The sequence below is a fragment of the Castor canadensis genome, chromosome 15, assembly GCF_047511655.1.
Source record: "Castor canadensis chromosome 15, mCasCan1.hap1v2, whole genome shotgun sequence".
Taxonomy (NCBI): Eukaryota; Metazoa; Chordata; class Mammalia; order Rodentia; family Castoridae; genus Castor; species Castor canadensis.
Window position 1 is genome coordinate 74604515 of NC_133400.1, and position 252410 is coordinate 74856924.

Below are 252410 nucleotides of genomic sequence, written 5' to 3' on the forward strand. Positions count from 1 at the left end.
TTTGAGATAGCTGAGCACAGGGACAGATCAAACTACTGAAGTCAGATTCCTGCACCTGTTTTGCCCAGTTTCTTCTCTTCCTCCTTATCTGAATCCAGACTCAAAAAAACTCTAAATGTTCCTTCCTGACCCATGTCTGAGCCAGCATGACAGCTTCTGTGGGAATGGCTGAGACTCCAGCAGTTGAGATAAGGGATAAACATTTGTCTGTTATTTGTAAGTCAAGAACTGTTTATATTAGTGAGATTTCTAAAATTCCACCACTAAAGTTGTGGCAAATAACTCAAATATTCAAATTAATGCCAAAAAAATCAAATCTAAAAATGGAACACATCCTTCTTTGAACCACTTTGTCTTTTGTTGGTTCTGCTCTTCTGGAAAACCCAAAGTGGGAGAAGGAAACACAGTCAAAGAGATTCTTAATACCTGCTTACTTGCAGATTTGCAACCACAAGAGATCACCAATATTGCAATATCATCATGTCCCTTTGAGTTTTATATTTGGAAGTAATGAAAACAACATCTTTACTTTTCTAAAAATTACTCAATATTGGAAAGTTGTATGTATATAAGTAGATACATGCACATACATATACAGATATGAAAAGTATATATGCATGTGTATATGAATTGTGAATTTAAACATATATACAGATGCATGAATACATATGTGTATGTATATGTACACATATATACATAGTTGTTTTTTGTTCTAAATCCACATATTTTATCATTCATCCTGCCCACTTGTTAGTTGATAAGATCATTTTGTAGTCTTCCACATTAAAATACTAACATTTTGCTATTGATCACCATCACTCAAAAACAGCAAATATGGGCTGAAACCGGAAGTTGTAGCTTTCATCATGTACCATACAGTTCTATAACACCACAAACTTCAAACTTTTAACTGTCCAAAGAAGAAATATATGCAGCTACTATTTCTCTTAGCCTTATTTCAGATCTAATTCAATCAGTGGTTTAACAAATGCTATTTCCTTATAGCCCATAGCAACGATAACCAAAATGCCTAACATATTCTTCCAGATATCTAGAGTCACCCTAATCTGAACTTTTGAGTGGACAAAGGTGAAGTTTCTAAACAAGAAACTGGAAGGGTGGTAAAGACCTCATCACAAACTTGAAAGAGGGCTGTGTAGTTTCTTCTCGATAGTCTATTTGTGTACAGGGTCTCATCTTTTGTGATGGAAGCTCTATTAGAAGGTTTGGGGAATTAACAGTAGACAAAAATGTATAAAAGAGAAAAGGGAAGTTTTTTTAAATGCCCTAATGCTTCCCTTTACCAGGAAAAGCTATACTTCTCTGATGAGGTGAACTTCCCCCCGGCACTGGGTCAGGGCACTGTTTAGTGGACATAGTTTTCTGTTCACACAGAACCGCATGCTCTGAAACTCCCAGCAGCACAACGCAGACATGTACAATCCAACCACAGATTGCATTAAGGGAAGAAGAGTTGGGTCATGGAAAGAGCCTGGAGTCAGATACAGCTGAATTTCAGTCCCACTTTCGTCCATGTGACCACAGACACATTTCTGAGCCCTGGTTTTCTCATCTGTATGTTTGGTAGAAGAGAGCCCATCTTCAGGGTTGTTAGTGTGTTATTTATGTGATATCTAGAATATATCAGTGGGGGAGGTTGTGGATCTTACTAAAATAGTCATACTATAATGACATGAAAACTCCAGACTATCCTGATCTCTCTCTAATTTGTGACAATTTCATAACTTTTGTGCCTAAGAGTGTTCTTTTGGGTAAATTGTCATATGATAGAATAAGCAAAGTGCCCTTTAAAGGCTCTTCAGACAAGTAGGGCTCTAATTAAGAATGGGGTAATGTAGTATGAAGTTTGAGCTTTTACCTAGTAAGTTTTTAAATGTCAGCAGAATGACTTGGTGAGGAATATGGAATTGGTTTCCTTTTGACTGAATCTCTTTGGAAGACCAAGGTATAAGCCTACTTCTTCTAGGTGACAGTTGTGGTTTGAATAGCCCCTCCCAAACTCAAGCTGAATGGATTTATTCATTCTCACAGAAGTGGGTTTGTTATCACAGGAGTGGTTCTGTTAGGAAAGTGTTTCTCTCTCCTACCTCCATCAGCATGTGATAATCTCCACCATGTTATTATGCAGCAAGAAACTCCTCAGTACACACCAGCACCTGGACTTTCTGACTTCTAAAAGAGATATACATGTCTTTCTTTTTTTTACATAAATTACCCAATCTGTGGCATTCTGTTATAGCAACATAAAAGGAACTAAATTTAAGAACAAGTTCATTTACATCTTGAAACTTCAGTTTCCTCATACATTAACAATACTGTCTTTCAGGGCTGTTACGAACATTAAAATAAGATACCATATATAAAAGAGCTGTGTAAATTGTACAGTTCTAGATAAATATGCTTGTACTTGTCACAAAATTTAAATTCAACAACGATGCACAAATCTTGCTATAAAATTACTCCCTTCCCACTAAATTTAATGCGCAGCAGATCCTCCTAGAGCTCATCAAAGACAATTTTACATAATGAAATATCCCATTGACCTTATTGTAAGGGGATACAAAATATAGATAAAGGCCATTATCAAGGGGCTCCCAGCTCTCATGTTTACCTTGCCTTGTAACGGAACTCTTTTTCATATTTATACTTATAAAGAATTAATGCAATCTCAATAATAAACTCTGAATGGGATTGTTAGATTAAATGACCACTTTTTAAAAACGCTTTTTGGCTTATTTCAGAAGATTTATGTGCCTTATTGATATTTAAGGTCTTATACCATTCCTGTCTTTTAAAAATATATCAGTATAAATCTAGAACCAGAAACATGACATCAGCTAAAGAGTTTGTAAAAATGTTATCAGAACTTTGTTTCATGATATAATTTTTATTTAATAATATACCCCAATTACTTCCAAGTCATTACAATAACATTTAATGATTTTGTAATATTCCATCGAACACATGTCACACTACTTGGTTAAGCTAGCCTGTACTATGAGATTTATTGCCTATCTTCATTTCTTGAACTACATCAAGAACATTCTTGGTAGAAACAAACCAATATGAGTTGCAATACACAAGTACATGGAAGCAATGCTACGAATCTCTCTGTATAGTTATCTTTATGCCAAACTAGCAAAAAATGCTATGTCTTTCTTTTTATCTCTTATGTTTTCTCTTCAACAAAATTGGGAGAAGAGGGCAGAACAGGTTCTGCCTGGAAGCAGGGGTTGGGGGGTGGGAGGGTGGGAGGGGAGGGGGGAGGGGAGGGGAGGGGGGTGTCACAAACAATGTATACACATGTAAGTAAATGTTAAAATGATAAAATAAAAGGAGAAAAACATTTTTTAAAAGAGAACATTCTTATAGCTATAGTAATTAGGTCCTTAGAATAAACTGCATATTATTCAAAGGTATGTGTGTGAGGTAAGAGACTTCTGATAAATATTGCTAAATTCAGATAAGATGCCAGATGATACTTATTAGAGTACCTATTTCCTCTTACTTTAAACTATTATTATTTTCTTATTACGTATTCATCAACAATGCTTTAAAAGCATAAGTCAAATGAAAAAAGGAACTATTTCAATAATCTCCCTACAGGTTTACTCATTTACACTATTGCACATATTTACAATATTGTTTATACTGTATTTTAATGTGTACATGATATTTTTAGTTCTTTGGTGAATCTACATGATTAATTTAAAGGCTATTTTATGAAATACACATTATAAATTTTTCTTGCATTTGTTTATTTACTTAGTTTTGGTGCTGGGATGGAAGCCAGGGCCTTACATATACTAGACAAGGGCTCTATCTCCAGCCTTCCTGTATTTTTATTCTTTAAATTTTGTTCCTGGCATGAAACATGTGAAGTTATTATTTTCTTTATTCAAATTTATCCTTTAAAAACTTTCACCTTTTGTGTCATGCTTGAAAAGAGCTCCTACATTCTTCTTAGCTACTTTCTTTTTATAGCTAACTCCTTAACCCACCTGGAATCAATTTGCATCTAGTATCATGCCAGAAAGCCCCCCTTTTTTTTTTCCCTCAAATAGCTAACCAATTTTCATAACACACTGATTTTTTAAAAAAAATTATCCTTTCACAGTTGCTGGAAAGGTCTTGGAGTTCCTTGGACTTTCATGCTGTTTTATTCCATTTGGCTCTCTAGCTAGTAATGTCGCAGGGCCACACTGACTAAACTGTTTTAGCTTCATCACAAAATTGAATACAGGAGCACAGCAAATTCTGCCTTGCTAATCCTCCCTGGGAAGTTGTCATGGCATTCCTGGAATGCTTATGACCAAAACAATAACTGTCCTTAAAAATATTTTGACGATATGTTTAGATCTTTGTTGGTCTTTTTTTTTTTATAATTAGAAATAAGTATGCAATTTCTTCTTCCATTGTCCTGCCCTATGTCCTCTGGACCACCCTATAGGGCACCTAAGGCCTTGTTTAGAGCAGCGGTTCACGCCTGTGTCTCTACCACACTGACCCTCTTGGGAACAGAGATTTTGTTTTGTTTCTTATCATGGTTTCCCTATCACCTGGCACTTTGCAAAAAAGTTTCAAAGCTTCCTGAATAAGTAAATTAATATTCAGCTACCACACTTTAAATATTTGATGACTCTAAAGGATCTAATGTCATATTGTTCTATTGCTTTTGTTTAAATATTGCTTCTATTTCCTTCCTCATGAAGAACAGACATACACACACACACACACACACACACACACACAGAACTGGGAGCTTAAGTCTTCAAAAATGGAAGAAATAAGTGATAGTTGGAAGCCAAAAGAACTTCCAAATGTAAATGGGAAATCAACTGTGTGTGAGAAATGAGTCAAGTTTCTACACTTTCTGGAAAAATTTGCATCACTCATTTTCATCAAGATAGAAAACAAAAGGGAGGGGAAGTCCTGGTCGCTTTGTTGAGACTGACCTGCAGATGACATTTCAAGTGCATTAGCTCTGCCCAGCAAGTGGTCTGCCAACCCAAAGACACACACCTGTTGACCCATTCCTGCTGGCACAGGCAGAGCTTGACACTATTTGACTCACAGATTTCTTATTCTTCTTTAGTTGTTTATGTAATTTCTGGTAAATTAAGTTTTGGAAATAATTTTTAAAAAATCATTCTCACCGTTTTCTGTAAAATACCTATTCTAGACTTTTTTTTTTCTACCCTGTGCTACTGTCAAGTGGAATCTCAAATAGTAGTAACACAAAATAATATAATATTTCATTTCCTTCAATAACTAGTCATATTTATCAATATATGTTAGAGTATCATGTAACTTACAGTATGCAATTTATGCATAGTTCCTATCTATGGTTTGAAATTCATTAAAATAAGTGACAGATAATATTGAACAAAATTACCTTCAAACTACAAGAGAACTTTAGCAATTCGAAAAGTGTTACAAAGCTTGGTGATTTTTATGTTTGAAATCCAGCACAATACACAAAGACAACACTTTAATGACGCTTACCACATCCCAGGAACTGTTCTAAGACTTCTTCTCATTTGATCATTAGATGAATGCCAAGAACGAATTCATGTACTATTATAAGCTCCCATTTTGTAAGTGAGGAAATCAAAGCACAGAAAGGTTCAATGATTTGCCCACGGGCACATGCTAGGTAACCACAGAGCTTAGTTTCAAAGTTATTCAATCTTGGCTTAAATCCATGTATTTAACCATTATGCTGTGCACCAAATCAGGCTCTCAGAAACAGAATTATCAGAGACACGAAGCAGTGAATTTTATTTGAAATTACTGTCATGTTTTCCTGAAGACCACTTAGTGATGACACATGAGTAATACATATGAAAATTAGGGTCACTGAAGCTCAGAACTAAAAATGTTTCATGTTTTACAATAGTGTTTTACTGTGAGTCTTAGTCTGTTTTGTGCTGATATAGCAAAATACCTAAGGCTTTGTAACTTACAAAGACCAAATTTATCTTTGAACAGTTCTGGAGCCTGGGATGTCCTCCAGCAGGTTTGGCTGTCTGGTGAGCACTGTTTCCAAGATGGTACTTTATCAGTCAACTTTCCATCACTATAACAATTATCTGAGCTAAATGATTTATGAAGACAAAAGGTTTATTTTGGACGTTTCAGTCTATGATCAGTTAGCCCCATTGTGTTTGGCCCACATCTTGTGAGGACTGTCTGTATACACACACACACACACACGCACGCAGACACACACAAACACACACGCACGCGGACACACACACATATTAAGCAACCCTGAGCTTGAGACCTGGAGTTCTCATTTCAGCCCTAATTTTGAAATAAAATATTTTGAATAATCAACATGGGGCCAGGTAAGGTGGTTAAATCCTATAATGTTAGCTACTTCAGAAGCTGAGATCGGGAAGATTGTGGTTCCAGGCTAGCCCAGGCAGAATGTGCATGAGACCCCATCTCAACAAGGAAGCTGGTCACCATTGCATGTTCCTGCCATCCCAGTCATACAGGAAGTCTAAATAGGAGATTCCTGGCCAGCCCAGGCATAAAACAAGATCTTATCTCAAAAGTAAAGCAAAAAATGTTGGGAGCATGACTCAAGTGGTAGAGCACCTAACAAGCAAGCTCCAGGCCCTGAGTTCAAACCCTACTACTGAAAACAAAGCAAAATGCCCTGTGACATTGCTAATAAACTCAGTGTTTCTAAGCTTATTCAAAGAAATGTGATGAGCCAGTGTTGGAAGAATGGAAGACTAGCTGTTGATCTGTGTCATGCATGCCCAGAAAATACTCCAAGCCACATTCAATAAAGTGCAGCCATTAGGTACATCACAGTGCGACTGGCTTATAGAACTTAAACTCTCCTATAACAAATTATACTGGATTTGAATTACAGCAGATGGACAGCCCAATGAAGGCAACACTACCAGGAAGAAAGATCTTACAAGTTAAATGGAAGCAAGAAGAGCAGAGAATTTTAAATGACCATTGTTAAGCACATACTTGACTCTAATGATGACAAGGATTCATGAGGGTATTTTAAAACTTAAAAATATTTTCCATATTAGTAAATCCATGTAAACAATATTCACCCATCTGCAAAGAAATTACCAAGTTTTAAGATAAATATATGTGGAATATAGGTATAAAATCCCACATAGTTTAGTAAAACCACAATGGACACTATAGCATTGTGTTTTATTAGTTATGCTCAAAGTCCTGAGATTATTAAAATGCTGGGAATTGTATCAAGCAGTTCTCCATACAGGTACACCGGGACTCCAGTGATTTACTGGTAATTATCTCCAGGTTTGAATTTATTCTGTTTCCAAATATTTATTATGTGGTAAATGCTATAGAAATTCTTTCTAAAGATCTTCAAACCAAAACTAAAGACCTTTCCCTGGTCTTCTAAACCTAGAGCAGTATCTGTTTACCGTCTGAGAGAAATGATTATTTTAAGCCATTTGGAATAGAACAGATGAGTAATGCCCAAATAACTTTTACATTTTTCAAAGTAAAATTTTTTTTCCTCCCTCTCAAAGAAGAACAATTCCAAAAAAATAGATAATGGCTATTTATATAAAATATTTTCCTTATTTCATAAGAAGAATGGGATAATATTGATAGTCATAGCTAAAAACTAAGTTCTCTATATGGAATTTAAATGTTTTAGAGGGCAATTGTAACATCATGAAATAAATTCTGAGTTTATCTTTTAAATAGGATGAGCTATTAAATATAGCAATAACCAAACCTAATGCCAGGTTTAAAGTGTGAGGTAAAAGTGATTCTAGAATTTCAGTGTGCATGCAGCTACCAAGGCATCAAGCCAGGCACACTGGCTATTGTTGAATACGATCTTCCTAGTATGCTTTTTATTCAAAGAGCTTTGACTAAAAAATTTCAAATTGCTTTGATTTGACCAATCATTAAAGCAGATGCAGGCTGTTTTGTATGCTTGTCTGCCTGAAAGTCTGCTTAAAAGCATGATGGTAGAGGTACTGAAAGCAGTTCTCTAAGGCTGGAGTGGGTATAAAATACTATGTTATATTGGTCAGATATCCAGTAGTAACACACAAGGCTGCAAAAGTTCATCTCTCAGCCAGAAAGCATTTGAAAGCTGTCCACAAGAGTTCCATTTCATCCTGAGACTACTTCAGGGCAGTGATACTGACATTTAAGAAAATCACACTGACAGCTGCCTAAAGAATGTATTGTGGGAAAATAAAACTGGATGCAGAGGCATTGAGGAGACTTTAGTGCTACATTAAGAAAACTATGATGATAGACTTCAAAGAATGTCTTGAAATCAGGTATTACATTTCTTCAAATTTCGCATCTCTTAAAAAATTATTTAGATTCTTGTAGGTCCTTCTGATTTCACTATTAATTTTGATTATGATTATAAATTTCTTCAAAAATGCCTTCTGGGATTTTGATTGGGTTTGCATTGAAAGTATCATTAACTTGCAAGCAACTTCAAGCCATTCATTTATATCCCTTAGTTTCTTTTAGAAATGATTCTTTGTCTTCCATGTAGCTACCACATATTTTGTTACACCTTCTATGTTTTGTGAGACTAATGTAAATGATATATTTGTATATTTTTTACCTGTGTATTTCTACTAAACAGAAATACAATTTTATTGATCTTTGAACTGCAATCTTATTAATTATTTTATTATTCCTAAAAGTTCCTTAAGATTCTCACAACCACAATTGTGTCATCTGTGAATAGATATAGTTTTAATTTTTCTGTCCAAGATAAAAAAGAAAGAAAACTATGATGAGGAAATGGATGAGTTTAAGAAAGGTGCAACTATTTTGCTACACACTGGGTTGGAGATATACGCTAAAGAAAAGGTGGCTTCTGGAGTTTTACATGTATTATTATAGGAAAAAGTACAAAAATGGTATTCGTGTACTCTAGAATTCTGCATAGATGAATGGCATTCAATCAGGAAGTGTAAACTAGAACACCTATTTGCTTATTTATTTGGGCTTGGTTTTTTGAGACATTTCACTATGTAGCCCAGGCTGTCTTTAAACTCAAGATCCTCTGTGTCCACCTCTCAAGTGCTGTACTACCATGAGCTGCATAACACCCATTTTTTATTGTCTCTTCAAGATTAAATAAATTTACAAAGAACAGAGCAGCCCAGTGTTAATTAGAAAGAAGGAGCTTCACATTTGGAAATAATTCCTGAGGGAAAAGTCCCAGGAGTTCTGAGAACTACCTCTCAAAGCTCTGGGAACTGTGAACTAATAACCTAAAATCTGGTGACATCCTCTCCTGAGGATGCTGTTTTCAAGCCTTTGAACCCACTATATACAGATGACTTGAATGTGTGTTTCCAACCAGAACTCTCCTCTGAGCTCCAACCCCATCTGCTAAACTGCTACCTGGAGAACTTCTGGGGAATCTCAAAGTCATCTCCAAGTCAACATGTCTAAATCCAAACTTATGATCACCCTCCACAAACTTGATTGTCCCCACTTCTCTAGCTCATTGATTGAATTGTGATCGTGTATACTGACTGGACATCCACCAAGAAAGAAAGGCAGCAGCCACCCTTAACACATCCTTTGATCCGTGTCATTCCCAGGATCCTATCAATCATTAACACCTGCAATCTTACTTCCTAACAGCCTCAAATCCATCTAAACCGCTCCACTTCCAGCACCTAATGTGTCCCTAGACAATTCCAAGCTCGGATTGCCATTCCCATAAGCAATCACAGCAAATAGAAGAGCCTCCTGGAGTCCTATAAATCTGTCACTATCCTACCCTACTGACATGATCATTGCCTAACTTCTGCAATGGCCTCCCAACACTTGTCCTGCTTGTCCTCTGGTCTCACTGAATCTGTGCTTAGTGCTTCAGACGAATTTGAAAACCTAAATCAAACTCTGCATCCTTCCTGATTGAGGCCCTTTTATGATCCCTCAGGACACTTAAAATAAAGACCCAAGTCTGGGCTGGAGTATAATTCAGATAAAGCACTTGTCTAGAATGAATAAGGCCCAGGGTTTGATTCTCAGCACCACAAAATAAATAAAATAATAAAGAAAAGAAAACTAAAGTCTTTAACAAGGTCCAGCAGGCTGTGTATAGTCCTGTTCCTACTTTACCAAACACCACCCACATCTTTTCCCCTAAGCTAGTTATGATCTATCCACACAGGTCTTTCAATCCCAAGAAACTACCATGCCCCTTCCTTACTCAAGAATTAACACAGCCTAGCCAACCCCCTCTCTTCTGTATCAGTGATTTGTTGCAGCAATCAACACTGCAAAACTCAGTCTCTCTCTCTCTCTCTCTCTCTCTCTCTCTTTTCAGTACTGGGGTTTCAACTCAGGGCTTCATACTTACTACACAGGTGCTGTACTGCTTGAGCCATGCCTCCTGCCCTTTTGCTCTGGTTATTTTGGAGATAGGGTCTTACCTTTTGCCTAGGCTAGCCTGCAATATGATCTTCCTATTTTATACTTCCTACCATAGCTGGTTTGACAGATACAGGCCATTGCACCTAGCTTTTTTGCTGTTGAGGTGGTTTCTCATGAACTTTTTGTGCCTGACTGGCCTCCTGAGCTTAGCCTCCCATGCATAGTTGGGATGCCACTACACCCTGCTATTGTTTGATATGGTGGTCTCAAGAACTTTTTGCCCAGACTGGCCTTGAACTGCAATTTTTCTGACCTCAGACTCCCAAGTAGCTAGGATGACAGGCATAAGGCACCAGTATTCAGTTGAAAACTTGGTTTCTTATAGGAACAGACGCTGATTACAGCTCACAGCTCTGTGGATCAGCCGGATGGTTCAGCTGCTGTGGGCCAGGCATGATGATCTTGACTGGGCTTACTCATTTAGCAGGGTAGTTGCAGGTGTTAGATGCCTCACTCACATCTGGCATTTACGTGGCTGTTACTTAGGTGTTGGGGAAACTGACTGGGTGTCTCTTATCATCCAGCAAGCCTAGCCTAACTTTATTATAATGATGTCAAATTTTCAGAAAGTGAATAATCATACACAAACCTATTAAGGCCCAAGATCAGCCATTGATTAGGTATCACTTCTTCCACAGTCTATTGGCTGTAAGTCATAAAGTCCACCCAGAGAAAAAGGAGCATGAAATAGATTCTCTTGATGGGAGGAGTTAGCACATGACCTAGTAGAGGAACAGATATAATTGGGACAATTTTTGCAATCAATCTACTATATTATCTTTTAGATTTTGGCTCAAAGTAAGATTCCTCAGGGAAGCCTTTCACAAGCTTCCTGCCTAGATTCAATGATACTATTGTGGCTGGCTTCCTGAACCACTTTTTCATAGCACTTGTTACAGTTGGAATTTCCTGTGTATTCGTGTGATTATTTTCTTGTTGTTTATTTCTCCCCTTCCATACACCTCTTATCCTAAGACTTGGACAATATGTGGATTATGGTGCTTATAAATTGTCTTCTTGCAATTTGTGAAATATTAAATCTAAGAATTTTTAAATATGCACATCATGGGAAATAATGCTTTTCAAGAAAAAGACAATGTCCCCTTGCAGTCACCATGGCATTCCCAGTCCCTGGCACAGAGCGGGTATTTAATAAACATTTGTTAATGAGTGATTTCACTTTCCATTGTATTATTATCAGAAGACACTTTCTATCACCTAATAAGATGCCCTTTTGAAAACTGATCTTTTGGCCTAGTGGTAGAAAAATTCACATGGAATACAGGAAGCTCTGGGTTCAATCTCCAACACCAGAAAAAGAAGTGACAACCATGGAATGGAAAGTGATTGAGGACTTAAAATATAGAGACACACTGGGCCTTCTTCTGAGCTAAAACCAGGGTGCACATGCGCACACACACACGCACACACAGTAGCAGGTTATCAGATAAAGATAATGGATTGCATTGTAGATTTGTTAAGTTTGAGGCACCCAGAGAATATGCATGTATCAAACACTTGAGAGAAGGCTCACAATTAGGGGCCTGCATTTGAGAGTTAACAGTGGTGCAGTGGAAGTCATTTGAATCATGGGAGAGAGTGAGAGCAGGCAAGGTGAGAGGAGACAACTGAAGATGGAACCAGAAAGACAAGTGTACTTAAGAAATAAGAGGAACAAGCAAGGTACAGAGCACTAAGGAATGCTAAGAGAAGTGAAAGCAGAAGTAAGAAAAAACCAGACTCAGAAGTTGAAGAGTCTCCTGAAGGAGGAAGTGGCCAAAAACACCAAGGCAGCTGATAGGTCAGGAAGGTGAGGCAAAAGGACTAATTTCAAAATCATCTATGCTATTATCATTATGAACTATTTTTCTCAAAGAATTACTTCCAATGGTGTGCATATTCAATCATTCTTAGATTTAATATTGCGAGTAAGTTGTAAAAGGAAATTTACAAAGACTGATATCCACATATTGTCAGTTTCATTGACGAACTTCTTGTTTGAATGATTAAGACCTATTCAAATTCCCAACCTCTTCCCACTGTGCTCTGTGGCCTCTCATTTATATACCCGTGTGAAATCAGGTAATGTGGTAACTTTTACTGCCACTCATGTCAATAAAAAATATTAGTATGGCCAGCTGTTGTGGCCTGTGCCTGTAATCCCAGCACTTAGGAGGTTGAGGCAAGAAGGTCACAAGTTTGAAAGCAGTCCAAACTACCTAGTGAGATCCCTGTCTCAAACCAAGTGCTGGGGATGTCACTCAGTGGCAAAGTGCTAGCCTAGTATGTACAAGGCTTTGGATTCCATCCCCACATTCCACAAAACCAAAAACAAAACAGTATAGCTTAAGTATAATTTATTCCAATATTCCACCTAGCCTTAATAAACTACTTCTAAGAACAAATACATTTTTTAAAGGCAAGAATAGCTAATAAAGCAAATAAGACATTGTAGATTCCTGCCACCAGTGAGAATCCTACTACCAAATTCATCCATTTTTTAAATAAGTATTGACTTGTACTGATCAACTGAAACATGTCCAGCATTTTCTGTGGGATCTGTCTTCAAAGGGGAGGAAAATTAAGCAAGAAATACTGAATGTACCAAAGGCTGAGGATACTCATCTCTTCCTCTATAGTTTTCTGATGTTGAGCTAATCATAAGCACAAATGAATTATTTTGCAGTCGCTTATTATTTAAGTCTTTTAAAACATCATTTTATTAAAAGGCTTTCAGAGCTACTATTTCATATATATATGAAATACTATAATATACTATTTCAAATATGTGTATTTGTGTATTGAATTCAATGTGTTTGTTAGGTAAGTGCTCTACCACTTGAGCCATGGTCCAGTCCTTTCGCTTTTTAATTTGTTTTTCAGATAGGGTCTCATACTAACTTTCCCTGGGCTGGCCTTGAACCATGATCCTCCTACCTCTGCCTCATGAAATATTAAGCAATGAAAAGATGACTGTGATAAGTCACTGAGGTTTGGAATGGTTTCATAAGCAGCAATATATATGTAATAAATAAAACTAAAGTACATTTGAACAGCAGGCAGAAAACAAACCCAACATTAACGTTTGTAAGAGTTACAAAAAGCAAAATGACACAGATAATTTGAAGATATAGGGACAAGAAATAGCACACTTACCAAAAAGCAATATATAATAGAAAAGGTAAGTACATTTTCAACTAAAGAGGAATATTTGAAATTGATAAATGTACATTTTATCAGAAATATACAAAAGTCATGAACTTTTCTATACCTAATGATATAACTTTAAAACATATAAAGTAAAAAACTGTTTTAATATAAAAGGGAAATTGATTTAAAAAACTTAGAAGTAAATAAGTTTAAAAATAAGTAAAAAATAGAGGATTAAGCTTACATAATTAATAAGCTTAATGAAGAGCTTTATTTTAAGAAAATCTGCAATGAACATATGGGAAAATGCATTAAAGATTTTTACTGAGCTTAATTCTTACGTATTATTTCCAGAATAAGTACAAAGAATAATATAACAACATATGACTGCCTCTGAGATTTTCTAAAGGTTAACTTTGCTGCCTGTTTAGATCTTTTTGTTTTTAAGGAAAAAAATGCTATGAATACAATAATTCTTTCTTGTTCCATTTATTTCTGCACCTTTCTGGAGAGCTATCTTACTAAAATGGACACTTTCCCCCTTTGTTTTTATACTTTTACTAAATACATACATGTATTTCCATAAGTAATATATACGTTTGTTTTATGTAAATTTTAAGATTTATATTTTAAGGAAGAAAATCCCCAACTTTTCCTCTACCCTCCTAGGTTTGCCATCTGGGGTTCAGGGAATTAAACTGACAAAAGACAGATTAACTAGAGAAAATTTGAATTTTATTTTTATTAGCATATATTGCTTGTACAAAGGGGTTTCATTGTGATATTTCCATGTGTGCATGTAATGTGTTTTGATCAAATCACCCCCTCTAGTACTTTTTTACACCCCCTTTCTCTTACAATTGTAATGCGTTTTGTTTTTCTATTTCCATACATGCATATGAAGTATTTTAATCTTATTCATCCCCCATCGCCCTGTGCTTTCACCCTTCTCCCTCCTCTTGATTCCCACCCCTAGCAATCCCCCCTTTAATTGGTGTCTTTTTTCTTTTTTGGTCTAGATTCTGCATATGAGCAACAACAGGCAGTATTTGTCCTTCTGAGCCTGGCTTACTTCACTTAACATGATGTTCTCCAGTTCCATCCATTTTCCTGCAAGCAACATAATTTCACTCTCTATAGCTGAATAATATTGCATTATGTATATATTATCCTCCCCCAAAATTGAATTATTAACACATACAGCACATTCACGGAATAAACTCAGTGATAAGCAACTCAAAGGAATGGTCAGAAGTCGGGGCTCAAACAGAATCTTTCCAAAGAACAACACATTTTAATAGAAGTAAAAAGACAAGGGGAAATGTTTTTGGAGGTGCCAAGCTGGGAAGGTAAATATATGGGGAAACTAAAGAAAGCTACACATTGTTTCATAAGGTTTATCTTCCTGGGCTGACTCTGGAGTCACCCCTGGTAACTGAAAATCCTGGTGGTTAAGAATTGTTCACCTCCTACTGGTCCAGGGGAAGAGATACCTGCTTTAACAAATGGATGTTCATATCCTGTCTTTAGCCAGAGGTAAGAAAGGAAGTCCCTTAATTGCCTTTAGGTCAAAATAGTCCTTATGCCAAAGTGCCATGTTTGTGTTATCATATTCTGATCCCCCTACAACACAAAAGAATTTTAATTGACATAAATATGTATCTTCCTACTACACTTTTAATTCAAATTAAAATAGCCAAGCTGTATCTATTTGAATACGTAAGATCAAGCTCATTCATTTTGGCAGCTATGAAGTACTCCATTTGGTGATCCATTCTCCTTCTGATGACTATAGGTTGCTTCTAAATTTTGCCATTATGGCAATTCTGCACTTTCGTGTGTATTTTCGCAGGTGTATGTAAAAGCATTTACCAGGGAAGTGGGATTGCTGAGTCACAGGTAGAACACATCTTCACCTTTACGAGACACTGTCGGACTGTATGGGGACCAATTTGTTCTCTACCATCAGGGGCTCAGAGTTCAGATCTCCCCGCATCACAACAACCACTTGGTATTGTTAGACTTTGAAATTTGTTGTACCAATCTATTGGGAGTGCTATGGGATAGTTCAGTTCCAAATATTATCCTAGGTTTACCATTCCTTCATCTAGCACCTAATGTTGCAAATGAGAAATATACTATCAGTTTAACTGTCATTCTTTAGAGAATTTGTCTAATAATTTTTCATTGTTGTTGCCTTACACAGTTTATATGATTAGGTACTAATTTCTAAATTCAATCTGCTCAATGCTAAATATCCTTCTTAAATTAGAGCCTTTATAATTTTCTGGAAAACTCTCAATCATTATCTTTTAAATGACTTCTGTTTCCAACAGTTTGATAATTGAATGTAACCACCCAAATACATAACTGTTTTAAAATATATTTCAAAAAGATGTTTCTCAGCTCTCCAGAAAGTAAAGGAAAATGGCAAGAGCTGTGGAGCACTAGAAAGCAGCATTTACAAGCACTCAAGCCAGCAATGAACCTGAGAGCTGCTGCAGATCCCTGGTGGCCCAGATTCTGAAAGCCAAGCAGAGTAAATGGTCAGACAGAGGTTGCCCACAAAAGCCAGGAACTTCCACTAGCTACGACATCATAGTACATGAACTAAGAAGATACCCATGGAAAAAGACAATTTTAGCCTTTGCTCTGGGTAAAGAGAGAGGGGCAGGTCAGTCACCAGTGGTTTATGCCTATAATCATAGTTACTTGGGAAGCTGAAATTGGGAGGATCATGGTTTGAGGCCAGCCTGGGCAAATAGTTCACAAGACCCCATCTCCAAAAATAACTAGAGCAAAATGGACTAGAGGTGTGGCTCAAGTGGTGGTGTACCTGCTTTTCAAACCCCAGTCCACCAAAAAAATAATTTAAAAAAATAAAGAAAAAGAGAGAGGAGCACTTGTAACCACAGTATGCTCACTCAGCTTGAGTAGCCAAATTCACAATATCCACAAAGAGGCCCAAGCTATCCTTCTCTGGAAGAACATTTTTCAAATGTAGGCCTGAAATATAAAGTTCTTTTATAATTTTATTGCCATATACTAACTATACAAATGAATGGGTTTCATTATGACATTTTCATACATTATATAATGTATTCTGATCACATTACCTTCAAAATATAAAGTTCTAAGCAACATACTTTCACCATCAAAAATCCCTAAACACATGAGGAAATAAATCACAATGAATAAGAGAAGATAAAATACAGAATCAGACCGACAAAAAACACAGAGATTAAATCTAGTGTGTAGGAAATCCAGAGGAAGATGCTGTCTCCAAAAAGAAAGAATGGAAGGAAAGGATTTTAGCTTTAATCTAAGAACAATGGGGAGCACTGGAGGGTTCTGAATAGAAAAGTATTCAATGTGAACTGTATGTTTAAAACTTTATTGTATTTTAGATAGTGATAGCCATATTCAAACCATAGAAATCAGTGATCAAAAACCTTTCTACAAAGAAAAGTAGTGTTCACTATGGTTTCACTGGTGAATTCTACCAAGCATTTAAAGAAAGATTAATGCCAATCATTATTGAACTCTTCCAAAAAAACTGAAGAAGAGGGAACATTTCCAAATTCCTTTCAAGAGAGCCCAATACAAAAGCCAGAGAAGGACATGCCAACCAAAGAAAATTACAGTCTAATATCTGCAATGAACACAGAGGAAAAAACCCTCAACTAAATACCAGCAAGTCAAATTCAATAGTACACTAAAAGTCTCACGTACAATGATCAAGTGGGTTGTATCCTTAGGATGAATGAATGGTTCAATGTATACAAATTAATAAATGTGATAAACCACATGTATGGAATGAAAAATAAAAAAATCAAAAGCACAAAATGATACAGAATAGGAAATTTGCAGACTAGTATCTCTCATTAACATAGTTGCAAAATTCTTTAAAAAATTACAACTTGTTCAAAGTACATTGTATGCATATATGACATATCACAATGACACCCCTCATACTATTAGTGTATGCTAATAAAAACAGTAAAAAATAATAGAGAATATGGCCAAGTGCAGTGGCTCACACCTGTAATTCCTGCTACTCAAAAGGCAAAAATCAGGAGGATCAAGGTTTGAGGCCAGTGAGGCAAAAAGTTAGGGAGACTCTCCCCATCTCAACCCAGAAGGTGGGTGTGGTGGCATGATTCCAGCTATGTGGGGAGCTTAGGTAGGAGGATTGTGGTCTGAGGCCAGCCTAGGCAAAAACCACAAGACACTGTCTGAAAAATAAGTCGGGAAAACAAAGGGCTGAGAACACAGCTCAAGTGGTAGAGTGCTGGCCTAGCAAGCATGAGGCCCTGAGCTCAAACCCATGTAACACACCACACACAATAGGAAATCAAATCCAACAATGCATATCAACTTATGCCGTTCTGCTCTACTAATCTGTTACATCCCCCCAAATCTCATGCCAAACTCTCTAGGAGGACCCTTCACTGTCCTGATTTGAGAGGAGAGCTGCCCCCTGAGATGCCACAGTGTTCTGCTGAATTTATTATAATTTGTACACAATACAAATAGGAAACTAATACAGCCTGACAAAAATGCTGTTTTCTCATGGATTGGAAGGTTTGCAGAAAGTAGCCTGCCCAAACACTTACCTAGATGGATGGCAAGCTTCTTGCCCCTTTACCAGACAAGTAGTCAGGTCTCTTTCTATCACCCTCTTTACCGGTGGGACAGACTTTTGAAGTCAGGCTCTACACACACAGCTCAGTTTCAGCTTTCAGCCCCAAGACCCTGACTCCTGGGCTTTAAAACCTTAGCAGACTGTGCCTGGGGCCTTTTTCCTAGCAGCCATCTCCATGGACAAGCATGGCATCCTTCCCATTGACTTAAAATTTTTCACTCTTGGTTTCTAGATTCTAGAGATTTCTTTTTCATTTGAGCTGAGCAATTTATTGAAAACATTTTGTGTTATATTTTGTCATCATTTCCAGGTAACTGTTTGGTTCAAAATGAAATTATAAACTATCGAGAAAAGGGTAAAGGTAAAACAGATGCAGGCCAAGTGGTACTTAGAGAACCATTTATAGACTTCGCAGCATATATTATAAAAAAGAGAGATTGAAAATAAACAAAATATCTGATCATTCATCTCAAGAAGTAGAAGAAGAATAAAATAACCTAAAAATAAATTAATAGGTGTAAAAATTTAAAGATATAGAAAAGTAAAACAAAAGAACTGATTTAAACAGAAAACTTTTTTGAAATAAAAAATAAAAAAAGAAAGAAAATATGAAAAAATAGCTAGAATTATGTCAAATAGGATCAAGAAAAATATATAATTTGAAATATGAGTAATAGGAAATTATACATAATTATCAGTGTAAAAAATATTACATTACAGGAGAATACTATGTAATGATTTATATCCATAAAATATGAAATGTAAGTGGTTTTCTAGAAATGTACATTACCAACATTGACTCAAGAAAGTAGGAAAATAACTGCCTAAAAGTCCATAAAGGGTTTTATAAGTAGTTCTGCCCTATCATTAATGAACAAATGGCTCATGTCTTCTTTAAATAGTTCCACAGAGAGAAAAAAAACATGTGAAATCCCAATGTACCTGTTACTAAAACCATACATTTATTGGCAAAGTTATTCATATAAACCAATGTCACTATAAGTACAATAAAATGCTATCAATCAAAACTAGTAGATTGTTAAATTCATAATATATCTTTGGAAGAAAAAATTCCATTGATAAAAGAGGTAGGGGAGCAAAATACTTAGAACTAAACCTAATAAGAAATGTGTAAGGTGCATGTGAAGGAAAATACAAAGATTTGCTGAAAGTCATAAAAGAAAACCTTTGAATAATGGGCAACCATACCATGTTCTAAATAAGAAGTTTCAGTGTTGTAAGTTTATAATAGCTCAATTTAGTCTTTAATGCAATCCCAGTAAGAGAAGTTTATTCTCAAGTTCATAAGAAAGAGAAAAGTGCTTAAGTATAACCAAAAGAATTTTGAAAAAAAATGAGTAATGATGGAAGATTTGAGTAGGCATCAAAATGTAAAACATACAGTGATTTAATCATAAGTTTTCAAGAGAAAACTAGACAACAGACTCTTGGAAATGGGGTCAAGAAAATCTCCTGTCTAAATAAAAATTTAAATTCTGGCAAGTATGCTCTTTCCCATGACTTTGCAGAGAATAGCCTTTCAAATGGTGTGTGATATTACCCATACCACGAATAAAAGATTAACTCCAGAGCAATTAATGATCTAGATATTCCAAGATCTAGAAGTATTCCAAGAAAATATTAAATATTTTTATAATCATGGAGAAGAGAGATGGACAAATTTGACTCTCTAGAAATGTAATAGTTTTTAAAATAAATGACCCTTTAACAAAAAGCCAGTGATAGACTGATATAAAATATTTGTGACATATAGAACACACAAAGATTAGTATTCAGAATAAAGCCCCACTACAAAGCAATAAGGAGACAGACTACGAATAAGCAATTCACAAATTAACGAATATAGTCAGTGCAATGCATGCTGTATTGTGTCTGTATTGAAGAATTTACTTCCCCAGCAGCTACAGTGTTGGGGGCTGACAGTCTTCAGGACTCAGCTCTCTTTGGAGTCATTCTACTGAACGGTCTTTGGTGGAAGGGACTCGACTCACCTCACCCAAAGGCATGAACTTCTCAGATGGTCCCTCTTCCAATGACTAGAGGACACAGGGTTAAGGGAGCCTGAGCACCATGCTCTAACTTGGACTCACAAATGCCATCTTAGCTTCAGAGGTCAACTGAGATCTTAGTTGTGACTGAATGAAAGCCCAACTTTTTCCTCTGCCCAATGCTGCTTCCTTCCGTTCTTCTCAGGTGTTAATGAAGAGAGACTACCTGCAAAAGTTGGTGAACGTGAAAAGATAGCTGGGCAAGCTTTTAATTAGGGAAATGTAATTTTTTAAAAAATCAGAGGTTGTATTTTGCTCATTAGATGGACAACATTTGTAAAGACTATCTAGGGTTAGTGAGGGTGTGCAGAAACAAATTTTTCATACACTGTCAGAAAGTAAATGTAATAACTTAATGATTTTAGCTCTAGGTACTTATCTTAGAGAAATCAAGTATGTCTGTATAAAAAGACAATTGTAAAACAGTACTTGGAAACTTTGTTTTTAAGAGTGAAAAACTGCAAGCTACAGAATACATGCGGCATGGCCATCTGGTCAGCATGTCTTCCTTCGGGGAGCCAACCCTTTCTATCTCATTTAGAAATGACAAGGAGGGGCTGTCAGTCACAGTAACTCCTTTCTCTATCTGGGTCCAATAGTGAGCACAGGACCAGGGCCTGGACAATCACAGCATCTCATTTTCCTGGACACAATGATAGGGACAAAGGTGTGCAGCTAATCTCAAGAGAACCAATCTCAAATCAGCCACAGAACTGATAGAGGGATACGGGTATGGAGAAGCTCTGGGGAGAGTGGTTGATAAGCCAGGGCCTCAGTGGCCATCTTTTCTGGCATACAATGAGACTATACCTGTGGAATGAAAACAGAGAGAGAGAGAGAGAGAGAGAGAGAAGGAGAGACAGAGAGAGAGGAGAGAGGCATGGAGAGATTGATGGAGAGCTGGAAACACTGTTCTTTTAAGCAATCATACAATCTCTATATCAACTATGCCTGACCCTTCCACTTCACTAATGATGGTAAACTCCCAAATTCACTAAAACTAGTTTTTAAAAAGTATCTGGGGCCCGGTGTGTAACTCTGTGGTGGAGCACTTGCCTAGCATGCACAAGGCCCTGGGTTGCATCCCCAGTACCACAAAAAACAAACAAGCAAAAATGTGTCTAAACAAAAAGAATATTAACACAACTTGTTGAACATTAGAGGACAAAAATGTTGAATAAATGATAGTACCTTTGTACTAGGAATCAGCTTACTTTTACCTGCAAAGAACCAAACTGTAATAATTATTTTAGTTTCACAGCTATCCAGCTCTGGATCATGGTCTAAAACCAACTATATATACATATGAGTGTGGTAGTTCCCGCAAAACTTTATTTACAAAAACAGATGGTGGGCCAGACTTGTCTGATCTCTGCTATACCCAGACCTATGAAACAGTTAAGAAGCGATGTCCCCTAGCTACTTGGGAAATTGATTGAGAGGACTGTGGTTCAAGGCCAGTTTGGGCAAAAATTCATGAGACCCCATCTCAACCAATAGCTAGGCACAGTGGCAGAAACCTACAGCAGGATACGTAAAATGGGGGATCACCGTCTAGGACAAAAGTAACTGGAGGTATGGATCAAGTGGTAGAGCACCTGCCTAGCAAGTGTGAATCCCTAGGTTCAAGTCCCAGTACCACCAAAAAAAATTTTTTTAAAAAGAAGTGATAAGGGTAACACTTATTGAGCACTTACTGTGTGCCAGGCTCTATTGAAAGTGGTTTGTGTGTGTTAATCATTACAATCTCACAACAACCACACACAGTAGGTGCCAGTGTATCTCTCTTGGCTGTGTACTTAGGAGGTACAAAGTATGATGTCTATGCTGATGTCTATTACTGTCTTAAAAAAAAAACCAGAAAATATTCTTGTTTTTTCCTTCCAAACGGATCCTCAAAAGTCATAGTGAAGTCTTCAAAGATAAGATTTTTGCTTGTAAGACCTGAACTTTTAAGAATGAAAAAGTAAAAGGTTTTCCATATGGCCAACAACAAAGTGACTAGAAGGTGTTGAGCATAAAGCTTATTTGGTATTGGGGGTTGAATCTAGTGTTCTACCACTGGAGCTACACCCCTAGCCATTTTGATTTTATTTTGTTTTGAGATAGGGTCTTGCTAACTTTGCCTGGGCTGACCTAGAACTTGCAATCCTCCTTCCTCTGCCTCCTAAGTAGCTAGAATTACAGACATGTACCATCATGCTCAGCTTAAAGCTTATTCTTAAATAAACACAACTAAACAATCACCTTGTCACCGGTACCTTTAAGAAAGGAGAAGGGAAAACATTGCTAGTGTAGCCAGGGGACTTCTTGGGACGAAGAGCAGAATGCACCCTGTTGTGGGTTGGGAGGCCCCCAGAACAGGGGAGACCCAGGCCTCTGTTATTAGGAGTGGCCCAGGAGGCTGAAAGTTTCATAGGAAGGATCTGGGCAGGACTAGACATGCAATAATGCTGATCCACTGAGAATCCAAGAGAAAGGTCCCAAGGGCAGCCACAACTCCATGATCTTCTGGATCCTCTCGGGAGGCAGAGGTAGCTAAGGGGGAAGGGCAGCCCTGAGGGGAACTGGATTTGGGCTGAGAAATTTTTGGAGCATTAGGCCTAAGAAGAAGCATGTTGTGATAGAGGTCACTTTGGTGGATCTCAGAGATGAGCAGTCCAACAGTCCATCAGTTATCTACATTCCAAAGCCAGAACACATAAGCTTCTATCCCCATCTTCCCCCAGGGAGAAGGGAATTGACTGAATTCCACTGAGTATTCCCCAACATAAACTGAGAATAACTCAGAATCTGACTGAATTTAGAAGAGCCTCAATCAAGTCCTCTGCTATTCAGCTACCAGCTGAGCTAAGTGCTAAATGAAGTACAGGATAGATGAAGGAAATTACAAAAATTTTGTATACAGGACATTTGTGATAATGAGATTAGTCCCTGTTACTCCAATATGGGAAGATCTTCAAGTAAATCATAGAACAAAATGTGCAGTATATTCCTGATTATATAAAAAGCAAAATATATTTGTGTGTGTACACATATGTTCATTCAAATAAACTTGGAAGACCTACTCAGACTCTAAGCAAAGGGCGGGGTGTAGAGAGGAAATGGGAGGGGCAAGACAGTGGGAAGTAGGGGTGGAAGAGAACGAGAGGGACTTTCCCTTTTTTGTCCATGTACTTTTTCTCTGTTAGCACTTTTTATAAGAATGTACTTAACTAATTGTGTGTAAATACAACAATGAAACAAAGAGATGCTATTATGTTGCATGAATTTTTTTTAACTCAAGTGCCATCATTTCAAGATGCTCTTCTTTCACTCTGAATGTTCCACTTTCTCTTCTTACCCCACTCCCATCACTGATCAAGTGATTCTCAGAGAGCCATCCCAACAGTCATGCTAGGACCTGTGCCATATGGCATTGAAAATGACTGCTTATGGATTTATCTTCCCCACCAAAGTATCAGACCCTCAAGAGCAAGGAATGTGACTTCATCATCTTTGTGCTGAGAATTTTCTAGGATCTCAAAGCACCTATAGTGAATGAATGATTAAAAAAAAAGATAATAAACTCATTTCTGGCTTTGGGTAAGTCCCTGAGCTCTATTTTATCAAGTTTTAAAATACCAGAGGGATGACCTACTTAAATTTTGATTTGAAGGCTAAACCAGAAAAAAAGTCTCAGTGAATAAAGGAAAAACAGGATTCTTCACTGAAAATTAGTTTTGACAGCTAGCACCTCTCCAAAGAATCATGCCACATTTAAGATGAAAGCTAAAAAGGACATAAATATTATGAATAATCAGCAGTCCCATATCTTTAAAAGTCAGACCTAGAATTTTATGTAACAATGATTTCATCTATAGCTTCCTTTTAGTTCAGCACCTGAATGTTAGCCGGCACTACAAATATGTTAAGGAATTAAAAGATATTTCCTCAGTCTATAAAACCCAACTCCTCCAGTTCTGAGATTTTACAAGACTTGAGAAAGTGACTAGGGCATGTCTCGGATGACAGGAGGGACATCAGATTATTCATTGAAAGTAGCTAGCACTTTAAATCAGATATCCAAATCTAAAGTGGTGAGAATTTCAAGGTCTTTGTACAGGTGACAGAGAAGTTGCAGTGGTTTTATAGACTCTGATTTAACTAACTGGGATGAAGCTGGTAGGCTTCCAGATTTGGGTGCATGGCAACGAGGAATACAAATGGGTCTGGGGTGTCATTACAGTACACCTCCCAACTGAGGGTTCTGGGGGCACCTTCTACTTCTACAGGAGACTGCAACAGCAAATTTCAGGAACTGAAAATGGTCAGGGGGAAGTGGAAATAGCCTCGGTAGCACTCAGAATCTCTCCAGGCTCCAGTTCCTCTTACCCACTTCAACTCTTGCCCCTGGGTTGATAGTTGGGAACTGCATGGGGTTAACCAACTCAGTACCACTGGCGCTACTGGGAAAGAAGGCCTTCATCCTTTGCTGGTTTTCCAGGCTCTTGCTTTATAACTTGCATTCGGTTTTCAAAGGTAGCAGAAACCAAGAGACTATCCTGTCTCTCACTTTTGCTCACAGCAGCATGAAGATAGCTATGATCATTTTCCTTGTTGATCTCAAGTTACATTCTTTGTGTGTAAATACACACAAATATTTCACTAGGTTTTCTTTAGTGTGGCATCAGTGTGATGTATACTATATTTTAGAATTAAAAATACCTTCATGAAAGCAGACTTTGAGTGAGATTTCACTTTTCTCATGAAGAGCAGTAGACACTGACATTGGGGTGCCCCTTAGTTGCAGGCATGTCAAAGTTTAAAGGAAAAGGACTGGGATTTTCCCCTATATTCCCCTGTAGGCAGTGAGGCCAACCACGTCAAAATATTACTGACCCTTGTAGATAAATTGCCTTGTCTTTAGTGCCAAGACTTTAGTCTAAATTACTGTCATCTCTTACCTGGAATTTTGATAGATTTACTTTTAGTGTTTTATATGTACCTGCACACAAACATGACAAAACCATGCCATACATACAATTTATATACTATTTTCACTTATATTGATATTAATGATTAAAGACTAATGATTATGCCATTGCATTTTCTGTGAAAATACTGGTTTTGTGCCTTCTCCTCCTCCTTCTTTTGATTTTTGGTGCTGGAGATTGAGCCAGGGCCTTATGCATGCTAAGCACATGCTCTACCACTGAGCTACTACCACAGCCTGAAAATACCATTTTGCATTCTGCCATATGAATCTAATGTGATTCACATAATTGCCTTCCCAATATTGGAAATTTATTTCTATTAGAAAGGTGTTTAAAGGTATATATGACAAACACATAATGCCCTGGAGATTGACTCCTGTCCTCCACAGAGCTACCAGTGTTCTGAGGGGTCAGTTTGTGTTTTCCTGCCCTACATGGAGAGCAAAAAAGAGAAGACAGACTGGAAAATCATTAGCCCATGTGTCAGCCCCTTTGTACTCATCTTCTCTAAGTCCAATCTCCCCATGTCAGGGCAACCAAATTGGTGCCAACTAACTGGCAGATTCCTGGAATTGCTGCAACTGTTTAGGAAGTCCTAGCCAGAAGTCAAAAGAATCACCATTAATATTTGAATAGGACTGGAAAACCCCAATCAGCTGGTGCCAAACCCCAGACAGTGAAGGAGGAGTTTGATTGGCATAGCCAAGCCCTGGGGACTCCCAGATAGCAAGCTCTGCTGCATCATGACAGCATCCCATCCTCAAAAGTAACTTGCATGTCACAATTGAATTTTTGGAGCCCACTTACCACATTTGGATTCCACTCACTGCCTTTTGGCTAAGTTTGACTATTTATGCACTTCAATAATGCTCTTCCAAAATAATAATAATCTCAAATGGCAAGGCTTGGATGACACAACAGAAGAATGAATGGACTCATCCCACATCTTGCTCTGATTTCTACATAAAGCAGTGAAACACACAAAAGCTTCCAAATAACACTAAGTCAAGGAAGCTCCTGCTGATTTCCTCTTTCAAATGAAGAATCCTAGTTGGAATTACTTAGTTGAAGAAATACTTTTTGGTGAAAAGGGCAATAAGATTTTAAAAATCAGAGCATCTATCCTATTTCTGGTTTATATGCTTTAGTCATAATGCTTTCAGCATACTGTTTGTCATTGTTGTAGTGGTGGTACTTTTTATGATAGTATATAAAATTGCTTAAGAGAAAGTAAAAACAAAACCACAACAACAAAAAGCATAATGATTCAGTACTGGGGGCCTTTCAATCTCCCCAACATTTCTTTCTTTCTTCTTAGTGAACTTGGCTGCTGAAGCATTTCTTACTGCTATTATGGCCTTGGCATCTGAGTGAACAGTCCAATAGTCCCAGTGCAAGGTGGGGGTGGCTCTTGGGAAAGTGGTGACAGAGGAAGCAGAGTTCTCTTAGCACACACATGTGCCCTTCTTGAGGTCCCACTTTCTTGCTCTTTCTTCTCTAGCCGTGACTCTCCTTCAAGATCACTGACAATGTAGGCAGCCTGAGCCAGGGGTTGAGCCATGAACAAGCAGGACATACCTGTCGTTTTATTATCACACAAACACACAAAGGAAAGTAGTGATCAATTGTTAGATAGCTAAGTCCATGTAGTATTTAGCTCCATGGTTTAAATGTCATGTCTAACACAGTCTAATTTCCTAATTGCGTATTTATAAATGAAACTTTGCATAAATATTTCCTGACTATGGAAATTTGTTGTGAGAGTTGAAGAATTCCTTTTCATTTATTCACCAAAACTTTTCCCTAGGTACTCTGGGAAAGGGAGTACATAGGTTTATGGGGAGGCTCTAGAAGTGGGTACAGAGCCTGGACTTTGCCTTCAAAGAGTTTCAAGGAGTAGCTTGGTGCAGAAGGCTTGCCCAGCCTGCATGAGGTCCTGGGTTTGATTCCAGCAACACACACACACACACACACACACACACACACACAGAGAGAGAGAGAGAGAGAGAGAGAGAGAGAGAGAGAGAGAGAGAGAGAGCAAGCAAAGAGTTTCTTATCTCCCTAGACAGGAAATCACTTATATTCTTCTCTATAACTCAGTTGTCTATCTAATGTATACAATTTGAGATCTAAAACTCTTTCATACTTACCTTCTACAGATATAAACATAACATGAACGGTTATTGGCAAAATCATTTAATGATGAATCTGTGAATGGTACTATGTTAAATGTCATTCAGAACAACTTAAATCATATAAAATTATGTCTTTTAAAAGCTGTGATTCTCCTCCTTACCATATGAAGATACCACCTGGATTTTTATCTCCTGTCAACCCTCCTCCCCTCACAGAGATTACCTTGGCCTCTGCTTCCATTGCCTGACAATGCTTACAGGTATCCATTTCCCTGTAGGCTCATTCAGCACTTTGTCATCACTAAATTCAGTTTTTCAGCATTTGAAGCGAGCCCATTGTCTTGCATTATTAATATACAAGTAAGTATAACATAGCTATTATTGGAACAAATAACATGCTATGGAAGGATTAATTTCAACTAGCAGGATTAGAAAAACACCAGGGAAGAGATTATATTTGAGCATAATTGTTGTCAAGAGCAGGGTATAAGGTAAGGGGTTTATGTGGAGTGGTAATGAGAAGCAATAATCAATGATGTTGAGCTTTCAAGCCTGGGTCAGTGAGAATTTGTTAAATAAAATGAACTTCAAACTGCATTAACAGTGATATGAATACCACTTCTAATAAAGTGGGATGCAGAAGGTGCTGAATTTTGTTATAGATGCTTTTCTAAAGAAGGCTGTAGACACCTTCAGCTAGTTACTTCTCTGAGGTCAGGGGAGAGTTTATGGGTTATCTGGAAGTACTCTACATTTTATCTAATGTTTTATGATTTACAAAGCGCTTTCATGGTCATTATCTACTGTTGATTTTGATTCTAACCAACATCCTATAGAGCAGTCCATAAAGTGACATTTGTATCAGATTATACCTATTAACACAAAGAATTTGAGGCTCAGGTTAAAGGATCTGATCAACTAAATAGGAGAACTGTAAGTCAAGTTCATGTCTTCTCACTACAAATTTAGGCTTTGTTTTTTCTTAACCACTAAGAGTGGTGATGGTTCATCTCAGAAGAGCAAATATCATTTTGGACAATAGCATGAAGCAAGCTGGAAAAGAACAAGAAGGCTTTGAGGTAACTCCTAAGCTTAAAGATCAAAGGAAGGGCTGGTGGAGTGGCTCATGCGGCAAAAGTGCCTGCCTAGCAAGTGTGAGACCCTGAGTTCAAACCCCAGTGCCGCCAAAATAAATAAATAAAGATCAAAGGAAGAAGAGAAGGGAATGAAATCAGCACAGGATTGGCTGCCTTCTCCCCATCCGGGCTAATGGTCTGTTGTCCTTTGTCTCCCTGATAGAACCAAGCAGGTTTTTAGACATACTTGGAATAGCTGCTTCCTGAGGTGGGACAGGTAATCCCCAAATAAGAAGGGCTTAATTTCATTGCATAGAGATGAAAACAGAGAATAGATTTCCATGTCAAAGGTGAATGCATGGGAAACAGAAGAGATGGCAAGGACCGCGGGGATGGATTCCAAATAGAAGGCACAGTTTGGGGCACGATTCTCCTGGCCCAACCAAGGGCTGCCAAATGAGGACTGCAGGGGTGAGCTGGGAATGACAGTCCAGTGTATAGTGTATCCATTCGGAACTAGGCGCAGCCTGGGGAGGCCCAATCCAGAGTCCAAAAGGCCTGACAGCTAAAGGCACACGGAGATTAGACGCTCAGGAGCACTTCGGGAGGTGGATCAACGACCCAAAAGTCCTTTTTCTCCATGCAGCACTTCAGGTCTCACTAGCTTTCCTGGCCCTTGGCGCTGGTAAGCTGCTGCTGGTGAGCTCCTTCCTGCCCCGGTTCCATGCATCTGGGGGCTCCCCTCCTCGGACCTCCCCACTCTCCTCACTCTTTCTCCCCGGCGAGCTGGAGGAGACGTTTCCCCAAAGCCTTCCCGCTCTACCCCACGCACGTCCACCCCGCAGCCTCCCGTACCCCGCCTGCGCGCACGGGGGCTGTCGAGCCACCACTGAGCGGAAGCAGGCGCGGACGCCCGAGCCCAAGGGCGCAGCCTAACGGTCCCGCGGCCCACCGCGCCCGCACTCGCGCCCGCACTCGCGCCCCGCCCGGCGGCGCCGCGGCTGCTCCCCGCCTGCCCGCCCCCTGCGTCATGACGCCGGCGCCCAACGCGGAAGCCGCTCGCGGCGCGCCTGGTCCAGCCGCGGGCTGAGCACGGAGCCGCGGCGGGCGCGGGAGCCGGGCCGGGCGCGAGCCGGGCGCGAGCCGAGCGCAGCTTCCAGCTCCAGCCGGGCGGAGCGAGCGCGGCGGGGCCGAGCGTGCGGGCGGCGGCGGCGGGCGGAGCGGGGCACGGCGCGCCGGGGCCGCCGCCGAGGGGATGCGGCTGCTTCCCCCGGCCGGTGTGTAGAGAGGGCGGGTCCCCGGCCTCGGGAGCGCGGCGGTGGAGGGGACGGAGGCGGCGGCCATGGCGACCCCCGGCAACCTGGGGTCCTCCGTCCTGGCGAGCAAGACCAAGACCAAGAAGAAGCACTTCGTAGCGCAGAAAGTGAAGCTGTTTCGGGCCAGCGACCCCCTGCTCAGCGTCCTGATGTGGGGGGTTAACCACTCGGTAAGGGCTCTGCTGCGGCGCACAGTCCCCTTCCTCCTCCTCCTCTTCCTCCTCGCACCCCTCCTTCTCAGGCTGCAGCTGTTGCGGGCGGGGAGCTGAGCCGGCCGAGTCGGCGGGTCCCCGGCCCTCCGGCTGCTTGCCTCGGCGGATGAAGGACTGCCCGCCTGCCTCAGTATCGCCCGCCTCAGTATCCCCAGCCCCACGATGTGCACCCGGCGCCACTTGCGCCCCCCTTTGGACCTATGGCCGGGCGCGGATGAGGGGTTTCCTTTGCGTCTGAGACTTGCATCTGGTGCCAGTGCCGCCCCCCATCCTCCCACCCGCCCGTGGATCGGTTCCCGCAGCCCGGGAAGTGGGAAGTTTGAGTGGGGCACGGTTCCGCCTCAGCTGACAGCTCCGGTGGGGGCTGTTTGGGGGCTGAGTCTGGGCGATCGCTTCCTTTCTGTGGGGACGTCCCCCGTGTGCCCAGCCGGCGGGCGGGTGTACCTGTCCCAGGCAGGGAGCGTCTGGAGCCACCGCGGAAGGACAAGGTTAGGCTACTAAGAGAGTCAGGAGATTTGGGGCAACAGCTTTAGCGCTTAGGTCCCTTTTTCCTTTAAAGGCAATATTAGTAGACCCGAGGAGGGTTTTTGGCAAACAAAAAGACAACATAAATATGGCACTGGTGTTGAGCATCTTCTCTGCTCCTCTCCCGCATCGCCTTTCTGCTGTGCCCGCTGAAAAGCCCTTGATGGGGAGTCTTCCTCCCCCATCTCTTTCCTTCCCCTCCTTGGGGAGCCAGGCAGAAGTCACCGACTGCGGAAGGGCGGCCGGGGCGGGGATAGCAGGAGAGGGTCCCGGAGGGCGCGGATGGAAGGTGGTTTGGAGTTGATTGCATCCGCCTTGGGGAGTTGTTTAAAAGGCTGGGGGAGAAAGCTCGGGAAAGGTTAGCTTAACACACAGCCAGGGGTAGTGGAAGATGCGCCGCTGCGGGCTATGCGGACTGCGGTTTGAGGGTCTGAAGCAGCCTCCTGCTGATCTTACGGCGAGAAACTCGGCAGCTTTAATCTACTTAGATAGGATCTGGAAACCTGATCGGAGCTGTTGGCTGAGCCATGAAAGTTTAAATGAGCTTGTGAATTTTGACCATGACCTTACCCGTTGCAGTCAGTTAACATCTGAGGAAAAGTGTAAGCCTGCTTTCCCGTGCTTTTCATTTCCGTGGATGCCTGTGTGTCCTTTTCAGCATCGTGAAAATGTCCAAAAACCATGTTGGCTTTTTTCATTCTCAAATTAACGAAGTTGTTTAAAATGGCTCAAAGTAACTTTTAAAATATTTTTCTAACCCCTAGTAGAGCTAGGGGAAAAGGTGAAACAGGATTGATTGTGTTTGCATGGAGTGACTCTTTTAGAAAGTTGAGAAATGACTATTTTCTGTCAGTTTAATGCCTGACCACTGAAGTTCATTTTAACTTCCTGACAACTTTTTTTAGCTATTTGTAATGTAAACTGTTAGAACAGCTACATTACTGCACCAAAACCTCTCCCAAGTTTTATTACAGAAAATAAAATGGAATTTTACCTATATAAGTCTATAATGTAGTTATGTCTAATTTTGTTAAACTATTTTGTTCTTTATTGTTGTTAGTTGCAGGTTCTTTAATACTAGAATAAGACCTTATAATAAAAATCGGACTGTGCTATAGTGCTTGCTCATATTTACAAATCCTTTTGTCTCCTTTGGAGTTGTGGTGTTTTGTTCAGGCGTGTTTGTGTCTTGGGGTTTAATGTAGTAAAGTAGTATCAATATACTGCTGGGAAAAAAAGTTTGCTGTCTGAGAATAAGTTGGAGTTCCAGTTTACTTTAGAAAGTCTTGTAATTGGTAGTGCTTTATTGTAACCGTTTATGTTGCTACAGTATATTTAGGAATTGCTACATTTGTTTCTGAGTTTCTAATTGCAAGTGTTTTGAAACCAAGGCTTATAAAAAATGTATGATTATTACATAGTACATTCAGAGTTACTTTCTATTGCTCTCAAAAAAGTTAGCAGTTGTAAATATAGTCAGAGGTGTGAAGTTTCCATAGTGCCTAATGTAAGCATATCATTCCTTCACCCCCCCCACACACACATGCAAAAGAGAGAGTGTCACCGAGTCAGCCACCGTGGGAAAGGTTGCTAAAATGCTGCTCAGATTTTTGTCCAAGTGTCTTTACTGTGAAGACTCTGAGTTGACATAAGAAAGTTCTGTTTCATAGCCTTCATTTTCAAGATGTCTGTTTTCTTTAATGTATTAAAGGAAAAAAAAAAAGAATGGAGATGTATATGAGGATAAAATCCAAGCATTTGAATGCCATATATTTCTGGTCAATTTTCTTTTAGATCAGAATGTCTAGTGCCAGATAGATGTTTTATTATGCCCTTCTGTGCAGCACAGTTTATAATATAATGTGAGAATAAATATGTCCTCAGTATTAAGGATGAGCAAGTGTATGAACAGAGACAGTTGAGAAAGCGTAGAGGAAATGGACAATTCATATCAGTCTTTTCTCTATAATTCTGTTGTCACCTGAATTAAAATGAGAAAGGATTTATCATGAATATAGCAATTTTGTGCTTTTAAAATTCCTTCAAACTTTTCATAGGATATGTAAAAATAGCCACAAATTTGAAGCACTGAAGGGACACTGTATTTATTTTTACTATGTGGGCATCTTGTGAGGAGAATGGGCACACTCCCCATGCTATGGTAAAAAGGTCATTGGGTCTGTTGTTCTAATTCTTTAATTCTAACTGCTCACCATGGTATGTTAACCAATTTTTGCATCCATGTTTGTATCTGTGAAGTGAGGTGGTTGAACTGGATGATCTCCAAGTTTTTGTTTGTTTGTTTAACTTCAAGATTCAATCATCTGGTAGGTGCAAGCATCATATTAGGAGCCTTGGACTAGTAAGAGTATATAATAAAAGTTGCATTATTATTATAACCTTGCAGCAACATTCGGGGAATTTTCAAAGCCTTGACTAGAAGTGAAAGAAATCTCTGGTGATTTTAAGAAACTGTGAACCAAGTTTTCTAGATTGATTGTAGCTGAACTGCATTGCAGTCTGTTAAGTAAAAGTCTATTTGATTGAAATGTAAAAACTTGCAATCAAGGTAAAAATGTTCAGTCCATTGTAGTGGTAATGAAAATCTTGACTTGGGCAGTACTTACTGTGCAGAATAAGCCCGCCATTGTATGGTTAATTTGATATGTTATTGCTTTCTAACTTAAAATACCCATCAGTGAATGGATCAGTGCCAATTTTTATTTTAAGTATTTTAAGCAGAGAATGTAATTGAATACATAAAGGAAAAGATGACTTCAGAAGGCATTTTTATCTTGTTACATTTAGAATTAAACTAAAAATGATCAGGCAGTTAGCTTCTTAAAATGATATCTTATAATAGTGTGGGGAGCATGTTGAATGATATGAGCCATGACTTGTTTTAAATAGAATTCCAAAAGATTTTTATACAATGTGAAATGTGAGCCTTTTAGAAATTAGTATTTAAATCCCTATTTAAATATCCAAAGGATAACAGTTCATTATCTGTATGGAGAAATTGTGAAGGGCATAAAACTTGCTTAAAACAAGTATAGTATTTAAAGTAACCAAGTTATTAAGGTTAGAATCTTTTGGTTTGAAGCTGTAGAATTCAAATAGGATTCAGCAGAAATTGTAAACATTAGGAGGACTTGAGAGTCTTCCAGAGTGGAAAGGAAGATGGCTAACCAAACCTTGAGAAGAACCAGGTGCTTGGGTGGTCTTGGGACCTCCTTATCCATTTTGTCTTTACTCTTAATCATAGTTGACTGGTTTTGTCCACAGAGCAGGGTACTAATGGTTTCTGAATTGCACATTTGTCATTTCTGCTCCCCAAAGAGGACTTTCTGTCTCTGGTTAAGTTTAAAATCCCGTGGAAGGATTCTGATTGGCCTTGCTTCTGTCATTGTAGGCTCCCACTGGATTAAGCAATTATAAAAACATGGCAGTGCCTGCCTGGTGGAGTTGGAGACAGAGTTCCCAAAAGATGGGCAAGGGCCTGGGCAGGCAGTGTCGGGCAGGTGTCTGTCCTATCTTGATGTCTGTGGGTCCTGCCTGTGGAGATCTGTGAGGGCCAGCTTTCCAACCATGTGCCCTCTTTTTTATGAATTGGCAAATATGCAGTTTTCCGTGTAGAGCATTCATAATTTGTATTCTCAGCAAGACCAGGGCCTTGAAATAGCTAACTGTTGTGTTGGGGAAATAGTGATTTCTTTGGGGCTTATGGGGTTGTATTTGGGCATTGAAAATAGATAAAAGAAGGAAAATAATGTGAGAATTAAAAATGATGTGAATTACTGTGAAATGATACTGAGTGAATATAATATAAAGAAATTAAATTAAAATAAAAAGTATCCCAATGAAATTCATTGAATGGAACTCAACCAGCCATTCATGTAAGAACTTTCTCCTCACACTAATTGTTTCTTCCCTTTACTGTTCAGAGCAAAGAAGCATGCCAAACAAACATACAGGGTGTTTATTATTAGGGAAGTAGTTAAAGCTCCCTAAAACATGGATTTATATCCTGACAAAAGAATGCATTTTCTTCTCCACTTATCGAACACCTTAGGGTGATTGCATTCAGAAGGCTCCCCTATAGCAGGATGATCTGCTGTGCCTTTAGAAAGATTGTTCACAAGAGTAACCAACAAAACTACCTTAAACTCATAGAAAATGCAATCAACCAGAGTAATTAATTCTGCCATCATACATTCAAAATACAAAATTGGACATTGACAGGAATTGGTGCAATTTAGCAGCATGGTTTGTGGTCAGACAGATTAGGTTCAAATCCTGGCTTGAACATTTCTCAGCTCTTTGAGCAGGTAACTTAGCCATGTGAGTCACTATTATGTATTCTTAAAATGGAGGTGATGATGATTGCCTCATAAGGGTTATTTTGAGGGTTAAATGAGGTTATGTATTTAAAGCCTACTCCTGCAGTTCGCACATAGTAAGGATTCAATAAATGATGCCTACAAATGATAAAATTTGGATGCAGTTAGGCCAGTAGCATATTAATTAGCACTAAGTCAGTGCTTCTCTAAATTTAGTGTGCATATAAATCATTTAGGGGCTTTTAAAATTTTAGACTGCGTGTGTGTAAAAGCAGGTTTGACTGCATTTAGGCATGCTGTCTGGTGACGCTGCTGCTGTGTGGCTGCACTTTGAGAAGCAAGGCAGCAGAAAGAATAGCTCTAAAAGTAAGGAGAAATGTTCAGAATTTGTCCCCTGATAATCAGAATTAACAATCAAAGGCAAAAATAATATTAATGCTCACAGTTACATAAATTCTGAGTAATTCTTTCTTTTGTATGTGACAGCACTGGGGTTTGAATTCTGGACCTCACACTTGCTGGACAGGTGCTCTTACTGTGTGAGCCATTCCACCGACCCTTTTTTTGTGTGTGTGTGATGGGTTTTTCGAGATAGGGTCTCAAGAGCTATTTGCCCAGGGCTGGCTTCAAACCTCTATCTTCCTGATCTCTGCCTCATGAGTAGTTAGGATTGTAGGCATGAGCCACTGGCACCCAGCTTGAATAATTCGTGATAGTTTTCACCTAGACAGTGGTTAGGATCTAGGCTCTGGAGCCACAGTGTTTGGCCTACTGTGTGAGCTGGAGCAAGTTATTTAGCCTTTTGATTCTTTGTTTATAAAAGGATATAATAATAGTAACCCACTACAGAACTTTGTTATGTGGACTGAATAAATTAGGAGAGATGTTCTTCAACTTACAGTGGGGTTACGTCTCAATAAACTCACCATAAACTGAAAATATTGTAAGTGTATTTAAGACTCCCAATCTACTGGGCATTATAGCTTACCAGAGCCTACCTTAAGTGTACAGAGTACTCATACTAGCCTACATCTGGGCAAAACTCATCTAAAACAAAGACTGTTTTCTAACAAAGTGTTGACTGCTGTGCAAAAGTGAGAAACAATGGCCATATGAGTGTGTTTTCATACACTCTAAAGTTGAAAATTTCTAAGTTGAGCCCTTGTTAAGTACTTTGTAGACTGACTTGGCTTGTTATAAAATGCCTAAATAGTTGTTGGCATACATTTAAGTTCTTCATAAATGTTAGCTGTCTTTTTCTGTTTTGTTTTGTTTATTTGAAACAGAGTCTGGCTGGCTTTGAAATTCATGATTCTCCTCAGCCTCCTGAGTACACTACCTGGCTATGTCATTTTTTTTTTCTTTAAAAAAATAAATATCTTTTTATTTTTACAACAATTTTTGATTTATAGAGTTATAGTACAGATAGTATGTCATTATCTTTTAAAAAATATTTTATGTGCTAAGACAGCAAATTATTAGACTGCATATTAAATTAATTGTTATTTTATCCTGGTTCATAGTCTAAAGTCACCATTATTCTTACCATTCTTACATATCTTTGAGATATGTGACTTGTCATTTGAGAATTATCCCTTTGCCCTTGCTTTACTTTCTGTATCTCTTCTGTTATCATGTTCTTTCTTGTTTAACACCTCCATAGTGACTAGGTTGTTTGAGGTGTTAGAAATCTGGTTCACGTTCATTAGTTGCAAGTTATGTCAGCTGTTGAACTGTTATTTTACATTTTTTTAAAAAAACATAAGAGACTCTTTAAGATGCTTTAGCTGCAAATTGAATATATTGTGGACTCTGTACTCAAATTGTTCATAACTACAGGGGAAAATAGTCATATGATCGATATGTGCACAAATAACTATTGTATCAATGGCTGGGGTGGAGGATATGAAGTAGGCTGGACAGACTGTAGATCTCATTAAGAAAAGGACACTGAACAAACTCATGAAGAAGGCAAAGAGCTTAGACAAAAAGCTATCTGAAAGAAGAGCATTTCGGGCGGAGGGATCTGCAGAAGCCCTGGGGTTGGCATTTGCCGTTCAGAAAAACTGTCAGAGAACCTGTGTGGCCAGAGCAGAGTGAAAGAGGGGCAAAGTGGGAGGAAGTGGGGACAAAGGTGGTAATGGGCTGCATCATGACCGCATCTGCTTGTGGGTCTTGGAGAAGACTTGAGGGGAGGTGACATTGAGAAGATTCAAGATTAAGTAGAATCTCCTAGCAGCAGAAGATGGGAAAGGCACATGAGGCCAGTGGGTCTGCAACTGGCAAATGTAAGCAGAGTGGAGTGAGCAGTCTGCTTCTGTTGTGGCCTAGGGCCTTGCCATTCATGGGAGTTCACAGAACAGTGACATCAGCCATCACCCAGGAGGCTGTAAGGAATGCAGTCTTGGGCCTCCCTGCTCCTACTGGAGCAGAATGGGCATCTTAAGTTGCCAGGCAGTTTGTTAGCACCTGCAGTTTGAATGTGCGCCAGCTAGGGCAATCTTGGCTTTTAAGCCTTGGGGTTCCTTGGATGTGCCCTAGAGGCTTGTGGGAACAGCTGAGTTGCTAAAGGAAACAAGCCTCTTCATCCAGACCAGCTTGGTTTCTTCCTTCCTCCTTCCTTCCTTCCTTCCTTCCTTCCTTCCTTCCTTCCTTCCTTCCTTCCTCCCTCCCTCCCTCCCTCCCTCCCTCCCTCCCTCCCTCCCTCCCTTCCTTCCTTCCTTCCAGTTGAGGCACTGAATATAATATATACAGGGTAAAAAAGGTTCTGTAGCCAAGAAGAATGAAAACTACAGAGGTAAATGGTAGGGAGTGTTAGGACATGGTTGAAACGTAGTTTGGGGTCAGATTTGAAGGACTGAGTAGTTGATGTTTGACAGAGAAAAACTAACAATTGTGACAAGAGTCTCTTTATAACTTACTGTGAACCTCCACAGTAAGGCACTCTGCCCTGAAATGTTACTGCTCCTTCCTCCATAGTTTCATTGTCCGAAATCATTTTGGACTGTTTCTCTTCTCCTCAGACTCCCGTCTAGTGCCTTATCCCTTTCTCCTCTCTCAAGTGATGTCCTCGATTAGAAAGTATTTAACATACAGAAGCCACCAACTTCTTACTTCCTACCCCACAATCTTTTGGACTGCTGAATCCATAATTCTGCGAACATGCTGGAGGACTGCACTGTCCACCTTGGCAGGTCCTAGCCATATGTGGCTATTTTGATTTCAATGAATAAATGTTAAGTTCCATTTCTTCTATCAAGTACTCAATAGCCACATGTGTTAAGTGGCTGCTGGATTGGATGGTGTGGGCATCTCTCACTGGAGTGTCCACTCACTTTCTTTGTCCTTTTCACAGCTGAAGTTGAAAAGCAGTGTCTTAAAACTGCTGCTACCTGTCATCTCAGGTTGGTGGCCCCTCCCTGTTCCCATGCCCTGTTCTGAATTTATTCCAACCCTGCTTTCATCCTTACCGCTCCCAAGAAACTGCTCTTGTCAGCATCACCAGTGATACCCAGGCTCTCAAATCCAAGGAGCTCCTGTTGGGGACTTTCGTTGTTTTCCTTCTTTCTCACTAGCTGCTCCTTTTTAGGGGCCTTACAGAACTCTTCTTCCTTTCTTCAGTCTCTAAATGTTGAAATGTCCCAGGACTCTATCTAGGGCCTTCTACAACTACATATATTTTACCTGTATGCTCTTATTTAGTTCCAGGCTTTTGATAGCATTTTTGCTGATGACTGAGAAGTTTATATATTCACCTTGAACTTCCTTCTTGAGCTCCGTGTTCTGTTTCTTATCAGATAGCTTCACATGAATCCCTAATAGGCATCTCAAATGTACTAAGCGGGACTGTTGATTTCTTTCCCCTATTTTTCCCCACCAGATGTACTGTTCCTTTGTCATCTCAGAAAATGGACCATCATCTACCCAGATGCCAAAAACCTAGGCACTGACCTGAATTCTTTTCTTCACTACTTGCTCATAGTCCATGTCTGAGACTTTAGTCTGCATACTGCCTTCTTCCTACTTACATTCTTGTCTTATGAACACTGTGATACCATACCAATTGATCTCCCTACAGTCATTGTTGCCCTCTTCAATCCAAATTCTCTACAGCAGTGGCAGAATGATCTTTCTGAAATGTATATGATACCATCTTACCTCCTCAGTTAAACCTTCCAAAGCCTTCCAAGTGCATTCTGAACTCTTCTATGGCTCCCAAGATCTTGTTGGGCTGGCCCCCACTTCCGTCTTTGCCCTTATTGACTGTCTTTCTTCATCGTTCCTACTTCTCTGTAATGACCACAGTGATCTCTTTCTGGTCCTTAAATAACACAAGCTCAGAGCAACCACAGAATTTCTGCATTTATTTTTCTCTTGATCTGGAAGGTTGTTCACTCATATCTTTGAAGGCCTTTTCAGGTGGCCTCTCTAGCCACCGAATCTAAATTATTAGCTCATCCATTATCACATACTCTTTTGCTTCCTCTGTGACCCCAGTATCAGAAGCTGTTGTTTACATGTGTATTACTTGTCTCGCCTAACTAGAATGGGAAGTTCTATAGCAACTAGCTGTAATCCCTACATCCAGAACAGTGGTTTAATATAGTTGGCACTCAATAAATATTGTTGCAGGAATGAGTAGAGCCAGGACTCCATACAGTTGGCCATTAGTGCTCAGCTGGTGCACCATGAGTGTGTCATGTTAAATTTTCATCAGTGTGTAAAGGTCACTTTTGTTATGATAGAGTACTGCATTTAGAGCATTTTGCTGAGCAGGTTGTGCAGTGCGTTAGGGAGGGGGGACAACTTTGCTGCAAGATGTTGATAAGAGGTGTGGGGTAACCACAAGCCCATGCCAAAGAAAGAGCTTCTGTTGACAGAACATGCACAAACTCTGCCTCTTGAGCGCAGCAGAGATGTAGAGAGGCAGCAGCTTCCTCAAACAGTGGCAGCATGCTGAAGCGTGGACCTTCACTGCGTGAAGACTGAGTGTAATTCTAAGCGGGCTGAGATATTACCATGTAGATAACATCTACACTGCACTGCAGTATCAGGACTAACTTGTTCCATCCGTGCAGTTTGGATCTTTTAATTCCTTCAGATGTGCCTCTAAAAATTCTAAGATTCATAAGTTAAATTTAAGAATAGTGTCGTTGCCTCTACCTCAAGGCCTTGTGAATCTTTTTCTGTGTGTGCTGTTTCTCCTGGTTGGTCTCATGATAAATCATTGACATGCATGTTTGGTTCATCTTGGCTTTGAGCTGCTCATTTCTCAGTTATTTGGAGAGGATTTCTTGAGTCTTAGGGTGAAAGTGAAAGAGGAATTTTTTTCTTCTTGGTGCTGGGGATAGAACCCAGAGACTTGTGCATGCTAAGCAAGCACTTTACCACTGAGCTACATCTCCAGCCCTGGACTGTTTATTTTTGCCAGGTGTCTAGAACTACTACAGTCCTGGACCATTTTAAACTAAAGTCATAGCTTGGAATTTCTTGGACCTCTTGGTGATATGAATTTGGACAGCAAAGTCCCCTGGAGGGTGGAACGTGTTTATTTTTGGTTCACCTTTACCCTGAGGGTGTGACCCTTTTTGACATAGCCTTGTGGAGAAAGGGTTTTCTATTGGGTTCAACACCTTGGCTAGGCTCTAGGCTCTGCCTTCTGTTTCTTCCCACCCACTAGACCATTAAAGCTCTCAGAGCTAAAGTGGCTTCTGTCACTAACTTTATTACTCTTGCATCCAGCTTTTACTTTGATTTTGGCAAGGCAACTCTTTTCTGTTTCATCAGCTCTTTGATGCTTTAAGATGTTTATAAAATGTTTTATTCAGGATGTTTACATATTTTCCATGGCAGAATTGATCTAAATATCCCTATCAGCAGAATAGGAAATCAGTACCAAACTTTCTTTTTTGTGTGTGTGATTCTGGGGTTGAACCCAGGGCCTCACATATGGTGGCAAGTTTTCTGCTACTGAGTTAAACTCCCATAGGGCATCAAAGTTTCTTAAGAGATGGCGATCTGTCTCAAGCAGTAGAGTGCCTGCCTAGCAAGCATAAGCCCTGAGTTCAAGCCCCGGTACTGCCAAAGAGAGGGGCTAATGTATAGTAATCAAGGAGATAACAAGTCAGCCCTGGGGCAATTCTGGGCCTTCCTTGGGATGGATCAGTTAGGCAGTCAGCAGGACAGAAGGAAAAACTGTAGGGAGGAAGAAAGCCATGTGTCAATTGGGTATGAGGTGCTGGAAATCTGAGCTTGGGCAGTGTGCTATAACAAAGAGAAAGGATGTGCCTGGAAGCATCTCAAAACTATGATCACCTGTCTTTGGTAATTATATGAGGGAACAGTTAGGGAGGTGTGTTAGTTAGCTTTGTGCTGCTATAATGAAATATATGAGATGATCAACTTAAAAAGGGAAAGGTTTATTTGACCCAGAGTTTTGGAGGCCCACGTCCATGATCAGTTGGCCCCCCTGTTTTGGGATTGTGTAAAGCAGCACGTCATGCTGTACTAACTGCTCACTTCATCAGCTGGGAAACAGAGAGAGATAGAGGAAGGGGCTGGAGTCTCACAGTCCCCTTTCAGGGCATGCCCTCAGTGACCAAAGGACCTCACACCAGGCCAGTAGCACCATACTAGGGACCAAGCCTAACAGACGAGCCTTTTGGGGATACTCAACATCTAAGCAAAAAGAGTTGAAGTCACCCCCAACATTTCTAGTTTGAGTACCTAAATGTTTTTCTTACCATTCCTACTTTCCCTTACACTATTAATTATCTTTTGAGCTATTAACTGAAAAGAGTCCAATACCTGCATGTGTATTTACTAACATGTGGAAGTCATTATATTTCCTAGTATGAAATTTTCACAAATATTACAGTTTATAAATAGCATTTGATAGATAATACAGCATTTGATGTCACCAATCTGAATAGATCCCTGAGAGGTGTTTTAATGGTCCAGCTTTTTACCAAGTATTTTTTAATCTCTAAAGTTTTACCAACAACCTATAACCATTTTTTAAAGATATTTATTTTCTCATCATGTAACTAGTAGTTCATGATGACCCATATGTAATTGTCAACTAGCTCTTCTATTCTGTGAAATGCCAGTAGAAATTAGGAGTGGAGTTTGTACAGGACTTTTTTCCTTTGTCATGCTAGCTGGTGAGAATAGGGTCTCTAGCTTTATAACAATTAGTGTAGATAGCCAGATTTCTAGGGTACCCAAAGACTGGAGATTTTTGTCTTAAAGTATTTTTACCTACTAACTCATTTCATTTTTCTATAAAAGCCTTTCCTTTAAAAAAAGAATTCTTAAAATCAAGATTAAAATACTCAGACTTTTCCTTTTGTTTTCCATAAAGGTATTAAGACTAGTTTTCTCCCTTTTATTTAATGATGCCTCACATATTTGAGAGTCAGTAAGTCCCCTCTGCCTCTAAGTAATGGGGCAGAGTTAGTCTTGGTTTCTTTATTATTTCTGTTTAAATTAGTTCTGTTTACATTGAATGCTTTATTTTCCAATACTTTGTAATTTTCTGCATGCCTTCTAGCTGGCAAAATCTATAATTGTATATAGCCTTTTATAAGGCCTGCACCTACCTGAAAAAAGTTTTTGGCTTATATATGCTATACTTTGATCATTTAAAATTTTTTGACATACGATAGTATGTGAAGCTTTTATTTTTGGTCTGTGTGCATTTACATAAAAGTTCCTACAATCAAGTAATGATAGAATAAGTCACAATTATTTTTAACCAATAATCTGCATTGGAACGATTGAAATTAATTAACCATACCAGAAGATCTGGTGTATAAGGCCTTTGTCTATATATTTTCAATTTACAATCCCTTAAATTTCCTCACTTTCAACCCAAGCTAGCTGTCTTCTGGGCAGTGTTAAAGGGGGAATGCCATGAGTATGGTTGGAATGCCATGAGTATGGTTGGTTAAACCCCTCACCAGTGTTGGGCAAAAATGCACTGCTCTTCTCACAACTGACCTGATGCTTCTTACTAAAGATGTATTACCTCTCCAAGGGATTTTTTAAAACAGAACTTTCATTATTGCCCATTTACTAAGTATTAGGTGCTGATCAAGGCCTTAGAGATAGAAGAGTGGGAAAAAAAAAAAAAACAGTCTTTGTAAAGGAATGAGTTCACAATCTAAATGGCATGGAATCGCATACCCAAGGTGGTCAATAGGTGAAGTAATACAGTACTTCACTCAAAGTTTATTGAGTTACAGGTACAATCACACCAACTAGATTAGCAAAAGGAAAATGTTGGGGGGACATTATAGGGTAACTAGTGGCACTTAAGGGTAGGAACCTCAGCTGAGTGTCCCGTAGACGAGGATCCGAGGTGGCGCCACCCTCACTTTCTCTTGGGGCAGCAGAGTTTCCAATCTTCGCATCACTTCTCATGAACCTCTTTGGTAAGAATATCAGTATTTCTGGCATGTTTGTACAAGTAGCCCCTATACAGTTCTTCAGTTTATTTGTCCCCAGATCCAGGAACATTCAGGTCATAATTAGCCACTCTGAATCCTAATTTCAGACTTAAGAGCTAGACAAAAAGTTGGTGACCCATCCAGAGCTAGCCATCTGTGGCTTTAGACAAAGTCTCCTGTATGGCAGGCTTGGCTGCTAGATACCACCTGAGAGCACAGTGGCCATTCTCAAGCCTTGGAATCCTCCTGGGTGGGGCACCCCCTTCCACACAGACATCAGGACTAGACATGTAGATGCTGCATTTCAGTAGAGGGTTAATACATTATCTAGGAGAGCTCGTGGTGTTTGAGTGGGGTCTTGTAATGCTTCAGGAATTGGGTTGAAATTAGCCTGGTGAAGAAGCTGGAGAAAGTGGAGAACAGGCAGGGTCAAAAAGCAGGAAGGGCATGTGCTATTTTCAGGGGACTGCTGAACCTTTCAGTCACTAATCTGCTTCCCTTCTTCTACTTCTATGGTTTTATTCATGTTCACTCTTAAGGACATATTCCTGTTTATATTGTTTCTGTTTGCATTGAATTCTTTAGCCGTGGTCATTTAGGATTAGAAGCCTCAGTGTTTTGGTTTTTGCAACCTGAACCTTGATAGAATTGTTCCATATTTTCAACCCAAGAATGGCTTCTATAACATACCACATAACCTGCACAAAGGCCCTGCTGTGGGGACAAGTAGAAACTGAAATCAGTATTGCCACATGTTCACCGTGGTAAAGGGCTGCATTGGCCAGACACACACCTGTGTTATAACTTGCCTGCACATGGAGGCTCATTTTATGATGTACACAGAGTGTGCCCTTTTTTGCCCTGTTTCCCTCAGGTCATGCAGCCCATATTTCTCATTGCAAATTCCCAGGTGCTAGTATTTTTGAAGAAGCTTTCAAGAGGTGTTCAGGCTGGAAGGAAGAAAGTGGGATTTATATAGCTCCCTTAAAGATTTGAATCTGCTTTAGAAAATTCACAACTATGCAGTCTTTCCTGCTATGTGCTTGTTTCTGTATTCAGATTAGTGTGCACAAGACTGGTAAACAGAGAATGTGGCATGTGATGCAGGAACTGGGCCATCCACAGTTTTCCTCAAGTGTATCACAGCTTAGTACCCCCAAGTAGCAGCAGCTGGATGTCAAGTACACTAACAAGCCAAGGACAGCAAACCAGGTCCAGCAAGCCAGACTGCACTTGCTCATTCATACATGCTCTTCCCCTTGATCAAATGCTGGGTGCCCCACTTTGGAAGCACTAATTTCAGGGTTCTCTCCAGTCTTTGGTCATTTTGTCTCAATTGCTATAATTTAGAAGCTTATTTATCCCTTCCATTCCTTCCATTTAGGCAATTTTCATTTACATTTGTATTTTTTAAGTCTATTCTATAGTTACTAGAAATCAAATTTGAACTGACTTGTATATTTTTAAGCTTTCTTGGTGATACAGTTTCATAAATTTTAATGGTCTGCCTATAATTTTCTTTTAGTATGCAGAACTTAAAGTTTCTTAGGAATACATGTATCGCATTATTACAGAAACCTTTGCATTCTCAGTTTATTATGAACAACTGTATTCCCAAGCTGGGATCCTCCAAAACAAACACACAGCCCTTGTTGGTTGATTGTTTCCAGAGATAACTAGGTATAGATATTGTAGAAGTATTGCTTACTAAGTGATCAGTAGCCTAAAATGTTTGGCGCCCCTGTTTTAAACAAGCAGAAAATGGATTTTTTAAAAGTTTTTCAGTTTTGGGCTTCAAACTCAGGGCCTTGCACATGCTAGGCAAGTGCTGTACCACTGATCTATACTATCAGCCTCAAATTGATTTCTATATGGGTCCTTTGAACTTCTTTAGTAACCCTCCCCCTGCCTGACCACATTGCTCTCCCAGTTTATCATGCTCCCAGGTGGCTTCAGACCTTTCACAGGTGTGCCCTGACTCTACGTTTCCGTGCTTCGAAATTAATCTCCTCTGTGCTAGCAAGCAGCTAGCTCCCCTCTCCAGAATGCTCTTTCTCTTCCTTCTGTGTCCAGGAACATAAGAAGAAACCTGCCTTTCTCCTGGCCCCCCCTCTCTTAGAAACAAGACCTCAAGCTTTTGCTAAAGCATTAGGACTTGGAATACATTTCCCGCAGAGACAAAAAGCCAACTTACAAATGCAAGTTTGGAACACAACCCATTCATAAATTAGGTCTTGCTTGCACCCAGGTGAGAAGTTCAAATGCTATAGCATAGAAAGGTCTGTTCAGCAGCAATTATGATAAACGTGTGGGGCACTTTTTTTTTTGGTCATTTTGAGGTTAAGTGGGAGAATAGCAAATTTAAGTGACATTTTCAAAGAAAAAAACAGGAGAAGCTAATCTATCCCTTTGTCTTACTTTTCTCTTGAAGTTTTGGCATCAGTTATTCACAGGTTTAAAACATACCAATGAGTATTTGATCTAGTAAATAGCCAATAGTGAATATTTTCATTATGTGTTTTATTAAACTTCTTTCTTCATATGCATATTTAAACAAACTGAAAATACTCATGGTTTCAGTGGAACTTAAGTTTTAATAAGTACAAATATATAGGATATTTTCTGGAAAAGTTGAAAAAATACACATAAGTAGAGGGAAAAAATGCATAACTGTTTACCTGGAATCAGCAGTGTTAATGTTTTGGTGTGTTTCTTTATATCTTTCTTTTTTCTTTTTGCGGTACTGGGGCTTGAACTCAGGGCCTTCACCTTGAGCCACTCCACCAGCTCTATCTTTGTGAAGGGTTTTTCAAGATAGGGGCTCACAGAACTACTTGCCTGGGCTGGCTTTAAATCATAGTCCTCCTGATCTCTCCCTCCTGAGCAGCTAGGATTACAGGTGTGAGCCACTGGTGCCCGGTTTCTTTATATCTTTTTACACCCTATTGAGATTTTATTACTTATTTCCTCCTCTTATATATATTCTTCACAATGTTTTAACTTTTAATGACTGCCTAATAGTCTAGTGAAGTTTTAATAGTCCATACATTGATTCTCTCTCTCTCTCTCTTTCTCTCTCTCTTTTTTTTGCCATCATAAATAATGCTGCTATCAACACACTCTGTACAAAACTTTTTCTCATTTTGGGTGATTTCCTTAGAGCAGATTCTCCCTTTGGAGAATTAGTTGGTCACAGCATATGAATATTTGAAGGCTCCTAGTGCACACTGGTACCAGTCTACAACCTCAGTAATATAATGATCACTTCTTCACCCCATCTCCTCTTTGAGTATTTCTATGTTGAATCGCAAACAGTGGAATAAAAAAGATACCCTTTTCTTTACATATGCTATTTTCTGTACTTTTAATCTTGAATGCCCCAAAGGCCCTTGCATTAAAGGCTTTGTTACCAGCTGTGGTGCTATTGGGAGGTAATGGAACCTTTAAGAGGTGGGAGCCTAGTGTAAAGAAGTTAGATCATTGGGGGGAAGTGCCTATGAAGGAGGTATGGGGACCTGGCCCCTCCTCTTTCTTCTCTACCAGGTACTCCTGCCATGATGTAGTACCCTCAAAAGTAAAAGGGCCAACAACCCATGGTCTGAAAGTAAAATGACCACTCACTCCTTTAACTTGATGATCTTAGGTATTTTGTGACTAATACATTTTACAGAGATTTCTACCAGTTCAACAAAAGAGGTGCACATCTGGGCGGTGTGGGAGTATCAGGGCTGGTGGTTGGAGTTCTGTTCCCAGATAGGCCACCCAACCCAGAAGTTGCCCTTCAAAGGAAGTAGCCTCTACCCAATCCTCTGCTCACAATTTCTTTCTTGTTCTGCTTTAGACACCTCAGTTATCTGACATGTAATTCGCATTTTTGTTGTTGCTTGGTTACTTAAATAAAAGCAGCAAGATTAAATATATGTTTTCCTAGAAGTCGAGTCTGGCAGTTAGGTGGCCATAGAGCAGGATGGTCAGGATGGGGGTCAGTTAGAGGATGGTGATTTGTCAGTTAGAGGGTGTCTGGATCTCAGAACCAGGTGAGATCCCACTGTTTATGCGTGGCCATATCCTGTATGACTTACATTGTACCCAGTCCAAAGCATTTGATGGCAGGCAGAATCCTCCAAGTACAAGTGTACAGCTGCCTGTGTACAGCAGCTTGTAGTTGGTTATCCAGTGTGACTGCTTAGCATTAGACTTGACCTGCAGATGATTCAAATGAAACTGTTCAGAAAATGTCATGTGACATCCACTCAGGTCCATAATTATAGTTCATGTGTTTGCATTTTAATGGCTGGATGCTATCACCTTTCTGTGGTCCTGTAATTTGCCTTGGAGCTTGACTATGTGTATGTTTACTGTGTTGCTCTGCATTATCTGATGTAAATATATCAGTCACCTCTGTTGACTTCACAGCCGTCCTGAAGCTTAGCATAGCCAGGTAGAGGAGGGGGAAGTTTACCAGGTAACTGTGGCCAGGCTTTCTTCTGTACAGATAAGCGATATCTGGAAAGGAAAGCAATATATACTTTTGATAGTTAATTCTTACGTTATATTAAACGTACCATTTCTTTTTTGCTGGAGAAGATGAGCCGCCTGAGAATACTGAAGTGGAGCTCTCCCAGAAAGAAACCAAAGCCATCCAGAGCAACTGTTATTCCACCGAGTGAAGATGTGTTTTATTGTGATCATGGTGACTGCAGTTGCCAGTTTCAGGAAGCTTAAATTACTGACTACTTTAGATGATGCAGGCCTTAAAATTAGCCCTTGGATAATAATTTCCTTTAAAACTGAACCTTAATTGATTCTTATTTTATAAAGCTTAAGTTAAGTAGAAAATTAAGGTTGAGACTATATATTTAACTTGGATGATTACCTAATAGAATAGAGAATTATTTCCTATTCTGCTATTACTTAAAATATTAAGTATTTGGCATGAAAACAGACCATTCTTAACAGGCTTTGCGAAGTAGGTGACTTTTCAGTATGAATGCACTATATGTAACTTTTCATTAATTCCAAAATAAAAACTTTTAAAATTATGGATAAAAATCATTTATGTCTCTCGTTTTTAAGAAAATAAAAGCAAGAAAGTACCTTGTTTGCTTTTGTGAAAAATTTCTGCAAGAGCTTCAAGAATCTTCACTATAGAGCAATATTTTGAATGGAATTCTTTTCCATTTAACCAGAATGGCCAAATACTACTTAAAAGTAAATGTATTCTGATTTTCAGAGCCTCTAAAACAAGAGACCGTTTAAAAACTCACTTCAATTTGGCTATTTATAAGAGTAAAAGACTGTTTTGAGGGGCTGTGGAATAGTCTTAATTAATGAGTTAAGTCAAAAAGCTTTAATTAGAACTATTGGATATATGTTTCCTCCAAAAACAAAGCCAAAATAAAAATGCAGTGAATATATAATAATAAAACAAGTTGTAAATAATGTATTATGTTTGGGCTAACATGATATATCTGCATATTAAAAACACTGCAGTCCTTACACATATTGATGGAGTTCAGTGTTCTAGTATGAAGTAATTGGTATGTTGACTGAGACCATAGATAGGATATGTTTAAAATACTTTATGTTTCAGAAGGGAGGAGGGATTATAGGTGATTTTTCACTTGCTACGTATGTCTTTTTGTAGTTTAACTTTTTTTAAAAAAATGTGTATGCAGTCCTTTTATAATTAGAAGGAAAATAAGACGTTCTAAGATGAGATAGGTGATGAGAATTCTTTCTCCTTTTTTTTTTTTTTTTTTGTTGGTACTGGGGTTTGAACTCAAGGCCTTGCACTTGCTAGGCAGGCACTCTACCACTTTGAGCTATACCTCCAGCCCTTTCTGCTTTATTATTTTTTGTATAGAATCTTGTATTTATGTTCAGGTCAGCCTGAATCATGACCCTTCCAAACTCCTCCTCCCAGCCAGCTCGGACTAGCTCGGATTACAGCTTTGAGCCACTGTGCCCAGCAACAAATCTTTTATATATTGAATTTGATGGTGCAGAAATAACTCGTATGTTTCAATTTGTAAAATACATATATTTTCTTGATATAAGGGTTTTATTTTACTTTAGGTAGCCATCTCTGAAAATCCCTTGATTAAAAAATATTGATTGTATTGGGAGATATGATTATAGATAGTAATCTATGAATGATTCTAAAAGTTCTTACTTTTTGTGAGTTTGTGAAAAATAAAGAAGATAAACTGGTACAAAGATAAAAGTGAACGAATTTATCTAATAGGTATCTAACTTTTTATCGTGCATCTCATCAGTGAAAAAAAATTAAACATATGTCCTCAATATATGAATTTTTATTTTTAAGTTCCAGGTATATACTATTGCATTATTTTATGTTTGTTTTATTGTACATATAAGCCTTTAAAATATGCACTAAAGATAAATATTACCCACTAAAGACTTTGGTTAAAATTGTCATTGAGATCATTAAAAGTTATCATTACAATGTAATAGGTTGGTTGGTTGATTGTATTTTCTTCACATGAAGGCTATGTGGATGGATTTATATCGTTTTAAAAATGTTGATGATTCCTGTGCAATAAAGCAATCCAATGGTCAGTTCCTATCCATTTATTTTGCTATTTATTTGTTTGTTTGAAGTTGTAGGGATCAAATCCAAGGCCTGTGAGCATGCCAGGCAAGTGCTTCACAAGGTGCTATACTCCCAGTCCTGCTGTTGGTTAAAAGTTGTAATAGTCAATAAAAGTTACCTCTCAAAGATCCACTGATCCAAATAGGCGAAGTGCATTATTGACAGTTCTTACTAACTAGTGCCTCCCATTTTCAAACTATCCACTAGTTATGCACAAATTTTAGTTAAATTTGGTAAATTTCTCTTTTCCCTGATATCATGAAGTTCTCACAAAAAGATGTAGTAGTTTCTATTAATAAGGGTGGGGTGTGGTTAAAAATTAAAAACCTTTTTACATTCACTGAAAATTTAAAATAGATCAGAAAATTGTTTTCTGAGTTCTAAATGCAAAATCATAGCTCTTTTCAGATGCTTTCTCCATAGTATGAATTTCTTTCTAAAAGCAACCTTTTTTTTGGACTTGATTAAGTAAACTCATTAAAAAAAGATACTTGCTAAGTAGTATTTTGCCAGTAGCCACCTGCAATTACAGGATACTTCAGGAAACTTGGAAAAAATTATCATTATATAGAAGAAAAATATTAATCATCCTTAAAATAATTCTTTTGTTTGTTTTTGCCTTGAAGGAACTAAGTAGAACACCTCTATACGGTGCAAAATTTTTGTGGTCATTATGGCTCATTATGGCTTTGTTTTTTTTAATATGACATGGATAAGATCCTACCAAATGAAGAGATGGCAGAGGGTACTCTGATAATCTTGATCTATGTTATTTACATAGATCAACCCATATGAACCTATATATGGGTTGTCTGTGTTGATGAAAGCTGTATTTCTTATCTTTCAGGTAAAATTAACTACAAATAAATGTTCTAGACAAACTGATAGTTTCTTCTTGCATCCAGTAGATTAACTTTCTTACTCCTCCCCCCAAAATACCCGTTCAGAGATTTTCAAGTATAATATGTAAATGAAGGAGATGATGACTCCAGATTTACATTTTTTTCATCAGGTTCTCTTCATTTCTTTTTCCATTTCTAAAGTCATAAAATGTTACAACCAAGTGGCACTTGTGATTTCCCCTTCCCCAAACCATTCTTTTATAGATAAGAAAATGGAGACAGAGAAATGAAACTGATCTTAGTGAGAAGGCAGAGAAGCAGTGAGACAGATCAGTAAAGGAATAGCACTGGAGAGTTATGTCCCTTTACTGGGCAGCAGACTCACTGTGTGTATTAAGTTCATCTTAATAGTAGATAGTAGATAGCTGACCATCAGCTACCCAGATGTCAACTGGAGAGGATCTGTTGCCATCTGACTTCCTGAGGACTAATTTCCTTCTCAAATCTCTGGACTCTGTTCCTTTGCATTGCAGACATATGGTCTTGGAATCATCTATGGGATTCTCGTTTTGCTTCCTGTAGACACATGCTTCATTTAGCTATGACTGGGACGTGAGCATACTCAGAAATAGATTCTCATTTCCTGAGAAGTAGCCTTTTGAGTGGATCAAGATGCAGTGTAGAACCATTCTCTGACTCTTTTTTTAATGATGAAGGTAAAGTCCTTGTAATGTGTCCATTCTCCAAAAAACTTCAAGACTTTCAACAATAAAAGCATATTAAAAAAAAAAAAAACCCAAAAATGTACGTAAGAAATCAATTTGTTAAAGAGGGAGGAACAGCTGTTTTTACCATAACATTTGCACAGTCCTTGTAAAGGAAACCAGCATTTGAACTGCAAATTTAGGTCTTAGTTTCTTAGCTTCCATTACCAAGCAATGGTCCAGGTGTCCTTGACTAATGGGAGGACAGATAGTTTCTTTTCGTTTCCTGGTTCTGAGGGATGTTTGTTATCAAGGGGGTAAAATAACAAAATGAATGATACCAGTAGATTAAAAGGGGACTGAAGAATGAATGAGTAAAATACGTATACACACACGCGCGCGCGCGCGCGCACACACACATACATTGGGCAAGTAGAGTGGCTTAAGTGGTAGAGTACCTTGCTTAGCAAGCATGAGGCCCTGAGTTCAAACCCCCAATACTGAAAAAAGTGCAAGAATGAACGATTTTCAGTATTAAAATATTCCTGTTTTACACAAATAACAGTGTAAGGAGTTATAGTTTATGATGAAAAGTAGGGGAAAATTTGAAAAAAACTCAGGAACCAAAAAATTTACAAGGACTTTTGGGGATTAAAAAAAACAAGTCTCGTCTTGTATAAAGTTGCAAATGCAAGGAAGTATATCAGTCTAGAAATGGATATTCCTCAGAGAAGGAGGAGCAAGAGAAAAAGAGTAAATCTGGGTTTCTGTCATATATAGATATTAAGAGAAGGTGACAGTCTATAGACAAGCTCCTTAGGCTTTTTAACTTTAAGATCCTGGGAGATAAATGCAGGCAGGAGCTGAGGAGGTAGGATGACCATGACGAAGGAGGACACAAACCTGCCCTGGCCAGACTGGAGGGAAATCAGCCAGGAATACATCTCTGGCTCATCTGAATCCAGCTGCCATATCTTCAGTCTCATCAGAGCAAAATGAAGACTCATGGCCCATGTGCACAGTTGTTCCCTGTGACATAGTAGGGAACTGCTCTGAGCCTCGGCATTTTTTAGGGCTTTACCAAAACAACTCGGTGTTCTTGTTTATAAAATGGGGGTGCCACTGCTTCCCTCTGGGTGTTCCATGGGAGGCCACATAGGATAATGTGTACTCAAGAATGTAAGCTCTTCATCCTTTGCTCCAGCCTGGAACAAGTATCAGGACAGGGGTGGTAGAAATGTTTGCTCAGGGCACCCCCAGCCATAGCCCCTGCCCTTGTGTTGTATTGAAAAATCTTTGTTATTTTTTTTCCTTATTTAAGAAAAATACACATTATTAATTTCACATTTTAAAAAATGCTGAACTTGGAGCCAGACTATTTAAAATCCTAGCCCTTTCATTTTCATTGGACAATTTATCTGTCTTTTCAAGCTCAATTTTCTTTGCCATGTTATTATGAGGACAAAATAAAGTAAGGAATGTCACAGTGTCTGGTAGTAGTAATAATAGTGACCGGGTGCTTGATGAGTGCTGGTGGTTTTTGTACCCTTTTCTTTAGTAAGTGTGCTCCTTGTAGGAAAATTCTCTCGAAAGAGGAGACACACTTTGGTTTTGTCACGCTTTTCTACAAGAGAAGAAATGAAAATCTTTCCAGATTTCATTTACAGTTTCCCAACTTGTGGAGAACACATCATGATAGTAAATAATCATAAAGTTGTCCATGGAGTTAGTGATTCCACAGAGGGGAACCCTAATTAATGATTTAAGTGTGACCTGATGCTGTACTGGCTGACTGAAGGCAGGCAGTACAGTGCCAATAGCTGATTTAGGTACTGACAGTCTGGGCTCAAATCCTGGTCCCAGAACTTATTAGCTGTGAAACTTTGGGCAAGCTAATTAACCTCTCTGTCTCGGTTTTCTCATTTGTGTAGGATCCCATATGATTGTTCCCTCACCCATCCCCCAAATAAGGTAGTCTGGGAGTCTGAATGAGTTCATATATATCAAACCTTTCCAATAGTGCCTAGCACTGTTAGCTGGTATTTATTATTTCTGCCTTTATGATGCTGCTGCTGTCGCCTTAACACTAATAATAAGGTCAAGTTTAACTAAATGCATAATTAGAATAAAATGTCTTCTTGGGATAAGCAATTACAAGACTTCTTTTTCTTTCTGTAGGACTCTACCTTTGAACAGAGGACACAAATTCTGATCCTATTCAGTGTTGTATTTACAATGACCCTGCTTTTGTGCATCAGTCTTTTTTGACATGAAAATGTTGCTACAGAAAAGCTTGAGCATTCAGCAAAAGTACTGCAGGGTATTGTAGTGGCAGCCTTCAGTTTTCAGGGTTGCTCTTCTGTTAGGTTCCCACAGGTTCCACTTGTCCAAGGTAGTGTCTTTATGCATTGCTTACATTTCCAAGTGAAGCCTTCTATTCCTTTCCTGTTAAACATGTTGAAATGCATGTGTGTGGTTATCTGAAGGATCAGGGTGACATTGCAGAACAATGCTTTTTTGTTTTTAAAAAATATTTTTAGATGTAGGGGAGTTTGTTATCTGAATGTTTGAGAGTAAGCTCTTTATGTTATAAGCACGTGAAATGGGTCTTGCTCTGGAGAGAGGAAGTGGGCTGGGGGTTGGGGGCAGTATGGAGAGTGAAGTGGAGGAGGAAAAGAAGGACAGGAGTACCAGGGCCAGGCTGCATCCTTCTCCCACCCCAGCCCTTGCAGGATTCCTTCCACCAGGGACTCAAAGCTGCTCAGAAAGAAGAAAAAGATGGGTCTAGGTTTGTAAAGTTACAGGCAGACAAATAAATCTACAAATGATTCCTTTTGTGAATCTAGTCCTTTAGGTATTTGACTATTTTGAGATATGTGGCAAATTATAACAAGCCCAGATATTGTGCTCTGGCCTTTGGGTATACATGCATGTAAGAAACTTATTGGGGTTAGGAATGCCTCTTTATTGAGCCTAATCATAAGCAAACCACTATATTATATAGACACAAAATATTAACTGGCTAGGGTTAACTATGAACTGGAGACTTCATATTGTTGGACATGTCATAGCTTCTGTGAGTAACACATTTAGGGACAGTGTAGTTTTCCCACCACAGGCTGTTACTCTGAAAGCACAGACATCCCACTTCCTTAAGACAGTTCTCAAGCTTGTGCTTGATACCTGGGACTGGATACAGTTTATTGGATAAATCCTTCATTCTAAGTCTGCATAATGCTGTCCTCTTGATACTGTATGCCAACTGCCCAGTGTTCTGTTAGCAATTCCAGTTCTTTTCTGTTCATGTTGCCTTCTTACTGCATTCTAGAAATTTTCTTCTTTAAGAATATTAGAAATTATTTTTACTTGGCAGGCATTTTATCCATATCTAATAAAATATGAACTGTCTTCATTTTTGTGTGTGCTCTTTTATGTCATGCTTCAATTCTGTTGCTTTTGTGAAGATTTAACTTAGGGAGAGTTTGTCTTCATTTGGGGGGGTCTAAATTTCTTTTTCTTTTTCAAAAATAAGTTATATATATTTGAAGTTTATAGCATGATGTTATAGAGTATGTATTGATGATAAAATGGTATAGTGAGGCAAATTAATATATATCCTTTTACATAGCTACTTTTTTGTGACAAGGGCAGCTAGAAACTGCATATTTAATAAAAATCCTAAATATCATAAAATCAACACAATTTTCACATTAGATATCTAAACTTATTCATTCTACATATCTGTTGCTTTGTGTTCTCAAACCACATCTCTCCATCTCTTTCCCACCCAATACTGTTTTATTTTCTTTCTCTTGTTTTTTTTTTTTTTTTTTTATTGGCAGTGTTGAAGACCAAACCCAGGGCCTTGTACATGCTAGGCAAGCAATCTGCCACTGAGCTACGTCCCCAGCCCTCATTTTATTTCCTATCTCTGAATATCTGACTTTTTTTTTTTAAAGATTCCTCATGTAGGTGAGTGAGATCATGCAATATTTTTCCTTATGTGTCTGGCTTCTTTTACTTACAATAGAATCCCTAAGGTCCATCCATGTTGTAACAAATGTCAGGACCTCAGAAATAGTTTCTGCCTAAACTGAAGTATACTTTTTCTTCATCCTTTTTTTAAAAGTTAAATCTGACTTATTTTGGCTCACTTTGAACTATAAATTAGTGTAGTGTCACATACATAGAGAGCCACATCATCAGCATATCATAATACCACATAACAAAGGCAACTTCATCTGGCCTGGTGAAAGTCTTAAACATGAGCGTCATGTGCTAGGTTAAGTACCAGCAGAATGGGAGGTTGGATGTGCACCTCCTTTTGGCTGTTAGAATGCCTCTCACCACAGAGGCGTGATTGTAGGGTTTCAAGACATAAGAAACTAAAAATATTGAAGTGTTACTAACCTTTTTCTTTTTTAGCCATACTCTGTTCATAGATTAAAGCAGAAAACAGCTTGCTTCCTTCAATTATTGAGCACCTCTTCAATCTACAGTAAGTGACAGGAAGAAAATAGTCTTCTTGATACTAACTGATACCACTTTTCAAAATTCAAAAAGGAATCCAGGAACTTATTGTCCCCTCCCTCAATTCATTTGTGCAGTTTAATTAAGATGTAATTGGTGGAAACTCTTGGGAGATTAGATTGTTCTTCAGTAGATAAGAACAACTTTCTAAGAGTTCAAGTTGTCCAAGGATGCAGTCAACTGGCTTTGGGAATAACAAGTTTCCTGTTCCTGACATTATCCAAGCGTGTGCTGGCTCAGCAGGTCTGACCGTGGTTTTCTGCAGTGGTAGACAAGTTGGATGAACATGCACAAGCAGAGCAGGCTCCCATGGGCAGTTGGGTTTGCACTGTAGTTCATTCCATTCCTGTCCCTAACCCAAGAGTGGATATTGGGATGAGAGGGAAAAGGTTGTGATGGTATGGATCTACTTACCTTCATATATAAAAAGTAAATGATTAGAAAACTCTAATTATTATTGGTATCAAATTACAGATTGAACATTCCTTACCCAAAATGCTTGGAACCAGAAGTATTTCACACTTGGGATTTTTTTTCAGATTTTGGAATATTTGCATATATATGACAGATGGAGGATGGAGGCCAAGTCTATGAAAAGAATTCAGTTACATTTCAGATAACACCTTATACATGTAGCCTGAAGGGAATTTTATATTTTAGTGTGTTTGCTTTTTTACCATAACCTGTCACATGAAGTGAGGTATGAAATTTTCCACTTGTGTCATGTTGGTACCCAAATGTTCAGATTTTGAAGCATTTTGAAATTTGGATGCTCATTTTGAATTTTGGATTTTGTATGCTCAACCTATAAGCAACAACAAAATACATAACTGAGTATTAACCAGCTACCATTTGGTGTGACTGGAGTTGATGTTTATTAATGTCATAGTCTCTCATAGCCTGCCATTGATGAGGGACTGCAATACGGGGTGGGTGACAGGATTAAGTAGCTTTTAAATTTTTAAATCTAAAACTTTGTCATGACCAAGTTTCACAAGGAAGTTTTTCTTTTTAGTGATTCACCTTTCTTCTGAAATTTATTGCAAGTGATATTATGATTTAGACAAATAATTAGGCTTTGATTCTTATGTCCTAGCTCACTTTGTCTGTTTTGCAGTAAGTACTTAACTTGATTCTACATATCAAAAACATTGGTTAAAAAAAAAACAGTTGAACATACAGCAGTACTTTGTTAAACTACTCTTAAAAATTATATGCATATAATCTCTTGTGTAATTATAAGTTATAATTTCCACCCCACAACTTTAAACACTCTCAAATTAAAGCAGAACCATTTTCAGAATCAAAGTCCTATTGAAAACATAAACTTCTGAATTCTTGAAATATGTATACACACACACACACACATACACACAGCAGCTGTGCAGTGGTTGAAATTAAATGGCACCAATACAAAGGCTTTTTTTTTTTTTCATTGCATCTGTTCCACAAGCGTAAAAATAATCCCACCGACCTATAGTTTTACCAGGTTGGACACTTGCTGAAGTTGCCAACAATGCAAAAGTTAGGCAGCTGTGCGTGGTTTGCTTGAGCAGGACAGCTGTGGGCAATATGGCGTGACCAATGAGAGCTATAAGCCACCACAGCACAGCTTTGGAGAGCTTGACAGGGCAGCAAAATGCTAGAACACAGCAGAAAGGAACTGGCATTTTCCCAGAAGTTTTCACAAGACTCAAGGGTATTCAGCAAACAGTCGCTTTGCTATATGCCTGAGACATTTGAACAGTTGTTAGTGGGTGACTCTGCTTATAGGCAAGATTCCTGAGGAAACTCTGGTACCCTATCAACCAGGGATCCTTTCGATAAGTCAGCTTGAGCTGACACCGTATATATTGGGAGGGAGCTTCAGGTCCTCTGATAAACATAAATCATGTTTAACTAATATAAGTTGTTTTGTTTGAGGTTAGAAATATTCCTAAGAGGACAGGCAAGCCAGTTGAAATAATGTTTTAAATTATGCAGTAGAGTATTTTGAAATAAATAAGTACAGGTCAGAGAATAATGGTAAAATATATTAGATATGAACTTTAAAATATGTTAGATATGAAAGTGTTAAGCTTAAAGCTTAAACATTGTTTAAACAATTTCCTAGGTTGGGTGCCCAACCACACTGGCTCATGTCTGTAATCCCAGCTATTTGAGAGGTAGCGATTGGAAGAATCATGGTTCGAGGTCAGCCCAAGCAAAAAGCTCATGAGATCCCATCTCAACAAATAGTTGGGTATGGTGGTATTCATCTGTTGTCCAAATATGCAGGAAATGTAAACAGGAGAATTTCCTATTTACCACCAGTCCAGCCCAGCCTGTACATAAATACAAGACCCTATTTCAAAAATAAGTAAAGCAAGAAGGGCTGAAGGCATGGTTCATGTGGTAGAGTGCCTGCCTAGTGAGCCTTAGGCCCTGAGTTCATCCCTAGTACACCAAAACAACAACAACAACAACAACAACAAAAAACCAAAAAAACCAACACTTTCCCTTGGCAACAGAAGTAAAGAGACTTAGTATAAAAGAAAAAACCAGGGATGTTGATACAGGGTACTTCCTACTGACTATCTGTATCATTAATACCACAGATAGTGTTGCTGGTGTTGAACAAAAAAAACCTCCCAGTTGGTAATGTCTTTGAGATGGCTTAAATTTATGTTTTGATATTAAGTATTTATAGGTAGTGAAAGAGCAAACCAGTGTGGAAAATAGACTAAAAGGTGGGTTGCCTCAGAGCTGAAACTGTGAAAGTGAGGACGTTAGAATACTAAGTGTGTATAGAAAAATGTTAAGTAATGCAGTTTGGGGAAAAGGACTCTAAAATAGCGGGCTCCAAGCTTCGTGTTAGATAAAGGTTGTTTGGACAATTCCTAATGGGCATTTGGCTGATGTGCTGCTTATTGAAGCCAATGACAGTAAGGCAGTACACGGCTACAAGAGTGCTGGGAAAGGTTAGGAGAGGAGCAGTTAGAAGAAACCCCAAACTGAGAAGAAATTACAGTCAAAAAGGATCCATGAGACAATGAGACAGGCTGGGGATGCAGCTCAGTGGTAGAGCACCTGCCTACTTTGCATGCCCCAGGCCTTGGGATCCATCCCACCAATGCAAAAACAAAAAAAACAAACAAAAAACAAACCTTCAGTCTTGAAAGATGAAACTGTAATGAAGAAACACAACAAAACACTGGCAAAACAGACTTCTTAATCAAGCCCTGCAGAACTGAACATAGCTATTGATGCTTAAGGAAAGTTTGTGAAAAAAGAAGATAACTGGTTTAATGGTTTGCAAAGTGGTTTCACTTTGTCATCCTGGCTTTACACACACTGAGCAGAAAGTAGGGGGTGCATTATTGTTCACACTTGACAGAAGAGAAACAGCTCAGAGTTAGTGATTTGGCTGAGTTGACACTGCAAGTGGTGGATAGGGTCAGGATCACACCTGCTGACTCAGGGCACCTATAATACCTCTCCCACTGCATTATCCAAACTTGGACCTTACACCACAGGTGGAAGACTTAGGATCCATATGCACCATGTGTACACTGGCTCTGGTGTCAAGCTCTATGAGTTGAACTAAAAATGTAAAATATGAATACTATGAAGATCTTAAGAGCCTGGATTCTTTGAGGTATAAGCATAACTTGAAGCCAGGGAGAGCAATCTGTCATCTCATAGTTTCCCTTATCAGAGACTGGTGATGGTTAACTAGGATAAGCTGATTGGCTTGATCCAATATAAAGTCCCTTTATTTTTATGTGTCCTCTACTATAATTATAATAAGCTTTTTTTTCTCATATCAGAGATGGCCTCTTCAGGCAAAAAACAGAAAAGAACCAAAAGCTTAGTCTTGTGTAAAAACAAGGACAACAGGTAACATGGTTGATGATTGCAGTTGTTCATTTCCTTGGTTGTGGGTCATGCCAGAGTTTTCAGACTCAGATGATACATGTGTGAGGATTATTGGGCCATCTGTGTCTCTTCAGAGCCTGGTGAAAATACCAAGTATTTCTGACAAGGGTTCATGTGGCATGTTAACCATAGCTCGTGGCAGACTATAGTTGTCCCTCCCCAGATAGAGACTCTGAAGTCACTCATTTCTGGGGAATTCACAGTGTAGGCAATGGAAGCACAGGCATTAGTACTTTCTAGGTCCTGTAGTGCTTAGTATGCTTGTCAACTCCTTCTGCTTCTGCCCACTCTACCACCAACAGTGTTTTTTGTTTTTGTTTTTGTTTTGTATGTTGTTAGCCAATCTGGGAGGTATAAGTTGTCAGTACCTTTTTTTTTTTAAGGTTTGTGCACACTGTTAATAATAATAATGATTGTTAATAGTCAATAATTTATTAGGAATAAAATGATAACTATTAGGGTGCTAATCAGTAAAGGCAAGTGTGCATACTTGAGTTTGAGAGCTTTTATTGCCTTCTATCAAAGAAAATGAGCAGGCCCTTGCAGTTAGTAACAAAACAGATTAAAAAATAATAGTTGAGGTGTGAGAAAAGTTTAATGAAAGATCAAATTGGTTCTTTTGTAGAATGGTTGTAGGGCAGTTAAAAATTTAGCTAAGGTGGGTTGAGGGGAGCGGCTTACGTGGTGGAGCGTATGGTTAGGTACTTAGCATGCACAAGTCCCTGGGTCCAATAGCATTACACACAAAAAAGTTATTTTGTGTGCTCACAAAGGGTGTCGTGTGTAAGGTATTTGTAGAATGTTTCTCCCGTAAGCATTTGTATCACATCTTTTGGATTAACTATAGCACGTGAATTGTCAACTATGGCGTGTAGGCCCAATCTGGGTTGCTGCCTGTTTTCATGTGGCCTATGAGCCAAGAATGTTTTTTACATATGTACGTAAAAATGGTTAAAAATCAGAAGAAGACCATCTTATGACACATGAAAATTATGTGTAGCCATAAGTGAGTTTTATTGGAGCTCAGCTGCACTTCCCTGTGTGCATGCTTACAGCTGCAATAGCAGAGTTGAACAGTTGGGACGGCGTCTGTATTTGTTTACGGTCTCTCTGGCAGTGTGTGAGGTTTGTAATTTCATTGCATCCTTGCCAACACTTGATATTGTCTGTCTTTTTTATTATAACCATCCCATTGGGTTGGAAAGTAGTATCTCTTTGTGATTTAGAATCCCATTTCCCAGGTAACTGATGATGTTGCATATCTTTTCATAAGTTATTGGCCATTTTGTATATTTAGAGAAATACCCAAATATTTTTGCTTAATTTTAAATTGAATTTGCTTTTTTGTTACTGAGACATAAGAGTCCTTCATATATTTTAGATGTGACTCCTGTATCAAATACGTAATTTACAAATATTTTCTTTCACTTTGTTGGTTTTCTCTTAACTCTCTTAATAGTATTATTTGTGGCATTAAAGTTTTAAATTTTGCTGTAATACAGCTACCTGTTTTTGTTGTTGCTTCATACTTCATTGTCATACCTAAGAAATCATTGCCCTAACCCAAGGCCATAAAGATTTTAGAGAATTTTTTAAAATGTCACTTTATTCATTTATTCTTAACTCCACACATTATGGCTAGTACTGCCAGGTTTTTTTAAAACTGCAAATCCTTCAAGGACAAATACAGATGGAGCCCATTCTTTATAATAGCTACATAATATTCTAAGATATACCTTGAAAAACTTAACCATTACCTATTGATGGGTCTGAAATCTATTTCCAGTTTGCTTTTTGTGACAAACAAATCTGGAAAACCTGTGTGTGTTTGTTATTTTCTTCTTTTTCTTTGACTCCTTTAGGATACGTTGCCTAGGGTAGTGTAGGAAGATTTCTTCAAAACTCTTAAGTTGTTAAGATTTGTCTGCATGAGAACTAGTCAGCTGGTTAGGAAAAAAGAATAGGAATCCTTTGTAGAAGAGCTTTGCATCCCATAAAGTCATTCCATCATCTATTACTCTTTCAGTATCTTATTTACTTTACTTTCTTTAAGGTAGAATGTTTTCCATAGAGCAACAGAGTGAAATAACTACTAAGAAAGGGTACTAACATTCCTGTCTTCGTTTGGATTTGTTTGTGTGTGTGTGCCTGTGTAATCAATCCTGACCTGCTAAAAAGAACTTAGGGACCATATGTGGATACACACACAGGTGGAACCACATTCACTGAGGGCCCAGATGATAGAATCACCTTAGGGAAGTGATGCCTGTGCTGTCTCTTTGCTGTGCTTCATGGTATTTAATTTATAACATGTTGAAAGGGAATTAGCAATACCTCCAACAATTAATATTGAATATAATTTTTTTTCTGAGATGGGATCTCACTTTGTTGCTGAGGCTGGTCTCAAATTCATGTGCTCAAGTGATGCTTCTGGCTCAGCCTCCCAAATAGCTGAGACTGCAGGTGTGAACCACTGTGCCTGACTAAATATAATTTTTATATTATTTATTTATAATATTTTCAAGGGCATTACAACCTGATGGGAGTTCCAGTTGATGTCCTGACCCTATAAAATCTGTATTAACAAAATGAGTGATTAGCTTCTCATTTAGAAGAATCAGAGTAGCAGCTGAGTGTTTCAGTATTTTTAGATTCTTTGAGGTGCCCTTAGTAGCCTATCATGTTGGCTCTTCATTAGAGTACACTTTACCTCCTTTCAATAAACCTTCAAATTGTTGTCATTATTTAGACCTCAGTGAGAGGGCTACTTCAGGGCTTTGGTGACTGATTGAGATGCTTTTAGTTTAATTTAGAAACGTTTTCTGACAGTTGGGAGATCTGTTGTTTTTAACCTAAGACACATAATTTGTAGGAAAGTGACAGAGAGGTGGGTTTGAGGCTTTTTTAATTAATAGGAGCCTTAAAAAAAACAATTCAAAAGTAAAGAGAATAGTGTACTAATTCTTCATGAGCCTATTACTTTGCTTCTGTGAGCCCATTCTGTTTCATCATTCTACATGATCCGTCATGGCCACCACTAGGCACACGTGGCTGCTGGATGCTTGCATTGTGATAGTGTGAATTGAGATGTGCCATCAAATGTCAAATCCTGCCTCAGACGCCATCCCAACAGCCTGCTTCCTTATGTGGGGCTGCTGTTTGTGGCCCTCATACCTAACAGATCTTCCCTCCTGTACTGTCTCTGTGCAAGTCCTTGTTTGCCTCCTTTGTAACACTTCCACAATGTGTAACTATTTGATGCACTCCTTATGTTTCAGTATGAGTCTCTACATCCATGACTGGTAGGGCTTGGCATGAAATTGGTGCCCAGTGACTACCCAGTGAATTAACATACCCAACAGGAATGAATTTTCAACCCAGGCAGACTCAACACCTCCTTTTTTGCAAAACATATATATCATACCCTTTTCTTTTCTTGCAATGTTAGTGATTGAACCCAGGGTCCCATGCATGCCAGGTAAGTGCTCTACCACTGAATTATACCCCAGCCCTCATTTACTATCTTGATTTGATATGCACAGATTTTAGTTTTTAAAAGATGAATATAATGCCCTAATTATGACATAAAAAAGAAATATAAGGAAAGTAATTTAAAATAAAATAATGTTCTTTTTTCCCTCCTTTTCCTGTTTCTAGTACTGGCAGTGTAAATTATATGAGACTAACCCACCAGCAGATAATAGTTCTGAACTCATGGGAATGGTGTGCAGGGTTCCTCAGTTTCTTCAGACCTCTGGTTAAATTACCAAACTGAGTAACTCTTTGCTGACTGGGTACCCAAGACAAAACAGCAACCCACATTGATACTTCCCACCACTCCTGCCTAAGTTTTTGCGCCACATCACATAGTACCATCTGGTGCTCGCCATGTTTTTTATTGTCTGTGTCCTCCACTAAGAAGCTCCAGGAGGGCAGGAAATGCCACTGTATCCTCGGCACCTAGAAAAGTGCCCAGAATCCATAGAAGGTGCTTCACTGGATGAGCAAACCCTTATTTGTTGTTCTCTCTTGCTCTGTAATTCTTAGCCAGTAGCTCCCAAATGTTTCATTAATAATGTACAATATGTTATTTTACTAAAGGTAAATCCATTTCCTTCTTTCAAGTTGGGAAATGGCAACTTGGGAAATGGGAAGGGCTGTGAACAGTCAGGTTGTGGACACTGTTAAACAAATGTCTCCCTTGTCATCCCGTCACCGAGGCCAAACATTACCTCACAGAGGGAAATACATTTTGGTTAATTTAGATGCAGTCATCACTTTATTTACTATTACTGCTACTTGGCATAAAGTCTTATAAAGCAAAAGAAATCTTTGGGAAAGGAAAGTAAATATTATCTGGACCATAGTTTTTGTTTTTGAGAGAAGGTCTTAGTAAGTTGCCCAGGTTGGCCTCAAACTCCTGGGCTCAAGCAATCTTTCTGCCTCAGTCTCCTGAGCAGGTGGGCCTACAGGTCACTCCACTGCACCAGGCTGGACCATAGTTTTTGAGCGTACGCTGTCAGTGCAACAATGTATTTGAAAATACTTTACATAGAACCTTAGCTTGAGATAAAAAGAAGAGAGCTGTGAAGAAAAGGAGCCAACCTGCCCAAAGCATGAAGTGGCGTAGAAGCCATGAGGTGGCAGCAGTTGGCACCTCCCTGTGAGTAGTGGTTGAGTGAAAGCCAGTAACTCCCCAGTGTTTCAGTATCAGTGTACAACATGTTATTTACCAAAGGTAAATCCATTTCCTTCTTCCAAGTTGGGAAATGGCAAAGGAATAGTGTTCAAGGATGGCGACCAAGAGCCAGCAAGGCTTTGACTCTTCTGACATTGCTCCTGTCTCCTCTGAACATACAGTGGACACAGTGGCCCATTTGTGCAATGTCTTTCTTGCATCATAAGAAATGCCCAATGTTGATCATCGAAGGAAAACATCCAGCTTGTTCAGAGACTGTTTTCATTACTTAAAATGGCTTGTTGGCTGACATTTCTTACTTGCTGTTTTCTTCTCAACAACATTATAACAGTTAAAGCCAAACCCTCATGAACTACTTCATCGTGATGGTGCCTATGATAGAAGCATTTTGTTTGCTTATCAGTGTCTCTGTACTTATATTAGCACAGATATTTCCAATACTCTGGCAATGTATAAATCAACATTGTATAAATAACAAATGATGCTAATTATAAGAACAAAGGGCCACAAAGATGACACATACAAATGAGCTATGTTCTCTTAAGGCAATTAAATAAGTTCTCTTTAATGTCTATATCAGCTACCTTCTAGCTACCCCTGAAAAGTATAGTTGGAAATTTCTTAGTAAAACAAAAGTGGTTGGTGGTCCAAATAACATTTTTTAATGCTATAAGTAATGTATATTTATAAAATTTCATCTGTTGTCAGTTGAGACCAAGAATAAAGAACTGAACCTATTATGATTGATACAAAGTAGATGCACAGTAAATGTGTGCTGAATGCAACTGGATGGCAGGAGGAATGAACCTGAAGTGGTAAAAGCAGCTGGACTCCCTTGGTCTTTCTTCCTTTCTCTGATCTCTGTAGCACGGTTCTTAGGAGTGGAGGTGTGTGATAAGAATGGAAGCAGTGCTTTTGAAGGGAACGACTTCAAAAGACTTAAGATGGAAAGGATTTTTAGAGGATCAGTGTCTACATCTATGTAGAGACTAGTTAATGCTTTGCAAATACCCACCATGTGCAAGATAGTGTCTGCCAGTTGCTCTAAGCCTCAGATATTAAGGAACGTGGAAGTCTGTATCTCCATGGTTAAATGTTTGTCATTAGCATACCTGCAATAGATATGACACCAAATTAGAAACAGGAAAAAGCAGAAGCCAAAGACAAAGGTTCTGTGTATAACCCAGAAGGTGGGGTGAAGTGTTCTTGCACAGCAAATTTCTGAAGAAAATAAAATCAGTTTTTCAGTGGGTGAAATAACTTTTCATTTGGCTGTAATATTCCTCTGGGATGGTTCTGTGAATTCAATAAAACAAACTAAAGAAAAACCTATTCTGTTTGTGGGAATATATAATTAACCCATAGAAATTAGTGCCATCCAGTAATTACTGAGGAAAGAGGATTAAATACTGGTGTGAATAAAAATAGTCTCTGTTATTGTTCTCCTTGGAATAAAATTATAAGGACTGTCAGTCATCCTGCTTAAGGGTCTAGCTTGTTATTGGCTGAGTTGGGAAAAGTTCTTCTATGTCCCTATTACATAACAGTGCACCATAACATGAAGAGTGGGGCTTTTTCCCCCTTCTTCTTACAAGGGCTTGGTGTGAGGAGGCAGTGGAACAGGGAAGGAAGTTATGATTGGGAATTGAGTTTGGTAATGTTTATATTGTGTTAGAATAATTTCCACACCTTTTAAATTTTCTTGTTGAATATCACATACTACTTGAAATTCATGTGTCCTAGGCTTGAAAAAGACCCCTGGACCACATCTACAGCAGCTGGTTCTAGTCCTAGGTCTACCTTTGTTGTCATTTTAATTAATTGAATTCATAGATGTTTATATTGTCCTACATTAGTTTCTGGACATACGAAATGAATAAAATCTTGTCCCTGCCTATAAGGAATCAGTTTAGTTGGAGGGCCATTAAGAAAAGCATGATGATGATGCAGCACAGATAGAGATGTACGTGCACTGTTTTGTGACCTATGGAAGGGAGCCCAAGCCAGGAAGAACTCCCTGGAGGAGTGAGATGTGAACTTGGGGAAGTAGACACTGGGGAATCAGGGGCTTGGCAGGTTACCTGGGCCAGAGGCAGTCCCACAACAGGTCAAATGGTGCTCAGACCAGGAGACAGAAGAGGCTATAGAAATGAGAGTTCTGGATCCTGGATTCCTTGCCTGAACATGAATCTGTGTTGACACTAGAAGGCTTCTAAGAAACTCACTGATTTTCTCAAAAGCTTTCATCCTGCTGCTTCTGACGAATAACCCACCTTTCTCAGGATGTAAGGACTGAGTACATACTATCTGAATTTGGCAACATTTTGGAGAAAGACGTCTTAAATCAGGGTTGGAATGACTCAGGTTTGTGTTATCAGACCCTTGAATTTTCCTTTTTGTATTTGTTTGTCCTCATCTTCACACCTATCTGTCTTGGCCTCTGTGTCTTTCTATCCCTTCTTAATCTTCTCCTCTGGAATTTATCTCTGCATCCATCTCCTCTAGACTTCAAATATTCATTTGTATTTTCCCATGTGCTTCTCCATTCCCACTCCCTTATGTGTCCCACAGGTTTGGCTGGCTAGGTCTTTATCCGTACACATATTCTCAGATGCCCCTTTCATAGGCCTATTTTGTATTTTCAAAAATTGGCATTTGCAAAAAATATGTATCTAAGAGCAACTGAAGTAGGAGCATCTTTTTCAGGTCAAATTACCATGGATAAGGAATCTGTGCATTTTGTAAACCTCTGAAGGTAGATGTGAAAGTGTACATAGTTCACTGTTCAGGGCAGTTTGTTGGATTCCAGCTGGTTTTTAGTTCCATCTGTCTTTTATGAGCTGTGGGCAGCAGGAGAACTTTTGCAAGTGCTAGTTTGGTGTGTTATTCATGACCTAGTAGCATTAAATGTGTTAAGTGACTAGACTCTTTTTTTTAACAATAACCATGTACTGTTGATTGGTCTTTATTGCAATAAGAATTACAAGGAGTCTTTTCAGAGGAAGAACCCTGGCTTTAGATGAAATATGTCATACATGGTTTTTGTTGTTAGGAAGGGAGTATAGGTAAAATATAGCTGCATATTTTTGTAATACTTTTGACTTGCATTGAAGCTTCAGCTGCTAGATGAAATTATGACACATTAAAAATTTTATTTTACTAATTATTTGATAATTTATTCCTCCCAAAGGATGCTAATCCAAACATTTTTCCTGCTGTTTCTTAATGGTAATAGGCCTGCCTACTTTATGAGAGAATAACAGCTTCTCTACATCTAAGTAGAAAAATATTCTCAGTGTGTGTGTGTGTGTGTGTGTGTGTGTGTGTGTGTAGATTCCAACTAAATCCAAAAATTCAGGCAATTAAATCAAGAAGTGTCTTCTCAGGAGCCTTTCTTGAAGGCAGTCTGTGCCCCCACCTTCCAGCTCAAGAGTTCACTCGGTAACAACCAGCACTCTGTAATTACACACACAGCTCCACAGCAGCTGGCCATCTTGCTCTTATTGCTGCCCACAGTCAGACCTACACCATCCAGCTCCACACCCTGATAGTGTGGTTGTGAGGATTCAGTGAGATGGTTTAGGTAAACCCATTAGAATGGTGACCAACCAGAGTGAGTAATCATTTAAAATCCTCTCTTATTAAAAACTAGTAGGTATGCTGTCTGTATCCAGAAGAGACTAGTAGTTAAGACTCATTAGGTATTTCTTCCTCCTCATTTCTTTGCATTCTGTTCATTAGTATTTCTTTTCATAATTGCTTATTGCCACGGGCATTCAATAGTTTGCTAAGGTAGCCATTTTGGTAATATTTTAGACTAATTTTTATTTCATATATATGTGTGTATATACATAAAAATATGTTTATGTGTGTTTGTCTTTGTTTTCCACAGATCTTTACCAGTCAAACACTAGTATTTGCCACTATAGAGTGCTCAGGAAAGGGAAAGGCATTCCCACAGCAGCCCTCAGCCTTGGATGCCCAGGGGGGGAGACGCCAGCATCGTGGCTTCCTTTCCGCTCTCTCTCACTTTGAGCCAGTTTATTTCAGGAACTTTGTCCTCACTGCAGCTATGCCTGTAATTGCAATCAAATGATAGTTTCCAGTGTCACAGACTTACATTGCCTTTTTTGTTTTTAATTAAAGGCTAGGTTTATGTTACTGTCCTTAGCCATCATTTTTAGAGAAAAAACTTAAGGAAGAGTTTTAAGATCAGTGATACTAGTTTGTAGTAATATGTCAAAGCCAGTAGTGTTTTTAAAAGATTTCTATGATGTGCAGGGAACTTTTTGGATGAAAAAAGCTAGAGAAAAATAAAAGTGAGTTTGTACTAAATTTATCTTTAAAATTACATAAACATATGCTCATGGAAAAGGCAGAAAATATGGATGAGAAAATTTTTTATTATAGCCATTATGAATTGTACTACTTAGCCCTAGGCTTGATCCTGATCCACAGTTATGTGCAATAAATGGTTGTTCATGAGAGGATGAGCAAATGAGCCCTGGGCTTTGTCATGGACATTTGCAGAAGTAAGGGCACAACTGTTTACATCTGGGAAGACTTCATCAGTCAGGTAGAACTTGAAGACTGGGTATGCAATTTTTTTACTTTGTAATTGTCAAAATAAGTTTTAAATTATGTGTATTGTTATGATTACTCTGTGAAAAGACTGCAGTTAATGGGAACACTGAGAAACACAATAAGTCATTGTAGATAGTAGTTTATATCTTGATATTTGCCAAGACTCTATCAACTATAATATTGCATTGCTTCTAGTTGCCAGCACAGCCTCCTTCCTTATAGTGGTGGTGAGTATGTCAACTTCATTCATTCATTTTCACTGTACTTTTGTAACTAAACGTGCAGATTAAAACTAGAAAACCATTAATGCTTTTTGCAAGTATACACTATTTGGTAAAAATTTGGAAAGTGAGTGTCCCACGTCTTCCAAGCTTACATTGTCCCACTACCTGCACCTGGAACTTGGCAAGTTGAAACTCACTTGCCTCTTCCTGAACTGCCTCTGCGGCTGGTGCAATCGCTGAAAACACTGTCCACAGCTTGGTGTCTTTGCACCACCAGCCTTGCTGCTTTTGCTCAATGCAAAGGAGTTAAGAGGGAATGATCTCCAGTGTTCTTCAAGCTTCGTGGACATGTTCAAATGGTCTTTCCTTAACAAATTTAAACTAACAGTTCTGCATGATTATGGTGTATTATTAACAACTAGCAATAAAGGAAAGGGGTACTACAAGTAGGAGTTTTTATTAAAAATGAAATAACAAGCAAAAAATATATGTAAATTATCTAATTTTTAAGAGCCCAAATTGTGTTTTTCTTAAAGCATCAGGCTTCAAAAGAAGTAAATCTTTCTTATATAATTTCCTTTAGTGTTTTGTTTAATGTCTAATGCTGTTAATGGAATATGTGTTGCAAAAGATACTGTGTTTTTGTATTTTCTGTATTGATACACATCCATAGTATTTCATTTACCTTATGGGTCATAAGGAATTTTGTGGACTAGTTTAGAAAAATAACTTTTAATTATAACAATGAATTTTTAGTAAAATGTGTTTTGAGTTCCAAATAATGAGCATATTAATTTTTGAAAACAGCACAGTTCTGTGTTGGTTGCAGCCTACTTTGTAAACCAGTAAGTGCTTTTACTTAATATCCGGTTGAAATATAGTTCAGAAGCATCTAGTTCATCCAACACAGCTTTTTGCTAATTAACCAGAAAGGTCTTAGTTTTGCTTTGGAATCAAGCCAATGTTTTGTTTTGTTTTGTTTAAGTTTGTGATAGTCTGGAATGAAAAGACCTATTGAGAAACTTCTCTAGGATATTTTTCATTTTTGATGCATAGATTTTAAAGCCCAATTTTAAAAATACTGCATAGAAATCCACAGAAAAACATAAGAATTTCCCATGGACGAGACTCATTATCAACTCTGAAAGTTTGACTACTTCTGAATAATTTTTGGAGGGGTTTTAAACTGCTGTTCAAAGTTCAAATGCTCTTTTTACAGATGTTAGTCTCTGAGTAAAGCTTTCTGAAAGACCTGTTTTCTAGCTAAGAAAAAAATAAAGGCAAAGGACTCTTTTCTAAAAGAATTCTGGTTTTATTATTTATGTCTATTATTTATATTTATTATTTTGGTTAGATTTGATGTGACAAATGTGTATCCATAGATTGTGACATGAGAAATATTTTATTAGGTGTTAATGAGTTGTTTTTATGACCACTAATTTTATAAATTATTCTGTTTGATGAACAATAAGTAAAACCCTGAAGAGGTGATTTTCCCACTTCAATCTTTGGTTGAAAGCAGCATATTCAAAGCCATGTGGCTTATAGTAGAATCTTAAGGTATCTGCTACCATAATTATAACTTGGTATTCTATGAAATAATTGTTCAGTATTTCAGGGATAATGTGCTGTGTTTGAATACACACATCAAAATTTGTTGGTTACTTTCCTTTTCCCACAGGAGAAATTAATTTAAGGCTAGTTAATGGAATATAATTGAAACTAGTTATTTTCATTTCCTTGCTACTTCATCAAGATCTTGCTCTTAGAAGCATCACATAAAATCATTAGTACCCACTTTTACCTGGTAAATTAGTGTTTTAAATGATTGTGGAAGTTATTATTCTGAATCTGATAAAGGATTTCTGTGCCAATCAACACATTGCTATTTTTACAAAGTTAAAGTCTGTGGGTTTGAAACATGAGTATTTACTTGAATGGATTCACCTCTCCTGTTTTCTTTTCCCCACTGTGGTACTGGGGATGGAACCCAGGGGTCTCGGGCCTGCAGGTAAGTGCTTTACCACTAAGCAACATCCTAGCCTCTTACCTATCCTTTTTATGGATATTCCAAAGAAAGATATTAGTCAATGATCCAGTTTCTTGCAAAGCTCAAATGTTGGCCATTCTGATGCTGTGCTGGCATATTATTTCAACCAGCATAGAACATTTTTACAATGATAGTAGAAAAATGTGTGCTTGGGGAGCAAAAGGGTAGGAGCTACCAAATACATGTGACTATTTGAAGAGTTCTGTTTCCCATGGGGCCTACAGGAAAAAAAAATTGTAGATGCCCGGAAACAGTGCACAACTTGCAGAACTTGAGAACAACTGCAGTTAGTTTGTGCCGGCTGAAGACAGTGTTTGATGACAAGCCAGCTGCAAGATGTTACAGAATGGCAGTGTTCCATGGGTGTCTGGAATTGCCTTCTGAGTAGAATTTCAGAGCTGCTCCCCAGTTCTCCTTAAGCATTTGATTATATCTTTTTAGATTGATAATTTTCCAAAGCAGGCTTCCTAAATTAATGCCTTCCTGCTTCATAGAAGCTGTCTTTTCTTTGGTAAATTGGGGAAGAGGCTTTGAAAGGCCATGGTTTCAGTTCTCACCCTCATGTTTAGATGGCCAAGATGAAAACTGTCGGTGATAATCAGGAAGTTATATTTTAAAGTTGTTATGTTTATTTTAAAATTCATGATGAAAAAACTGTATCATTTATTCTTTTCTGTACTTCCCTCTGTAAATTAATAATTATGTAGGTTGTTACTGGAAAACAAAGGGAGTAGCAAAAGTAGCAGACCTGATCATCAGAATTTAGGGAAAATAATTAAAAGGTGCTCAATGGATAATTTTTTCCTCAGGATAACTTGACCAACATTTACTTGGTCAGATTTATTACAAACCTGTCTCAAATTTTGTAGAGCATGCTATATGTTTATGTAGTCTTTCTGACAAACCATCTGGAAATAGCTATCAAAAATTTAATCTGTCCCATAATAATAGAAGTATTGAATAGTAAGGAGATAGGTAGGTAGATAGGTAAATAGATAGGTAGATAGACATTATGCATAATATATACACATATATACATTTACTGGATCATTGTATGTAGCATCAAAACATTGGAAACACAGTGAATGACCTTTAGTAAGTTGTGAAGTAGCCAAATAAGTGTGGTACATTCATATGCTGGAATCATTAAAAGAGAGACCAGTTTATGGTAGGAGGGATCTGTATGATATAATTTAGGAAAAGGAAGGTTCAGGGAAGTAGATGCCATAGGATTTCGTATTTTTAAAACACAAGCTATTTCTTTCTTTGCTTTTATCATTATATACACCAACCAAGCTGCTGACATGGGCTGTGAAATAAAGTGATAAAAGATATCACAGAGCCAGGCTTTGATGTGAAAGTTTGTGTGTGTGTTTGTATCTGGATGTGTTAAATATTTGCATTACATATACATAGAAGGATGATCAGAATATTAATGGTGATTATCTTAAGTATTGGGATTACAAGAATGTTTTATGTTTTTTCCTAATTTTCTTCTATTACAACTTTTTCAAGAACCCTATCCTTATATAATATGAAAGAAAAATAAAACTTCATGGAGTGGGAAAAAAACAGTTATGTCTAATTTTTAACTTTGTGTTAATAGCATTCTGGTATAAACCTCAAGCTTTTAATGAAATGTGCTACCCTCACATATGCGGAACTGAGTTTGCAAATGTAGTATTTTAAGATCTAGAAAATATTTGTGGCTATACTGTAAATTTATTGAAGTTATAAAGCTAAATGTTTCTTTTGTGTTAAATCTCTGAAATGTTAATTAGTGTCAGAAAGTAAGATGATTTAGGATTGTAGAATTTTTGTTTATAAGCACATAGATAAAAACTGAAAACATAGAGGAGAAAGACTGATAAATTTAACCACATAAAAATGAAAACTCATTATCAATACTTAAGATAAATCAAAAGAAAAAATGGAGAAAAATTGGCAAGATAAATATATACTGTTTTGTGTGTGATCAATAAAAAAAATAGTTCTGTAGAAAATGGGTAAAAAAGAATATGAACAGGAAAAAACACAGATAAAGAAATGTAAACAGCCAGTAATCCACAGTAGTAATCAACAGGCAATAGTGACACATAGCTGAAAAATATGAAGAGAATATATTTTATACATACACATATAACCTGAAAAAATATATATATATATCCTTGATCCCAGAGATTCCTTTTCTAGAAATTTTTCATTATTTAGCTAATTAGGAACATTTTTTTTAAATGTATGTAAAGTCATATTTGTCATCCACCTCAGTTTATAATGAACAAAATGAGAGGAAAGTTATAAATACGTAAAAATAAAATTAAATTATGTTATAGTTGTATAAGTTTTATGTTATTACAAATCATGGTATGATTGTGCATTCACATAGAAATTAGTAAATAATTCACAAAATAATGTATATTTCCATTTCTACAAAATATTTCTGTAAAATAATGTTCAGAAGAAAGAAACTAGAGGAATATGTATCAAACCCTCTGCTTCCTACTTATTTGTGTTTTATCTTATCTGCATTTATGGTGACCATTCCTAGATGATGGAAGGGTTTTTATATTCTTCTCTTAGCATTGCTTTAGCATTCTGATACAAGTCCCAAACTTTTAATGAAATATGTTACCAGCATACAGATACAGTTCTCATTTACAAATATGTAATTCATTCACTTTCTACAATGAACATGTATTACTTTTATTATTAGAAAAAAATCACTTTGGTCATTCGATACATTAGGAAAAAGTCAAACAAAATAACCTATGTAAATTATATATGGAAGATTTCTTCAGAGTTAGAGGACAAGAGGAAGGTCAAGGTAGTAAACACTAGGTACTAATTGTATCCCATTTCTTCATATACTTATTCCAGCTAAGTATCTGTTTATTTACTAACTTAGCAAATATATATTAGATATCTGTTCCTATGTTACAGTAACAACAAACAGTCCTTTTTACCAACAAGGAAATTGTCTTTTGAAATAGTCTTTTGGTATGTCTTTTGAAATCACATAGCTAGTTAAGTGGATAGCCAAGGGTTTGAATTCAGTCAGATTGTCAGGATCCTCTAATTCACTGCTGACATGAAGTTCAAATGGTCACCAGACTATCAGTAGGAAGAGCAGAATCCAAAAGAATATGCATCTTAACTCCAGAATTTTTTAGTTTATCAACTGCCTTCTCTCTTTCCTCATCCCAGACAAGCATACCAGATGTGGCAGAAGTGCATAGAGGCTGTGTTGCTTACCCATAACCCAAGTACATTTCTGCATTGCCCTCTAAGCCCAGACTGCATCTCGTAGCTCTCCCCTTGCTTTATTTCTATATTTTCTGCCCTTGATATATTTTCTCCATTTCCTGGTGGTACCTATGAGTTTTTAAGATGTGCACATGGTCATCTGGCTAAAGGCTCCTTTCCATTGTTTGACTTCACGTCTTATCAAATGAATTTTGAAGGGAGCTCAAGAGTATATGTTTCTCCTGATTGAACAATAATGTACCCTGCATATTAAAGGACAGAGCTGAACACAGAAGGCAAGAATCCTTAATTTTGTGCAGAATGTTTTCAATTGAATTTATTGGCATGCACACAAATATCAATTTGAGGTTGCCCTTTGGACACCCCACAGCACAGCATTTCAGAAATCATCTCCAGCATTCAGCACAATCTCTCTGAAACGTTGAACATGAGCCAGATCTTTCAGAAGGCTCTTGGTTCTTTGAATGACATTGAGGAAAGTGGGAAGAAAGAGGATTGGGAGCACAGGGAGACAGATGTAACTGCTGGAAGAAGGCAGTCTGATAGAGGAATGAAGATGAGGTTTTTGGACATGTAGCAGGATAGGAAAGTAGAGCACGTGGTGAGTAAGGGTGGTGGTACAAGATCCAGTACTGAAGATAACCAGCTTCTCTCTTGTGCTTCTTACTTATTTGTATTTTTCTTTTGTCATTCCTTGCACCCAGATTTTTAGAGTTAGATTTATAAAAAAAGTGCCAAGACTGTTATTTCTACAAGGTAAGGAATTTTAGTTCTCACAAATCATGAGATCCATTTTGGTGTCTGACTAAATTTCACAACATTCTTTCTATTATCACTTTCCCTGTCCTTATTTTTCAGTGATCCTCTTCTTTCTGGTCCTTCACCCTAGAATCTGCATCCTTTATCTATAACTCCCTTCTCAGAAACAAATGAAATGATATATTCATTTATTGATTCATTCATTCAAACATTATTTATTGGGTATGTATAGTAGATGTCATGTGTCAGAAAAACATAAAGCAATAATAAGCCAGTCCTTGGTCTTCAAGGACCTTACAGTTGAATTTAAAAGTGTTTACCTGCTTAGACAACACTATTAGCATGAAGTATGAAGCAAGTGCTGCAGAATAGGGAGAGGTGGTGGAATTTAGTGGCCTCATTGCTTGCAAGGGAGCATTTGGGGAAGGGAACAGACCAGGGCAGCTTGGTAGCAAGAGGGGGTCTGTGAGCTGCTGTCCAACAGTCATGGAGTTACTGTGGAGGAGGATTGCCCTTTCTGGAGTTCTTCCCTTCACTGTCCCTCACACACTGCCCTTCTTCCTCTTTCTCCCTCTTTTATATTACCTTATTAGGAGACATCCCTCCCACAGTCTGTGCTCCCTTTTTCTTTTTTTTTTTTTTTTTTTTTTTGGCAGTACTGGGGTTTGAACTCAAGGCCTCACACTTACTAGGTAGATACTCTACCACTTGAGCCATTCCACCAGCCCTTGTGCTCCCTTTTTCTTTCTCCTTCAAACTCAGTTTAATATGGGGCCCCTTTTTTGAATCCTTCTTGATTGACTCTACCTGGCTCCTTGGCTTGATTTCAGAACAGATGTTACTGCCCTATCTTTGTTCTCCTGTAGAAGAAGCATTTGGACAGATAGGTATAGCACACAATACACAGTGTGAATAAAAAACAAGATGAATTTAGAGGATACATATGTCATTCATGAGAAAATTCCATGTGGTTAATTTTTAGGCATCTGCCGATAATCATGGTTTTGTCATGTTTTGGTTTGCAGCCATAAGGATAAGTGGACTAAGGTAAAATAATCAATTCTCATAAGGTTGATTTACTGAGGTTCAGTTTCCATGGCACTTTTTTTTTTAATCAACTTTATTTTTCAGAGCCATTCTAGGTTCATAGCAAAATTCATCAGAAGAATGAGATGTGTTCATGCCCCCAGGAACTCACATGTAGCAAGGCAGGATGTCCTGGAAACAATCATTAAAGGGGGGTTAAGGACACACTGTCTATACCTGGCAGGTAGGAAGGACTGAAAGTTCTGCTGTGGTGAGAAGGTGCAGGCCAACGGGGAAAGTTTCCTAAGATGTGATGCTCAAGCTAAACTGAAGAGTTGGAATACCCTGAAAACAGCCACTAGAATGAGATCCCTAGTAGATCTGTTCTTTGTGACTATTAAACAAAAGCCATTGTCTAGTTAGTCCTTGTGTTCCTTGAATCATCTGTGGCTAAAAGGACATATGAATATATGGGGTGGTATGTGCTTAAGTAAAAAGAAAAAGAAATCGCCGGAGACTGGAGAAAGCTAGATTTTTCATATGGAACCCAAGTGCTTATATATAACTTGAAGGAGCTGGAACCTATCCATTCCACCCTGTTGACATTGAATGGAGGGGAGCTAAGGCTAGTCTCCAGATTTTTTTTTTTTTTGCCCCTTTATAGTGTTACTTTTTTTTTTTTTTGGTGGTACTGGGATTTGAATTCAGGGCCTCAAGCTTGCTAGGCAGGTGCTCTACCATTTGAGCCACGCCTCCAGAATTTCTTAGATTTCTTAGATTCTGGTTGCTAGGTATCCCACAGCATTCAACTGCCCTAGGAAGTATGGAGGAGTCTGGAGACTTGGCTAGGGACATTATGGAGCCCTTATCAAGGGTATGTTCAAAGTCCTGAGCTTGGTTATTCAATATTTCTGGAATTAACTATGACTTTGTAACCTTGGGTGAGTTTTTTAACTTTTCTGAATTCAATTTTGCTTTCTTTAAAATGGAAATGAAAATCCATATCTAAAGGAATTATTCTGCAGACTTTATGAGATAGTAATATGTAAAATGCTTAGGATATTACTGGGTTTAGGATAACTGCTTAGAGTTAGTTAAAAAGGAGGGATGGCCTCATTCCTGTGGGATTTGTTGCTACATAACATGTATATAATCCCAGTGGGCTGATGAAATAGAGGAGATTTGGTGAAAATCTTGTTTTAAAAGCTTATCATTTATTTAAGTTATTTGCAATTCCTGAACTTACCATCTTCTTATATTTTGGCCTTTTGGTAATTTAAATCTGTTATCCAGAAAGGGTAAAATTTTTCTTTGGAATCTATTTTCACAAGTTTACATGCATTTTTTTTAAGTTTTCAGATTCCTATATGTACATAAAAATGTTAATATACTGTGGAATATTCTCCACCAGTACATGTGGTTCAAATGTTAAAGAGGATATTACTCTGAAAAACATTTCAGTTATTTCTAAGAATAACCTTACTCTCCAAGTATCTTTTCCATCTCAGTTTATGTCACATTCACCACTTTCAGTTGTAGCTGTTACATTTCTAATTAGCAAATATTTTTCTAAAACGATTTCTATTATGGCATGATATTTTGCTGCCACACATTCAAAGTATAATAAACATTCAAACATGCAATTCTGAGAAGATCAACAAAGGAAGTTTTTAGAAAACAATTTTCCTGTGGGGTGAGCAAAGTGTGCATTTTATTCATAGCTGATTGCCTAGAAAAAAATTACATGTTTCCTTTCCGGTCTGTACTTCTGGCGCCACATGTTTCTGTAGCAGTGACCTCAGTAGAGGTTGTAGCCCCTAAAATAGGTAGGTCCCATTTTCTTTTTTTAATTGTTGTGCTAGAGCTACATTGTGGCATTTACAAAAATTCTTAAAATACATCATATTTGAATTCACCCCTCCCCATCACTCTTCCTTATCCTCCCTCCCCCCCCCATTCCTAGAGTAGTTTCAACAGGTCTCATTTTTCCATTTACATACAGGTGTACACAATATTTGCACCACATTCACCCTCCTGCACCATTTTCCCCCACATCCTCCCCTAGGTCCCATTTTCTCAATTCATCTGAAAAATGATTTTGCAGCAGCACTAGCTTATTTATCCATCCAAAAAAACTGACTGAATCTGAAATTAATATGAGTGTACCCATTTAAAATGTTGATAACATTATAACAGTCTTCCCATCTGTTGTGTCTCATCCCATACCTGGGAAGAAGGGCCTTAGCTTCCCAAGTAAGCAGACAGGCCAGTGATACTGCCTGCCTTCTCAGGAGTCTTTGAATGTGTCAGAGGACACATCTACCCCAAATTCAAGCTGTGACATCAGGTCCTTGTTTTCTTTGGAGGGGGATTGTTTGTTGTTTGTTTACAGGCAGGGTCTTGCTGTGTTGTCCAGGTTGGCCTCAAACTCCTGGGTTCAAGTGATCCTCACACCTCAGCCTCCCAGTAGCTTGGGTGGGACCGAGGCACATGCCACCATGCCTGGTGAGGCATATTCATTTAGAAGGCATTTATGTTAAGGATAAAGGCAGTCATGTTTACCAATGTGTAATCAGAATTGGTTTTAGCCTATGCTTTTCTTGGTGAAAGTTTGTCTTTTTCCTTGCTTTGGACCAGAAGGATTAAAGGATCCCTTTGGAGATCATTTAAAGGAAGAGAAAATTCTGAAATTGCTCTTGCAGGAATTGCTATAGACCCACAAAAGTAAAAGATAGAGTTTACAAACTTGTGGAAAGAACAAATGTAAGTCTCGTGAAATATGGAAGTGCTGATGGAAGTCAGGTGTTTTGTTCCTAAAAATCATTGCCCTAAGTGACTTGGGATGGTTCCCAGCTATTCTCTGTGGACATCTGGAGGTAGATGCTTCCTGCTGGCAAAGGCAGGAAATGCTATAATGCCAACTGAGTCGTCTCCACAATGGGCTATGGTGCAGTTGGTGTTTATGGGAGTGTGTTGTTCCAGTTGGAGTCTGAACTCTGCAAAGTAACAGATAGCTATTTGACATGTCAATCACTGTATTAGGTGTTGGGATGAGCAGAATAAAACATGGCCCTGGATCTAAGGTACATGTTAAATGCTAAAAACTGTGTTTTGGGACTAGTGGTAACTTGAGGACAATTAAATTGACTTGGTGAGTTTTTAAAATATGTTTTGCAAGTGGCAGAAAATAAACTGGCTTACTCAGAAATAGAATTTAACAGTTTGTATGCTGAGAAATCAGGTGGAGTTCCAGCTGGAAACTCCCAGTTTACCACTACCTGCTGCTTGCTCTTTGTGTTCAATTTATCTTCATACCTGCCTTACCTTTAGCCCCAGCCTTACCTTCACCATCATTGGGTCCAACAGAACAGTGTCCCTTTTCACAGTGGGAACAAAAGTTTTGGGCCTGATGGTTGCTGGCCCATATTGGGTTTTGTGTCTGTTCTGGAAGCAGCTGCCATAGTCCAGTGAACAGAAAGTCTGGGTACAGTTCAAATTCCACTTCTGGAGCTGGGCTGGGAATCAAGAGAGGGGCTGGTGCTCCAGGTAAGAACATGGGAACCATTACCAGAAGGAGCTAAGTAGAGGCTAAGCAGCAAGAACAGCCAGCATTCATCAGGAGAGAAAGGACTATTCCAAAAGGGAAATGCATCATTACATTAAACAGTTCCATGTAAATACATGTATAGATATCTATATGATTTCATTAAATGTGCCAGATTTGTTGGGAGGAGAACATGAGTGAGAGTGGAGTCATTGAGGCATATTAAAGCTTCATAGAGCTAATCGATGTGAACTTGGCCATTGAGGATGGGTACAGTTCCTGGTTTGGCTCTCCTAAGATACTAATGAGGGAATGTCCTGTATCAGAATTGATGATGTTCACTCCAGCCCCTTGTGATCCTCCTGTATTGCATTCAACATGACATAAAAGACCGAGCCCTTAAGCCCAACACAGAATGAAGAAACTGAACTCTTGACTTTTTAAAAAAAAAAAAAAGAGGACCATCTGGAAGGCTGGGGAGTGGTCCAACAGCACATAAATAAATGAGTTATACCACTTATACTTACACACATTAGAATATTTCCTAGCCATCTAGTCATGCTTACATCTCAATACTCATTGAGCACCTCCTCATGAAAATGTTTTGTAGAATTTTTAAATGAGGTAACAACTAGGCTACAGAATATAAGCTCAACCATCTGCAGACTACTTAAAATACAAAAGCCTGGAAGGAAATACATCAGAAAGATAGGTGGTGGCCTCTGGTCTTTCTGCTTATCTGTATTTTCATGACAAAACAAAAGATCAGTTGACACTATGAACTGGTGAAATCAAGAGACAGCACTGGAAACATGGACATCAGGCTTCTGCAGGAACAGGAGGACATCAGTTGCCGCAGTTCTGGAAGTCATGGCAGCCATGACAAACAAGGGGCCTCAGCTTCTGCATAGGGCCCTAGCCCAGAAGACCCTGTCCACATCTTTATACACCCAGAGCCATGTCTAGCACCTTGGTTCAAGAGCGTATCTGCCATTAAAAGTCTCAGAAGTCTGCCTGCTCAGTGTTGGGTTTGCTCCTTGTCTTCCACCCAGTGTCTCCTTCGGCTTCCCTTGTGTACAGTCCTTCTCCTCCCTTCCCAATTCCAGCCAGCTTTCCTCCCTCCATTGAGGCCCAGGCTCCTCCCTTCATTTCTTTCTGTCCCTGTGCTTTCTTCTGGCAAAGCCCTAGTCCCACTTTGGCCACACAGACCTTCCTCATAAACTTTTCTTGGGGGTGGCAGAGGGTTGATACTGAGGTTTGAACTCAGGGCCTCACGCTTGGTAGGTAGGTACTCTACCACTTGAGCCACACCCGGTCCTTTTGTGTGTGTGTGTGTTAGTGGTTTTTCAGGTAATGTCTCATGTTTTTTTCCCTTGGGCCAGCCTCAGACCCTAACCTCCCTATTAACACGTCCTAAGTAGCTGGGAAAACATGCATGAGCCACTACACCCAGCCCCTAATGGACTTACTTTAATTTAAATTTTGCAGGCATTGCCTTTTGTACTTTGGAAAGCATTCTCTCAAGATCTCACTTGAAGCTGGGCAGTGGTGGCTCAGGACTGTACTCCTAGCTACTTGGAAGGCTGAGATTGGGAAGACCATGGTTTAAGGCCTGCCTGGGCAAATAGTTTAAGAGACTCCCATCTCCCAAATAACCAGAGCAAAATGGAGTGGAGGTGTGGCTCAAGCAATAGAGCACCTGCTTTGCAAGCACCAAGCCCTGAGTTCAAACCCTAATCCCACCAAAAAAAAAAAAAATCTCACTTGATACTTTGCGATATAGCTAGATGATACTATAATCCCTGTTTGAAAGTGGGAAGAGCAGTCCCAGAGGTTTTAACTTGCCCACAGTTCCAAAACCCAGATCTACCCTCTCCAGATTCAGTGCCCTTCTGTGGCCTGCATTGCCCGTGGGAATGCTTAGCCAGAGGCAGCAGGAAGTCCAGGTCCTTTGCTGGAAATTACATGCATGACCACCCTTGTATGACTTTAACACTTACCTGTCTTTGAACACTTTGCTTCTCACAACACCTAACGGGTCCTGTTTAGTCTAGTTAACCACCATCCTTCCTGCCACCTGTTTTTATTCTGAAGTCTCTTAGCCCATGCTAAGAATATCTTTCACAGATGTCATTGTTATTAGGATTCTGTAGTTTTCAATTATTTTAGACTTTGTGATTTGGATTATTTGTTTGTTCACAGTATCTTTTTTGATACATTTCTTTTCTCCTTACAAAGTAAATTCTTGGAAAGTGAAAGCTGTGTTTTCTGTTTCCTTAAAAGTTGATTTTTCTCCTTAGGGAAGTTCAGTAAGTACTGAGTAAGCCACCACCCAGAGGAAGTAAATTTATCCATCCTCCAGGAACATTTTCATAGCGTTTCTGGAAATAATTATGAGATTAAATTTTCTTGAAAAATTTACTAAAACATCTGTTTTTTTCACAATTAAATTAGAGATATTAATGGCCTTGGGCATCTGTACCTAACAAAATCATTTACCATTCCTAGAATCCCTCACTGTGGGGTTTCCTTCCTCCTAGTTATTAAATCTGTGCTTTGGAGCAATTAGAGAGACGGGGCTCACCAGAAAGCCACTACTTAGAAATGCCTGGTCACTTCAGAGACCACGTCTACTTTCCGTTTATCATGAATACCAGCCTACAGGTCATCAGTTATTCAGAATATAGACCATTCCCAATGTCTTCACTGCCTTTAGGAGTGCTGGCGATCTGGGCACAGTGGTACAAATCTGTAGACCCAGCACACAGGAGGCTGAGGTAGGAGGATCACTTGAGCCCATGAGTTCAAGACCAGCCTGAGCAACATAGCAAGACCCTGTCTCAGAGAGCGCAGGAAAAAAAATCCCATAGCGCATCTTTTTCCCCCAGCGGTTCTTTAACCCACCAAGTTATCTGCTTCTGAAGGGGGCCAGGCAGTATTCCCAGTATGTGTCTGTTGAAATGAACCTTAGAAAGAAAGATTAGGAGGGTGGCTGGAACGCCTGCTGTTGCTAAGAGTTCATCTCCCAAGTGGAACTGGCGCCAGTAGACAAGACAAAAAGACTCAGAGGCTTTAGAGGACTTTTCATCACTGGCTCAGGACCTGGGTGGGCCTTGGGCACGAAGAGGTAGAAGAGGGGCTGGGAGAATAGGAAGGAAATGGCTTGGCTTTACAAGGGGACATGTTCTACCTCCTTCACTTCCTTATCTCCCAAACCCCTGTATCTGAGCAAGGGGAGGACTTTTCCTTCTTTTCTCTACATTCTTCCTTATCTGTTCTGGAGAGCTGCTTTCCTCCTCAGGATTGTCCTTGGAGTGGCCTTGAGTTTAATTTATAGTATGATTCATGCCCTGAGGGACGGCCCTTTCTGAAAAACAGTGTAAAGCAGTGTTGCTTTAAAGAGCAGCATTTTCAATTGGGGTTCTTTTGTATACTGTTCATCAAGCGAATCATTTCCAATTTCCCTGTGTTGCACACATTCACTGCAACCTGAATTTGATAGACTTTTCCCACGTTTAGCGGTAATGCACATTTGACTATTTTAAAAGCGAATGTTACCTTCAATCCATGTAATAATATGCTTGATGATTTTTGTTACAGATATTTTCTAATTTCAATTATTTCTTAGATTTGCCGTAGCCAGTGTCTGTCAATCACTATGAAGACATTGCTTTACAGAGACAAAATAGCATAGCTCAGTGTTCACTGTAAAAGATGGTTACTAAAATGGGTGTTTGAGAATTTAAATGTGTCAGGGCCAGGCGTGGTAGTGTACTTCTGCAATCCCAATCAGGAGGCAGATGTGAGAAGGATGCAATACAAGGCTAGCCCTGGGCAAAAGCAAGAGATTCTATTTAAAAAACAAACTAAAAAGCAAAAGGACTGTGGTGTGGCTCAAATGGTAGAGCACTTGCCTAGCAAGCCTGAGGCCCTGAGTTTAATCCTCAGTCCCACAAAAAAAGTCATGTGTATAGTTTATAAACTCATGAATATTAGTTGCTGATTATTGACCATGTATTGATCACCATAATACAGTTATAGAAAACCAGCAGGTATGGTGTCTCATGCCTATAAAAATCTTATCTACTCAGAAGGTGGAGATTGGGAGGCCAGCCTGAGCAAAAAGTCAGGAAGATCCCATCTCAACCCATAAAAAGCTGGGTGTGGTGGTACGTGCTACTCAGCTACTCATGAAGCATAAAGAGGAGGCTCCCTATACATGCCGACCTGGGCATAAAGCAGGACCCTATTCAAAAAATAACTAAAACAAAAAGAGCTAAGGTTATGGTTCAAGTGGCAGAGGATATGTCCTGCCTGGCAAACATAAGGCCTGAGTTCAAAACACTAGTACACCTCCCATGAGGCCTCCAGAAATAACCAGAATCCAGAGCTAGACATGGCGGTATACACCTGTGGTCCCAGCTCTGGCCTGTAGGTAGAAGAACTGCAGTCCAGTCTGGCCCAGGCAAAAATGTGGGGCTGTGTTTGAAAAATAAGTAAAGAGGGCTGGAGGCATAGCTCAAGAGGTACATCACCTGCCTAGAAAGCACAAGGCCCTGAGTTCAAACCCTAGTACCACCAAAAAAAAAGAACAAAAAAGGAAAACAGGATCCTTCATAGCAGATTTCAGTAGTAAGGAATTAAATGTATTTCTGGATACGAATAGTGGCTTAAAAACTCTTTGCCAATGCTACAGAAGCAGCTCTCAGCTGAGCTGGAAAGAGGGGGTTTGAGGTATTCTACCCAGATCACCAGTTACTATGCTCAGGTTAACCATTAGACTTTCATATGCCTTCAATCCTCTTGCTTCCTCGTGTGTACAGGTTACCTCTCTTGTCACTTCCTTAACTCATTTGCTACTTGTTTGGGAACCGTAATTTCATGCTTCTCTTCCTGGGCAGGGCGGGCAGGCCTACAGGGAAAAGCACATCTGCAATGAGCACTATTGTAGCAACCACCCAGCCCGCCAGTCTCTGCCGGCACAGCATCCCCTGTCCAGGGAAGTTGGACATCAGACACTTCATAGGAGTCTTGGCAGTGATTGTGGTGTGGGTCTGCAAAGGACAGACACACAATACTTAGGAATAAACAATAAGGGGACCTAATGTGAGCTGGAGACAAGTGGGATGCTGGGAAAGTGTCTGAAAAAACATCATTTGAGTGGATGTGTGAAGGTTGTGCTGAGTTGGCAGGGAAGTAGCTGCGGAGCGGATAAGAGAATTCCAGTCAAACAGAACATGGGGCAGGCCTGAGGTTCTTGAGAGGACAGACAGGTGGCCGATAGGACCCAAGTCAGAGGCAACAGGGTGCAGAGCTGGGTACAAGATGATTCAGTCATGGCTCTGAGGTCGCTATCGTATGTTTCCTTCTACAAACTGGAAGTCATCTTTTGAGTTCAGAAATGATAGAATATATCATGCTTTTAAACCATCCCAGCAACTCCACTTTGGAGAATAGCTTGGAGTAGGCACAGAGTGACGGGAAGGAGAACAGTTAAAAGTCTGTGGTGGCAGATGAGAAAAATCTAGGTATATGATAGTGGCTTAGATTCAGGGTGATAGCAGGCAATAGACTCGGATTGATAGGGTGGGAAGAATAAGGGAGAAGGACTTGTCAAAAAAAAAAATCCCTTGCTTCTGGCATTTAGCTGGGTAGGAAGAGTGCTTTTGAGGCCTCTGAGTGGGGATGTTATTGGATAGAGAGGTCTGGAGCTCAGAGTGATAAACCTAGAAATCACATCTGGATGAGATTTATAGCCCTGAGGTGGGAGGGGGAGCCTCGAGGGTTGGTAGCATGAGCCCCAAGCCAGAGTGGGGACAGCCAGAAAAAGGAAGGAAAGAAGCATTCAAGTAAAATTAATGCATTTTCCAAAAGAGAACACTATCTAGTTTCGCGGGATTATTTTTATTTTTGAAAACGGACCATTTCTAGAAAGTGTAGAGGTTGCTTGATATATCCAATCCTGTTAGCAGCTAGGCCATGCCTGAAAAAGTTAATTTAAAATAAAGAATGATTTTTTTCTGTCTTGACATACCACGAGGGACATGTAAATGAGAAAATATACTGAGGCCAGAAAACCAGCTTATTAGCATTAAAATTGAGATAAAATCTGCTTTCCTATTGATGGGATGCTACTCTGACGTGTTCTGATACTTCATGGTAAGATATAGGGGCAAATATTCCTATTTCTGTTTTATAGTTAAGAAAACTGAGGCTGAAAGGATGACATGACAGTAAGACATTTGCACCAGCTCATCAATTCTTATGATGAATTGTCAGGTCATTTACCACCTGAGTGGGACAGGAGGGCCCACTTGTGACAGAGGAATAGGCTAGAAAGGTTTGGGGCACAGTCTGGTGGCATGTTTGTTTAGTACAAACATTTATCGAGACAACCCTGTGGGTGGGTTCTGGGATGAAATTTAGTGTCTGTCCCCAAGGAGTTTTATGCACTGACAGGGGAAGAAGATAAACAGATACAGATACGATGTTCCTAAGGTTCTCCTGCAGTGTGTATAGGGGACCTTTTGTGACTGAGTGGAAGGGTGGTATAAAAGCCAGGTAGTTGGCTGAAGAATGAATCTATTTAAGCTTTTTTTCTTGGAGCTGAGCCTTCCACTAACTGCACAAGTCACCAAGAGGACAGCTGTGTTCATGCCATGTGCCTACGGGGTTTGTCATGTAGCTCCCCATCCTATTGGTGGAATCACCATTCATATAGCATGCTCACACCTTGGAGGGGAGCTGGGTTGCTATGCCCAGGTTGACCATTAGCCACTCACATGCCTTCAACCCTCTTGCTTCCTAGTGTGTATAGGTCACCTCTCTGTCACTTCATTAACTCTCAGAGGACAGGAAGCATGTTCTTTATAATGCTGTCTGGCCACCTGCTTTGTCCCAAGTGCAGCAGCATGGCACTTCCATTGAAAAAGAATGAGAATTTGACTTCTATTTGGCCTAGGGTGTTTTTTCAAATTCAACAGTGAATCTAATCAATCTGTTTTTGTTTTTGTTTTGGTGGAAGATGATTCATTGGGCAGCCAAGATAATAGCTTAAAAATGTGAACTTTAAACTGTAAAGAAACTTCTTTTTTGAATGGAAATAATAGATTTAAAGGAAAAAGAATTTTAGAGACATTATAAACCCATAGGCTAGAGAAATATAGGAAAATGTTAAATTATTCATAAGTTGCCTGATAACTGGTGAATAAATGCATGATGGAACATTTAGAATCTGGCAAGGCCTTCTGCAGAGCCCATTAAACAAATGTATTCTGCAACAGCAAAATTTTTTGGAAAAATTTTTACTGTGGTAAAATTGAATAACAGATAGCTAACCTCAAACTAGAATTAGGAATCTGCCCTAATTAGCAGATTATTTTTTAGGGCCTTTTGATCTCTAAAAATGGTATTTTGGGGACAAATCAGAGGATTAGTTCTTGAGATGGTGTGTATAGAATATGTTTGACATTGTAAAAAAATTTTGAAAAGATTTTGGTGTGTATGATGTGCCTACTATCCCCCGGCAAACTGTCCATCTTTGGGATCCATTCTGATGATCACAAATACCTCTTTTGTGGAGTTGTTTTCTTTCTGTTTGAAGAATGTATGTTGTCTCCAGCCTTTATTGGCCAAATTGATCTCTCAAAGACATTGTGGTCTGGCAAAGCTGTTTCTTGCTCATTAGGCTTAGAGTATGTTTTAAATAGTTACATTAAATTATATTTGTTGCCTTGAAGCATGTGAAGAAAATGTGCCTGTTTCAAACCACAAGAGCAAGGGAAGTTTTGTATGTTTGATTGTGGTTAATCTGTTTTCTGTTCTTCCTGGAGAGAAACTGCGTAGGAAAAAAAAAAAATGTGCATCATGGTCCCTCACATAAAATTAGAGGCATGTATGAGATAACAGCAAAAAAGTCAGATATTAGTGACTATTTTTCAGACTGAGGGAAAATACTTGGAAAAGGCAAAATGTTTGTTGTCTGGAAAAAGTGGCTAAACTCTTTCAAAGACACTCATAAAAATCTGAGCAAGAAGAACAATAAAAAGAAGCTGTCCCATGACAGAAACCTCTTTCACACGCCTTTTCCTCTTCCTTGGTATCCGGGTGATAACCCAAGGGTCATTTAATGTCAGTTGATAAGAGTAGTAACAGAGTGACTGTCCAAGCAGACTTGAGGAATTGGCTGTCTCCCTCACTTTTTAAACTGATGGTTTTTAGTTCTCTGAATATTTTCCATACATAGTATCTCTCATTGCTTGGCACTTGATTTTGTTTTCTTTTTATTGAATTGATATATTATAAGATAGAACCTTTGTAACAACAACAAAAAAAAAAAAAGAGGAGAGAGAAAACTGTGTAAACACAAGGAATTGTGTGTAAAGTAAGTCAGAAGGGACAGAGCCACACAGCAAGGTCGGTCAGGGCTAGAATATTACAGGAAGACTTTGAAGAGGAAGAGAATCAAATTCGAGCAGCCTTCAAAGATGAGTAGATTTAAAAAAGGATTCAGGAGGACTTTTAGGTAAGAATGATCCACCATGGTACAGATATGCTGAGATGCTCCCTTTAGTATTTTATTTTTATCTCTTAAATATTTTCCTTAGAACATTATTCTTATTTCTTTTCATGTGCTGTTTTTGTTTTGTTTTTCTCAACCCTCTGCTTCCAGGGCTGTTGCTGAATTCTCCTGCAGCTGACTGGAGATGTTGTTGGGTGAAATCCCAAAGGGTCACTTGTATCCACTTGTCAGGAGCATGTTTTTCTTGGGTCATTTACTATGGCTTAATTTGGCAACTCCCTTAATGGACCTGATTGCAGAAAGTCCCCACTGCCCTGCCTGTCCCCTGTGATCTGGGGGAGCATTTCTCTTGATATTTGACACAAAGATGAGCTGGCTGGATGTGGGAAGAAATGTCCATGCCAGCCATCACTCCAGCCACTTTGTCTTCTCCATATTTTTGAATGTGGGCTACCTTAGTGTCATTGCTCTTTTCCTATCTTCTACACTGTCTAGATTGTATAACTCTTAGGCAGAGCTTAAGATGGGAAACCCATCACATCCCAGGAGAGCCTGTTTATCTCTAACTCCTGCCTCCTCATGCTCCTTTCATCTTCTTATCTGGGTTCCTGCCTCTACCTCTGTCCCAAAGCCTTTCACAAAATAATGACACATTTACTTTAAGACAGATCGGGACACACACATGCACACACACACATGCACACACACACACCCCCCACCATTTAGATACCAGATTATCTGTAAAGACTTAGAATTTGGGCTGGCAGAGTAACTCAAACAGTAAGAGTGTCTGCCTAGTAAGTGTGAGGCCCTGAGTTCAAACTCCAGTGCTGCCAAGAAAAAGCAAACAAAAAAGACTTAGAATTTGGTTCTTCTGTCCTGAAAATGGCATATGGCATATGGAGTGTCTCTCTCTCTTTCTCTTCCTTTGCCTCTCTCTCTCTCTCTCTCTCTCTCTCTCTTCCCCCACTTCTTTGAGCCCATGAAATAATGACAATAATAATAGTAGTAGTAATGAGGCCTTGTATTTCCTATCCTGCCTTTACCAGAGAATAATCAAGCCTCTTTTAGAAAGCAATTCTGGATCCTTGTTTGAGAAAACTTTGTAGTGTAGGTAAATAATACATTTGGTTTATTTTACCTAGAGAAACAACCTCTGGGTCAGCCATGTTGACAGCATTGTCAGTAGGTGTTTTTCCTGCTGATTCTTTTCTGTAAGAGGAATCTGAGTTCTGCTTAATCTGTATAGACTTAAAGACAGTGATAAAAGAGAAAAAAATATAGGCCAAACTATCTGAAGAATGATAAAAGAGCTGGTGCTCGTGGCTCATGCCTATAATCCTAGCTACTCAGGAGGCAAAGATCAGGAAGATCACCTTCAAAGCCAGCCCCAGGCAAATAGTTCTCCAGACTCTATCTTGAAAAAACCCATCATAAAAAAGGGCTGGTGGAGTGGCTCAAAGGGTAGGATCACCTGCCTAGCAAGCCTAAGGCCCTGAGTTCAAACCTCAGTGCCAGGGGGAGGGGGGGTGAGATAAAAGAAAGTATATTGGTCAACCTATCTGAAGAATGATCTAGCTCTATATCTTTGTGACTTTTTTAATAAGCATGGTTAAAACTTTGGGTTAGTCTCCACTGTCCTGTGTTGTAGGTGAATGTGAACATAGCCTCTCCCTACTGACCAACATGGTTCCTTAAACCCCTGCCTGGACCAAAGAGGTAAAAAAATCCCCTCACCAGTTAGAAAGGTTTGTAGGTGCTGTAGCTTTTCCTCTGTGATAAACACTTCAAATTCCAAACAATTGTTCTCAGCAGAAGTGAGGGTGGTCTTGATTTTGTGCCATTCAAACCAGTCAGCTTCCTGTCTCAGAACTCAAAGCTGTTTGCTGAAAACCACCACTGCCAAGGGGCCGCCTACTAGATGAAGACACAATAACTAGAAACAAAGTACAAAAGGAGGTGCTGGAGCAGTGACAATCTATTTTATGTGACATAAAGGAAGAATAAAAACTCACTAAAAGACTATTCTGAATTCTTTTTAAAGAGTGGAATGAAAGTCTGTGGAAATCTTAATCCCTCCTTCCCTCTTTCTCTGGTAAAGTTCTCTGGCCACATTTGGGGACAAGCTATCATCACTGAGAGACATCATGTGCCCCACAGTGGGTCCTTCGGGACCAAAGTGCCAGCCGAAGACTGGTTCCTTCCTGTGTCCATGGGAAATCTGGCTTTCAGATAGTCCTCTTTGTCGGTCTGTTACTGGTAGGTTTATGGGTTTACCTGGGCTTATTACATTATTAATATCATACCATATGGGCTCCTTGTTTTTCTCTCTTATCTGTAGCAAAGTTTACAGTATTATCTTCCACTTGTTTATATTCCTGCAAAATGAATTTATTTTTAATAATTCATAAAATTAATTTGTAGTGTTTAGTAGTTCTTGTAGTCTTCACCAGTTTCTTAATTAAAAAAGAAAATACTGTGTTTTCAAAATGAATTTCTTCAGTGTAATGTAGAGACTGTGCAACATAAAAAATTTAATAACTAGCTCTATTTGGGAAATTTGATCATTTAAAAGTAAATTTTAACCAATATTTTAGTATGTCTTTGTCCTTTTAGTAAGTCCCTAACAGAGGAAGAATAGGCAGGTAGTAAGCCCTAGGAAAAAGGCTTATATGAAATTTACTGACTTACAGATTTGAAATTTCTAAGCATGTCTGGAAATTAACAGAGGTGGTTCTTTTCCTTCTGCAATGAGGGAAAGTTGTCAAATAACTCTCTAGTGGTGACTTGGTTGAATCATTGAACCTATTCATTTATTAGATCCTATGTCCTGCTTACTACATATTTGGCACTAGTGTAGGTCTCAGGGGATAATACACTGGGAGGAAAAAACAGACAGACTAGGTCCCCACTGCCATGTCTTATGTTCTAGGACAGGGAGATAAAAAAATAAACACAAACAAATGAAGTCTGATGTCAGGTATCACAGGTGGCTGGGGGTGATGGGCGCTGTACTAGGTAAAATAGTTAAGGGTGCTGCTAAGATGACATTTGAGCAGACACCCAGGTGAGAGATTGGGGGTGGAAGGTGGAATGTTGCAGACAAAGGCATTATCGAGTGCAAAGGTGTAAGGGAGAGGGTTTTAGAGACTTTAAAGGATAGAAAAGACAGTGAGGACTGAGGGATCAACCAGGACCTGGCCAATCACAGGCTTGGCCAAGGCAAGGACTTAGAGAGGAATTGAAGCAAGGAGGCAAAGGAATCAGATTTATGTTTGTAAAGGATGACTTGGGTTCAAGGTGGAGAACTGACGGAGAGCCAAGACCTCCCAGGAAGCTTTGCAGCAATTTGGGGGAGACATGCTGATGGCTCAGAGGAGAGAGCAGCCATGGAGAGGTTGTTGGTTTAGGGATGTTTTGACTAAAGATACCAGAAATTTGCTGAGGACTTGATGCAGGGTGTGAAAGTGGAGCTAAAGTTGACTGCAGAGTTTGGGGCCTTGGCCACCCTGTGCGTGGAGATGCCACTCACCAACGTTCATAGAAAGTTCAAACAGGAGCTGTTTGAAGGAGAAAGCAAGACTTCAGAGTTGGGATAATAGTTTGTTTCTTGAGATGCTTGTTAGATATACGTTTGGGATGTTGATGAGCCAGGTACGATATTTAAGTTTGGAGTTCAGAGGAGAGATTAAGACTAGAAATAACTGTGTGGTAGACAATGCTTTATAGATGGTGGACAGGCTGGGTTGTCTAGGATAATGAATTCTCCCACAGGAGGGGTGGCCCGAATCTCTGCAGAAGTCAGAGGAATAATCTGACATGTTGCTTCAAGGGAGGTGGTGACCAGGGAGGTGGGAGGAGCAGGGGTCTGGAATGGACAAGGAGGGAGACAGAGCCCCAACACCCTACCTCCAGCCCTGTGGTTCCTTGGCCACAGGAGGAAAACCATGACAGGGCTACAGGGGAAACATGGACCTCAGGGACAATCAGAACTTGGCTAGTGTGAGAAGATCAAAGAAAGGATCAGTGGAGAGGTTAATTTTTGCCAGTGACAAATCAACTTCTAGGAGCCCCAGGGAAGGATTTGGAGGTCTGGGATAGGGGTCAACTGGGGCAGCTTAGGAGATGATTGGAGCTTATTAAATGGGGCTGGGGGCTGGGAATCTCATAACTAAATTAAACAAGGGTAAAAGGTCTAATAGGATTAATCCTCCTTGCAGACAAATTCATGGGTAAATGTTTTTTTCTGTCAAAAGGCAGTAAATATTTTAGGCATTTCAGGCCATACAGTTTCTATCAGTTACTCAACTCTGCACTTGTAGCATGAATACAGCCGTAGATAGCACAGAAACAAGTGGTCATGGCTGTGTTCCAGCAAAACTTTATCTATATAAGCAAGCAACAGGCTGTCAAACTTGCCCCAGAATCATAGTTTGCCAACCCCTAGACTAAGCAGTTTACAGTTGGTAAGAGGAACAAGAAGGTGAGTGGAAAGATGTGACTTGAGACTTGAGTTAGGAAAACTAGAGCTTCAGGGTTGAAGAGCTTGTTCTGTCCCAGTCCAGATGAGGTGTCCACCTCCCTCTGGGAAAAGAAGGCATTTCTGTTCCCCCTCCCCAGGGCAGAAGCCTTTGGAAAATAGATTAGTGAAAGAGGCAGGTGATCTTAGGCCTCACAGCCAGGAAGTCATGGAGCTTTTCCTCACAGCCGCAGCAGACAGACAAGAGGAAATAGACTTGAGGTGTAACGGGAGATATTGAAGTTACATGAAAGAAAACTTTTTGGCAGTGATGATGATAAAAATGCATGCATTAGGAAGATTTGAAGGTTATTGAGAGTTTTAGTGAACAAATTTTAGTGAACAGTTTCGTTCTGCAGTTTTCTATTAAATGCTCTAGAAGTTTTCATGCGAATGTGCTATTTTCTATTTTAGCCCTCCTCCTCCACCCCCCTCCTTCCCTCTTCTGCTCCCTCTCTCCTTTTTATCTCAACATTGAAGGGTGGGGAGAGGCTCGTGTGAAGGCCCCCAGTTTACAGTTCACTGTACCTGCTTGGATCTGGGGTCAGCTGTGCACTGTCACTCCCATGGGAATCCAGTAGTGTTTGGGAAGGATAGGATGCAGGTGGAAGGCTAAGCATTCAAAAAAAGATGCTAAGGGCTGGCAGGGTGGCTCAAGTGGTACAGCACCTGCCTTACAAGTGTGAAGCCCTGAGTTTAAACCCCAGTATCAAAAAAAAAAAAAAAAAAAAAGAAGGCTGAGTATACATTTAATAAGTAAATATGAATTCCCTTAAACAGAATACAAGTGAAACAGACTTGGTAGTGGCAGTGGTCTTGGTCAGCTCAGGACCACTTCACACAGGCTACCTAGGTAAAAGCAGAGGCCTCTGGCTGGCCAATCCCTGGAGTTTTACCCAGCTTTCCTCTGAATGATCCCAGGCCTCGGTCTCTTCATTTAAAAAGCAAGGGTGGTCTCCATAGGACCCTCCAGGTCTAAAATTACTGTGTCTGTCTGTAGTGCCGTATGTCATAAAATATGAAATTTACAATAAGATTTATGATGACAAATTTTAAAACACCTACTGTTGCACAGCATATATTGCCATCTGTCTAGTTGATGAGGCGTCATCATATATTTACAAGTATTAAAATTTTTTTCAAAATGGCACATGAAAAAAATTGTGTGTTTTCTCAAATCTTTTTCATGGCTCTCACTTAGTACTATTGATGACTTTTTGGCTTGATAATTTATCCCTAGATTTTATTAGGCTGCACATCCTTGCTGTGTGTTTATAAAGAATATTAAACCACGTTCCCTTTCATCTAATGCAAGTGCTTCTGCTCTATTGCAACTGCATTTCACTTCTACTTTGCGTTAGGGAATACAAAACCAAGCCATGTTTAAGCAACTCAGTGTCAGTCACTGAGTCTAGAATCCATTTTCCCAGGCTGAGGAGAAGGTAAATAAATTGGATCTAGTGAGAAGCCTGACTATTAGGATGTGCTCATCATTGTCTCTTTCAGCAGAACTCCATGAAGAGGGCAGGCAATCCCCCAGGCTCTGCACGGGTCACTGGGCTCGCTGCCTTATTACACAACATCAGCATAATCCACTCCCTGGCTCCTTTGTGGGGCAGTGGGTCTTGGCCAGCCTGTTTTCCTGTCCCAGCTGCTGCCCTGCCAGTTGCTTCTGCTGCTCCTTAGACTGTTTCATTGTCTTCTTACCATGAACAGGACCTGGCATTGGTAAACAAGTTGATTCTTCCTTGAGAGGAGTCTCATTTTGCAGTTAGCCCCCGCCCACCCCATCTCTGGGAGATACTCTTCTGTTTATAGAAAGAACACTTGATTGCCACCAGGGATTCTTAGGCACTGAAATACCTGGTGTTACCAAGAGAGATATTGAAGGAGGGACTATCCCAGGATGCAATACCATTCTTACATGGTTTATGAATCCCTATTATTAATTTTTTAAAAATCCAGTGAGCTTCATGTAAAGGATTGTGTTTTAATAAAAGTGATAATTTAAAACACCTGTTTAGCTCATGCCTTTCAATTCTAATCAAAGCTCTTGTTAATCCTTTGCTTTGGACATTCTGATTTTCTTTTGCTTTTTCTTAAAAAGAAAAAAAAGACAATACACCCATTTGATTGAAATTTGATTCTTCTTAGTAAAACTGCCAGTTTTAATTAAGTTTGAAAAGTTGAAATACGGCTGGATATTGGATGAAATTCAGCATAGTAATTTCTTTCACGTGCTCTGTGTTCTGAAGCAGGGACTGTGAATTTGTGTAGATGAAGACATTGCATGACTTTAATTATTCCTTCTTGTATGAATCAAATACAACCTTTTAGTTTTGTTGGTATTCATAAAAATTCTTTTATGGTATTTAAGGGAAAAGATACTTTGAGAAAGATAACTTTTAAGCAGTTATATCTTCTTGTTAGATATAGCAAATAGTCCATATGAGTTTGTTTTAGTTTTTTTAGAGTTTTAGTTTTATTTCTGATTGACAAACAATAATTGTATATATTTATGTGGTACAATATTGTGTCCATACATGTATACATTGTGGAATGATCAAATCAGGCTAATTAGCATATCTACCAGCTCAAATATTTGTCATTTCTGAAATATTTGACATTTAAAATCCTCTCTGTTAGTTATTTTGAAACATACATTGTTTATTACTCTAGTCATCTTGCAGTGCTGCAGAACACCAGAATTTGTTCTCCTAACCAACTGTAACTTTATACCCACTGACCAGTGTCTCTCCATATTGGGGATTTTAATTAGGAAAATTTGAGGCACTTTGTTCTGTGAAAAAAATTGTGCTGTGATTTTAAGGAAACTGTAGGGCTCAGTACCCTTCTGGGAATTGTACACACCCTGCATTCTTACCAATTTCCATTCTTGGTGTACTAACAGCTTTTTCTTTGCTCATTTCCAAGTCAGTTTGGACCTCTAGAAAGTTGAGAATATGTATAATTTAGAAAAACCAAAAGAAAGAAATTCTTAATTCTAACTCTTGAATGGAGAAATTAGGAGAAATAATTCTTTTTTTTACTTCCTTTGATTTCTCTTAAGTGTAAAGTAAACAGATGGTTTTTGGCAAGTTCAGCTGGTGTTTCTCTGTACACTTTTTGGCTTTATTACCTGCATGACAATTACAATTACATAAGTGTCTTGGTATTCTTTCTTGGCTTCCTTGGATTCTACCCTAATCTGTATTTGCCTTTTATTGCCTAACTGATAAGCTTTAAACCTTTTCTCTGATAGCTTTTTCTGGTGGATGCTCTCTATTGAGGACTCCTTTTTTCTCCCACCTACTGACCATTGGTCTGACTAAATGTAATTGTTTTTCCTTTCAGTATAATTAAACTAATCTGAAGGTATTTACTAGTGCTTCATAATATGCCTTCCAGCTAACTCCTGTGGCCTTCTTGGTCAAGAATAAACACCCTCAGGGTGGTACTAACACAAACAAGTTTTTTTTTTTTTTAATTTTTTAAACAAATGCTGGAGATCTGTAAGAATGGAAAAGTATAGCTAGTTACTAGAAAGATTCTAACATGAGTATAAAACTTTTAGTCTTTCAGATAAACTGTGTAATTACTGTAAGATATCGTGAGTTTTAGACCTTCATTGAACTTCAAAGTTTGACATACTTCTTATAAAACAAATTCAATAAACCATTTCAGAGATTTCTTTCCATTAAACATAGAATAACATTAGAAAAGTGTTTTCTTTCCTCCCTTTAAAAAATTGATCCCCGTTTACTAGGGAACAGTCATAGATACTTTCCACTTAAAATGTTTATTTTGAAAAGTGTTAAGCAGGATCAAGAGAAAGTAGGAAAAAAGAATGTGAGTACTTCTGTTAGATTCTCCCCACCCCTTTCTTTGATATCATACTTAAGCAGGAACACTTTAAGACATACTTGAAGAATCATTGAAGACAGGAAGGCAGGAGACTGATTTTGTGGCGAGAAGAGGCCAAGAGTTATTGACAGAGGCTATAAGTTTAAGTCAAATGAATCAAAGAACTAATATAAAAACTTAATAAGAAGACATAAAGAAGAGATTGTTCAAAGAAAAGGGATGGTGTGGTAGAGGCGAGTAAAGAGTTCATTTAATATGATGTGCTTTTAATGTCCCTAACTCTAATTTTATATTATATGAGATGGTTTTTTAATCAAAACCAAATGCCTTTTATTTTAATTATATTCATTCATTTTAAGCAAGTAGTCAACCAGGAAGATGAAACCTGCTTCAAAGTACAAATTATTATCCAAAACGCAGCCTTCCTGGAGCCCCACTGGGGATCATTAGTGCAAATTCCACTGTAGTCTGAGATCCTGGGGGGCTGCTCAGGAAGAGGGGTGATGGGAATGAGCTGATCGAACTGCAAAGGCAGGACCTGCAAAGGGCACATTTTCCAGAGATGGCATTCATTTACAGATCCATTACAGAACTGTCTTCACACTTATTTTCAAATTATCCATTCAGATTCATTCTGTGAATTGGAAAATGTCTGTTTTGAAGTACACTTGTGAGATCCTGTCAGTATTCAAGTACTGTGTATCCCACAACTTGCTGTGCATTCCACAACTTGCTGTGCATCAAGCCTAATTGGATGAGTACATTTTGTGGGTTTTTATGGCAGTGTGCTCTTTGTGCCTGAGCTACCTTAGTAGTGATGGGGCTGAGTTCTGGTTTTGTCTTGGCAGCATGGTTGCTGCAACCTTTTTAGCCAGTGCATGTCATGCTCTTTGCTGCCTCACCACCTTGATGATTCCATCCAACTATTGAGCCTCATTGCACAAAGAAGAAAAGGACAAACGCCTTGTGTGCACGAGGGCATCAGAAAGGCCAGCTTTCTTGAGGTTAGCAAATCTATGAGTAGATTTGCTAAATTGTTCAGAGTATGTAGTTATGACTGGGCTTTTTCATACTCCAAAACACTGGGCTAAGTGGTAGCAGGTCTGGATTCTGGTCTTGACACAAAAAGTAATTTGTTGTGTTACTTTAGGAATGAGTCACTTTTCTGGTTTTAATTTCTTCTTGTCATCTCCAGATTCTTTCTGCTCTTAAATTCTTAAATCCTTATCTGTAAATCATTGTGGATGGAATCAAGATGAAGATACAAAATTTTAAAAAGAAATAACTGGGAAAGTTGCTTAGGGCCAGGTTTCAAATCATGGGGCCATTTTCAATCTTTTGTGGGGTTTTAAATAAAACCATCTATTCCCAGCCTAAAACTTCTTCCACATTTACTCTTCTTTGCTGCTCTACAGGTATATACTCTATCCCCACCTTTATATTACTCTGTAGAAGTTATTTATGGCTATATAATAAATCATTTTAACCTTACTGGCTTCAAACTACCACTCTGTTGGCTGACAGTTCTACAGTTTGGCCTCAGAACTGCAAGGAAGCTCTTCTGACCTCACCTCTGTGACTGTGGTCACCTCACCAGTGGGACTGGATGAACCCCACTCACATGCCTGGTGTTCGGTCAGTTGGGGCTGTTGCAGAAGTAGCATCTCCAAAAGGCCAAGTCCAATACTCAGGTGCTTGTCAAGTTTGTGCTTGGTCACATCAGCTAATGTCACATTGGCCATAGCAAGCCTTGTGACCAAGACCAGGCCATGTGGGAGGAGAGTACAGAGGGCGTGGATGCCAGGAGGCATGATGGGCCATATAGTTACTATACCTTGAACTAAAAGGGATAGAAATCTGTACTTCAAACTTAAAGTATAAGTCTCTATGCTCTGTTCTAACTTATAAACTTCCAGAATGTAACAGCTGGCTTTTGCTGAACAGTATCTGTGCCCCAGCAGTGAACAAGGAGAGTGCGTAATAAATGAATTGTGACAATAGAGGAAAGTGGCCGCGCTTCCCTGAGCAGCGATTCCTTTGTCCCTCCTGGTTTTTCTTTCTCTAAGATTACTTTTCCTTCTCCTGTGGTGTCCTCTTGCAGGAAAGTCTGGCCATTTTCTTTTTCCATTCTGAATCCCTTTGTAACATTATCAATTCCTACAGCTGCAGCTCTTCCTAAAGTTTAATTGAAATATTTTTAGCCTCACTATCACATTTATAACTGCATGTTAGATATTTCTGCACAACTCTGTGCACACTCCAAAGCAATGCACAATCTACCCGCATTAAATTGACTTTTCTTTCTGTATTTCCTCTTAGGCAAAGGCCTCACTGTTTAGTGTCAAAGATTTGAAACCTCTTAAGCATTCTGAACCCCTCCCTTCCCTTTCCCTTTCCCCTCCTGTGCCCCCACCCAGCCCCCATCCTGTGTCTGACCGGCCGGTTTTCACTGTGATTCCTACCTCCAGTCTTTACCCTTCCTCCAAACTCCCCCTATGCACTGTGCTAACTCCTTAACAGCCTCATCATATAACCTCACGTAACCCCCCTGGCTAAAACCTTCGCTACCTCCTCACAGAACCCAGCCTTCTCAGCCTGGCATTTAAAGCCACATCAGTTTGGCCCCTTGAAGCCCTTCACTGTCACCTTGCATGTGTAGTAATATGTTCTCCTGTCTAAACAAATCCTTTCTTCTTTTACTGTCTCTCTCCAGCATCCCCTACTCAAACTCCATAAAGAACAGACTCTTCCCTCTCAATAATATTACAGCATTTCATACTGTTAACCCTTTTATCAGCAGACTTGAGTTTTTTAGAGAAGTTTTAGGTTTGCTAAAAAATTAAGTGAAATGTAGAGTATCCACATATGCCTTCCAACATACACACTCAGTCTTCCTCACCTTCAATATCCATCCTCCACCAGAGAGGGATGCTGGTTACTCTGACCCTCCAGTAACACCCTACTACCAACCAGAGTCCATAGTTAACGTTAAACGGATGCTTCTCTCTGTTGTACACCTGTGGGTTTGACTAGTGCCTGTGACACATACCCACCATTGTAATATCATACCGAACAGATTCAGTGCCATAAAAATATGTTCCATCCGTCCCTCCCTCATGGTAAAACTGTCAACCCTTCTCATGTTCATCGGACTATTTCCGACACTCACTTGGGACTCCCTTGCTCTTAGCTCTCCCCTCACTCCATAGATCTCTCAAGATATGGATGCATAGATTACATCTGTAAAGTTCCAATTAAAGAACAATAATTAGCCCTTGTGGGCTGGATTTTATACAAATTTAGAAATTTGGAGGGAAACACAAACCACCAAGTTTTAAGGTTGCTTTTAGAAAGATGAAACTTGACAGATAAGAGAGACATTTTCCATCATGGTAAAGGCCAACAAATATTTGGTGAAATTAGAGGTTATTTTTGCTTTATGTAATTGTGTGTGTGTGTGTGTGTGTGTGTGTGTGTGCGCGTGTGTGTGTGTGTACTCTTTTCTAAATGGTTTCTCCATAAAAGAAAACAGTGTTCCTAAAACACTGTTCACCTTTGGGGTGGTAGGGGGAGAGTAGGACTTTGGTAAAGAATATGTCAGCAAACTCTTTTTTTAAAAGCAGACTCCTTTTATAATGTGAATTATCAGCCCCTAATTGCCTCTACAAGTTTGGATTTTTTTTTTTTAAAATGGCATGTAATTATAAACAAGTAAATGCCAAACAGGTTAGCAGAAATATGTGCAGAATATGGAGTACTATTGCTGCAAAGAGCAAAACAAAAAAGGATACAGAGTTCTCAAGTTGTTTGAACAGCATTGTCAGCAAGTATCAAAATGTTCCCCCAAATCTGCAACCACTAAGGAAATGAACTTGAAAGGTAAACAAAAAGTACTGTAGGAAAGGAAACTGACATGCCAGAGACAAACATTATAGCTTCTGAAAAAAAGGTGTGATGTGTGTAGTTTTGGGTTTGCTAATGGTAGGAAGGGAAACAGGCAAAGTCCATTCTAGAATGTTCTCCCAGGTTGGTCAAGCCTGCTTCTCCATGTCCTCTTTGGCTGTTGTTTTTGGACATATTACAGGTACTCCAGGCCACACTAATCTCCGCTGTAGTACATCTGCACCCCTTGCCATCAGCTGCACTTCTCTGTTTAGTCACATGCTCATAATGACTCCAAGTCAAATAATCATAGTTTGATTTAACAACATTTTGTTTTCTTTTGTTTTCAATAAACGTCAGCAAAGATACATTGTCTACTCCAGTGCAGCAGACTGGGGCATTGACCACAGTGACAGTGGTGGTCACTGTGTAGCAGGCTCTATTGTAGACTCAGTTTGCCCACACGGCAACTCCAGGCACATAAACTGCAGGCACCACACTCTAAAATCCACACCTGAGGACCTTGCAAAGACTTAGGATAACTTTTCCACGTGTGGGCTCGTACTGACCTTAGTCCCTCACTTGCTCGTGCTCCTTTCCCACCATACTGTCGGGCAAAGATTAGAGAAAATAAAAGTACACTGAAGTGTTTAACATCTGTTGTATCATTATTTGACTGCCCAACTGTGGGGAGTGTTTTTAGGGCTTATCACGGACAGCTTTTGTGTATGGCATTAAAGAGTGACAGTCCAGTTGAGGACTCAGCACCCACTGAGTCTCTGGCCCCTCTCTGCTGGTTTTCACTTTCTATACCCCTCTTCCCTGCTGAAGAACGAACACTGCACCCTTTGCTCCCACCCTGAGGAGCCCCAGCCTGTCCTAAATAAGGAAGATAATGTTATTTTTTCCCCCCTCTCTTTACTAGCTGCTGGAGGCAAGCTGGGATTTTTGTCATGAGGGAATTTATACTGGGTGTGATAGTGCATATTTATAATCCCAGGTACTCAAGAGGTGGAGGCAAGAGGATTTTTGAGTTCAAGGCCAGCCCAGGCAAAGATATTACTGTCTCATAAACAGAATAAAAACAAACAAACAAAGGCTGGGGCATACCTTAAGTGGCAAAGGGTTTACCTAGCATGTGTGAGGCTCTGAGTTCAATCCCTAGCACTGTTATAAAAGGCAGGGGGGGGGGTGGGGGGGAGGGGAGGTAAAATGTATTTTACATGAAGCCTTGTGTTTGTCTTATCTAGTTGCCATCTTCCCCTGAAGCAGCTTTCCTCTGGCTACTTTAAGTAGTCCAGCAGGTTTTTTCTCTTTTTTAAAATTTATGTCCTTTTCATTTATTAACACATGTACAAACAAGAGGCCCTTGAGAGCCAGGTTCTGGAGTTGTAGGGACCAGATCTCGATGAGACTGCAGCCTGCAGAGGTCTTGATGACCTTGAAGATTGACTTAGTATGCCTAGCCCTGGTTTTCTTATCTGTGAAGGGGTAGGGTGTAAACAGTGGAGCCCATGTCACAGGGTTGCTAAGATGATTACTTAAGAGAGACTGTAAAGCAATTAGCAGATACCTGAGGTATTAAGCCCTGAATAAATGTTAGCCTTGGTGATGTGTTGTTATTTTTAGAAGTGATGGATGCTGAGGATGCAAAGGTCCTGTAGAAAACTAAAGAATACAAACAAAGAATAAAACTCAATTAGTTTCTAAAAGTGAAGTATATTTTTTTCTTTTGATTGGAAATTATTCATTAAACTTCATAATATAACAGAGTCAAGAATATTTTGTGTCCTGTTATCCCTGCCTATTTTTCCATAATTTTTATTTCAAAATAGCCATAAAAGCCAGGCGCTGATGGCTCATGCCTATGATCCTAGCTACTTGGGAGGCTGCGATTAGGAGGATTGCAGTTCCATAGCCAACCTGAGCAAAAAAGCTTGTGAGACTCCATCTTAATGGAAAAAGCTAGCATGGTGACATACCTGTAATCCCAGCTGTGATGGGAAGTATAAGATAGGAGGATTGTGGCCCAGACTGGCCTGGGAAAAAAGTGAGGCCCTGTCTTCAAAATAACCAGAACAAAAAGGGCTGGAGGTGTGGCTCAAGCATAGAGCACCTGCCCATCAAGTGTAAAGCCCTGAGTCCAAATCCCAGTACCACCAAAAATAAATAAATAAAATAAGCACTATAAGGATTCATTTTATTTATTCATTCAACATTCATCTAGACTAGCATGGTGACATGCCTGTAATCCCAGCTGGAAGTATAAGATAGGAGGATTGTGGCCCAGACTGGCCTGGGAAAAAAGTGAGGCCCTGTCTTCAAAATAACCAGAACAAAAAGGGCTGGAGGTGTGGCTCAAGCATAGAGCACCTGGCCATCAAGTGTAAAGCCCTGAGTCCAAATCCCAGTACCACCAAAAATAAATAAATAAAATAAGCACTATAAGGATTCATTTTATTTATTCATTCAACATTCACCTAGAGACAGCTAGATGTTAGGAATATGTTTCTTTACACCTGAGTTATTGGCTTCCTGCCTGTGGAATAGGGTACCTGATATTGCTTATCCCAGTGGGACATGAAATATTCCAGTTAATTGTATCTAAGATACATTACGTATCACAAAAACTGCCATTCAACCTAGGATCAAGTTGTTAACTTTAGTAAGTATGGTGTGGGTTTTTAGGAAGAGAAATGATGTATGTACTACACTAAAAATGCCATGTGAATGTTTGTTTTTACTTTCTATTTAGAAATTATTTCAGACATGTAAAAATGTTGCAGAAAAAATATAAAGAGTCCCATATCCCCTTCATCCAGATCTTACATAACCAGCAGTAGTTGGCTATGGTGAGGTCAGCTTCCTCCATTGTAAAGTTAATTATTTTTCCATTTGGTCTTAAGTATTTTATGGAGAGATACTTGGAGGCTATGTGAACTATTCTGTTTTCTCATCATACTTGACCTCACCGATTTTAGAATCCATGGCTGATTTTTTTAATCTGAAGTAGTTGTAACTCCAGTATTGGCAAATTACTGGTTTTTATTTTCATCATTCCTTCTACATTTATTAGTTGGGATTCTACTATAAAAAAAAGTTGGGAAAGAAGAGCTTCTCCTTCTTTCCCATTTACTTACTTGTCTGTATTTTTAAAACTCAACATGAACTCATGAATGCTGATTCTTCAAGTTACAATATTAGACTGTTTGACCTGCCATAATAAAATACCATAGACTGGGTGGCTTAAACAGCAGATTTTGTGGGGACTCACACTACTGGGGACTGGGAAGCCCAAGATCAAGGTTCTGACAGGGTTTTATATCTGTTGAAGACTCTCTTAATGGCTCTTCTGGCTGTGTACTTGTATAGCCTTTCACATGGCTACAGTCTTTCACAGGACAGGACTAGTCCTTGTACAGGGTATAGAGGAAATAGAGGTAGGGGAGAGAGTGAGTTCTTGCTTGTGTTTTAAGGACACTAATTCCATGGGATCAGGGCCCCACCCTTATGTGCTCATTTAACCTTAGTTATGTCCTAAAAGGTTCCATATCCAAACATAGTCTCATTGGTGGTTACAGCTTCAACATTTGACTGGGGCAGAGATACCACCCATAATAGGTACAACCCACTACTATCACTATTTATAAAAAGACTACTTAAAAATAAATATTTGGAATTGAGATTACTACTAAAGCAAAGAAACTTTTTATTGACTGACAATACAAAGTAAACTGAACAACATGTCTTCTGGTGTGTTAGTGTACCTTGGTTTTACTGTGCTGCTTTCTGTGTAATGTGTATAAATTTGGCCCCTGATCTGTGAGAAGCTGTCATTTGAGTTTCTGTGCACCTTCCTCAGCCCCATTTCTACATTACTACCTAAGTACATTAGCATTTACTACATTAGTAAGTACTACATTAGTATTTAGTCTTGTAAGAAGAGTAAGAGGGTCCGACATGTACAACCTTGCCTGAGTCTGCTGGCATAATTGGGGTGGGTGGTAGTGGCAGGTGAGAAGACTGAGAAACCAGGTACCCCACAGTAATGGTAGATGAGTCATGCCTGAAATTTGCATAGCCTTTCTGAGTTCTAAGGCCGGGGGGGGGGGGGGGGGGGGGGGGGGGGATATAGAGTTGCAAAAACCAAGTTGCATAGAACATGAGGTTTCTTTTATTTTCCAGTTTTTTCCTTATTCCCTGTGACTATTCTAGTGTTTTTCTGATAATCATATATTTTGCTGATGACTAAGAACAGTAAGATCATTGCTTTAAAGTGAACAAACACAACAGTTCTAGAAGCTGCTGACCTAGTGGATTCCCATCCACAAGGGAAAGCACTTCTCATTGCCAGATCTCCCTCGCATGTTCTAAAGATCCTCTTTGTCCAGTCATATTTTACAGACATTTAGTAATTCTGTATCTTAATATCTAAATCGCTACTTAAATATATTCTGAATAACTACGAAGTGAACATTTGAATTTGCATCTCAATTTGAAAGGATCATGGTCAGGACTCTAAATGTCAGTGTTCTGTGCCCTATGGTTAGAGGACAAAGTATAAACCACACAATGAAACTCACTGTGATAGGGATCAGAGTACATCATCGTTAAAAATTATAAATTGAGTAGAGGAGAAAACATGGTATCACTTGACAGCTTCATCTCCATCTAGGAGCCTGATGGAAACCTGCTCTTGTGATACACATTTGTAGCCAGGTGGAGCCTACTGATCAAAAACAGAGAGCATCTTGCAAATGGTCCAGTCAATTGAGAGATCAGACTTTTTTGAAGAACATCCAACACTTCTTCCTTTCTCTTATCTAGTAAAGGTTCAATATGTCTTTTCTTAATCCTATTTTGAAAGAAATCTTTTAGAAAGAAAGCCTCCCCACCTTTAGAATTGAATACATTTGTTGTCATAAGTAACTACTGAATAAAAACAGCATCCCCTAGGTTTTCCAAAAAGTAGACTAGAGAGATTTGAGTTAACTAATCAACAAATTTGGTAAATGACTTTCTTAAAGCTTTGCTAGGATTATAGCAAAAGTAGTAAACCATTTGAAATTCTACTTTGAGAGTGTGTTATTATTTGGATTTTGAATTATCTTCACATGTTACTTATATATTATTTAAAAGTCTTTCTTGGTCTTTAAAATATTGAATTTTGTTTTTAAAAAAGATAACCTGATTCATAATTAAGTCAGTTGATATACTATAGTCCTTTTTTTTTTTTTCTTAGCAGCACTAGGTTTTAAACTTGGGGTCTCATACTTGCTACGGAGGTGCTCTTCCCAGTTGTACTAATCCACCAACTAGACTTGCATTCCTTGAAATAAAAATTGTCATCCCATTCTAGCAGCCTGCTGCAGTTGAAATATTACTGCAGTTGCCTTAGAATAATTGTAGGTATGGGAGCTTTTATGCATTCACATTTTTGAAGAAGGCAAACAGGTAAGCATTTAACCACATATATTTCATATTTACTTTACTAAATATTAAGTAAAACATGCTGTTAGTGGCTGTTGTCATTTTCCTTGTCAGGGTTTCAATAGTGTGTGTTTATACATGGTGAATGTGAATGTGCTTGTAGATGAAAGTTGTGTGCATTCTTAAGCATTACTGACCTCATTCTCTGAAAATGTTCTACTTGTTTAATGTCAAAAAACCGTAAGGGAGTGAGAGAGGAAGTTGCTTCTTCTTGTCGTTTTGGTTTGTAGAGAAAGCTACTGTTTCTTTAGTAGACACTTTAAAGCGGGTAGAGTACCATTTTTCTGTGATTTTTCTGGGCCTGTGGTTAATGACGAAGGTTTGTAGTATTACAAAAATTACTCAAATAATGGATATGAACATTCTTTTTAATTTAAACTGCTATGCAAGTGTACAAACACAAGCATTATCATCCTTAAGAATGTCTCTGCTGGTGGGATTAGTGTTTGGTAAATATTCTATTTCATTTATTTTTATAAATTTTACTTAATTTTGGTAAGTCTTCTTGAATTTAATTAGACTGATGAATGGGACTTTAACCATTGGCACTCTATGTTGTCGTTTTCTGAAAATCACCATGAATATCAGGATTAGCTTTTGCTGGCTGTAATAGTAAAGTCACTCTTTCAGCTGGTAAGTGGAGGGGTTAGTTAAAATTTTGTTCCACAACTCTTTCTTGGTGGTGGTGGTTGTTGTTGTTTGGCAGCACTGGGGTTTGAAGTCAGGGCCTCATGTTGGCGAGGCAGGCACTCTTACAGCTTGAGCCACTCTGCCAGTCCTCTTTCTTGCTGTTTGTCCCTGGAGAAGGGCAGGAGTGCACAGAGACAGATCTAGAACCCACCCTTAAGATGCTTATAATCTTGGAGAGAAGAAAAGACATCGTTAGAGTAACTCTTCTCTCGTTATGAAAAATTTTGTTTCATCTGGCTGTTACAGCTAATACTGGGTCTATTCTTATAGTCTCCTCACACTGCTTCTGCATGAGTCCTTAGGGGCCTCAAATAATGGCAGTCACCAAATAGCATGGAAATTCTTAAATTCACACAGGGAAAGTTTTTACACCACACCAGGTGACTTCCCTTAATCTTTCTTTATGTATTAAATTCTGGTTTAACAAATGCAAGTTCAAGTATTTCTTAAATGCTACATCCTTGATGAGTGGGGACAGGCAACACTGTCACTTTCATTTGCCTGGAATTTGTGTAAGAGAGACAGACACTAATGAGAAAATAGTAAGGAAATTTAGATTTAAGATCGTCATCACTTTCCTCATAATCTTTAAGAGAACACTTAGGGCAATTATAGGTGGTTCCTAGGAATATATTTGTAATGATGGGTTGGGGGAATTGGGTTAAATGCCAACAGTCTGCCCTTTTATCTTGATTAAACCAAGAATCTCAAATGATTCAGAAAAAGTACCAAATGATGGTTGATTTATCCTAACAAGAGAAAAATTAGAATATTTTGTGGTAGCTAAGAATACAGTTTCCTGCTCAAACTTTTAGAAGTTCCCAAATTTAAAGTCCAGTGGGAACTGTCTGTTTTGAGCTGGATGGATAGCATCCTTAATTCATGTTCAAAGCATATGGAGAATGAGAAATTAATGTCAACTGATCTAATTAGGAATTAGGATCCACTGTCATATAATTCTCTGGTTTATTTTGTTCATCTATTTTTATAGTTGATAGAATAGCGTGGGAGGAGGTGGGGAGAGGAGAGAATTATTTATGCAAAACTTAGACAATGGCAAGTGCTCTTTTTCCTAAAATAATGAATACAAACAGCATTTTTGTTCTTTTGACAGTTTGTGAATAGGAATATTTATGGATAGGAGATCTATGTTAATTGCCTTGACATGTTTTTGAAAATTAATGAATCATGAAACTATGACAGTTTTTTTTAGCCAGGTTTTTAAAAGTGACTGCTATTTTTGCAAGGCAGTTAAGTATTTTTATTTGTGAGTATACATGCATCTAAGAAAAAGGTTAAAAATATCCTCTTTTCAACCATGAAAAAGAAATTGGCAAAGCTAAAGGTTAGCTTTTAAACTATATCCCTGCACTTTGCATCAAACCATAAAATACGTTTATATCTGTACAAAAAAGTGATTTTTGGCAGTTCACTGTGATTGTATACTTAAGCGTGGGTGTGCTAAAACCTAAACTGAAAATTTTTATAATGACTTATTGAATAGGATGGCTTATCCTCAATTTTCAGAAACATTTTCAGTGACAAAAGAAAATTATGACTGGAGGCGTGGTTCAAGTGTTAGAGCACTTTTGCATGCTTAAGGCCCTGAGTTCAAACTCCAGTACAACCAAAAAAATAAACACATAAAAACCAATTTAAAAAAAAAAGAAAATTATGTAAGAAATGTTGTCTGGTATGCCTTACAAACAACATCCTCTTGTTCTAAATACAATAGCTTAGGAATATGTTTGTAAAACAATTACTTCTTTTTTAGACAAAACTTGAGTTGCTTCTTAGATTTCTCTGTCTCTCTCTCTTTCTCTCTCTCTTTGTCTCTCTCTCTCTCTCTCTTTATCTCTGTGTGTGTGTGTGTGTGTGTGTGTTTGTCTTCCCCACACACACCTTTAATTCATTTACACAGGCTTGAAATAGTGTTTTAGACTAAAAAAATGTAACTTACCAGGAAAACATGACGGACTCAACATATTAGATTGACAAGCTCTGAGCTCAGAAGCAAGTTATTCTAAAATTTTTTATCAGAGCATGTTTTAGAAATTGAGGGAGGAGAAATTAATATAGAAGATTGAGATTTACATATTACAAAATACTAATTCTGTACAGTTTTATATCTTTTCAAAATTTTATTAACTTTTTGGTGCTGAGTATTGAACGCTGGACCTCATTCATGCTAAGCAGCTAAGCGTGTGCTCTACCACTGAGCTATACCCTAAGCCCTTTTGTTGTTGCAGTGCTGGGGCTTGAACGCCGGGCCTTCTCCTTGAGCCACTCCACCAACTCTATTTCCGTGAGATAGGGTCTCACGGAACTGGGATTACGGACATGAGTCACTGGCTCCTGGCCAGCCTTAGGCCCTTGATTTCAATTTATTTCCCAAATTTGGAAAGTCTTTCCAAGCTCTTGGAATGCACCCAACCACACGCTTGCTGAAGGAGACTCAGCTGGACATTAGGTTGCTTGTAAAATACCCTAGAAATGACTGATCCATGGAGGTGACTGTAAGGTATGGGTAGAAAGGACTTGAGAGTCCAGTGTCACATCCTAGAGTTCACTATGGATGAGGTTGGTGCAAGCATAGTACCCATCAAGAAGTCTAATTCTGCCTTTCCTTCTCAGAACCTGAGAAATTAGAATAATCTTACTTCTGTGTTAAAAACAGAAAAAAACAGGCCCATGTGAAAAGGTTGTTTTTTGTTGTGTTGTTTCTGTTGATTTGTTACCATGTTTAAAGTGGTGATGTTGCCATGGCTAAGTGTGGGTGCTATGTAGGAGGTCTGTGCAGGCCAGGGTGATCACAATGGTACCCCTTTCATCTCAGTAGTGCCTGCTTGCCACCCAGGGGAGGAGAAAACTGTTATCAGAAAGGCCTTGGGAGTTTTTTTTAATTCCTCAACACCCACAGCCAAATATTCTGTTCCCAACCCAGAATAATAGATGGGTAAAGATATATGCATTGTGAAAAATCTCTCTTAGAGTAATCAACTCCAAGATTTTGATCACCTACATCACTGTGAATGTGTGAAATCTGAATGTACTAACATGTATTGTGAGTTACACATTATATTTATATATAAACATTAACATTATACATTTTATAGCATATCCAAAAACTAAAGGTCAGGTGAAACATTTTGAAATAATACTGACACTACAAAAAAGTCTCTGGCTGTCATTAAAGTTTTGTTTTTAGTAAGAGCAGTGTAATTTTTTATTTTTTGGAAAATCTTGTTTTGATAGTAATTTTTTTAAAAACCTGGCACATTTTGGTTCTTGGTTTTAGTGACATTCATCACTGAAAAATCACAAAGATTTGTAAATCCACATAGAAGAGCAGTTTCATTGGCCATGTTTAATAAATCATTAGACTCTTAACCCATCCCACCAGTTGTACAAAGATTTTAGTTAACTTTCATTTTCTCTGGAAACTTCAAAACTTATTAAGAGGTTTTTGTATTTTTTAACTCATAACAAATGTATTCAAAACTCCTTAACAAATGGATTAAAAACTCTGGTCATATTTCTAATTGGCTAGAACATTCTATTTCTAAGTTTTTAGTTTTCATTGGTGGCACAGTTGCAGTTGTTTTTGGCTACAAGATCACAAAAGTGAAAACATTTCCAAACTTCTGCTTTTTGACTATTTTCAAAGCTTGGTTTCTCTTGAAGACAAAAAATCTTTTGCTTTCTTGCTTGGTGTTGAGTCTCACCTTTACTCTGAATGGCAGCTCAAGGTATGTTTATATTTTTGCTGCTAGGTAGCATTAATGCTGAGAGGCACCTCTGACCCCTGGCAAGGTTTGCCAGTTTCTAAAGGAAAAGTGCATGACTCATGTCTTAAATTATACAACTTTTCAAAGGACTTGTTCTCTGCTTTTTTTTCAATCACATACAGTCATTCTTAAAATATAGCAAATTATTTAGCAAATGCCAGAGCAGAGAAATGTTAGAATCATCTTTACTTTGGTTTATCTTTAAAGCAAACTTCCCACACTGTGTAATTCATTCTATTTTTGAGTCTTGAAATATTGACCAGTGTTTTCTGTGCCTCTGCCAAACAGCATTAGCTGACAAAGAAATTCATGTGGCTGGGGGAGTGGCTCTAGTGGTAGAGCACCTGTCTAGCAAGCATGAGGTCCTAAGTTCAAACTCCAGTACTACTAAATAAATTTTTTAAGTACCATATTCAAGAAATCGTGAATTTAATGCCATGTTGGCTTTCATGTACCTTCAGTTATTTTTACCTTAGTAGGAATAACAGGCATTTTTCTAGGTTTTTTTTTAATCTTTTTCTATTTAATGGAATCTTGCATGACGCTTCTATACATTAATCATGAAATTAATAAAATTTTGTGAAGCACTAAACTTGGCAGTATGATATTAAACACCACTGAAAATACTGTAGATGTTTGTCTTCAAATGCTAAGCACCCAGTTTTTAAAAGACTTTCATGTTTTGATAGCTTCATATCTCAAGGCACACTGTAAACTTAGGGAGGGTTTATGATTAATAAAAATGGGTGCAAGCAAATATTTTAAGTAGTCTTCCTCAATATTTCAGTTGTTTTTAAAATTTTTTTGTTATCTCCAAAGATATCACCAGTACTTTGTCTTCATAATGTGACTGATGAAGAGAAAGCACTAGGAGCTCAGGCCGCCTTGGCTCTGGCACGTCCTTATTAGCTGCTGCTTGTGTTTTTAGTACTTGCTTCAGTCTGTGGTTTCTTTGCAGGCGTCCTCTTAAGCACTTGTTTGTTTTGTGAAGGTTAATTTAGCTTAGTTAAAACCAGATGGTACGATCTGTGAATCCACTTGACTGGGCACACGGAAACCTCAGTCGGTTGCAATGCATTGGATGAGAACATCCCACAAGACGTGGGCAAAGGCATGCCCACTCAGCCAAGTTGTGGGATTCCTGCCGTTTCCAGAGCTCGTCTCTTATAATACACAGCTCATGACTATTTCATGTAGGGACTGATGAGGGCAGATGTTGAACTATGTAATCAGTTTTATAAATGTTACCCTTTTAGATACAAAACAAATAGAAATGTAGTATCTCCTTCCGGAGATCACACACCCGTAAGTGAAGATCGTTCTCTTACAGTTATATTGTGCCCCTGTGTCAGGTGTTTCCTGGATGCTTTGGCTTTTCTCTCCATCATTATTATGAAAGTAACATGTGATAAAGAATTTAAACAGCTGGCAGAGTGGCTCAAGTGGTAGAATGCCTGCCTAGCAAGCATGATACCCTGAGTTCAAGCCCCAGTGCTGTTCTCCGCCAAAAAAGAATTTAGACAGTACAGAAGTAGCTGATTACAGGTGAGGAGGTGAGTTTAACCCCCATTCCAGATCCCCAAACCCACTCCTCCATCTTTGCATATCCTAAGTTTCATAGACAAATGCATGAATGTAATGCCTTTGGATTTATATATATAAGTGGAGAAGCTGGAGGTGTAGATTGGTAATAGAGCACGTGCTTAGCATGTGTAAGGACCCGGGTTCGATCGACACCACCCCAAGCAAAAGGGTCATATTGAACACACCAGTATCTTGCTTTTCTGATTTAACACTATTTGTTAAGAGTACTTCCATATCAGTTCACACAGACACACATAATTATTTGCCCTGGTACTTTCTTCTGTATTTCTAGGTGATGCACAAATGCTGTAACTTATGAATTTGTCAGTTTTCGATAATGATCTGCTGGCTTTCTGCCATAACTGGTGATACCTTAGCCCTCCGGCACCGCCTCTTTTCTCCTCTTATCCTTCTTTTGGGTTAAAAGAATACAGAGTTTTTTGTTAAGGTAATAGTGTTCATCTTACTATGACTCTGTTAGCTGTTTTTTTTTTTTTTTTTGGTGGTACTGGGGTTTGAATTCAGGGCCTCACACTTGGCACTCTACTGCTTGAGCCATGCCCTCAACCTTCAGTTAGCTTTAGTACCTTGTGATGTATTAAATTTAGTGATTTAACATTATATGATGTTAAATCTTACGGGAAGAATGATAGATGTTGGATACTGTCCTTCATGGCGGAGGCTTCCCTCAGATGTCTGGTGACTTGTTGCTACCCATTCGGATTTCAGACTGGGGCACTAGAAGAAAATGGCAAGACCCAAGTGCCTAGAGGGGGATGCTTGTCGGCTAGAGGGTTGTTGGTTGGTAGGCAGCCTTTGTATTGCTGTTCACTTGTGCAGTTTTGTCCTGGACTTTTTTTTTGTCAAGTAGTCCCTTTGGGAGAAGCCAGGACTACAGATGTGACTGCAGCAGAACTGAGGGTAGAGGTTCAGATCCCAGGGTTTAGAGCACAGATTCCATGTTCTCCTGAGCTCAGAGGTACCCTGCCCAGCCTGCTCTGCCTGACCCCCAAACCTGAAGCCTCTTGGGGTCAGGTCTCATGGAATCAACCCCTGTCTCCAAGGGAAGGGCTGGGGTGCTTAGCAACAGACAGCACACAGTTTGTCCACTACCTGGACTCCAGCTATGGAGGTTCTTGGTCTCTGTGACAGCCTGGCATCCAGTGACTACAGGCAGATATGTAACAGCTTCTTCTGCCTTCTGTCAGTTAACAATCCTCTACTTTGTGCCTTTAAAAATTCTTTGAAATTTCCCCTCTTCTTTCGTGCTGTCTACTTTCTAGTTGTCCTTGTCATGGTTTGAGGGAAGGGGGGTGTTGTGTTTTTCTATTTCTTCCATCTCTCACTTCCTCTATTGTTATTTAGTAGGGTTTCTGGAAGGAAAAGAGATAAAATGACGTGGTTACTCATCGCTTAAAACAAGGATCCAGAAAGCTGCATCAAGGACATAATGGTAGCCTCCCTCATACTGTTTTCTCAGTGCAGATTTTGGGCAGTGAGACTAGCTGCCATTCTGTTCTGTACATGGGAAGAACACAGAAGTCCAACCCTAACAGAATCAGGAATTCGTGCTTCCCTTCTGGAATCTCAGTATAAGTCCCAAATATGAAGTCACCCGAAGAAATCCTTTATTTAAAAAATGCTGAACTGTGTGTACCCATCCACTTTTCCGTCTCCAACATCTATCAGGTGTTATTAATTATGTGTGTGAGTGATTGGTTTTCTAAATGCATGGCCATCTCTCGTCACATACTTTATCAGCAGGTGTGGCTATTTGGGACACCAGTGGAACAACTGTGTGACATACGAAACTCCACCCCATCTTCTGTGCAGCCAGTGGACCCCAGTCCCAGAGGGGTGTAAAAGAGAGGGCCCCTGCCATGACTGCTGTTCACACTCCATCACCCAATGCTTGATGGAAGCCACACCTCCAAGCTCTTGGGGTACTGTATTTGCCTTAGGGTATCCTCATTACAGAATAAATATACAGAAAGACATCAAGAAGTAAGAAATTCTTTTGGCATATTAGATATATGGCTAAAAAGTAAGATAGGTTCCTTTGAAAGTTTCAACATCAGTTTCTTAGAGTGCTGCATAATTGTTAGCATTTATGCCACTCAGATAAGTGGAATTCCTTTCATTTGACAGCCTCTAAGTATTTTGGCGTTGTGTTAGGTGTCCTCAGTCGCAAGTGGCAGAAGCCTAACTTCTGTAACTTAAGGGATTGGTTGAGTTCTCTGTCTGGGAAGGGTGATGAAGGACAGCTGACCTGGAGATCCACTGGGCACAAGAATTGCAGTGATGTCATCTCCACATGGCTTTGTCTCTTATCCCATCTTTTCTGGGAAGAGCTACCCAAAGCCCTTCTGAAGACAAGCTTGCTTTATAAGGCTAAAGACACAGTAATGGGCCACTGTAGGCATAGTGTCTTAGCACCTCTTTCATATGTCTTTGTATTGATTTCAAGGAAGGAAATCAATATAAGGAGGAACATGCAGTACCTCGATTAGAATATTGGAGCTGTAGCTTCTCTCCTATCTTTGTTCCTTCCCTTTCACATCCATAGAAATGAAGCATCTGTGTTTTCTAGGAATTGGGAAAATTCTGTGAAAAGTCATTTTATGACTCAGTTGTGTTTTGGGGACTGCCTCCCCAGGGTCAGGCATTGCAGTCAGGGGCAGCTGCAACCCTAGAATGAGCAAAGTCATCCAGGCAGGAGACTGGGGAGTGCATCTCCACAGCAACTCAGCCTCAGATGAATGATGCCACCCCTTCCTGTTTTTAAAAGAAGGCAGAAATCCAAATTTGTTTGTAAATTTTCTCAAGCATTTTCTAAGTAACTGTTCATACCAAAATCACATCATTTGAGAACTTTTCTCAAACTAATCTTTAAAAGTCTACAGTGAGATCAAGAAAGCAAGGGCCCTGAACTAGTGGCAGGACCAGCGTTCAGCCATAGCTGTCCCAACACCAAGCCTGGGATCCTTTTGAATGGACCACATTGTAAGCACTTGTTTTTATTGGCAAAGTCTTTCTTGGGCTTTTTTTGAAAGCCAGTATTACCTCTATAATAGCTTATATGTTTTTGGCCCCAATTCAGTAGTTTCATGTCAGGTTCTGTGGTTTATGGAAGGTAAAATTTTGACATGACTCCATTCTTTTAGATGAAATTGGCGGTGGGCCAGTCACCAGGCATGTCCATCAGAGGACTCTGATGGAGCTTGCAGACACCACATTGCTAAATTGTAGAGTTTGTCTGTTTTATAAATTAAAGTGAGATTCTAAGCCAGATTTTAAGTATTTCTGATGACATTTTAATTTTAGTCAAGTACCCATTAATCAAAAGATTGACTTAATGGTTCTTGTTCAACAGAAAAATCTCCTTGAGTGTATTAGTTTTGGTTTTCGGGTTTGTAGGTAATGGGAAGGTAGACCGCTGTGTCTTCATTCACATCTCTGCTCAGTTTTGCTCAGAACAATTTCATTCACCTTGTCAAAATAAAGCATTTATTTCCTAGATATTGGAAGGTAGCTCACATTTCAGAAGAAGGTTTTAATTAAAATGTACTTGGATCATTTATTCTGTCTTATCTGCAAATGCAAAGACATTAACTTTCCCAAAATGGTCTTAGAAAATGAATATTGATGGAACAGCTGTAGAAACTTGACCTCTTGCCCTGAGACAAATAAAAATACATTTCACAAAGCTTTTCAGCTGCCTGTTTTTCCTACCTCTGTAATTGACTCTAATTTGCTCTGCCTGTCCCTCTGAAACCTCAGAAATTCAAATTGCTATTCAATTGCAGTGTAAGTTATAATGAGACCCACAGCATTCCAAGTGAAGGCAAGATGCCTGAGTCATACATGGACTTCATTTTAAAGTTCTTAATTATTTCAACCTATATTCATTACAAGATTATAAAAATTATTTCCCAATGCTGTTCATATTAGCAGAAGGTTTTCCCTACTTATAATGGGTTAGAAATCACAAATGGATACCAAATAGATGGTAAAAATCTGAAGAAAAAATTTAGGTACTTTCCCCACCCTCAAAACTTACTGAGAAAGTTAATATAAAAATTAACGTTTCTCTCTCTTTTTTATTTTGGTAGTGGTGTTGAAATAGGGCATGTCTATGTTGCCCAAGTTGGCCTTGAACTCTGGGGCTCAAGCAAGTGAAAATGATGTTGTGTGTTGTGTCCCTTTATAAGTGAATGGGGCATAAGAATTTCTTCAAAATCTCCTCCCAAGTATTAGAAGAAATGGGTCCTATAACCAGGCAGCCTGGCTACTTTGCTGTTCTTTGTTACTATAACTCTTAAAGCTGTGTGGCTTCCTTCTACCCTCTCTCAAATAATGAGTGCAGGTGGTTCTGGAGGAGAGCAAGTGGAGGAATGTGCAATCTTGGTGGTGTTTCTAGGTCACACAATGGAACACATTTTCTTGGAAATGTTTTGTATAACTTAGGGGAGAAGGGGTGATGTTCCCATTCACATGTGCCTGGCCCTGCTGGTGTGCGACTAGGCAGATGAGTCAGAACTTCTGGTGTGATTCACTCTCATACTCTGTGGATACCCTGGACTCTTCACTTGATCTTAGCCAAAAGTCCAAGAAATGATTACTCTCAACTCTTATCTCCTAATAGGCAAAATTTCAGTTTTCTACTCATTCACTTCCTACAGCCAGTGGACCCCAGTACAGAAAATGCTGAAGTAAGGAAAAAAATCTTTACATGCTTTTTCAGCCATAAAGCCACAAAGGAATTTATTTTTTTTTTAGGATGAAGCCAGTAGAAAGTATCTATTTTTAAATACTGATATGTAGAGGTAATAAGGGGGGAATTTTTAACAGTAATGGTGATTTCATATCACATTTTTTATTGTAAAGCTAGATGCAACTGAAAATGTGGTAAAGTCTAAGGGAATCTGGTATGGCATATTTATTATTTGATTTCCCTAAGTAATTAATTATCTTTAAAATAGCATACAAAACAATCATGTCAAGTTACACATTGCACTCCTTTTTCCCATTGGGTCCTTGCTGATGTTGAATAGTTGGTGCTTCTTCTGCTCTCGTTATCACTTTGCAAGACTTCCACTTTGTTTTTGTTACTGAATTTAAAATATGCTGTCCTGTGAAAGTGGTAGGAATGTTGTTCAGAAAATCAAGTACACCCTTTTAAGTGTGCATCTGAAGATTTGGAGGAGCAGGAATGGGTCAAGATCATTCCTGCTCCTTCTGCTGTCTCCCTTCTTGCCCCAGTCTCAGATGGACTTACTGCCCAAAGTCAGCTCTGCCCCCAGGACCCTCTGTGTGCTCAGCAGGGCAGCCTGCAGCTGCCCACACTAGGGGCTTTCTATTTCATCTCAGTGAGTCATCATTTGTAGGCAATTGTCTTTACTGTAATCACATTAAGTATCTGAGTGGCTTTACTACACATGGGGGAGGGGGTTTGGTTGGTTTGGGGGGCTTTGTTTTTTGCTCCTTGCTGTGCATTCTTGGTTGAATGCAACTCAATTTTTAATAATATGTGAGTCTGAGAACATGGTGCTTAGAGTGAATAGATCTGAATTGTCATTGATTCATGCCTCACAATGTACGAAAATATTCTTGTGTAAGTTTTGATTTTTGATATATTTTATATTAATAATACAAGGGGATTTCACTGTGATAATTCAATACATGCATACAGTGTACTTTTTTTTGGCAGTACTGGGGTTTGAACTCAGGGCCTCACGCTTGCTACGCAAGTGCTCTACCACTTGAGTCACTCTGCCAGCCCTTTTTTGTGCTGCGTATTTTTAAGATAGAGTCTCTCAAACTATTTGCCCAGGCTGGCCTCTGTCCTCAATGCTCTTGATCTCTGCCTCCTGAGTAGCTAGGATTACATGTGTGAGCATACCTTAAACAAGTTCATCTCCTTCATTATATTCCCATCTCCCCCTCCCCGCCTTCAAACGGTGGTGGGGTTCATTATGCTGTCTTCATACGTACAAGTATTCATGCAGCATCCTTCTATCCTCTTCATACCTCAGTATCCCGTCCTCTTCCCTTCTCCCCTCCCACTGGTCCCACCCAGACAGTCGTCCATATACATTTATGTCCCAGTGTCATCATCATTATCATAATTTTAGGTCTAGGTTCCACAAATGAGTGAGAACATGCAATATTTGGCCTTTTGAGCTTGGTTTACTCAGCATGATCTCCAGTTTCATCCATTTTCCTGAAAATGACAAAATTTCATTTTTTCTTATGGCTGAGTAATAGTCTATGGTGTGTGTGTGTGTAATCTTTATCCATTCGTCAGTTGTTGGGCACCTTAACTGATTCCACAATTTGGCTATTGTGAAGAGCGCTACAATAAACATGAGTAGGTAGGTATCTCTCTTGTATATTGATATACACTCCAGATATATGCCCAAGATAAATATGGCAGGGTCAGAAGTTAGGTCTATTTTTAGTTTTTTGAGAAACCTCCATTCTGATTTTATAGTGGTTACACTAGTTTACATTCCCACCAACAGTGTATAAGGGTTCTCCACACACACATCCTCACCTGCATTTGTAGTTGTTTCTTTTCTTGATGATGGCCACTCTGACTGGGGTGAGATGGAATTTAGTTGTAGTTTTGATTTGCATTTCTTATTCTGAGAACTGTCTGTTCAATCCATTTGCCCATTTATTAGTTGGATTACTTGTCCTTTGGCTGTTTAGTTTTTTGAGCTCTTTGTACATTCTGGATATTAATCCCTTATCTGCTGAATAGCTGGTGAAGACTATGAACAAATACTTTGTTTGATTTAAAAATCCTATAAATTAGTGAAGTTTTTTTTTAAATATCAACAATAAGAAAAGGCATTCAGGGGACACGTGTATGCCTTAATTTCAATTTTCCATCCCATGCAGATTACCTCTAACACTGTAAAACTTTTTTGTGAGTTAGATTCAGCTTGGTCTCATTTATTCCTTGTCCAGTACCCATTTATTATTCACCCCTCCCCTTTTGTGTGACTTTAATTACAACCTCTGTTTTCTTGCCAGCATGAATTCATTCTCAATCTGCAGGAGTGAGGCTTGTTTCAATCAGTAGATTTGACTCACAGAAAAAGTTTTACATTGTTGGAGGTACCTTGCACAGGATGAAAATTTGACTATCTTGGTAAGGAGAGGAATCAAAATGCCTTTTCTGTGTTGGTCTATTCAGTATTTATTTTATTTTTATTTATTTTTTGGTGAGATGGTTTTGAACTCAGGGCTTCACACTTGCAAAGCAGGTACTCTACCACTTGACCCACACCTCCAGTCTGTGTAGCATTTTAAAAGAAAAGTTCCACATAAAGTTCACTATGCTTTGTGTTAATCATAATTTTTTCATCAAGGAAGACTCAGACAATTGTGTCTAGTAAATAACTGCCTTGGAAATCCATTTTTTATTCTTCAAGGATACTATTTATGATTCACTCAGATTTAAATAGAGCTTGAAGAATATTTATTTCCCTTTTTGGAAGTGACAGGAATGTCAAAGGAATTAAAACTTCAGTGACACAGACCTTTCCACCTGCTGAAACCACAGCTGGTTATAATTGAATACCACGGTGCATATTCAATTAGACATGCATTTATACTATTTAATACTACTTTAAAAAGATATTCTTTAGAAGTTTTTAACACAATGAAGACATAAATTTTAGGTAGTCATTTTATGAACTTCCTGTGAATTATAAGTACATAGGCTGAAAGGAATTTGAAAAGATCTTAGGCTCAGCCAGTTCAGGTCTCTGAATCTTACATCTGAGGCAGCCAACTCCAGTAAGTTGCCTTGACTGGAGAAGACTGACCTACTTAGGCTGGATTCCAGGTACAGCTACCACTTAGTAGCTATGTCTTACCTAATCTCACTAAGCCCCAATTTCCTTATCTGTAAAATGGGAATAATGAAGATGAAATAAGATACTGTCTCCAGAGTGTTTAACGTAGTACTTGGCAAATATCCAGTAACTGTTAGCAGTGAGGTTAGCGCTAAGTAGTAAAGTGAATTCAGACAAAGCTGAGTCTGGGACCTTAGTAGATCTCTCCAACTGCCTTCCTCCACCACCCATGCCAGCTCCTCTCTGCCTTCCCTGCTCCTTCACTCTTGAATTACAGCCAGGAACAGGAACTTTGTATTTTCCCTCTCCCCAGCCTTCCCTGCCCCACCCCCTTGTTTCTATGGAGGTTGACAACAAAACTCCTTCCTTTATTTTATGTCATATGTTGGGCCCATCATTGTCAGCATCCATGCCCAACAGCTAGGCAGGAAGGCAATGCTGATCCACACTTATATTTTGAGGGTGACTGCATGGTGTAAATAAGTCCACAAGGTCCCTTAAGGGCACAGGTCCCAGCCTATGGCCCCTCTGTATGGAAATATTTCTAATATACTTACAAAATTATAAGCTGTATAGTACCATAAATATGACTGTCAGCACAAACAGAATGAAAACATTTTGGTATTTCACAAGTATAAAATGGTATTGCCCTTTTTTTGTAAGAGTTCATTAAATATTTGCAACCTGAAAGAACCATAAATGTGCCCTGAATAGTAAAACTAGTGCTTTCAGTTTGTTTGGCTGACCTAATAAAAGTTTAATAAACTCCAAAACTACTTTTATCTCTGTAAATTAAAAACTATTTGGATTTCCTAATGTGTGCTTGCTCCTAAGGGGTGGGGCATATTATTTTTCCCTTCAGAATAGCATTAGTAACACAAATCTTTTTGTTTCCGTGCATGAATATTATATAACCTACAGAAATACATGTGTGTGTACCCAATTTAAGTATCTATAAAGACAAACAGAAAGTGCTTTGTTTAGAAAGAGAACACTAAGGCCTAGAGAAACAGCTCAATAATAGAACACTAGCCTAGCAGGGTCCTAGGTTGTAACTCCAGCACTGCAAAAAAAATAAACAAATAGGAAGTAAATAGATAAAATACTAATAATAAACCATTGTTAGTTTTGCTACCAGTTTTGGCATGGGCCATATAGAATGATCAGGCTAGGTAGAATGCCAAACTAATAAATTTAAATTTTCTCTGAAGACTTTGAAACCCAAGAATTTTGTCCTGAAATCTGCAAATTCACAGCCAGAGACCTAAGTGACATATATGAATGCTTATTCATAGTTAATAAGTAAATAGGATTGACTTACTCATTGACTTCAGCTGCATCTGCTCATGAATTTGAACTAGAGACCCCCAGTACCTTTTAGTTTGTGTAATGGCACGGTAATAAGACAAAGGGGACTGTTATCCTGGAAGTTAAATGAGCTTCAGTTATCAAGTAGTGCTGAAGTTAAAACCTTTCCTTAAAACTGATGAATAACTGTTGACCTTCATATACAAAATAAAACATGCCTACAGAAAAAAAAATAATGTAGGAATTCATGGGTGCACTGCTTTAAAAATATTGATTACTAATTAAAAGCTTCCTTTAAGTGACTGGCCCTCTGATTCATAAAGTATTTGTTCATTAAATCTAGCCACTCACTGGCTAAGAAGTTTGGAAAAACAATTTAGCAAGGGAGGAAGAAAGGAAATGTATAGCTATTGTGAATGAAAGGCAATCTGGAAGAAAGACAAAGTAGCATGAAATAGCTAAAATAACTTAGTATCAACCTACTCCTCACACATACAGGTAGAGATTTAGCTAGACCAGTAAGTGTTATGATCTGCAAAATGAGAGACGAGACTACAGAACCTCTGTGATCTCTTTTAATTTCAACACCTTATATGTAAACGAAAGTGTTGGTACAATTTTCTTTGATTTGGCTTCTCGTTTCTTGTCTTCCCTAATGGTGAGGACCAAACATTCCCTACCTTTTGGGGTAACCTGACTTATGAAGATGGGACTTATAGAAATAACTAAAAGTACACAGACATTTAAATGACACACTATTCAGCTTTCCACCCCTCCAGAACGACACCAGGCTTCACTCCCTCCAAGAAGCCCTTCACTCCCATCTGTGACAGTGTAATCCTGCTCTGAGTTCCCATGACACTTATTTGACTAGGTTTCACATTGTTTTGGACTCTTGGATTTGAATGTTGTGCCCTATCAACTACAGTGGAAACTCCAGGTGGTCAGAGTATTTTGTACCAATTTTGTCCTAGAACTCCTTTGTATCACACTTGAAAAGCAAAATCTTCAAACCTAAAGGACCTCACTCACCATCTGCCTCTGAGCCTGTACCCTGAGGCATGTCACTGTCAACAATTCAACTATCACAGACTACAAACGGATCCTCAGCTCAGACCCACTTCTCATTTCCAACTTGTTCTCTCACATTTTACAGGAATTTGCAATCACTTTTTCAAGTCCCCTGTGTTCTCTTTAAGCCTTTCCCCCAGCCCTCCAGCTTTGGCCCAAGAAAGTGTTGAAACTGGCATTAGTTCTCAGACTTGCTTAAGGATCATCACAGAGTGGTCTAAACTCTGTGGATTATATTCACTGGGGGAAGGAAGGTGTCCTGGAGATTTCTTCTGCTTTCTATGAACTCAGCAATTTTTTTTTAATGTGCTCTATCAAGGAACTCATTGTTTGTTTGCTTGCTTGTTTTTGTTTGTGCATTGTTTGGTTTGGTTTGTTTTTCACACTTGCTAGGCAGGGGCACTTACCACTTGAGCCACCCCTCCAGCCTGTTTTTGCCTTTTGGAACTGAGAGCCCTATAAAGTACCTTCCATTCTGCTGGAAGTATAAACCTTTAAAGTGGTTTTTGTTGCTATCAGCAAAGGAGGAATTTAGCTTAAGAACTGAGATGCAAAACAATTAATCAAAAGAAAGTTCAGTTTTTTCAAAGTCATGTATCAAAAGCTGTACCCGCCACTCACCACGTAAAAATGGAATTGGATACTTACCACCCTTTGTCCTCTGGAACCACATCTTTGCATTTTTGGTTGTTGGTGTATTGTAGTTGTTTTTTGAGATAGGATTTCACTATGCAGCTCAGGGTGGCTGTGTGGAACTCACTTTGTAGCCCAGACTGACCTCCCTGTGGAATCCCAGGGCAAGTGTCTTTCTCCTTCCTTCAGTGAAAGTTCCTCTGTTGTAAATCTATACCCCACCCCAGTACTTAGTTCCTATTAAAAAAAAAATAAATAAAGACAACATGGATATCATTGTTATTCTTTGGATGCTCAAATGTATGTATCATGTTTATCAATCAACAAATCTTGTCAATTAATTCAACAAATGTTTGAAGATTTGAAATCCCTCTTCCTCAGATAACATTTTCTTTATAGAGGGAAGTTTATAGAGGGAAGTCTATAACGTTTTCTTTATAGAAGGAAGTTGTCCTGACAATGTCAAAGTTGTCAAAGAATCTCTGGGAGGCCTGGCACTGAGGGCCACACCTATAATCCTTGCTACTCAGGAAACAGAGATTAGGAGGATCATGGTTTGAAGCCAGCCCAAGCAAATAGAGAGACCCTGACTTGAAAATACTCAACGCAAAAAAGGGCTGATGGAATGACTCAAGTGGTAAAGTGCCTCCCTAGCAAGTATAAGGCACTGAGTTCAAATCCCAGTACCATAAAAAAAAAAGCCTGGAAGGGGCTGAGGAAGGGGCTGAGGACAGAGCACTTGCCTAGCATATGCAAGGACCCTGGTGCTCCATCCTGAGCAACGCAAAAAAAAAAAACCCTGGTCTAGAGTCTGCAGGAGGAAGATGGAGGAGAAACAGGGACAAGTGGCCTTGAGGGTTGTGCTACCCCCTCCCAGTATTCCTCCTTTGCTATTACATCTGGCTGCCACCAAGACCCAGAGTCAGACAGAGAGAAGTTGGAGTTGGAACTAGAGCTGGATGGGAGCTATCAGGCAATGGTAAAGTCTAATGAGGAAATGAGTTAGACAGGATGAGAGAGCTTAGGATAGAAGTAAGGAGGAAGGAGAGTGGGTGGGCAAGGAAGTTCCTGTGTCCACCAGGTTTTCTTTGCAAGTATGGATTCAAGTCAAGTCCTTCCCATCTAGATAGTAATAACTGGTGCCATTTATTTCCTGTTTTTCTAGATCAATGAACTGAGCCATGTTCAAATCCCTGTTATGTTGATGCCAGATGACTTCAAAGCCTATTCAAAGATAAAGGTGGACAATCACCTTTTTAACAAGTAAGTACAAGTGCGCCCTTTTGTGGGACTGATGTGTCTGCTAAGATATTATTTTTGTGGATTTCTGTAATCACATAATTTTTTCAGTGGGTGGGAGTAAAGTTTTGCTGAAGTTAATCCTGTGATAAACATAACCATCTGTCATATTCAGAGAAGCAGCAGCAGGCCCTCTGGGATAATATCCTTTTGCCATCTGGCATATTGTTCTCTATGAATATCTTATACATTAAAAGCGATATACTCATTACAATTTAATTTGTTGAGGTTGTAAATTGCTTGGAATATTTAGCAGTTATGAACCTCAGCTCTTACACAAAACTTTGACAACACTTTACGAACAGTAGTAACTATATCATAGAACAATAAAAAAGTAAGATACATTTTTATAAAAAAATTGAATGTCATATTGGGCATTGAAAATATCCATCTTCATTTGAATGTTATTTTTAGATGACATTATGGATCATCTGTTACATGTTAGGTAGTCTTTCTAGAGCTGGAGAAAATAGCAATGTAGAAGACATGGCCTGCCCTCAAGGGGTTCACAGTCAGGCCGCTGTAATAACAGGGATGTGCATACATGTATAATTTATATGGCTTTGTGGGAATACAGTTCTGCATGAGGGGATAAGCATCAAAGAATTCCCTCCCATATGAGGATCAAGTATGGAGGAATTTTTTTTTTTTTTGGCAGTTCTGGAGATTAAATCCAGGGCTTCATGCATGATAGGCAAGTGCTCTACCACTGAGCTACATTTCCAGCCCCCCCCCTCCCAATTTCTAAATGCAGCCATTGTTCTGAAGTGAAACTGATATGTTCCTTTGTCCCATCACACTATTTGGAAGTTGACATTTGGAGGGAATTTTCTTAATGCAAATTTAGAGTGTGGTATTCAAATAAAATAGATCATTGGGGCTGTGAGGGCACAGTTTTGTTTTGTCAGCTCCACTCCACAATAGCAGAACAGTGTGGGACATCTGTCGGGCTTCCCCGCGCTCCTTCCTGACTCTCCACCTTCTCTGCATCTCCTTCACAGTTTCCCTACACCTTGTCCCCTTCCCTTCTCACCTCTTCCTTGGAGAATGGCTGTCCTGTGTGATCAGGATTAAGGGGCCACATAGTCCCAGTGTGCTTGTGATAAAGGAGATTATATTATTGGTCTGTCCTCTTCTGCCTCTTGGATCTTACTGGGTTGAACCTGGTTCTGTGTAATCATCTGTGCCTTCCGTGGACAAAGAATGCCACACCCTTCCCTCTAAATGGGAACAGTCAAACCTGGTTACCTCTTCATCTGCCTGAGCTCTATTCAACAATGTGTTTGTTTCAGAGAAAACATGCCAAGCCATTTCAAGTTTAAGGAATACTGCCCAATGGTGTTCCGGAATCTTCGGGAGAGGTTTGGAATTGATGACCAAGATTTCCAGGTGAGTTGCTTTTGTAACACTTGCTTTAAGTGGGAAATGGTTTCCCCATGCCTTTTGCTCTGTAAAATAAGACTTATTTTATCATTACAAGTACATTTTGTGTAAGAAGTTTTCAGTGTTTTTGAATCTGTCGATTCATGATCATTTTTCTACAAAAGGATCTGACAACTGTCACCTGAGTTTCTATATAGCCAACTAGATCCATAAACACCAAGGTATTTTTTTAAGAGCAGAAACCTAGGCATTAACTTGTTTGTGTGTGTGTGTGTGTGTAACTGAGGTTTGAACTCAGGACTTCACTCTTGCAAAGCAGATAGTCTACCACTTAAGCCATACCTCCAATCTAACACTGATATTTTAAATCTTTTCAAATCCAGTAAACACATTTGTAATTTTCCCCAAATTTAAAATCCTAATTTATCCTGCATGAAGTTCCTTATTGCCACACTGAGTGACCTTACAAGTTGAATATTGGCACTGTTTACCTAACATTTTCCCTTAAAGGATTAGTGCTCCTACTCCCTACCCTGCCACTTGTTAAGAGTTTCCAAGAATATCTCATATGCTTTCTCAAACGTGAGACATTGCCATGCTTTAGAAAGTAGTGTTGGGCAGGCTGCTGAGACACCCCTCAGTGTGGACCAGGGTCGTGGTCCCTATGAAGGCCCAGGTTCTGAGCCGAGACTCCCTACATGCAGGGAGGGTTGAGAGGTAGTGAGCATCACAGGCAGGAGGTGGGTGTCCCATTCTGAAGACTGCACTGGATCCAGCACTTGCTTTGGGGCTTCGTTGATAAAGACTGAACTTAGGTCACAGTTAGGAGCTTGGCATGTATTGCTGAATAAATAAGTAACTTTTAAAGAATAATTGTTGGGTAGTAGAAAGGGCTTATAGGAAATAAAAAGGGGTAATTCCATATGGTTTAAGAACTTACTGTATTGAACAGGCCACATGAAAATGAACTGGGCACTTTCAGAGGAATTAGCAGCAGGTAACTTGACATCTTACAGAAATCCCCTCTGCTTGAATCTGGAGCCACACATGAACATGACCCTCCTTTGTCCCCATTTTGTTTTTACTAAAACAGCTGCTCTGGCATTTCATAGAAACTGACTTTTGAGGGCTCTGCAATAGCATCTTGTAAGGTTCCTCAACTCATTACTGAAAATTAAGTCCTTATGTTTCTTTTCTTCATCAGTTCCGTTAACAAGATCTAAAATGATCCCACTGCATTCTGAATTCTGCACTACAGCAGAGAACTTTCCTGAAATGACCAATTTAGTTCTTGAAATACTAAGATACTACTCTTTCACCCTAAAAACAAAACCATATAAGTTGATATTTAAGTAAGTGCAAATTGCTGAGTGCAAACTTTGAAGGGAAACGAGGCAAGTGGAGAATGATTCACGAGTAACTAATTGGCAAGTCTGTTAAACTCGAGCCTAGGAGACCAGTATTGAGGAGTCCGTGAGTATAATTAATCATCTTAACACCCCTCCTTTCCTCAGCTATGCCTTGTGCCTTTGGCATTTAAATTACTGCTTTCTCTTTGACAACTGTATTTCTATTTAAAGAAAAAAAAGTGGGTGTTCAGAGTAACTTCAGTAAACCTGATTCTCCATTCCTTTCCCAGAGTTTGTGTTTCCTAAAAACTTTTCAGCAAGTTGGGGGTGTGGCTTAAGTGTTAGAGTACTTGCCTACCATGTGCAAGGCCCTGGGTTTCATCCCCAACATAGCAAAAACAAATAAATTTTAAAAAATAAATTTAAAATTTTAATAAATAAAAATAATTTTCAGCAGGGGAAGGGCCTCAGAATTCCTACTGAAGACAAAATATTAAGTGTCAGACTGAATCCAGTTTGCTAGCTACTTGATTTGAAATAAAATAGGGCATTTGTAGAGCCAGGGGTGAAGGTGCCAAGTGGGCAGGACCAAAAGGGTCCATCACCTCAACTGCCAAATAGTCCATTCATCACAGCCAGTCCATGTAGCAGACATCACTTGGCATATGAGCATCAAATAGCAAAGGTCAATCTCTTGTCCCCTCCCAGAGCCTGCTGACTTGCATTTGCTGAGCAGAACCTCCCACCAGCCATTTCACCCACTCCTGACTGCTGGCTCCTGAACACTGTGTGTTTAAAAGATGAAACCTGAGCTGGCTGGGCATGGAGCTCAGTAGTGCAGCATGCGCTTAGCATGTGCAAGGTCCTGGGTTCCATTCCCTGCACACCCCCTCCAAAAAAAAAAAAAAAAAAGATGAAATCTTTTTCTGAGCCCATCCATAGAGCTGCCTGGAATGTTCTTTCCCAGTCTGATTTGAAAAGTTGGGTCAGTCACCTAGCCTTTCATGACCTTTTGGAAGCTCTGTCTTGCTAAAGGGGGCCAGCCATTGCTTTGCTGTGTTTATTTTCTGAAGTGCTTGCATTTTGGACAAAGTGTGGTGATAAGGAGCCCCATTGTCTGGTTCATCCTATATCAGACCTTTCTTTCCATGGTCTGGTCTTGTTTGTGTGAATGAATGCCTGTTTGCTGCACCTGAAAAAACGTCAGTATTGCTGAATGGAGGCCACTTTGACAGAAGTAGAACAAAGTAATTAGCCTGCTTAATTGAGCTCTAACTTAAACTTCTTAAAAGGAACTGAAAAGCATTCCTCATATCCCAGTACTCATTTCTGTCTTTCCTCAGGTTTTAATTTCTTAAGTGTCTTTTAAAAATAAAACTTCTTTTCCTGGCTATTAAAGAGAAATTCAAACACCAGTTCTAGAATACTTATCATTAATAACAATACCATCTAATTAGTCCCTTTTGTCACTGTGACAGGATGCCTGAGAGAAACAATTCAAAAAGAAGGAAAGATTTGTTTTGGTTCATGGTTTCAGAAGTTTTAGTCCACAGTCAGCTGGCTCCATTGCTTTGGGTCTGAGTTGAAACAGATATCATGGCTGTGGGAGCAGGTGGAGAAGGAGACTGCTCAGCTCATGATTGCCAGGAAGCAGAAAGAGTGAAAGAGGAAGAGACCAGGAACAAAATATACCCTTCAAAAGCCCACTCCAATGACCTGCTTCCTTCAACCAGGCCCCACCTCCTAGTCTCCATCACTTCCCAATAATGGTACCATGTTGTGAAATCATTATATCAAAGTTCTCACCATCTAGTCACCCTCTCAATAGCAAACCCAGTTGGGACCAAGCCTTCTAGAGACATCTCAGATCCAAACCACAACACCATTGAATGTGTGTGTGTGTGTGTGTGTGTGTGTGTGTCTAGTGATTGAAGATTGAGAACTTTCTCTAACACGTTAGTAGTTTTTCTTAATTATGTGATTTGCTTTACTTGTAATATACTTAAACTGAATTATGTTCTTTTGATTACTTTTGATCAGTGCGACCTCCCCCCTACCCTTCTTTTAGGATGCTTTTTTTTTTTTTTTTTTTTGCAGTAGTAGTTTTTAACTCAGTGCCTACACCTTGAGCCACTCCACCAGCCTTTTTTTGTAAAGAGTTTTTTCAAGATAGGGTCTCATGAACCATTTGCCCAGGCTGGCTTCAAACCCCAATCCTCCTGAACTCTGCATCTTGAGTAGCTAGGGTTATAGGCGTGAGCCACCAGTGCCCGGCTAGGATGCCTTTAAAGATGAGTACTTCCTAGGAGGGCTACACTGTCATCTCTGCTACACTTCTGTTTCTGCCATACCAATGCCACCTTTAAGCCATGGCCCCTTTGGCCATGATTTCACTCAATATTATCAACTCATTGTATATTTATTTGTACCTAATACATGTCAGGCTCTGTGCTAAACATTCTAAACATTATAGGAAATGCAGAAAGGGAAAAAAATGAAGACTGGATTCTATCAGATGCCAAAGAAATTTTTAATGCATTTGAAGAACATCTGCACCACTCTTTCCAGTCTTGCAGGATATTAGGGCCTCTTCTCACAGTCCTTGGAAGTCAGTTGGAAGTTTCAGTTTGCTTCTGAGCTTCCAGAAAGGACTACCCACCAGATATCAAAAAGTTGCACAGGATGGAGCCTACATGCACCACATAATTGAAACTGAGCCCTCTTGTTCATTGTGTTAGATAATATCAGGTTTATGTTTCCCCTACTGTGTCTCCTGAATTAGAATCTCTCATTATTCACGTTTGATACCCTTTCTTCTTTGTATTTGTAACAGAGAATTCTAATTTTAAAATGATTAATTTTAAAGGCTAACATTTTAAACTTTCAATGTTTCTGTTTCAAGTTTCAAATTCTAGAATGTTAAGAACTTCAGAGTAAACTTTGGGCGAAAACAATTCTGCCAGTTGCTCTGGAAAATGTTTTTCGAACATAGACTTCCCAAATGGACTTAGCCACCTGAAGGCAGGGACTGTGAGTATCTTGCTCACAGGCTGCCTGCCCAGTGGTTAGCACAGAGGCAGACCCTCAAGAGAGATCTGCGGAAGAAAGGGAGGAAAGGCTGAGAGGGTGGGAGCATACAAGAGGCAGGAGAACCCATCCAATGTGAAGCTGTTGGATGATGACAGAGTTGTGGAAGATAAAGATGAGAAAATAGCCAGAGAGATGGGGAGAACAAGGAAACAAGGCTGAAGAGCAATGTCATGAAGCCTGTATTTTTGAAAGATGATAGAACAGTTAAGTATAGAACATATAAAAGGAAGATAAGGAAACTAGGAAGTTGTGAAATATCCCAGTGAGTAAAGAGGAGGCTTGGACCAGGGCACTTGTCACTGACACCCTCAAGCAGCTTCACAAGATTTTGACAGAGAAACTGTCAGATTGGGGGCTGATGACCTACTGGAGCAGAAGCCAAAGAGGTGTTGAGGAGCTGAGAGAGCAAGTGATGTGGATGATGGCAACAAGTTTGGGGTTTACGATTAAGGTAGAGAAGAAAAAATGAAGTTGAGTCTTTGACCTATTAGCTGTGGTAGTCACACAGTTGGGCATTCTAGGTAAAGCTCAAGATTGGATCAGGAGCAGAAGCCCAGCTCTGGGAGGGATGGGCACAGATGTGCTTATGGGAATCCTACAACATCCTGTCTGCTGATAGTCATATTTACAGTGTCACTGTTCTTTATGTGCTTGCTTCTGGCACTGTCTCAGCAATTTTGTCCCTTTGTCATTGGATGTTTGGGTTTGATCATTTGTCTCTTTCATAGTTTTTCCTCCCAAGTTAGCTACCCTATCTACACTCACGCCAAGCCCTGTAAGGCTACTTCACCCTGCACAGGTAGGCACCTAGGTTGAGACACAAAGATGCTCCCTCTCAGATGCACAGGCTCCTGATAACTTGGAAGCCCCCTCACAGCCCATCAACATCAGATTTTTCTGGTACTTTTTGTCTTGCTTGTGAGTGAGCTCAGGAAATTGCTATCCCCACCACAACCTACCCCAACCTTTGAGCCCAGGCTTCCTGCCTGCCTGTATTTCCTGCCCTGAACCTACTTGGGGTGGCACCTCTTGATGTGCAACCAAGAGCTGACAGTAAGTCATCCTTGCCACTGGGTGCTCCTAGAACATTCAACACTAAGCTTGTTTTTCATGAGTCTTGGGGACAAGTCTCTGGTATTTTAATCTCCATAGTCAACTTCAGCCTGAGATTTTAAAAGGTGATTTCATGATGTTCTGTGAAGTTCCTACAACTCTGCTGATTTCTCTGTTGCTCATCACTTATCATTTCTATGCTCTTCTTTTCTAATAAGTTGCTTCATTATTGATAAACATTAAATTGCACTGTGTCTTACTCCTCTCTATAATGAAAGCCATTATACACCTGGGATCAGAGCTCAGACCTTCTTTGATATTCCCCAAGAGCTTAACTGAGGGCTTTGAACACAGTGTGCATTTAATAAATCCTTGATGATGATGTTTAAGTTAGCATGTTGGTCTTTAACTCTCTGATGAGGTCAGAAGACCATCTGTGCTCACTCAGATATGTCACATATAAGCCTGGAAAGCAGCCTTCTCTGGGCAATCACTTCTGTCTCCTGGGCCGTGTGATTTGAGGCATGTAATCATAATCCTGAGTTGTCAGCAGGACAGAGATTGGTTTCCAGGTTTCAAGTCTATGAAACAGGTAGTCTGATTTGGAGAAAAGAACATTTCTTGGGAGCTAGGAGGCCTGAACAAGTCTTGGATTTTCAGTGACTGATGGTAAGACTATAAGCCATTCACCTGGTAGCAATGGGTCTCAGTTTCCTCATCTGTAAAATGAAGGGAGAAAATACGATGCTCTCTGAGACCCTGTCAAACTAAGCTGTCAAATCTCTGAATCTATTAAATCATCAAGAGTGCATGAGTGCCACTTAGGTTCCCTCTTGGTAAGATGGTTGCTTTTCCACATTAGAGCATGGCAGAGAAATTTTAAGTGCCCTTTCCTTTGACTAACAGTAAAAAAAAAAACTTTTCATTTCCAGGCGCCGGTGGCTCAGGCCTGTAATCCTAGCTACTCAGGAGGCAGATATCAGGAAGATCTCAGTTCAAAGCCAGCCTGGACAAATAGTTCACGTGACTATCTCAAGAATACTTAACACAAAAAGGGCTGGTGGAGTGATTCAAGGTCCAGGCCCTGAATTCAAACCCCAGCACCACAAAAACAACAACAAATTTTTCATGCATGATTTTAGCAGAATGTACAAACTATAACAAAAGAAAAGGTTGTGCAAATCCATGATTAGTTCAAGAAAATTCAATGTGCAAACTGCTTTGTATTTAAAAAAAAGTATAAGGGAAAGTAACAGTTACTAAATCAGGACATTTTTATGAGCAGTATAAAAGACTGGTGGCAGGAACGAGCTAATTAAATTGACCTTTTTGTTTCCTCTACCCTTCTGGAGGCTCCACTAATCCTGGACCTCCCACTGCGGAAATAAACATCTTCAATGCACAGTGTTTGGGGGGAGGGGAGGACAGAACCATTAATCCTTTTCTTAAGGGAAAGGACACTAAGACCACTGAAGAGGGAGCTTATCTCTCATTATCTTCCTTTATTTCCAGTTGAGGGCTGAGGTGGCACCAGAGCTTGAAACACAGCTGTGGAATATCAGATATCGTTAAGACCAGAAATGTATTTGACTGTGGAAAATAAACTTACCAGATTGCAAGAGAGTCAGGAAAAAATGGACTGAAGTGTCATATTCTTACCAGTATCTAACCTAAAACTAGAATTCTTGTCATTTCATCTTCATCTCTCCAGCTAACACCCCACAAGCCTAGGATCAGCCTTACAAGTGACATTTGCTGGATGTATTGTGTTCACGGCTGTTACATCTAGGTACTGAACTAAGCAGAGAGCATCCAGGGTGCCGCCTTCCTTGCCCAGGGAGTCTGCAGGTCTAGGGTCTGCAGCCTGCTTAGCTGCATAGTGAGTCACCTCATGGAATAATGAGTGTTTTTAAGGGCCTTGCAAGAAAAATGTTTGGGCCAATCACAAATGCCGTTACACTGTGTGAGCACATTTATATGAAATGTCCAGAATAGGTGAATTTGTAGTGGCTTCTAGGTTGGGAAATGGTGAAAGGAACAGGAGTGGCTCCAAATAGGTGTGGGGTTTCTTTTTTTGGAATGATGAAAATGCTCTAAAAATGACTGTGGTGGTGGTTATGTATCTTTGTGAATATACCAAAAAATATTCTATTGTATACTTTAAATAGGTGAATGGTATGGCATGTGAATCATTATCTCAGTAAAGCTGTTGAACAAGATTTGGAATATGAAATTAGTTTATATTTAAGAAGAGACTTTCTCCCCAACATTGATTGTTTGGCTACCTTTTCCATGGAACAGGTTATGATAATATTACTCCCATTCAGAACAAATAACTTTAAGAAATTATGTAGTTAATAATATGAAATTATCAAATGTATGGAAGAAAATGAGTAGTCAATGACTGTAACATGCATGTAAATGCAGTTTATTTACACTCCTAATTAGTATTTTCCCCATTAACTAGTAGTAAAATTGAGGTCCCTTTCCTAAGTCTCTGTGAACTGACAGAAGCAGTTAATACTGATTAGTAATTAGATGAGCAAGTAGGAAACCCAGAGACCATCCAGTGCAGCTGTCTGTCTCTGTAGATAATCAGATAACAGTAAGGACTATAGGAAGGGAGGAGTTAGCTGAGGGCCTCAGAGCCTCAGACTTTTAAACCATTGCCATTGAAGTAATTTTTATTGTGTCCCTTGTCTGCCTTTCTCATTGGTTTAGGAGGATGCTGAACATTAAGTAGAGGCCAGTGATAGAATAAAGACCATGTGGGCTGGGAGCTTTCAACTTGAAACGTCTACATAAAATGTTTTAAATTCTCTTATAAAAATGTAAGTTGTTAATTATGGAGAAGGGCTATAGAAAATAACCTCCTATCACTTTTGAACTGAAAGGTTCAGAGCCCCAGGTTTTAAATTTAAATAATGGCACCTTATTTCAGAACATATAACTCCATACATGGCAAGGAATTTGGATTTTAATAAGAGCATATCTTTCCAAATCCTAGGAGGATTTCTTTGGGTAATTTTGTCTGGCTGCTTTCTCATATAAACAGTTAGATAAAAGTGAAAGTTCCTAAAAATGAATATTTTGTTTTAAATATGGGAATTACCTTGGAGAATGATCGAACCAACCCTACAGATGACACTTTTGAGACCTTGGTTGGGTCAGAAATGAATCTCAGAACTGAATCAGGTGATTAAAATAAATAATCTTAGCAGTACTTTTTTTAATAATATTTCCTTCCATGCACATCTTGTCCTAACCTGCCAATTTCACCTAACTTCTTTTTCCCTGTTCTGTTCATTTGTGTTCTACTTTAGTATTATGGGGATTATCCTAGAAGTCAACATTCCCAGTGTTCAGTGTAACTCCTTTTGCATTCTTTGCAAAGGAAACCCATGTACTTTTCTGCAGAGAAAGACAGAGGGCAGGGCAGCCTTCAAAAGATAGAAGCCAGTGATGAAGAAGAATGAAAATCTCCAACAATTCTCAGCCTATGTGAACTAATTAAAATAAGCATGATGAAAAGTGTCATATGGTCAGAAATGTGAAGAAGTCTTAGAGTTGATGTGGTCACCACAGTCTATGTTGCATAAACTGCCTGACTCTAAGCTTGGGTGCAGAAACTCAAAGTCTTCCAGGCTTAGCTCTTGCCTGGTGAGAAGACACCTCCTATTTCTGCCTGCTTCAGTTATAGTCAAGCAATGAAGTCCTAGAATGAGCCAAGATAGCTCTGTACCCAGGTTAATAAAGTGTAAGTAAAGGACTCTGGGCTGCGTTAGCACTATGGCTGATACTGATGATATTTTCTACATACTTCACTTGGCAAAACTGAAAAAAAAAGAAGTTTGATTTTGGGCCAGCTGACTCACACTCTGAATTTGTATTAAAAGGTATTTGTCACCGTGGAAAAATCATTATCAACTATCCTGTCAAAATGCTCACCAGACTGTAGAGCCTGAGCTGTACACTGTCTCAACTGGATGCATTAATTAATAAAAACTGAGATGAGCAACTCATTTACATCTCCAGGTCTATATTTTCTTATCTGTAGACTGAATAATCTCCAAGGTTGCTTCCAACTCTAATGCTGTTGGATTGTGAGATTTATTTACATTTGGAGGGATGGCCCCTTGGGGCACCTGAGTCACCCTCAGGCCCTGTTTCCTGCAAGCTTTCTCTTCTTCGCCTCCCTCCTTGTCCAAACATCCTGTACAATGCTGTGATTCAGTTTTCCTTTGCAACTGAACAAAGCACCCTGAGGAGTTTCATAGTGAGTTTCACTGGAGAGCAGACTGTTTGTAGGCAGCACAAGGAGGACTTTGAAAATGTAACAAGACCTCCTTGCCTTGGCTCATGTGCTTCCTCTTGTGAAGTTGCCTAAATATATCTGGAGTCTTTGAGATATTATTTACATGTGGCTCTATGAACTATTGTCATCCTTTAATCTTGGCTCAAATGTCCTAAGCCATCGTTATATCTTTGCCGAGATGTTGGTATCCTGTCTTTTGACCAGACTCTCCTTGGGAAATATGTATTAGTCACCTTCTAAGGCCTGTGCCCTCCAGCAGTTCCTAGAGCAGTGAGCCCTGTCTTAACAGTAAGTGTGTTTTTCCTGTTACAAAAGACCTGAATTAGAGGTAAGACTCTAATTCAGCTTTCCCTCTGTCTTGGGCTTATTCTTCCTCACTTTACAGAAGCTGAGGCTCAGAGAGGGTAAGTAATGTATGCAGAGCTGATGAATGGAAGATGGAATGAATGGCAGAGTGTATTCTAGACTCCAGACCAGCGTCCTAAACTGCACTACCTCTAAAACAGTCTTACCTTATTTCAAAGACTACAGAAATTCTGTAATTGTGATGTTCCATAATAACAAAAGTTTGGTCTTGACTTTGTCAGTGCCCTTTTTGGCTACCTCAGAAGAAGCCTTAGGCAGGAGTCTTAGACATATTTCTTGGTTCCACTGTCCACCAGTTTTTTTTCCCTTTGAGTGGGAAAAATGCACCTGACTTTCCCTTTCTCACAAGAATGTTTTTAATAATTATGAAATAATGAACTGCGTCTTTCCAAGCTTTAGAATCATTCCAAAGATCAGGCATTTTGTGTAAAATTGCAACTCCTGATTCTCTACTTGTCTTTTACGTAAGGCTCTCACTAAATTTGATTTATATATTCTTAAGCTCATAGTGATGTGAAAGACACTTTCTAAATTTTGACACCAGGTCAAAGTTTACTGATTATTTGAAAACTAAGAGTCTTAAAATATTTTTTTCGCATCCTCTTGTAGGTTGGGACTACTCATGTGACTACTAAAAAAGTGACTTGAGAAAGATTCAAGATTAAAAGTTGTCATATTTTGTATGCTGGGATTAAGACCTGGCCAGTATCCTAACGCCAAGTCTATTATAACAAGCGATTATAGCAACATCTTTAAAATTAAAGGGAAAAGCAAAGAATCAGAGAGGAGGCAGCATCTCAGCTAAGGATTTGATTTATGTTTTTCTAGTCTTTTAGAACCTATAATGTATCTAGCCTATATAGTACCTTATCCATGGTCAATATGATTAAGCATTTCTTTAATTAATACAATGAATATTATGAATTTTTAAATATAAAGCTTCCTTTTTTAACCAAACTAGAGTTGGAGAGCAAAGATGCAGATAAAGGTGTCATTATCACATCTGAATATACTTTACACATTGTGCACCAGACAAAACACATAACCATAATTCAGTAGACCCTTGGAACTTACATGTGGTCTGCAGACTAGATCCATCAGCATCATCTACTTCTTAAATGCCCCCACCTCAACCTATAGGATCCAAATCTGCATTTTAACGTGGTTCCCAGGTGATTTGGTTGCTCCCTGAGCTTGGGAAGTACTGATTGACTGACTACGCTTGTCTCATTTTTATTCTCCCTCATTGGCCCCTGAGAGAACAGTTTACTTTCCTCTCTACCACGTGTAGGAAAAAGAACTATGACATTGGTGCTGCTGTAATTCCATCCTTGGCTGAATATGGTTGTCCTTACTATTCCCCACCCCTACATGCAAAGTGATTATATGTGTATTATCAGTGTTACAGGATTTATCGTCTGTTCCACTTGGCTTCCAGGAAGTTCATTGTTCCTGCTTTGATTTAATGCCTGAAGATAATTTGCAGTCTTAAATTCTTACAGTTCTTATTTTCAGTAAATATCCTTTTGCAAATTAATGTTTGGGAGGAAAAAGTAAGACCATTAGCAATGAACTGTAATTGCTATTTTGCTAGCATTTACCCACAAAAGGGTACATTCACTTTGATTTTGTTTTTTTTTTTTATTCTAAGGAGGAAGTAGTGTAAAGGAGATTTTTTTTTAAGGAAAAAAATGTAACTAAGAATTAAGCTCTTGTTAATATAGCCATTTTCATCCTGAAAATCCTTTTCATCAGTCTCAATCCAGCTAATGAATTTCAGTTGTCTTAAGAATAATTTAACACTGCAAAATCCTGCTGGTTAAAGTCATTGGGAGTTACATTGATTTTTTTTTTCATCTCAAGTTTTCTAATAAGCTCAGGAAAGCAGATTCAGTTAATTGGCAGTACTGGCTCTGCACTTGGCAGGTGTGCCTCCTTGCATCAGATCCAAAATGCATGTCTCAGGATGTAATGATCTGCTACAGCGCTGCCAGGTGCACCCTGGGAAATGAGGATGAGCTCATGGGCTACTTCATCTTCAAGCTCAGGGTTTCCATGAACCTCTGCACTGCTGTGATTTGATTCTACTTTGAATGGCTCAGTCCTGTTGGATTTCATCAAGAAAGGAAGGAGAGGAATAAGGAGATTTGAATGTGCCAGGCAGAAAGGGACTCTTTCATTGAAAATCCATGGGACACAGACACCACCTGCCTCTCCAAAGGCATCTATGTTCCCTGAACTGGACAGTGTTTGCTCCACTGGGGGCTTTGAATGTCCATGCTTAGAGAAAAAGTTGAAGGGGAAAGTGTCTTTGCCGTTGAATCACATACACACACGCCAGTGGAACTGGGCAGGGGATGAAGTTACTCAAGAGCACAGGTTAGCAGCATGAAGGCTGGGCTTCCTCAGATGCCAGAACTTTGTATTCCCACTGGTCTTGTGGCCAAAGTGAGAAGGATGGAGCAAGCAGGGGAAATTTCCTAGTGGGTCTAAGAAAGAGGTTACCCAAACAGAAGAGTTCCCTGTAAAAGAAGAGGTAGACATTGCTAGCTAGAGTGTAGCCACCTGAACCAGATGCTGGAATGAAATGATGCCAGAAGAGCCTCTACTCAGAGCCCCTCCCTGTCCACCCTCCAGAGGATTGTGAGTACTCAAAAATGGCTGAAGAGGGACGGAGGATGGCCTGAACAACTGTCATAGAACATACTTGCCCAGGCTTCTGCCTCCTCCACAGGCAACAGTTTGCTACTTGACTAGTTGAGAACTTGGGTTCTGAGCCAACCACAATGAATTGGAATTCTAGTTCTTCTTTTATTAGTTGTGTGACTTTTATCCTGTTACTAAGTCTCTCTCATCCCATCCTCATCTCCTCATCTGTCAAATGATGATGATGTCATAGTATCCACTGCATGGGGATCTTCCCAGAATGTGGAGAAATACTCTGCAAAATGCCAGCACCATGCCTGTTTTCAGTCACTATATAATTTCCTTTCATAACTGGAACCTGATCTTACTCAGAAGAATAAATTTGAGCTCTTGTCCAACTTGAAAAGAATAAGATGATTAAAGTAACTATTATTATAACTGTAGATACTAATTTACTTTAAGGATATTAGAACCACCATACTCCTCACCCAGGCTGTTTTCATTTCATTTGAAAGACTTACAATTTGAGTTATGATGAATCATAAAATATTGTCAGCTATTTATCACCTTATTCCTAAGACAAATATTTAGCTATCACAACAAATTATCTGAGAATCAGAAAGCCAGACCTTTAACAAGTTCTCTTCCCTCCTCCCCTCTTATCCCACCCGGGAAGAATTCCTTGACCAGAAGTGCACCCCTTCCAAACGACTCCCAGGCACGCAGTGGGGCTCGGTTTCACACATCCTACGACAAAAGATACATCATCAAGACCATTACCAGTGAGGATGTGGCCGAAATGCACAACATCCTGAAGAAATACCACCAGGTAATTTTTCTTTATCTTTATTTGAATCTCAGAGCAGGTTAAAATTCATGCCTAATTGTCCTCAAGGCCAAAGATCTAAATATATAGTTAGGAAATGATGAGAACACATTTGACATAAAAATATCCTTTAGCCTGGTGTTCCAAAACAACATCTGCAGCCAGATTACTAACAGTTCACATTAAGGAATGCTTAATGCTATAAAGGTCATTGATTATTTATATAATATTTTATTCTTAATATCCCTTGTATGATAGTCTCAATGATCATCATTCTGATTTTAAAATGACTCAGTTTGCCAGGCACCAGTGGCTAACGCCTGTAATCCTAGCTACTCAGGAGGCAGAGTTCAGGAGGATCACAGTTTGAAGCCAGCCGGGGTAAATACATCATAAGATGCTATCTTGAAAATACCCACCACAGAAAAGGGCTGGTGGCTCAAGTGGTAGAGCACTTGCCTAGCAAGCGTGAGCCCTGAATTCAAACCCCAGTACCACCAAAATAAATAAATAAATAAAATTAAATGACTCAGCTTAATATTTGGCAGCTTTCCAGAAATTCTGCATGTGCCAGAAGTCAGTTGAGCTCTTGAGTTTTCATTCATTTATATCCCCAAATCCCATCCTTCTCTCACTGACCCTTCCTGTCCTGGCCCCAGAAAAGTCCACTCTCAGCCCCATTCTACTGTGAAGTATGTGATTTCAGAAAGTGTGGTTGTCTACTTCTTGCCCCCATTCATCCTCAAGGACAATCTCTTTGTAAACACCTGAGTATAAAATGAACTACCCGAAGGAGCAGCTTTCTCCCTCTCACAGAATAAATTCCAGCATAGGTTTGCATGCTGAGTACATGTCCACAGGGCCTAGCCCAATCTGTAAGAGGCCTTACTTACTGTGGAATAATAAGAGCATGTGGTACAGAAGCACACAGTCCTAAGTTCCAATCCAAGCCCTGCCACTTACAGGACAGGGACTTTGAGACTTTAGTTTCTTCATCGATTATACAGTGATGATGTTAATATCTAACTATGAAATCCTAAAAGTTAAATGAGAAAAATCTATGTCAAGTACTTAGCACAGTACTGGACATACATAAGGTACTCAATATATTGTAGAAGTGCTGGTAGTGGTAGCATCAGTATCATCAAGATACTGTCCTGTATAACAATAACTAATAACAGTAACTAATATCGGCAATAACAGTAGCTTATAACAGTCATCTTGCAGTTTTATGGCATGAATGTGACTATTTATGCAACCACTGTAGGAACCATTCTCAACTAGTACTTACACACACACACACACACAGTTGCTTTTAGAGTCTATCTTAGTTGACTTGGGCTGTCATAACAAAACATTGACAAGGTGGCAAGCAAAGAAAGTGTATTCCTCGCAGTTCTGGAGGCCGGAAGATCAAGGTCAGGCTAGCAGCGTGGTTGGGTTCTGGTGAGGGCCCTCTTCCTGGCCTGCTGTCTGCAAGCTGGCTGCCTTCTTGCTAGGTCCTCATCCTGGGGAAGGGTGAGAAAGAAAAAGGTCTCTGCTACTTCCTCTACTAAAGGCACTAATCCCATCATGAGGACTCCACCCTCATGACCTAATCATCTCCCAAAAGTGATTAGGGTTTCAACAGAATGAATTTTGGGGGAACACAAATACTCAGTCCATACTTTGTTTTTATATAAATAACTCTGAATTCCCTTCCAAGGTAAAGACTGGTTATCACAGAGAGTATTTAAAATAAAGGGCTGTAAATCCTAACTGCATTAATAGAAGAATTCTTAGAGTTTAAACAATCACATTTATTAAGAATCAGCCTCTCAGAGTGTCTTCTTCTCGTGAACTTGCTCTGAGATGATTGTTTAAAAGCATTACTTTTGTCATGCTTTATGTGCTAATATTGTGGATTATTTCTTGGCAGTTGCTATTCTTCCAGTCTTTGCAAATGTGATCAATTGCATTTTGCTTGCAGCGAAGTCTATAAAAAAAAAAAAAAACCTTTGCGCTTCATTCTGCTTCTAAAAACTTGGTACTGCCTCTAATTTGTTTTCTGAAAGTATTAGTCAGCCTCGAAATTCATTTAACATCTAATAAATCTTTTATAGCAGCCTTTGCTTTTGAAATTCATTTTACCATGCTTATACTACTTGCCTATTATAAAGGAAATCTTTTAAGTGCCCAGATAATACCTGTGAGGGTGAAGACACCAAGGCCCTGACTCTGAATAAATTGAATTACAGATTGTAGCTTTTAACTCTTCATTTTTTTCATTCTCTATTTTCATGCTTTCCCCTCTGGAATTTGGTATCATACCCATGTATTTTTTTATGCTTCTTTTCAGTTGTCTTGGAACACCCAAAGCAAAGTGATATCTCATGACTGATGAGAACATAACATATTCTGATGAACAGTTACCCTATTCTAATAAGATGTGACATGTAGTTCAGTTATCTTCTTCTTAATGACAAGTTTGAGTTCAGAATCCTTTGACTTTACTGAAATCACAGTTTGAGACATTGTATCTGGGATTCTTGCTGTGACCTAATATGCAGATTGGGCACATCCCCAGAGTTACATAGATAGGTTGGGAATCAGAATAAGTGGGGGAAAGGGAAAGGGCACAGATTGGAACTTGGAAAGAGCTTAAATCTTCATTATGAATCTTGGCATCATTTTAGCAGCACACTTGCTACATTGAGGACTACTAATTTGATCTGAACTTCCTGGCAGCCAGAGTAGAAAGCACAAGCAAAGTAAGTTACATACCTACTGTGCCTAAAGCTACAGTGAATCCATTGCTAAGGAAAAATAGAACTATTTTGATACAAGATCTGACAGGGCTGTCTGTAAGGAATTCCTCACAGATAGGACACAGAACACCTGACCCTATAAGCAGCAATCATACACGCTATGGCACACACAAGAACTTCATAGAATTTTTTAAAAAACTAACCAGCAGTATAGGCTATTGAAACAACACTGCCACACAATTTACATTTAGTGAACCTAGTTTTGCAGAGAGGGTGGACACAGTGCATACTGGCCATCTGGTCCTCTGCCAGGCCGACTTCCTCTGAATGTTCTTCAGCCATCCTTTGTGTATACTGTATCCAGACAAAGTTTTGGTGACTATCATATGGTGGGGAGCTCAGCCTTGCCTCCTCACATGATTCCATGTGACCAGATCCAAGCCTCCTAGCTGCAGTTCTAGGGAGGTCTTCCCAAGCTCTGTCCTCTCTCTTTCTATTCTGAGATATTCAGAAGCATTGGAGGTGTCACTAGTAGGCCTTTATTCCTCCTTAAAGTAGACCTAGACTACTGTTGGGGTTTGTCTCTAGACATAAGTTTTCTGTCTGCTGCTTCAGTGGTAACCCATCAATTCTCCTAGTTCTTCTTGTTTTTTTTTTTTGTTGTTGTTGTTGTTGTTATTTTTACCTTCTAATTAGCAGTGCTTCTGAGCTACTCAATTCTGGACAAGTAATTAAGCCTATTCAAATTGTACATCAGTAGAGGAGGTGGGCTCTCTCACTTGGAGAGCAAATTGGGTAGTTTCTGAGAGCTCTGGTAACTCCATAGCTCTTTTCTCCTCTCCTCTTTTCTTTTGCTGTTTTTTGTTTTAATGAAATACATTCACAGTTGCAACTGTATTCTAGAGAGGTTGCTTGCTGTTTGACTAAATTCTTCTCTAGGGTTAGTTTTCTGACAAACATCCCTTACCAGTAATAGGGAGTAGCAGGGTAGTGCAGGACAAGGATTTGGAATCATCCAGCTGCCTTCACATTCCAGCTTTGTCCCTGACCAATGGCATGACCTCGGGCAAGTTACCTAACCTCTTGATACCTACTTCTTGCTCTATAAAATTTGAGTAATAGTATCCCTTCATTCAGTGTTGCGCTAATTAGGTGAATTTATATTTGTAACTTGCTCAGAACAGAGTTTGGCATCTAAGAAGTGCTATGTAAGTGACTGAATGAGATAATTAACTATCATTCTTGTATTCAGCTTTGTATATCCCAGTGTGGCATTCAGTCATTAACTACTTCAAACCACTAGGGGGCCTGGTTTCTGGTAGAGTATGGTACTGATGCAGATTTATGAACGTGTGAACTCCATAAGCAGTTAGGGTTTTTTTTTCTCCAGTGCCTTGTCCTTTTCTTCATTTGCTACTGAAGTCCCCCCCTCATTCCACTCTGTGCTAACAGCATCCTCTCTCAGGCCAAAGTGGGAAATTCATATTGCACATAGCAAACCTTATAAATCTCATTTCCTTCATTTCATTTTCTCTTTCTTATAGTTGAGAAAATAACTTAATATTTTGGTGTAAATATCCTTTTCTTCAAATTTCTGTCAGGATAGAACAAATGTTCTGTAAATGATGATTATCAACTGATTAGCTAAACAGTGTCTGAAGAATATTCAAAAAGAAAAAAAAAAATGAGGCTGGGATGTGGCTGAGTGGTAAAGTGCTTGCCTAGTGTGTGCAAGGCCCTGGGTTTCAGCACCAGCATCACAAAAAGAAAAAGAGATGGAGAGGAGGAGAGGGGAGTGGTTAAGAGTCATTTCTCCTTAAAGTGACTGATTTTTTTTTTCCACTGACCCGAATTCATTGGGGTGTTATGTAGCTTCAGCCTTAATTAAAATTAAGAACCAATTGTTCTCACCTTTAAGTAAGATGAAGTGTAATATTAAGAGGTATTGTCAGTAAAATTTTAGAAGTTGTACAAGTTTAATGGTGTAACTTTAGAGAAGTTGCCATATGAATAATTAAGAACTAGCATAAAAATGTCATTAAGAATATCTCATTTTAAACTTCAAAATATAGGGTTTAAATTTGTTTATTTCAAAGTGACTGAACTGATCAATTGATAAAAATTGATAAAGTAAGCTAAAATCCTTCCTTATTCTTTGTATTTGGGAAACAATTCATAACTTTGACTGAATCCAGAATTTGTGTCCCAAAATCTTAACTGCCTTTGAATAACAGAGTGCCTCAAATTTGACTTTTTTGCAACTTCCAGAGTCCATTTGTTTATCCTTTCCTGAAGGACAGTGACCATGTGACTGTTTGAAGGATGAGGCACCGTAAAAGAAAAAAGTGCAAATGGTATGGCACTGAAAGCAGAAGGCCATAGTCACATCAGTGCTTCTCAGACTTTCATTGTGACAAGCCTGAGAAAGCTGTGGAAATACAGGTTGTGACTCAGAAGATCTGGGTGGGCCTGAGACACCCTAGGTGATGCTCTGGGGTAGTGCCTGTGTTTTGGAACAGGAGAACATTCTCTTCTAAGAGCTCTTTTATTTATTTAATTTTTTTTGAGACAGAGTCTCCCTGTATTGCTAGGCTGGCCTCATGGGCTTAGGAGACCCTCCTCCTGCCTCTGCTTTTTGAGCAGCTGGGCTGCAGGTTTTGGTGCTTTTGTTGTTGTTCTGGAGGAGTGGTCAATTGAATCTGACACTTAAGTCCTATCAGTGCTATGAGATATAAGGTGAATCCCACCATACCCTCTGCTGTGAGAGGAAATTGTGACACATTTCTTGCTCCTCCCTTAGAAACGTCAGGAAGATGTCCACCATCTTGGGGTTTCCCTGGCCCAAGCAGTACCCTATAGCTTGCTCATAGGGCATGTCCTGGTGCTCTCAGAGCTGCATCCCCCATGTGTCTAGGGGGCAGCCCAGGATACTCGAGGGCCAGCTTGTCTCTAGCTTCTGTAAATTCTCTAGTCCTTTTCTCTTGGAATAGCATGGTCTTGGTCTTACTGACAGCTACACACTTAACAGTCTCACTCTGGCCTCCCTGGTTTTTTCTTTCCCATTTTTCATCTGCACTCATCTTTACTTGATTCTGGGTAAGTTCCTAAGCTATATAATTCAGTCCTAATACTTTCTTCAACTTTTTTTTTTTTTTTTGATGGTACTGGAGTTTTTCAGAGCCTCACACTTGCTAGGCAGGCACTCTGCCACTTGAACCGTACCCCTATCCTTTTTGCTTTAGCTATTTTTCAAATAGGAGTTTGGGCTTTTTGCCCGGGGCTGGTCTTGAATCATGAACCTCCTACCTCCCCCTCTTGAATAGCTAGGATTACAGGGGTGCACCACCACACTTAAACCTTTTCCTTGCCTCACCTGTTCAGTGACTTTTATTTCAGCTCAACAACTATCTTTTTTCAATCTAGAAGATTTCTAGATTTTCCAGAATTTGCCAGTTCTTTTCTGACAGTTTCATGCTATATGCTCATCTCTAAAACTGCATCCTTTGTTTCTTAAAGATGTTTTATGCATAACAGTTCATAATACATTTCTACATTTTGTGGGGGGGAGGGTTGGGATACTGAGGGTTGAACTCAGAGCCTCATGCATGCTGGGCAAGTGTTCTACCACTTGAGTCATACCCCTTGTCCTTTTGTTTTAGAGACAGGGTCTCACTACTTTTTGTGTCCGAGTGGCCTCAAATTCATGATCCTCCTGCCTCCGCCTCTCAATCTGTTTCTGATAACCCTGAGCTCTGCAGCTCCTGAGGCCTGGGTTTGCTGTCTCTCATGTCTGCTGACCCTCATGTAGTGACTTAACCCAAAACTTACCCAGACTTTGCAGTCATGGTGTTGATTGGGGGTCAGTACCTATGTAAGGCAGAGGAAAGAAGCAGGATTGGGTAGAGGAAGGAAGTCACACAGCCTTGCAGGCCCTCGCAGCCCCAAAAGCAGCTATAGCGGATGGTCATCCACAGGTGGGTAGCTGGTCATCCCATTAAGGGTCTGAGTATTGCTTGTCTGTATGGCTACACTCACCTTCCCTTATGTCTGATGGTCTTTCTGAGCTCACTCCTTACCCATAATCTGGAAGTTCTTGGAAGACCTAAAGCTAAATTAGGGAACCTACTTCCAGAGTTTGTCTTGAAGGGATTGGGGGCCACCACCCGCCCAGACCCTCTCAGGTCCCTTCAAGGCTTGTGGCCAAGAGTGGGGGGCCCAAGGTCCTTTCCCCACCTCACTGACTCACGCTATACTAGGTCCTGTCCAGTACCGATGACTGGCTCCCCACACCTTTTTTGTTTGTTTGTTTTTGTTTTTTGCAGTACTGGAGCTTGAATTCAGAACCTCACGCTTGCTATAGGCAGGCATTCCACCACTGAGCAACACCATCAACCCTATTCCCCACACTTGCTCTGGTCACCAGCTTCTTACCTGCTCCTAGGCCCACCTGTTTCAGCATTTGACCCCCTGCCCCCAGGTGTGGCCATTCAGGGTCCAGCTCCAGATTGAGGAGGAAGAAGAGGACCAATGTAAAAACCTCTCTTTGATACCAGCTAAGTTGCCCATCAGGTCATCCCCACTAGTAGTGATACCTGAGCAGCCATTCTGCTTCTCAGTTGTAGTAAACACTATCTGTGCTGATGGTAGTACTTTGTGGTATGTTTTATAAAGTTCTTTCTTTTTCATTTTTTGCACTGTTAGGGATCAAACACAGGACTTTGTACATTAGCTCTCTATCACTGAGTTATGCCCTCAACCCAAGTTATTTCAGGTTTTTGGGTTTTTTCTTAAGGTTTGAAAGCAGGTGGCACTGCTTGCTAGGCAGGTGCTCTACCACTTGAGCCACTCTACCAGCCCGTTATTTCAGTTTTAATGATGACGTTATTTATGGATCTTTACTTTAGCATGTAAATGGAAGGAGCATCAATGTTTGTATTTGCACATAGTCTGTATCATCTCAGTACTAAGAATTGCTATAACCACTACAAAGGAGTGTTTGTTCCTTTTAAGCCTGATTTTCTGAAACCTCTAAGAAAAGTGGTACAGTTCTGTTTTTAAATTTGCTTAACTGTGATCATCCTTATGTTCTTTTTTTATTTCAAACTATTTAAAACCAAAATAAATCATATTAACTGACACTTATAGACCATTATCCCAAAACATATATCATGACAGGAATTTAATGAAATTTTTTATTATTTATTTGGTTATTCTAAAAGAAAGCCACCCATACTTTCAAGCTAGCTTGATTTCTTTTTCTTTCTTTTTTCTTTCTGACCTCCTTCCCTCATTATTATTTCTTCTTCCTCTCCTTCCTCCTTCCCCTCCTTCTTCTCCTCCTCTTCCTCTCTGTCTCTCCCTTCCCCTTTTCTCTCTCTTCCCCTTCTCTCTCTCTCTCTCTCTCTCTCTCTCTCTCTCTCTCTCTCTCTCTCTCTCTCTCTCCCCTCTCTCTGTGTGTGTTGCTAGGGTGATATATAAACGTAGCCAGAGGCACAATAAGGATTACAGATAATTTAATCTTTCAAATACATTAAATGAAACGCGCCTTTACATCAAAGTATTAATTTGATGGTATATTAAATTGTCACTTCAAGTCTCTAAAAAAAAATGAGTGAAACATGATAATAATAGCAATTTCCAAAAGCCAGAGCCAGGTTCACACTCTCACGCGGAGATATAAATATTTATCTGTGGCAGTGCATCACTTAGAGCCCTCTCTGCCGAAACCTTCAGTCAGCTGTGAATCTTTTAGTGGCATTTCATTTTGCATGAGAAGAGCAACAAATGGGGATTCATAATACTTGTTACTCTTGGTGACTGCCTAGGAGCCAGGGGAACTGAGAGCTCAGGCTGTTACATTTTATATGTTTTTGAAAGTCTGTTTCCAGGACGTGAGTGTATCAGTGCATTATAGTTCTAACAAGACTGTAGTTATATTAGAAAAACATTCTAAAAGAAAGGAAGAGGACAAATTTGCCTTTATGGATAACACATGGTATCACTTTTGAGTGATTTTTAAAAAGAAGACAGAAAACAGTGTTGGAAACACCAGTTTCTGACCAAATATTACCAGCAAATATAAAAGTTTCTGAAAGCACTCTTTAAAAAAAAGCAGAAACCACTGCATGATAAATAATGCAGGGAGGTGACGTGAGGTGCCCAGCTGTGAAAATACAAGAGCTAACAGTGCTCAGTAAAAACAATTTTAAATGCAAGCATAGCTTACACACTGAATTTAACACTGAGACTGTAAGAGCTGACCCCAAGAATAACTGTGGTTGATTTAGCTACATATCATAAGCTCATTTTTTAAAATTTGGGAACAAATACTCAGCACCTGCTCAGATGAAAGCTCCATGTCACTGGTGCATGGCAAGCATCTGAAAGTCACCACTGCAGGTGCCAGACATGGCTTCTTTGATGTTCCTGGAGAGCTTGGCTGCAGGTGACCTGGAGAGCCCATAAAGGTAGAAATAACAGTCAGCATTGTGTCATGGAGAGGAATGCTTTGGGGGAAACATAGGCCTGAGAGCCACTGAGAGGAATCCTTGTGAGTATTGTATAGATGTCATGGTCCTTTTTCAGAAGAATCATTGCTGATGTGATATGTGCTCTTAATTTCTGCACCACACACAAGATAGCCTGCATTGCTAAATCTTGATCCATCTGTGACCCAGTCTCCCTTGGGACCTTGGAGTGACTTCAAACAGAAGTCAGCAGCCTCACAGAGACATCTACCAGGCCTTGAGAGCACATTGTACCTCCCACTGGGTCTGTAAATTGTAGGGAATACCTGTATTAATTATTAACTGTATTAATACAATTCATTTAATATAGGTAAGGAACACCTCTATTATTTATGCCTGTTAGCCAGGAAAGGAGGATGGCCTGGTAGTCACAAGACAGTGATTGAAAATGAAAGAAATATTAGTACCTATCTTAAAGAATGGTTATAAGGATTAGCTGGTTACTTCTCTCTTCTCTTTCTCGTTCTTTTGAGATTCACTATGTAGCCCAAGCTGGCCTCAACTCAAACTTATAATCCTCCTGTCTAGTTCCCCAAGTACTGGAATTACAGGCATATGTCACCATGCCCAGCTACTTTTCTATTCTTTTTTTTTTTTTTGGTACTGGGGTTTGTTTGAACTCAAGACCTCACCCTTTAGGCAGATGCTCTAAAATTTGAGCCACTCCACCAGACCTATTTTTATATAAATAATGAAGATTCCTTAGAGGTCTTGTGAGTGAATTAGTAACATTAAAAAGAAATGAATAGATGCTGAGGATGTTTTAGCTATTTTTTCTATATAAAAAAAGAATGGTCATGCCAAATAATAGATTGTTAAAGAAAAGCATGACATTGTAGTACCCCAGCACATAATTCTTTCCTCTTCTTTAGTGGCAAATTGGTATCACTAGGGCTATGATTCCTCTCTACCTTTACAAATGCTTGATGTGCAGAAAATGAGAAAACATTCAACAGTTTACTTCTGCAGGTCTTCCCAAATTCACCCCCACGTTAACCATGTGAGAGCAGCTTTCCTAAGATAATGCCCTTAAACAAAGAGTTGGGGGGCGGGGAGGTGTGGCTCAGTGCTGGCCTAGCAAACTTCATGATGCCCTGAGTTCAAACCTCTGTATCACCAAAATGTAGGTGATTATAGTAATAATTAAACAATTATTTTGTGCTGCCCTCTTCCTCCTTTTGTGGTTGGCATATGCCTGTTTCACACACACAAACACACACACATACTTCTTCTGATGTAATATTCTTTATTTATCATAACCATTGTGAGAAAACTCTTAAGCTTCCCTCTCATCATAATTCACATTGGATTTTTTTTATCTGCTTTCAAACTCCAGAATCTTCATATTTATAGCATCCAGTGGTAAGAGTCATGGTACTAACTGTTAATAGAGCAGAGAGAGTGAGCATTATAAGATGTATCTTGGGTTAGTTTTTTTAATTTTCTACTTATTTCCTTTTCAACAGTCATTTATTAAGTGCTCTTTACATACTAGGTCCTGCTAAGTGCTTGGGATTTGATGTGGAACAAAACAGACATGAGCTAATTCATGGAGTTTACATTTGGCAGAGATGCTGAATTAAGCTAGTTGAATCCTATGTGGAAGGAAACTCAAAAGAAAGTTTGAGGTACTACATTTTGGAACTACTGGAATACAGATAGAAATGAAAACAATAGGGGAGAATGAGGTGCCTGCAAACAGTAAGAGAGGATAAGAAGGCCTACGTCAAGGTCTGAGAACATCCACATTTAATAGGCACGATGGTAGAAGAATTGGCCAATGAGTAGAAAAAAAAAGGGACAGAGTAAAAGGAGGAAACCCAGGAGAATACAGTGTCTCAAAAACCAAAGTGAGAAAGACCCTGGACAAGAGGGTCACACCATTTCCTCTCTAAATTCTTTAATATTCTTCTTTGATAGGTAAGTCTTCCCACACTAACAAAATAGGTAGTTAATTTCTTAATGTCCCCAAATACCTAAGTGAATGGCATATTCCAGTGTCCCCAGTTGCCTTCAAAATGCTGTTCAGGTCAGCATCCAGTCAGTGCCAGACAGTTCTGACTCAGAGAAAGGCTGATAAGCATTTCATTTAACCACTTGAGGGCCATTTATGATTTGAGTGAGGGCAAAATTCAGAGTGCAGTGACTTCAAGAAGTTAGCAGAGAGAGAAAGAGAGGACCTAGATGAAGAAAGACATAGGAACAAACAAAGGATTTTAATTTATTATAAAAAATTTCAAACATACAAAAATTTGATTGCATATTCCCAACACTTAGATTAACAGTTAACATTTCACCAGGTTTAGTATTTTTTTAAAGTAATGTAGATGCTGAGTGTGTGGTTCCAAGAAGACACCATAAGGAAAAACTTCAGATGCTCAGGGTGCAGAGTTCAGTGCTATATTTTGGGTACTTGATTCATTTTCCCCATAATGCCCACAACTTCTGCCTTAACAACTCTAAAAGTTTCACCTTATCACTCTAATTTAGCACACTCACTGTTACCTTGCTTTTTGGGCACCATTTGCTTTCAGGGAGCCAGATTTTCACATTAAGGGCAGATCACACAATGATTTAAACACAACTGACTATATATGGGACTGACTGAGCTTCTCCCATCAACTGAGCTGCATAATGTACACATGGGAATTTAAAATTTGGGGTTTTAAACTTCTTTTTTTTATTGTTTTATTATTCATATGTGCGTACAAGGCTTGGGTTATTTCTCCCCCCTGCCCCCACCCCCTCCCTTACCACCCACTCCGCTCCCTCCCTCTCCCCCTACCCCCTCAATACCCAGCAGAAACTATTTTGCCCTTATCTCTAATTTTGTTGAAGAGAGAGTGTAAGCAATAATAGGAAGGAACAAGGGTTTTTGCTGGTTGAGATAAGGATAGCTATACAGGGCATTGACTCACATTGATTTCCTGTGCATGTGTGTTACCTTCTAGGTTAATTCTTTTTGATCTAACCTTTTCTCTAGTTCCTGGTCCCCTTTTCCTATTGGCCTCAGTTGCTTTTAAGGTATCTGCTTTAGTTTCTCTGTGTTAAGGGCAACAAATGCTAGCTAATTTTTTAGGTGTCTTACCTATCCTCACCCCTCCCTTGTGTGCTCTCGCTTTTATCATGTGCTCAAAGTCCAATCCCATTGTTGTGTTTGCCCTTGATCTAATGTCCACATATGTGGGAGAACATACGATTTTTGGTCTTTTGGGCCAGGCTAACCTCACTCAGAATGATGTTCTCCAGTTCCATCCATTCACCAGCGAATGATAACATTTCGTTCTTCTTCATGGCTGCATAAAATTCCATTGTGTATAGATACCACATTTTCTTAATCCATTTGTCAGTGGTGGGGCATCTTGGCTGTTTCCATAACTTGGCTATTGTGAATAGTGCCGCAATAAACATGGATGTGCAGGTGCCTCTGGAGTAACCTGTGTCACAGTCTTTTGGGTATATCCCCAAGAGTGGTATTGCTGGATCAAATGGTAGATCAATGTCTAGCTTTTTAAGTAGCCTCCAAATTTTTTTCCAGAATGATTGTACTAGTTTACATTCCCACCAACAGTGTAAGAGGGTTCCTTTTTCCCCCGCATCCTCGCCAGCACCTGTTGTTGGTGGTCTTGTTAATGATGGCTATTCTAACAGGGGTGAGGTGGAATCTTAGTGTGGTTTTAATTTACATTTCCTTTATTGCTAGAGATGGTGAGCATTTTTTCATGTGTTTTTTGGCCATTTGAATTTCTTCTTTTGAAAAAGTTCTGTTTAGTTCACTTGCCCATTTCTTTATTGATTCATTAATTTTAGGAGAATTTAGTTTTTTAAGTTCCCTATATATTCTGGTTATCAGTCCTTTGTCTGATGTGTAGCTGGCAAATATTTTCTCCCACTCTGTGGGTGTTCTCTTCAGTTTAGAGACCATTTCTTTTGATGAACAGAAGCTTTTTAGTTTTATGAGGTCCCATTTATCTATGCTATCTCTTAGTTGCTGTGCTGCTGGGGTTTCGTTGAGAAAGTTCTTACCTATACCTACTAACTCCAGAGTATTTCCTACTCTTTCCTGTATCAACTTTAGAGTTTGTGGTCTGATATTAAGATCCTTGATCCATTTTGAGTTAATATTGGTATAGGGTGATATACATGGATCTAGTTTCAGTTTTTTGCAGACTGCTAACCAGTTTTCCCAGCAGTTTTTGTTGAAGAGGCTGCTATTTCTCCATCGTATATTTTTAGCTCCTTTGTCAAAGACAAGTTGGTTATAGTTGTGTGGCTTCATATCTGGATCCTCTATTCTGTTCCACTGGTCTTCATGTCTGTTTTTGTGCCAGTACCATGCTGTTTTTATTGTTATTGCTTTGTAATATAGTTTGAAGTCAGGTATTGTGATACCTCCTGCATTGTTCTTTTGACTGAGTATTGCCTTGGCTATTTGTGGCCTCTTGTGTTTCCATGTAAATTTCACGGTAGATTTTTCAGTCTCTTTAGTGAATGTCATTGGAATTTTGATAGGAATTGCATTAAACATGTAGATTACTTTTGGGAGTATCGACATTTTTACTATGTTGATTCTACCAATCCATGAGCATGGGAGATCTCTCCACTTTCTATAGTCTTCCTCAATCTCTTTCTTCAGAAGTGTATAGTTTTTCCTTGTAGAGGTCATTCACATCTTCTGTTAGGTTTACACCTAGGTATTTGATTTGTTTTGAGGCTATTGTAAATGGAATTGTTTTCATACATTCTTTTTCAGTTTGCTCATTATTAGTGTATAGAAATGCTAATGATTTTTCTATGTTGATTTTACATCCTGCTACCTTGCCGTAGCTATTGATGGTGTCTAGAAGCTTCTGAGTAGAGTTTTTTTGGGTCTTTAAGGTATAGGATCATATCGTTTGCATATAGGGATATTTTGACAGTTTCTTTACCTATTTATATTCCTTTTATTCCTTCTTCTTGCCTAATTGCTCTGGCTAGGAATTCCAGTACTGTGTTGAATAGGAGTGGAGATAGTGGGCATCCTTGTCTGGTTCCTGATTTTAGAGGGAATGGTTTCAGTTTTTCTCTGTTAAGTATAATGCTTGCTGTAGGTTTGTCATATATAGCTTTTATAATGTTGAGGTACTTTCCTTCTATTCCTAGTTTTCTTAGAGCTTTTATCATGAAATGATGTTGCATCTTATCAAAGGCTTTTTCTTCATCTATTGAGATGATCAAGTGGTTTTTGTCTTTGCTTCTGTTAATGTGGTTTATTACGTTTATTGATTTTTGTATGTTGAACCACCCCTGCATCCCTGGGATGAAGCCTACTTGGTCGTGGTGAATAATCTTTTTGATGTGTTGTTGAATTCAGTTTGCTATTATTTTGTTGAGGATTTTTGCATCAATGTTCATTAAGGAGATTGGCCTATAGTTCTGGTTTTAAACTTCTTTGGGGGTTTGTGTATGTGTGTGTGGTCAAAACCCCATGTAATCCACGAATAAGGCAAGCTTACTATAAATGACAAACACCATTTCTTCTCTAAATACTTTAATATGCTTCTTTGAAACATAAGTCTTACCACATAATAAAATTGACAATTCCTTAATGTCAACAAATACCTAGTGAATGGCATGTTCCAATGTCGCCAGTTACCTTCAAAATGTTGTTCAGGTTTGCATCCAGTCAGTGGCAGACAATTCTGACTTGTGTGTCTGCAGTAGAGGGACTTTTATGTTTTGGTTTTGTTTTGTGAGAGAATCTTGAGAACACAGTTTAGAAGCTGCCAGAGGAGATCGAGGGTCCTGTACTGAGAGAGGGTTTTGTCTGAGAACCCAAATAGATAGGTCCTTGGATAAATGGCAGGACTGGTCTTGGAGGGAAACTCACCTTTGCCCCTCCCACCAGAGCACAGGGTGGGTGGTGGAACCACTTTGTGGCTGCCTGGAGATTCAGCAACTGGAAGCAGAGGCTGTTCTCTTCCAGTGAGTCCTCTTCTTCCTCTCCTGTAGAAGTTGCTCAAGAAAAGAACTGTGACTTTATTTCCTGAAGTATCTTTGGCACTGCTCATGGTGCCAGGCATGTAAGGATACCCAATAATCATTTTTTAAATGAATGAATATTCAGAGTGATGTGGGAGTTTGAAGGTTTTGGGAAAATAGAAGTTAAAATTACAAGAAATACTTACGTACTACTTTTATATGTTCAGATTCTGTTCTAAGAACTTTATAATTAACTAATTTAATTGTCACAAAGACCCTATGTATGTTAAATACTGTCATTACCCTTCTTTTCCAAATGGAGAGGAACAGAGAAATTGAATAACTTACCCAATATCACATAACTAGTGAATGGAGCCAGACAAAGAGGACTCCTGCAAAATAATTTGACTGGGCTATGCCAAGAGCCCAACTAAAACTATGGCCATGAGTTTGCAATCTTCCTGGCTTGGGGATCACATCTCACTGTTTCTTTCCTTATAGGAGTCCTTGTAGAAATGCTGGTGTTAACAGTACAGCATTTCATAGGTCACCTAGTGAAGGACCTAGCAGCCCCTTTGCATTAGCACCTCCTTATGAGAGCACATCATGCATTCAATAGTGAGGTTGTCCCCAACCCTAATAGCCACACAACATTCCTCTACTAAAAAGAAATGGTGCATCTTTTTCCCAGTGCCCACTCCCAGAAATATAGTGAATGGGTAGAATTTTCTCTTTTGTAAAAATTTTGACCTAGAAATGCTTTCTAAACCACTGGCACTGACTACAGCTTGGCAGTACTGAAATCTAATAGATATGCTTCGATGTGACTTGTGGTTATGTACATATTTATACAGTCAGGAGGTTGACGTTCATTTAATCTATATTTTTTTAATGTTCATCACAGAGCCCCAGAGGTGAGTCAAACCTTCAACAATGAGTACACATGGACACTTGCTGATAGAGTAGATCAAATTTGTTCTGGCTCTTTTTTTTTTTTTTCCTGTGTTATCTGATCTTAAAGGTGGGGAAATTACAGAAAGTAATTTGTATGGGTGTTTTCCCATAAAAAAAAAAAAAAAAAAACAACAGCTTGTCGGTAACTTCCTATGTAATAAGTCAACATGGTCATGTTGGTGTCCACTGTGAGCCAGGCTGCCTGTGGCTCTGCAAAGATTTTGATCAAACGGTTTCTATTGGTGGACCTCTTACAGATAAGTATAATCTGAGCCAAACAGCACACAGAAGAGTTAAGCAGCCAGTACCTGGGGCTGGGCCCTGTCTGTGGACCTCAAATATCTATAACATTTGCAAAATTAAATACCTACCACAGAGAGACCTCAGGACATGGCTCTGAGTGAGTTTGGAGCAAAAAGCATATGGATATAACATTATAATTTCTTGATAGGGTTTTGAATGTGTAGTTGAAGAAGAGTGTAGTTCAGTACACAGCACTGCAAGAAGTATTTTGATATACTGAACCTGACATACTGTGTGGTCCTCACAACCCCCTTCAGGTGGGGATTATAGTGCTGGTTTTCTAGAAAGTGAAACTTAGAGTGATTAAGTAACTTGCTCAAAATCTTACACCTGGTAAGTGGCAGTCCCAGGGTGCTTTTGCCTATCTTCCTGGCTCACCACCTTACCTTCTTTCTACCTCACTTATATGATAAATATTCCCACAGTCTGTGTTAAGGCCCATTCAACCACCTTTTTCCAGAGAGGGAAAACAAAACACTTCTTATTCCTTAGATTGCATGTGAGAAATTTTGTTCTAACCAAGGACTGTTTACCTCCTGTTGTGCATTAGAAAACTCAAGTCAATTTATTATGTTTTGAAAGGAGAAAAATAGAAAATGTTCCACTCATCTGATTTCAAATAGCAAGCTAAGATGAAACTCTACTCAGAAAATGGGGCCCATTAAAATATATAACCCAACTATTGTCTATAAGAAAAAAAGCATCTTTAAAATTTGTCAAAACTCTGGGTGGTAAAAATCAAATTCACATATGGATGCTTATACTCTTTTCTTTAATTCTTAAGATGATTAAATATTACCAGGCTTGATTATTAACAATGAGTACCACTGAAAAGTTTAATAGGACATTCTAATTAATTTCTTTTAATGTTCATTATTAAAAAGGAATAAAAATCCAAGCAGTATGTTTTTTTTTTTTTTTACGGGTCAAAATTACCCCAAATACAACCATTACCACTTGGTAAACATTCTCCTGGGTATCTCTGTGTAAATATCCACAGTGTGTAGGATGTTTACAATACTGGAATCATGGTGTTCATGTGGTTCATTATCCTGGAGATTTAAAACACAGCAAGGTCATAAAAAAGGCTATCTCGGAATCTTCTTTTTCCCCATTATAAAGACTTCTCTTTTGAGGCCCCTGTTTTACAATGATGTACTTTAGAGTAGAAGTAACTCCCTCTTGTGGCCCTTTAGAGTATGGTCATTAAAGACCTCAGGTCATGTTGTGTTTTTGCAACTTCCTATGACAATGCTATCAGCCCTGGGACTTGTCCCATGGACTGGATGGAAACCAATATAGAGCCAGAGAAACTGTCTGTAGAACAGGAGTGAGGGCTCAATAGTAGCAAGGACCCCTTCACACCCAGTAAAGTCTCAATGAGAAACAGAAGACCAAGGGTTTGTTTTTTAATTTTTTATTGTTGTGCTGGGTGGGGGTACATTGTGGCATTTACAAAAGTTCTCAAAATAATATCATATTGAATTCACCCCCTCCATCATTCTGTTTTATCCCCCCCCATTCCTGTAATAGTTTCAACAGGTATCATCTTTCCATTTATATATGTAATACACAGTATTTGCACTATATTCAACCTCCCACATCCTTTCCCCACCTCCTCCCCCCCAACATTAGTACCAACCCCTCCAGACAGAACCTGTTCTGCCCTCCTGTTCACCAAATTTGTAAAAGAAAAAAATGTTTTTGTTTGTTTAAGATAGCTACACAGGGAGTTTCCTTGAGACATTTCCATGTATATATGGAATACATTCCACGTATTATAACCTGAATTGGTTTAATCTCCTCTGTTTTTCTTTTTTCTACCTTCTTGTGGTGATTTCAACAGGTTTTAAAGTTCTGTATTCATTCTTGGATAGAGAGTACATTAACTCTATTCACCTTCTTAACTTCTTTCTTTTACTTTCCCTCTCTCGTATGTGACCTCCCCTTAGTGTGACCTGTTTTCCTAGTAATGCTGTATTTGTATTAGGTCTATATTTCACATATGAGAGAAACCATGCAGTGTTTGGCCTTCTGAGCCTGGCTAACTTCACTTAAGATGATGTTCTCCAGTTCCATCCATTTACCTGCAAATGACAAAATTTCATTCTTCTTTGTGGCTGAATAAAATTCCATTGTATATAAATACCACATTTTCTTAATCCATTCATCAATTGTTGGGGCATCTTAACTATTTCCATCATTTAACTATTGTGAATAATGCTGCAATAAACACGGGTGTGCAGGTGCTTTTATTGTAACCTGATTTACATTCCTTCAGGTATATCTCTAGGAGTGGAATTGCTAGATCATATGACAGTTTTATTTTTTTGTTTTTTGAAGAGCCTCCATACTGTTTTCCATAATGATTGTACTAATTTACATTCCCACCAGCAGTGTATAAGAGTTCCTTTTTCACCACATCCTCGCCAACATTTATTGGCGTTCTTGGTGGTAGCCATTCTAAGAGGAGTAAGGTAGAATCTTAAGGTGGTTTTGATTTGCATTTCCTTTATGGTCAGGGATGTTTAGCATTTCTTTATGTATCTTTTTGGCCATTTGGACTTCTTCCTTTGAAAAAGCTCTGTTCAGTTCATTTGCCTGTTTCTTTATTGGGTCATTGATTTTTAGACCAAGGCTTTTGACACCAAACTCTTTACAATTTCCTCTTTACTTTCCACTAAAACACTGTTAAAGAAGCTGATCTAGAGGCCATATTACTTTGTCTAAACTCTGTAAAATTATCATCAGGACACTAGAGGTCCTAGGTAGAATGTAATTTCACTTAAAAAGAATTTCAGAAAGGTCAAACCACTCATCCTCTTGCCTTGCACTATTGTACCAAAGCTTTGATGTTAAAAATTAGTTTGTAATGTTATGCAAAATAGAGATAAAATTGAATTTTCTAATCTGTGCATATGTAGTAAACATGCATCTGTTGTATTAGCAGTATAAGTGTGATTATTTTCTGCCAAAAAAGTTGTATTTTACATCTAAATGAACATCTTTTGACTGGATGGTTTTCCTTTTTTTCTTTTTCTCCTATGTAGTATATAGTGGAATGTCACGGGATCACCCTTCTTCCCCAGTTCTTGGGAATGTACCGGCTTAATGTCGATGGAGTTGAAATATATGTGATTGTTACAAGAAATGTGTTCAGCCACCGTTTATCTGTATATAGGAAATACGACTTAAAGGTGAGAGTAACTTTACTAATTTTCATTAAGTGACTCAAGTTCATTCATCTTTATTATAAATGTTGTAATTGATCATTTAAAAATGGCTTGGAAGGTGCCTGGAGCTTAAAACTACCGGGAAACTACCAGTGCACCCCTTCAGGTTAAATAATCAATGTTTGCTGGCTTTACCAAAAGACCCTGTACATATGAGAGATACTATGTCTATTTATTCAACACCAGCCACATACTAGGTACTGTTCTAGGTGCTGGTAATAGTGTGCTGAACAAAACAGACCAAATCTGCACTCACGGAGCTGATATTCCAATGGGTAAAGGCAGACAGTAAGTAAAGAAATAAGTAAGTCATTTGGTATGTTAGGGAAGTGATAAGTGCTATGGATAGAAATAAAGGGAGGATGCAGTGTTAAATAGGGTGTCAAGGAAAGTTTGTCTGAGATAACGTAAGAGCAGACATGAAAGAGATTAAGGAATGAACTGAAGGAAGATTCCTGGCAGAGGAAACAGAAATTACATAGACCCTGAGATTGGCCATTTCAAGGACTTGAATGAGAGGGGGACTATTGGAAATTCTGAAAGTGGGATGAGAGGAGCTGACTGCTAGAATCACTGACTCAGGGAGAGAATGTCTAGTTAGAGATTGTCAAACTGACCTGCCTGCATGCCAAATTCAAATTGGAGCCATTTTTGTAAATAAAGTTTTATTGGAATACCACCATGCCATTATTTCTGAATTTTCTGGGACTGTTTTTGAATTATAATGGCCAAATTGAGCAGCAACCATAGAGACCTTTATGAACCACAAAGATATTTTTACCTTCTGACCACTGAAAAACTTTGCCCACCTCTGGTCAGTGGCAGTTGGTTCTCAAATTTTTTGTTCACACGTATAAAAGAGGACCCTAAAACTCTTCTTCCCTCTATAGGTTGTATCTATGGATATTTACAACATTAGAGTCAGTGTGAAGAGCACTATTTATTTTATTTAAAATAATGATAAAGCCATTATATGTGAACACATTTTTATTAAAAAATAACTTTTTCAAAGGCAAAAAATTAAACAAGCAACATTGTTTCACATTTTTGCAAACCTCTGCAATATCCAAATTAATGTGAGACCATTGGAATGGCACATCTGATTCTGTTGTCAGTCTGTTGCAGTGTTATTTGATTGAAGAAAATCTCACCTCACCCAGATAATATAGTTGGAAAGGAAGAGGAGTGTTTTAATAACTTTTTATCAGGTAGTTGTAAATATTCTTCTTTGATAATACATTAAAACTGGACAGTTAGTAATTTCTCAAAGTTTAGTTGCATTGTAGAATCTGAGATTGCTTTGTACTTTTTATTAAAATTATTGTTCTGTTGCATACACTGATTGCATGATTTGTAGTCATGTACTTCTCATTAGGAACATATTGGTTCCCTAAGTTTTGTAGCTCTCCAAATATTAACACATTGTATTATGTAGTATCAAAATACCACATTAATATTACCACCAATCTTATCAGAAAATTCTCTTACGTGTTGAAAAGCTCACAAGCTCCCAATTTTGATTTTCATTTAAAAAGCTTTTTATCATTGACAACAAATCCCGTCAGTTATGTTGTGAAATAATAGCACATAGCTTTGTTCATTGTTGAGGAAATATTTGTTTGTGTCTCAGATTTGAGCAAATATAAATTGTCCATTGTTTTTCCAAGTAAAAATGTTTCATGAAAAAGGTTGCTAAGTTAGCTTTTAACTACAACCATCACAAAAATGTTCCCTTTTTATTTTTTTTCTTCCTTTTTTTCTTTTGTTTTGTTTTGCCTTGGTTTTATTTTGGTTTTTATTTTTATGAGCCAGGATCTCACTGTGTAGCCCAAGCTGTCCTCAAATGCACGATCTTCCTCCCTCAGCCTCCTGAGTGCTGCGATTACACATGGGCACCACCGTGCCAGCTACAAATGGTTCTTGAGAAGCATTCTTTCTTTATTAACAGAAGTACGTTATATACATACTTCCTGTACAACATTCTGAAGGCATGCACCATGGTCAAGATCGAATGCAATTAATTTTATTGTTTCATCAAAGACACTCTTAAATAATACTAGGGTTTTTTTGTTTTTAATGACAAATACTATTAGTACTGTTTTGTGCCCTGCTTGATTTGGGCTAAACTGCCGACAGTTTACCCACCATTATTTTTACAGTATCCATATCAATACCAAGATGATGAAAAGGCAAATAATAAAGAAGTCTTATTATAATAATAGCTAAGCCCAGGGTATCCCACATGTAACATTAACCACCTGGGAGACACAGATCAAGAAGATCACGGTTCAAAGACAGCCAAGGCAAACAGTAAGACTCCCGTCTCAACCAATAAAAAGCTAGGCATGATATAATGTCCGCATGTATTGTTCTCCCTCATATGTGGACATTAGATCAAGAGTAAACACAACAAGGGGATTGGACTTTGATCACATGATAAAGCAAGAGCACACAAGGGAGGTATGAGGATAGGTATGACACCCAAAAAACTAGATAGCATTTGTTGTCCTCAATGCAGAGAAACTAAAGCAGATACTTTAAAGCAACTAAGGCCAATAGGAGAAGGGTACCAGGAACTAGAGAAAAGGTTAGATCAAAAAGAATTAACCTAGAAGGTAACACACATGTACAGGAAATCAATGCGAGTCAACTCCCTGTATTGCTATCCTTATCTCAACCAGCAAAAACCCTTGTTCCTTCCTATTATTGCTTATACTCTCTCTTCAACAAAATTAGAGATAAGGGCAAAATAGTTTCTGCCTGGTAGCAAGGGGGTAGGGAGGCAGCGGGAAGGGGCGGGAGAGGAGGGGGGAGAAGGGGGGAGAAATGACCCAAACATTATATGCACATATGAATAAAAGAAAAAAAAAAAGCTAGGCATGGTGGCATGCACCTGTCATCCCCACTACACTGGAAGCATAGATAGGAAGATCACAGCTCAGGCCGACCTGACATAAAAAGCAAGACCCTATTCAAAAAATAACTAAAACAAGAAGGGCTGAGGGTGTGAGGCTCAAGTGGTAGAGCTCCTGACTAACAAGTCCAAGTCCCCAAGTTTAAACCCCCGTACTGGAAAAAAAAAAATTTTAAATACTGTTGACTTTGTAGACCCCTAAAAGAACCCCAGGATTCTTTAAGGAATGAAGGAAATGGTGTATCTTTAAGGAATGAAGGAAATGGTGTAGGCTTATCTCCTAACTTCTCAACTCCAGATAGACTAGAGCAACCTCCCACATATAGCCTGGCCCTGCCCTGTGCTCAAACCTTAGCTCAAGCCATTTGGTTCTCTTGGAATTGTCAGGGCTCTTGCCAGTACCAGCTCTTTCATGAAGCCTTTGCAGTGATGCTCAGTACACTCTGTTCAGTATTTCTAGACTGTGTGCTGCTGTGAATGTCAAAAAGCCAGAGTGACTTCTGAAGCCACAAGTGCTCCTTTTATGACTTACTAACTGTACTCTCATTGCTGAACCTTTGAGTCTCAGTTTCCTCATCTGTTAAAACAGGTATAATTTGACCTACATTTCTAGGGTTGTAGGGAGGATTAAGTGAGAGTAGTATGTCACATCTAGCACAAGACATAGCATTTTAGTACCCATTGTCTCATCCATTCTGTTATTGTATGAATGCCTTAAATGTAAGCATTTTGTCCAACCTAATTTTTTAGCCCCCAAAATGCCTACAAGTAGGCATCTCATAAACATGTCTAGATATAAGTTATACATGCAGATTGCATATTGATATTTTAATTTGTTCTGCATTTCACAATTTCATTCCCCTCTATAGTTTGTAGATTAAAAAGACTGTCTTGCCAGTGTTTTCAGTTGCAGTGTACAGTTGGCCTCATTTCATGACTCCAGCTCTTGGCCTTAAACACTAACCTTGCTTTTCTCTTTTTTTAAAACAAAAATTTATTGTGCATTAAGCCTTTTTTTTTCTGGGCACATGATCCACATTTACATGGACTTGAAGCTTTGCTGAGAATCAGAGGTAGGGCGAATTTTATTGTAAGAGAGAAAGTCAACAATTTGGTTAAGGATACAAAAGTAAAATAAATAGTTTCTTCCCTGCTCAGAAACATAGGCAGTGTTCAAGTATTACAGATGCCCATACCACTTTTTTTTTTCTTACTCTGGAAACAATGTTAGAAATCATTGTATAAAGAAAGATATTGGTGGTCCATATTCAGGAATCCCTGAAGGGAGGAAAGTAAACCATTGAAATGGCAAGGCTAGGTTCTTCCCTGGGCCACCAATAGGGTGTTCATACCCACCAGTCCTGGGGATGCTAAGCACCAGGGGAGGAGAAGTGACAGGGGGACCTGAGCCTGGTCTTGACCCTTTCCCCAACACTAGGAGCCTCTTCAGCCCAAGTGAGTTTCTACATCTGTGAACTTCAGGCCACGCACATCCTTATCAATGCCTGAGCTGTTTAATGAAAGCTGATAATGTATAAAAATTTAGATCGCTCTGTGAATGACCAAACTAGGAGCTACTTTCGCTTTGCCCAAGGCAAATGTAAGTTCCTTAATGATTGGCTCACTTAAGTATTCCAGGGCAATAGCTGTATATTTAAGAAGTGGTTGGGTTAACAAATAGCTCCACTGACTTAGTAGTAGCCCAGGCATACAGTGCTCTGGGAAGGGAAACCAGTAATTGCCCTGTGATCCTTTTCCAACCATTTATTCACTAACCACCAAGCATCTGCTGTGGGTAAGACATTGCACTGGAGCACCGAGACTAAGCAATGACTGTTATATTATTTGTTTCCAAGCTTTTTGTTTTTTTCATTAAAATCTTTCACAAAAAAAGAAATTTTCTCTGCTCAAACCCTACCTCCAGAGCCTCCCTTTCAGCATCTGAGATGGACTTGATCATCTTGGATAACCCAGAGCTCTGAGGCTAGTTTTGAAAACCTCTGCAGTAGACCATACCCTGCTGAGATCAAGGGCTGTGTTTTCCTCCACTTTGCACCTCTGTGCTCAGCATAGGGCCTGGCACAAAAGAAGTACAAGTGCATGTGTGTCTTTGAAGGAATCCCTAACGTAAAGGGGGTCAGAAAGTCCCACAGAAGACTTGCTTAGAGTATGTGTGGAGAAACTCTTTCTGTAAGTCTAACTCAGGAAGAAGATGGTCAGTGGTACAGAGAAGGCAGTCAGAAAGATATGATGTGGGGAATGAGGAGTTTAATGCCCTGGCAGCCACCATAGCCAGCTGAGGCCTGTTTCTCCTTTAATGATAGTCAGATCAACCATCAACTACATTAATGTAGTTTTGATCCAGACTTTAGTAAAGCTATTGCTCGAGTGATTGTCAGATCTTCTGATTTCTAGCACATGGATAAAAACCAGAGAAAAATAAGGCGGGTGTGCATGAATGGGGACAGGACAGGAAGAGAGTGGGGTGGTGGACAATTATACCTACAGGAAAGGCCACAGACCGGGGAGAGAGCTGAAATGGGGAAGAGAGGACACGGGAGGGAATGGAGTAGAGCAGAATGGCACTTTTATTCTCTGCTCTTGAAGGACCATTTTCATATTTTATACACATGAAACTTGATGTCTACTTGTATACATTTTTGTTATTTCCTTGTGTTTCAGGGCTCTACAGTGGCTAGAGAAGCTAGTGACAAAGAAAAGGTAAGCACTGTGGCACCCGCCCACTGCATTCCTGGCAGTGTGCTGGCGCACTACCTCTGTGTCAGTTCTTCCTTTCTTGTCTTCTACCACTGTGATTCTTCTCATTGCCCCACTGTGCCCAAGAAGCACCTTTTTCAAGTGAAAAGTATACTCCTTCATTTCCCTTCTTCAGATCTCCGAATAACAAAATGGTTATGTTATAAATGTGGTTGACACATCCCATGTGCAGACTGCTCTGAACACACAGCTACCTGCACAGTAAACTTAACAAAAGTGGCAGCTACAGTTCAGAATGCTCTCCTGCAGGTCAAGGAAGCAGGGTCCCAATGCCATGTTACCACCAGCTAGCAATGTGTGACCTTAAGTTTCTTTGCTTCATTCAGCCTGTTTTCTTACCTACAAAATGTTGGCTTGGATGAGCTTCAAACTCTCTTCCAACAATAAAATGTTAAGATAGAGTTGGAGTATTTTTTGCTTTAAAAATTAGGAATGAAGAGACTACATCTTTCCTGACTCGCTGGATATTAGGTAATATTTCAGTCACATTTAGTTTATTTTACAAGATTATATAGACAGAGTCAACTTGGAGGGTTGGTCCAAAGAAGAGTTCAGGAAGTAACTTCCTTTTCTGTAAATCTCAGCTATCCCAAAGCAGCATGTGCTTGTGTAAAAAGCACCTCTAGGCTCTCACTTATTCCTATCCATCAGCTGTGAAATGAAGGACCTTTTTTTGACTATTCCATTCGAAAACTAAACTCAAGGATTTTTTTTTTTAGCTTTTTGTTTTTAATTAAATTTTTAGAATGATATCCAGTTTCAACTTAAGAATTTTATAAATTTGCACATTGACTCTCATTTACTCACTGAGAAGTGTTTATGAATTTTTTTGGCACTTCTAGGGTTTGAACTCAGAGCCTGATGCTTGCTAGGCAGGTGCTCTACCACTTAAGTCACTGTGCCATCCCTTTTTTGTGTTGGGTATTTTAAGGACAGAGACTCGCTTTTTGACTGGGCTGGCCTCAAAGCATGATCATCCTGATCTTTGCCTCCTGTGTACCTAGGATTACAGAGGTGAGCCACTCAGAAGTGTTTATGAATATCTTCATGGTTAACTCTTCTACCTTCAGGAGCTAAAATAATAGGCCACCAAGACACATACAGCAGGGGATGCCACCATTAAGTAGGAAATGATGATATCATATGGGGAACGAATGTTCTGGCAGAACCCTCAAGACACTTAGAGCACAAAGCAAGAGCACCTGATTTGGGGTGGGCAGGGCCAGGAAAGAGCTTCCTGGAGGTGGCAATGTTTGAGAAACTGAAGGCTGAGGAGAGGGGAACCAGGGAAAGAGGCAGAAGAGCAGCAGGTGCCAGAGAGGCAATTAGCATGTTAGCAGGAAGGAGCAGTGAGACCACAGTGGGAATCCCGGCCACTTGGAAAGGACAGTGAGGTAACCCCAAGAAGGTGGGGACCTGGGCGAGGCTGGTGGACATAGATAGACACAGGGAGATTTGGGAGAGGAGAATTGACAGAACTCAGAAATGGGAAGCAGGAAGTGACAAGGGAGTATGTTATGGACAATGCCCCAGTTTCTGGCCTGGATAGTAAGGTAGGGGTTCATTGCTCTTAAATACGGGACAATGGGAATGCAAGTGTGGTATCAGAACAGAGATGTCCCTAGGCATGAGAGACTGAGTAGAGGGTCCTAGCCGGAAAAAAAAAAAAAAAAGTGTGGGCATCCCTGGAATGATGGTCAGCAAAGAGAGGAGTGCATGAAGTCACCCAGGGAGAGCATGTGAAGTAGAAGAGAAGCATGTCTGGCCAGGTCAGACCAGAAGAACATCACCATGGAAGAGGAAGTCAGAGAATAGAGTCCTACAACAGGTCAGTCAGAGATAGGAGGTAAGAAAGAAAGTCTGGATCATTCACTCAAGTATTTATTGGGCATCTATGATACATAGGCATTTTGCCAACCATTGTAGGAAATATCAACACAGTCCTTACCCTTATGAAATGTGTACTCTAATAATGTCCCAGAAACCAGAGGAAGAGAACTTTCCAGTGTCAAATACTTCTACAAGGCTAGATAGGATGAGGATTGAAATTTATCCTGTGGATAGACTCATTGGGGACCTGATCAATGAACACAGACAGGAACAGAAGCCACACTCCAGAGGGTGAAGAAGTGTAGAAGAGAAAAGGAAATAATGGGTCCTCCTTTGAACATTTGTGCTTTTACTGTACATCAGAAAATATCTATTTTTGGACTTCAGTCCTCCATGTGAGCCACCTGGAAGACACCATCATTGGCTCTGAGAAGCAACAATGACTGCTGACTTCCAGGCTGCTATGTATATGTTTCTTCCAGGTGCCAAAACTTAGGTGAAAAAGTTTTAGTCTGTGAGAAGCTCAGAGGTTTAATATTATTGGGACTTTCTCCTACACAAGAAAATAACCATTTGTTTAAAGGGCTCTTGAGAGCTTTCTCGAGCTCCTATTACTACTGAACCTAACTGGGGGCAACTGGAGATGCAGAAAAGGACAAACAATAGAAGAGAGACATGTAGCAAGTTGGGGCCAGGTCTGCTGGGTGCTCAGATGGAGACACACAACATCCTCGTTGCTTCTTTTCTCTAATAACTCTTCTTTTATGGTGCTTCTTTTCTCTGTTCTTTAAAACCTTACTGCTAAAGTCTTTCTTCTTTTCTGTTCTTTAAAGTCTTTTTCCTTAGACTATCACTGTCCCATGTTCCCTTTAATCTCTCTTAAAGTCTTGGCCCTCAGACTTGCTCTGTCCCATGTTCTCTCTGAAAGTCTCAGTGCTCAGACTTGCACTGTCCCATGTTTCCTCTAATCTCTAGCATAGCTCAGCAGCAGCAGCAGTCCCCTCACAAGCTGCTCTGGCAGTAGCTTCCACTTTTCGCAAGCAGTCAACCAATCAATTCCATCCCCATCAAAAAGCCTCGCATCCTCCTTCAGAGAGTCTTATATATCCAGCGGTAAACAAGAAGGTGGAACAACAGTTCTCGGGGAGGGGCGTGACATTGTAACAAGAGAAACCTGCTCTCCACTTCTCTGAACCTAAACAATTTAGGAAAAGCAGCTATGCTGCATTTTGCCTTCGCCCCCTACTGCAGCTGGGGCCATGCCAAACTCAGCCTGTAGATAATTGAGCACAAATGTGCTTACGTCAAGTTCTCATAATCCACTCCCCACAAAGAGCCACATAAACTCTTCAGCATCCTATCCACACGCCCTGAGCGAGAACTGTGTGTAGGGTGATGTCCCTTTCCATGGCAGTTGCTCTGTTTTCTCTTCTTTCCTCTGGGGGTTTTGGTTTCTTCATATTCCATTCACAAGGGCTGGTCCAACAACAATCAATGCTAAGAGTGATAATTACAGGTTATTGATGTGATAGCCTAAATGGTAAAGCAAGGGTGTGTAAGAGGGAAACCCACAGGTATTTGACATCTTGTAGCTGTGATACTTCCTTAGAAACAGACTGTTTGCTCCCCTGTGTCCCTTTCCATTGATCTGCCCGTAGAACCTCATGCTTTCCAGAACCCTGTGCCATTAACCCAAGTTCCACTGCCCTACTGGCCAAACGTGCTCAAGCCCTTTCCTGGTGTAGATTTCTACAAGAAGAAATACGAATATAGAATTTGATTAAACAGAAACTCACTTTTCTGAGGTCTCTGCTAGGATACTTTATCCTACATATAACATGACGATGTGGTCATCCTTGTTTTGGTTTATTTTTTTTTTCTTTTATTTATATGTGCATACGATGTTTGGGTCATTTCTCCCCCCGCCATCCTTGTTTTAAACATTGCCCTTGCAGGTGGGCCTAGAGAAAGGACAGGGCTGGAGGGACTTGAGAGATCAGAGTCTAGCTGAGACACATCTGAAATCCAGAAGCTATGATTCCTGGGTAGCCTCACATAGGGAATGGCAGAGGCAGAAACCTTGACTTGATCTGGGCCTTATTTTTTATGTTAGTGTCAAAGCATTGGGAAATGTAAAGCTAAATAATAACAGATTTGTTGAACACAAAGTGTATACCAGAGACTTTTAAATTGTGCATCCGTTTGGTCATGTAACCCTTACCACTACCAAACAAGATAGGTACAATTATTACTTCCTTTGAGTGGACAGAGTTACCTCACAGATGGGCTGATAACTTGTTCAAGGTCCCACAGTTAGGAATTGACAGAGCCAGAGGTTCAGACTGGGAGCTTCAGAGCTAGAGCTCATATTTCTAACCACCATGCCATACTGACTTCCAAATGTTTAGCAGCTCTTTCTCCCTCCCTTCCCTTTCTCTTCTCCTCTCTCCCTTCCTCTCTCCTTTCTTTTAAGGACATATCAAAGATTCATGTTGAGGCTGGGCATGGTATTTCATGCCTTGTAGTACCAGCACTCAGGGGGTAGAGGCAGGAAGATCTCAAGATTGAAGCCAGCCTGGGCTACATAGTGAGTTCCAGGTCATAGGGAACTCTATCTCAAAAACAAACCAAAAAAAAAATCATATTAATTCCATTAGTCATGAAAATGAGGAAAAAAATTGCTACATTGACAGAAATATTGTGTAAGAATTAAATATTGCTGAAATGATTCACCCTGAGTCTGGGTTTTTTTTTTAAATAATAAAATTATTTGGCTTCATACTATGGTGGCAAAACAGCTAATTTCTATTTCCTCCATTTGAGGAGCTTGAGCATTTCTCTACATAACTTCAAGTGTACATTTTTGTACATTTCATAGTGCAGTCTTTGTCCCTGTATCTTGCATTGTGCAGACATTGAAACTGTCTATACCATCATCTGGAAGAAGAATCTAGTTCTCTATACTTTTTGGGGGGCTTAGAGTTTTGATAGCGCTTCTTCCAGAAGGCAAGACTCCAAAAGCCATGCTGTGAAGGGAGAGAGGAAATAAGTTGGGAGATATGGAATGTACAAGTAATAAAAACATGATCAGTGGGCTAGAAGTGTAGTTCAAGTGGTAGAGCGTTTGCTTAGCAAGTGCAGGGCCCTGAGTTCAAACCCCAGTACGACGACAACAACAAAAATGATAATCAATGAAGAGAACACGCCTGCCAGGCAAGTAGATATTCTCTTTTTTCCAACAGTGTGTTCATAATCTAGGAATATTTATTACACTGTGATAGATTAAATAAAATGAATTAATGGGCTAAACTCCTTAAAACATTGGGTTTTTAAGCTGTAAAGAATTTCTTTACTTTCCTTTTTTTGCCAACTTTTGGGTTTTCTTTCCATGATTAGTTAATTGTTTTGACTCTTATGAAAAAGCATAGCATTCTTTGTCTTTCCAAATAAGTCATAAATACGTAAGAATGAAATATTCAGGGAAAGCTAAAAATACTTATTTTCTACATTTTAGCCTCCTAGAAATGAAAGCAAGTTATTTGCAAGAAAACTATTTTCATTGCAACCATTGTGTAACGCTATTCCTTCAAAATGATTGTTATAGTGCAAAGAACCATTTTCATAGAATCTCTATCGACATGACTTAATTAGTAATCCCAATTCTTTTCTTCTTAGGTTTTCTTTCATTGGAGTCATTATTTAATTTCTCATACTTTTAACTTGTTGATGACAAGTTTTGAAACTGTCATCTCAAATATTTAGTGATATAGGTGCAGACAAGTCCCATCTCTTGGATTTCATCTTGACACATAATTAGTGTGATTTGCATTAGCATAATAATGAAGATGGAACTGAAAGAAATAAAGAAGTTATATTCTAACAATAATGGAATCACTTTCATGGCAACAAGTATCAGAACATGCATGTACAGATGTCTTGATTTTTTTTTTAAAAAAGAGCAGAACAGTACTTTTTTTTTTAACCATTGTCAAATTCTGACAGCTGCTATGACTTGTTTTATTCCTTAATTCTTTCCTTTTTAATGGAAGGGCATCTTCCATTCATGGCTCCAGCAGTTTCGCCTCCTCTAAATGAGACAGAGAAATGCGAATCTCCCTGGTGGTCGATCTTTTCACAGCTGCGCTGCAATTCCAGTGTGACATCAAATTAGTAATTATAGCTGAGCAGACTGCTTTTTACAAATGACAGTCTTAGCATGCTGCCAGCTAGCAAGCTACTCAGCAGGAAATCTGGGGAAGTAAAAGAAAACATAACTGGACTCACTTGATCTCTGGGGGATTTGACCTGACTCTAAAATGCCCATGTTCTTGAGAGAGAGAGAGAGTCCTGGAGATTTACACAAATATGCATTTTGTTCATTGTTCTGCACAGTTCTTCTCCAAATTCACGTCTGATTTTATTACATAAAGTAAAGGCTGTGTAATGGAGTTGCAGGATCATAAAAAGAAGATTCCTTTTTAACATACAACCTTCTCACTGGAACCTATTTGAAAGAAAACAGCTGCCCTGCAATTGGCATTTGTATAACTATATTGGCAATAATCATTGTTGACACTTTGATAATGGGCTACAAAAAGCCATCTTGTCGATTCTTATGCATTGTGAATTGCACTAGCAATTAAGAGACTGTCACGCCTGTGACATTTTACCTATTACTGACTGAAGGTTCAGGAGAATTAATCATTAATACCCTCACATCTAAAAATGCTTTCCTAAACCAGTTTTCAGCATTTCTTTTGTGATCCTTAAATTGCAACGAATTACAATTAATTACTACCTCTGTCTGGTCCTTTGGCTGCAGTTAAAGGCAAGGTAACAAGGTATAAAAGCACAGCAGTGTGTCCTGGAAATCTTTCTTCATCTCTCAGTTAGAAAGTGCCTTCCTTTCCACTGTTGACGAGTAATCAGTTAAAGCAAGATTGTCAAGCGTTTCTGATCCTCAGTTCAGCTAATACTTTAACCCTGTTCTGTAAAATTCCTCTTCTCCTGAGATGGAAGGGAATATATTTGCCAGCTTAGGCACACTTATCCCAGCACCCAAAGTTTCCCTTCAAGACAGAGCTAGGGGTAAGGGGAGCAGGGGAGACAGCACCAGAGCTTGTTTCTAGACCTAAATTTTTATCTATCTGTCTGTCCATGTGTGTGTGTGTGTGTGTGTGTGTGTGTGCATGTGTGTGTGTGTGTGCATGTGTATTGCTAGAGATGGAAACCATGCCTTACATATATAAAGCAAGCATTCTACCACATCCCCAGCCCCAGCTCTTAAATTAAAAGGTAACACCAGTCACTTTTGCCTGGAGGAAGAGAGATGTTTTATAAAAGGGAGTTTGAGGACAAAGGTACTAGAGGGCTAGAGAATCTGCGTCCAGCTCTAGGGGGAGCAAGGGGAGTGCCATTAATGGAAGTTTGGGGTTTGGGGACAGGTCATTTGTAAACCTGAAGGACTTGATTGCTTTATTGGTTCTCATGCTTTAGTGTTTGTGAAACTCTCCTGTTTCCTCCATGAAGCTTTTCTGGACTGCCCTTCAGAAATTCTGTTCAGTACTAGACCTCAATTGGAGACATCCGGAACTTGACAATCACTAAAATCTCATCTGTTCTACAAATAGATTAAGGCGATTATTATTATCGATAGGGAGGCATTCTGAGCCATTAGATCAGCAGATGTCTAAGCAAGCCATAAGAACCCTATGTGTAAACAACGAGAGCATGCTGGAAAATGGGAGGTTTTTGTTTCTGTTTTTACTTTAGCAGTGTTGAGGATTGAATCCAGGGTCTCATGCATGCTATGCAACCTCTCTACCACTGAGCTACACAGTCCAAAAGTGGTATTTTCCAGTTTTCATCCATTTGATGTTTTCCTGTGTGGTGAGCATGATGTGTGAAAAAGAGAGTGAGAGAGGATCGCTTTCAAATTTTGATCAGATGACAGTCCTCAAGCTTTTTACTTACTGGTATTAGAGTGATTTGTAAACTCTCAATTGACTTAAATTAACTTTTTTTTCAGTGAAGTAAGCTCAACCCAGACTATTAGAAGCACACATAGAGCAAGTGCTGTTAGATACAGGTTTGGCTTTTTTTTTTCTTTAAATTCTAGAAAAAGTTGGGGTAGAGAAAAGACATCTAAAGTATAGTATGTGGTCTGAATTTAAGCCAAACTGCTGCAGACGTATAATCCTTACAATATTAAATAATCATCTTTATTATATTAGTATTAAACTGAAATAATAGGACTTAGGAAACTTCTTGAATTTTCTTGATGTTTCTTAGATTATCACTGTAGAATCTCTAGGTCAGATTGGAACAAACTTATTTTGAAGGTCCTATTTTGTCGATCTTGTAGACTGCTCAACCATCACACCACCGCTTCTGGATGGAGGTCAAACTTAGAGTTATGTTCATGGAAGTATGGCAGTATTAGAAAAGGAATACATTTCCATGTTTTACATACTAGCTCAAGAATTTTAAAGAAAATAGCCAACAGCTGAGTCTCATCAGCCTTAATAGTTCTAATTGGAGAAAAATTTAGTATGTTCTTCTTAATCACAGCACTGCTTCGCAGGTATGTTGAGGTCTATTTTCTTTCCACAGTTTACACATAGACAAACAGATTCAAAAGTTAAATCCTGAAACTTTCAAATCTGGATGCTGGTCACAGATGAATACATTCTCATTTTTATTGTGGAAATGACCTCCGGGTCATTTCCCAAGCTGGGAACTTGTGTAGACATTCTCTGTATGTTGCTAAGGAAGATAGCTTGCCTTTTCATGTATCAAATTTGTGGCTTATCTGTTAAGTGGAGCACAGCTGATTTTATTATAAATCTCTAGCATCTCTTATTCTGCCAAAATTAATACCTCATATATGTAAGGATTACCTAAAATTCTCTCCTTTGCAGAAATACTTCTAGGGTCTATTTTAAACTTCATTGGCTCTGACTTTTATGAAGTTTTTTGGCAAGCACAGTGAAAGGAGTTTTATTCTGTCTCACAAGTTTATTTCCATTTAGGTGAGCTTGGGATAATAAGTAAATCGGGAACATAAGCAGTCCCTAACATAAGACAATAATTAGTATGTATTTTTCAAGTTGTGCATTCAACTTGGAGTGTCAGAGTAACGGCCCATCAAAGAGATGCCGGGCAGCAATCTTTGACATTGAGGCTTGCAATTAGATTTTTGGAGGTTGCCACATGAGCACATCGAACAAAAATTCATTTCATTCTAAAATGCAAGTCCTTTAATCACAGAGTACTATGATATGTATTATCCTTTGCATTGAAACCTTCTGGTGCCAAAATCCTGTTTGCATTAAACACTCAAGTGTGACCGGGTGCTTTTCATCTTCCCAGTTAGGCTTCCATGCAGAAACAAAACTTGGCTCTGAGTTACATAGATGTGGGCTCTGTGCCTTTAAGAACATGTATTTTTTGCTTTCCTGTGTTAATGGCCATTTAGAATAAAGTTGGCTCTTTTTTGTGTGTAAAGTATAGAATGATAATAAAATCCAGTGCTGTTTTAGTTTGAGTTTTGTGTATTTAAAGTTACGTTTCTGACTGTAGACCCAGACTTGGAGTTTGTTGTGATTGTTAAAAATGTTTTTGTCATCTAAAAGGTAATTCAGATTTTAAATCTGACCACAAAAGAATTTCTGGATAACTTCTGGCTTTCTTAAACCTTAAAATAGCCTATAGTACTAAACTCCATACAAATGACAGCATTATTTACATCAAATCACAGAACCTAATGAAATAAGCATATGTTCACACTCCTATTTGAAATAAGTACATTTAAATCCTTTTGGTAAATGTCTATCTTGTTATTGTTTTGGTTTGGTTTTCAGAGAATCAGCAGAAATTCATAGTAATTTGAAAATTTTAAGTTCAAAGGGCTAAGTAAGTAATAAGTATTTTTATATTAAACAAATTTGGGGATGCTTGGATTTTTATCTTCTTTCTACCCAGTTCTAATGGGAAGCAAGCAATCTTGGGTCTCCTGTGCCCCACGAGATTCTGTCATTTCTCTCCAGTGCATCTTGGTTCCGTGGGTCTTTGTCTACAGAGCCATTTCTGAAAATGAAAGCACTAAATTTTGTAGCTGTTCTGAAATTTTTTAAGTCTCAAACCCCTAGCCAAATCTTCCTTACAGATCATTTATATATTTAATTGAACTATAGGGAAAATAAGTAACTATTTACATTCAGAAGCTTTTATACATTTAAAGAATTGTCCATGCGCTAACTGTCTTCTATCTTTGACTGTGGAATATACGTCTGGACTCTCCTGTTCATGTTCATTTGTCTCTCAGTTACACATACACCATTTGACCATGACCAATACTGTTACTCCTGAAGAACACAGAGTTGCCTAGAGACAGTTTATAATATTGTGCTTTAAAAGAAGTCAAAAACTTTTCACAAAAGTAGAGGAGGGAAAGAAATGTTTATAATGAAACAACTTTCCTTTTAAACTCCTAGCAAGTTAAACATTCCCAGTCAGTTCACTAGTCCCTGAAACTTGAGTTCATGACTTCCTAGAATTTTGGTTATATTTTCTAGTTACTAAGCTTCTAGTTCATGAATTTTTTGCTCTAGCTCAGCAAAATAGCATTCACTTAAAACCCCACTATTAGACTGTGCTCACTGAGAAAACTAATCCTTGGGAAATTAAGGTAAGACAAAAGTCAGCAAAGTTCTGTCATTGGCCAAATACATAAAATCATTAAATTTTACTCCATTTATTTAATCAGTATCCTAAATTTTAGATACTTTATTACTCCAAGAAGTTAACGTGCTCAATTTTTATTATCATGACAAGCTTTTTAATCCCCACTTAAAAATGGGAAACCAAATCACAGGAGGTTAAATAACCTGCTTAAAGTCACACAGCTAAAATTAAAGGAGCTGAGCTATAGCCCAGGCAGCCTGTACTCAGTTCGTGCTCATAACCATGTGCTTCCTTCTGTCTCTGAGGTGGAAATGGGTTACAATGAATCAACCTGGGGTTGACTGTCACCCTCCATGCAAGTTGTGAGGGCTGCTCATCCCGCTCATTTTACCCAAAGAGCAGAAGCAGGACAGCTAGGTTACAGGGGAAATGGTGTCACTCTCCCTTATACGTTAGCTGTGCTTGTGCACTTACATGTCACGTCAGTAGAGATGCATGCCATCTTGAGTCAGACCCATCACACCCAGCCTGTGCTGGGTGGGTCTGGAGGAGCCTCAGCTGGCCAGAGCCTCTGAGTGCTGGAGGCCCCTGGCAGGAAGCCAAGACTTGACACCTTGGGAAGGGTATGAGGAAGAGCAGGCCCTCCCAGCAAGGACAGCATTCCATGTAGTGATTGCACCACCACACTTAGAGGCTCCTGACCTTGACACCAGCCAGGAGAAGTAGCTTTGGAGTGAAGTAGAGTTGGTCTGTTAGCACAGGTGAAGTTAGCTGGGGAGGAGGGGTGACTGCACTGTCCATCTCTAGACTGTCTTCAATCAGCCCTCTTGATTTCCTCTGCCCTCTGGCTATTTTAGAATTGAAGACACCTAGTGAAGAACTAGAATCAGTAACTGCAAGCTTGGAAAACTCTCCTGCGTGCAAACAGTCCAGGGTTTAAAAGAAAGGGCAGAACCCATTGCTTCATTAAGATATTGCTGCCCACAATCAGTCTGTGCTGCTCTGTAGACGTCGCCTGTGTGGGCAGTTTTGCGTAGTGTTTAAATTCCATAACTCATAATGTAGTAAAAGTGGTGGGTTCTAATGTAAATGCTGTTCATTTTCAGAGGCACATACTGAAATTGCTTCTGAAAGCTAAGCAATAGGATTTTATTGGAAGTGAACCATTATTAAGTAACTTAATCTTGATCATCTAGTTCTTAGTTAAAAAAAAAAAAAGAACAAAGGGGTTTTTTAAGAAAATACTTTGTGTGCAGTCTCTCGACATGCAATACCAGTCTTGAATCCATGTAATTTGTTGCATGCTCACATCAATGATGATAGAAATATTGGTGGTGGTGATGAAAATGGTGGTAATGGTGATAACAAGTACCACTCACTACTTAAATGTGTCATGCAGCTTATGGTTGAATTCTTAGCACAACTCTTCCTTTGGCAGAATAATTAAGAGTTAGGCTGCCTAACTCTCAGCTTATCAGTTTCAAGCTGTGAGACCATGATTTTAGTTTCCTTGACCATAAAATATGGGCAAGAATGATGGTTAAAGTTGTTACAGAGAGTAAATGGAATGATGCATGTAACTAAATGGCTCCTGTGAAGTTCTTAGCATAGTACCTATGGCTGTTCAGGTGCTAGTGGTGCTTTTCCCCTTCTTCACAATAGGAAATAGCCTGGAGATGTCTAGGAACTGTCTCAGGTCCCTTGCGAGTAAAGGGTAGAACCAGGATTGAAAATAGAAATTCATGATGCCAAAACCCTGATTCTCTAAGCACTGTCTTAGGGCAAACATTTGGGAGGTGGGTATTTGTTGACTAGTGTTAGATTCCTTTCCCATTGCTGCCCTGCTAAGGACCCGTCTTTGCCTCTTGATCCTTTCAATAAGCCCTTAAGTATTTTAACCAATCTGGTTGCCCTTTTTTGAACTGGATCCAATCTAAATACATCCCTAGTGCCTGTGAAACTCTCAAGTAAGCTTAGTAATACAGTACAGGGTGTCCAGAGTTTTATGATAGGTAGGATTAGACTTTCCCTGTCACATGAGGTATTTCTATTGGAATGAGCCTGAAATGGATGAATGGCATTCATCTTCATTAATGTGACTTGTGTTACAAACACACCTCTAATGTGTAATGTACTGCCTTGTCTGTGGTCTGTCAACCTCAGTCTTCAGGTTTCTCAAATTCACACAAAAACAAAAGGAAAAAATCTCTGTCCTATCATTTTTTACACATATAAAATGAGTTGTACAATTGAGATGGATATCTTTATCCTTTACACTCCCATCTCTAAAACATAGTTATACAGAAACACCCAAATTGTCTACATGGAGAATCTTGATCCTTCTCCAGCTTCTCTGTTTTGATCTATAGGTCTAGCTGCAACCCTTTGTTCTCAGGTGCCCCTTATTTTGTATTTGGGACAGTGCTTATCTGCTCACTGCTTTGTTAAACTTCAGGACCTCCCATTTCATTCACTGGGAAACTCACCATGTTTACAGATCCAAGTTCACTGTGATTGACATATCTATTTATTAATGTGCTGTCTTCTACAGGATGACATTCTGAGTTTTCATATTTTTACATTTATTATATTATCTTTAAATTATTAATGACAGATCTAGAGAGTTAGACTACAAGGCCCATCCTGCATTTTTGTGAAGAATGGCATTGCTAAAATTTTATTTCCTCATGACTCTGACTTAGCATAAAAGTGTTCTAAAGATCCATCTCTGCCTAGAGTCTTATTTTCTTTATTTCTTACACCTGTATGGCTTTATTTTCTACCTACTTGCTATCATGTCTTTCTCCCATACAAGATTGTAAACTCCTGTATAAAAGCACCCTGTACATGACTAATTCAGCAACTGCCTGTTGATCTGAATCTTTGAATTTCTGAGACCTGCTACACCTGCTTTATAAAGATAATTGTTTTGTTAGTTGTTCTAATTCAAAGTTGAAAAATGGTTGAAATTTTCTCAAAGTTAAACAGAATAGCCAAAGCTACTAATTTAGAGATAAATAATGTACGCACAGATATCTGTATACGTAGATCAATGTGAATATGTTTACATGCACATGTATACTTTATAAAGTAACAGAGGAAAGTGTTCAGTTGAAGCATTTGAAAGATGGTTTAGTAGATTATACCAGTGAGTTTTCTTTAGCAGGGAGCAGTGTGGGCCAAGAAGGAAAATATGTTTTCTCCTTTCATTTTTTTTTAATCTGATTTACACTTAATGGAAAAAGGACTCAGGGTTCATTATTATACAAAGAAAGGCAGTATATTACACTGATTCCTTTCAACTGAAAGCAATAAACTATTGTTACAGAAGGAGTTGGTGGGGGAGGGTTTTGTTTTTTTTTTTAACTCTCCCAGAATGCAGGTTGCTCAAAGTGAAACTAAATAATCCACACCATTTTAAAACCAGATGCCTATTGCTGCAGCACAAGCTAGTTGCTGGTTTGTTTTTTGTTTTGTTTTTCCCTGCTGTAACCCACATTTTGACAGTTGCCCATTACTTTGCATTGGCCATCAGAGTGCAATTTACTTGTCAGCACAGCCTCTTAGGATTAAAGGGTAGAACTTACCATCTTAACATGCATTATGTTTTGAAAGAGATTATTCCATGGCACTGTTCAATTGAGAACAGAATTTCCTTCATGGTGGAGTGAAGAACAGAAGGGTTTGGAAGGGCATACGGTGAGCCTCTCTCTTCATGCTCTCCCTGACTCAGAACATAGATATGATTATGGATGAGCTTTTATCAGATGAGAGAACATGTTATTTGTAACCCAGCAAAGGCTACCCGAGAGTGGGAGAAAGGGTGGAGTTGGGTTGAACCAATAAGAAAATTGAGGGTTCTTGAGAGAATATTCCAAGAATTCAAATTCTGTTGGAGAACTTCTTGTAAGGAAGTGAACTGAAAAAGCAATCAAGTTCACTCCTATGAAAAGCATGGTGTGTCACAGAAAGCCTTATAATATGGAGTGTGTCTAATCCCCATTCCCAGTGGGAGTGCTTCCAGTGGTCACAGCTCACTAGTGCCCCCTGGTGGTTTCAAACTATCTCATAGTTCACTGCCCTGGATGAGACATCTGTGGTGGGCGGGACAAACTTCAATTCCAGGGTTGAGGGTATACATATTTTCAGATTTTATTCAAGCTTCTTTCTTGTTTTGTTTTTTTTTTCCATTTGTTTTAGGCCAAAGAACTGCCAACTTTAAAGGACAATGATTTCATTAATGAGGGCCAAAAGATTTATATCGATGACAACAACAAAAAGGTATTCTTGGAAAAACTGAAAAAGGATGTTGAGGTAAGAAAAATCAGTAGAAAGGACAGCTCCATTTTATCAGTGTCAACTCGGTTTTGTTTTAAGAGCTTTTTAAGCTACTATTTAAATCTGCATCCAAGGCAAAATATATATATATTCTATATATTTCAATTCACATACAAACAGATCTGGTTTTAAATTAATTGTGCCAGCAATCAGGATGGCAAAGACAAGAAAGATCTGCTGTCATCTGCTGGGTGTCCCCTCCTCTGGGTTCCCTGCCTTTGTTGGTGGGAATGGCCATGAAGACAAGCCTGCCTACAGCAGCCAGTGTTAGAAGGGAACATGGGTGCTGGCTTCTGTCACATAGCAGAGCAGGTCAAAACAAATGCCTAGTGACTCAATCTTGGTATTCTTCCTTCTGAAGCACATCTCAGTGTTGGTAAGCATAGCCTCAGTCACTTAATGTTTTGGTATTTCCACTAGCTACCATGAACAGGGTCATGGGGCCAGTGAGCCAGCCTTGCTGTGCCATGGACCAGCATGAGGCAATGTGGGCACGTGGGTTGTGGGAGAGGTGGTTTGAAGTAAGACCCAGTGTTCCAAAGAACTTTAATTTCATTTGCCTCAAAGATTTCTTTTTAAATACTGTTTTGTTTAAGAATTTAAAATTCACCTCTTCCTATCACTTTGTTTAGTATAAAGGCACTGCAGCTTTCCTATTGGGCTTCCTTATTTAATTCATTTAGGAATAAACTCAGAAAAAAGTGATTTTCTTAGAATGTGTTGAGTTTCAAGACTACACAAAGAGAATTCTAATTTAGGCAATTAATAAAGTAGGCTTCCCTTGCCTGTTACTTTTGTTCATGTGTGTGCACTTTTTTCTTTTTACTTTGAAATACTGTTCCCCACATACTAAGATCTGCTACTTAGAGAGAGGCTTTGTGCAAAGATTTTCTTTTTCATGTCATTAAACAAAAACAATTAAGATGACTAGAGCTGAAGAATGAATGTCATGCATTTGATCCCTCACGAAGGCAGAGGCAGTATTTTAATGTCCTTTTTAATCTTCGAACAGCCCTTTTCATTGTAAGACACTCAGGCTGATCAAGTTCATTCCTGATTATCTTTAGATCAGTTAACACATTTCTTACATTATTTTAATCTCCATGGTGTACATGCTTAGGTTAGAACATTAATATTGGTTATTTGGGAAAGACACAAGTTTCTAGTTTTGTTAAAGTAGATACAAGTGTTTTATTTTATCATGTAACATTTTTTCTCCGGTCTTTTATTAGTAAACATTTATTTTTCCTCAGTTGTCAGTGGTTATTGTTAAAATGCATGTTAGTTAAGCACTTCCTCTTTACTTTGGGGTCAACTTGATCTAACGGATAATTAAGCACTATACCATAGGGAAAATATCTCTTTTGGATTTTTACTGATTTTTACAAATGTTTGATCCTGAGAATGATATTGTTTTAGCAATTATGGTAAATAGCCCCTAGGGTTATCTGTGACCTGCCCAAAAATAGGTTTCTTTTTTCTTGCTGTTGGCTCTATCTCCCTATGATATTTAGCCTCTAGTAAGAATGCAACTCAGGCAGTTCAAACTTACAGTTGAATTACATGAGGATCCTCTTAGGCCTTTTGTTGTCTCTAATAATGTCGTTGATTAAAGGATTGGATAGTTTAATCCCATACATGGCTCTCACACTTGGCTGTTTTGTTGAAATGGAGGCAGAGCATAAAGCGTTCTTTCATGAAAAAATTTTCTCAATGGCTGATAACAGTGTCTTTAGTTTTGAAATTCATGCAGAAGCATCATTAAATTTTTAAGCAGGTGATTACAGTGAAGTAGCCTGACATCTGATCTTGATAATGAGACTAGAATTTAATCTAGTTTTCTCTTTTCATTAATTCCATGCCTTCTAATTTAGCTGATGGCCTGACTGCTAAAGTTTCAGTACAGTTCTTTTTTGTTTTGCTTTATTTTGTTGTTTTTTCATTTTTTGTTTTTGTTCCATCATGGTTTAAAGTAGACTGTCTGGATTTATTACAGCTCAATAAATGATATATTAATTTTTTTCAAAGAAAGAAGAGAATTGCCACTTGAGAATCTACTTTCTCTTATTTTTCTACAGTGGAAATCCTGTTCTGCCATTCATATGCCAGGCTGGGGTACTTTAGTCCAGAGAGTTTTGCACATAACTAAACATATGGAAACCCTTCTCTGAAAAAGAAAAGGAAGCAGGAAGGAAGGAAAAAGGAGGGAGAGAGAGGAAGGAAGGAAGAAGGGGAAGGGAATAAAAAAGAAAGGAAGGGCTTTACAAAAATGAAAATCAAAATTACTTTTGCTTTCTGCCCTCCTTGTCAACTCTTGATTGTAACCATGGAAAGTCACCCGTATCTCTTTGTTGGCTTACGCTGAGATTCATATGTCTCACAGTGCAAAATTGTGCTGTCCCCTGTGGCATTCAGGAGTGGCCGCATTGCAGGGCATTGTGACTATCTCACATTGATGGTCCCACAACCATGGTAATGTGTAGGAGAGGAATCAGGAGGTGGGTGGGGTCATGGGAGTAGGTGGCAGCCAATATTTATAGAGCGTGTATCCCCTAAGTCCTTTGTGTAAAGTTATTATCTCTTTTCATGCTTAAAACAACTCCTTGGGTTTGGGTACTGTTACTATCCCAGTTTGATGGATAGGAAAACTGAGTCAAGAGATGCTCTCTAATTTGCTGAAGACACACAGCTGCTAAATTCAGACCAGGATTTGAGGATGTCAGTGATCACACTCCCAACTACGCTGACATAAAATGCCAGTTCAAAATGTTTGTGAGAGCAAAGGTGAGACTTTACTTTCTGAAAGCATGCTCCAAGGAGATGATTATAATTTTAACAAGTTGTTAAATGTTGAACTTTTGCTGACTGGAATTCAACACATCCCAGATGTGTTGGGAGATGGCAATTCAATGGAAAAAGTATGTTAAGAAAGCCCCAAAAAGTTCATTTAAATCTATCGTGAATGGGCTGACAGAGTGGTGCAAACAGTAAGAGCACCTGCCTAGCGAGCCAGTGCCACCACCAATAATAATAATAATAATAATAAATCTACTTTGAAGGATAGTCTTTTAACTGCTTCTTGGCTGCATAGTTTGGTAGAAAAGGTTGGTGACAAGACTCATAAAGATCATGAGGAAAATACTAGCTCAAAGATTTGCCATGGGCTGGGGATGTAGCTCAGTGGTACAATGTGTGTTTAGCACACTTAAGTCCTTGTTCAATCCCCAGCACAAAAAGGAAAAAAGATTTGGCATGAGAAATTAATTATTATGGAATCAGATTATATGTGATATTCTGAGAGAAAAAGAGATCAGAAGCCTGGCAGGTAATTATTAAGAACTTGGAAGAAAATCGGGGAGTGAACAGGGAAAAAAGAGTGGGTATGTCTTGAGTTCCCCACATCAACTGGAGGCTAGCCCATAGCTGAGCCCTGGTCCTCATTCTGTCTCTCTCCAACTTAATCTTTACCCCTGTGCTGTGCTTGCTTTTTCTCATTTCTACCTCAGTCCTATAGATCTGAAAACGTATCGATGGAATTGGGTTTCCTGGGAACGGCATGTTTCATGTCCCTGAAGGTTTGGGGGATCAACAGGAATCGACCACTCCTTACTCCTTCCTTACTGGAAGAGGAACTTACAGGGTCTGACCATAGGCCTGAGATCCAAAGAAGCTGCTCAGGGCAGCCTGATGTGAGGAGAGCACAGCGAGGAGAGGTGACCCTGCCCAGCCTCTCCTGCTTAGTATGACCGGCCAGCCCAGTTGGCATCCTTCCTGTCTGACCTTTAACAAATTAGTCACAGGCAACTCCCAACTTCTGCTTAAATCACACCCAAAAGTATATATGAAGGTCAACCATATGAAGGTCTAAGAGTAGACCTCTGAGTTAAAGAAAGAGTCCATTCCCAAGAGGCCAGCTGCTTTGAGATCGGTCTTATTGTGCTTTTGCTCTCTGTTTTGATTTGGTTTTGGTAGTTTGGTGGAGCAAGTGGGCTGGGGGAAATTGGGGAGTGGTAAAGGGGTGAAAAAAAAAGAAGCACATGTTGCATTCACTTGTTCAACTTCCTCCTAAGCCCATCACCTGCTGGGGATCAGCCTGCAGTGGGAGCAAAGCAGCCAGAACCTTTCTGGGGCTGCATGATTGACAAGAGAGGATTGACTCAAATACCCAACAAAATGAGCATGTGGGTATGGGAGTGGTGGCGAAGTCGGCATGCCAGGGATGCCCTACTTCTGGGGGTGTGCTGCTCTGACCAGAAGGTTCAGGAGGAGGTACCTGGGTACAGATTAGAAGGCTAGAAGGGGACAGGAAGGTAGATGGAGTTAAGCTATCCATGTGAGAGTGTTTTTCTGCCCTATGAAAAATGGGGCATAAGCAGAGCCCAACAGACCAGATTTGCATTTCAAAAATACCTTCTTTTCCAGAGGGCTGGAAGGGAAAGTTGAGGTAGTCCCCAGTTCTTTACCAAATCACAGAGACCTTCCAAGTGCCCAGAGGGATCAGGGATGAGAAAGGGCCTTTCCCCTGCCAAGCCTAAGCCCACTTGGTTAAGTCTTCACCCTCCCTCTTGCCCCTAGCATTCTGGGAGATGATGTTGCCACTGGTACCCCATCCCCTGCCCCTGGAGGGGAGAGTGGGCAGAGAGACCCTAGATAAAGGGGTCAAAGCAGGCACCATGCTAGGCATGGCAATGGGAGAGATAAGAGACTCTGACCTACCCAGTTCCCCAGGAGCTTAGCCCAGGCACACCTTCCTGGGGGCCTTAGACCAATAAATAGACCAGAAAAGGAGCCTCAGCGAGCACCTCGCCAGTTGTACTTCCTGAGGGTCAGAGAATATGATCAGGTACTTCTGATGCAATATTTCTCCAATATTCTTCCAAGACAGTAGGCCCATAGGTGTCCTAAAGGGGAAACAAGGTCCATGACCACATGAGTGGGAGATGTACTATTGCCTATTACCCTCTGGAGACTCATAGAGTTTATTAATAAGAGCAGGTGTTCAGAAACAGTTGGCTTTAATTCATTGTCTTCCTGCTAGGGTTGTAAAGAAAAAATTTGGGAAAAGCTGTTTTAATGCAGCATCCGGAGGTAGTGCAGAGAACACAGGCTCCTGGATTCATTCCTTAGCTTTGAGTCTGTGCGCACGTTCTCCCTTATCTTCTGAGCCTGTATGCCATCGCACACATTGATCCTAATGCCTACCTTGGGCCAGGTCAGTTGCCTCTGGAATCCACAGCACTCAGTTCTTGTCCACATCCATGGCCCTGTGGAAAGCAGAGTGGGTCACTAAATTCCAGTTCCCTGTCTGGGTGACAGGCCCTGAGTTGGTAAAGGATTCAAGCAAGAACTTGATTCTGTTACTCTCTCAAGCAGCCATGGAAGAGGCTTAAGTGAGGACAGCCACCCACATGCACACATTACTGGACAGATGCCCCTGAAGCCTAGCACTGCCAGGACCCTATGGACCGATGGCAGTATCTGACCATTAGGAAGCAAGACTGGTGTAGGGAAAGTTGATTCCCACCATCACTGGAAAGGGAAGTTAGAGGAAAGCACAGAAAGAAGCAGCCATTTCCTCCTTCTCTGGGACCCAGAAAACTGGTTAGAGGCATGGGGTTGAGAATGAGCCCAGCATTCTGTTCACAGGAGGGCTTTGCCTCTGTCTACTTTTAAATAAACACCTTTCTCCTACCTTGCACCAAAGCCAATATCTGAATGTAAGATTTGTGTATGGTCTGTTTGTTTTTTGTTTTTGTTTTGATGGCAAGAAGACTGGATAGAAGCCAGGAATGGGTCATTGGAGAGATAAAGAGAGACGAAGGCATTGGGAAGCCACTGGCAAGCAGCACCCTGGATCAGACTTGGCGGGAAGGGAATGTGACTCCTCACTCAGCTCTAGGATGGAGCAGTTTCCTAGCAGTCTCAGGGAGAAAAAAAATGGTCCTACAGTTCTCCACAAATTGATTTCATTTCATTTTCAGCCAAAATGTCAAGACCTGTAATTTCATATGTTTGTGTATAGAAGTTTGATTTCTAAATTCTGTCAGAGTAGTTGAGAGGCCTATCAGCTGCTCTGCATCATTGAGCAAGGGTACAGCCAAGTCCTCCAAGAATCATCAGGGCCATGTGCCTTCTCGGACCCTAAGCCCAGAACTGGACCCTGTGTAGAGCCTACCAGCTGGGCCATTAGGGAACCATTATTTCTGGCTAGCAGGTAGGCTGTACAGCTCGTCCTCCAAAATACTATCCACCTTCAGTGGATCAGTTGGAACATTGCACTTAATGTCATGTATCTGGGTACATCCAATTACTTTAAAAAGGAAAGAAAGAAATCATGACAAGGAAAGTCAAAGAACTTGGCAGATAGGAGTAGCCAAGCTTACATTATATTCTAGTTATGGCTGGACCAGGAAAGAACAGAAGGACAGGAACCCCTGGACATGTGGTGCCTTGTGGGAAATAGAGCACCTTCAGCATCTTTTGTCCCCTCCTTCCATCAGAAGGAAGCCGGACAGGGACAGAGGGACTGCATTCTCACCGGAGCAAATGACAATTCATTTACTGGTTGATTGGGACATTTGGGCTTTTACTTATTCGTGATGGACAGCTCTGCTCTCTGTGTAGAGTGTTCTGAATTTCAAAGTGCTTTCCCAAACTATTCTGAGGAGGCTCTGCTGGAAGCTACTTGGGAGGTCCTTGGTTTTTTCTTATTAACTGGACTTCATTGTTGGGAGAAACTCTCTCTTCCCTCCCTCCCAGGCTTTTTCTTGCCATTCATACTTTCTGCTCTTTGGTGTAACACAACCTCCACATGATAAATGTAGGCCTCACCATCTAGCTTTGCATTTCAGGAAAAATAATGTTAGCCCCCAAACCAGCCAGAAGTATGAGACTGTTTTAGCCAGAAAACTACCTGGGAATTTGAGAGCCTCCTGGAGCAAACTAAGGGGAAATCCCCATGGTCACCCTGCCACCCCCTCCTTCATGGCCTCCCCTGATGTGTAGTTTCCTGAACTTGTGTTCTGTAAATACTGGTGGTTGTAGAGGTACAGCTGACTGACATATTAACTCCCCCTCCAGTTTCTTGCCCAGTTAAAGCTCATGGACTACAGCCTCCTGGTGGGAATTCACGATGTGGAGAGGGCTGAGCAAGAGGAGGTGGAGTGTGAGGAGAACGATGGAGAGGAGGAGGGAGAGAGCGACGGCACTCACCCCATCGGGACCCCGCCAGACAGTCCAGGAAATACGCTGAACAGCTCACCACCCTTGGCTCCGGGCGAGTTCGATCCAAACATTGATGTTTATGGAATTAAATGCCACGAAAGTAAGCTTAGTTGCTAGCGACCTTTTTCACATAGGACATGGTTTGAATTTTGCATTGTGTTCCATCAGTAATCACCCCAGTTACAAGGGCTCTGGCCCACAAGATTCAAGAGTGTGGTAAAGGACACTGAAAGCTCTGGTGTTGAATTTTATGATGGTGAAGGATGGAACCAAACCACAAACTATTTAATGTATATATAACACACATATATACACATTTACAGATAACATATATATAAGAAATGTTTTAAAGCCAGGCACCAGAGGCTCACACCTGTAATCCTAGCTACTGGGGAGGCTGAGATAGGGAGGATCATGGTTCAAGACCAGCCTGGGCAAAAAAGTTCATGAGACTCCCATCTCAACCAATAACGGAATGCAGTGGAATACACTATGTGGGAGATTGAGATCAGGAGGATGGTGGTTCCAGGCCAGCCCAGACCAAAAAAATCAGTTTTCAGACCCCATCTCAACAGAAAAAGCTGGGCCTGGTGAGACAGCCATGGATTATGATCTGTGGTCCTATGGCAAACCATAAGATTGTGGTCTAAGTCAGCATGGGCAAAAAATGAGACCCTATCTCCAATAACCAGAGCAAAAAAGGGCTGGATGAATGACTCAAGTAATAGAGCACCTGTATAGCAAGCTCAAAGCCCTGAGTTAAAAGCGCTAATACCTCAAAAAAGTACTTTAAAATATTTTTTTTTCTTAGGCATTTTATAAGTAAGTTAGTCAATAGTATCACAAATCTGTCCTGAGCTAGGCATCCGTATGTGACCCGCTGTGACCCTCAGGTGGCCATCTTGTCAATAGCCACACCCCAGTGTGTTGAGTGAGAATCTCTGACTTGCCGCCATCTATTCTCTGCCATCCTCCTCCAGGAAGGGATCTATGACCATCTTCTCTACTCTAAACTCAGATCCTTCATGATACTGAATATCTTGATGATTGGGTATTTGAAGGAATATTACATTCTATTTAGCTGTGTATCCATGAGAAAAATATTTTAATGGTATTGTTTTTTGAATAACAAAACATGTGATTTATCATTTTTTTAAATCGCAGCATATCACCCAAGTGAATCTGAGCTCTGTTTTGCTCTATTTTGCTCACCAAAGTTATTTCTCCAACAAAGAAAATTGAGATATAGACAAATATATTTTCTTACCATATATAATTGAAGCATCATTTTTTAAAAAATATTTAGAAACTAGATAGTACAGGCAATATAGGCCTTTGTCCAGTTCTGATATTATGTCCAATGAGAATTAATCATGGTCTGTGCCTCTAATAGTAGAAAAGAATTAATGAGCATTTTAAAAATGCATTTTTCTTTACACCAAAGCAATGCACTATCATTAAAGAAAGAACAGATTAGAAAACGCTTGCTCCCACTCTTGGACCTGTCTGGGGTTAAGATGTTCTTTTTATATATATATGTTTTGAAATTGAAAGAAGATTGGGTCCAGGGATCCAAGGAGGGGGGGTGGGGGGACTCGCAGGAGTTAGAGCTTGTTTGGGAACTCCTTCACTCCCTATCCCATTGACTTTCTTCACTCCAACCTCAGTTCTCTCCCTCCCTGGTAGTTCATGCTTTTCCAAAAGGGGTCATGTCTTACACCATCACTGCTCTCCTCCCTTTACAGACTCACCTAGGAAAGAAGTGTACTTCATGGCGATTATTGACATTCTTACTCATTATGATGCAAAAAAGAAAGCTGCCCACGCTGCAAAAACTGTTAAACATGGCGTAAGTGTAGTTTTGCTTCCTTCTTTCCTGGGTCCTTGATGTTATCTGTAATGTGGGAACCACTCCTGCCTGCTGTTCTGTTCCTTTCTACCATGTTGTTCTAAATCCTCTAATGATCTTCTTCCCCACGAAGGGGAGGGGGAATTCTGAGTGCAAGACTCAGCTAGCAAACAACAGCCCCCAATACCTGAGGTTATCCTTACTCCTGGAGTTCTGGTGAGCCAGACTCAGCCTTCCATACTGGGAATATTAATAACCTTGTGCATCCCTTGAAAATTAGACAGATTCTTCTGTGTTTGAAAGATGCCCCAGAGATTAAGGTGCTGGAGATAGTTCAGTCTTGTAATATGAAATGTTCCAAACTGAAGCAACATTCTCGAATATGCAGTATTTCTTTTCTCACAGTGCATTACGGTTTTTTCTATTACAGAAATTTTTCAAGTATAAGTCAAGGTTTCATAATATTAATTCTTTATTTCTATCATCCTTGCTCAGGAACATTATTCTAGGCATATTAACTTTTGAATCCCCATGACAAACCTGTGAGGGAGATACTAGTGAGTCCCTTTTTGTCACCTGGAGAAACTGAGGAAGGCAGCCTCAGAAATATAACTTGCCAGGGCTCCATCACTAGGCAGTGGTTGAGATGGGATTCCCCCCAGAGCCCAACCCAGCCACCACTATGGTCATGCCTGTGCCTCTGTCCTGCCTGGAAGCCCTACCTGCTTTGCTGAGTTTCACAGTTGACCATGTATCCATTTTATGCTTGTATTGTAGGGATCTGTTACAGCCTTCCAAGTACTAAAAAGCCATAGAGAACATCCCACACAGATAACTTGGACCCTGTCTGTTCACATTGGCAGGAGAGGTGCCTGCCACAGACTGCATCATCAAAATATACCAAAACCAACAAAGTTAAAGGCTCTTTAGTTAAAGTCTCTTTGTCATCGCAGAAATGGAACCAGCCTAAAACCATGTTCCATTTGCCAAAGAAATATTTCAGGTATATCGCCATCTGCTTCATTGGTCCACAGAGCACATCAGTAAGGTGTGCAGTGGTGATGACCATCAGAACCTTCTGAGTACTACTTTCAAACCATGCATGTGCTATGAGTACCCCTCCCCGCTTCCCTAGTTCTGAATTTAGTTCAGGAGTTGAGGGAGAGTCTCCAAAAAGCCCTGTGACAGTTCTGACACTCACCTCTGGTTGGAAACCACAGGTATACTGCAAAGACAGAACTGGCGCAGAGTCCCTGTTTCTCCTTTTCCATTGTACAGCTTGGAAGAAATACTGATAAAGGAGTCCAAATGCTTTGCTAGATTGTGTTTCACAGGGGGATATATGAAGTGACCAAGCCAAACAGATGTTTTATAAGTGTTGCCATATCATACATCTTATGAAACTGAAGTATACCATAACCATGTTAGTCTCCCAAGCAGGTAACCAGCTTAGCCCCATACTTACTATATGATCTAAAATCATGGGCATTTTGCCAGAACAAAATGTTGCTTTTTATCAAAGGAGTCTATTATATTGGACTACTGTCAGGAACCATACTCTGCCTTCAAGGCCTGGACTAAAAATTACAAGTTTGTCTGTGAACCAGAGTATCTGAAAATAGTATCTGGTAACTAGGTTAAATTCTTCTTTTGCCCTTTGCAGCTCACGAAACTGGCTAGTAACTGTCTTGTGTGTGCTGGCCAGCAATGGGTATCTAATAATAGAAGGTTCTCCCACTGTACTTCTGCCATGGGTCCAGCTTCCTTGCTGTGTTCAGGTCTCTGTGAAGAGGGAACAAAGACACTGCTGTGCCTTTCTGCCCTGAGGGAAATGCAGCTAGTTTCTAGATTTTACCTGGCTGTGAGGTTCCTGGGGCAGCAGTCCCAGGATCTGTCACTGCTGTTGCCACTTGTCTTTGAGCACTAAACCATTTACCTCTATCTTAAAACTAAGAGGGTCTTGAAAAATTAACACAATCTTTGTCCTTATCATGAAGGTTTCCCTTTCTCCAGATGCTTGAAAAGCAAAAGTATTATCCCTGAACCTCTGGATATAAACCACACAGAGGCCACTGTTTGGTAGGAATGTCCCAAATATGGCTAATTTGATCCTTTTTTTAAAGTTGCAACTGTCCCAGGGATGTGATAATAGTCTGGTGCTGTCCCCAGTCTTTGCCTCATTTGCAGACACGGATTCATAAGAACCTTGACCAAATAAACAAGGTATTTTGAGCTACAGTTTAATTACAGTGGCTATGTAGGTGTGAGTATTTTTGGCTTTAGGGCTGGAACTGCAGCTCAGTGGTATAGCACTTGCCTAGCATGCACAAGGCCGTGAGTTCCATCCCCACCACTGCCCCTCCCAAAAAAATTATTAGCTTTATATTCAGCTACAGTGGGAAAGAGCTGTGGATTCTGAGTAGTAATTTTGGGAAAAATCATAAACATCAATATTGCTTTCTTTTTAAAACTGCCCAGGCTGGAGCGGAGATCTCAACCGTGAACCCAGAACAGTATTCAAAGCGCTTTTTGGACTTTATTGGCCACATCTTGACGTAACCTCCTGCACAGTCTCAGTCGGACATGAGCGTGGGAAGGACAGAGGTGGCTTCGGTGTAGGAAAAGTGAAAACCAAACTCAATGAAGCACTCATCTTGCAGGAAGCAAACCTCCTTGTTTACATCTTCAGGCTAAGATGACTGATTTGGGGGCTACTCGCTTTAACAGCTACCTGATATTTCCCAGCATTGTTCTAGCTATTTCTGACCCTGTGTGTGTGTGTGTGTGTGTGTGTGTGTGTGTGTGTGTGTGTGCGCGTGCACACATGCACACGCACTCTCGTGCACATTTTTAAATAATTAATTAATTAATTAAAACATCAGCTTGAATCAGGATGTGTTGCAACAAAGACCCTCTGATTCCAGCTGTGGCGGAGTGAGTGAATGGATGGATGGAGGAGCACACTTGGGGGAGGGGGAAAGAAAATGCATGTTAGAGTAACCATGTTGTCATCACACAATAAACTGTAGATCAGTTTATTTTTTGAGTTGAAAGATGTGAGACAGTAGTCATAATAATAATGAAGATAATAATAATGATGATAATAATAATGAGGATGATGATTAAAAGGAGAAAAAACAAAAACCTACTGCAAAAGTTACACTTGCACCCTGCACGCAGACACTCCTTAATAGTTGTTCCCTGAGCCTCCAGCCCTAGGCAGAAGAATGCTGGCGTCTTCGTGTGTACTGGTTTGGGGTTCTGTCCCTGGAGTGTCAGGACCCCCAGTATCCCATCTTAACACCTCCTCCACCCCCAAGAAGCTGATGCCGCAGGACTCTGTCTACATTTTCACCTCCATAATTACATCCAGGAAAACTGCTTGCTTCTCTTTTCTTGCCTGGAGACTCATCATTGTTACGCCCTTCTGTTGCAGTATAGGAATTCATGCTACAAGATTCTAAACAAAGCTTACCTGGAAGGTGCATAGCTTGGGGCAATGGTAGCTACATCTCCCACTGCAGGATAATGAACAGAGTTAGATCCTCTCTGTTCTCCTGTGGCTGAATGCAAATCTGAATTATAAGAGGTTTATGTTTGACCATTGTTTACACAGTGGTATTTTGTTGCAAATTATCCCTTTAACTGAAACCCTCAGTTTTACTGTTTACATTATTAGGAAAACAGGGATATTTTTGAATCTAAAAATTTAATATACAGCATGTGATTCTTGAGGTTTACATGTAAAGTCATTTTGCAGTGTAGGTAAAGTAATGTTTGTCATATTTTGGGATGTACCTCAGTCCTGTTGAGTGACTGTTTTATTCAAAGTACATGATAGTCTTTTATGGGAAAAGGAAAAAGGATTGTTTTGTTCCTCCAAATGTACATTTATCAACCCAGTGATTTTTTTAAAGAGAGATTTAACCCAAATCTGGTTATGTAAATTCATTGCCCTAAACTGTGCTGACTGTGTTTAATCAAGTTAAAAATTTCCAACATTGATCATGTACCTACCAACTTTTCTGCATTTTCTAAAAGGCGTCAAGTTAAAAAGACTTGCTTAGAGTAGGTTATCAAATTATATGCTATGCTAAAGCTGTGCCTTTAAAACTCCTTGTTTAAAACATAAGATGGTTTTTGTAAGCAGTTTCAGAAAAGGGAAAAAAATATTCACTCTTCAATAATTACTTATAACTCAACAAGTCCTCCTGTGGGGCTGGCTGCCTTTTCCAGTCACTTTACTTCTGGGTTCTCCAGGTTGCAACTGTGCCCAACATATGTGAGCTGCCTTCCCAGATCTTTGGAAACCAGCAGCAGTTACTATCTACTGACTTTCATAGTTTGTTTCCCAATGGTGTTAACTCCACTGTAACATAGCTGCACAAATCTGTATCTTATGCATTTAAGTTAATCCGTGCTATGATTTGATTCCCCACTACCACCACCATTAAGTCTGGCATAAATTCCTTTCTGTGTTCTGAAGTTCTGCTGTGGTTCCTTTGACCTAAGACTTATAAATGTGAGACCCTGAAGTAAAGATAAGGTACATATACATAATTTGAGTAACTATTTCCTTTGTGGCCAATCTGTGTATGCTTTTAGAAGTTTACAACATGCTTTATTTTTGTCTGTAACTGTCTCTGTCATTCATTTCAGTTGATGAGCTGTTAGGACAGAGTGAGGAAATTTGCCTTGTATCTCCTAGTGCTAACAATACACTCCAGTCATGAGCCGGGCTTTACAAAATAAAGCACTTTGATGACTCACAAGGTGGATCCTTTGTTCCTCTGTCTCATTGCATTTGTCTCTTCCACAGACAAATTGTAAATACCACTGAGAATCTACTTAGTCGATTCATAAAGAGATAAAAAGTAATGTGGCATTTTTTCAGTTTCTAGAGCCTTGCTTAAATCTGCAAACTATTGTATCATAAATGATAGAAACTTCCAGGACAAAATTGACTTACTGCAAGATGGACAGGTAGAGAAAAAAAAATCTCTGTGGTGAATACCCTATTAAAGTCATGTGGTTATTTTCACCTGTGGTCAACCTTAGTCCTGCATGTCAGCATTTGTTGACACTTCATTGGATACCACTGATGGAGGGAGGGATTGTTTCATGGCATTTCACTGTCACAGGTGCCCCAGTGAGTAAACTGTGCCACTGTAACATTTGTTCTGAAATTGTGTACTGTAACACCATTGATGTGTTAGGAAATAATTTCATCAGAAGGTACATTTCACATTGTTTGTGTACAATTTGGTACACAAACACCATTTAACATTAGGCCAACAAGGAAAATTGCACCCAGCCGTAGGAAGGACACTTCCATGTAGGAAGACACTAGACACACACATGACACACCTGGGAACCCCTCAGTCTACCACAGTGTGATGCATTGCACACATCTCTGGAGCCAAACTTTCTGCCTGACATCAGATCACCCTTCTTCCAATGAACAGTAACCAAGAGCCAGTGCTCCTGACAGCCTCCACCATGGGCGCCAGGGCCTTTTTCATGGTAACTTGGGTTATTTATATTTCCTAACCTCTTAGCGTGTTTGAAAATACACTGCTGTTTTTATTGAGTTCCTTTTCTAAAATGTGTAACTGGTGACGTTTGGACCTCGCTGTGCCCCTAGTTCCATTTTTCCTGTAAGTACTATGGTTTCTCTTGCACACTTCTGACTAATGTAGTAATTTCTATGGACATAGATGTCACATTATTGTAGAACTGACTGTGTTTGGTCAGGAGCCTTAATTTAATTTTCCTTGTAGATAATTTGAATGTGGATACTCATTTTCCTTTCATTTTGGTTATTTGATTTCCTAAATTGAAATGTTTCCTGGTACCAAGAAAACTAGTTATTTCTAATTCAAAAAGGACAAAAATTGACATAAAACATTAAACCTTAATGTAACAATTTGGGAAATAGTGGTTAAGAATTTTGTGTGCTGGACATGGTGGCCCTAATTTACAGTGTCAGCTCTTGGGGGCAGAAGTGGGTGGGTTCCTGGAGTCCAGGAGCTTGAGACCAGCCTAGGCAACATACCAAGACCCCATCTCAAAAAAAAGTGCAAAAGATAAGTATCACTATATAATAAAGTAGTGTCAAACATAGAATTAAATTCTTTGGAAGTCTAAGGACCCTTAGCACCACTCCACACAGCCTTTCCAGGAATTTTTAATTAACAAAAAATCAGTGATCACAGTCACTATTGTACATGTACACCCCTTAAGCTCTTGAAATACCTGGCCCCATCTCTTCCTTTATCCCTGTCTTCTTAAGTAACGTTTTATTCAGCTCTTAATCACATGGTGCAGAGGTTGCTTTATTGAACCATAAAATGTATTTTCCCTAAAAAAGCAGAAACTCTGCTATGCCTTTTGAATCCCTATGCTCAGGAGCCACCCTCTGCCATAATTTGGCTCTTGAATGTCCCCTAAAGACCATGTGCTAAAGCTTGGTCCCCAGCCTGTGCCACTATTGGGAGATGGTAAAACCTTTAGGAGGTGAGGGCTTAAAATAGGAGGAAGTTAGGTCATTGGGGGTCTGTCCTGGAAGGGATATTGGGACCCTGTCCTCTTCCTATCTTTCTCTTTGCTTCCTGGCTGCCATGAATTGAGTGGGCCCCCTCTGCCACACTGTTCCACCATGATGTTCTGTGCCACCACAGGCCCGAAGTGATAGGACCAAGTAACCATGGACTGAAACCATAAGCCACAATAAACCTTTCCAATCCTTTTAATTTGATTTTGTCACAATAATAGAAACTGACTACACATCTACATTCCCTTGCTCAGCCTCTGGCCAGCCTTCCTTTCTTTTGGTTCCTTTTCCAAAGGTACCAAACTGGTACCTTTAAACTGGTATCTTTAAACTGTCAGTCTATGGAAGAGACAACTCAGAAATACAGGTCTGAAGACCACTGAAAACAGGAAATTAGAGTTCACTACTTTACCTAGACTGATCATTGAAAGTTCTTTCATAAAAAGAAAATGCTGTAGAGTACAGTGAGTACCTTTTTATTGAAATTTGAACACCATTCAAAAGTTTATCCTGGTACTGTTTTTGAAATTGTGTGAAAATCCTGCCCAATGGCAGTTAATTGCCATAGTCTATAATTTTCTCTCCCTTTAAACACTGTGTTCAGTTTAATTTCATAAGAGAGGGAGCAAAAGATTATAATTCCCTGAATGGGCTCCAATAGATTTGTGTTTTATAAAATCCCACATTTGTTGCTGGAAGAGGTGTTATAGATTAGGAAACTTGTCAACCTAAATGACAACTGAGAATGGCTCTCTTAAGATTTAAAAATTATTTTATTCAGGAGCAAGCAGAAAACTGCAATCTGAGATAGCCATGGTATAACTCAGGGTGGCAAAGACAGATAAAGGTTTTTAAAGGTAAAATGAGGATGGTTATGTAAGTTGTGTTGAAACAATTATCCTTTGCTATAGGATCACTATCAGAGAACCACTGGCCCATGACTGACCAGGCAGTTGTTGAACAGATGTCCCTGCAGAAGTGTTCTTTGTGTAAGGTTGTAGTAACTTTGTGCAACGTTGTGGTTTTTCAGCCAGTCCTCATAATAGTTATGACAGACCTTTGTGTGAGAGCCCTTTTGGTGGTCTCCCTACCCAATTCTGTTAGGGTCTGACATAAGCAACTCCATTTTGGTACTGGCATCTTTCACAAAACCTTGATCAGAGAAACTAAGTGATTTGTCTAAGGTCACAGCAGTTAGTGGCAAAGCCAAGGTTAGAGCTCCAACACAAAAGTGGAAGTTGAATGAGTGACCAGTGGGCCTAGGACCCTCCTAAGACTCTGAGACCTACCATCACTTTAATGAGAGTTAATCGATAGTATTTCACTTTCCTATCCTTTTCTCTTAGTTAGTCCTGCAGTTTTGTTGTTCTTACTGTTACCATTTAGTTTTTGTTTATGTTTTTAAATCAGGGAGTTTCACTGGGGAAACATAAAAATATTCCTAAACCTGCTGGATGGTAGTTTCTGGAGGTGGAACATGGAAAATCTAATATTAAAATGTGCTTCCTACATGCTTCTCATGAATGGCCAGGTTTGGAAACCACTGTCTTAAAACACTAAACCCTCTACTAATTTAAATGCTTTTTCTGAACTCTTTCTCTCTCTCACCTTCTCTCTCTCTCCCCCAGCTCCCCTTTTTCTATACTCTCTCCTAATATATGAACAAGGTACTCTCTCCTAATATATGAACAAGGTAACAGCTTTTTATTGATTTAAACAGGAGTCACTAAGCCACTGTTCAGGACCAAATCCAGCCCACTGCCCTGTTAGTGTGAATAAAGTTTTATTGGAACACAGTCACACCCATTCATTTAATGTTTTCTATGGCTACTTTCACACTATAGTGGCATTTAGTAGTTGTGACAGAGAGTTTATATCCTGCAAAACCCAAAGCATTTACTACATAGCCCTTTATGGGAAAAGCTTGCTAACCCCTAAAGCAGAACCTCCTTTTAGTATTACAAAGTTGTTTCTGCAAAGCCATGACTTCAACAACAACTCCTTCACATTTTTCTTCATCCATGATATGATATAAAGGAAAGTTTGAAAAACTTGACAGCAAAATTTAATGTTAAAAAGTTTGATATGTTTTAGGATTGAATAAAGTATACTTATTAATATCCTGTCATAAATGTGATTGACTTTGATAAACAACTAGTTCTGCGGTCACTTGGTTTTTAAATCGTGATGATAGATTTGGGGTGGGGGGGGTTGATGATTTCTTTAAGAAAAGGAAACGAAGAAAAAGAAAATCCCTAAAGTTTGTCTCACGTGAATGTTAAATTCTAGGATTTTTCTGTTCATATAAAAATGCACTACATCCTTGAGTTGTCTCTATGTTGTCATATCTGTCCTTGGAGACCCTCATCAGCCACAGGGAATTTTGACCTTTTATCTGGAGGCAGGACACCTTTCATTCTTTCACTAAAGCTGTTACGACTCCATGATTTTTATTGAAGTTGTACCTCCTCTTGTGTTTGTGTTTTAGTAGATTGCTCCGGTTATCTTAAATTAACCTAAGTTATGGTGGAGTTGCCTATCCATGAAAACCATTTAGAAAAGGTCATAAATTAAACAGATGGTTGAGGTCCAACATATGTAGCATCTTATTTTTTCAAGAAATAACTAATTCTCTACACATACTTTTCTTTTCTTTTTTTTTTCTGGTGCTAGGGATCAAACCTAGGGCTGTGTGCATGATAGGCAAGTGTGCTCTCTACTACTTTATAAGTATTTTTGGTTAAGGCTTCTTTACAACTAATATATGCCATTTTTACTTAATTTTGCCAAGAATTTGGTTCTAAAATATAAGTTTGGGTGGACTATGTTTACTTAGTATTTTACCTTGGAGCGTCTGAGTAGTTTCCTAGTGGCTAACAACCCTGTTAAGGCTGTGTTCTGAATGATATCAGAATTTCCCCCAAAAAATTCCAGAGGGCAACTTCTTCCTGCTTTGGTTGCACTGCTACAACTTGAAACTAGGATTTCCAAACAAAAGGGAGGGGTTTTCTGTTTAACCTCTGAGCATGGAACCCATTCTTCTCTCACCCCATTTTTTTTTTAATTGTGGAACTGGTTTAGTGAAAGTCAGCTGATCTTTCTAAGTTTCTAAGAACAAATAAATAACCACAGTGTAAATAGAACATGTTTTTGCAGTGAATGGAGATGTATCTGAGTGCAGACAAAGCAAAAAATCTTCCTGTTGTCAAGAACAAGGGTCCAACCAAACACCAGATGTTCAACTGTGAAGCCGTTCATTTTTCCTTTTAACATTTTCCCACTTGGACTTAGTTTCTAATTAAACAAAATGTCATAAACAGCCTTGCCTGTTTTGATTAACAATAAGAAGAAACACAGATGCTAAATATACAAATGGATTGTGTGTATTGATCAGACACAACAGACCAGACTCTGATGGACCAGACTCAGGGCATTTGGGATTTGCTGACAGGGCATGATTTCACTGTTCTTGTGCAGATGTAGGATACATATGCCATGGATGTATAGATGCTCCTTGGTTTGTTCAGTCTTCTGGGTTATTCTAAAAGATTATAGAAGATTTTTTTTTATATTACCAGTGTGATAAAATTGCCTTAAGTCCTTATACTAACTTATGTTAAAATATACTAAAGTCCTTATGTTAACTCACAGGCCTGCATTAAGCTTCACATTTTATAAAGTATTCGTCTTCACATTCTCTCACTTAAATCTTAGACCCATGGTTTTATTTTTATTATTCTCCTTTCACAGTTGAGAAGACTGAAGGTAAGTCACATAGCTATAGCTTCAGCCAACTCATCCAGCACCGAATGTTCATTGCACTACATCACACCACATCTCCTTTCAAGCTCCCCAAAATGCTACATGGGCCTATTCTTCTTCCTTCCATTTTAACACATGTGTTGTCAAACTGCTTACTGTAAGTGTGCACTTCATCTGATTTAGACAGTCACATTTGACTTGCTTGTTTCATCTTGCATTGAAACCTGTTGGCTTCTGAGACTCATCCCAATGGTTTCCCCAGATGATGTTATTCTACCAGTACTAATCTAGGGGTTGCTCTAAAGGTATTTCATAGATGCTTTTTAAGTCTAAAATTGATTTACTTTAAGGAAGATTACTGTAAATAATCTGAGTGGGCCAGATCAAATCAGTTGAAAGGTCTTCTGAGCAAAATTGAAGCTTCATAGAAGAAATCCTGCCTGTGGGCAGCAGCTTAAGCTCATGTATGGGGTTCCCAGCTTGATGTATGGCTTGGGACTTGTTTAATCAGCCTCCACAACCACACACACACCAGTTTACTACAGTAAATCTGATAGATGTCTCCTACTTGTGTCTCTCCTGTGGAACCCTCCAGATGTTACATAGCTGTTTCAATAGGAAGAGCAAGAAGCACTTCTGGAATGGTGCAGTAAAGACCTCTGAGCTCTTCCTCAGGAGGCCCTCAAGCCACTGCCACTGCTGCTGCCACCATATCTCCAGTGAGGCCTGAAAGTCCAGTGCATTTGTTAGGGCTCACCTATACTTGACCTGAAATCTCACAAGGTGAAAAAGTTTCTACCCCCAGAACATTTGTTGAAAACAAACAGCTATGACTGTTTAACATCTAAGCTGCCTGAGGTGGCGATACAAATTGAATGAGTAAAAGGGCCCAAGAGGCACCCTGGGTCTAGAAGGCCACGCACAAATGCAGGGCTCTGCGCATGCCAGCAGGGTCTGGAGAAGGTTCTTTCTAATCTTTCACCTCCGGCTAACCTTGAAGATCTGCAGAGAAGCAGGAAGTGAGGCTAAACCAAAATTACAAATGGAAGGAACATTGAAAATATACTCTAACAAAACAGTCAGAGCCCAACAACAAAGGACTACATGGTTTAAAAAATATTTGTTCAGTTATTAGTTGACCATGAAGATAAGTGACTAGAGTCATCAGTAGCTGTGCACAACAACAACAACAAAAATACAGGCTTAAAGAATTAGTCGAAGGAGCTGGAGATGTAGCTTGGTAGTAGAGTGCTTTTCTAGAATGTGCAACCCCCAGCATCACAAAAAGAAAAAACAAAATTACTCCAGAAAAGTCACTAATAGACAAACAACAAACAGTAAACCCAATAAACCTGTGTGAGTGACTTGAAGAGGGGAATCTCATTTCCAGAGTTGCCACATTATATTATTTAAAATGTCTCAGTTCTCAACAACAGAAACAAAAGCTATAATATAGTCAAAGGAGGGAGAGCTCAGCCCCCACACAGTGTAGGAATGGGAGCAGTTAACAGAAAATGTCATTGGGGAGGTCTAGATGTTGAGCTTATTCAGCGATAGCTTTCAATCAACTATTGGAAATGAAACCATACCAAGGGAAATAAGAGAATTGTGTCTCAAGAATGGAGAACTTCTACACAGAAATAAAAATTATTTTTAAAGAATTTATAAAAATTCAGGAATGGAAATATACAGTATAAACATATTTTTCTTTTTTTCTATCTTATTGAAGACTGAAGAAAGACCTTAAACCAATTTGGTGAAAGGTTGTTTTTTCCCTTTATCCTATTAATATGGAATATTATACTAATTTTTGATGAAGTTCATAAAGAACCTGATAATCTCAATGGATGCAAATAATCATTTGACAAAATCCAATATTTTAAACCCCAATAGCACCAAAAAACATTTGACAAACTAAGAATAGAAAGGAATTCCCTTAATTTCTATAGACATCTATGAAAAATCTACAGCTAGCATCACACTTAATAATAAAAGGTTGACTATCTTACCTGTAAGATCAGGAACAAAACAAGGAGGCCCACGCTTTTAACTTCTATTCAGCAATTGTCTTAGTCAGTTTGGACTATTAAATAAAATTCTATAGACTGGAAGGCATAGACAACAGGTGTTTAATTGTGGAGGTGAAAGGCTGAGATCAGGGAACAAGCATGGGCAGGTTCTGGTGAGGCCTTCTCTGGTTGACAGAGGGTCTTCTTGCTATGTCTCCACATGACAAAAAGAGAACTAGCTGTCTTTTGACTTTCCTTCTAAGGACCTTAATCCCATGATCTAATTACCTCTCAAAGTCTGCACCTCCAAACACCATCACACCAAGGTTTAGAGTTTCAACATACGGATTTTGGAAGAACACAAATGTCTAGTCCATTGCAGCATTTTATTAGCGGTTCCAGCCATGAAAATTAGGCAAGAAAATGAAATAAGGCCTCAGAAGGGGAAACTCATTGTAGTTGTAGATAGCTTGATAATGTTTGTAAAAATTCAAAGGAATACACACATACACACACAAAAGCCCTCATTTTTCAGTCTGTTTTATTCCTGTTTTTCTTCAATATCCTTTATTCACATTTTTTAAATCTCCTCTGTCTTGGATATCTTAAAAGATTTTGAGTTTGTGTATTCCAGTATTTTCTTGTTTGATTTCTTCCTTTGGTCTGTTTGGGTTTTGTTAGGTTTTTTTGCAGCGGGGATTGCTTTTGTTTTCATCTTTTTTGTGGGGTTTGAACTCAGGGCTCCATGCTTGCAAAGCAGGCACTCTATTGCTTGAGCCATGACTCCAGTCCATTTTGCTCTGGTTTTTCAAGAGATAGGGTCTCACAAACTGTTTGCCTGGTCTCCTCCTAATTCTCCTAATCACAGCCTCCCAAGTAGCTAGGATTACAGGTGTGAGCCACCCGGTTTTGCTCGTTTTTTGCTTTTGGGGTGTTTTTTTTTTTTTCTTATTTTGTTTCTGTTTAAGATGCTTTATCAAATCTACAAATGCTATTTAAAAATATTTAATGAAGCTTGAAGTATTGTGTTTTTTAGCTTCATAGTTTTGTCCTGAAAAGAATTTTATCAGCTGAAATATTTTGATTTGTTTTCTGATTTTTAAACTAGCTTAATGTGGATGTGTTCTGCTGTTTTTGTTTTCATTTACTTCCTCAATACCATGGTTGGAGGCACGGTATGCTTTTTGTTTCTACAGAATCCTTAATTTCCCTTTTTGTTTGTTTCTTTACTTTCATTGTCACATCTCCAAGAGGCACTTATCCATCCCTATACAGACAGTCCTTGACTTACAATATTTCAACTTATGAGAGTCCAACTTAGGATTTTTCAGCTTTATGATGGAAGAAAGGCAATATTTATCCAATAGAAATAACTTCAAATTTTGAATTTTGATCCTTTCCTGGGCCAGCAATATGCTTATGATCCTGTCCTGCTGCAGCGGTGACACCAGGGGAAACAATCAGTACTCTACAGAGTGCAAGATTCAACAAATTGCATGAGATAGTCAACACTGTTACAAAATTGGTTTTATGATAGATGGTTTTGCCCAACTACAGGATAATGTAAGGATTCTGAGCACATAGGCTAGGTTAAGTTACAGTGTTTGGTAGGTTAGGTTTATTAAATGCATTTTTAACTTATAGGATTTTCATTTTATCATGGGTTTATTGGGACAAAATCAATGATAAGCTGAGGAGTCTTGTATAGCTAAGTCTCCCCCAGAAGCAACACTTCTCCAAATCAACACTTCCTCTCCTGCACCCTTTTCAAACTGTTTTCATACAGCTGATGCTATAAATTACCAAAACCTTTTACTCAGTATTTGTTATTGAACTTTTTTTTTCTAGGGATGACTATTTCTATCCTATGTACCCTCTCCTCCTCCTTTCTTCTCTTCTTTCACCTCCTCCTCCTCCTCCTCCTCCTCCTCCTTCTTCTTCTTCTTCTTCTGTCTCTCTCTCTCTCTCTCTCTCTCTCTCTCTCTCTCTCTCTCGGCTATGCATGCCAGACTAGTGCTCCACCACCACCTTCCTCATCCCCTTTCCTCTCACTTACTGAATCTCAAGCTTCCTCTCTCCTACTGTCTACATCCACAGGCTTGTAGAGGGTGGGCGGCAGGAGTTCTATCAGAATTTGATTTTCTACTTACAGATAAGTTGAGTGCCATGGTATTCTCAAACTCCTTGTACTGTCATTGCCTAACATACGGGACATGTTGAAAATATTCCAGGAATGTGGGAAAGGGGGACAAAGGAGAATGATAAAGGGTGTGAATTCAACTGTGAAGTATTATAAGAACTTTTATAAATGTCACAATATACCCCCAGTATATGAAATAATATTTACATTTTCATAAAAGCACTATTTCTATTGGCAAAAAAATGGAAATACTTCAATGTCTAGAAATACCTCACTGTTCATTCAGTTTATTCCCCAAAAGGGAATGCCGTGCCACCCTTAGTGAGAATGAGGATAACATCAGTGTGCTGACATTGGAACGATCTCGCCACAATATGAACAAAAACATGACGTCAAACAGTGAGTAACGAACAGCTTCATTTGTGTTTTAGATGGACGCATAGTACGTATTTATGACACATAGTGTAGCTCTGAAGCAAACGTAAGGAACCAAGCACAGAGGTTGCCCTGAATGGGGAAGTGTGTGACTGGAAGACAGAGATAGTAAGGAGATTTCCCCCATATCACGTACTTTTTGCACCTTTTCCACATATTTACTTATTCCAAAAAGAATTTACGTTATAACTCCTTTTTTTTAAATGATGATATTGAGATTGAGGGAAAAATTTTGACTTTCAGAACATTCTCTGTCATCACTTGGGACACTCGCTATTTCTCTTGTTCTGGGAATTTAATTTCATTAAAATAAAGAAGCCAGAGTAAGACTTGAAGGTCACACAGCTGGGAATTTGCCTGGACTGCCCACTTCTATCTACCCAAAAGTAAGGAATATGCCAGGTATGATCACACACCTGTAATCCCAGCACTCTTTGCTGAGGCAGGAAGATCTTGAGTTTGAGGCCAGCCTGGGCTACATAATGAGACCTTGCTTTAAAAAAAAAAAAAAAAGTTGGGGAATAGACAAAATCATCCTCAAACTGGATAAAGCTTCCATTTCTCAGAGTCTGCTCTGGAGCATGAGAAGTGGTCCAGAGCTGCAATTCAAAGGGCGTTTAATTAAGAAGGTGAATGTGGGTGATGTACTTTCTATACAAGAATGAATATAGAAATTTTAAACCTGTTGAAATCACCATAACAAGGGGATTAAAGTAGGAATCCCCTTAAAAAAAGAAAAAGAGAGGAGATGAACCAATGTGGGTTATAATACATATATACATAGAAAGGTCACAATGAAACAATTAAACAAATAAAAATGTCATTTCTTTTTCAAAAACAGAGAACAGGAAGGCAAAATATGCCCTGTCTGGGGGTTGGTACCAGTGGGAGGGAGAAGGATGTAAGGAAAGGGTGAAGGAGGTGAATATAGTGGAAATGTTATGTACACATGTGTGCAAATGAAAAAAAATGAGACAAGACATGTTGAAAATATTCCAGGAATGTGGGAAAGGGGGACAAAGGAGAATGATAAAGGGTGTGAATTCAACTGTGATGTATTATAAGAACTTTTATAAATGTCACAATATACCCCCAGTATAACAATAAAACAAATAGTCTGCTAGAAAATTTTTTTTTTAATTAAACAATGAAGGACCCGGCTGGTATGGAGACGTCCACAACAGGGTCCAAGCACAATGTAGATCTCATTTTTCACAGTAGTGTGCTCCTGGAAGCTACCATAGGCGTGTGAAACAGAGATGATAATGCAGGGCAGTTTTTCAAGCCCTTGTATGTGTAAAGGATGTCATAAGCCATCAAGAGTTAAATTCACACTTCCACATTCTCAGCACCCCAGGCAGATTTCATAAATCTGGTAACACCCGGGTGATGATTGGTTGATGGGCTGGGCATTCTCGTAGCTGGATTGAATCACACAAGTCAGGGATGGTAGCAGATGTAGATCTAACTCCTCATTATTCTTGGATTGGATGTCCATTCGGCACTTACAACTTGTGAAAAATAGGATGCAGAAGCTTTCCCCTGCCCTCCCCTTTCTTATTTTTATTTCTCACTTATTTTTTATTTATTTGTTATTCCCAAACCATAATTCTCACAGGGGCAAAAACAAAGGAGATGTGTGAATCAGATGTCAACAGCAGCCCCATGTCTACAGGCAGCAGCCATCACAATCAGCAAATAAAGGAGAGGCCGTATGGGAGGCTGTGCCCAGACTGTCAGACAGGTGTCTCAGACGCCTATAAAGCCAGGGCTTACACTGTAAGTGCCGCCAAGAAATAAGATCTCTAGATAAAAGGAAAAGGCAGACCTCCAGGACTTGATTATACAGAATATACATCATAACCTCTCACTTAACAAACTTTTATTGGGTTTCTATTATGTGTTAAGCCTTGTGCGAGCCCGTGACAATGTGAAAGTCAATGAACTGAAGGAGCTTACAGGCTAGTAGGCCAGATAACTCCAATATCATGCCAGAGCTATAGGACAGTGGGTACCACCACCTAAAGATTCTGGGCATCTGCCCTGTGCTCACTTTCTGGGGGGTAAATGTGTGCCTTCCCAGCACACTCCACATTCTAAGTAGAAAGCCTCACGTCTTTTCTGCTTTTATACCCCATGAGAAGGCAGACTTAAACTCAAATTAAATCTGAAGTTGAATTTCAGAGCTTCAGTTTCCACATTTCTAGAAAGCGGGTCATAATGCAATTCACATGGTTATTTTAGTAATTAGGTGAAATATGTGCATCATATTCTAGTTCTAAGACCTAGTGTGTTGTAGGTGCTCAAGTCCCCCAGATCATTCAGGACTGTGGCTTTTCATCTGCTATTTCTCATTCATGATTAGAAGGAATCATTGAACCCTTTTTCACCATGTCATCTGACATGATGGTAGATGGGTACAATATCACAGATGCCGTTTAGTCGTAAGAGTCGATGTTCTGTCTTCATGCTTAGTTTCCCTTCCTTCCTATTTATGTACCATATTATCAGAAAATTGTCCTTCCCTCTTATTCATATTCCTTTTGAACTTTCTTATATTTTTCATAGGATATCCTCAAAGCAAGGTCAGCCAGCCATGTTCACTTTAGTTTGTCAGCACAAGGTCAATGTTTCAATTTAATTTGTCGGTATGACAACATAGGAACCAAGGTGAGTCACCAAACAAAATCAGATTGTGCCCTAGATGAATGGATGTCTTCTCAGGCAATTGTAGTAAATACACTGATGAAAACCAATGGAATAGCCTCAGGAAGCCAGAGCTCTAGGGGAAAAGAGGGAGAAGAAGCAAAGCCTCAGTTCTAGCTGAGGGTCACCCACACTCCAACCTTCCAATGAGAAGTTTCTCCCAGGAAGATGGCACAAAAAAATTTCACCTCCAGTGAAAGAAAATCAGTTTTGGAGTACCTGGTGTACCCATAGCTCTGATGGGTTTTATATTGGGATGAGAATTTTACCTGAAGTTTTCTCAGCAATACCTTAGATGCATCTCTCTTCATTTCATGTTGTTTCATCAATCTAACACCTAGTCACTTATTCAACATCTTCCTGAAATCTTTTCTGGCTAATGGCCTCCACCTTGACTTTTCTATAAAGGTAAAATGTATGCAGACCCTCTGTTGGAGTATTCTTTGGAGGATTTATGGTATTACTCATTTTAAAATAAGCTATATTTGAATAGGAATCCAGGAAAACATAATGATGTGTGCTCTGTTTTGGGAAGATAAAAAGATGGAGGGGTTGTTCTTGGATGAATCCCTAGCTTTTTGGATGTTGTGATTAACTAATCCTTAGATGTGCTACCAAATTAAGAGTAATAAATAATAAAAACATTCTGAAAATATGTTTGAAATCAATAAGTTTAAACAGCATAAGAGCTGGATGTGGAGGTACATACCTGTAATCCCAGCACTCAAGAAGCTGAAGCAAGAGGACAGAAAGTTTGAGGCCAATAGTGAGACTCTGTCTCAACAAAACAAAACAAAAACAGCATAAGAAATAAAGAAACGTGCATTGATCCCCTTGAATTATAAGTCACAAAGAGAAAAACTCAATGACAGGAATTCCAAAGCCTTGGACTTTTGCTTGTGGCTCCAATCAACCAGTTCTCACTTTCACAGATCCCCAGATGCCCACTGAGGAGAATTTAGTGAAAGTCAAGCCCACAAATCAAGCTCAGTGCTGGTGGTTCCCACTGCAAAATTCTCTTGTCAAAATTTCAAGTGCAGATTAGATAAGAGTATGTTTCATAATCTAAAAATAAGAGTTAAAATGCAAACAAAAGAAATGCCTATTCATCAGGAATCCAAGTTATCTGAAATCAAGTTTGCAAAAGTTTTGCTGAAGTGTGCAGTGATAAATGATGCTCAGGTTCAGCCACGTCCTAACGGGCTTGATGACTCACCAAAGAATCACATAAATCATGGTTGGCTTGGTCTGTGTGGTGCAAATATTATTAAAGCCTTCGAATGCTTTTTGAAATTAAATGGTTCTGTCCGGGCATTTTAATCAACTTAATCAGAAGTCCCCATTTCTCAATCATTTGGGGAGGGGCCTTGTAATCACAAAACCATTCCCTCTGTCTGTCCAGTCATCCATCCAAACAATAAACATTTCTTGTCGCCTGCATGAGATACTGGGAGCTCTGCAATACTTGTAATTCCTCTATTCATCTAATGCCTTCCCTGACCCAACATCCTTTCTTTTCCCTCCCTTTCTAGTCACCTTCTAGTCACTTCTCATGGGTGCACAAATTTACTATTAAGTGCTTAGGACTGAGACATTGCTCAATGCACAACTTTCTATGAGACATATTAAAGGCTTAATGAAACAAAGTGTTCATTTATGCCCTGATTCTAAAATGTCATGTTTTTACAATGATTTCATGCTCAGATCCAAAGGCAGACATCACCTCATTTGACTGTCACCTAAGTTTCACATGTTCATCTTTTGGTACCTGATCCTCATGCTAACAGCTTCTTCCTGATCAGGCCTGTTTAATGTTACAACACCATCCAGTGCACTTTCAACAAGATACTTACCAGCAAACTTCACTTTCCTTTCATAAATTCCTCAAATTAGGAAAAAAGAATTCATGAGGCATGAAATCTAAAATAATAGGATTACTTCCTAAGCAATTAAATACTTAAGCCAGTTTAACCCCAGGATGTGAAAGCTAGCCAAATGCTGCTTTCACATAGAACGATATTTTAACAAGGTGATGTCTTAACTTCTTTACATGGGTACACTTTTGGTGAGCTTTAAAACAGCTCTTTATTTGTAAAGAGGTTAAGTGTAACCTCTGCAAATATTCATGCAGTTGCAAACCTTGTCTTTTATTTTTAACTAAAAGGATCTGGGGTCTCTTCTTTGTTTCAGAATCTGGTGTTTTCTTCCTTTAAATATCACTACTTTTACCACTTTTAAAAGGCCACCCTCCCTAAAAAGCATGTCTGATTTCATCTCTGCTCACTTTGCAGTGACTTGTCAATACATGCTAATTTTTCTTAGAGTCTGTTAAGTTAGTCTTTCCCTCCTGATTTTTTTTCCAGGGGTGGGGGGCATGAAGTGGGATTGGGGTTTGAACTCAGGACTTCACACTTGCAAAGCAGGCACTCTACTGCTTGAGCCACATCTCCTGTCCATTTTGCTCTGGTTATTTTGGAGATGGGGGTCTCACATACTATTTGCCCAGGGGGACCTCCAACCACAATCCTCCCTATCTTAGCCTCCCAAGTAGTAGAATTACAGGTGTTTGCCACTGGTACCTGGCCCTGCCTGATGTTTAATGCATATTGACTTGGAAAAAAACTGATCAAGTTATTTTAAGGTATTTTGAAAAAGTGGTATCACAGGTCAAATAAATAACCATAATGAGTATGAAAGGAGCAATTAAGTTATAGTTAGACCCACCATCCTTGACTTTGTGGTTCCAGGTTAAGGTGTCCAAGGGTGAGCAGTTTGCATGGTAAGGCAATACTTCTCCAGGAAAATAATTTTCTTGTGTTTTCTGTATGAGCTGCACCAGGACTGTTTTATAATTGTTGACCCTGTTTAATAATGATTTTTATTGACATGCATGTCTCTGAATGTATCCTTCATGTCTTTGGGGCTTTTTTAACTAATCGGAAAAAGTATCCTGTATGGAAATACAATATGTTGTGCTATTACTTTAGCAATCTCTCTGACTTCTATGGGAAACTCTTAATAAAGGTTTATCATGACACTCCTAGGAGAGCTGGTTTCCTCAATCTCCAAGCAGAGCAAATGAGGCACACTTAGGGGATAAAAGTTGGAATTTTGCTTGTGCAATTCCCAGCTTTTATCTCTCACTGGGAGAACACGCTCCTTCTCTTTAGGCCAATAAGTCATATTAACCCAGGGACTGATGTTGCTATTGCAATTCAATCATAAAGGTCACTTCCAGTAATGAAAAAAGGACACATTTGCATATATCACTTGCAGCCCATTGTCCTGCAAACAGGGCCACAAGCCAAACAAAGGCTTCCTTGTGCAGTGTATTCCCAGAGGACTTCAGAGTTCTTATCTATCTTGATGGTCCTGAAATATATAGCCTGTGTCACAGTACAAAAATATGACTGTCAGCTCAGGACAGGCTTGTGTTACTCCAAATGCCGTGGGAAGGATGTGTGTGTGCATGCGCTTGTGCGCATGTGTGTAATCACAGGTGTTATTTACTGCAGACAACCATCTCCACTCCCTGTGGCCCTCTCTGTGACTCCTAACTCTAAAAGGGGAAAAGGGAGACAGGATGGCGCGTGCTGGCATAAATGTGTTTAGTAGAAAGTGCAAATGTACATATTGACTATTGTGAACTACAGGGCTGGATTTGGTTTTGCTTTTTAGCAGCTCATCCCTGTTGGCAGAGAACAACCAACTCCTGACAGATGAGAAGATAAACATTGTTGGAAAACTACACAAACTTCTGTCTCTTTCTAGCAGTAGCTGCGACGAATGGAGGCATTCACAGCCTTCCTGTGAAGGCTGCGATGCAGGACGCCAAGTGCGTTCCTCTTCCTTTGGAGCTGTCCTCACTCAGAATCTCTTCTGACATCTATTTCCTACAGTCTCCAGACCCTGTGTTAAACTTCAGACCTGGGAAAGAACTGAATTGGCTGCTAGCACTGGAAACTTTTCTCCATGATCGCCTTTTTATGGTTTTGGCAGGCATATATAATACCAGTGGAGAGAGAAATCCCGCTGGTGAGAGAAAATAAAACCTTAACATAACTGTAATGACCCTGAGTGGTGTTTTACATGTTATGCTTGCTCAAGATTTATGTTAAAATCAACCTTGCAAAAAGAGGTTTTTTAAAAAAAAGTCTATCAAGCTGCCAAAATTTAAACAGCCTTTTCTTTACTGTCCAATGGCAGTGGGTTTTAACAACTTAAATGACCTGGTATAAACGGGCATTTCCCAGCATTCAAAGATCTTTCAGGCCTGGTCTCATTTCATCCCATAATTTTTATTTTACTTTACCGATGTCTGAGTCCTGTGATCCCTCTCTCTCCTCTCTCCTGTCTTTTTCTTTCACTCTTACTCTATATTCTATCTGCCCAACACTTGGGAAGAAGTAATATTAGTTAATCCAAAATCATGGAAGTTAATTTTTTATTAATTTGGGGAACACATTTGGAAATAGTCTTTCCTCATTCCAATCTTCCCTAAACATTTCTGCCAGCCCTGACAGTTGTCATTGATCACTCCTCTGCCACTATCTGAGTTAGCAAGTTGTCACTACTCCACTGTTCACAGGAGGGTCCCTTCGGTTTGGTTCTGTCTTGCTCCTGGAGCCAAGTTCCAACAGCTGACTTCTTGCATGTGGGGAAGGGAACACCTCCACCTCCACGTAGGCGTGAAAGTGATGTTTCTATTTCTCTGAGCTGGCTAATTAGCTAACCAACAACTTGCACTTTTTCAACCACTTCCTGTCAGAGGAATTGTCAGAATTGCTGAAGAAATATTATTTCCACTTACGAAGCTCATTTTTCTTTCTCTCTTTTTTCCTTCCTTCCTTTCTTTTCTTTCTTCTCTCTGTTTCCCTACCTCCCCACCCTCTCTGTCTTCCCTTTTAAATGTATTCATCACCTACAGCACAAAGGCTACCTGTTTCCAAGAAGGTGCTGAGGCAGAGGGACACTGTGGCAGGTAATGAGTTTTCACGCTGACAAGTAGCTCAGATGCCCAGTAAGTGATGAAGGGCTACACACACAGAGGGAAAATAAAAATGGGCAGAACTCAATAACCACCTTCAAGGGAGAAGGAGGTTGGCCAGCTGTTTTCCACCGAGTGAAGACAGGAGAAAAAGAAATATGCTGAGGCAGTGAAGTCCAGAGAGAAGCAAGCTAACACTGCTTTAGCTCTGAGCTGCAACCCTCTTTAGGGAGTCTCATCAGGGGACAACCAGTCCCCATCAGAAGGACCAGATAGAAGCCCCTGCAGGCTCAAGACTTCTGGATTCCTGCATGAACTCCTTTCGAGTTAACAGTACTTTGTATTTGCTCTGTTTATAAGCAAAGGGCAATGGAAACTTTGCTTCCCCAGTCAAGTCACTGTGTGCTGTGTCCAGTTGTCAGAACAAGCAATAAAGTCAACCTTTCCTTTGTGGTTGACTTCACAGAATGTTCTCCACATAGGACCCTCAGGTTGGGGTTTTCCAACTATGAGATGTGAGGGAGGATGATTATTCCCTGGGAATATGGTGGGTTCTGAGAGGAAGCTTGCGTCTTTTGAGGATAGATCAAAATGCAATGTTGCAGAAGGCACCATTTATCTTCCCAGTTGGAAGGACCTACTCCTCACCCCTTGCACACAACATCCACAGCCCCTGTGCCTAGCTCCAGAGGTCCTCATACTACTTCTTCCAAAGAATCTGTAAGTCACTGAGTGGAACTTTGCATACAGAAGGTAATCTTGGGTGGTTAGTGCCACAATTTTGCAAGATGCACATTGGAAGTCACAGTTCCCAGATATCTAGGACTTCCTAGGGTCTAGTAACAGTCTAAATCACTGTGCCAATGTTCCTTTTCCTTATCGGATGTATAACTAATTTGGCCAAATAAAACTAGACTTGCAAAATCGTTTTGCTCCATTGGTGATGGGGCCAAGACAGAGGGAAAGCCATCCAATCTGAGAAGACCACATATCATCGGAAATTGGCTTAGGGTATCTGTTGGGAGATGGAAATCATTCAGCTGCTAAAGGTCCTTCTTGGAACTTTCTGGGAGGTCGGATTGCACAGAAAGCTGACACTGGTTAGTGCAAATGTTTGAGATGGCTTCTAAGCCAGTTCAGGCACCCTGCCTTCCTCTCCATTCGGTTATTGGAATCTCTTCCTAAAATATTTGTCTCATCACTTTTACTACTTGGTTAAATATACAAGTAGTAGCCCCTTCTTCTCCTTAGTTCCTTGCCTTTAACACAAAATTCAGCTATGGTTTGAATGTGCTCCTCAAAAAATTCAAGTGTTGAAAACTTATTCTCTCTGCTCTCATGAACAGATTCATGGATTAATGTCATTCTCATGGAGTGGGTGTATTATTGCAAGAGTGGCTTTGTTATAAAAGCAAGTACTCTCCAGCCCCCTTCTTTCCATATGATGCTTTCTGCCATGAATGCCCCCACAAGATGCCAGTGCCAAGCTCTTGAACTTCCCAACCTCCAGAACCACAAGGAACAAGTTTCTTTTCTTTATACACTTTCCAGTCTCAGGTAAATGGAAAATGGATGAAGACATTTACCATGCATCCTATAACACCAGCCCTACCCCCAGTTGGACATGGGCCCTTCTAATCAATGTGCTTCAGCTTTCCAACAGGGAAATCCTCTGCTCACACCATGCTCTAATAAGGGCCTGCCCAAATAGGCCAAAGTGTGTCCACCTTTCAGTTCTGTAAGCAGGAACTCTACCAGGAACATCTTTCTCTTGTCTCTCAATGTTTCCAGGTACTGTCATTTCTTCACCATCATTTCAGGTTACTCCTACTTCCTTTGACATTGCCTGATTGATCAATATCAAGGCTCCTTGTCTGGAGCCTTTCTGCCATACAACCTAACCAATGCACTTGCACCTAGTAAGGATTTGTTTAGTACTTTTGAGTAAGTAAATGGATTTGGTGGGCAGAGAGTGAGTAAAGTCAGAGCCTCAGTCCTACTGATATGTCCATACAGTAGAATGCTGCTCAGCTAAAAAAAGAACAAATTTCTGATATCATGAATAAATATCAAAAGATCTATGATGAATGAAAAGAAGCTTGACCATGTACTCTATGATTCTATTTGTATGAAACTCTAAAAAAAAAAAGAACAACAACAACAAATTAAACTACAGAAACCTCAATTATATCAGTAGTTTTCCCATTCTGGGGACAAGAGAAGAGAGTAGAAATCAAAGGGATATGAGCAAATTGTCCTACAACCTGATGATGGGGGTGGAAGTTACGTGGATAACTATATATGTATATTGAACTACACATGGATCATGTGCTTTTATGTAAACTAGACTTCAATAAAGCTGATTACAAAAAGGAAAATTTGTGTGTCTGCAAAAGGGATTCACTTTATCCAGGATGCACATGGAGTTAACTAGAAAGCAGTATAAGTAGAGGTATCACAAGAGGAGATTTGTGCTTTAGAAAGATAAGCTGACAAGTGAGGGTAGTAGCCCATCCTATAATCCCACTCCTTCAGACAGTGCCAGGAGGATTGAGAGCTCAAGGCCAGCCTGAGCTACATAGTGTGATCCTGAATGGGGGTAAAGGGGAGACAAGGGCTGAAAACGCAGCCTGACTAGCCTGTGCAAGGTCCTGGATTCTTCTCTAGCATGGGGGAGGGAGGGAAAAGGGAGGGAGGGAGGGAAGGAGGAAGGGAAGAAGGGAGGGAAAGAGGAAGAAAGGAAGAAAAGAAGAAAAAGAAAGAAAGGCTGACAGCAAAAACCAGGCTGCCTTAGGCAAGGCCTGAGCCCTGGAGGTGGTTTTGATGGCACTGCCCTGCCTCTAACTGGACCACCCTGACCTCTAGGGGGTGGAGGAACAGTTTGCATGCGTGGCCTTCCCAAACTGAGAAATGCTCCACAAGTGTTCCTCTGCTCTCTCTCCTTGCAGGGAACACACCTTGTGCAAATGCCCAAGTTAGCTCCCAGACTCCAAGCAGTCAGCGACTAACACTTATTGGAGACACCTTCCTTTATTCTTATGCCCCACATTAATACCAGGGAAAGGCATTCTAGGCCCACACATATAAAGCAATGTGTGTGAGAACTATGTCTTCTCTTCCATGGACTCCTCTGAGCCTCCAAGAAAGACTGAGAGAGTCCGGCTGCACACAGACCCTTGTCTTTGACAATGGGGTTACTATCTTTCAGAAGTTCTCCAACCTTTGGACCAGGATACAACTGAAAGTTTCACACATGGGCCCTTACCTGGGGAAGGGAAAATACCAGCATGCCACTGACCATGTTCTCTTGGGTAATTCCGACTAAATAATCAATACAAATATCTGCTAGGTGGCTGGGAATGTAAGTCAGTGGTAGAGTGCTTGCTTAGCATGTGTGAGGCTGTGGGTTCAAACCCCAACACCATACATATAAAAAAAAGTCTGCTAGATTTTATCTTTCATGATAATGATTGCTTTATTTGATGAAAATCTTGAGGCATTAGGAGTGATGTCAAGAAACACTGGTTTGTCTGCTAGTGAGGGTCAGAAAACTGGAAGAGCACACACTTCTTCCAGTTACAATGGTAGATGTGGCACTGGTGGGCCACAGTTCCTGTGGGGCTCAATGTTTTGGGTGGAACAGTTGCACGATAAGAATTTTGCACCTAGCTGAATAAATCTTTAGATCACTCACTTCTTTCTCATAATGCAAATGGACAGGTACCTGAAAAGTATTGCTAATACATGCTTTTAAACTTCAGCAAGAATACACTAAGAATTCTGTATTCATTAATCATCACAGTTTTGCAAATAAATGGACTTCCCAGAATTTGCAATCAAACTCAGCGGACTTTTCAAAATTTTGTAGCCAAACCTACTAAACTCTGCAGAATTTATAGCTACAACTTAGTTTACAGGGACATTTTCTGGGAGTGTTATGCTTTTTAGAAAGTACTCATGTCCTCCTCTCTGGAATATTCCTTATTTCAGAAGATTGGGCTATCTGCAATCCTTGAGGGTTCTACCTATCATAGGGGCTTGTGAATAGCCAATAGCTTTGTCAATGTCTTTTGTGTATCTGAATGATTTTGTCATTCTTTTTTCTTATTTTTTTAATGCTGGGATCAACCCCAGGCTTTCCACATACTAGACAAGTGCTTTACCACTGAGCTATACTCCCAGCCCAACCCTGGAATTCCCAATGCCATTTGTGGTTGGCATACGTCTATTTCTTCCTCCAGGAAATAATTTGCATAAGATTTTTTCTATAATTTGAGTGTGTCCCCAGAAAGTTTATATGTTGGAAATTTAATCTGCAAATTCATTATCTCTATGGCATTTGGAAGCTGGGCCTTTGGGTGGTAATTTGGACTAGATGAAGTTATGACGCTGAGGCCCCCATGGTGACATTAGTTAGTATCTTTAGATGAAAAAGGAAAGAGAACCAAGTTAGCGTGCTAGCTCACCATGTGACACCCTCCACCATGTTATGATGTAGCAAGAAGGCCCTCACTAGAAGCTAAAAAGGTGACAATGCCATGATCTTGTACTTCCCAGCCAGAAAGATCTGTAAGCTAAATAAACCTCTATTCTCTGTATATTGCCTTGTATAGCTCAGCTCACAGGACGTATTTGTGACGTCTTCCCTGTTCATCTTCTAGAAACTCCAACATGATGGCAAAATGCTGCATGCTTTGTCTCAGTAGCTTCATTCATTTATCTACTCATTCATCCACTCCCTAGACATTTGGGGCACTGTATTACTTAAGGTAATCTAGGCTCCAGTAACAAAGAGACCCAAAAATTGGTGATGACTCAAGCACTATAAAACTTAGTTCTCACTCAAGTAGCAGTCCCAGGTAAAAGTTCCTGGCTGCAAAGTGACTTCCCCTATTAAATGGTTAAGGACCCAGGTTCTTTCATTTGTGGTTCCACCTTCTTCTAGGGAATCCTGTTGTCTGCCTCCAGCTCAGGGAGGGAAAAGAAAGCATGGAGGAGGCACACACACTCCCTATGGGTCTTGGCCCAAAGATACTGCATATTGCCTTTGCTTACAAGTCACTGAGCACTTTGCACCTGTCTGCAAAGGGGGCCAGGAAATGTAACTCATGTTTGGGCAGTTCCAGCTACAGGCATGTCGTACAGCTATGGAGAATGGATTTTGGTGGGGAACTGACTATTTCTGTCACAGGGCCAACTGCTTTGTTAATTGGTACATAGCTTTATTTCAAAATGGATTACAGGGTCCAAAATGGATTACAGGTAGAATTAACTACCCCAAATCCAGTGCTGTGTTGGCTGCAGGAAAACATTACTATAATGAGGTAATAATGCCCAGCTCTGGGGTTGTATGAAGGAAAGAAGGTGGGCAGTCCCCTAATTAGGAAGGAAGTGGTCCCTGGGGCTTAGTCTTATGTGACACCTAATCCATAAAGTACAACTCTGACCTTGTGGCAGCTAAACAGGGTCTAAGTGTTAACAGTGTTAACTAAATGTTAACTATCTCTAAATAGAACATCACAGATCATGTGTTTTCTTTATAACACCATAACACCATATTATGCTTTTCAAATTATCCATGATGAGGGCTGGTGGTTCAAATGGTAGAATGCCTGTCCAGCAAGTGTGAAGCCCTGAGTTCAAACCCCAGTACCTCAAAATAAAATTATCTATAAAAATGAACACATTTTACTTTTATAATCAGAGAAAAGGTCTCCTTGTTTTTTAAGGAAAATTATTACCAAAAAATAAAACTAGCACCTAATTTACAAAAGAATATTAAGAACTAAGATTAACCCCTTAGCTCTGTCTGCAGGTTGACAATGTAACTTTAGATCAGTATCCTGGGACATTCTGCCATAGCACCGTGCAGTGGTGCCTACCATGTTGGCAGCTGCCTTGTAGACATCAGTCAAGATACCATGCATTGTTTCAGCCTTCTGGCCCTCTGCTAGCATGCTGCCCCTTGTGTGTTAGAGGCTTGACAACAGTGGTCATGTGGGTGATGGGCAGTGGACATGGTATAGAGATATAGAACAAAGATCTGAAAAATAGAAGGCCAAATCTGCAAAGTACTGGGACAAGTCAAAGAGACAAGGTGGGTTTGCACATAGAAGGAACAGAGGTGGTGGCTGAAGGGTAAGTCAGTGATGCACAACTGCCCTCATCTAGGCACAAAGAACCCAGAGGTCACTACAGAAGTGAGAGTCAAAGCCAGGTTAATAGCCAAGGCAACAGTAAACCCAAGATAAGGAGGACCTAGATTTGGGCAAAACCAAATCACGAAAACTTTCATGCTGTTCCTGCTATTGGGAGAAGATGAAATGTTTGCTAGAGTATAGCCACCTGGCATAGAAGTCAGACTGTGACATCCAACCAATCATTTAGATGTCTTCATTCATTCAACTAACACTTAATGATTACCTACCATGTGATGGGGACCATACCAGGTGCTGCAAATATGGAAAAGAGAAGTTCTGCCTTTACGTAACTCAACTTAAGTTGGGATTTTTACACTACCTCGGAACCTCATTCCTGAAGGTGTGCGTTATAATTTCCATGGTAAAGGGAAATCTGAAGCTCAGAAGGGCTGAGAAACTAACCCTCCATAACACAGCAGAGATGAGAGTTTGAGCCTAAGTCTATCTGTCTTTAATACTTACATAAGTCTTTTTATTGTTATGCTCTCCTTTGTAGCAGGAAGATTTTATTTTTAGTTGGGCTTTTGTCCCACTTGAGTTTCACCCATGAGCTGTGATAATCCAATGTGTCTTTTGAGGAAGAAAAATGCCACATAGGACTATGTTTTATAAATAAGGCTGCTCGGCGACACCAGGTGTTACCGCATTCGCAAGTAAAGGATCGATATCCTTATGACATGTGATTTTTAAGTATTTGATGTCATGAGTTGAGGATGAAAGAAACTGATTTTCCGAAAGAGATTTTAATGAACATAGCTTCACGGCAATCTCCTTGGGACAGCAGCTATGTTCTCATTGTTTCTCCAGCACCTAACACAGTACCTGGCAAACAGTTGGTGCCCAATAAATAATTGTTGTTGGACAGACAGGTTATGAATGGGCCCATTTATTCCTTCCATCGTCTCTCTCCATGAGGGTTTCCTACCTCCTCATCTTTCTCTCAGCCTCACAGCATGTTTTAGCATATAGTTAGGGTCATAGTTCTTACTTCCTCAGGGAAAGATTTAGGAAGGGTTTTTTGTTCTTGTTATTTTGTTTTGTTTTGTTTTGAGACAGGGTCTCACTGTCTAGACCAAGCTGGCCTGGAATTCTCATCCACCTGTCTCAGCCTCCCTGGTGCTGGGATTGCAGAAATGCACCATCATACCCAGCTTTATGACAGAGAAAGGAGTTGGGTCTTCCCTGTCTGACTCATAAGTGTCTGCCATGAGCAAAACCCTACATTACATGAAGTGATGTAATTGGAATAGGTTTTCAAATGCATTTTACTACCCATTAAAGAATCCCATGAGACAAGCACTCCTTTCCAAAGGTGGGCATATATCCAGCTTCAAAATACCCTCAAAATCAAAGGGAAACTTTCTTACAGTTAAGTGACACATGATGTTTTGAGATTTCATGGTGCTACCTCTCTTTCAGTCTGATGAAATGGGCGGGGGGACTGAATTTTGCGTGAGAGCCACTGTTTCCAAAGTGACTCAGGATTTCTGACACGCTCTGTCATCTGCTGTCAGTGACAGATTTGTTAAGGAAGTTAAACTGTGACTTTTCATGCTTCCTTGGCATTTGGGACTTGCCAGTGAGTTGGCTAATTTATTTTCCATATACAATATTTATCCGGCTTTTATAAACCGTAGACCTCATTTCTTTTAGGCTGACCTCTTTGGGGGGATTAACAAACTGACAGTGATTTTCAGTAGAGCCTTTCCACCTGCCCTGTCTTGCCATTCCAAGATAGAAATGCAGAAGAAACTACTGGCCCCTTTTCACCTCTGCAATTGTTCAAAAGCACTAAGTGGTGCTCCTACAGTTAGCAAGTGCTTATTCGAAACACACCATGTGAAAGGCACCAGACAGAATACAAAAGAAGTGTGAGGCTCTGCCCTCCTCTTCAAGAAAAGCAGTGAGAAACAATTGGCAGTGTAAAGGGACAGCAGATGTACTGAGACGGCCTTGAAAGGAGAAGACCAAGGGATGAGTGATCAAGGAGGGCTCCCTGGAGGTGGGGGGGTGGGCTGTGTCTGTACCCTAAGCAGTTTACAAGGTTAATATAGTTCATGAACAACTGGTGATTGGAGACCTAAAGCAATAACTTTACTATAATTTTAAATTAAGGAGTATTGGTTTACAAATAAAAGGCAAGGCCAAGATATCAATGATAAAATCCATACAATGAATCAGTAGGCCACAATCAAACTGACAATACTGGCCACATTGTGACTTCATCTCATACTTTTATGATTTCCCCAGACTTAGCCTCTTATTTTTATTCCATTCTTAGTCTTATTTCAAAGTTGAGGAACTTGTCAGGGACCTCAAATGATTCTAGGCCAATCTTGTAGCTGTGTCAAGTGGGATCAGCCCTGTCTCCACTGTCCCCAATATGGGCGGTGAGCCATGTAGGACTCAACTTTCTGAAGTTTAAAATGGAGATAACACTCCTTATCTGGACAGACTGTTCAGAAGATTAAATAAGATTATGTATGGAGTGTCCTTACCATTGTACCCATTGTGGGGGATGCGCTCAAATAAATAGCTGAAATGATTGTTAGGGTTTGAGTCTTCTGATTCAGCCAGCACAGAGTGCTAGACAGATGTCTCTTCCAGCGGAGGCATACGACAGGCACATAATAAATGTTTATTGAATGAATTACTGAATTAATTAAACGAAGTCTTTTTACTTCACTTAAAAACTATCATCTATGAAATAAATATAGCATTCATTTTATAGTTCAGTGACACTTGAGCTTTATTATTTTTAGGGAACTCTGTAACAGAAAATGCTCTTATCTACTGGCCCTCAGAGAGGATGAGCAAATAGTTCTGGTCTTTTACAAAAAAAAAAAAAAACCCGAAGAACGGCTGGCGAGGTCTTCCGTAAATGTGAAAAGCTGAAGCGAAATCAAGAGAGTAGGAGAACTATTTCGATACAACAAATAGTGACTGCTGCCTTCAAGTTTGAAGAGTCATTTCCCTTTTTCCTCCAATAAGGTTTTTTCTGGAGCTTTGCAACAAGTGATGCCCTCCCCCTCCCCCTTCGTGTTGGAAGAAGGCCAGGTGAGGCTTTCAAAATGGAAACAACATGCTTGTTTAAAATAAACCTGCTTTCTTAGAAAGGAAGATCCACTACCCAGTAGTAAACAGCTTCCTAACTCCTTTTTCCCAAAAAAGGGCTTCACAATCTGGCTTAATATATGAATGTTGAGATTGTAAAGAGACATTTTAAGCCCTGAGCAAAGGGTCAGCTTGTTGGCATATTTCAGAAAGTAGCTGGAATGATGTCAACACTGGAGAAGGAGGGCCAAAGGACAAACAGATTATATTATAGCACATCAGAATATCAGAGAGAGAGAGAAGACTGATTTCTCGGTATTCCACACACCGCATGGATTAAATTAACTTCATGGCTCAATGATATCCTGTCTTCTAAAGCTGCTGTGCTTTGTACAACTCTCTGGTATCCATTGGAAACAAAATGTAACCTGTACAACTCACTTATATCTCTGGAACCTTGCCTCCAACGTCCCCAGGAAGTGTCTCAAATGTACCTAATCCATTTTAGGTGGCAGAGCCTTGGTAAAAGTTGATAGTCTCCAGGAGAAATGAGAGGCCTCTACTTGTCATCTCTTTCCTGGGGAGGAAAAATGAGAAGGCAAAAGGCAAGCCAACAAGTTGGAGCCATCATTATTGGGACCCTCGCATCGAGTAGGAACCACTCTGTAAACATTTTCTTTTCCCAACTTCTTTTTATACTTAGATTTCCTTGCAGCAAAGAAACTTTCAAAATGGCCAAAGATACATTCTCCTGCATTAGAAAGGAAAAAGCAAAAGATTATTTGATTCTGCACAAAGCTCACATTCATGGTGCCATATCCGGCCACACCCCAGCTTCTAGTGTTGCTTTTGGGGGTCCCGGGAATCTGGGCTCAACTCTTTACAAAACAGGGATGTGAAGGTGCAGCAGGGAAGGAGGAGAACTCATTAGCTAAGAGAAACCCCTTCTCATCATGCCACTTTTCTCAACTAATTGGTGTGTTCTTGGGCCTTGGTAACTACCCACGAGAAGATTAAAACAAAAACATCTTCATCAGGTGTAATAGTACACAGTTGGAATTCCAGAACTCAGGGGGTTGGGGCAAGAAGATATTGAGTTCAAGGCCAGCTTAGGCTATATAAATGAGACCTTGTCTCAAAAATCAAAACATGGGATGGCAGAGTGGCTCAAGTGGTAGAGTACCTGACTTGCAATAATTAAGCACTGAGTTCAAACCCCAATACCAGAAAAAAAAAATCAAAACAAATTCAATGTGTGCCCATGTGTGTATGTGTGTGTATGTATGTGTGTTATGATTTTCAACTTTAAGACATATGGTAAGAGAATGCACCTTAAATTTGGGGAAAAAAAAATGACTGATATAAATGATGTTTTCAACACAAAAACCCTTCATAATTAGAACAGAATAATTGTGTGGAGTCCCCAGAGGCTGTCTGGAAAACCACCTAAAAGATTACAGAAATTTTATCTTTTCCGTTTTGGGAAAGTACAGGAGTGAAGACTAAACAAGTTGACAACAAATTTATCCTTTTAGTTACTCACATTGACCTGTTATGATATGTTATTTCTATGCTTTACTTTAAAATGTGTTTACACCTAGAAGCATAAAAAGAGATACCTATACTAGCTTCTGTTAAAATATGTTATTGTTTTTAAAGAAAAATAGAAAGGCTACATAATCTTACTTTAGTTGCATGATTCTGTTTAAGTATCTCTGACCTCAATTGTAGTAAATATGTGTCCTGCTCCAACCATGCTTGTGTTTGATTTGTTAGAGTTGAGATGATTTATCCCTAACTAAATTCAGCATTTTATCAACTTCAATAAGCTTTAGTGAATAATACTGTATAATCAAATTATCACTGAGTTATCTGGCAGTGCTGCAAATTTGATCATTTAACTTGCTAAACTATTTTTTTAAGTGGAGTCTACAAAAACGTTCCAAGGCCAACCACAGACTAGGATAGTATTTTTAATCAGATGTGAAAGCTAAGGTCTAATATATAGACAATATAAAGAAATCATTGAAATTCATGAGAAAAACTGACACTGATAGATAAATGGGCAAAGTCTACTAATCACAATTCACATATTAAGAGGAAAGACAAATGAGCAAACATCTAAAAAAAATCACATTTCAAGCAACCATAAGATAAGATTTCACACTTGGCCACATAGCATCTTTTTAAAGTCATAATACCATCCAGTGTTAGCTAGGTGGAGGTGAGACTGGTTTTCTTTATCTATGCAAGACAAACTATACATAATCACAATCCCTACAGAAAGCAGTAAGTTAGGGCACAGGAAGAACCAGAAAAATTAGTTTCTTCCCTGGAAATTGACCAATAAAGGACCAAAGGGATGGGTGTGACAGCTTTGTGACCACAGAGCACATGACTGAAAGCACATGGTTGGGGGTTGGGGTGTCAGTCTGAGCTGACTAAGTCCCAGCTCAATCCTTCCTGTGTCTGCTACCATCACTGCGTGCCTCAATTTCCAAGTTTGTAAAATAACTAAAACTAGCTTCTAGGACTTTTACAAGCCTTAGGTGAGATCAAATATACTTTTAAAATGCATAGCAGAGTGCCTGTACAGAGTAAATGCTTAATACGTGACAGACTACTTTATCATTGTCCATTAAGGACCAAAAACTAAAATTGAAATAACTTAATTTTTCATTTTCAAAAGCATGGTTTATTATGGTAAATCAGTAAAATGGTTTGCACAGCCATTTCCTTAATAGTCTATGGAAATAATGAGATGTTTGTACAATAATATATCAAGTAAAATAGCAAACAATATGCTTACTCTTGTTGAAAAGAATCATGTGAATGCAGTATTTAAAACTAAAAACAATTATATAAGGGTTGGGATATTGCAGTTGGTTAAACATTATCTTAATGACATTATACTTTCATTTGCAAAATTAAGTAGTATACTGAAATCAGGCCAGGCAAGAATGATTTCACACTTTAGCATGTAGTCAGCATATTAAACAAACCAAATACATTTTGTAAAGAAGGAAAAAAGGTTCAATCACTTTCCTGATCATTTGCATCTATTTAATACAAAATGTTTCTACCTTAAAAGACCTTTGACTCCTTTCATATTAGCGTTTTAGAGGTTGGCTCATTCTATATAGGCACACAGTAAGTCATATACAAACAAAAAGAAAAATCTTAGAGTTACTTTGACCAGATACAGAGACATAAAACATTTTATGGAGCCAGAATCATGCTTTTTAGTCTACTCTGTCTTTTTCTAGCTTTCCTAGCAAAAATATCACTAAAATAGGGATACACATATACTTTTTAGGAAATTTTCTGAGAATATTACTAATTAACAAAGCAATCATTCAGGATTTCAGTTTCTTGAGCTGTAAAAAGGAGCCGATCTAAATCTATTTGGAAAATAGATAGAAAATGCAGACAGAGCACAATGCTCAGTGTTCAGCACTTGAAGAATGACTTTTTCCTTTTCTTATGCAATTCCTTGTCCCCATTTTCTGAGAAGAGATAATGTATACTAGCTAACTCTTTAGATATAAGATGAATAAATGAAATTATGTACACAAAAATGCTTTAAAAAATAAAGAAGCACTATGTTTATATAGACATATATGTATGTGTGTGTATATATATATAAACACTAAACATATAAGGTATTGTTACTAAAAAATAGGTTCACTCAATTAAGGGAGATACATATATGTGCCTTAAAATGCTTTGAACTATTGTGTTTTTAATAATTGCGGAAAACAAAAATGATACTTGATAATCAAAAAGTTCCCTATGAAAATTTTTAACTGCCTCTGATAAAAAGCTTTTTCTATATTAATTTCATCATTCTCATCCACTCTCTCTCCCTCTTTCTTATTTGTAATGCTTTATTTCACTTTTGGTTTCAGGTTGCTCGTGTCTACTTCCTCTGGTTTATTGCACCGATTTCCGTTAGCTTTATCCCTTCTCATTTCCTCTAACTGAACTAATGTGATCAACCTAAGATACACGACTACTAAATGACTGGCAGCAGGTATTTGCTATATGCATGCCACCAGTCACATTCCACCTGGGCATTGCTGTCTGGAGCTGTGTGGGGTATAGTCAGGTGACTTGCCACTTTCCTATAGGCACTGCAATGAGAATCTCAGCTCTAATCTTCTAGGGAGGGAGAGGAGGAAAAAAGTAGCCTGAAATGTATTTTTGCTAAGAGAGGAAAGATTTATTTTCCAAGTGAAGCTACTTGGCATTAGTAACCACAAGTTTGCTGAAACTGGTTTCACCTATTTGATCAATGGCTTGGGCTGAGCAAAATTTATTTACTCTGCTCCTTACCAGCATCGTTACAGAGCATCTCAAAGTCTGTTTCCTCACCTTTAAAATGGGAAGAGTCATAGTAATTACTTGTAGCTGTGAAGATGAAATGAGTCAACATACATTGAATGAACAGTACCATGCAAAGTAATGCTTAAAAATGTCAGCTATCATCGCCGGTTAGAGTAGTTTACAAAAATCTTCAAATCCTCAAATGTTCCATAAGCCCAGCCCTACCCATTAAACAATGCCACCTCTGTCTTCTGATACACCTACCTACTTCTTTTTAGTATTTTCCATGACAGTAGGCTGCAAACATGAGAAATTCTAAGCAGTGAATAAGAAAACTCAAGCAAAAGAGAGACAGACTACATTAATTCTTTTAGATCCCAGTCTCATTGCCTCAAGCCCTAACCAGGTGTGAGGTGTTTGTAGATAAGCTTTAGTTTTCATGACTATGAATGGTGGGTGTGTCTAGGTGCCTATGCTATATAAAATCCAGTAGGTATTACAGGTCTGAGATGGTTGAATGTCTAGGCTAATAAATGTCACACCTTGCAGTTTCTGAGAGAAAACAAAACTGTCTTAGTCTATGGTCGGCATTGCTAATCAAAGCCAGTTGCTTGGACCTGTGTCCAGTCAGGTGAGATGAGGGAAAGAGAAAGAAAACAGGGTTCTCACCACCACCACAGAACTGGAGGTGATTCCCCATCCCGCTGCTGTCTTTGTTAAGAGGCTTTAGGGCTAGGGGTGTAAGTCGGTAGTAGAGTGTATGCTTAGCATGTGCAAGGCACTGGGCTCAATCCCCAGCACCAAAACAGACACACAAATAAAACAGGTTAGGAGACTTGTCTACTCATGTAACGTCCTCCAGATGGAAGCATTTGTCCCGTAAAAGACCTGGTTCCCACTTGTGTTTGGTCTATTGCCTGATCTGCATCCAGGTTCTTGGTAGGTACCCAGAAGTCCCTCTACTGTGCACATACTGCTGTGCAATGTGATTTCCAGGGCAAAACCATCATTATAAATACGAAGTAAGGTTCACAGAATCTCCCATTCACTTTACAGTGACTGGTGTAGGGGCAACGGCCCAAGACAGACTAAGATGCCCATGTTCTGCATGCGGCCTAAGCATGATCACTTCATTTCTATGGGCCTCAGCTTTTTCTTCTGTTAGTACAGATTATGCGGTTGCAAGGAGCTAGACAGAGCTGGTCCAATCTGAAGTCCTTCAACAATGGAGAGCTCTGTTGTGATTCCTGCCCTCACCTCCAGTGGCTGAGGGAAGATCACTCAACAAAGTTCTTGTTTGGTCCAGTTCTTCTTGGCACCTCGAGGCCAGACTCAGCCAGCCAGTGAGAGACACAGCAGCTTTCTGGACCCTGTTCGAATATTGCATCATTACTGGGGGACCTGGGTGAGCCTGAGCTAGCAGAATTCAAAAACAGCTTTCAGAGTTTTACTGCCAAGAAGACGAGTTGTATATAAGGTTTCAGAGAGACGAGTTGGTACGTGACTTTGATCTTTATCAAGCTAAAAAGTGTAATACAAAATACAAAATGGTCAGATTTACGAGTGTTATGTGTGAGTGAGTGTAAGAGAAAGAAAGGAGAAAGAGAAATCCCAGCTGTTCTGCCCTCATCCACCTCCTCCCAGGTACAGGACTACTGCTCATCTGATAGTCTACTTCCCACCCTGGTGACTTGAGGGCTGAATAATGGGACCATAGTGGGGAAGATGCAAAACAACAGGGGTTCTATGGTGGTTGTGCTGACCTCCTGCCTACCAAATGGGTACCCCCAGCTCTGGGATTCAGTTAACTACTTGCTGCCAGAGTCTCATCCTACATTACTTACACAGGAAGCACTGATTTGGTCAGGGGGAGAAAAACAAAAACAAAAACTGATCTTCCTTCTGAACCTTCACCAGAAACTACCTTCAATAGCTACAGTCTTGAAGTATCTGAGGTGGCTTTATTTACTTATTTGTTTATTTTAATCATTTTAGTGGATGGTTTAGCATTCATGAAACCCTGGCCACCACATTCTGATCATTCATTTCAGATTGTAGAATACAGTTTCTTTTAATTGGGCCTCTGTGGATAGGTCTGTATTTTAAACTGAGATATAATGGATGCTAATTTATCTACTGTGGTTGTTTTACCTAAATCCTTATTTTGTATTTTGAGCTTTCCTCCGTGAAATTTAAGTAGAAGTATAACAAGTAAATGGGCAGTTTTAAATTTTTTACTTATTTTGAGACAAGGTCTCTGTGTATCCTGCTCACCATCTTTCTGTCTCTGCTTCCCGAGTTCTGGGATTACTGGCATTTGTCACCATGCCTTGCTGAAAGATGTATATAATCTCCTAACAATCTTTAGGGAGTGGATAGTATCTCTCTACCTTGGGCAGTTATTTGTGGGCACACAGGACTCTAACTGAAATAAGTAGGCAACAAATAATTCAGCTGCTCCTCATAACCTCTGATGTTGCATTAGAAGTCTGCACAGGCCTTCTGAGGCACCAACACGTTGCTGACCTGGGCTGCTTTCCTTGCTGACCTAGGCTCCCCACCACGCCTTCCAGGCCTGGGTCCCTCAAGGCCTCTTCTAGCTGCTGGCTCCCACTGTGCACCTCCCGAGACTGCGGCCTGTGCTGTAAATGCCCGCGAGCTTGCAGAGGAGCGCGCACCACGCGCCCTTTTGCTGGAGCCTCCAGCGCCGGTGCATACTTCAGGGCAAAAGCCTGGGCGCCGCCAGTGCGTGTGTGGGCATACCCGGGCATGGCGCGGAGACCCCGGCTTTCAGCTTTGGTGTCACGTGGACTAAGAGCGCGCTGGAGGGCAGGGAACTGCAGCAGCTGACTACTTCCACCCCAGCCTTCAACTGCGGGCAGAGTGCCCAGAGCCCTTGAACAGCGTCCCCTCCTCCCCCGTGCAGCCAGGCGCCCCTCCTACAGCGAAGGCGACCCTAGGACCCTAGGCGGAACCCTCTGGAAGGGAGCTACTGGGCTGGCCGGGGAGGTGACGCAGAGGGGACCCCAACCAAGGGAAGCACAGAGCAGGCCGGGTTTATCCAAGGGAGTGACCCCGGCCGCGGTGGAGATGCTAGGGGTGCAGGGAGGGTAAGAAGGCCTGGGATGGAGGCGACGGAAGGCAAGGCGAAGAAGCCTCCGCTAGAATCGGAGAGTGGTTTTAACCCGCGCAGAGGCGCAGCATATGGTTACCAGGTTGGGTGGCGGAATTCAAAGCACGACTTTGAGGCCAAGATGCCTCCTGACACCGGAACCACAACGATCCCGATTTAGGAAGGCCTGAGTGGCAGGAGGATGGATTTTTGATTGAGCTGCAATTAAGGGGAGATAATTAAGCCGGGAGCCGTGCAGCTTATTAATATTTATAGCCCAAAGCGACAGGACCTTTGGTCGCCGGAGGCGAATTTTCAGGCCCAGGCTCGGGACCTGGGTCTCTGGAGTCAGGGGCTCCGCAATGACTGGAGAGGAGAAAGGTTGATGAGTAAAATGAGTATCCTCCTTCTGCGTTTCTCGTAATTACCGAGCGGTGAAAGTCCTGCCCCGGAGTGGAAGTGTCGGCGGGAACGCTGTCCCTGCGCCCCGAAGGCCGGGAACCGCGCCAAGCACCGCGCAGGGCCGCCCGCGGGTTTGAACGAGCGTTTAGGAAGCCCCGATACTGCCTCTTTGTTAATTACCCAAACCCTGCTGCGTGAAGTACGTTTTAGCTCCCAGGACAGCGCGTTACGGGAACAATCCAACAATTAGGATTCGGATAGCTGTATTTTCCTCCCGCCTTTAAGAGCATACAGGGCAATGAAGACAGTGATTACATGCAGTCCTGGCTTTTAGAGCGGCCCTGCAAAAATAACCTCTGGCCCAGAACTTTCTCCGTCCGGGAGGGTCCCAAGGCCACAGAAGCCTGGGACCCAAGGGAGGGGCTGCTGATGTCCGAATCCGGGGGTAGAGGGAAAGGAGGGACTGCGCTGTCCGGTCCTGGGGCATCGCACCCATGCGCTGGGCTTCTGATCCGTCAGCCAGCGGCCGTGCGATCAACCTCCGGGGACCGCGTGCGAAGTGCTCGCAATTCGTACTTCACGCGGTTCCCGGATTTCAGCTTTCCACGAGTGGCTGGTGGGGGCGGGGAGGAAGCGGGGGCGGGGGGGGTTGGGGGAGGCGAGAGCCGAGCAACAGCAACGGCCCGCGCGGATCGATTCTCCCGTAATAAACGCGCGGTTCCGTAGGGGAAGGGGGGAGGGGGCGCCGCTACGATTCCCATGGCAACGCGGCGCTTCCAGCAGCCCCTGGGCCCGGGTTGCGCGAGGCTGAGCTGCGGATGGAGCTCTTCGCTGTGGCTGCCGCGGCAGCCAGCCTTTTCCTGCTCCTGGTTTTCCTCATCTTCATCTCCGTCTACGTTGGTTCTGGGCCTCTCCATCAGCCCGTGTCTCAGCACTGTTAACTGAAAAAAGAGGAATTTGTCGTGGTAGCCAAGGGGTGTTCCGATGGAATCGCGCGCTGCAAAGCAAGGATCCTGCTACATCGCGCAGATGCCGAGCTGCCCCGGCCTCCGGCACCCAGGCCAGATGTGGCGACACCAGACATTGCTTCGCAGTTGTGCCCGTCGCGTTGGAGCAGCTCCGAAGCTGGTTGGCAGTGACGCCAGTAAATGAGGACTTCCCTGTGCATCGAAAGGGGGAGCAACAGGGTTTAACGATGATGCTAGTGGGTTATGGCATAAAGGCACATTTACCAAAGAGACATAGGTGGCATCGCAAGAGCGTTTTCTTTACACACCTGTATACACACGCCTTAAAAGGCAATGTTTTGGAAGGCACGAAATGAATTTTTCGTATATAACTGTGTAGTTCATGGGTGGTGGCGTTAGGCAGGAGAGAATGCTGGTGTTAGATAATTTACAACAAGGATTATACTCATGCAGAAAATAAAAATTATACCGTTCATTCAACTCGTTGCCATTTGCATGTGTACAACTCTTGAACGTTAGCCTGGATTTAAAATGTGACAATTGTGACAATGTGTTTTATCAAGGGAAGGTACCTCTGACAGAAAGGTAATCTATTCCATGCCAATGCCCATCCCAGTACATTAAACAACAACCTTTATTTTACTGCTTAAAATAGATAACATAGACTGGTATTTTAATGGTCATTTTCTTGACCTTCAATGTCTTAGGTAACTGCCTTATTATCATTTTCCTCTTATCCTGAATATTTCTATTTTACAATATAAGCTTCTTAAAGTTTTAGACTGACATGAAGTTGTAAAGAGTTCTACACATTACCGGGGGTTTTTCCTATCGTTAACATGATTAAGTATGACATATTAATGCAGTATATTTGTTACAAGTAGTGCACTAATATTGTTAATGCATTATTATTAACTAGGCATGTTTCATTTGGATTTCATTCATTGTCACTTTCCTTTTTCTGCTTTTAGATCCCAACCAGGATATCACATTGCAGTTAATCCTCCTGTCTCTTTAGGCAGGCTTTGACAGCTTCTCAGACTTTCCTTGTATCTTATGACCTTGAGAGTCAGGGTTATTTTTATTTTTAATTGAGGTATAAATACATATAATAAAATAGAAAAATCTCCAGTTACCGTTCTATGGGTTTTGACCATTGCATATACCTGATATAATCCCCCTTGCATAGAAAACATCAAATCTGCTAAACTATTGTCACAGGAATATTGCATGTGTATTTATAGTTTCTCCCATGTGTGTGTGTGTGTGTGTGTGTGTGTGTGTGTATATATATGTACAATACACTAAGCTTTTTCTTGTGCTCTTTTAGTTCCAAACTAATATTAAAAATTGCCCAATTCCAAAGGATCTTAAAGAATTATTAGCCTGATGTTAGCTTATTGAGTTGTTGGTCATCTGCTTTTGAATAATTATCCTTTGCACACAATTTAGACTATAAACTGCTCTCTATTCTAGAACTTTTTATTCTATGTAGAAAGCATAGTCCGGACATGCCCCTTAAGAAACCTGAGTTGGTCTGAAAAGCTTACTAGGATGGCTGGGCAATTTTAACAACAGTTTGTTTGGGTTTTTTTGTTCTTAGTAGTGAAGCAATAATTAATGCATTCATTCATGTACAACTCTTGGGGGAATTGTTTTTAAGTACCATATCAGTAATTTTGTCATAGATCGCTAGTTCTCCTAATTGTAGAAACATGTTCCATGTTTCCTTAAATGCTTGAGAATTTGAAACATGGTATAACCCCCAAAGATGCATTTTTAAGTAATATTAATAAACTTAGAACTGGTGCTTAACAATAAAGAAAAAGGAGACAAAGGTTTTAACACCATTGTAAACATTAATACTATAATCCAGAACTTGAGGCAGACACATTTAAATGGGTAAATGAAGTATTACCTTAATAGAATCAAATTTCCTCTTCATTTCTGTGGCATTCCCATTTGGGGGAGGTGACTGATAATATAGAGTAGCAGCTATCAGAGAAAAAAGGTTAAAATTAAAGCTGTATTGTCAGAATTCATGCACAGCTGTTTTTAACTATGATATATTGTAAGAACTTTGGTAAATGTCACAATGTGCCCCAATACAATAATTTAAAAAAAAAGAAGAAAGAAACTTATGGACCTGACCAGTGGGATAAGACCCTCTAGCCACACCTAGTTGAAGCTGGTCAAATCAGGACATCTTGGTCAGTGATTCCAGGAGCTGCCTTTGGAAATTTTTACCTATCATAACTTTGACAATCAGGCCATGTTTATGTAACAGAATTCTGGCCCATGTTATCTTTTCCATCCCACAAGTAAAAACCAACTAGAGGAAAAAACTGTTGAGAGGTGTGGGTAGCAACATGCAAATGTTTTTCATTCTTTTGCCATGACAAGTGAAGGCTCCAAAACCTGTGCAATTTAGTATTAAATATATTTCCATCCATTCAAAACACCTTAACTCTTTCACAAATCAATTGCCATGAGTAAATAACTTCCAAAATGATAATTTTGTGGAAGAAAGAAATTTGAGGCATAATACCTTTTTAATGACATCTACTTTTAACTACAGCTGAGAAAAGTCATAATGTTAAACACCTTAGCATGTGTGATAGTTTAACTCATTTGGCAGAATTTGGGTACCTATCTCTATCATAAAAACTGTTAAAACAAAATTCTGCTTTTTCTCTGCATGCTCGCAAATCATAGTTCACAGCTGTTACTCACTAGCTGAAAGTTCATGACATAGATTTTTTTGTCACACTTTTGTGCACTTATTTTTTATATACAGATTTTTGTCACATTTTGTGCACTGATTCCACAGTCATGATAAATGTGACTGTGAAATAAGACAGTCAGGTCCATATGTGGTGCCATCACTGACTTGTGGGTGACCTTAAGCATGTCATTTAACTCTTCTGGACCCCATTAACCTCAATTATAAAACAGAAATAATAATACTAACTTTATAAATTTTAACTTTATACAGTTGTTATGAGCATGAAGTGAGACATTCACATAACAGAATAGGAAGCACATAGCATCTAAGAAGCACTCAGGAAATAACTATTATTGTTGTCTTATTGTTTATTCTTTTAAAATGCCTATTATAGCCAGATAGCATATTATATGCTAGGTTTTCAGTAATACAGAAAAGCAGGCATGCAGAGAATGTAAAAACTGCATCCCTAGGTTTGAGCATATTTCACCTATCCCATTTTAACGAGCTCTTACTTCTGTTATAAAATATTGTGGTGTTGATTTTTGCTGTGTTCTCATTTATTATACAAATGAAAAGGAAATGTCATTCTTAGCAATCCTACCCAAAGCTCCGGGTGAAGAAGCTGAATCATCATATTCAGGCCCTGACCAAGACTCCCCCAAAAATACAGAGCACAGGTCTGTGAATTATCTTCCACTTCCTCTGTAGACATTGATGAGTATTGGCCATGTGTCTAGCACTGCTCCAAGCTGGCTGTTCATAGATAAAATACAGTCTCTGCCCTCAAGATACTTACAGTGCCTTGGGAGAAGGTATAAAAGTAAATATATGATTAGCATACATGGAACAAGATGTAGTGTAAACATATAAAGCACTCAGCCTAGACTGAGGGGTGCAGGTAGGCAAGAAGGGTGCCCCAGAGGAGATGCCTAGTGGGTTTTGAGGAATAAACATGGCACCAATACAGGTGAAAAATAATAAGAGTCTGAGATGAGACGGGACTATGGATGGAGAAAAGGGATTTGGTTCCAAAGGTAGACTAGGCAAATCCTAGTGGGGAAAATAAAGAATGAAGTATGGCTCAGGTTTCTGGATGAGGGACTGGGTGGACAGCTCTTCACTGAGGAGACTTCTGGAAAAAGAGTAGGGTTGGGGAGGAATATGTTTTGTGTATCTATGAAAGGCCAGCTCTAAACAGTGCCTGACACATCGTCAATACTCAATATCTATTGAGGAAATGGAAGAACAATTACAGTTGATTCCATGCTCAGTTTCAAAATGTATCCACTTTAGAATCTTGTCAAAAATGCAGAAATAGGTGATGGGTAACATAAATGCATGTTAAGTGTTAAGGGTTTGTTGTGCCTGGGGAACATGTAAGTGGAGATGTCCAGTTGGAGATGGATACAAGTTTCTAAAGGTAGGAATGTAGGTGGGAGGGACTGTAACATATATGTGTAGGAGACTAGCCCTGTGGCCATATGAAAGAGAAACAATGTAGCCAAAGAAGAGTTACAGCAGATGTGTGCATAGGTGTCCAATGTGGTCATGTGCAGGTATAGCTCCAGAAGGAACAATAAATAATCCAAAAGAAGGTGCCAAGAATTTGTGTGAAATCACCCATCTCCTGAGAAAAACCCTATCATATAGGAAGAGAGAAGACATAAAAGTGGGAAAATGGTAGTAGAAGGGAGACATCTGACTTAGAAACACGATTAGAGCCTGCTATGGGGTTTTCTAGGGTACTCTGTACAATCGTGTAATACTTATTTCCTGTGAAAATAGACTCGGTTCCAGTCAGTGGGAGAGCTTAAAGGCAAAATAGCATTCGCTCAGCAGAAAGACATTTTGGAGCTAAATTTAATACCTATTTCGATCCTAAAGTAAGATATGCACAGAGTTACAGTTAGTTACCTCATTTAGCTTACAACATTTAACCATTATAAAATTTCTCAAGGAGTTTTAAGACTTCCCTTGAGTAAAGAAACTTCAGGTGCTGGTAAAATTGCATAGCCAGTGTGAGGTCCTGAGATCAAACCCCAGTACTGTTCCCCTGACAAAAAAAAAGAAAAAGAAAAAAAAAAAAAACTTCAAGGGTGAATGGCTTCATTCTAAACTCCAGTGGTTGTAGGATTAGGAAGTGAAGGGTTCAAAAGCCTGGAATAATACCTTTGACTATTCTGATAGAAGAATAAATATTTATCCAATAAATGTTTGTTTAATGCTCAATCAATGCATAGACATGTGTCTGTGTTTCAGAAGCATTGACTGTAGCAATGTTGTATGTTTACAAAAACCCCTGTGAGAAAGTCTTCATTTGGGGCAAATCAAAATGAGCCACATCAAGTTCAGCAATTTCTCAATGGTGGTAAGGAAGTCAGCTGAAGGGGAATTTCAGATATCTTACTTATGAGCTGTACCAATACACATATCTTTCAGTATCAAAAATCCCCATATTAAACTTTTTTTTGTTAAAATGGCAGAAAATAGGTGATGGGTAACTTAAATATATTAAATGTTGTATTTGTTGCCATCTTTTTATATTAAACAAAAAGAAATTACCAGAGTTCTGGTTTTTTACATAGTGCTTGTCAAGAATTATTTTCATTTCTGAGAAAACATATTTTGAACTATCTAGGATACACAGTTACATTTTTAAAGTCATTTTTAATATAATCCTGGTACACATAGTATGAGATATCTACAGTATTTGTCATGTGGAATGAAATACAGAAAGAAGCTCAAGCTCAAACAAAAACAGTTTTTTTTATATGAGTAAATACAGAGGTATAGTTTTGTTATTAAATAATCATAACTATATTTTTAAACAAAAACCTGGCATATGCTATGTTTAACACATGTAGGAAAAATAGGGCATTTAAAATTTTTTTGATTGACACACAATAATTTTACTTATTTATAGGTTTGAGGAAAATACTTAAAATGAGAACCATCTCAGAAAATTTGGATAATCTCACTCTTCTATTAAGTATAAGGAAAAGATTTGGTGATGATGTGGGAATGCTTGAACACTATTAATATTGACTTTAATTATACCTTTTAACTTCTTGTCCTGTAAATTATTTCTCTCTTACTAATCTAAAATTACTACAAGTATTGGCAATTCAACTTAAGGGTCTTAAGTATTAGAGTATTAAACTTCAAAAAAAATTTTTCCAAGATAAGCTTCAAAAATCTATGTTTATAAAGTCATTGGAAAATTGTGCATTGTGAAATGCCAGCATGGGCAGAGACAGTGGAAAGTCAGACAGGGACACACCTTTTCCCCCAATTTAAAAATGTGTATTTTCCCTGTATTATGTGGCTACTTTGATCTATTCTGCATACTAGTCACTGCCAGATACATCATTATTTATGTGATTTGAAAGAAAAAAAAAATAACTTGGAGAATCATGTCTGGAAAAACCTACTTACTGAATACTTACTGTGTGCCAGTTTCTGTGCTCAGGTTCAGAAAAAAGGGTGAGTTGCCAATCCAGCAAATGGGGAATTGGCTTCTGGCCTCATGGAGCCTCTAAGGAAACAGACCCTTAAGCAAACAATTGTAATACAATGCAGCAAGGTTTGGATGGGAACAACTAACTGCTCACCTTTGTCACACAGCCAGTTCATGGTGAGTGATGTGATCTAGCGTAACATCCACCTCACTGTCACAGCCCTGCCTCTCAGGGATCAAAAACCTTACAAAAGTTCCCATTGAAAAATACCACTCAGGATTTATTAGAATATATGTAAAAGCTGCAAATAAATACTGGTGTTTGTCCTAAGGATAGCCCTAAATTAGCCATCAAGTTTTTTATAGAAATCTGTTTTGCCCAATGAATGTCAAGTCTAAAGAATGGGTACAAGACCGTGACAAGCAGGAAAGCAAGTACTGCTGGACAAGATGCACATTATAAACTAAATCTGCAGCCCTTTCAATGGTCAGATTAGGCCTGATTAGGGATTAAAAACAACGTGTTTGCCCATGTGCCTTTGTGTGTGTGTGTGTGTGTGTGTGTGGTGCTGGGGATGGAATCAGGGCCTTGTATGTGCTAGACAAACCCCTGCCACTGAGCTAGACCCTCAGCCTCTCATTTATGTACACAAGTGTTTCATGTTGGTCAAGTTACTAACTTCTCTGTGCTTCATTTTCCTTATCTGGAAAACAGGATGGGGATAAAATGAAATAATTCATGTAAATGAAGAACTTTGCTGGCCACATAGTACTACTATGCCAAAATAAAAACACTGGATGAAGTGGAAGATAGTAATAAAAATGAATGGATGCAATTAAATAATTTGTATGGAAAGGCAAAATTCCTATTCTGAAATTTTATCTTTTATATGTTATTCATGTGAATAATTTATTAAAAAATAAAGTCCTTATCTCTTAGAGAGTCATACTTGAAGTATTTGTGAGTATAATGTAACAGGCTGGGGATGTAGCTCAATGGGAGAGTGTGTACTTAGTATGCACAAAGGCCTGGAGTTTGAGCCCCAGCACCAAAATACTACTACTACTAATAGTAATAGTAATAGTAATGATGGGAAGCTGAAGAATGACAGAGCATACAAATGAAACAAGGCTGACCATATGCTAATCAATGTTGAGGCTAGGCCACAGGTTCATTATACTTTTCTTTCTACTTTTTATGTTCCAACTCATACTAAAAAGTTAAAAGATAGTAATAATAAAGTCAGAATTTGTAGCTACTATCTGCTGCATTGTATAAGTTCTCTGGTGGAGATTGAATGTCCAATTTGCTTTTCAAACAGGCAAGCATGAATTTCTGTCAACCTGATGCAGAATCATGTTGCTACGGCAACTCTTCACCACAGTGGATGGTTGTAGAGTCAAGATGGAAGCAGTTTTTTTGTTTTGTTCTTGTTTCATCTAGGAGATGATCTCTCTTCAGAGAGAGAAACCTACCCCAAAAACCCCTGCCAGGTAGTCCCACACCCTAAAAGAGCATCTCTCCAACCCCTGCCCATCACAGGTTGGAGGTATAGACTCCCCAAGACTTTTGAAGATCAGGGGTTAAGGATCCTTAGAACAAACTCCCAGAGGAAGCCATCTAAATTCTGGATGCTCACTCTGTTGACTGGACCTCATGTGCCAGGTAGGCAGCTAGTGGACAAGCAATAAGATCCTCTTACCAGGAAGATAGACCATCAGTGAACACGTTTCTTTCCTTTTATGCCTTTTCCCAACATGTGCAACTGATCAATGATAAGGAATGGGGCCCAAGCCCCACTTCCTGCATGTGGAACTCTGTTTCCATAGAGGCCCACTATGTGTTTTTAACAACACGAGAAAGCCATCATGTGGCAGGGAATCCCTGGGCATCTTTAAGTCCATCGCCTGTCTTCAGAGAGATTTTCTCTGAATCGTTCCATATGGTGACTAGAACAGCAAGACGAAGGCAGAGGGACCCTGAGCAAGACTCAGAAAGGTTAATTTTGCAATATGGTATGGGCCTTTCCTGCTTTGCTCAGTATTGGAATTGGCTGTGCTTTATACTCCTTGACCTGTTTGTTGTATCATCCTAGGCAAGTCATTTAACCTCTATGTGTACATTCTCCTTTATAAAATAGTTTCCTCAAGGTTTGGGGAGAATAAAGCAAGATAAAATATGAGGATATGCCTTGAAGAATGTATGAGTGACTGCTACTCATGTGAATAGGAAGGAAATTACAAAGGCCCCTAAGTTACTGCTTCCCCGTTTGCCTCTCTTTCCCCACCTCCTTCTCCCTCTCTCCCTCCCACCCTCCCTCTCTCTCTCTCTCTCTCTCCTTTCATTTCTCTCTCCCTCTTCCCCTTCCCTCTTCCTCCCTCCCTGCCTCTCCCTCTCTCTTAACACACATACTCTCTCTCTCCTTCCACAAACTTTCTCCCCTTCCCTCTCTCTCCCTCCTTTCTTCCTTTCCTACCTCCCTTCCTTCTTTTTTTTTAACACCACAAACTGGCCTGAGATTTGTTTTTGGAAATGTCCCATGGAGACTGCCTCATCATATTTTCAACAATTAGTTCATTTAGTTTCATGAGTATACAGCACATATATACTACTACATGGGTTCAATCATTCATCAAATTCCCTAATAGTACCTACTATACTCACTCACAGAACTTTCTCCTTCAATTTCCCTCCAGCCAATGGAATTCAATACTTTATCCTGCAAACTATTATTAAGTGATTCAGAAAAATGCCTACACAGCACAACCTAGAGAGCTGGCTACCCAGAGTTTCATTTACTCAGTCCAGAAGTTTAATATGGGAGTAATGAAATGTTTGACTGAATCAACATGTAGGGTTTGCGTGCTTTTATGTTTTCCTAACACTTGGTACTGGCTACAAGAAGTCCCCAGCATCCTGCTTGACATCGCGGATTTAAAACCTTTTTGAAGTGACAGAATGCTTGCTGGCATGTACTTTAATATCTCTCAGTGGTTTTGAACAGGTTTTTTTTCATGAAGCTGCTTCTGTCTCTTGGCTTTTATTTCAGGTAGAAATACTGACAAATGTAAATATTTCTTATTTAAAGATGTTTTAATGCTTAAAAACAATAATGCAACCCAAGTTCTTATAGCAAAACTAACAAACAACAATAAAAATTCGAAGCCCTGCCTTTGGTTTTCAGAATGCTCCCTGCTTGTTAGGCTTTTGAATGGTAGGTATGTTAACTTGTGAGGCCTCTACAGTGTTCTGGCTGTAGGAAGAGAAGAGCTTAACTCTTCCTAAATTCCCCCAGGGTGGAGACTCCTGAGCAGACAAGGACTGGGCTTGAGGAGCAGGGCATAGCAGGAGCCTGCTTGAGTGAGAGGAGTAACAGTGTAAGGCGAAATCTCAGCAGAGTCCAAAAAGCAATGGGATCCAGTGGTAAGTCTTAGAGCAGTGTCGTAGCAGCCTTTTGAGACCCATTTGCCTCTGGTCTCCTGATGACTTTGGTGGTCTGTATCAGTAACATCAGATTGTGAAGCAGCCAAATGACCTGTGTGGGACTCAAGTCCATTAAGTTGTGTCAGTATTAAACAAAGGAATGAACAAACTGTGGATGTGTTTAACTTGTGAAGTTTAAAAATGGCAGTGGATGGACTAAGGGTATGTATGGCTCAGTGGTGGGGTTCTTGCCTAGCATGTACAAGGCCGAGGTTCAGTCCCTAGTACCACACACACACATACACACACACAAACAGCAGTAGAACATCTTCTGCCTTTCTTAGAAAAGTATACCAAAGACTAGTTAAGAACTAAGAATTATGGAGCTTTGTGAAGAAGATCCCTATTTTTTAGTAATATTTGCCATCATTTTTTTTAAATGACAAAAAGTTGAAATTCATGCAACAACTTTGCATGATCCTATAGGAAAGAAGCAGGTGAAATATTGGCATTAAAAAAAAAATCTTAAACTCCAAGTCTAAGAACATTCCTACATCTATGCAGAGAAAACATGGGTCCCATCAGCCAGATGTCCAGTCCCACCTGGCAAATGTCACCCTATTCCCCAGGTCTACCCAATAGTCACAATTTCATTTTCTCAGGACACAGTATCTCTCCCTCAGCATGGACTGCAACTCCCTCTTCCTCTGATTCCTTCCGGACTTCAGGGGTATGGAGAATGGAACTTGTCTCCCTTTGTCCCAGGTGCCATTGTGAATTTTCCTGTCTCCCACCTCAGCACATAACAAGTTTTTGTGTTTGGTCACAAGCAGGGTGCTACAGGGGCTGCCTCAGTCCACATTTAAGTATGTCTCCACAGCAAGGGGCACCGAGATTATTTGTATTGTTCTTCACATTCCATGGAAATTTTAGTGAAACTGCTCTTCGTTTTTTACCCTTTCCTATTTAATGGAAGGCAGTCCACTCTAAATACTGCAAGCAAAGGCTCTGAAGTCAGACAGACTTGGGGTTGGGTCCCAGATATTCTTTTCTTTAGCTATGTGATCTAGGACCAGTCACTGAGTCTCAGTTTTCCCAGCTATAAATTGGAGATGATCACAACAGTACCTCTGTGATAGGGACATCCTCAAGACTAAACAAGTTGATCCATGTAAGGTGTTTGTCACAGTGCCAGATCTTGGTCCTCAGTCAACATTCATAATTCCTATGGATGTTGCTGGCCCTATCATGCTGGGATTTAGCCAAGAGTCCATGGAGACAAAGCAAGAGAACGATGTAAGTGATCCAAGCCATGCTGTTTTTTAAATTTTAGTATAAGTAAACTGTACAAAATGGAGGGTGCCATTGTAATATTTGTATACACAAATATAATGTACTTTGATCATATCCCTACCACCACACTTTCTTGTTCCCTCTCCCGTCTCTAACTTTCTTATAAAATTTCATAGATAGATAAATTTCATTATGACCTTTTCTTACATACACACAATGTTCTTCAATCCTATTCACCCCTTTTCACCATCACACCTCCCATTGGTTATCCTCAAGATGTCCTTCTTTTTTGCTCATGTCCTTTTTTTTTCTTTAGATCTAGATTCCACATATGAGAGAAATCATATAATATTTGTCTTTCTGAGTCTGACTTATTTCACTTAACATGATGATCTGTAGTTCTATCCATTTTTCTGCAAACAACATAATTTCATTCTTCTTTTTTTTTTATTTCATTCTTCTTTATAGCTGAATAATACTCTATTGTGTAGATATACTACATTTTCTTTATCTAGTTTCATCTGTTGATGGGTACCTAGGCTGATGCCATAACTTGGTCATTATGAATAGTGCTGCAATAAACATGGGTGTCCAGGTATACTTTTATTAGAAACCTTAAAAAGCAGCTAACACACACCTGACATAGAACACCTGCTTAGTAATGCTGATTCCCCTTTCCACATGGTTTTTCCTTTCTTTAAGCACATGTCTGTCCCCTATGGTCTAAAGGGCACACTTGATTAGATATTCTCTTGATTACCTTTGTTTCCCCTGGACCCCCTAGCTTGATTAACTGGTTCCCATTCCATCTCTAGGAGACCCACCCCCAATACACACACGCTGGGAAGATGAGCTCCCTCTGTGTGATTCCTTTTAGTTTCACTTCCTCTCCTAAGATGTATATGAAACCCTGGGCCAGAGCTGCTGCTTGACCCACAGCATTCACATCTTCCACTGCTTCAACCTCTTTTACTCCCTAGATTCTGTTTTGCCCAACAGAACAAGCTCTGACTTGTATGGAGACTTCACAGCAGCAAAAGCTGTCCTCAGAGTATTTTAAGCATTTCAAAAAGTCTAACAACAATCACAGACGGGCTTGCTGCAAGGGTTGCTTGTCTAACATGCCATGAGTCTTTGCACTGGGCTAGAAGTACATCAGCCCTTCAATGCAGTATTTGTCCCTCCCACTGCTCTAATCATCTAATAAAAGTAGGAAACTGATTAATTATGACTTCCTTTTCCATGATGGAGACTGGGAATAATAGAGTCCTTGGTATTAAAAAGTCTCTGCTACAGTCAATTCTATTTTACCAATACGGATTTAAAAAAAAAAAAAATCAAACCAAAGGGGCAAAACAGGAAATGCCAAAATGTGAGGCTATTATGAGCTTAGTTTGCCTGAAGCCCCAAAGTCAGGTTTCTTTGAGGCTGGAGGCATAAAGTTTGATTTGTTCCATGGTGAAATGCACTATGCTTTTGAGCAGCACACCCCAAAGCTCCTAGGTCAAAAATGGTGGAGGAAGAGAAACTAGCAGGAATATTCCACTGTCCACATTCACCCTGACCACACTGTTGCCTGGCTTTCTTGTGTTTCACCAGTTAGAGCCAATGAGTAGGAATCCTCCCTTCCCAGCCTCAATCTTCCCTAAGCACAAGATTGGCTATTCTGGCTACATTAGAATGTTTAGTCTGTGGTGCTGGGAATGGAACCCAGTGCTTTACCACTGAGCTACAATCCCAGCTCCTGGAACTTTTCTTTTTAAATAGCTTATTATTTGTTTATTTTTTATGATTACTTTGACCACATTGTCTGATGAGCATCAGGAATCTATGCAACTTTAAACCCACAGAAGACAGAGTAGTCTGGAGAGTCTATTCACCATTTGTCCAAGGTGGTGACTATTTCTAAGTCTGTGCTTTTAGGCTTCATTAGCATTCATTTTGCTTTATTCTCCCCTGGATTGACCATATTAATAAATAAAGCATGTGAGGGAGGACTCTCCTAAAAAGGGAGCCCACTCATCCTTGACAGCATATAGAATTCTTTTAAACTGTCTTTCTTGGAGAAAATGCTGTGGTAGCATTAGGAGACAATAGCTTTTTAATTATGAATCTAATATATTTGTATCATGAAACCTGGCAATTTCAGCAATAAAGTACTGTAAGTACATAAAGCATTTCTAGAAATAATAAACCGCCATTGAGTATGCTCATGAACCACATTAAGATTCAATGTTAGCTCTCCTTAGTAACATCAAACAATAGGGATGGGCTAGCTATTTTTAAATGTATTAAATGTAAATTGATTTTGTATTGTCAGAAATAATTTTGAGAGACATTCTGTAGTCCCCACCATGAACCTTGCTTGGCTCCTGCCCCATATGTTTCTAGTCATGGAAGCTTCGTATAACATTTTTATTTTCATTGTGTGCTCTCTTGGCTGTCTGATAGACACTTGCTGTATTTTCTTTCCAGTCTTGGACTCGTCTGTTTAATATGAGCCAAGGGCCAGTCTGGGGACAAATACTGAGCAATAAGGCTGGGCAAAGCTTGGGAATGACTGGGCAGTGATCCCAAATGCAGGCAAGGAAGGCAGCTCCATCACTTCCAAACTATTTCTCTCACAAGATTGTTGGCTCTGCTACTGTCAGGACTAGCAAACTCCTCTAAGCCACAAACATTGGTTTTTCATGAAATATGCATTAACCTTTGTCAAACACAACTTTATTTAACATTTGGCCAGATCATGAAGCACTGATTGCAAGGTTCCCTGGGGGCTGCACCACGGGATCTGGGTAGCTGCAACTCTTTGATTTGTTCATGAAATACATTTTGTAAACATTACAGAATAATCATATGCCCTGTAGGAGTTTACATCTTGTTGAGTATGAGAAATCTACCCCAGATATATATGGAAAAAATGAAAGTATGGGGAAAATTAGGGGAGAATTCAAGACCTTTAAAGGTCAACTATATGGCACAGAAGATGCTGGTCAAAGAGGCCTGGGGGATGCACAGAGACAGGGAGGAGAGAAGGATCATCTGTGCAAGAGATACAACACATGCAAAGGCCCAGAAGTAGGACGCAGTAGAGGGCAGGTTGCTCTGATCACAGCAGTGCAAGGATGTAGGGGAGGCTGGGCCCACCCAGGAATTGCCTCACATTTCAGGGTTATGTCTCAAGGCCCTGAATGGCTACTGAAAGAGATGCCAGGATTGTTGCCAGAAATACATTTTATACACACACACACACACACACACACACACTGTTTTTGTTTTTTGAAGTGCTGGGGATGGAACCAGGCCCTTGCACATGCTAGGCAAGTGTTCTACCACCGATCTGCATCCCCAGCCCTATGCATAGATATTTTTGAAAATCTATTGTTGCTGCTGTAGTTGGTGCCTATGCCATAGCCTGCTTGCTCTTAGCGGTATATCATGAACATCTTCAGTGTCCTGCATTAGAGCCATTTAAAATTGAAAGATGTGAGTCATTCAATAATTCCCTTATAACTAGATATTTAGAGTGTTTCAACGTTTTATTATTATAAATTAGAGCACTGTAACATCATACATAAAACTTTTCCTCTTATTTAAAAATAATTCTGTGACAGGACATATGCCCAGATGTCATGCCAGCCATGTGGGACAATATTAGTTTCCTTGACTATTTGATGGGTAAAAAAATCATTATCTTCTTGTTCCAGTTTATAGCCTCCCAATGACTAGTAAAATTTAATTAGTTTCCATATTTTTCAAGAAGTAGTCTTAGGGCAACAGATAAAGTTATAAAGTAATTTAGTGAGCAGATAAAAGAGAATATCAATTTGGCATTTTATGCCACAGTAAATCCATGGCCACTGGAGACCAGTGAAACAATTATAGACTAGGCTGAAGTTCTTTTATAAAGCTATGTTATTATTTAAAAATCAATGTGTTTTCTAAAAGCTAAATAAATTGTTCTTTGGAAGGAAGGCATTAAGACAAGCCTACTAAAATGTATAGACATATACAGTGAAATCAAGCACCTATGTGATTTAGATAATCTGAATAATCTGTTTACATGGTTTTAGGAACAAGTCTATGCCTAAACCAGTGTCCATGTATCTCAGAACTCTCCTTATTCTTTTAGAAACGCAAGTGCAAATTCTTTTTATTGAACTTAAGAAGGTTGGTGTAGGGAGAAGTGCCCGTGATTTTAAAATAGTGACCGTGCCAATGTGCACAGGAAAGCTGTGTTTTCCAGCCCACTAGGACAAACCCCCAAATCAATTTAACAACTGTATTCATGAAAAGCTCTCCACCAAGACTGCTGTCAGAATGTACTTAAAAGGCCAAATTCTTAAGAGGGGATTTTTCTCCCTCTAGCTGCCTCCAGGATTGGGCCCTACTCTTAAAAGATTTGTTTGAAATTTATGTAAAATCTGACTGTCTCTCAGAAATGACCACTGAGTCAAAGCCAAGCTGCAGATGGAGCAGATGCCTGAGATGTGTAACTGAGTACCAGACCAAAGAGGAACCAGGTAGGCAGAGGAAGAGTCTGGTGTTGAAGCAAACTAACCATTTGCAAAGTAGCCCTCTGCCTGGGAGGGTTGTTTTCAGAGGCTACTGTAGAGAGCCAGCATTGGGAGGACTTGCAGACAAGTGCAAAGTTGGCCCGTGGCAGGCACACCCAGTAAAACTGAGGACATAGACTGTCAGAGACTAACAGACTCTCTGTGAAGAAACCACTGTAAACAGGAAAGCTATTGAAATCCAGAGTTGCCAAGAGAACAGTATACTGTTGGGTCCATGTGGTCTCTTCATTGCTAGGCACCATTACTTCAGGTAAGTATACCCAAGACCATTGATACCTCTGCCCTTGGAGTCATAAGAGTCTAGTGCCACCAGTTCAATGACTATTTAATACCTTGTAAAAGCTAATTATTTAAAAACTGGTTTTACTCAGAGTGCCAGTGACTCACGCTTGTAATTGTAGCTACTTGGGGAGGCTGAGATTAGGAGGATTTTGGTTGCAGGCCAGACTGGGCCAATAGTTCATGAGACCTCCATCTCCAAAATAACCAGAGCAAAATGGACTGGAGATGTGGCTCAAATGATAGAGCTCCTGCTTTGCAATCATGAAGCCCTTTGTTCAAACCCCAGTCCCACCCAAAACAAAACAAAACAAAAACCCCAAAAAACTAGTTTTACAAAAGGCTGTCAGAATTCTATGTGGCATGCCAAACTAAAATACCGAGCACAATCACTTCTTTAAGCTAGTTAACATAAAGTCATTGGGTATATGGCTCAATTCTCGGGCATGGCAGCTTTTTCTTTTCATCTCACTGTCTCTGACATAATACTTTGGTGACTCTATATGCATAAGATTGGAGAAGACAGCATTTTGCTGAAACCCTCCACACGGAAAGCTAGTGTGCCTAGGCATCCTTCTTGATTTTGTGATTGTTTTAGGTATAGTCAACAAGTAGAGCAGCCAGCAGAAAACTTGAGGAATGAAAAAGTCTCTCCAATGTATTTTCTGCCTCAGGACACAGTGACTGCTCATTTTGGGGACTTACTGTTCCCTCTGCGCTCTTGAGCGGGACCCAGCTCCAGTGAGGGAAGATGATGGAGAGCTGGGACAACATAAAGGAAGGGATAATTAATCAGGTCGTTACTTGGCATGGGGCCAGAAGTTCCTTGGCAGCATGGATTCTTCAGCTGTCAGTAATCAGAACACAGGCAGCTTTCAATTATCAAGGCTATTGGAGGGGGCAGTGATGTGGGTAATCCAAAACAGCAGATAATCCCTCCAAATCATTTAATTTATCTTTTGAATGATTTTCACGTGTATACACATGATTTCTTCCTCCCTTATTATGTTCTGCTTAAGCTAAAAATAAAACTGATGTGCATTCCTTGAACATACACCAATTGATAAGAAGGTGGCTGAACTCATCCTCATTTTCTGTGGATTACCCATGTATGTATAATCAAAGATTTAATATATTTGATTTCATAAACTCATAGCACTGGAAAGAACCAAAAGAACATTTATTTCAAATCCTTTGCCTTGCACATGGAGAAACTGAGTCAATTACCTAAACTCCTGTGAATAGCTAAATGTCCATCCACTTGTCATTATTTCATTCCCAAGAATTCTCCTTCCATTGACTATTCCTTTAACCAGTTTGTCCCTGATGAGGAAGAAACAGGGACTCACGTGTATACAGAATTAGCTCAGTGCTTCTCATGGGCTGTGTGGTATGAAGCTAAGATGCCAGGTCCCACACCTATGGCCCTAGCCCTGGCCACTCATGAGAATTGTCCAAGGAGCATTAAAAACATCCCTGACCAATTAAATTGAAATCTGGGATGGGGATGGGGACACTGTTGGTGATAGCAACATATCAAAGTTTAAGAAACTCTTTAGGTGAATTCAATGTTCAATCAAGGTCAAGAATCACTACCCAGAAGCCTAGCCTCTTCTGCTAGCTGTATAGCCTCAGAAAAATCCCCTCGCCTCTCTGTGCCTCAGTTTCCTCGATAAAATGGAATGACAGGATGAGGATTTAGTTTAATATTTGCCGTGGTGGGTTGCTGGGAAGATTAAAGGGTTTAGTATAAAGATAACACCTAAAACATAAGAAGCATTATATAAACGTTAGCTGTTATCATTATTATTACTACCATTCCTACTACTAATATGGGGTGAGGGGTCTATTTAAAAAAAAAAACATGCTAAGGGTATATCTAGAAACATTGCATTAAATGGGGACCCTTTTTGAAACTTTGGCTTTGGACCTTGAGATTTAAGATTTCTCAACAAAATATCCAAGGAGTAGGATATATGTGATGTGTAGGGACTGGGGAAAAAATAAATCAGCTCCTAAAAAGAGATCCACCACTCAACTTGGAGGAAAAGGAAGAACATTTTAATAGGTTGAACTGAGTGATATTATAGTTTTTAAAATTGCCATAGCATTTGACCCTTGGTCACTCAACACTTATTATTGGTTGTAAACATGCATCATCTGTTGAACAGAGTCTGAATGTTAAAACATTACTGATTCCACTGTTATGTTACAGTCACAGCTCCTTTTAAGTAGCTATGATGCACCTTACATGGGATAGATGTCTAAATATACATATGCTTCCATAAGCCCAGAGTGTTGGGGAACACTTGTGTCTTTTAAGTTTTGCATAATAATTTCACTATGATGCCAGGAATTTTTTTATTTTTTGTTGTTATGGACTGGATGTTTGTATTTTCTGAAAATTCATATGTTAAAATCCTAATTTCCAATGTAATGGTTTTTAGGAGGTGGGACCCTTGGAATGTAATTGGGTCATGAAGGTGGAGACCTCATAAATGGGATTAGTGCCCTCATAAAAGAGACACAAATCAGCTCTCTCTACTTTCTTTCATGGAAAGATAACAATGAGAAAATGCTGTCTGCAACCTGGAACAGGATCCTCACCAGAACCCAACATACTGGTGTCCTCCAGCCTCCAGAATTGTAGTAACTAAATTTCTGTTGTTTGTAAGCCACCCAGCCTATGGGAATTAAGCAGTGTGAATTAAGGCATTCATGTTTTATTATCAAATTGATGAATTAGAAATGAGCAGTTATTGACTTTTAGAAATTTATCTATTTATTGTTCCTCTGCAAAGTGGCCAGCAATTTTGTTCTAAACAAGTAGACACACTATAAAAACAGTCTCAAGCTAAATGAAACTCACGTTTCTCACTAAAGGCTTCTTACAAAAATGCTAGTAAGTGGGCTTTTAAGTGGGCAATTATTTTACAGAAAAATGTTGACACTAATCATTCCTAATAACACATAAAAATCATATCCATAAATTATAAATGCTACAGATTAGTTCACTTCTTCTAGTAAAGAAATAATGTCAAGTTAACTTGTGCTTTTAAAGTTTTTTTTTTTAGATAGTATCTCACTATGTAACCCAGGTTACCTTAGAACTTGTGATCCTCCTGCCTCTGCCTCCCAAGTGCTGGAATTATAGATGTCTATCACCATACCCAGTACAAAAACTTATTTCAATAAAGAAGTTTAAAAGACCACAATTAACTTTTTTGAAGTAAATTGTATGGAAGTATAACATAAATACAGAGAAGTGGACCAGTCATAAGCATACAAATTGTTGAATTTTAACAAAGTGAACAAATTCATGTAATGAGCAACTTTATTAAAAAGAACAGGGGCTGGGGTGTAATTCTTTGGTTAAGGGTGTAATTCACTCACAAGGTCCTGGATTCAGATCAGCAACAGCCCTTCCAGCACCCCAGAATCCCATTAGCATCAGTCAGTACCCCGACAAAACTACAATCCTGACTTCTAACACCATAGGCTAGTTTACCTCTAAAACTTGTTTTCACATTTTAATATAAACATCTTAACTTTATATAAATAGAATCATATAGTATGGACTCTCTTGTGTCTGGTTTCTTTGTTGGCATTGTGCAATTCGTGCATATTGCACTCGGCTGTAGTTTATTCATGTCCTTGTAATATACTACTGCATAAATAAGCCACCATTTGTTCATCCATTCCATTGTAGATAAATAATAGAACAGTCTGTTATGAACATTCTAGTATATGTGTGAATCCTTCTGTTAGCAATACACCTGGGACTAGAATTGTTGGCCTTAGTTGTGTATGTTTGGTTTTAGTAGATACTCTGAAATAGTTCCAAAGAGACTGCACTAGTTTAAGCTTCAGTATAGTATGGCTATTACGTTCGCTCTATGATCTCACCAACAGTCGATACTGTATAATTCCCCCACTGAGCTCTTTAAGGAAAAATAAAGGATCTCTGCAAGTCATGATACTGGAAAAAGGCTAAACCTGTCCTGATATCAGGTCAGGTCTTTCAGTCAGCAGTGATGGTGAGAAACAGACTTGCATAGCAGACGCAGAAACACTGTACCTGCATCACTTCCCTGTCCCCTGCCTGAACTCCTCAGTCAATGGGACATGAGGAAGATGGCACCAACAACAGAGATGTTTTGATCCCTAGAACAATCCACTAGTTTGTACTTAGCAGCTCCCATACTGGAATCTTGTCAGGAACTCACTCTCAGCCCCAGCCCTCAAAGAGTCTACAGAAACCTCCATGTTTTAAAAAGCCCAAGATAGGCACATCAATTGGAATGGAGAGTAACTGAGGCTGGGAGGCGCTGCATTGTCCAGACATACAGAAGCAGGTGCTAGACACAGCAGGGCAATTGTTTATCTACTTCCTTTCCCTGGAAGTGAGTTTCCTTTACTGAAAATTGACTCTCACCTTAAAGTTAGTTGACTTTATCAGCATTTATCCTGACTAGTAAATGCTGATTTCTACTAAAGAGATCCTTCAGGGTCTTGGGTCATTGACCTTCTGCTCTTGAGCCTACCTGTTGCCTTCTCTAGATATTTCTAGAGCAAGACTCCTGAGCAATATTCTAAATGCTTTTATCTACATCCTAAGTCATTGTCACCTACCATAACCCCTTTGAGAACATGCCTGGGCTTTACAATTCAGCAGGTAAATCATCTACTGCAAAATCACAACTTCTCTGAGCCTCAATTTCTTTATTTGGTTCCATGAGGATAAAATTAGATAACTTGTATGAAATAGTACTGAGTACTGCCCGTGGCACACACTGGACATGCAATAATAGTAGATAATAAAATTAGCTATTAACATCTCACCTATTAAATTATATGGCAATTTGAGTTAGTGCTTCGTCAGATATCACTATGGATGAGGTCACATGAGGAAAATTCTCCTCCATGGCAATGGGAAGTCAGGCAGCCACCCAGGAGCTGGAGAAGTGGTTAGGGAGTAGTCTAGTTGTATTTTTATATCTGCCTTCTGGAACCATCACATGTTTTGACTTGATCCAAATGTTCTAGGAAATTTTGTTCTGTGGGTTGTTGGTTTCTCTACTTGCACTATAGACCACAGAGGGAAACCCAAACTGCATCAACCTTTCTGATTGAGTTATCATTTCCTAAGTTTAAATCTGTTTTTCTCATCCTGGTCTGCAATCTTTTGCATCATTCCTTTCCCACTTTTCTTTATGTAGTTTTAAGTTTCTGGATGTGTTCTCAAACATTTTTCTTAAATCATTACTAGATAATCACACCTAGTCAGTCAGTCCCAAAGGTGACTTGGAAAATGTTGACACACAGTCTTTCATTCCTGACCTAAGGAGGTTACAGCTATATGGAATGTACACTTAAATGATTTGCTGAGATTATCTAACAAATATTTATCATCTGTCCACTTGGGTTAAGGAACTGAGATGGCCCCAGAGACTAATCTCAAGAAGAAAATAATTAATAAGATAGGGTACAAAGGGGGCTGGCAAAGTAGCTCAAGTGGTTAATGCGCCTGCCTTGCAAGCGTGAAGCCCTGAGTTTAAACCCCAGTGATGCCAAAAAAAAAAAAAAAAAAAATTGACTGCCTGCTCTACCACTTAAAGCTGTGTGACTTTGGGCAAGTTTCTTATCTTCTCTGAGCCTTACTTTCCTTATCTGCAAAGTGGAAGTAATAAAATTCTTCTTGATTGTATATTGGAAGATTAAATGAAAGAATACCTGAAAAGCTCTTAGCACATTAGCTGGCTAAACAGCCATTCAATAAAGGTTGGTTCTTACATTCCACCCCTACTTCCCAACTTTATATGGCAACGCAGACACACATACAGTCACAAATCTCAGATACATTTAAAAATGAGAAATATTTTCAATTAACTTAAAAACTAAGCTCTTATATAACATTGCTCTGTTAGTTTAATGTACATATTTAATGCCAACCATTATTTCCATGGAGCAACTGACTAAGAGAGGAAAGGCAGGGCCTTCATCCTTACATTCAATTAGGCAAATTTGACAAAAGAAAATACAAAATTTTACATACAACTTATAGGTTTTGGGAAATATTTATCATTTAAAAATCAGAGGCAATGTTGAAGATACATATAGTAAAATGTTCTAAGTAACCAATATTGAGCAGACCAATTTAACAAAGTGGTTTTTTTTTTCCAAAGTGCTGCCCTTGTTGCTATCAACAGGCCTGTTCAGCCACACCGATAAGCATCCTTGGAGTTCACTGTTAATTGATAGAACTCTGGACTTTGTGGAATTGAACAAACTTCAACATCTACTTACTGCTAATATTGTTGGTGATTGTGCTTAGACAGAATTTTTGCTTTGCACCTAAGGACTGCCTGCAACTGGTAACAATATGAAAACACTAGCTTCTTAACTGATATTATTTATCACTTTGAAAAATAGATGTGTTCCTACTGGGTTTACTAATTTAAAATAAAGATGTTCCTTTGGGAAATATTTTAGCACAAATACATAATAAAACCATACATATCCATATATAAAACTAATTTTTCATATTTAGGTGAGGAATAATCATTTTAATTTGTTGTTAAAATAGTTACTGTACCAGAAAAAGGATATTAATTTTTTTTTTGCTTTTAAACAAATAAAAACTTCAAGTATATCTGAATATATGTATTATAGCAATTCTTTATGTACCAGCCCTCAGCTGCAACAACCACCAGCCTCAGAGCCATCCCCACCATTTCCCACCTCCTACCCCATATCATTTTGAAGCAAATTCCAGACATTATATAATTTCACTTGTAAACATTTCTGCACTTATCTCTAAAGTATAGTAACTACTGTTTTGTCAAAATAAGCATGACACTATTACCACACCTTAAACAACTAACAACTAATCCTTCATGTCATCAAATACCTACTCAATTCAAATTTCCATTTGTCTTAATTTAAAAAATATCATGATCCAAGTAAAGTACATTCTTTACAATTGATTAATA

The 252410-nt window shown here is 39.5% G+C and overlaps 1 protein-coding gene across 3 annotated transcripts; it reads left to right on the plus strand.

The window, feature by feature from the left end:
* The first annotated feature begins 29746 nt into the window (after window positions 1-29746).
* Pip4k2a (phosphatidylinositol-5-phosphate 4-kinase type 2 alpha) lies at window positions 29747-193778 on the plus strand. Of its 3 annotated transcripts, none has more exons than XM_074056526.1 (10): window positions 29750-30001; window positions 124502-124599; window positions 125928-126024; window positions 139514-139666; window positions 159206-159352; window positions 164985-165023; window positions 179796-179909; window positions 187014-187257; window positions 188903-189006; window positions 191485-193778. In XM_074056526.1, exons 1-10 carry the CDS (start codon window positions 29858-29860, stop codon window positions 191563-191565), a joined length of 1221 nt encoding a protein of 406 aa, XP_073912627.1. In that variant the 5' UTR covers window positions 29750-29857; the 3' UTR covers window positions 191566-193778. The 3 variants fall into 3 exon arrangements, with proteins under 3 accessions (XP_020023042.2, XP_073912627.1, XP_073912628.1); XM_074056527.1 differs by lacking the exon at window positions 29750-30001 and adding an exon at window positions 30376-30531; XM_020167453.2 differs by lacking the exon at window positions 139514-139666 and having other exon boundaries at window positions 29747-30001.
* Window positions 193779-252410: the final 58632 nt, after the last annotated feature.

Excerpts from the sequence above, each read along its gene's own strand:
- Pip4k2a (XM_074056526.1), top strand. The coding sequence starts at position 29,858 with ATGGCGACCCCCGGCAACCTGGGGTCCTCCGTCCTGGCGAGCAAGACC. Across the intron at positions 187,258-188,902 it reads TGGAATTAAATGCCACGAAA|ACTCACCTAGGAAAGAAGTG; the intron begins GTAAGCTTAGTT and ends CTCCCTTTACAG. Across the intron at positions 189,007-191,484 it reads CAAAAACTGTTAAACATGGC|GCTGGAGCGGAGATCTCAAC; the intron begins GTAAGTGTAGTT and ends AAAACTGCCCAG.